Source organism: Cydia fagiglandana, chromosome 4, assembly GCF_963556715.1.
Source record: "Cydia fagiglandana chromosome 4, ilCydFagi1.1, whole genome shotgun sequence".
Taxonomy (NCBI): domain Eukaryota; kingdom Metazoa; phylum Arthropoda; class Insecta; order Lepidoptera; family Tortricidae; genus Cydia; species Cydia fagiglandana.
Genome location: NC_085935.1, coordinates 10,259,779 through 10,545,460, shown reverse-complemented (window position 1 = coordinate 10,545,460; position 285,682 = coordinate 10,259,779). Strand labels below are relative to the sequence as shown.

General features: G+C 36.5%; 13 protein-coding genes and 1 pseudogene across 25 annotated transcripts; 8 read left to right on the top strand and 6 right to left on the bottom strand.

The window, feature by feature from the left end:
* The first annotated feature begins 18,497 nt into the window (after positions 1 to 18,497).
* On the top strand, positions 18,498 to 25,234 carry LOC134663694 (integrator complex subunit 2). 3 transcript variants are annotated; one of them, XM_063520140.1, is made up of 8 exons: positions 18,498 to 18,697; positions 20,353 to 20,651; positions 21,131 to 21,504; positions 21,827 to 22,011; positions 22,110 to 22,458; positions 22,543 to 22,615; positions 22,856 to 23,039; positions 23,282 to 25,234. In XM_063520140.1, the coding sequence occupies exons 2-8, from the start codon at positions 20,362 to 20,364 to the stop codon at positions 25,196 to 25,198; spliced, it is 3,372 nt and encodes a 1,123-aa protein (XP_063376210.1). In that variant the 5' UTR covers positions 18,498 to 18,697; positions 20,353 to 20,361; the 3' UTR covers positions 25,199 to 25,234. The 3 variants fall into 3 exon arrangements, with proteins under 3 accessions (XP_063376210.1, XP_063376211.1, XP_063376213.1); XM_063520141.1 differs by lacking the exon at positions 18,498 to 18,697 and adding an exon at positions 19,705 to 19,727; XM_063520143.1 differs by lacking the exon at positions 18,498 to 18,697 and adding an exon at positions 20,244 to 20,264.
* On the bottom strand, positions 25,231 to 36,061 carry LOC134663697 (anaphase-promoting complex subunit 5). 2 transcript variants are annotated; one of them, XM_063520149.1, is made up of 13 exons: positions 35,706 to 36,061; positions 35,295 to 35,371; positions 34,486 to 34,702; positions 34,080 to 34,213; positions 32,941 to 33,047; positions 32,511 to 32,667; positions 31,486 to 31,673; positions 30,149 to 30,377; positions 29,489 to 29,639; positions 27,150 to 27,338; positions 25,917 to 26,351; positions 25,587 to 25,747; positions 25,231 to 25,377 (listed from the first exon to the last, which is right to left on the bottom strand). In XM_063520149.1, the coding sequence occupies exons 1-13, from the start codon at positions 35,833 to 35,835 to the stop codon at positions 25,258 to 25,260; spliced, it is 2,295 nt and encodes a 764-aa protein (XP_063376219.1). In that variant the 5' UTR covers positions 35,836 to 36,061; the 3' UTR covers positions 25,231 to 25,257. The 2 variants fall into 2 exon arrangements, with proteins under 2 accessions (XP_063376219.1, XP_063376218.1); XM_063520148.1 differs by having other exon boundaries at positions 32,511 to 32,670; positions 35,706 to 36,058.
* A 289-nt stretch (positions 36,062 to 36,350) lies between these two features.
* On the top strand, positions 36,351 to 38,861 carry LOC134663702 (frizzled-7-B). The gene is made up of 2 exons (XM_063520157.1): positions 36,351 to 37,896; positions 38,118 to 38,861. Exons 1-2 carry the CDS (start codon positions 36,714 to 36,716, stop codon positions 38,633 to 38,635), a joined length of 1,701 nt encoding a protein of 566 aa, XP_063376227.1. The 5' UTR covers positions 36,351 to 36,713; the 3' UTR covers positions 38,636 to 38,861.
* A 1,871-nt stretch (positions 38,862 to 40,732) lies between these two features.
* On the bottom strand, positions 40,733 to 41,971 carry LOC134664135 (protein transport protein Sec61 subunit beta). The gene is made up of 3 exons (XM_063520725.1): positions 41,792 to 41,971; positions 41,505 to 41,704; positions 40,733 to 40,963 (listed from the first exon to the last, which is right to left on the bottom strand). Exons 1-3 carry the CDS (start codon positions 41,792 to 41,794, stop codon positions 40,876 to 40,878), a joined length of 291 nt encoding a protein of 96 aa, XP_063376795.1. The 5' UTR covers positions 41,795 to 41,971; the 3' UTR covers positions 40,733 to 40,875.
* A 2,416-nt stretch (positions 41,972 to 44,387) lies between these two features.
* On the top strand, positions 44,388 to 48,384 carry LOC134663701 (2',5'-phosphodiesterase 12). The gene is made up of 8 exons (XM_063520156.1): positions 44,388 to 45,109; positions 45,190 to 45,313; positions 45,392 to 45,531; positions 45,784 to 45,946; positions 46,306 to 46,594; positions 46,670 to 46,790; positions 47,507 to 47,658; positions 48,187 to 48,384. Exons 1-8 carry the CDS (start codon positions 44,425 to 44,427, stop codon positions 48,295 to 48,297), a joined length of 1,785 nt encoding a protein of 594 aa, XP_063376226.1. The 5' UTR covers positions 44,388 to 44,424; the 3' UTR covers positions 48,298 to 48,384.
* A 2,471-nt stretch (positions 48,385 to 50,855) lies between these two features.
* LOC134663663 (uncharacterized protein C18orf19 homolog A-like) lies at positions 50,856 to 53,131 on the top strand. The gene is made up of 4 exons (XM_063520106.1): positions 50,856 to 51,053; positions 51,148 to 51,576; positions 51,960 to 52,122; positions 52,610 to 53,131. The coding sequence occupies exons 1-4, from the start codon at positions 50,981 to 50,983 to the stop codon at positions 52,824 to 52,826; spliced, it is 882 nt and encodes a 293-aa protein (XP_063376176.1). The 5' UTR covers positions 50,856 to 50,980; the 3' UTR covers positions 52,827 to 53,131.
* Positions 53,132 to 54,419: 1,288 nt separating this feature from the next.
* LOC134663661 (uncharacterized) lies at positions 54,420 to 91,011 on the top strand. Of its 3 annotated transcripts, none has more exons than XM_063520103.1 (3): positions 54,420 to 54,787; positions 78,774 to 79,131; positions 90,758 to 91,011. In XM_063520103.1, the coding sequence occupies exons 1-3, from the start codon at positions 54,729 to 54,731 to the stop codon at positions 90,956 to 90,958; spliced, it is 618 nt and encodes a 205-aa protein (XP_063376173.1). In that variant the 5' UTR covers positions 54,420 to 54,728; the 3' UTR covers positions 90,959 to 91,011. The 3 variants fall into 3 exon arrangements, with proteins under 3 accessions (XP_063376173.1, XP_063376174.1, XP_063376175.1); XM_063520104.1 differs by lacking the exons at positions 78,774 to 79,131; positions 90,758 to 91,011 and adding exons at positions 55,572 to 55,926; positions 56,543 to 56,799 and having other exon boundaries at positions 54,626 to 54,787; XM_063520105.1 differs by lacking the exon at positions 54,420 to 54,787 and adding an exon at positions 69,433 to 69,546.
* Positions 91,012 to 91,520: 509 nt separating this feature from the next.
* Positions 91,521 to 96,793, bottom strand: LOC134663660 (RNA-binding protein 39). Its single transcript, XM_063520102.1, has 8 exons — positions 96,653 to 96,793; positions 96,347 to 96,401; positions 94,883 to 94,959; positions 93,952 to 94,522; positions 93,433 to 93,699; positions 92,960 to 93,175; positions 92,339 to 92,463; positions 91,521 to 91,900 (listed from the first exon to the last, which is right to left on the bottom strand). The coding sequence occupies exons 2-8, from the start codon at positions 96,398 to 96,400 to the stop codon at positions 91,612 to 91,614; spliced, it is 1,599 nt and encodes a 532-aa protein (XP_063376172.1). The 5' UTR covers position 96,401; positions 96,653 to 96,793; the 3' UTR covers positions 91,521 to 91,611.
* Positions 96,794 to 100,299: 3,506 nt separating this feature from the next.
* On the top strand, positions 100,300 to 104,608 carry LOC134663714 (protein CWC15 homolog). The gene is made up of 4 exons (XM_063520171.1): positions 100,300 to 100,569; positions 102,277 to 102,556; positions 102,855 to 102,959; positions 104,395 to 104,608. The coding sequence occupies exons 1-4, from the start codon at positions 100,439 to 100,441 to the stop codon at positions 104,530 to 104,532; spliced, it is 654 nt and encodes a 217-aa protein (XP_063376241.1). The 5' UTR covers positions 100,300 to 100,438; the 3' UTR covers positions 104,533 to 104,608.
* A 1,135-nt stretch (positions 104,609 to 105,743) lies between these two features.
* Positions 105,744 to 125,017, top strand: LOC134663709 (protein 60A). Of its 2 annotated transcripts, XM_063520165.1 has the most exons (8): positions 105,744 to 106,230; positions 113,567 to 113,753; positions 114,305 to 114,459; positions 115,174 to 115,374; positions 115,897 to 115,970; positions 117,343 to 117,477; positions 117,997 to 118,049; positions 124,984 to 125,017. In XM_063520165.1, the coding sequence occupies exons 1-8, from the start codon at positions 105,864 to 105,866 to the stop codon at positions 125,000 to 125,002; spliced, it is 1,191 nt and encodes a 396-aa protein (XP_063376235.1). In that variant the 5' UTR covers positions 105,744 to 105,863; the 3' UTR covers positions 125,003 to 125,017. The 2 variants fall into 2 exon arrangements, with proteins under 2 accessions (XP_063376235.1, XP_063376234.1); XM_063520164.1 differs by lacking the exon at positions 124,984 to 125,017 and having other exon boundaries at positions 105,745 to 106,230; positions 117,997 to 119,269.
* Positions 120,753 to 149,232, top strand: LOC134663698 (G-protein coupled receptor Mth-like). Of its 2 annotated transcripts, XM_063520150.1 has the most exons (9): positions 120,753 to 122,051; positions 123,078 to 123,331; positions 124,912 to 125,092; positions 130,357 to 130,435; positions 143,617 to 143,801; positions 143,988 to 144,180; positions 146,277 to 146,467; positions 148,058 to 148,084; positions 148,917 to 149,232. In XM_063520150.1, the coding sequence occupies exons 1-9, from the start codon at positions 121,109 to 121,111 to the stop codon at positions 149,054 to 149,056; spliced, it is 2,193 nt and encodes a 730-aa protein (XP_063376220.1). In that variant the 5' UTR covers positions 120,753 to 121,108; the 3' UTR covers positions 149,057 to 149,232. The 2 variants fall into 2 exon arrangements, with proteins under 2 accessions (XP_063376220.1, XP_063376222.1); XM_063520152.1 differs by lacking the exon at positions 148,058 to 148,084.
* A 2,628-nt stretch (positions 149,233 to 151,860) lies between these two features.
* Positions 151,861 to 207,748, bottom strand: LOC134663695 (sodium/hydrogen exchanger 9B2-like). Of its 3 annotated transcripts, none has more exons than XM_063520144.1 (13): positions 207,236 to 207,748; positions 180,214 to 180,458; positions 161,576 to 161,667; positions 159,160 to 159,259; positions 158,911 to 159,059; positions 158,569 to 158,800; positions 158,009 to 158,178; positions 157,282 to 157,496; positions 156,791 to 156,962; positions 155,228 to 155,382; positions 154,673 to 154,837; positions 154,194 to 154,404; positions 151,861 to 153,112 (listed from the first exon to the last, which is right to left on the bottom strand). In XM_063520144.1, the coding sequence occupies exons 1-13, from the start codon at positions 207,503 to 207,505 to the stop codon at positions 152,904 to 152,906; spliced, it is 2,385 nt and encodes a 794-aa protein (XP_063376214.1). In that variant the 5' UTR covers positions 207,506 to 207,748; the 3' UTR covers positions 151,861 to 152,903. The 3 variants fall into 3 exon arrangements, with proteins under 3 accessions (XP_063376214.1, XP_063376215.1, XP_063376216.1); XM_063520145.1 differs by lacking the exon at positions 207,236 to 207,748 and adding an exon at positions 193,514 to 193,669; XM_063520146.1 differs by lacking the exons at positions 180,214 to 180,458; positions 207,236 to 207,748 and adding an exon at positions 169,110 to 169,654.
* Positions 207,749 to 213,447: 5,699 nt separating this feature from the next.
* On the bottom strand, positions 213,448 to 240,104 carry LOC134663646 (sodium/hydrogen exchanger 9B2-like). Of its 4 annotated transcripts, none has more exons than XM_063520074.1 (10): positions 240,091 to 240,104; positions 231,611 to 231,681; positions 231,180 to 231,319; positions 230,568 to 230,796; positions 228,708 to 228,877; positions 226,539 to 226,750; positions 223,606 to 223,777; positions 223,006 to 223,160; positions 219,302 to 219,460; positions 213,448 to 217,039 (listed from the first exon to the last, which is right to left on the bottom strand). In XM_063520074.1, exons 2-10 carry the CDS (start codon positions 231,628 to 231,630, stop codon positions 216,827 to 216,829), a joined length of 1,470 nt encoding a protein of 489 aa, XP_063376144.1. In that variant the 5' UTR covers positions 231,631 to 231,681; positions 240,091 to 240,104; the 3' UTR covers positions 213,448 to 216,826. The 4 variants fall into 4 exon arrangements, with proteins under 4 accessions (XP_063376144.1, XP_063376143.1, XP_063376141.1 ...); XM_063520073.1 differs by lacking the exon at positions 240,091 to 240,104 and adding an exon at positions 239,994 to 240,073; XM_063520071.1 differs by lacking the exon at positions 240,091 to 240,104 and adding an exon at positions 239,994 to 240,018 and having other exon boundaries at positions 231,615 to 231,681.
* Positions 240,105 to 240,894: 790 nt separating this feature from the next.
* Positions 240,895 to 266,471, bottom strand: LOC134663647 (sodium/hydrogen exchanger 9B2-like; annotated as a pseudogene).
* Positions 266,472 to 285,682: the final 19,211 nt, after the last annotated feature.

The following is a 285,682-nucleotide window of genomic DNA, read 5'->3' as shown; positions in this document are numbered from 1 at the left end:
CAAAAATTGATTTTTTTGCCGTAACTTATTCCCCATTTCAACATTTTATACTGATAGAGCAATGTCCATTAATAGGGGGCCCATTACTGGATCCACGTCCATTACCGGGGGCACATTACTGGAGCTTTGGTGTCCATGACTGGAGAAAAAAAGCATAGTTTTAATTTGTTAAATAGTGGAAACTAATTGCAGTATCTTTGATACAACACGCCTAAAACATGAAAGACGGATAGGACTTTCATCTTTTAACACGCTAAGCGGTAGACCATTTACATGTATAAGGGAAATATCATAAATACTCCTTCTTCTTGGTCGCATCCATCATGACTGATGATCGTGGTTGGTGGGTTTTGTTCGGGCACGAACACACTCTCGCCATCGATTCCGGTCCATCGCTTTCCTCACCACGTCATAGAATTTCTGAGATGGTTCCTCGCCTTTGAGTTGGTCAGTCCATCGTGCTGGTGAACGGCCCCGTGACCTTTTGCCATCAGTATTACCAACAACGATTAACCTTTCCAAACTTTCGTCTCCCCTTCTCATTATATGGCCAAAGTAACTTAGGAAGCGTTGTACACAGATTGTGGACAATCGCACTTTCACGTCGAGTTCCAACAGTATGGAGTGATTCGTGCGCTTAGCTGTCCATGGTATTCTCAGCATACGCCTCCAACACCACATCTCAAAGGCATCGATCCGTTGTTTCTCTCTGCTTTTGATTGTCCACGTTTCGGCTCCATACATAAATATTGGAAATACCAGGGCTCGTACAAGTCTTATTTTAGTGTTTCTGGATATTCCCCGATTACGCCATATTTTCTGAAGCCGCGTCATGGCATCTTTAGCCATTCCTATGCGCCTTTTGATCTCCGGAACACAGCTGCCATCATTACATATCTTTGACCCCAGATATACGAACTCATCAACAGTGTCTATACCCTGGATTGTAGGAGCTGCAGACAGGCGGCCGGCGCGATCCACAATCATCAGCTTGGTTTTGCTTCGGTTGATTGCAAGACCTAACTTCCCGCTCTCGACCTCCAGTCTGTTGACAAGTTCTTGCATGTCAGATATTGAAGATGCCAAAAGGACAGTGTCATCAGCATATCTCAGGTTATTAATTCTCTTCCCACCAACAGCAAACCCTTTGTGCCATCCTTCAAGAGATTTACGGACAATATACTCGCCATAAATGTTAAACAACATTGGTGATAGTATGCATCCCTGTCGGACTCCTTTTTTGGTCTGGAACATTTTGGAACATTCTGATCCAATTCTAATGTAGCTTCTGTTGTCAGTATACAAGTTACGAATTAATCCTATGAGATGCTCCGGTGCTCCCATCTCTGTCAGTACAGACCATAGTTCCCCCCACTGCACGCAGTCAAATGCCTTTGTGTAGTCAATGAAACAGAGAACAACTGGATTGTTGAACTCTCGACTTTTTTCAATAATCTGTCTTATGTTAAGCATTTGCTCGCGAGTGCCCTTCCCCTTCACGAATCCCGCTTGCTCTTCAGGAACCTGTCTATCAAGAAAGTGTTTCAGGCGCTGGTTAATTATGTGAAGGAGAATTTTGCTTGCATGTGGGATCAGTGCAATGGTCCGGTAGTTGCCACACTCCTTTGTCGATCCTTTCTTATGAAGCGGGATGAAAACCGACTCCCTCCACTCCCTCCACATAAATACTCCAAATTTCCTCTTAAATGTCCCATGACTGGTGCTGTTACTATACATATACCGATGAATTTTGTAGTTACCGATGCCGATGTTACTGATTGCAATTTATGGACAATTTGAATATTGAACATAATAGGTAGAATAGATAAGTAATATAGCTACTTAAAGCTAGAAGCTAGATAGTTTATTGAACTATGTTATTTTTCTAGTCGTTTAGGTATTTGCACGAATGTAACTATACACCGATGCCATTATTATCTTCCTTTTCAGAGTTTCAATTTAATCTAATACTGAGGCAAGTATCTCATTCCTATATACCAGTAATCATATGTATAATAAGCTAGCTACACACCAAGGAGCGCCTGTAAACATCTTAATTAGGTATTATAATCTCCTTATAGTGTATAAGTAGGTATGTATTATTCAATACACCCACAGTTATTAGATAAAGAGGGATAGTACCTAGCAGACTAATGACTCTAATTATGCAAGCTAATGACTTTGATTAATTAGTTTGTATTATTAAGTAGGTACCTAATGACACTAATGACTCAAATTAATTTGTTTCATGTGTTTTACCTCAGACACATAAGTCCCGTCTAACAAGATTTGTTTTCACCACACCAGCTGGTAAGGGCTTTCTTGATTGTTCAAAAATTAAGAAAGTTGCATTTTATCCACATGTGGGGCAAAGTAATCAGATGCTAATTTATGTTAGCTGGTAGAATTTACTTTTAAATGATGATTTTGAATGTTAGGTAAATATTTAATGACGTTTATTTGGATTTGATTTGGTTTAATTCTGTTTGATATCTTAAAGTTAATATTATTTTCTTCGGGTTGATGTGGTGAAATTTTTTATATTTCACTCGGGGGAAAATTTGTTTAACCCTCGTGCTTTGAAACCCTTTTTGAACTAGGTACTCGCTACGCTCGTGGTTCACTTTTGGAATCTTTTGCTTGCTTGGGTATCAAGAGCGGTTAAACAACAACATTGCCGGCTTGTAAAACAAATTTTAACTATTTCAGCACTCTAGCGGCTCTGGCACTATGGTTCACATCACACATAAAAAAAGTGAAATGCTAAGTATTCATTATTAGCTTCTGCCCTGATTTCCGTGATAAAAACTATCTTATGTCCTTCCTCGCGTCTCAAACTATACTAAACTATTTAAACTATTTCTATTTTTGAAGTGAAAAGAAAACTTCTTTAGCGGCGCTGAGCACTTTTTGAGGTGGGGAAAAAATGATAAACTCGAGACAGTGTAACGCGTAACGCGCTGACGTCATGTCATGTGTGACGGACAATGTTATTCACCACAGAACTTTAGTCATAACGTATCATAATCACGTCAATTATTTAAAACTGGACTTTTATATTAAGCAATAAAGCTCAATTTTCTAATCTTGTACGGGCTGAAATACGAGGATCTCACAGTTACATTCTAACTTTATATCATTCCAATATAATTCAATAAAGCTACATCTTGATACTAGTACTGGTGAATAAAACTCAAAATATCATGACCAAATAGGTATATTTAGATGCGAGGTCTGCAAGGTAACTTTACAATTTCTATTCGAATTTTAAACAATTAACGCTACAAATTTAAGCTCACTGGCCAGCAATTTCGGAACTAAAGTTTTTCAATAGAAAGGAGGATGGGTCAATTATACATAGTGCTGCAGACATTTTGGACTAGTCATTGAGTTTTCACTTCTGTCGGCACTCCCGGAGTGCAACCCGTTACGTTGTTTTTAGGGTTCCGTACCTCAAAAGGAAAAAACGGAACCCTTATAGGATCACTCGTGCGTCTGTCTGTCTGTCTGTCTGTCCGTCTGTCACAGCCGATTTTCGCCGGAACTACTGGACCAATCAAGTTGAAATTTGGTACACATATGTAAGTTTGTGACCCAAATACGGACATGTAACGTAAATAAATGAATTTTAAACATGGGGGCCACTTTTGGGGGGTAAACGAAAAAATTAAAAATTTAAATTTTTCAAACTATATCATGTTACATATCAAATGAAAGAGCTTATTGTAAGGTATCTCAAATATTTTTTTTTATAATTTTCGAATAAACAGTTTAGAAGTTATTCAAGAAAATAGGCAAACAATGACCATTCCCCCCCCCCCCTTATCTCCGAAACTACTAGGTCTAAAATTTTAAAAAATACATAAAATAGGTCTATACCTATAGATGACAGGAAAACCTATTAGAAATGTACAGTCAAGCGTGAGTCGGACTTAATTACAGGTTTTGATCCGACCCCTACGGATTTTTTAAAGAGATTTCACTCACGTTTCACATAAAAAATACATTGTTAACAGTGCCGGATTACTTAGAGTATATCCTCGTAAGTCCCCGCGTACTTGTACAAGTACAAATTAAGGATAGCACTTCAGACCTGACATTTTAACTACATAGATGGCGTAACTGCCTAATGTACTTACTCAAGTACAAATTTTTCATTCCCCATTTATCGGGTAGTTTTTTTACAACGGCAACATTGACTCAGTCATTCTCATTCTATATTCTATGGTCAATTTTGCCATGTTAGACAGGTACAGTCAACTGTCAGTGTCAGTGTCACTTTTTCGCAAGATGGCCACACAGTCAGGTCGCTGGCCAGCACGAAGTAAGATAATCGGTTTATATTCAAGTAATCACTTGTTTTTTCTGTTGTCATACGAATGTATTAGTATATTTAAATTATAAATATTGTAAAATAAACAATATTTCAAAGAAACCTGTATATTTAAGGAGGTTTGTGATTGGTCAAAATAATTTGTACTTACGGTAGTACGTTCGGTCTAACTTACAAGTATTTTTTTTCTTATTCTAGCGTTTGATGAAAAGCACAAATATCACAACTTCTCAATAACTATGACTTCAAGGACTCCGATAATGAAGATATGTTTATATCTGAACCCGACCAAGAATCAAATAGGGACTTTTCCTCGTTTTCGGAATATGAAGATAGATAAATAGAAGTTGCAGTACGCGGACGTGTATCTAGTCATCGATTTCAAAGTGCTCGTGGTCAATGAGGTGGGCGTAGCCGTGGTAGAAGCACAATTGCACAAGGGCGCGACGTGGGCAAAGTGCAAGGGTTAGGTCTGGAGATCTAGTCCAGGTTTTGAGCACCCAAATCCAACCTCCGTGGATGTAGTATGGTATTAAAATAATGAAAAGAGTTTTTTTTATTCACCTTTTTATAAGTAGAAGATTAGTTATGTTGTAATAAAGTTTTTTTTTTACTTTAGTGATGTTTAGAGAAAATATATGATTTAATTTTAATATTAAATAAATCCTTTTTCTTTTTTTATTATACTGTGTAAAAACCCAATGTACTCACACAAGTACAAAATATTTTCAATAATTTCCTTCTTAAAGAGGTGCTATACATAATAAACATACCATAAAAAATACTGAAAATAAGACCTCACTTCAAAAATTCTCTAAAATCGACATCTTTTTGTTTCGGTCTGAAGCACTATTCTTGGTTTGTACTTGGTATAGTACAGCCGGCAGTTATGACTACTGCTGTCGGAAAAACACAGGACTTACGAGGATATAGTAGTTTTCTTAGAGTAATTGGTGATAATTTTCTGATAAGATAATCATTTTAAATATTTAACGGTCTTACCTACTTACGAGTAATTGTAAGGTCAAATTAAAAATAATGTTTAAAAAAAATGTTAAATTGAGAGCTATTTAAAGTTTTTTGTACTCGTCGACTTTAACACATTCATTACCACTAAGTGCTACGGGTTACGCTCGTAGCGCGTAGCCACGGTTTCGCCGTATGTAGCGCGTACTCGCTACGAACAGTGTACCCGACAGTCGGGTTCTTGGTGTTGAATGTGTTAATGGTTGAATTAATAAAGACTTTGTAACCAATAAGCAAAACAAGCACGTGCTTAGGGCACCACGTTCAGGGGGGGGCACCAAAATGCCAGATTGAAAAAGGTGGACAAATTTTAAAATTAGGGACAGACACATCGTTTTTACCACACGATTTTTTTTAGCTGTCCAAAAGCTAATTTGCAAAAATAATGGCGCCTAATTCTTTGGGAAACAATCGGTAGCAGTAGAAGAGTCGTGATTACATGCATAGATTCGATTTCAACCCACTTTTTTGCTGTTCGGCGTTAGGTCTTATGCGAGGCCTTCTGCTTTACGGCAAAGTTGATCTTCTGCCTTAATTACACTTGGGCGTGGATCCAAATCCAAGCTTTCCTCTTTCGCGGCTGGGCCTTACTGCCTTTCTCACACTTCGCCAATTCAATTGCAAGATCTGCTTTCTTGCATATTTTATGCATGAAAACAACCTCGCTGAGACCCTTAAATATCGAGCCCTATGCGAAGCTAGGCTGATAGAAAACTGTCCCATCCCTTCTCTGTATGAAATCCTGGATTCGCGCCTGGTTGGGACTAAAAGTAAAATTGCGTTTTTATATCGAAAAATTTTCGCGCTCGCTTCGCTCGCGTTTTCAATAACTTTATAAGATATGATAAAGGTGACATTCGGGTGGCGACTGCAGCAACATTACTCTGTTGCAACGTTACTGCTGCAGTACTGTCAACTTCCGTGATAAAATGATGTGACTGATTCCCATACTAAAAGTAAAAATGTACAACTGTCTATCATATTGCGTTTTTATATCGAAAAATTTCCGCGCTCGCTTCGCTCGCGTTTCTATTACTTTCTAAGCTATAATAAAGGTGACATTTGGGTGGCGACTGCAACAGCATTAGGTACTCTGTTGCAACATTACTGCTGCGGCACTGTCAATTTTCGGAATAAAATGATGTGACTGATTTCCATTCTCAGCTGTAATGCGGCAATTAACTTCTCTCAATTTACCAAAAAATCAATGTAATCTTGATGACCCTAGGGAGAGGGGGCACCTAGATATGCTTAGGGCATCAAAATATCTTAATCCGGCACTGATTGTTAAAAATTGTGTAATATACGGAACCCTTGGAACGCGAGTCCGACTCGCACTTGGCCGGTTTTAAACAGTTAGAGCTTCTACTTAACAGACAGCTCTATATTATGTTTTTAATAATAACTTGCAAATAATGAGAGGAGTTTTATTAATTAATTGTGAAATGTTATCATCATCATCATCATCTCTGCCATAAGACGTCCACTGCTGAACATAGGCCTCCCCCTTGGACCTCCATACGTGCCGTGAAATGTTATAAATTGTGTAATTTATACATACATGACAATTCGTTAGGTATCTATATCATAACAAGTTATTATACGACGAGGAAGGACATAATAACTAATCCCAATTTGAGGTACCTACCTACCTCTCAACTGACAAACTATTTCCTTAACATTGAATGTTACACTTAAAGCAATTTCAGAAATCAAGTTAGTACACAGTCTATACCAACCAACTTTAATGGTTTCCTAATGCTTACTAGTTACTTTGTTAAAATGACTAGAGTTGTAGCTGTATTGTATAAAAAATTACAGTAATTACACCGTAAGTATACCTTTATAGCCTGGTTCAGCAAAAATAAAATGATTTACGAGGTACGTTAATTGTTAAACTGAGTAACAGACTGTGATATAAAGCCTAATACAGATAAGTATTTTTTGGCTTCATTCATATTTTTGGAGGTAATCCTAAAAGTCACGCAAGGATTTATTATTCATAATACACCAGATTTGTAAAGTGTTTTTACTGTAACGAAAGCAATAATCAATCGGAATAGATGATTCCCAGGAAGATTTGGCTTACTGTCTATCGAACGCATACATGGATTTCCCGCCGATTTTTCCAGGTGATGTAAGCAATTTTGTAAAATCCTATTGACCCACAAATCTTCTTAACGTATTTTCGTAGATTGACTTGAGATAACGAAAAGGGGGTTTCTCCTACTTTGTTTATTTAGGATGTTAAATAGGATTTTGTGAAGGAATGATAATTGTACGAGATATTGAGCGCGTCGGTCGGTAAGGCGCGCAGGACGAGGCGCGAAGGCGGTGCGCGCACGTGCCCGCGTGCGACTGCCGGGCCGCCGCCCACCGCGCCGCCGCGGCCGCGGCCCGCGCCCGCCCGCGCAGCGCGCCGCCGCCCAGACCCCTACCACTCCACTACACCACACACCACCAGCGCTCATTTCAAATATCATTTGTCAAATATTAAGTATTAATGACAATTTCGCAGAGCATCGATTCAACTGGAGTTGGAGTGGCCTAACTGGCCTAAAAAACTCGCATAGGTATATAAGTATTAGATAGGTAGAGCTTAGACCTTTAGATAGGTATAGGCCGATAACAGAACGAGCGTATCTGCGGTCAAGGGTCCAGGTCCCGGCCTACCAACAATGAATATAAATTCGTCATAGACTTTCAGCACAGAATAAGTAATAGTATAGTATTATCTTCAGTCAGAGCCCCTATGAGATACTAGCGACCCGCTCCGGCTCCGCACGGGTTACACAATAGCTTAACAAATTATATATACACTCAAACATTCCTCAAGAATCACTCTATTGATAAGGTGAAAACCGCATGAAAATCCATTCAGTAGTTTTTGAGTTTATCTCGAACATACATAAATACAGTAAACAGACAGACGCGGCGGGGCACTTAGTTTTGTAAGATATGGTAAGATGTAGTGAGAATCGAGACCGCCTTAGATTAAAGCGCTCTTGAAGTAGGCCACATTCCTGCGCGTGGTAACAATAAAGCACTTTTCTTATTAATGCATGCACCACTCAATAAAACATCCCCGTCAGCATTAAAACAGGTAACTACTGCTTATTAGCGACGGAATCTTCGTTAATATTTTATATGTGTATACCAAAATAGTGTTCATTACTTATTACACCAATAAGTAAACCACTCGCTTCGGTTGCTTTACCACGGTTGCTTTATTAATATAGTGTTTTAAATATACTTATATCAAAAGAATTCTGATTTCTCTGCATCTGAAAGTGAGTCCCTATTTGTGTATTTATAAATTACAATACTCAACTATTGATTACAATGATTACACGTGTTGGACAAATTTAAGCTATACAGAAAGTTAGGTACAATGGGAAACATTACCGGTGAAGGGAAAATATCGTTTAAAAGTTTAAATGTCTGGCAGATGGTCAGGCGATAATCATAATAGTGGTGACCAATAGCATGGCACTTAAAAATGTGGGTGTTGAAAAAAAAGTTAGCTCAAGTAAAGTTTATTGTCGTCCATTGTTATTGTGACGGTCGGCATTTGCAAATTAAGATGAGAAATCCAAAATGCATCCAAAATTAGTTATCTTTGCGCCAACAAGTTACAAGAAGTTACCGCCAACATTTTATTAATTTCCGCATTTTAACACTCCCCTCCCTGTTTATTCTCGAGGTGGTAAAGTACGTCCGAGCGAACTTGTGTTCGTTCCCCAAGAAACAGTGGAACAGCAAAAGATTCCGGGACATTCGCCAGCATGACTTGGACCAGCCCACTCATCGCCTTAGGAAGACTGGCAATAGTATACACGTAGTTGGCACTAAGAATTACAATAACATATCCCATGTGACATTAAAAACATGAACACCATTTCCGGTTTTAACTGGCGCTTAAAATGTTAATTGGTTTGGAAGGCCTATTACACTGTAAACATGTCAAAGTTTGCAATACATTGCGTCTTAGAATAAACTTTAAAGTGTAATAAAAATCAAACCATGAGTTAATTTCAAAAGTTGCTGAACAATTGTTGGTCAGTTTGAGGCGTACAGCCTACAGTGTAATTTATTGCTCCTGTTACAGAAAACACACTGTATAGTTTGGTAAATGACAATGTATGACCATTACTGAATAAATGATATGATATCTTTATGGGGAGGCGAAGCTTAGTCTATAACACAACAACAGCAACTAATAATTAACTGTCCTTACTACTATTGTTTATCATTACCTGTTTTTACCCTTTTCATTATTAAGGCTAATTGCATCGTAATTGGTTAAAATCTCTATGGGAGGCACTAAGCTCGCGCGCTCGTTAGGACCACCGAGATCCATTTTTCTGAAATGGCTCACCGGAAATGTCCCCGATTGTGCATAATTTACAATGGGATAGTTATGTCCAAATAGCGGAAGGTGCTGGCCCTAAAATACGGCGTTGCCCTTAAGTATAATGTACCATTGTACCTACGCAATATTGTAACTCATTTACTGCTAAGCTACGGTCGTAGCGCCACGTCGTAGCACTACATCGTAGCCGATAACGTGGCGGGTTTTCCCGGAATGTAAAGAAGATGCTTCTACCTGATTTACCTGAATGTGGTTTACCTAAAGAAGAAGAAAAACGGCGTGATTCGGGAAATGAATTAGAAATTCACTAGATATGAAATAGTCAAGGTATGTGACGTTCTACGGCAAAAGGCACCTTATGGCGGCCGCAATAATATTGGAGCGGCGCGGCGTTAATAATAGCGTAAGCGCCAAACGCCATAAGGTACCTTTTTTGGTTGAACGTCACATATCTTTACTATTTCATATCTAGTGAATGTCTAATTCATTTCCCGAATCGCGCCGAAAGTGGAAAAGGATGACGTTTTGAAGGGTGTGGTACTTTCTCACTGTCACTTTAAAATCTGTGCAGGGTTTGCATGACATGCAACTCTACCTTTGAAACCAAAACCAGGCGGTTTTTTTGTAGGTACTGATAACCGATTATGTGGTTTGCTCGAACGCTGCTCTAAGGTCGGTGTCAATTGTGACATTACGATTGGCGCGACCCGGACTGTCAGAGGAGGATCGACCGCCGTTACTGCGTCGGAGTGTGATTTACTTGAAGCTACGCCTGTTTTCCGTGTTTTATGTATTAAATCCTGTATTTAATGATGTATGGTGTTTTCTCTCTTAACAGTTCAGAAGCGCGATACGTAATTTACGTCCACAATATATTCTGAAAGGCAAAAAGCCAGTAGTTCATCCGCTTATTGTTGCTAACCAAATGAACGCCGGTTCAAGTGATTTTACTATTATATTCGCACCATTCATCATTGAATATTATAAATAAATCTTTGGTGAAGCCTTGTTAAGGCATATTTGATGAAGAAAATTATTGATGGCGGTGTACGTACATCACCGTAGTTCATGGCGTCATAACCACACTTGCCCAATATGAGAAGAAACAAGAATAGTTTGAATACGACATTTGGTAAGCTATATCGTGTCGTTTCAATTGTTGGAACGATGTCCAAGCCACGTAAGTTATAAAAATGATCTATGGGTAAGTAATCCAAAAACTATGTGCCATAGTATCAAATCTTGAATATCATTATACAATCAAGGAAAATCTGTGAAAGGTTGTCGTATCCACTTACTTTTGCACATATGCAAACAATTTACAGCTTAAAATATCAGCTATAATGGCATATAACAACATTCATCATAATTATTTAGTCTTAAAATATGCAAATAAAGGCAATATTCAAAATTACCATTATGATTATGAATGCCAGCTAGACTACTGCAATGACATTATAGTCACACTGTAATATTTATTCTGGACCCCAATTTTATGAAAATCATATAACGGAGACAATGTTTGTGAACATGTCGAACAGTGTTGGTGAACGTTCAGCGCAGAAAGTTCTATCAAGGTATTATTAAATTGTTTATGAAATTTATCAGTCATAGTGGTTTCGCTTATGATGTACTGTTGAGTTTATGTTTGAACACCTAGTCTATGATTGATGTTGGTAAATATTAGCATTAGCAATAAAAATAAATGGATTAAGTATTTTACATATGACCAACATGAAAGATTGGTTATTTAACATTGAGTAATGCTTTATGTTACTAATATTTTAAAACATTCTAAGATGAAAAGTACTATAGTTTGAGAGTACTTATGTGGTGTGCTATTATTATTATGCCTATTTATGCAAGATCGACCAAGTTGCTTCCTTGGGTCATTGTATGACATAGTATTATAAGGCTATGTTAAAATGATCCCTTTGAGAATGTTGTGTGAAGCGTAGCATGACCACATTATGGAATGGTGATAATTGTCATTTCAGATAAAGTTGTTGCTTCATTTATATTTTCACAGAATAAATGTGTTTTATGCTGGAGGTATAGTTTACCAGAACAAGCTTTATGGCTGCATACTCACAGAGGCCTTGTACTTGCAGAATGATTGCATACAAATGAGTAAGTAATACTGTCCTGTGTGAAAGGTTTTGGCGGTATAAGAAATATTATCAGCGATACAAAATTGAACAAGGTAAGGCCAAATTAAATTGTTGTTATGTGAGCGATATTCACATATAATTTGTAGTTATAGCATGGTTAAAATAATAAAAATCATAACAAGTGAGTGGTCAGATATATAATTGACTTACACCAAATTATACTCAAAGCGGCGATTGAGGCATGTTCCTAACATATTCAAATTGTCATGCACCTACACTAATTAATTAATATGTGTTAATATGTTTCAAATAAAATAGAACAGGTCAGCATAGCCACTAAAGGCCTGTGATGTCCAAATGGAAAGGATGAAGTGACATGTGCCTGTGCCGTTAATAAGGAGCAGTGCCTACTTTTAATGTTGACCGTACTATAACAGGCAGTCAGTTCAGTGAATTAATAAATAAAATAAAATAGGGACAATTGATATGGTGATGACTGATGATAACTACTTGTAAAATAGTTCATTTAAATTATTTACTATTCATATTATGTTGATGATTGAAAATTGTGTCATTTTAAGAGACCTACCAGTTAAGTCTTGTTTAGTCATGAAAACTTAGTAAAAACTACTTGAGTTGAATTGAAGCAATAATCTTATAACTAATTGACAAATTATAATATGGAATATGATGTGATAGAAACAGCTCACATGGTTATGTTGTTTGTTAAATGTTGCATGTTGTGTGTTGTTAGAATGTGCAAATGTCTTCACAAATGGCTACTGCAGCTGCTTGAGGGGAGTCCTCACCAGGCTGAATGGTGCAAGGAATTCTTTGAAGTAAAAGAAATCTGTGGTGAGAGATGACTGCAGGTAGTATGTCAAAAGTTGCCAAGTTGGATGCTGCATGTACCACTATGAGAGAATAAGTTAAGTATTCACAACAAAAGTTATTTGTTTCACCAAGTTGAAGTATTTGGCTGTTTCATGCAAGCAAATCATAATAATACTATATCCCATTTTACTGAAAATCTGACAAGGTCATAGAATAATGGTAATAATATAATAGCATTACATGTGTGTTATAAAATATTAAAAAAATTATTGCTATTGTCATAAAAGTGGTAAACCTTAGGTATATCGTTATGGGAAGAAATAACATTGAAAGATGGATTTCTAAAGCTAATACAGTATTGGAATACCTACACCTTAAGCTAATAAATTGTCCACATGTTTTATTCACATTACTTACTAACAAAACTAAATATATAAATATAAATATAATAAATACGAGGGATAGTGTCAATACTTTATCAAGGATCTCAATAGAGTATGCAACATGTCTTGTGTGTGTGTGTATCTTGATGCATGTTGATGTAATTGAAGCCAAAATCAATATTTTATTACCCGCCTGTGCAATGTACCACTGCTGGGCATAGGTCTTCACTGGGAGACATTAAATCTATTCTGATCAAATAATATGTTGATAAATTATAAGAAAATATTGAGTGAGCCAAGGATAGTTGAACTATAATTTCAAAAGTTGAATCCAAATATGCTTTGTTATGACACAGTTATTGCCCCGAGTTATGGTTGCAGAATGTACTGGCAAAGGCCTGCCTTCCTGAGCGTCAGTGCGAGTCTGTGCGCCTGCATGACGGTGCGGGTCTGCCTGCCTGAGCGGCGGTGCGAGTCTGCGCGCCGACCGATGGTGCGAGTCTGCGCACCTGAGCGGCGGTGCGAGACTGCGTACCTGAGCGGCGTTGCGAGACTGAGGCAGCCTGTGTGATAGCGGGACTAAGACCCATCTATATGCTCAAAGAGCCACCGATACAAATGTTTGAACCTATACAACAACAAAAACCAACCTATACAAAAAATAAAATATTTATTAAAAAAATAAAATACAAATATATAAATACACAAAAAAAAGGAGGCTTAGCAAGCCTATGAGACGTATCAGCTTGGCGAGCCATGATACGAATGCTTAGCGAGCCTATGAGACGTATCAGCTTAGCGAGCCCATGATACGAATGCTTAGCGAGCCTGTGAAACGTATCAGCTTAACGAGCCATGATACGAATGCTTAGCGAGCCTGTGAGACGTATCAGCTTAACGAGCCATGATACGAATGCTTAGCGAGCCTGTGAGACGTATCAGCTTAACGAGCCATGATACGAATGCTTAGCGAGCCTGTGAGACGTATCAGCTTAACGAGCCATGATACGAATGCTTAGCGAGCCTGTGAGACGTATCAGCTTAACGAGCCATGATACGAATGCTTAGCGAGCCTGTGAGACGTATCAGCTTAACGAGCCGATGATACGAATGCTTAGCGAGCCTGTGAGACGTATCAGCTTAACGAGCCGATGATACGAATGCTTAGCGAGCCTGTGAGACGTATCAGCTTAACGAGCCGATGATACGAATGCTTAGCGAGCCTGTAGACGTATCAGCTTAACGAGCCGATGATACGAATGCTTAGCGAGCCTGTGAGATGTATCAGCCTAGCCAGCCCATGATACGAATGCTTAAAGAGCCTATGTTACAAAAATTCTTAAATAGCCCAATATACAAGTAAGCTTAAAGAGCCTATGATACTATTGCTTAGAGAGCCCATTATACAAGTAAGCTTAAAGAGCCCGTGTAACGTATCAGCTTAAAGAGCCTATGATACTAATGCTTAGAGAGCCCATTATACAAGTAAGCTTAAAGAGCCTATGATACTATTGCTTAGAGAGCCCATTATACAAGTAAGCTTAAAGAGCCCGTGTAACGTATCAGCTTAAAGAGCCTATGATACAAATGCTTAGAGAGCCCATTATACAAGTAAGCTTAAAGAGCCTATTATGCAAATGCTTAGAGAGCCCATGTGTTACAAATCTGCTTAAAGAGCCCATGTTACGAATATGCTTAAAAAAAGCCCATAAAACGTATCAGCTTAAAGAGCTTATGGTACAAATGCTTAAAGAGCCCCATATTACGAATCTGCTTAAAGAGCCCATGTTACAAATCTGCTTAGAGAGCCCATGTTACGAATATGCTTAAAGAGCCCATAAAACGTATCAGCTTAAAGAGCTTATGGTACAAATGCTTAAAGAGCCCATGTTGCAAATCTGCTTAAAGAGCCCATGTTACGAATATGCTTAAAGAGTCCATAAAACGTATCAGCTTAAAGAGCTTATGGTACAAATGCTTAAAGAGCCCATGTTGCAAATCTGCTTAAAGAGCCCATGTTACGAATATGCTTAAAAAATTAGAGGTCATGTTACAAATCTGTTAAAGAGCTCTATAATACCAATTAGCTTACAGAGCCCATAAATTAAAGTTGCTTATAGAGAGCCCATGATTTAAAGTTACCCAAACAGCTGAACAAATAAATAAAAGTCTAGTTGAGATGTGTGTGCTAAGAGCTGATAGTTTATCTACGACATCTGCATGATGTTTTCCTTCAGTAACTGTTATCCCTTTGAGAGCTGACAATTAGAATCTCAATAGAGAAGATGTTTGCTTTAAGAACTGACAGTTATCTACAATGTAGACTCAACATGCTGATTGTTTTAAAGAGCTAATATTTGTTTTACATTATGTTTTAATTCAGGAGTTAATACTTGGTGTTAGCTTTAAGAGCTGACAATTATTATAGGATGGTTGCTTTAAGAGCTTATTAATTATCCATAAGATAAAAAAAAAGGCTGAAAGTAGTCTACAGTTTTCAGTTAGAAGTTGTTATTTGCTTTAAGAGCTGAGAGTTGCCTACAAAATATTTAAAGAGCGAATATTTTATTTGTCTACATGATGCTTTCCTTTTGAAGTTGAGATTTGATTCAAGAGCTGATTGTTGCCTACAAGATGTTTGCTTAATGAGCTGACAGTTAGTTGACTACAAGATGTTTGCCTTAAGAATTTAAATTTGTCTACCTGATGCTTTTCTTCAGGAGTTGATACTTGCTTAGAGAGCTGAATATTGTCTACATCATGTTTCATTTAAGAACTGATATGTGTCTATATGACATTTGCTGTAAAGGGTCACTCTTGACTACATGATAATTCTTTAATTCTCCTAAAATAAAATAAAAAGAGATAGTACACGGTTAGATATACTATGAGCGGACGACTGTTTATTGCTTGAGAGCTGATGATCAAATTAATGATACCGTGATAATTTCATAAAAAAAAAACTACAATAATTACTAAAGTGCATAAAGAGCCTTACTAAAAAAAAAAAGATACTGATGTGGCCTAAAGGGGTCTCATCCATCAGCATATGACTTGGCACTGTAACAGATGCCAATTAGCTTATGTTTTGATATTTGTAGCCCAGTCAACGGAGTCGCTGAGTACCAGTAGGCTACGTCACGATTCCCTTTAACCGATTGGGGAGGTGCGCGAAGATGGAAGTGCTGTGGTGCTACTTGCTGACCTTCGTGGGCGAAGGTTTTTCATCAGGAGGCCGAACTGATAACCGATTATGTGGTTTGCTCGAACGCTGCTCTAAGGTCGGTGTCAATTGTGACATTACGATTGGCGCGACCCGGACTGTCAGAGGAGGATCGACCGCCGTTACTGCGTCGGAGTGTGATTTACTTGAAGCTACGCCTGTTTTCCGTGTTTTATGTATTAAATCCTGTATTTAATGATGTATGGTGTTTTCTCTCTTAACAGTACCTAATACCTATATTACTAGTTGGTAAGCCCATGGTTTAACTTTTACTGTCTTCTAGATCTTTAAAAAAGGGGGCCGCTACGTACTGTATTTTGTATTTAAGTACCTTTTAAATACATCAAACTAGTTTTTACTTAGGGCCCCCCCACATCTGGCGTCTTTCGAGCGTCAGCGTCTACAATTCTATGGCCGACGTCGACGCAACGTCGACGCAGCGTCGACGCAACTGCGCAGCGACGTCATTTTCCATAGCGCTGGACCGACGCCGACAGACACCGACGCTCGAAAGACGCCAGATGTGGGGGGGCCCTTATGTTGCTGGATTCGACATTCTATGCGTCCAAAGTTGACGATCACCCCAAAGTAGCAAAATAATGCAATATTTACCTTTTATAGTTTGTCAAAGGACTGTATTTCAATCATAGACAGAGATAATCATACTATCTTTGTCTTACACTAGTACTAGCACCAAAAATGGTTATTACTGGCTGACAAATTGGTTTGACCAAGTATAGTTCCCCCTAAAGCCCCCTCCAGACTATGCGCGTGAATCGCGGGCGAAGCCGCGAACGCAAGTGTGGCGTCGATTTCGCAGATTGTTCACGCCTTCGCGCCTTGTTCTCCGTTTTTTGTCGGTATTTCGGCCCGCGTCAAAGGAGACGCGAAGCGCGAACTTGCAAGACTCCACATTACACAATATTTTGGCTCCTCTGTGGCAAGATAAATATGAATTATATTATGATTATTATAATATATTAAGCAGCTATATTTTACGGTTTTACAATAAAATAAATAGAAAAACAGCTAAATCACGTATGATGTCATAGATAACTAACAGTTAAACTCGATCATATTGACGCAAACCAAACTGCGAAATCGCCATGAAGTGTGCGAGTGTGGAGTCATACGTCAACTTCGCGATATGTTCGCTCCGCGACGTCGCGCCGCGATTCACGCACATAGTCTGGAGGGGGCTTTACACACAGTGGCGTAGCGTGAATTAATCTAGCCGTGGGCGAAGTCGCATCTGCGAGGCCCTTTTCTTTCAATGTGCCCGAAGGGGCCTCGCGTGAGGCCCCCCTTGGGGCGGGAGGCCGTGGGCGACGCCCCACTTCGCCCACGCCTAGCTACGCCACTGCCAACACAGATGGAACAACACAAAATATGTAGATAAAATACTTGCACACGACGCATGTAACACAATATCGTAAGGCCGGGGCGCCACTGCTGCGCACGCTACATCCACGGCCCACGTTTTAATACAAACCGTGGGCAATCCCACGAAATTTTGTATAGGAACGTGGTTCGTGCACATAGCGTGCGCAACAGTGGGGCTCCGGCCTAAATCTACTACACAATACTACTAGTAGTAGTAGTAGTTGGTAAGGCCATGGCAGGGGTGCGAAACTCCTGACTTCGGTCAAGCTTGGCTCCGCTCGGCTCAGCATTGCTCCGAGCAATTATTAGGGTTGGCACCACTTGAATTCCTTTTGCGTGCACGACCACAGATAAGATAATCACTTGATTTTTGACAACCCTAAATTGCCGAAAGGGATAGTGCCATATATTAGAAAGGGACAGGGACCCTGAACCGCTGTCAAACTTCGTTTTTGTAGGAAGTTTCCTTTCTGTACGATAGTACTATTAATTATTCTGTGCCCATGGTTTAACTTTTGCTGTCTTCTAGATCTTTAAAAAACGGAGCCGCTACGTACTGTATTTTGTATTTAAGTGCCTTTTGAATACATCAAACTAGTTTTTATGTTGCTGGATTCGACATTCGACATAAAATCGTGCCTCAACTAAGTATAAATGAGCTCGATCTCATATTATGGTTCCCTGTTAAAATGTCGTGAACATAAAATCGTGTCGTTACTGTGGTACACCACGACAAGTTTTATGGCTGTATGGTAGCACTCTAGGCGTGTATAAAAAAAATACTGCTGTCACTGTCAAACTTTAACCCGATTATCTGTCAGTGTCACCTTTTGTCAAGCTCCGACGCCGTCTGCTGATTTAGCATTGTTTTATGATTAAGATTTTTTATATTTTCTCTTTAATATGCCTGGCTATCAATAAAAAATATATACATAATGCAGTTACTCGTTACTCGGATTATGTGAACAGATAGTAAAATAAGTAAATGTGACTGGTTAGTTGGTGTGGTGGACGGCGCGGAGTTCTACATCGGTAAATAATATTGCACGTAAAATGTCTAACTAATAGAGTCTGTGCGGAAAGAGAAGAGTCGTAGAACATAAGAGAACCAATACATTATATGACTCTTCTCTTTCCGCACATACACTTACATTTACGCTCACATCTACAATAAATGTGTCCATTAGTGGAGGTCCATTCATTGAATGTTTCACCTATCTTCTTCTTGTTGCGTTATCCCGGCTTTATAGGAACCCGGGGTCCGCTTGGCAACTAATTCCGAGAATTGGCGTAGGCACTAGTTTTTACGAAAGCGACTGCCATCTGACTTTCCAACCCAGAGGGGAAACTATAGTCCTTTTTTTTAGTATTAGAAAGAACTTGCAAGAAGGTAAGGGGTCTTGACAAGTCTTTTGATTGAAAAACGCTTTTCAAAAATCAGTAACTATTATGAAAACAGAAGAATATAAATGATCGTATTTGATTCATAATTGTTACATTATTGCCGTAACTTATTTTTAAAATGTGTTTTTCAATTAAGACAGATCAAGATTGTTTACCTTATTTCTAATGCTAAATAAACGAACTTATAGGCCTTATTGGGATTGGTACGGTTTCCTCACAATGTTTTCCTTCACAGAAAAGCAACTGGTAAATATCATATTTTGGTAAATAAATATGATATTTTGTACATTTGTTCCAAGCTCGAAAGTCGAAACCGAGTTGAGTCTATTGAAAGTCACACACTTTTATCGCTAGGCGACCAGTGCTGCTAATGTTTCACTTATCTCCGATTTATAAATGGGTCATTCCACCGTTTCGGGTGTTACACTTGAACTCATAAAATAAGGTTTTATTCGATATTGTAACAGGAACTAGGAGGTTATAACTATTGATTCATCTACTACTTTGATAATATTTTCCTTTCCTGTACGCACATTATTAAAGTATACGAGAAATAACGAGAGAATCACTAAAAAGTAGCTGTTTCGGGCGTTACGCGAATTGGCCTATACCTTCTGACCATCAGTACCAAAATGTATAATTAAGCGAATTTTATCAAGTAAGCTCCAGTTTTATTTATGTCAAGTAATAATAGTTAGTATAGTCTACTGAAACACTGAAGTCACACTTAGTATCACTTCTTATTTAATTTTAATAAAATAAATTACCTGTTTCAGGTGTTACTCATGGTTCGTTTCGGGTGTTACGAGTACGAAATTAAGACAGATTTATACGAAATTATGGCTCATTTTATTGAAATTATTGTCTTTTTAATAAACTCGATTAAAAATATAAGTAATAGATGCTGAATTATTTTAAAATACATTATCTTAACAATAAAAACTGTTTCTCGAAGATATCATAATTATTTTTCTTTCGATGCGAATATTTCCGAAAATATTCACTTAATCAAAAACTTGTTGATGGTGACACCTATTCATTTTGAAAGATCTATCCAACGACACCCCACATCACAGGGTTAAATGCAAAAAAAAATTAAAAATATTTTTTTTGTACAGGAGCTACCATAAAAAAACATTTTTTTTCGGTTTTTTTTTTGTGACATGAAGGTTCGGTATGTTTTCTATGGAAATAGGTTAGTTTTGACTTCTTAAACCAGTTTTCATTTTTCAACCCTTTGGTAGCGTTTCTTATGGAATGACCAAATACATTGTTTGTTTCAGAAACTTACCATGGACATAGAATTTATGAAACCGGTGCAACCTCATGTGTTCAAAGCATTGAAAGATTTAGACATAGAGACTTTGACGAAATGTACAACTGATGAAATAAGACCCATAATACCATGCTTGGTTCGCATGGCCTTGATATCACCATTAGACATCACTAGATACTGTGCAGAAGCAAAGAAGGATATTCTAACATTACTCTCTGGTATAGACCTTGTCAACTTCATAGTATCACTTTTATCTATTGAGTTCCATACATTAGAAGTTGATGTAAAGAAGGAACAACAAATGAGGTGAGGATTTTTATGTCTATTACAGCATCATTGATACAGCCTGATTGCCACATAAATGTGTTAACCTGTAATATTTTTATTCAACACAGATCTAGATCAGTGGCCTATTTTATAAAGCTACAAGTTACAATTTACAAGCGGAAGTCTCGTTCTAACACATAGGGTTAGAAAGAGACTTCCGCTTGTAAATTGTAACTTGTAGCTTTATAAAATAGGCCACAGGGGTCACCAATTAGTTTCTTCAGACCATTGTGGTCCGTTTCTCCTTGAGTTTATTAAATAAGCAAAAAAATTAAATAAGGTCCGAATGTGGACCTTGGTCCGCCATTTGGTGACCCCTGACCTAGATGCTGAATGTAGTATTTATGTTTCCAAAGCCATAAAGCTGATCTAATGATGAAAATTTATTTATGTAGGTATTCATTAAAAACTTGATCATTATATAATGATTTTAGAGCTATTTATTGTTTATATTGCAGACAGAAAAATGGATCACAATACACAGAATCATTCCTTGTGCAAAATATTGTGAATGGCATTGCCAGCGACTTTGAGCAATCCGATTCACCAAGAAGAGTTCGACTGGTTCTTTCAGAGATACTTCAAATGCAAGCACAAATAATAGAGTACAACCAACACAAGAACACAAGTATTGAGTGTGCAGTCAAACCATCTGAACTATTTGACAATGATGTCTATTTGGAGGAGATCACAGATGTTATCTGTATAAGTCTTGCAGAACTACCAAATTTGCTTAACATTTGTGATGTGGTTGAAGTTTTGCTGCATGTTAATAAAGGCCCAATTATAATATCATGGGTGGTTGCCAACATGCCAGACACATTGCAAGAAGGTATAATGTTCATTAAGTTTATTTCTTGAAATGCCTTAAAAACACTGGCAATGTATTTCCCTCAGTTGTCACTGGTTAGAAACTGGATGGCCAAACAAGTTTTCGGCGATTCTTTTGAACACTAAGTAGGCATTAAGTGAATCCACAATAAAAGATATATTTACGAGAGGTTTCATATGAATAGGAGCAAGACAGATAATTAAATATCCATGTTTGATGTTTGCTGTAGGCCCTCAGATTGTAAATTATAGTTAGACTGGCCGTAATTTACAATGATGCAAAAAATTACATTACATACATTAAATTATGTTCATTTTTATAGTTGTTGAGTCCCTGGTGGCGAACACAGAGAGAAGTGACGAAGGTGGCATAAGAGCAAAAACCCTCAGCACACTTTGTGCAGTCTGCCCCTACATGGCGGCATCAGTGAGAGCTAAAGCTGCTGCAGCATCGCGTCTGCCAGCCCTTGTCATAACCCTCACCCTTACGCACCATGAAGATGACCTGGTAATTATAACTATAATATACAGTTCAATCATAAATGGAAAATATTTCTTTGCCATGTTGAGTGTTATTGTAATCCACTGCTGCTATTTTCTTTACAGGTGTCATTTATGTCTGGATTACTACTTGGATCCGATCAAACTACGAGGGCCTGGTTTGCAACATTTTTACGTAACTCTCATAAACGAGGCAAAGGGGATGGCCACGCTGCACTCACCAAATTACGTCAAGAGCTTTTAAATAGACTAAAAGAGGCTTCTGCTGGCGTTGATGCCTCTGCGCTACTAAGACTATACTGTGCCCTTAGAGGAATCGCAGGGATCAAGTTTCAAGATGACGAAGTGGCAGGTCTCTTAAGGCTCGTCACTCAAAAGCCACCTCCTACCCCAGCTGGAGTTAGATTTGTCTCTTTGAGTCTGTGTATGATCTTGGCTTGCCCTTCTTTAATGGGTATGTACTGCTTTGACATTGAATGTATTTATGCTTTGTTTTGAATTTGCAACAATTTCTAATAATGTTCATTCCACTTTTCAGCCGCAGTTGAACATGAAAAGAAAGCAATAGAGTGGGTCCAGTGGCTTGTCAAAGAAGAAGCGTATTTTGAAAGGTACTTTTTGCTCAATCGCAACAACTTACGCTGTTGCAAATAAGCCTTATTATTAATAAGCTACTAAGTGCCACTTGCACCATCCCACTAACCCGGGGTTAAACCTGGAGTTACCTTGGTTACCAGTACAATTTGACACTGGGTTGACGGTTTAACCGGTTAACCCAGGGTTAGAGGGATGATGCAAGTGGCGCTAAACTAAACACAAAAACAAATAACATTTATGTATTCATATTGCAGCAATTCGGGTGTGACAGCTTCATTTGGAGAGATGCTGCTTCTGATAGCCATTCACTTCCATTCGGGGCAACTGGCGGCAGTGGGAGAGCTGGTGTGCGCCACGCTGGGCATGCGCGTGCCGGTGCGCCCAAACGGCCTGGCACGCATCAAGCAGGCGTTCACTCAGGAAATATTCACAGAACAGGTCTGCTCTACGTTTAGGTTTATTTCATGGCGTCTTATCTTTGGTAGAGAATGCCTCGTGGCATTGAGTCCGCCTTTCCGAGTCCGCTTTTTTTGTGAAAGAGTCACCAGCTCCTAAAGTGCACCTACTTAATTTTCAAATAAACCATGAACATATTAGGTACCTATATTTAAATCCGTTAATTCAGCATTCAATTTCAAGTGTAGCCTTTGTGTACCTAATTTATATATTTGTGTTTCCAGGTTGTAACAGCGCACGCAGTGAAGGTGCCGGTTACCGTAAACCTTAATAGCAACATCGCCGGATACCTGCCCGTGCATTGCATTCATCAACTTTTGAAATCGCGGGCGTTTTCTAAGCATAAAGTACCGATTAAAAACTGGATTTATCGACAGATCTGCAATTGCACAGCTCCTTTACATCCTGTCATGCCCGCCCTAGTTGAAGTTTATGTTAATTCTATATTAGTAATTAACAATAAAGGCACCAATGAGTACGTAAACAAACCTATAACTGAGGAGGAAATCCGGAGAGTATTCAGAAACTCCATATTCGGTGCAAATTTCGACGCACAAAAGAAAGTTTTTCACGTAATGGAAGTGGACAACGGAGAATCATCAACAGAATTTAATTTGGAAAAGCCGACGTTAGCCTCCCAGTTGCTACTGATTTACTATCTGCTGCTTTATGAAGACGTGAGGCTGTCAAATGCTGCGACACTTCAGGCCAATGGCAGAAAAGTAAAGAGTTATTCCGCCGCTTTCCTGTCGGAGTTGCCTATAAAATATTTGTTGCACCAAGCACAGAAAGATCAAATGAGTTATGGTGGGCTCTTTAGCCCCCTGCTTAGGTTACTGGCGACGCACTTCCCTCAGTTGTCATTGGTCGACGACTGGATGGACGATCAAGTTTTCGGCGATTCTTGTAGACACCAAGTAGATGTAAATTTATCTGAATCCTCGATAAATGAGGCATTCCAATGTATTGAAGAAAATCCATACAAAACTGGAAAGGTTTTAAAAGCAATGTTAAATAAAAACCCAATTGACATATGGCCGTTTGCCGAAATGTTTGTCCGTTACTTCAAAAGCGTACTTGGAGATAATGTACCACGTCACATTCAGGAATTATATCGAGAGGTATGGTTACGTTTCAATACTGTGCTGCCAAGATGTCTCTGGATTATGACTATAAATGCTCTACTTGATATTAGTAGCATAAAAAGCGTTACGATCACACAAGAAAACGTATTGGTAGATCCATTACAAGTATTACGTTGTGACATAAGGGTTTTCAGATGTGGGCCTATTTTGAAAATCATACTCAGAATTCTAGAAGCGAGTTTGGCTGCTTCCAGGAGTCAACTTAGCAGACATTTGTTGGACAAACCTTTGGTGGAAAAGAGTGGTCAGCTCACGTCAGAAGCCGAAAGGGAGGAGTTGAAAAATGCATTAGTAGCTGCTCAAGAGAGTGCTGCACTTCAAATATTACTAGAAGCCTGCCTCGAAACAGAAGAAGACCAATCGACGCCAGAATTGATGTGGTCATTGCGTGAAGTTAGGAGTATTATTTGTTCTTTTCTGCACCAAGTCTTTATTTCGGAACCATCACTTGCTAAACTCGTTCATTTCCAAGGATATCCCAGAGAACTGTTGCCGGTTACAGTGCAGGGAATACCTTCTATGCATATTTGTTTGGATTTTATTCCTGAACTGCTTAGCCAAGCTTCACTTGAAAAGCAAATATTTGCTGTTGACTTGGTGTCCCATTTGTCCATTCAATATGCGCTACCCAAGGCTATGTCCATAGCACGACTGTGTATCAACACCTTATCGACACTGTTGTCCGTGCTGCCGAGCGACCTGCGGCTAGAACTCTTCCAACCAGTCTTGAAATCCCTAGTAAGGATATGTACTGCGTTCCCTTCGCTTTTGGAAGATATCACATCATTATTGCTGCAACTTGGACGGATATGCGAATCCCAGGCTTCCCTTGGTCACTGCTGGAATGACACCCAAATACTTGGCGAAGGCGCTTACGTCGCATCTGAAACGCAGCCTAAGAGCAAAGTTCTAGTAGCCGAAGTTCTCTGCAGAGATATTAAAGTAACCATGTCTGAAATAGTTCAAGGGGCCCTTTTAAATGATAAGATGTACTAAACAAGGTAACTCGTAAAATAAAATATAAGCACTGAATTATATTTTTGTTTTATTTTAACTTAGTACATAATAAATAAGTTATTTGTTGGTTCCACTGGATTTTGTGTTTCGAGTTGTCTATACACAAATGCGCATTGATTTCTAGCTGCGTGGTTTCCCATAGCATTATACAGCTGAGCCTGAAAAACAATCAGTGATTAATAATCACTCATATAAACTACATTACGCTAGGTACTTAGATCATAAAGTAGGTACCTACTTTACTATGGATGTCAAACTCAAAAGATAAGTTGCCGTGTCATTGTGAATTTCAATTCCATGTCCCATAAAAAGTCTGAGTCATAGAGTAAATAAATTCCGATTGAGAAAATCGATGAGGCTTACATACCTGTAAATACCATGTCTGCAACAGACGAGCTTGGGCACCCACTTTAGTGAAATTCTTTTTGACAGATTCTAGTGTTTCGCAGCATGATTGTATCACTTGGAGGCGCGCTTCGCCACTCGTAGGGGCAGTGGCTATGCGGCACTTCGTGTATAAAAGTAGTGCTGAAAAGCATAATAAACAATTAGCAAATAGCTCCTTTTACCTTGGGCACAACACATTGGCGATTTAAATCGCGTTACGTTTACTTCCCAAGTGGAAAGTGACGGACGCGATTAGTGAACATATTCGAAATAATCTCTAGTTGCATGCACCTTGCTAAGTGATACTAACCTCTAGCCATATCGTATGCACTGCCATGAGCCATTATAGAAGGTAGTACTTTTCGGACTAAAATTAGTGCGTTTTTGGCGCATCCCATATTCAGTTGTACGTTTGCTATGTGCATTTCAGCTGTAGCGGCTAAATAATGCAAATGATATTTCTTTGCCAATGACAATGCTTCATTCAACAACATAATATTAGTCGACTGCATGCTACTGAATGTGTGTTGTACTTGAGACATCAGTATCATAGCTTTTAGCCTCAAAGACATGTAATGAAGGCTATCATCCTCAGTCTTGCAGTAGTCTAATATGTCGTGAATGGATTCCAACGCTTCTGTTGCGTCTCCTTTTAGGTAAAACATCTCCGCTTTCAATAACTGGCTCTGCCATCTGTCATAGGATGCTAATTGCTTTATATTTTGTTCCGCTTCCTCCCATTTACCTGGAAAACCAGTGTGAATTTTTAGACCTTTGTAAAATTTTGCTGCTGGGTAGGTACGGGAACGGGATTGGGATCGTAGTGTGGATATTGAATTCATCTTCCGTTTATGGAGCATTTTCACGGATAACTTTATATTTTGACAAAGCAAACTTCATGGTTATATTCACAAACATGCAGTAAAATGAAATCAGGCAAATAAAATTTGCATATTTTTCATTCGCACTTTTTTGTCACATTTGAACATGGTGTTGTTGAAAGGATTTAGAGAAAATATTTTTATTCGTATATATGAAATCGAACTCCGTTGAACGCTAATATTATAAGAGTGTGATTAATGCGCGCGGTACTGCGGCTATTCCTGCGCCCAGGATAGCTTTTAGGGGGTGGGGAGGGGGGTTTGACCTCCTTAAAGCCTATTTAGACTGTCTAATAGTTGGTTGCTTATTATTATAACAAAACTATTAATGTTATAGGTTGAAGAGAAAAGTTTACCTGACTTGAGTTCTACTCTTCTGTCAACTTTTACCTTGAGGCAACTACTTAATCTGCCGGGCGACGCTTGCAGAGCCTAACCTGAGGGCTGCGGAAGATGTAGGTGTGTGTTGCAGGACTTGCAGGTCATGTGTATTAAAGTTAGATCGATTATCAATTCCCCTGCCCTAAGATACTCGGCAACAGCGCCTAGAGGGCGATGACGTTCGGTGACGGCGGGGCGGAGCGTCGCAGAGGCGGCCAGCTCCCGCGAACTCGTGCCCGAGGCAGCGTTGTCTTGATCGAGTACTCCCCTTGCCCTGTTACCTGCCAGCAGCGCGGCCCGGGCGCGCTCCCTGGCGGCGACGAGGCGGGCGGGCGGCGCGCGCGCGGCGGCGGCCAGCGCCCGCGCCAGCGCCGCGTCGCCGCGCCACGCCGCCGCGCACAGCGCGCCCGCGCCCGCCGTCGCCAGCGCCATCGTGTTGTGCCACACGCTGCCGACGCCGATATTGCATTCTATCAACAGGGTAACAGTTACAAATTGTTATGTACAGTCGCCATCAGATATATCGGAGCGGCCAAGGTGTTCACAATATCTCAACAAGCGCTCTAACGCCTTGACAATAGAGGAGTGTTCAGATATTTGTGAGCACCTTGGCCGCTCCGATATATCTGATGGCGACTATACTTAATGCCAATTTACACATTGATTAGTGTTAAGTCAAGTGCGAGTTGGGTAAGGGTGGAATTCCACTTGTACAAAATCTCTTTGTGTATTTGCGTCTAATAGTTTGCTTAAAAAAACCGGGCAAGTGCGAGTCGGACTCGCGCACGAAGGGTTCCGTACCATAATGCAAAAAAAAACAAAAACAGCAAAAAAAAAGAAACGGTCACCCATCCAAGTACTGACCACTCCCGACGTTGCTTAACTTTGGTCAAAAATCACGTTTGTTGTATGGGAGCCCCATTTAAATCTTTATTTTATTCTGTTTTTAGTATTTGTTGTTATAGCGGCAACAGAAATACATCATCTGTGAAAATTTCAACTGTCTAGCTATCACGGTTCGTGAGATACAGCCTGGTGACAGACGGACGGACGGACGGACGGACAGCGAAGTCTTAGTAATAGGGTCCCGTTTTACCCTTTGGGTACGGAACCCTAAAAATGTGAGATGGTCTGAAAGTCTGATTTTTGTGTGATGTAATTAATGGATGACCCCTTAGGTTAAGGCTTGTTCACGTAATAAAGTAGCCATATGCAAATGTAAATTAATCGTTTACTTCAAACGCTACAGATAACAAAAACAGGTAATTATATAAGAAAACATTTAAAAAATTAAATACAATGCATTTTTTTGCGGAATCCTTAAGAACTGGCGAATTTTTTTACTTTCTTTCGAACGCCTGCCATTAGTGTAGTTATTGACGTGTTAGTGAACTGACGAGCGGCTGCGCTCCATATTCTTTTGAAGTCAGCATCACTGTCCGCTACTGCACCTTTCTTGAGCAGGTATCGCTTGATGTTCGCCCAATACCTTTCTATCGGGCGAAGTTCTGGGCAATTTGGCGGGTTCATGTTTTTCGCCACATAAATAACATTCTGATTATCGAGCAAATTTAAGGTTGTTTGAGCGTAATGAGCTGAAGCTAAATCAGGCCAAAATATAGGGGGCCGTTCATGTTTCCTATATAAGGGCAAAATTCGCTTCATAATACACTCCTGTCGGTAGACATCTCCGTTGATTGTGCCAGTAGTAAAAAAGCTCGAACTCTTCAGCCCGCATGAGCAAATAGCTTGCCATACCAGGATTTTGGGGGCGAATTTTTCAAAAGCGATGGACTTATGCTCTTCCGATACATCCTGGCCAGCCACACACGTATAAAATTGAGGCCCCGGTAAAGTTCTCATGTCTTTTTTTACATATGTTTCGTCATCCATTAAAATGCATCGGTCGCGATTTTGATTGAGAAACTTGCTCAAAATTTTGGCACGACATTTTGCTCTTTCGATCTGAGCAGGGGTTTTTTTTGGGATTTTTTGTTTCTTTCTGGTCACAAGATTATTTCTCTTCTTAGCGTTTTGTACATTTCCAACCGATGTCTTTACCTTTTTGGCGATATCTCGAACAGAGGCCGATGGATTATGGCGGAACAAGGAAGCTATTGCGGCATCCAATTTAGGCTTCACGCAGCCTTTTTTTCGACCGCGACCTGGTAGATCATGTAGAATATGAAATTGCCCAAATTTATTGATCACTTTTCGCACACCATCCTTAGATATTTTATATCGTTTTGCTAATTGTCGTATCGAGACACCCTTTTCGCTGCAATAGGCGACAATAATTAATTTACGAATATTTTCATTTATTCTCGGCATTTTGATTCTATTTACTCAATGACATCTATTTTATACTTTTTTTAAACTTTATTATATATTTTTTGGAATGTCACGTACCAGCATTGCAAAAAGTTTCTATATTCCTGTGAAGACTTAGTTCTAGGTGGCTACTTTATTACGTGAACAAGCCTTAGTATCTTACTAGTGTTCAGGTTAAGCTGACACACTAACGCCATATCCATCTTCCCGTATAGAATGACCACAGGCTCTAACCCAGCCATCAGGCTCAGGCCATTAGAGCTGATGTAGTCTTTAGTCAGTATCTTACTTGTGTTCAGGTTGAGTAAGAGTTGGCACGCCACTGACGCCATTTCCGTCTTGCCGTAGAGAGACCATAGTGCCGCCGTGTTGGCTAGGCCCGCCATGGTCAGATCTGTCATGGCGTGGAGGTAGTTGATGGAGTCTCCTTTTGTTAGAATCTGTAAAATAAAATAGTCATCATCACATTTTCCTCTATCTAGTTATTAGTGTTATTACATTTTAGTGTACAGTGCCCAGCGATTCGTTTTTTAGTTTCTTGGCTATGGTCAAGAACAAGACTTATACAACGTCTAATAATCTACAGCAGTGGCTCCCAAAGTTAACTTTGCTCAGACCCACCTAACAAAAACTGTCAAATTCGGGACCCATCTCTTGGCAGTCTTTAAAAGGGCATTAAATATAATTGATAACACTCAGATTTCCTAGTAGCTTCAGGGCCCACTCAAAATACGCTCGCGACCCACCAATGGATGGCAACCCATAGTTTGGGGAAAGCTGATCTACATATATAACGTTGTGTCCGTCATCATTTATATTAAAAACAACTGTTCGGACTCGGTATTCCTTCTCATCTCTATCGGCCAGCAGGCCGATCTACTAATGCAGTAGGCCATGGACACAAGATACAATAGCACGGCTTCGAGTGGCGCGGCCTCTTGCACAATACCTGGAAGACCTCGGCGGGGCGCACGCAGTTGACGGCGGTGTGCTGCGCCATGAGCTGCGCGGCGGCGGCGGCGGGGCGCGGCGCGCGCGGCACTCGCGCCAGCAGCGCCGCCCGGCGCGCGCGCCCGCCCGCCAGCGCGCCCCACGCCGCCGCGTGCGCCGCGCACGACCCGTCCGCCGCCTCCTGCGCCGTCGCCAGAGCCTCGCGCACGCTCTCCATCGCCAGTGAGCTGTGCCGGAGTACGGGCGTTACGCGGGCCATAGTGAAACTTTCTGGATTCTGATATATGACAAGATTTATTTTTTCTAAGTGGCCAGTCCAGGAATTTTCAGTATGACCTAAGTATTCCCGTGTATTACCAGCCGTCACCGGCGGTAACGGGAGGGAATAACCTGTTTCATCTCAAAGACAACCTACTATTATGAAAAATTAGACACCTCACTCTCATAAAAACGAAACTAACTCTATTATTAATGATAATTTTCTTACAGTTGCTCCTTTTTATAATGATGAATCGAACACGAGGTGACAGACCTACGTAGACACCTAACTACCTGTATTAACACTTGAGTTGTAGGATTATTCTCTTTTACTCCAATGAAGGCGTAATTAGAATGACAGAAAAAACGTATATAGCCCAGAACGTGACGATGTACAGTCATCATCAAATATGTAGATGAGATACGAATCGCTGGTTCACCCACCCTACAGCCCGGATCTGGCCCCCAGTGATTATTATTTGTTCCCAATTTTTAAAATAGAACTACGAGGAAAAAAAATGTGACGATGAAGAAGTTAAGGAGGCTATTTTGGCTCATTCTGAGGGCAAAGATGAAATTAGTTATTTACGATACAAGTGCGAAAAATAGGAATTTCGAAACGAGTGGCGATAAATTAAAACACGACCGAAGGGAGTGTTTTAAATCGACACGAGTTGCGAATTACCTATTCGCACGTGTATCGTACAACGTTTTACAGTACATATGGCCCTTTAAACTTTTGACATCGCACGAAAAGTGCTATTTTACGCACTAGTGCGGGCAAAATAGGACCATATGTACTGTAATAGTTTTTTACGATACAAGTGCGGAAAAGAGGAAATTCGAAACGAGTGGCGGTAAATTAAAACACGACGGATTTCCTCTTTTTCGCACTTGTATCGGAAATAACTATTTTTGATGGTATACATAAGTTAATTAGTCGATCTGAAAAATGCATTAAACTCAAGGGTAAATATATATTAAAAAAGAAAAATACTTCTATTGTCCCTCACTATGCCTGACTATGTTGACTGTAAGCAGCGCATAGTTTCAACCGGACATTCATTCTTGACTTACTTGTGGCCAAACTTGGTATGCATCGCAGCCCTATTGAGAGCTGCGTAGCGGAAACTCTTGTTTCTGTCGTTACACGCGCTACTGTTGCCTGTCACGCAAAACACCGCGCGGTCGAAGCAGTTGTAGAGAGAGTCTTGCGCGCCGCAAAACTCTTTCATCCGTATGCAGTTTAAGAAACTGAGGAAATGCTGAAATATACACCCATGTTGCGTTTTATGCACGAAGATAATTCGTCGGGTGACAAGCAAAAGTCACTAACTAACACCATTGAAATTATTGGGCAATAAATCGTGTTACAAGTGTAGTAAAGTGCATCGATACTTAAATTTTTTGATAGTACTTAGTGACTTTTGCTTGTCACCCGACGATATATGCGCGAAGTATGCCACGACCAAAAGATAAACTACAGAATTGCGTCTCGTTTTGACACGGGAGTAATTTTCATTATGGAATTTCTGAACACCAACTTAGATAGGATAATACGCCAATTACTCGCCACTGTTTAATAATTGGTCAGCTTATACCTACTAGAAATAAATTCAATTCACCTATAAACAGAATTAATTTTAGTATAAGGTGGCTAGTTATTGAAGTGTGGCCAGTTATTGAAACCTTATACAAAAATGAAATTTGCTTATAGGTGAATAGAATTCATTTTTAGTATAAGGTGGCCAGTTATTAGACAGTGGTCAGTAATTGGTTGACGATTAACCCAATTTGTACTCAATAATTCTTTCATTTCTGATCACAAATACCACCCTATACAACGCGTTACATCAGCCACTGAAACTGGGGTGGATACTCTTGTATAAGTTATACTGAGCATCTTTTACTATGGGACTAACCCCGAAATTGCGATCAAAAAATTGATACTCTCATAGAAGATATCAACATCAGCCAGCCAAAATGTATGGGAGAGTCAATTTCTTTTTCCATAGCAAAAGTTGCTCAGTATGACCTATACAACGTGTGCCCATCCCACTTTCAGTGGCTGGTGTAACCTTGTATAAAAAGTCAGTACATACAATGTCAGAATATTCCGGGATGTCGTTCATGATTCTGTTGATTGTTTTCTGCAGCTGGCGCGGCGGGAGAGCTTTATCCTCATTCACCTGCAGTAGATTGGCTTGTTGGGCTGTAAACAGCTCCGCCTGCTTTCGAGACCATTGGCATTCCTCGAAGCTGCTGAAACAAACGAATAAATCTCAAGTTAGTCCAAATGCTATACTTGCCGTAAAACTAAGTGGCGAGTCAGGTCATATTGCCATCTCTTTCACTCTTGGTTGGTCTTAACAAGGGTAAAGGAGATAGCACTATGATCTCGTCGTCGTCGTCGCCAGTTGGTATTGCCGCAAGTATACACACATTTATCCGATAGATCGGTGTTTTCCTAGAAACTCTAGAAATGAAAAATAAACATTTTGAAACATGTTTCGGCGATCATATTTTACTCACTTGTCTCTGTCTATAATGTTCATCCTAAAAGATAGCTCAGACGATTTTGGATCTTCAGCAAATGCCTGCGACGTCGAAGCCACTTGGGGTTCCACATTATTTAGTTTCTGAAATCATATGATTTTTTTTTCTTTTTTTGGAATGCTGGCTATTTCATCTCAAGCATAAATTAAGTAGCAAAAATTTTAAGTAATCTGGGATACTGTAGGTTTATAGTATAGTAGGTATATACATGCTGATTTTGTCATTTTGTTTACCATGATGGTGCCTCAGCCTCAAGTAACAGTTGGAATATTTTCCTAACTAAAAGCAAGTATATATATACCATAGGGTACCATTTATACGTGGACTTAGTAGTACAAAAATTAAAAGTGAATGAGGCTACAAGGACAAAGGATAATAGTGCTAACTTGTCTATTCTTATCGAAAGTTCCATAAGACCATCCCTTTCAGATTTGGTATTATTACTTTGTATCTCTATAGAATACTTGCTTTTAGTTAGCTACGAAAAAAGGACCTTTTCCAGGCTGCGCCAATCTACAAGGTTTTCCCAAAAAATCGGAATGTATTCCAATGAATCCAGCATAAATGAATGATTCATTTGAAGACAAGTCACATATCTCGAAAGTGCAATCTAATTTGAAGCTTAAATCACTCTACTAATGTTGAAATTCTATTGGCGTGAATGTGGTCGATAAATCATACTATGGCTGGAAAAGGGTTACGATTTTTTTTTTTATTCTGAGGCATAGACTAGGAATCCTCTAGACCGAGCATAGTCGCGCTACCCCCTCTGCCACGCATACGGTAATTTTACTCCATGTTCGAGTCGAAAGTGTCTTTGTGTGACGTCCGTGTCTTTCTTCACCTCGCACTGCTCTCTGCACTTCGCTCACCTCGTCCCGCGCACCCCCGCATTTTTGGCATCATCGGTTGCATGAAATAATTGCTCTAAACTCGGTCTAAAGGATTCATAGTCTATGTTCTGAGGGCTTCATGGCTGGCCTCATATTTTTTTAGAACAGCTTCAACAGCAACAGTTCTTATAGTTGCTGATTTTAATCACTGGGGTAGTGATTTGATAGAAACTGCCTTTAAACAAAATTATGATTAATATCATGTAAAAATTTGTCCCATACCTCTTTACTTAACGACCTCATCATCAGTCCTGGCCTGCCTCTCTGGTAATAAAGGCAGAATGACTTGTATAAGGATACAACTTGCACAAAGGTAAGCTTGTCTAGGTGAAGCATTATTCTTCTTAGATAAAATCCTGAAAGTTCAATCACAATAAGCTGTTGGTAATTCATGTAGTAACAGTAACTGTTACAGCAAATTTTATTTGAATTAGATATTAGAGATTTTATTTGAATAACAGAACATCCTGATTGATCTAATTATATCTCAATATATTATTTTTATTTTTGTTAAATATTTTTATATTTATTAAAAAAAGGGACACTTACTTTTTATATTTATTAATAAAATGGATTGTAAATAGGAATGAAGGAGAAGAAGAAATGAATGAAGCCATATGTAACATACCTAATACACTGCACCTACTAACAACACATGTATTTATCTCTGTCTGTTCTATCATGAGCTTGTCAACAGCCGAGGTGACACAATCCATCAGGGCACTGATGCCATTCACGTAGATGTTCTGTAGGCGCACACAAAAGTTCTGCAAGTGTACACTTAACAGATTATAGCGCCCGTCAGTGAGTAGTGCTTCCAATTCTTTGAACTCCATATCTGGACACTAAGAATTACCATATATTAAGATTCGTTATTAGAAAATTTATTTTAAAAAAACTGTATACCGGGTGTGGCCTATAATATGACTCATGAGCAAATAATTAAAACATAGATTGTACTCCTCAAACTGTGACACTTTTGTTCAACAACTTTTAAAAATTATGAAGTATTTAGACTCCCTATTTTTCATACAAAATAAATATTATCTTCAATGGACGCCATCGACACACCATTATCATTGTGATTGACATTGCTTGTCACGCCTTAAACATAACAAAATTCGCAATACATTGTGTCTTAGAATAAACTTTAAAGTGTATTAAAAATCAAACCACAAGTAATCTTTAAAAGTTGCTGAACAAATGTTGGTCAATATGAAGAGTACAGCCTACGGTTAAATTTTTTGCTCATATTACAGGCACACCCGGTATACCTATGTATTAAAAAAAAGAACAAGCAGTACTATTCTTTGTTTTCAATACTGAAAATATGTATAAACTACATCTTTATACTAATAGCAACTCACTGGGAACATCTGGACCCTTTATCTGAGAATGACATTTACTAACCTAACTGAAAAGATATGTTAAACTAACCTGAATGAGTTTGAGTGCTAATAAACAGAAATCTTTCCTGTACTTTGGAGCCATAGTGCAGTCTATCATTTCCTTAGCTGAAATATATAATAAGCATTCAACTTTAATAGTTTAACTAAATTCTTAATTGCTAGTAAGTTTTTCAGGCATTTATAAATAGTAACAAAAGGATAAATGTCATATTTTTTGGGGTCTGTAATACATGATGGAAAAAATAGTTATAATGGCATCTCTTATACAAATACATTTTGAAAGAGGCCGTAAGAAAAATTACAGGAAAAGTATCAGCCACATAAATATTCCAAACTTGCAAAAGAAGTAGATCAAAATGTGCAATACTGCAAGTATAATATTTTATAGCAGAGGTCTAAATTTGGATCTTCCAAGTTGCAGGTTACAAAGACAACTCACCTTCTATCTTCAACAAACCATACTCTCTGATAAAAGCGACAACTGCAATTTTATGTGGTGTAATGTTTTCGACGTTGCCTTTAACATTAATAAATTTCATTACGTCTAAATTGTCGCTGCCGCTCTCCATGACTTAATCACACCGTATCACTTGTACTGTTCCTTTTTATCGTCTTCACGTATTACTAAACTAAATAAACTTAGCTATTGGTTATTAGGTTTTTAATGACTAAGAATCATGCGACATGCGTGTATGAAATAAAATAACAAAACAAATCGCTGCTGTTTCGGCTAATTCAGCCAAAATATAAACAAAGCCAACCAACCACTTGAATTAAAATTAAATTGTCGTTGTCAACATGTCAAGTGGAAATGACAATTTACTCAGTTCACGTTCAGTACGCAAGATAAGCTAGCTATCTCATGCATACTCTTCGTAACAGAATGGGACGAGTAGCTAAAAAAGGTGTCAATCGTTCAAATACCTCCTAATTGTTTAAATTGACAGACAGAATAATCTTGTTATACCCTCTTTTGTATAAAATATATATCAAAAAATTATAATTAATAATAGCATTGTTTACATTTAATCTGCTTAATTATATTAGTAATAAATATGCTTAAAAAAAGGATAAAATAAAAAATGGCCACACTGCGGTGCGTTGTTTCTGTCTGTGACCATGTTTTGTCTATTGTAGAGACAAGTTGTAATTTGTATATGTATTGTATTATGGCCACTGGCCTACGCACAGTATTTTTATTTATTAAGTTTATACAAATTAAAATGAATTTATTTATGTGAATCGTGAATCAAGTTTTACAAACAAATGCTGCATAGCTTCTTAACAAAAGTTCATTGGCATTAATTCAAGCTTTTCTTTAAAATTCCTGTAATAAATTCTCTACCATTCATGAATGAAATTTGATCGAATAAAACACACAGATCGTGTTACTATGGATTACGAGAAGTGATTTGATACATATGAATGAAAGTAACTACAATTCATAATGGGGAGATTGTGTATTCTTCTTATTTTAAAAGTACTATGTTCACTCGTTGTTACTGAAACTTCACGTGTTACTGTTTTGCAAGGTGATTCTTTGCCTCACCATGGACGTTGCGAGCCAATTACAATTCCACTCTGTCAACAGATTCAATACAATCAAACGATATTTCCGAATTTGTTAAACCACGCGAATCAGAAGGATGCTGGTGCAGAAATTCATCAGTTCACCCCCTTGATAAAAGTGAATTGTTCACCAGATCTTAAGTTTTTCCTGTGTTCAATGTTTGCTCCAGTGTGCACAATTTTAGATAAACCCATTCAGCCCTGCAGACACCTCTGTGAATCCGCGAGGCACAATTGTGATGAATTAATGGCTAATTTTGGATTCTCATGGCCCGATTACTTAGACTGCTCCAAGTTCCCAGTGGCAACAGATGAACACGTAATATGTGTAGGTGATAACAACGCTACACATGACTCTCGCAAGCCCACAGAGCACAAGCATCGCAAAGTTGACTACAAATCTAATATTGAAAGGGACCCAGCTAAGTTACCTGGCGCAAAAGATTATGGCTTTGTGTGCCCAGCCCAGTTTGAAGTACCTAAAAATTTTGATTTGGATTATTCCTTGATAGTTGGAGACAAGATTCAACCAGATTGCGGAGCACCTTGTGATGGAATGTTTTTCAAACAAGATGCAAAGAAGTTTTCAAGGCTGTGGATTGGAATCTGGGCAACTTTGTGTGCATTGAGCTGCTTATTCACTGTGTTGACATTTTTGATTGATACTGACAGATTTCGCTATCCTGAAAGGCCTATTATTTTTTTGTCCGTTTGCTACTTAATGGTAGCATGCAGCTACATTATGGGTTGGGGTGCGGGTGACAGTGTGAGCTGCCAGGGCCCATTCCCATCTTCACATGGTGGGTCGAGACTAACCAACCCCATGCTTATTACTCAAGGAACCAAGCATGAGCCATGCACCATCTTATTCATGGTTGTGTATTTCTTTAGTATGGCCTCAAGTATCTGGTGGGTGATATTGACCCTGACTTGGTTCTTAGCTGCTGGGTTGAAATGGGGTCATGAAGCTATTGAAGCCAACTCACAGTACTTCCATTTGGCTGCGTGGGCTGTACCTGCAATCAAAACCATATCAATATTAGCAATGGGAAAAGTTGATGGTTAGTTTAACATAATTATTTTTTGGACTAATTGTATTTTTTTTTCTTTAATGTTCATAAAAAGGGGTGCCATGGAACTGGATCCTTTTGTCTTAAAATTAATATTTCCTAAATATTTCACCAATATTTTCATAGAACATAATGAAAAGTAGTCCATAAACTATTATTTCCTTATGATAATTAATGGCTTCAAAATATACATGTTTTTTTCTTTGTTTTAGGTGATGTCTTGTCTGGAGTTTGCTACGTTGGAATTTGGAATGCAGAAGCGCTACGAGGATTTGTTCTAGCCCCATTATGTGTGTATTTAGTGCTTGGTACTGTATTCCTCCTGGCAGGGTTTGTCTCTCTATTTCGCATTCGAACAGTCATGAAACATGATGGCACCAAGACTGATAAACTTGAGAAGCTAATGATTCGGATTGGTGTATTTGGTGTTCTGTATACTGTGCCAGCTTTAATTGTGATCGCGTGTTTGTTTTATGAGCAAGCATATTTTGATAGCTGGATGGTGACCTGGCATAGGGATATGTGTTCATCATCTCTTTACTCTATACCATGCCCTTTTACCCGCCAGGAGACTGAGCGGCCGAAATTTGAAATGTTCATGATAAAATATCTCATGACTATGATTGTTGGCATAACGTCTAGTTTTTGGATCTGGTCTAGTAAAACTTTAGTGTCATGGCGCCAATTTTTCGATAAAATTAAAGGTCGAAGAGTTGAAGCTTATGTGTGATAGATTAAATTTAGGGTTAAAATTGGTGTTGTTGCATTTATAAATCAAGTTGGCAGCTAACTGGCAGTTATTTCGTAACATAGAAACAAGGCTGATATTTGTAAATACCTTTTTGTCTCGTTTATGGAGATTATTTTTCATAATTATTTTTACTTTTTTAAGTTACTTTTTTTACAATACTTAGAGTTAAGGATCAGTGTAATGTAATTAAAACGTATTTTACTATCATACCTGTTTTTATTATATTGTTCTCCAGCAAATTTAAGGGAAGCCGTCCAAGGAATTGTCCAGTTGTAAACTAATGACATCTTTAGATTTAGAGACAAAAGTGTTAGGTGCTGCATAAAAACACAAAGCATGCAATAAAATGTACATATTCAACAAGTCAGTAATGTTACTATTGTTAATGTAAACAATGAAGGACCGAGCACAGCTCCTCACGGTATTATCTATCTACCTGCAGGTTGCAAGTACACTAACGACTCCAATTCTTCGAACTGAAACTTGAGGATATAATTATAATTTATAACATTTATACATTAGCAAAAGGTAACTGGAACAAAACAAACATTACTAATTACTTTCTGTTAAAAAAAAACAATGAGAATAAGGTGCAGGTACTTATTAGAATTTTTCCATTCAATAAAATTAATCACGAACAACTACCCTCAATGAACTTATCAAAATAACCCCAATACACCTTACCTGCTTACAGTCTTTAGAATGGTACAGAGTACAGAAAACAAGAAACCCTTTTTGTTTTGCTATTCATATTTTACATTTGTCTGTTCGCAGCTTAGCTTAGTGCGGTGACTAATGACTATGACTTTATCAATGCTAAACATTCACAAAAAAATCTGGCGACTTCTATTCTCTGAGGCTGGATTAATTTCGCCTATAAAGTAGTTACTAATTATTTGAGCAACAAGAGAGCAAATTTAGCTTTTGTTGTGAGTGCTGATTTGGAATCCTGAGCAAGCGAAAGCATCTAAGAATCGTGAGTGTAGTAAGGGACTCTAAATAGGATACTACTTTTCACTTCAAAAATGGTAAATATTAGAAGGAAAGAATACAGTTCTGACTGGTAAGTCTGCCTAAATCCATACATGAATTACGCAAAAAGGAAGTCCCAGTCTCCCTCCAACTACCTATTATATTCCTAATCAGAGCATCCCACATTTCACGTGGTCTTGTCTGTCTTACCACTAGAGTGAATATAAGAAGCTGGAGGTACGGTGGAAAGGCTGCTCATCCTATAGCACCGGAGTCCAAACGCTGAAGCCGATGGCACGCGCTCCCTTAATTATACAAGGGCGGATTCATCTTTAGGCAAATTAAATATTAAAACTTATAACCTTCAAGAGCGTATTCCCAACTTAAAAGCCGGCAACGCACAACCCCTCTAGTGTTGCGGGGTCTATGGGCGGCGGTAAACGCTTACCATCAGGCGATTCGTAATCTCGTTTGACTCTTATATCATGAAAAAAATGAAACCTGGAACTAGACACAGCCCAAGGCCCAGCAGGTAATGGCAATAGATATACTGTTTACCGCGATATTTGTGACGTGCTCTAGGAGTGCTGAGGGCCTACCGCGAACTAGGTTCAACGTGTTGCCTCTCTGTCGCACTTGTAAACTCGTAAGTAAGTGTGACAGGGAGGTAACACGTCGAACGTGGTTTGCGGTAGACCCTCTGGGGCAGGACAATGCCACAATATTAGTATGGTTATTTAGTCAAGGTTGATCAGGGGAATAAGAACCAATTCCATACAAGTGTTTCTCAATTAACTAGATGGTAGATGATGAATTTGATTGAATTTTTAAACTAATGTTACTTTGCTATGTTGCTCTAAGGTATAAATCCATGGTTCAGCTTTACCAGTGTACTAAAAGACCAATTGCTGTGTTATTTATACAGGTTCCCACAAAATAATTTCAGACAAACATAAAATTGTGAGGACATGGGTTTGTGTGATTAATTCACCAGGTGAGTTTAAACCCCAAAAAAGTTTGCAGAAGGATCTCAAACAGAACAGAGTTGTCTCTAGACTAGAAGGTAACAGTATCACAACAACAACAGTTAAATAATACAACAAGTTTGCTTCTTACATTTACTTCTGAATTAATATAAAACATTAGATAAATAATTGATAATTAAACCTAACCTCCCAGTACAAGAGCACTTAACAGTTCATCCATTCTCGCACAATTAAAGTAGAACTTAACATTAAGTTTACATATTATGCTCTGGTATATTTTCCCCAAATGTGAAGCATAAACACTGATGCGATGAAGAGAAGGGACATCACTAACACTGGAACGGGGCCACTGTAACAAAGACAAAAACACATTAATATAATTAGTAGTTAAGTACTTAGGTTAAGATTACATTGTAATTCTACTAACACTATTTTATAAGTTAATTTTTAAATATTTGTAACTAACAACTATGGATTTATATCCGAAATAAAATGATTTTTATTTTTTATAATACATATTTTAGTTCTGCTTCCAGTGGGTATAATAGCAGAAAGTAGAACCGAGTTAGTACTAACAGTATGCTAATATGGACCCTATGGTAGCTCTATATGCCTGAATGCCACACAACACACATCTTTAGTAAATCTGTTAAATCCCAATGGCGACTGCAACTTCATCAAGATTATTTTTGGCATTTGAAAAGTTTAATATTTTAATATCTCTCTTTAACTAATATAAAATGTACAGTCAGCAAATCTACTTGCTCAGTAGCCCTGACCCCTGCAAACATGACATATTAATGCAGGGATCTTAATCTAATAGTTTGACTATATATCAAAATAAATATTCAATTGGAAGCATGTCAATGAAGTCAAGTAATATCACTTACACTTTAACGCCAGGGGAATCATCAGTGTAGAATCGCCACATGCCACCGGAGCCAGCGCCTGTGGTGCGGCTCCTGGCTGCGGTGGTGGTCGTGGTCTTGCGTTGCCTCACAGTACCGCCAGTTGACGAACGAGGGGCAGCGGTCGCCTTGCTGGGGGATCGGCCTCCTGATCCAACATTCGTCGAGCTCGGGGATGGTGGCTACAACATGACACGAATAAATAATAACTATACCGTTATAATTATAAATTGAATTATATTATATGTAAAGACACCATTCATATTTACCATTTTATTCTAGCTTCTGTGTATATCTCAATTCACAAAACCAACTGGTTATCGTTCGACACAGATTGAGGATTCACGAACTCTGGATATAACTTATTGGCCTTTCCAATCCGATTCCAATACTGTAGTAAACTGTTGGCACTTCTATTGCAACGCGTACAGTGAAAATGACACGTCGTCATCAATGTTGCCGCTTTATGGCAATTTGTTACAGACGAAAGTAAATTGCGCAACTGTGAAAAATATGCTCAACCTACCAAATGCAATTTGTGTGATTTTATATTATCTAAGTAGCGCGAGCTACTAGCGCAAGTAACATGCGCATGCTCCTTGGGTTAGTCCTCTTTTACTCGCTCCAGTTAACACGCTGTTGCGCATTAACCGCGCAAGTCGCAAGTTTCCCATAATTGGTATGCAAGAGCTACAAAAGCACGAAGTCTTTTTACTATGAATATTTACCCCCTATTTCATTGATTTATTAAGGCGCTTAGCAAAGGATACGAATCTCAAGTCGTTCAGATGTGCGAGCGGGATGTCTTTATAATATCATTATAATACGTGCATAGCGTTGTCTCACTCAAACATCATCGGAACGACGTGCTAATTGTATCCTAAGCAAGGCCTATTGACTTCCTTGGAATGACGTGACCCTTCATAATTGTACATGTGTGCTCCGTTTCTAGAGCTGTATTGCCAGTAATTACCATAAAAATATTTTACTACAGCAACATTGCTAGAACTGGCTTTGTCTATACGATTTCTAGGAACAAATCCAATTATTTTATCAAATATATTTTGATTTGTATTTTATGAAGTAGTCAAAGTCATATGTACATTATTATTTATTTTTTGAAATATGTAAATTATTATCTATTTCAGTTTGTCTTTGTCTATGTTCATAAAATCTATGAAGGGTAGACGTGCCTCTACCCTCCTTGATAAAATTAAAAAAAAATCTTTGTTAATAGGCCTCTTTGATAGGCCTTGATTTGAGTCTGGCCGATAAGAACATAGACAAGACAAAAGTCTGTAATGTCAATGCTGTCATTTAAGTCATTTAACGCCAAAAATATAAATTTTCATATAAAACGATTTATTCACTTGAAATATATTTATTTATCTATTAATTTAAAAATAAAAACTATTCATATGTACGAGCAATATATCTAAATGCGTCTTCGCACAGACTTAGTTAAATTTAAACCGTTGTCGCTCTTCCTTCCTAGCTGTATTATGTATCCGGCAATGGCGACTTCATCAACAATTCTTATCCGGATTATGAAAAGCCCTAATGTGTGTGTGGAAACCGTTGTAGTAAACCAGAAACAGCGATAATTTCAAGGTAAGAAATATATCAATCTTTAAATAAAAATGAGCGTACTAATTACCAAATTCAAATATAATAATTTAATCTTACTATCCCCGTAAGTCCCGCGGACGCTATATCGCGTCCGAAATTATAATCTAAATTCATCATAGATGTAAAACCTCTCATTGTTTACGAGTAAGCTGGTAAATTTTATTGTTTAATTTATGACTATTTTGTTTTAGAAAGTGAATCATGGCTTGAGCGCGAGATAATAATATAATCCTGGCCCGTCATATGATTTCTTGGAAAAAGCTCAAAGAGCACGTATCTGCTGCATATACAGACTAGTTTTCCGGTGACCAAGAACGCTGCGTGGAGCTGTGAAGCAGAAATGTCCGATAACCGGATAGATGTAATAACAACTTGTAACCATTTGCCATATCAATGTATGTATTCATATGTATTGCTCCTAACATATATACACTTTATGTAACCTTTTGTAACCTTTTATATTTGACGAATTTTTAAATATAGTACCTAATCATTATCTTATAACGTATTTCTTTATTTATTTGTGATATGCTAATTTAAGAGCCCAACAACGTGCACACTAGCACCACTGCTAAAATAAATAATCGTGATTATTTAAGTTAAATTTAAATTTTACAGGTATTTAAAAAAGTGGCCGCTACTGACTGTATTGTGTATTTAAGTACCTTTTGAATACATCAAACTAGTTTTTATGTTGCTGGATTCGTCAATCTATGAGCTCAAAACAAAAACGGCCGTTTTAGTTTTGAACGGGTAGGTTGACGAATCCAGTAACATAAAAATTAGTTTAATGTATTCAGCAGTGGCGCTAGTGTGCACGTTGATGGGCTCTTAAAAACCTGACCCCAACAAAAAATAAAATAATACAAAAAGAAATTCCCTCTCCGGGATTCGAACCCAGGACCATTAGCTTCCTGAACTGGATTACTGCCAATACCCGCTAGAGACGCTAGGCTAAACGGGTTGTCAATTCTAATTACAATGGTATCCTACCGAGCGCTAGTAGTATAAACGAACTTTTGAAGGGGACATTTTTTTGTATGGAGTTATCGTTCTTCTCCTAGTGAGTATTATATTCTTTGATCCTAAGCAACTAAATTTTTTATTCATGAAAAGAGAATTTTTGTTCACGATATTTTCAACATCTACAGCAAAATATTTACCTATGGCAATTATAGTGAGTTCGCCCCGTTCTATTGGTTAAAAAACTGTCATTGGTGTTGACAGAAGTCTGGCTGGTGTAAAGAGGAGGAGCTAAATGCTAAGCTAACCTATGCTGATGAAAGCAAATCATGCAATGTTTTGTAGAATATTTAACATAGGCCGAAAATTTTACTCAGGAATTGCTTTGTCTAAATCAAGTATCATGAATACAGAACAGTGTTACTTTAGATACAATAAAAGCGAAGACAAAATTGATTTAACTTTTCTACTAAAAGTTAAGGAATCTGTAAGACAGTTCAATTTAAGTCGAAAACCATCAGAAAGCGTGGAAAATTTACTAACTCGCATAGGAGCAAACGTTCAGAAAGTTGTAAAAAAAGGCAACAAAAAGAAAAGTGCAAGTGAAAGTGAAGAAATAAAAGTAAAAGTGTTTGATGGTGACAAGTGTTTACCTGAAAGTTTAACTTGCCTAGATTTATTTTCCTTGCCAGGACCAGTGAAGTTTCAGATACAAGATCATATTTATGAGGCTGTGTTCAATGTGCCATGGATAGAAAGCTTGAGTTTGCCTCAAAGCATACTATCAGGGTTTGGAGTTTACCCGGAACACTTTTCTTTTCAAAACACTGACGCAAAGCAGTGTGTTTATAACTGGTACACTTGTAAAGCTGTTAACGACAAAGGAAATACTATAAGCGAGATGCACTTGCAATGGGAGTTAGTAGGAACTGGTTATTGTTACATACCTACAGTTCAAGACATTGGAAAAAAATTAAAACTAGAATGTATTCCGAGTAAGTCCTTTAGATGTGTTAAAGAAAAAAATATCTGGTAGTTTGTTATTTGTATGTACAAATTAGTTTTATTTTTACAGAAAACGGCACAATCATAGGACCAGCTGTAGACGCTATTTCCAAAAACAATATAGAAGCTGGACCTGGTAGATGCCCGTTTGAAACAAGGCATATGTTTACTACAAATCTTCTATCAGGCAAGAGGTTAATCTTAATTCTAGTTATGCTTATTGTTTGTTGTATAAACATGATCAATTGTGTGTAATTATTAAAGTTTTGCAGCTTCCGTTGTGTCAGTTACAACATATTGGCAGACTTGTATTGTGATTCGGAATTTACTAGAACTGTGCTCCACCCTTATTGCCCACCATATGCTCTGCATATAGATTACAGAAAACAACTCATAATAAAGGAGTTATTAGGTAAGGATTAATTACAATGATGTTATTCTATTTTACAGATTTCAATTGATAAGCTTGATGAAGCTCAAAGATTTGGGAGAAAAAGAGAATAATGTTAAATTTTATTAATAACCAATATAAATTTTATATTATACAAAGGAAAAAGTGACCAAGGCCTCCCGTGCCCAGGGCTGAAACAAACCAGCATCCTCTACAATTGTGGCATCATGCCTAAACCATTCCTAATTATATTTATGTTTACCTACTTTCCAGGTTACAATGCAGACATTATATGCCTTCAAGAGGTGGACCAGAAAATATTTAAAACCTGTTTAGATCCACTGTTAGGAAATAATGGACTTAAAGGTTTATTTTATAAAAAAGGAAAAGAAGTTGCTGAAGGATTGGCTTGCTTTTACAGAGATGGAAGATATGAGTATGTTCTCTTTGAAAAGATCAGAGACAAAACATAGTGTAGTCTGTTAATCTGCACACGAAAGTCTGGGATACTATCTATTTTAAAACTGTCAGAGAGCTCAAATGATGTGGCCTGCCTTTGCATGCAGATTACATGTTTTTGTTATGTACATGTCTCTGATTTAATCTAACACCTTTAAACATGCAATTCTTGTATATATTTCGGGGATCTCGGAAACGGCTCTAACGATTTCGATGAAATTTTCTATATGGTGGTGTGGTCTTATCTGTGGGAAAAAGCGTATTTTCGAGTTTTTATATGTTTTCCGAGCAAAGTTGGGTGTCCCAGATATTATAAACACTTATTCTTATTTTTAGGTTTTTGGGCGAGGAGCATATAGTACTTTCAGAAGCGCTCAAGTCAAATGCAGATTTGAAACCTATCTGGGATGCTGTAAAACAAAACAGCAGCCTTGCAGAAAGAGTCTTAGACAGATCTACAGTGGCTAGTGTCACAATCTTAAGATCACTTGAGAACCCTGAAGAAATACTGCTAGTCGGCAACACTCATTTATACTTTCATCCTGATGCAGACCATATAAGACTTTTACAAGGCGGGATGGTTATTTATTGGTTAAAACAAATAAAGCAGAGGATGCACGATAAGGTAATACTGCTAGGTTGACTGAAACCATTAATCACTTCATTTAATGTATTATATTTATTTCGTGTTTTTTTTCAGTGGTCAGGTCATAGGATATCATTAATATTGTGTGGGGACTTTAACAGTGTGCCATCATGTGGTATTTACCAGTTGTATACTACCGGAAGTGCGCCTAGTTCCCTTCCTGATTGGAACTCAAGTATGTACTTACTGAAATGGTTCACTCTTCCCTCTAGTTTTAGCAATTAATTAAGTATTAATCAATAATCAAAACACATTTATAACTGTTGAAAATTAACCTACCAACTATTGTATCGTACCACGGGCACGTCTCCGCAACTCGCACCTGATGATGATGATGATGATGATGATGCTCTCCTGACCGATTTCGGCCACAGCGACTGTGTGCTCTGGAGTAGGCAATTTTTAACTCGTGTTATTAGAGTGTAGCTGATCCACTCTCTGGTGCGCCCTTAAGTGGCTCACGTACCCTATCTTCATACTTACCTAATATAGATGGTCAAGCAAATCTTGTCAGTAGAAAAAAGCGCGAAATTCAAATTTTCTATGAGACGATATCCATTCGCGCCTACATTTTTCATTTCAACTTGCCGCCTTTTTCTACTGATAAGATCAGCTTGACCAAGTATACCTACTATCTACTATCTTAGGGTGGTGTGGTGTTCCATCTGTCCAATATTTTGGTCCAATGTCATTGCATCTCACTCTCTCATTAAGTAAAATGTGAGACCACAGAAATACACATTGCACAAAAAATTGGACAGGACAGGACCCTGAGGACTGTCAATTTTAGGGCTACCCCAGATACATCTGTTCGGCTCTGAATCAATATGGGATGGTCCTGTCTTAGAGAAATTATGATTTTGGCATTAAGTACGTAATTTGTACTTGCAGAGCCAGATGAAGCTGTCCGTGATCTAAATCTCCAACAAGACATTCTTCTGGGAAGTGCCTGTGGCACACCTCAATATACGAATTTCACAGCAGGTTTTGCAGATTGCTTAGACTACATTTATTATGAGAAAGCAAATATAGAAGTTGAACAGGTCTGTATTCCATCACGCTTTGTACTCGTAACCTTCTCATTAGTTTTAAAGTACTAAGGCCGCGTACTGGACTGGCACGCAAGCAGTTTGGACAGCGGTGCGACCGATCTATCTAATCGTATGGGTTGCCATGACAACACACTAATAGTATTAGACTAATGTCGTTCGAGAAATGTGCCCCTGGGCCGTGTTGCATACAGTGGCGGATTTGCAGTCTTTGCCGCCCTAGGCCCCAGGTCCTGCAGCCGCCCCTTTCAAGGCACCCGTAATATTGACTACATTTTGAGTTATGTCTTGTTACCATCAGCGAATTTTTTGTCACTTGCCGCCCCTAATATCTTGCCGCCCTAGGCCCGGGCCTACTGTGCCTTAGGCAAATCCGTCACTGGTTGCGTAATAAACTACAACTAATATTATAAGCGGAACTCCTTTTCCAATAAGTTAAGTTAGAAAAGGAGTTCCGTTTATTACTTAGTTGTAGTTTATCATGCAACACGGCCCTTATAAAGAATCCTATTTTTTTTTCAGGTTGTTCCATTTCCCAGCGTGGAGGAACTACAAGCCCATACTGCTTTACCAAGCATAGTATTTCCATCTGATCACATTGCTTTGATTTCTGATCTACGATTTATTTCGTAATAATGTAAGATAATTTAGTAAATAATTTTGTGTCTAGGTGCTATTGTGGATAAAATTACTTTTATAATATAATTATGTAAATAAAAATAGCTGGAATATTATTTCTTTGTTCGTTTCTGAGATGTAGGTCAGTGCGTTGCGCGGTAGATTGTCTGTTCTGCAACTACAGAGAAATATAAGTAAAGAAAGAGTAGTAACTCCATACATCATGGCTATAACCACGAAAATTAAAGTTAGTCAATTGCGGGCATTTGTCCCTGTCAGTCTGATTATGTCTGAATGAGAGTAAAAGAGAAAGATCCCCGCGATTTAAGACTGCGTCGTGCAAAATCAGCGAAAAAGGCAGTCACCGTTTAGTCGCTAGCGTCCACATCGCTTGATAAAAAAAATTATAATAAATATCATTATTATCCCAAAGAGTGTGTTTACAACGAATCACCCTTGAAAATTTGAAATCTTTTACAATATAATAAATACACTCATGCAAAGTTGTACCTAAAACGTGATGAACGAGTGTCAGCGTTTAGTAAAATTTGTATAAAAAAATCGATGCTCATGCTACAAAATCGAGTGATTTCGAAAGCCAGATAACTAGACTACAACGAATCAGGCTTTTCCTATTTTTCCTCTTAAAGGCTACAGAGAAATTCAATCGTAAACGTAAACTTTCGTAAAATTTCCATACATCCGCCATATCTGTCAAATTCTCCTTCTCCTCAGATGCCCGCTGTGGGCCGTTGGAAGCGGACGCGTACATGCTTTTTCCAAATTGACATTTCAATTTGTCATATATATATTGACAGAAATTCATGTCCGTATACGAATGATGATACCAGTGAAAAACTGTGTTCAAAATAAATAGGGTAAATGAATAATGTCACACGGAGATCCAGAGTCATTAAAATTTTGATTTGTTTTTATTCATAAGTCATAATACTTTAAAAATATAACAAATTATTTAAAATATATACGAACAACCAAATCAGTGTAATTAGTTTCTTCCTAATTCACTAAAAATTAAAAAAGTTTGAAGATTTGTTTTATCTTATTGGAATAAATTTTCATTGTGCTGGCATTCATATTACGTCATTTTAAAAACATATATGACATAATGTCAATATACTAGATAGACAATTTATCAACAAATTTCTTCACATTTTAACGTAAACAATATAAATTATTAAAATTTTATTTATGAAGACGAAGCAATGTTGTTCACATAATATCAGCAATAAAATGTTTAGTTTCAACCAGTTTTGTTGCTATTCTGAGAGCTATCACGTGCTTTGAAAGTTAATTCAATGATATATCATCAAGAAATTGAAACCAAGACTCGACCTGCAGTCTAGGGAGTTTTTGTGGATGTATCTATCAAATAACAACGTGCTTTTATTTCATTGATATTCGGTGCAAAACGATAACTCAGTAACGAAAAATAATTACTTATCAGAAATGCCTTAAAGTTTTTTCAGTGAACGTTTATTTATAGGTATTTATGAGGTCTTATGTCTTATCAGCGTGGCTTTGGCCTTTGGACATTTTTGTAATGCTTTGTAATAAGGTAGGTGAGGTATCTATATCCCTCATTTAATAACCTTTTTTTGAATGAATTACAATTTAATTTACTTACAAAAGTATAAATGTAGTACATATGTAGTACCTGAATTTTATTAGAGGTTTTTAAAGCCTTATTATCAATTAAGTTATAAGTGAAATATAATAAGCGTCTTTAGTTGTAAAAAAATATTACAAGCCCTATAACTATTAATGAGGGGATCATTTTAGATATAGTCCACTTTTTTCGAGTAGGTAAATTCGGACTATGTTTACAAACCGCATACCATCGCCCATGACCACACTGTTAACTGATAGTTCGTAAACCTTATTACAAAAGGCATAAGGTCCACCGATGGACAGTTAAGAGCATCGCCGTTTGTACCTATCTTAATACAAATGAAAGTCAACAACGAAAATAATTAATTACCTAATACGTCACATACCTATGACATGACATGAACAAACAAGGAAAGCTATATATAAAAAGTGATTTTTCTCTGTCTTCTCACAAAGGAAAGCTTTGACAGTTTAAATTCCTCAAAGAAGGTCCGTAGTTAACACTAAACTCGAAACAGCACCTTTAAAAAAACATTAGGGGTCACTGACCTGTCCCAGTAAATTGAGGTAGTGTGTGTGAGCTGCGTTTGTGTGTGAAATGGGGTAATTTGACAGAATCTGAAAATTTACCCTCCTCGACGCCCTCTTAAGAATTTCGGTTTTCGCGTAAAGCCCCTAGTTTTCTTAATAAAACGCGAGTTATTTCGTAGTCGACATCTAGCGTCAAGTAGCGGAATTTATCAGTACTGCTAGTTGACAATAGATGTCGCGGCGAACGAAAACTGCAATGTACTGAAAAACGCATGCGATTTGTTGCAAGGTCTATAGAGCCTTTATGTTTCTTGGGTCTGTGGAATTATGTGACGTCATATCATGTTTTTTTGACATTTATGGTTGGAACGGAATGGAATCATGGAATGATCCAAAGAGCATATAATCACTACTATGATCTTTTGCGCATCTTGGTGACAGCGACTTCTTTGTCTATTAAACTTCGAATAACAAGTTTTATATAAAGTTTTTTCCGTAGGAGTTTTCTAAATCAATAAGTATAATATTTGGTGTCAATATGTCTCATAAAATATATTCTAAAACGAATTGTTACGTCCTGGGCAAAAGTTACCTGGGAAATACTTTCTTTGGTAAGTAATAACAATAAGCAATAATATGATATGAATGTTGCGGTATATATATGATGACCTAAATCAATTATTTACCGTTGGCGTTTCTTAACAGGTGGCACTAATCAAGTGGGAAAGGCCATACATATATCGACAAATTTGCGATTCCCGTTAGCGGCTGCCCTCAAGCTGCCGACTAATGTGGTCGACATCAATGCGGCTGAAATGGGCCGCTTTTCTCCACTGAGGGAACGAGACCTGTCCGGTCCTGTCATTAATGCTTATGACAAGAAACAGGATTTCTCGCAAATTGATATAACAAGCCAACCCGACCCCCACATGAACAAGTATGATTGTCGTGGAGCTGTTAATCTTTGCTCTTCAATGCAGAGCAATGTGCCGAGCCCCTTCAGTGGGAACCACACGCACTTGAACATGCCCGGCTCTCAGTGGGGACAGGGTTACAAATACTTATCAGATCATCTCCATAGCGCTCATTATCTCACATTAAGGAATGAGTACAGGGACAAAGCCTTGAACTCAGGTATGGGTCATAAGATTACTTACTAATGCTTGATACTAACATCATCATGCTCTAATTGACTTGATATAGTTGACACATTCAGCGCCAGGAACCCGACTGTCGGGTACACTGTTTGTAGCGACTTTGCACTCCATACAGCATAACCGTAATTAAATACGCACTTCGAGTGTAACCTGTAGCACTTAGTGGCAATGAATGTGTTAAATAAATGTAAGTAAACACATTATGCCTTGAAATTCTTTCTGCCATAATCTTGTATTACTATCTATAACTAATGTTGGTGGGGCATTGTTCATTTGTTCATACTAACATATTTTGAAACAGATCATTGATGGAAATTAAGTTAGTTGTTTTAACACTGTTTTAACTTTTTCAAAGCATAGCTGTAATACTGGGAAGAAGAAACATGAGTACCGTTGCAAATCCCCCAATGAGTGCTAAAGAAAAGTTGAAAAAAGCTGTCAAAGAATATGGTTCCACTGTGATAGTGTTTCATATCACAATCTCACTGATGTCATTGGGGGGATGTTATCTCCTAGTGAATAGGTATGGTACCCTAATCTATGTTTTGACTCCATTTTAACATTTTTTTTCTTTTGTGTTGATTGTGAATTAATTTCATTCAAGTCTTTTGTCACTATCATAAAAAAAGTCCTCTTACACTATCACATACGCTGAAATAAATAGGCGTATTGTTGACGTCAAATATATCTTTACACCTTAACCTTAAATACTTCCTTTGTAATAAGGCAAAAAATGTAAACATATCTACTGTATATTGACTGTACAGGTGTTACACCTATTTCCAAACTCTTTATAGACTTTATGGTATGGTACTTTGCTTTGCTTTCGTTTCTTATACTAATATATTTGCATCTCATTATTTGAAAGAGCACCCATATTCATGATTTGATAAAGATTCCATTTTCCCTAGTTATTTTCTGGTAATATGTCTGTATATTCATATACAGTTGGTTAAATATAATAAACTGAGATTTACTTAGCATTTTTTATCAATGTTTTGTTTTTGCAGCGGAGTAGACCTAGTTGCAGTCCTGCAGAAGCTGAATATTGGAGAGGGAACTGTTTCAAAATTGGCATCATCAAATGCTGGAACTTTCGTTATAGCCTACGCTGTTCACAAAGTGTTCGCTCCAGTGAGAATGGCAATCACGTTAACAGCCACACCATTTATTGTGAAATATTTAAGGAGAATAGGAATAATAAAAAAAACTGGTGGTGGGAAGTAATAAGGTATCTAGTAAGTATAAGAAAATGTAGCATTTTAATGTTGGTATTAAATGGTATTATATAATAAGACACTGTTAAACTCGAGATAATTCTAGAATATGACTCAGAATCAATGTTATTGTGATTAACACATTTAGAATGTCATGGCGCATAGCGTCGATCAATATGTAAATGAATTCAAATAACTTGTGGCATTGCAAGTGTCACGAAGCAGGTTGATAAATATCTACAATTTATATTTTTACCTTTTACAAATACATATTATATAATAACTGGAAGTAAATAAATACATATCATAAAAAGATGTGTTATTTGGATTTGATCCCTTTTCTCATTGATTTTAAGTTATTAGTTTATTATATACCTACCCAAGGCATTTTTCCTATTTTCAGTCTGGTGATAAACAGAGATGTGACTTATTTGAAATACTTGTATTTAAAATGCAAATACAAAATGCAAAATACCTATTTTGTATTTAGTATTTAAATACCTTTTGAAGAAATCTATTTTGTATTTTATTTGAAATAGTTTTTGGGACCTATTTTCTATTTACAAAATACTTTATAGTAGGTAGGTACCTAATGTAGGTAGGAGTTACAATCTCTTCTGATGTTACAATCCTGGCAACTCTCTCATTCTTTTAACATGGAACTGTTGAATCTTAGTTTAGTAACGTCGCACATGACCACAAGCGTAGCGAGTGGTTAAAAAAGTGGAATCTTGAGTGTTGGGAGGATTTCAAGGCACGAGAGGAGAACAAACTTTTCTGCCCTGGTGAAACACAAACGAGACGTTTTCATCACACTAACGAGAGGCATTATACTAACTGTGAAACATTACAAATTAATCTTTAAAAGTTGGCCGATAAAAACCATCATCCATATCTACATCCTACCGGTTAATATGAGCAAACAACTATAAATTTGCACTTTAGATAGAGGATTGATTTCAAAGAATAAAGAGAGTCTTTTCAACTCTGAAATTCAGAGTAATACTTTTTGATTCAGACAGACAGGTATTCACTCAGAGTACCTTTTATCGAAAAGTATTTGTATTTTAAAAAAGTATTTTGAAAATACCTATTTTGTAATTAAATACAAATTCAAAAACTATTTTGCATTTGAAATAGTATTATCAAGGAAGTATTTGTATTTAAATACTTTTTATAAAGTATTTTTCGCATCTCTGGTGATAAACTGAATACTCAGAATACCTATCTATCCTAATTGCAGCCCATTGAGTTGTCCTCCCACCATCTCGGTGGAGTCGGTAGTAACTGTGGACTATGGTATCTTATTTTTCTCATTTGTCCCCCTGGCTGTCCCAAGTTTCTTCTCAAACTTGTACGGAATTGTTACGGGTAAATTGTAATTTTAACATTTTATATTATAATAAATAAAATAAATAGTAAAAAACTATGGCAACACTTATGGTTGCGTTTACCAAGGCATCATGCTTATTTTTGCTACTGTAGAAAGTGTTTCTAGTTAAGTAGATTTTAGCGATTTTCAAAATTATCCCAAAGCTCCTTTCTAGTACTTATACCTATCAATAAAATTGATTATGTATCTACCCACCCAATATATCACGCGAAGGCCATGCGCATTAAAATGGGCATTCTATTAGCTATCAGTAGCAACATTGTCTGCATATATATATTAACAATTTCAGTTATTGTGTGGTCTCTCTGTCATCCGCACAGGGTCCTACGCTACGATATTTTGACGTCAATAACCCAATTAAGATAATAGAGTCAAACGTGCATTCTTGTTTACATAGATATGTCTACGTTAGATAATACACATAGGTATGTAACCGCAGTTATTGACTTGCAATTGTCATACTGAGTAAACGCGTTAAGAGAAATTAAATTAATAGAAATCAAAAGCGTTATTGCGATAATGTTGTTTACGGTGTTTTTGTTCTTGTTAATATCTGCGAGCGTTCTTAGTAGCAACAGGTAAATAAAGTGTATTATGTATGTACAGTCCTCGTCAAAGACATGTTTACATTTTTCGCCTTATTACGAAGGAATAAGGTGCAAAAGTGTAAAAATATCTTTGACGTCGACGACTGTACCTACACACTTTTTGTTGTGTTTATTCTATGACATAAATTTATTAACATACGTTAATTCCAATAAAATTTATTTTAGATCATTTTATTGCTTAACCAGTTCCAATGGAACCACATGCCGTGCCTAAGGATGTTAGATATATAGAACCTTGTCACTTTCCAAAATTAAACATTCAGTCGTGCTCTGTTGTAAAATAATGAAATCAAATAACAGCGTTTTACTTTATCAGAGTAGGTTATGTACATAATGTTCAGCTTTATCTTCGCACCTGTGCCTAAACGTTTGCTTTTTTGTTAGTCGGTCGTCATAAAATGCATACTTAAATTTTATTGTATATTGAGCCAGGGGCCTATTCGTCTAGTGAGAATGACATATCATGACAAGGCTACCACTTCTGTATTGTTTATTGGACTTGGCTGGATGTACTTACAAGTTAAATCAAAATTACGTATACCGATATAACTTCGGTGATAATGTTATTGCACCATCAATCAAGCTTTCATGATGATGGGCTCCGAAGGTGGTCATTGCAACTCTATAGTAAAACAAAACAATATAACCTCATTGTTTTCGGGCGCCTTAAATCGTGCTCTATGAGTAGCAGGTAGCCACTTAGACGACGGCAATAAAACCTTATTTTGAAAATATTTATTTTTACTTTTAATAGCAATACGAACACTGTGAACGGTGAACAATATATCTTCGACTTCACTGGACCGGACGGAGTGGAGGGATGGCAGGAACAATCGGATACCGTGCGCTCTGTGGGAATGTCTAAAGCAGTTCTAGTCATGCACCAGAACACTGAATACAAACGAGCGATATTCTTCGCCCTGCTAAATCCTCAGACAAACGGCGCAGGGTTCGCTGGAGTCAGGGCCTTAAGGAAATATGATTTGACTGGACACTCGAAGTTGCAGTTGCGGTGCCGAGCCCAGGGACAGTTCAACGGCTTCAAAGTCGTCTTACGGCATAAGGACTTAAACAACGAGCCTAATTGTTCCTTTGAGCATTTTTTCCAAGTAAGTTACACGAATTGTTAAGTCGCGCGTAAGAAGTTAAGTTTTCGATTAAACATTTAAATTAACAAGTAGGTTACTTACCTTGTTATTTAAATCAGCGGTCAGCAACCTTTTAGCAGCCAAGGACCACATAGTAGTTAACGAAGTTGACGCAGGCACCATAGTTATTACGATACAAGTGCGGAAAGTAGGAAATTCGTAACAAGAGTTATTCGTGGCGATAAATTAAAACACAACTGAAGGGAGTGTGTTTTAAATCGACACGAGTTACGAATTATCTATGAGCACCTGTATTATTGTACGTTTTAATGTGCATATTGCCCTTTAAACTTTCGACTTAGGCACGGAAAGTGCTCATCACACTCACTAGTGTACTATTATTTTAACCTTAAGTTCGTTTAACAAACTTCAAAATATTCAAACGGGAGGTTCTCAATTCCGGTGAATGATTTTTTTTATAAAAAAATGTCAATTTTATAATACCTTTTAAGCTGTTATCAGTTTAATCTACCTATGTAATTCTGAACACAAGGATTCAAACCAAGCCATGCGTGCGCATTTGCCTTTCGCTAAACAGATATAATAAGTATAATAACTGCTGAACCTTTTTTTACAGGGTCCAAAGAATGAATTTGCGGTGCGTGATCTGCCCTTTTCAGAATTTAAAGCATACTATCGTGGCAAACGAGTCAGTAACGAGACCCTAGATGTGTCCCAAATAACTAGTATTGGTATTCAAATGTATGGAGGAGTGTACCAGCCTATTAAACAGAAAGGTCCTGCAACTTTAGAGATAGATTGGATAAAGGCAGTATAGCCACTTTTAACTACGAGTATAAATGATGAACGATTGTAATGTAAATACATATTTTTTTATATGAAGGTATGATTTAGTTTTTTCCTACACTCCCCTTTATGTACTAACTTAAACTATGTTTTTATTATAACCCAGATAATACATTTACGGTTCGATTGCTCAATCAAAACACAAAACCTCGATTGGCCAATCAAATTTTAATTTTAGATTTCTTTGGCACACAGCAATAAAAAGGCTAGCAGGTTTTTAAAATAACCGATTTGTTTGTATAGGCAAAAAGAATAGATAGATATTATAGAGGGGTCCTGTCATTGTCAATTTTGTAGTCACGGTACATTTACTGCCATCTATCGACACACGATTAAAACTTAAAATAAAATTGAAAATGTATAAAATAATCAAAATATGTTTACGGATAAATGATTCTTAGTTTTTATTGTTCCCTACTGACCCATGTTCGTTCACTGATATGTGTTAAAATTGTTAAATACCAAACGGTGTCGTTAACGCCATCTAGCCGAGAATAGGCCAAAGGTAATGGCGCCATCTATTCGAGAATGACTTTTCCTTGGCCGTCCGAGGCACGTTTTTTTCTTAGACTTTATTTATATATCTCTGGTATAGGTAACGTTATTATAAAATCGAGTCGCCGAGATGTTCGTATTAAGGTTGTTTTAATGTTGACGCTAAACTTCCAGTCACTCGCATATGTTTAACATAAACGCTCTGCTGGTTTCCGCCGCTCGAGCGTCCACTCAAGTTAGCACCCTAATGTCCCTAATACTCATTAGTCATTAGCGCCAGGACCCCATCGATTAACACACAAAACGTCCGTACTTGTACACTTTATTAACTATAATTACGATATCACAATAATAACAAAGTAGCAAATACTCTAGGTCGTATTCGTTCGCTTCGCTTATCGCGCTCGGCTCGGCAGCAACAGCGTGAGCGCCGTCATAGCGTCGGGGGTGAGCGTCAGGATGGCGGGTGGACCTCAGGGAATTTGAACGAAATATGTATAAACATATTGTACTTTCAGTGTACTTCAGTGTACCTTTAATAGAATCCACTGTACCTCTCCCAGAAACGAGACATATAACAAAAAAGGTCCACCCGCCATTCTGACGTCAGGTCGGCGGGTGGACCTGTGTAATCTTGGATTATACCGCACTCCAAGTATGTAGTTATAGTGTTCTCTCAGTGTACTTCTGTAAACCTTTAATAGAAATCAGTTTACTCGACCCTAAAACGAGCTATGCTCAAACTAAGGTCCACCCGCCCACCTGACGTCAGGTTGGCGGGTGGACCCATGAAATCTTGCATTATTTCACGCAAATTGTATGTATTTATACTGTACCTTCAGTGTACTTGCGTAAACTATGAATAGAAATCACTGTACTTCTCCCGGAAACGAGATATTTAACAAAAAAGGTCCACCCGCTATTCTGACGTCAGGTCGGCGGGTGGACCTGTGTAATCTTGGATTATACCGCACTCCAAGTATGTAGTTATAGTGTACTCTCAGTGTACTTCTGTAAACCTTTAATAGAAATCAGTTTACTCGACCCTAAAGTGGCTCCGGCGCGCCTCACTTTAAGTTATATATCTGCATATATACATCTAGCAACTATATCAAGTTTGGTGTCTTTTTCGAGTTATTCGAGGATGAAGAATTCATTTCTGTGACTACATTTTCACTCTTCCATACAAAAACTTCGAGAAATCAAAATTCAAAAAAATCTTTAACTTTTTTTTTAATCCTCTACAAAATTAAAACTATGAATAGCCCAGTTATCCTACTATATAGAATAGTAAACTTGTTAAACATTTTTTTTCATAACTCTGTTAAAAAAAAATGTTTTGTGTCGCGCGGCGTACCTGCATTGTAAGAGCGGTATGCAGCGTTTAGGATTTTTAAGTATGTTTAGATGATTTTTGATAAATTTATATTCTTCTGGTTGTAAAATATTACTTCTAGACTTGATATATATCAAGGCCTGTTCACTTCCTAAGAAAGTTATGTCCCCAAATAATTGCGCATGTGTGCGCCTGAAGCTTCTATGTGTGCGTTGGCCTCTGAGAAAAAGTTGCGAGTAATAAAAATAAAACCATTTTTCTACAGCAACATTGCTCCCAACTCTGATTTAAATTATCACGAATTTTATACATAATTAATCATAAAACGGGACTTAAAACGCTTAAAACTTAATTACACGCGATTAAGTTCCATAATGAATATTTGCTTCCAAAACTGTCTTTATCAATGTTCATAAAATATATGGAGGGTAGGTACGTCTACCCACCATAATAAAAAAATATATTTGTCAATGACTCTGTCCAACTGCTGTGGTTAAAGTTCATAACGAACATTTTATTTATTAAATCTTTAAATAATAAATACAACGTAGCGGTACAACCACTTAAGACTGTAAGTCTGTACCTACATAGATTACAGCAATGCACAATTGCACATAGAAAATGTGCTAAATGCGGAGCAACGGCTGTTGAAGCCGCCAGAGTGAAATTTATACAGCTTTAGTGGGTTCAGAAGGAACCGAGTCATAACGCATCTGGAAAGCGTATTAATTAACCGTGAAGAAATGTATGAATACAAGTTAGAAATCTGTGTAAAATACCGTGTGTAAAGCACTACACTTTACACACGGTATTTTACACAGATTTCTAACTTGTATCTGTGTGTAAAGTGTAATAGGTAGGCATGCCTAATGTTATTTGTATAATACTGAAAACTTTGTGAATGCGCTTTATTAATGTCTATTTTTATTAAGTTGTCAGGGTTTAATTTTCAGTGTATATTTCTATATGTAAAACATAATACAATGTTATAAACATAAATATGCATTTTATTTAAATCAATAGATAATACCACAAACAAGGGGTAATATTTGCATCTTTCATATATTTCGTGATATGAAGATAACAAATATGTTTATCAACATAATTACTATATACCTATAATACCAATACCCGCCAGGCTAAACCGGTTGTTAACTTTAGTTCCATTGGTACACATCGAGGGCGCCAGTAGTATAAACGTATAAACGGTTGGGGACATTTTTTTGTATGGAGTTACCGTTCTTCTCCTAGTGAGTATTATATTCTTTGATATATATTCAAATATAAATGAAATATATAAATATAGATGTTGGGAAAACTTTCGCCAAGAGTATATATACACCGTGAAATTTTAGTGGTTGTTTTCCCGCGGCAGGGCGATTTGCTATCGGTAGTACTTTCGAATTATGATAGACAAACTTATAAATAAACTGTTTTCAAAAAAAAAAAATTCCAAAAAAATAACCTAAACTCGAACAAGCGAAAAACAATAGTAACACACTAAAACTGCAAGTCGACGACAGTTCCCGATATTGTAAACAGATAAACAAATAAACAAGCACATGTTACTTTTTTAAACTGTGTAACAGGCTAGAGTGCTTTACTGTTTGACAACTGAAATTAAAATTTACTTAGACTGTTCCTTCCTCGGAGTAATTAACAATGGAGCCGCCATTAACAGGCATTCCCCTCTGTCGAAAATAGGCGGCCAATGGTCAACCATATGTATGGACTGACGTTTATCTGACATGACGTACCTATACATTTGATGTGCCCCTCCCCCGCAAAAAACGGCAGACTATTTTGTACCGAAAATTTTAGACATGGCGTCTCCGTTGTTAATTACTCCGAGGTTCCTTCACGATTAACAGTTGAAATAAAACCTTTTTATTAGTTTGATGATTGCCATTACGTTGTGTCAACTTTGGTAAATCGAATAATTACATCCTCTTCGCTTATTAAACTAATGTGATAACAGATCCTGTCAATGTCATCACTGCTATTTCTAGTAAAATGGATCGACATTACGAATATTCTAATTTAGAGTACGTCGCGATGGTGCAGCTGTACGCTAGGGCCAAGGGCCCAACCTTTTTTGTTCTCTTTCACGACGCAGCAACTAGTATCATTTCTCTCACCTCGCTCTTTTAAAATGCCGTTTGTCAAAAAAGGACAACCATACTGTTGACAAGGCGGACTTCAAATCAAGTGTTGCCTTTCTTGATGCGCCCACCCTGTGTATGTGTGCGTAAAAGCGTATATGTGTGCTCTTTTAGGGATGTGAAAAGTCGATTTTAATCATGTTATATATCGATAAACGCTACACAGCGGAACGAAATTGCGATTAATTGAAGCTTCAATATCTTCGTTAAACATAAACATTATTGAAATGCTAATGGATAATGAATATATTATAATATAATAATATAATTCAATTATTGCGGAACACCTATTTTAGGAGGTATTTATGTATTTTAATTAAATATCTGAACTTTCCCTTGGTTCCCTGCTGGGGCGTGACTATAAAATTGTGATCTGATAACCACAATAAAGAATAAAAGCGTTTTTGGTCATTTTAGGTATCGTTAAGCCTTTGAAGTAAAATTAAAATTGCAAGAAATGTCGATAGTTTATCGATATGACTTTATCGACATGGCTACAGCAACGTGGGCCACATTGTTAATCGTACACTAAAGAAAAGTGGCAACAGTGACAGCTCGCTGAGACTACGTCTATATATATATTATGTCTATGGCTAGGGCTAACTACGACTCCCACGCCGCCCGGCGACTGTACGCGGAACCGGACCATTTACAGTCGCTGCGTCTTCGGGGGATTTTAAACCCCCAAGTTCCACACGGACGAACAAATTGTCGCCGCAACACAGCGGCTGCTTAACCACGGGCAGTTTCAAACGCCAGCACATGCACAGGACAGAGGTGATTGTGTATTGAACGTGGCGGATTGCAGTTCGAACAATTATTGCGGTATCGGGAAGTTTAAGTGTTTGTTTAAGTTTTTGATCATTAAAAGCTTGATCTTAACTTGTTATGTTTACTTTTAAGGATCTGCAAACTAACTGCACGTAAAATGTGTGAAGGAAAAATAAATGGAACTACTTTTTAGGTTATTTTGTTTCATTCACTCAAAAGAATTAGGTAGGTACTACTGCAGTGCTACTACTGGTGTTAGGTCACTTTCGAGTTTCGTTCGACACATTTATAAATCTGGCATTTCTTAAAATTATTTAAAAAAAAGATTACACATCGACTGTATATCGATAGCAGAATCATTTCGTTGCGGGAAAACAACCACTAAAATTTCACGGTGTATAATAAAAAACATTTTTTTCCGGTCTACCCGCACTTTAGCTGCACTTGTGTTTTTCGTTACTGGTGTTTTAAAAAGCGTAAAATAATCGGGAATTACATAGTTTATTTCAACCTAAAAGCCGTGACTTTCGTTAAATTAAATATTAAATTTCGTGTGTAAGTGTTATCTACAATAGAGTTTGTGTTTTGTGGACTTATTTGATCAGATAAAATTTTACTTCATAACCTCACAAAATCAACTCAAAAATGGCGGCTTTCATGAAGTGTACTAATCAATTACCTAAACCGGACAGTCAAAACCCAAAAATAGTATGTGGCGGGTGCGATAGGTTGATATGTGTAAAGTGTAGCGGATTGCTTGTGACGGAATTAAGGGTAATCGCTCTTCAATCACTGACATTGAAATATTTATGCCCCGACTGTTTCCTTGGAGTACGTCAACTACCGACTTTACGGAAGCAGGTGGATCAGCTGAAACAAGAAGTTGAGGTTCTGAAAAAGAACCAAGGGCAACAGATTGGCTTAGAAAACTTCATTAGTGAGTTGGAGGACCGTAATAGACACTTTTGACACTTGTATATATGGATGGGATATGTCGGTGTCAAACAAGAGACAAAAGTGACGTTTTTTTAGAAACGTCTCTCTTGACACATGTATGGATGGGCTATGGCAGTGTCAAACAAGTGACAAAAGTGACGTTTTTGAAGGAACGTTACTCTTGACACTTGTATGGATGGGTTATGTCAGGGTCAAACAAGTGAGAAAGGTGACGTTTTTTTTTATAAATATTGACTTGCAAAGTATTGTCATTACTCATTAGTCTTTTTGAACGTAGCTATTTTGAGCACTAGACATATTGATTTTCGAAGTATTGTCATTAGGCATCTTGTACAAAGGAATTATGATTTTCGAAAATGAGATCATTTGATTAACCTTTTGGACGCCAATGACCGATATATACGCACCGCAGGTTCAACGCCAAAGACGTATTAATCGGTCATAGACCACAGAGCAACATAGACCTAGGTGCATATGCATAAAGTTCAATTTCAGTTTTGACACTTCGGTGACGTGGCGTCTGAGTGACAGCTTTTGTGTTTGACACGGCGTCGAAAAGGTTAATTGTGTATATATTAGGACAAGCATCTTTAGGAATTTCGTACATTAGACAATTTGATTTTCGATGTTCTGTCTTTAGGAATTGCGTACTTATGATTTTTGATTTTCGAAATTATGCTACATAACCAAAAAATCATATCCATTTTATTCCGTCAAATCGATGATAGAATATAATGTGAGACAGACATATCCCATCAAAAACATTACATGTAAAAAGGTGCAAGTCTCGCAACGCTTTTACTACAAAAAAGTTTTGAGATGTAATGTGAAACCAAGTCGGTTATTTTAATCAGTGCCAGGGGGGGGTGTTAAAACCGTACGTATCAATAAGATATCTTTAATTTGTAATACATATAAGGACTTGGCCATCGCACGGCTGCATAATGGCATAGGGATCATCGTCACTTATTAAAAATAATTTTGAACATAACGAGCGCTAATTGCAGTTTGAGCATTATAGTAACAGCACCAGTCATGGGACATTTAAGAGGGAATTTGGAGTATTTGTGATATTTCCCTAATACATGTGAATGGTCTACCGCTTAGCGTATTGAAACATGAAAGTCCTACCCGTCTTTCATGTTTCAGGCGTGTTGTATCAAAGATACTGCAATGAGTTTCCACATACTTAACAAATTAAAACTATGCTATTTTTCTCCAGTCATGGACACCAAAGCTCCAGTAATGGGCCCCCCAGTAATGGACACTGCTCTATCAGTATAAAATATTGAAATAGGTCATCAGATCTGGTCCATGTTATCATAATATTGCATTATCATCCGATTTGCATATTTAATTACGAATACAAAATTTCAACTCAATCGGAAAACGGGAAAGTGGCTCAAACTCGGCTACCAAGATTTGACCCACACTAATAAAAAACGATATTAATTTATCCGAAGTCCGAGCATGCCTCCTGGTTGACATATTTCGTAACTACATTTTACTTCTGTATTGTTTAAACATGAAATGATGGCATGGCAAGCATCATTATGTAAATTGTCCCATTATAGGAGGTATGCAGTTTTACAGCTCCTATAATGGGATTGGGCCAAATACCATCATTTTTTTACATCTGTGGAGTCACAACATAGTATGTTGTATACCTTATCTCATGGTAAATGCAATTAACAAAACACATTCTAGTTTTCATCAAGTATTAATTAATTAAAATTCAATAAATTAACTCACCTCTCTTAGCGAAGTTGTTAAGAATTCGTAGTGGTATTTTTTTTTCAGTGACACGACAACTTTTGGGTTGACGCCAATTTCTTAAAAAACAACCAAATTTAATAAAAATTCAAACTGAAACAGCTCTAGGACTCTTATTTATGATAATATACAGGCAGTGTTTATAAACTACTTTTAGACACTTATTTTACAGGATTTGTGGTTTTTTGTCCCATTACTGGTTCCACGCCCATCATAGGGTACACTACTATACACATATTTACGAATACGGTGCGAGTAAAGCATTATGTGCGATTGCCAAGTCATTATATGTATTACAAATTAAAGATATCTTATTGATACGGTTTTAACACCCCCTGGCACTGATTAAAATAACCGACTTGGTTTCACATTACATCTCAAAACATTTTTGTAGTAAAAGCGTTGCGAGACTTGCACCTTTTTTACATGTAATGTTTTTGATGGGATCTCATCTTTTTTTGTAGGCAGTCCTTCTTTTCGGGTACTCATACCCATACTATGTATACACATATCATAACTAAACACATCTTCATTCAGAATCGCCTCGTACATCGTAGTGTACCTTTACTTTACCTACTGCAGTGAAACCTGGATAAGTGGGATCTCAAGGGACGAGCAGATTTCTCTCACTTAAAGAGGTTTACCACTTACCCAGGCTCCCAGTTAGCCAGGTACAAATAAATTTCTGTCTCATTTACAGAGGGTCCCATTAATAGAGGTGGGAATAGAGGATATAGTCTCAGTTATAGAGGTGGTTAATAAGGTATTTAATAATTATCTTTAAAAATAAGGTAAAATAATCCTTGTCCTTAAATATTTTTAAAGTCTGTTTAAATATTTCTTTGAATTTATTTTGAATGATTCTCCAAGGGATAGATATTTCAAAATTAAATTAAACTTGATACGAACTTCATTGCGTATTAGAAATTTAATTTAAAAAAAAATTTTTTTCGTGTTAGGTATCAAAATTTCAGCTTTCGTTTCGATAGTTTTAACTACTTACATAAATTAACTAAATCAAACTTGAAGTTGTTTAGACACAATTAGGCAAATGCGGAATTTGTGGATAGACTAAGAGTTAGTAAGAATACGGAAATTGTTCAATGAAGTACAAGTTAGAGAGGTCATAGATTGACGTTATCTCAGATACAGAAGTCAATTCCCTATACAATTCAAAAAAACAAATAGGAAAATGTAATCTTATAAATATAGTCTCAGTAAAAGAGGTAAAATACACTCTCGGTCTCAATTATAGAGGTAAATGTGACTATAAAATCACAACAACGAATCCCAGTTATAGAGGTTCGTTTTTTCTCAGTAACAGAGGTAATTCAGTGCTAAAGTGTCGGGACCGCACCATGAGTCCCAGCTATAGAGGTTTCTCACTTATCCAGGTCCCACTTAACCAGGTTTCACTGTATATGTCGGAACTGCAACAGTAACTTTGTAATAGCATATATTTATATGGGATTACAAACTTACTTATGCAGTTCTTAGATCTGTAATCGTGACTGATATTGCAATATTTTTAGGTTTTCTGTGGCTTGATAAGCTGAAAACTACTTATGTTTAAAATTTGAAACTTAAATAAATAAATAAATAAATAAATATTACAGGACATTTTTACACAAATTGACTGAGCCCCACTTGACTGAAACTTGTGGGTATGCTAGAAGTATGGCTTCAAGAGGGCTCTCTTTTCCCAATATACTTTACTCTTTGATCTATAGCTCGTTTTAGGGACGAGTAAATTGATTTCTATTAAAGGTTTACAGAAGTACACTGAGAGTACACTATAACTACATACTTGGAGTGCGGTAAAATCCAAGATTACACAGGCACAGTATAATAAAGAGTACTAACGTACAGTATGGACACTCCCTGCCTCCCGTTGAAAGTGCCGCCCACCCGCTCTCGGTTACCTCACAGTTACCGGCTGGCAAGGACGCGACGACGCGGTGCGCAGAGCGGAGGCCACGTAAAATATTCAAATATTAAACAAATATTTACAAAACCTATCAGATCACACTGAAACCAGTACAATACCTATATGAACAAAAAATCATGTTTACAACTTACGTAATATGTTGGTGGCCTGAATTTCCTTACAAAATTTTCGTTACTTTGTTTATACTGATTCAAAATAGGAAACTATTGTATAAATTGAGCTTAGATACCCACCTTACAACATAATACGATTCTTATTTCTTCCTAATTCGCGCAATGAGTTTTGAGTAATTGAGGTCATCGAACTTGACAACAAACTGGCGAGAACCCTCACACGTCTTATCTCACTCACACAAGCATGGTACGCGTTTACCTACACGAGCTTACCTACGCACACAGTCTGTGCGTAGGAACGCGTTTGTTTCATACATTTTATCGCCAGTGTCCGGGGTGTGACACAGGTCCACCCGCCGACCTGACGTCAGAATGGCGGATGGACCTTTTTTGTTAAATATCTCGTTTCCGGGAGAAGTACAGTGATTTCTATTCATAGTTTACGCAAGTACACTGAAGGTACAATATAAATACATACAATTTGCGTGAAATAATGCAAGATTTCATGGGTCCACCCGCCAACCTGACGTCAGGTGGGCGGGTGGACCTTAGTTTGAGCATAGCTCGTTTTGGGGTCGAGTAAACTGATTTTTATTAAAAGTTTACAGAAGTACATTGAAAGTACACTATAACTACATACTTGGAGTGCGGTATAATCCAAGATTACACAGGTCCACCCGCCGACCTGACGTAAGAATGGCGGGTGGACCTTTTTTGTTAAATGTCTCGTTTCTGGGAGAGGTACAGTAGATTCTATTAAAGGTACACTGAAGTACACTGAAAGTACAATATGTTTATAAATATTTCGTTCAAATTCGCTGAGGTCCAGCGAGTAAAAGCAAAAAAAAAAACGGTCACCCATCCAAGTAGGTACTGACCACTCCCGACGTTGCTTAACTTTGGTCAATAATCACGTTTGTTGTATGGGAGCCCCATTCAAATCTTTATTTTATTCTGTTTTTAGTATTTGCTAGGTAGTTATTACTAGCTATCACGGTTCGTGAGATACAGCCTGGGCCCAGTTTTATAAAGTTACAAGTTACAGGTTACAAGAGTACAGGCTACAGGCACCTGTAATGCACTGTGAACGGCTACAGGTGTTTTATAAATACACATAAATAATTACAGTTGTAAAGAACCACGGTCAATCTCGATTACATGTGAAATCTACAGGTGTGAAGGACATCACTATTTAAAAAAAAAAGTGTGTCATAGATACTCGGTTCTCTACTAAATTATGTTTTTGTTTGCTGTAAAATATTAATTACTGGAAAAATGGCCAGAAATGAAGGAAAAATCGAGTGGTTGAGAGCGGCGTTCCATGCCAAGGATCTACTTTTTGGGCCGTTTTCAGATTCAGATTAAGTTAGATTTAATGAAATATTTACGTAATAAGTAAATAACATGTAAATAAGTACTCTTTCACACATTCTTATGATTCTTACATTAAAATGTATCGTTTCGGTAGCGGCTCAAAGATAAATAGATAAATACGGTGTGTATCGAAAATTATGAATAGTACACTTTACCATAATGTGAATGCACTATACTTAAATAAAGAGACGAATGCTAATAAATCAACGACAAATATCGGCAATAATCCCTTTCCATTTCCTAGTAGATAAAATAAAACGAATCGTCAATAAAATCAATATCAAACATATTGTCACTTTATTTCCTATTTACTATATATTTCAGATACATTAACAAAAACTGATAAGGTCAGTGCATGGAAAAGTATGCATGCCCTGGCACAATCGTTGGCGTTGGTGCTTAACAATAAAGAGTAAAGTTTAAAATCTCTCAGAAAACGAGTCTACAAGTAACTGCTGTTGTGCTGTTACAGGACTCAAGACGTATGTAAGTTTTTGTTACAAGTGTACTAATCTACACTTGTAATTTACAATATTTTTATAAAACGCTTGTTCGATTATGAGTTTAAAACTATAAAACTCCCGTATTTTCGTCTATGGTTGAGCTACAGGCACTTGTACCTGTAAAATTGTAACACAGTACTTTTATAAAACGCAAATTGTAAAAAACGGAGCAAGTGTTGCCAGTAAACGCCTGTAAACTTGTAACTTGTAACTTTATAAAACTGGGCCCTGGTGACAGACGGACGGACGGACAGCGAAGTCTTAGTAATAGGGTCCCGTTTTACCCTTTGGGTACGGAATCCTAAAAAAGAACAATAAATTTTGGGGGTTTCCCATACTTAGAACTTGAAACTCAAATTTTTTTTTATACGTGTGGGGTGCCTATGGATAGCTCTTCAAAAATGATATTGAGATCATTTTTTTCTAAACTGAATAGTTTGCGCGAGAGACACTTCCAAAGTGGTAAAATGTGTGTCCTGTAACTTCTAAAATAAGAGAATGATAAATCTAAAAAAAATATATGATGTACCTAATCTAAAAAATTGGTTTGAGCGAGATCTGGTAAGTAGTTTTTTTTTAATACGTCATAAATCGTAAACCGCTATTTATTAGGTTACTCGTTGGTACGGAACCCTTCATGTGCGAGTCCGACTCGCACTTGGCCGCTTTTTTTGCATTATGGTACTTAACCCTTCGTTCGCGAGTCCAACTCGCACTTGCCCGGTTTTTTGCATGTATATGAAATAGTAACAAAATTGAGTAGGGCACTTGACATATTATAAGCAAAGATCCGTGCCTGTAGGCAGCCTAAATTAAAATGATGTATGTCAGAGGTCGGCAACCTTTTAGCAGCCAGGGCCACATAGTAGTTTAGGAAGTTGACGCGGGCCGCACTTTTGTTAATATGTGTGACTTTATCAGACATTGTTGTTTGTCAATATTACATACAAAATAGCCAGGGGGGCTAGCGGGCCGCAAGTGAGAGGTTCGCGGGCCGCATTCGGCCCGCCGGCCGCTTGTTGCCGACCCATGATGTATGTCATTATTTTTTGTTGGTAGGATCTTCTGTTGCTGTGCGGACTTTCTTTTGACGTCAATAACCCAATAAAGATAATTAGAGTCACGTGCATTCTTGTTTACCTAGATATGTCTACGTTATTAGATAATACACACACACATATATATATATATATATATAGGTATGTAACCGCAGTTACTTGCAATTGTCATACTGAGTAAACGCGTTAAGAGATATTAAATTAATAGAAATCAAAAGCGTTATTGCGATAATGTTGTTTACGGTGTTCTTGTTAATACCTGCGATCGTTCTTAGTAGCAACAGGTAAATAAAATCTATTAGGTACCTACACACTTTTACTGTATCTACTTACTTTTGTTGTTTTTTCTGTCATAAATTTATTAACATAAGTTAATTCCAAAATTGACTTTAGATCATTTTATTGCTTAACCAAGTGCCCTAATGGAACTACGACATACCGTGCCTAAGGAAGGATGTTCGATGTTCGTCACTTATCAAAATAAAAACGCTCAGTCATGCTCTGTAAAATAATAAAATCAAAACAGCGTTTTACTTTGTCAAAGTAGGTTATTACTTATTACAAAATGTTCAGCTTTATCTTCGCAGCTGACGTAACGTTTGCTTTTTTGTTGGCCAGCCACAAAGTGCATACTTAAATTGTAACGCTACGTCTTACGTAGGCGAACAACGCGCGAACGCGGCGCGGCGCGGCGCGGCGAAAGCGGCCGCCGCCGCGCCGCGCCGCGCCGCACCGCCTGACATTCGCGTGCAAATCGCGCCGCACCGCGTTCGCAACGAGATCGCTTACGTAGGACACTTCTATGGGCATCAAAGGATTGATTTCGCCGCGCCGCGCCGCGCCTGACATTCGCGTGCAAATCGCGCCGCACCGCGTTCGCAACGAGATCGCTTACGTAGGACACTTCTATGGGCATCAAAGGATTGATTTCGCCGCGCCGCGCCGCGCCGCGTTCGCGCGTTGTTCGCCTACGTAAGACGTAGCGTAAGATATTGAGCCAGGCGCCTATTCGACTAGTGAGAATGACATATCATGACAAGGCTACCACGTCTGTATTTGATTCGGTTAAGTTGTGTTCTACTCGTAATGTATGGGAAGACAAACAAATTATAGCCAGCCTTTTATGAATGTAGTATGATACCTTTGGGTATGGTGCTTTACCCACGCTAGCGTCCCCTTCCCTCCCCCTGCCGCAACCCCCCCTTTTTGCATGAAATTTGTCTCGGTTGACGGTTTTTAATAATTTTTGAGAAAAGTATTAGAATTAAGAATAAAGTGTCAGCTACGCTAGCGTGCGTAAAGCATCATATAGTCCTGCAGCGCTGGCTATATTTTGAGCCCTAACTTAAAGTAATATTAAAGTCAAATTTTTTTTCGCTTACGAATGCTGTTTTAAGTTGTTAATCTTACATTTTGTTTTGTGTCACAGATATTATTTGCTTTTTAAGTTATTTAATAATTTGTGGTAATTATTTTTATTTTGAATTATTTTGGAGAAAATAATATTCGAGAGAAAACATGTAACTGTGTCGCATTTAGGATAGTTTTTTTAATGTGAAAACATAGTTTGTGTCAATTACGTCCATTGCAATCGGATACTATGTCATACTATTCAAAATGACTCAAAAAATAATTAAAGTTAAAATAAATTGCTGACGTCGCATTTAATCGTATCAATATGTACATTACATGTTTTTGTGTCTTATTGAGGCACAGCTTCATAAGATTTTTGATAATTTTGTTCTAACAGGCTATTACCATAACAAAAGAATATTAAGGTTACTAGAGTTCACACCTTATTAATATAAAAGGCGGGATAGATAAGAAATATGAATTTGTGTCAGTTTCATCCATTGCATAAACAAATATGTAATACAAAAATAATGTTCGCGTTCATACGACGTTAGCGGGTAGCTCTTCACGGGCAACGCGGGCCGTGCACGGGGAGCGGGCGCGGCGGGCGCGGCGTGACCTTGGCGTGACGGCGGGTAAGGGCCTCTCTCTAAAAACCACACGTTGCGTACGCAACGCATGTTTACTTCGCCTGCGCACCAAATTAACGCAACCTATGCAAAGTTATACTACTACAAAGAGAACTTATAGATATTGTACATTATGTCACCATTTACCAAAATAAATGTAAGTGTGTAAGTAAGAAAGAGAATTAAGGTCTGTTTATATCTATACACATTGACAATGTGAAATTCCTCTTTGACATTCGTTACGTAATGTTGATTAACAAATATGCGACATATCCATCCTGAGAGCCTACCGCGAACATCGCAATTCGCAAATTGCGGACATCTTTCTCTGTCACTTTTATTACGTCTAATTGGAGTAAAAGAGAAAGAGTTCGCAATTTACAAACTTTAGTGTTCACGGTTACGCATCATATACTTGTGACAATGACAGGGAAAAGGTACCACTTGAGTAAAATTTGCTTATTAATGCCGTGACTTGAGGTAACTTTCATTCTTTGATAAAAATATTACTTCTTGAATTTAATTTATATTAATGTTATTAATATTTTGATTTCTATATCTAATTATCTAATCAAGTCTAACTTCAATATATCTTAATTATATGGACAAATAAATTTTAATATAAACATTTTTTTTTTTCATTATAAATAGCACAAACCAGTCTTTCCATACTTAACGTAAATTATGCACATTATTTTTTTAACGTATTTTTTTGTTCTTAGCATTTTTTTACAATAGATATTATTAATTACACGTATTGAGGTTATTTAAAGCCTGTTTATTCTTATGTTTTGAATACATTTACCTTAAATAATAATTACCAACACTTTTGATAGTTCAAGCTTCTTGGATAATACCTTTGGGTTCAATTGGCGTAAAGGACATTTTGGCGAAAATAAGTTATATCCACTACCGTAGCCTCAAAGGGCTTAACTGACAAAACGCGATTTTCCAGGAGAGCCAAAAATCAGTTTTGTTTTGAGAAAAAAATGAGACACTTTTGTTTGTTTGAATTAACTGATGCCTGTATGTGGCTTATTCCTAATTTTTTGAGGTCTTTTAAACTGATTTCTTGAATACAATGCTTATTTACGAAAATAGCATGTCCGTTACGCCAAAAAACACGACTATTTTTAAAAAGGCGTCCCTTACGCCTCTTCTTTGCAATATTGGCAACTTGCATTTAGGGAACACTATACTTCTAGTACTATACTTTACATTTTTTTTCCGAAAAATTATAGAGATGTATTCACTGTCAATTTTCCCCATTTTTGTTATTTTGGATACTTAAACGTGGAAAAGGTCGTTTTCTTAGCCACAAAAACAATGTTTTTTTTTATTTGTTTATATTACTTCAAGTATTTTAAATTTATTTAATTTGGTAGGTGAGAAGAGATCTCTGCTAAAAACAATTGAAAACCGAAGGGGAAACATGTTGGGGCACATGATACGTCACGATACTTACATAAACTCTATAATTGAAGGCAGAATAGAAGAACAGAGAGGCAGAGGAAGACCGAGACGTGCATATATTGACCAGGCCAAAGAGAAAATTAATGTAGTGACGTGACGCATCAGGAGCTCAAAACAGTGGCAGAGAAAAGAACGGAATGGCGAATATTCCACCGACAAGAGCTAGGCTACTATGAAGTATTTGAACAAATTAAATTGAAGTATAATTATTATACATTTACCCTCAATAATAATTACCAACACTTTTGATAGTTCAAGCTTCTTGGATAATAATTACCTTTGGGTTCAATTGGCGTAAAGGACATTTTGGTGAAAATGAGTTATATCGACTACCGTAGGCTCAAAGGGCTTAACTGACAAAACGCGATTTTTCAGGAGAGCCAAAAAACAGTTTTGTTTGAGGAAAAAAATGAGACCTTCTTTGTTTGTTTGAATAAACTAATGCCTGTATGTGGCTTATTCCTAACTTTTTGAGGTCTTTTAAACTGATTTCTTGAACTTACAATACAATGCTTATTAACGAAAATAGCATGTCCGTTACGCCAAAAAACACGACTGTTTTTAAGAAGGGCGTCCCTTACGTCTCTTCTTTATTGTTTATCTTATTAGAAAAAAGGGCGTAATGTACTAAACTTTAAACTGTTTTAGTACCATTTGGCGTAAATCCAATAATTTCGTTGCAATATTGCCAATATTGCTACTACTTGCATTTAGGGAACACTATACTTCTAAGTACTTACTATAATTTACATTTTTGTTCCGAAAAAATATAGAGATGTAGTATTCACTGTTAAGTTTTTCCACATTTTTGTTATTTTGAATACTTAAACGTGGAAAAGGTCGTTTTCTTAGCCACTAAAACAATGTTCTATTTATTTGTTTAGGTATATTACTTCAACAGAATCACTGCTGTCCTACCATTGATGTATATATTGATATACAACAATTTCTAACAAATTAATTTAACTATAGAAAGTATTATGCGTTATTTCTGTTTGTAATGTTAATTAGATTATAAATTTTACTTTTACATACTAAAATACTATTAGGTACAATAGTAGTTTAGAAATTTCATATGCCTATTCAGTAAAACTTAATGAATATGATCGCATATTTATGACATTACATTAGAGTAGAAAAAGGCCAGGCTTACGTACTTCTATGGATTTAAATGCAAACGTTAATTTAACTAAACAGTAACTTTCATAAGGGTAATCCTGTAAATTAGGGTTTAAACAAAAAAGTATTAATGATACGTTTTAATCAATAGGTATTATCAATGACCCTGTCACAAACAAAACTAAAAGTTATCAGTCTTACCCTAATTAAACGCCATAATTATCATTTGAATATAGTCATGTTTTATTATTTTCATAAAACTGATGAAAAAGTACCCACTAGTTCAGTTTAAATTGTCAAAATTTAGTAACCCTATAAATAAAGCAATGAGCACATGAGCAGGTAATGCAAGTACCTACATTACCTGCTCATGTGCTCATTGCTTTATTTATAGCTCATTGCTAAAAAATTCACAAGGAAAGTATAACTAGCTCATCCCACTTAAACACAAAAAAACAACAATAACACTCGTGTAAACATCCATTAGTTGTGGGCGTAACGTACATTTAGCACTCAAAAAGCGCAAAGAGGCGTAACGGACAAAAAATTACCACATATTTATTTAATAAAATTTCTGATGCAAAAGACATCCACGCAAATCGTACACAAAGTTGGGAGTTACGCCAAAATGTCTCACAAATTTTTTTTGAATTGGCAGATACGGCCAAATGCGTTGGAAAATTGTGTTCAAGCATTGATTTTTCATAGTGCTTAACGGACATTTTTTTCAAGTTATCGAGACGTTAAATAATACTATTCGATAGAAAAAAAAATACTGAGTATAACTGCATTTTCGCAATTTTGTCCCTTACGCCCTTTGAGCCTACGGTAGTAGTTATATACAGTTTTGTTCAGAATTCCAAGCGCTTTCGTTCGATATCTCTTAAAAAGTTGCCTTTTCGACCCAATTTTTGCACTATGAGTTTGCAAAAACAGCTTATCTCAATGGTAAATTACCAGTTATAAATTAGAAATATGGATATTATCGTAAAGGTTACCGCTATAAATATTGTTGTAAATGACTTACATGTGTTTTGTCGTCCTTTAAGCCCTTCATTTGTCTTGATGATTTTTCATATCGTATCTCGTATGGTCAATATGGTCGTAAAGGACATATTATACTACATATTGATATTATTTTACTTGCCCTTTATTTTCGTCCCTTTTGCGGAGGAAACTGCTGGCTGCTGGGGTGCTGACGCGAAACAATTTGTGCGTGACATAGGCAAAAGGGAGAGGATCCCCACTCTGAATCTTTTCTGGTGCAGAGGCTGTCCATAGCCATCCAGCGGGGTAATGCCGTGAGTATTATGGGCACTTTTGCACCGGAAGCGATAAAGAACGGGTTTGACTAATAGTTACTGTGTAATTATTTTTAAGATGTAAAATTCCTATGTATGAAAATTTTAATAAACAAAGTTCTTAGGATTTTAGATACTATACTATTATAACTCTTATCGGGATATACCTGGCATAATGAACTACCGTTTGATACATTTTTAAGCTTCGTAACAGTAAATTATGCTGAGAAAAGTTAACATGTGTAACGTGACTGGTAACTAATACACCCCGAATTTGGAATGAAATAGTCTGATAACGTCTCTTACGTCCCCCTAATAAACAAGATTCACTAAATTATCAAAAATTTCATGGGTGTAAAGGACATTCATAGTGTTTTAGACCAATTTTAAAAGAAATTAACTTCTTTCGTATTTAATTTATAGATATGATTGCTAATTAAGGGTAAAGAGACTAACATTTTGAGTACTTTTCCAATACACATCAAAAACATAGCTCGATAAACCACAAAAATATATTATAAACATTTTAAAAAAATGCAGTTTTTCGCGTCTCCTGAAAAGTAGCATTTTGTCCTTTACGCCAATTGAACCAAAAGGTATCGTAATAATATATATTACTAAAATTAATAAAATCAGTCTTTATATTATGTATCAACTAGGTACATATTATAGTTGCACATGCAAGTGCAAATATTTTCATTGCATTCAATTCATGCTATGTTGTGGGGGGCGTGGCTAACGATAATCGCAAGCCAACATTTTTTCTCATAATTATACCAACCCGGTGGAGCCCGTAATATCACCAAAATAATTACAACAATTATATTCTGCTCCTCAAACGAACATACTTTTTTTTTCAATAACTTTTATAATTTATGAAGTCTTGTATTCAATGTACATCATCATCATTATAATTGACGTTGCTTGCCAGGCTTTATACATCACAAAATTAGCAATACATTGCGTCTTAAAATAATCTTAAAAAGTGTTCTAAATATCGTATAAAAGTTATTTTTAAAAGTCGCTGATGTGACATTCTCATTCAAAAGGTAGGGACCACTTTGTCGTTTACCATAAAGACGAAACTTTATTGTATCTTTATACAAATAACCTGTCAGAGAGTCCTTATGGCAAGGATAAAGTGGTACCTTTTGATTGCGAACTTCACGAATGTTGGTCAGTATGAGGAGCCTATGAAAAGATGCCTCCGAATGAAATAAATACACTGTAATGGCTCCTCTACACGATGGGCCAATGCCGGCCACTCCGAGGGACGCATTTATGCGTTAGAGGGAGCAAGTGATATTGCTATCTCATTCTACCGCATGGCTGCGTTCCTTGGAGTGGCCGGCGTTGGCCCATCGGATAGAGAAGCCATAATGTTCATCTAACAAGCACCCTACCCGCGTAGGTAGCCTTCCCCGCGTACGCCGTTCATGCAAAGTTTTATTTTGCCAAATAGTAAAAAACCGTGGTTGAAAATGACCCAAATTATGAATGTTGTCTCGATGTGGCATTATAATAATGTAGACGTAAACTTAATAACATGAATTTTATTTTGTGGCAGATACTTGATTTTTATAAGAAAAAAAAATATTAAAAATAAAAGCGGTGGATGAATTTGACACACATTTGTTTGAATAACATATTATAATATCCTGTGAAGTACAACACTTCACTTACCGACTATAATTTTATTTTAGGCATTTTAGGTTCACTATTAGGTATTTATTAAATGTCATTATACCCGTGGATGAAAATGACACAAAATGCGTGTGTATGTCGGAAGCCACTTCGCTTTTACAGGGAAACAAAGAATTTCATCTCGAATATTGTTTTTACCGAATGCTGTTTAAAAAAAGAAATTCCTAAATTTCTACCTAAGCAAATACCTAGGATGACACAAATTATTATTATTAGGTTTAGTATGTGGTCTGGAAACTATATGTAAAAAATAAGCAACATTAATAATCTTATAACTTCAAAAGTTATTGCTACCGGACTAATACGCAAAAGTATCATACTACATCCATAAGCTTTCTTGATGAGGGGCTCCGAAGGTGGTCATTTGCCAGAGATGTGACTTATTTGAAATACTTGTATTTAAAATGCAAATTTATACAAAATGCAAAATACCTATTTTGTATTTAAATACCTTTTGAAGAAAACTATTTTGTATTTTATTTGAAATAGTTTTTGGGACCTATTTTCTATTTTCAAAATACTTTATAGTAGGTAGGTAATGTAGGTAGGAGTTACCAATTTCTTCTGATGTTACAATCCTGGCAACTCCCTCATTCTGTTAACATGGAACTGATGAATCTGTTTAGTAACGTCGCACATGACCACAAGAGTATCGAGTGGTTAAAAAAGTGGAATCTTGAGTGTTGCGAGGGTTTCAAGGCACGAGAGGAGAATAAACTTTTCTGCCCTGGTGCCTTAAATCGTCCTCTATGAGTAGCAGGTAGCCAGTTAGACGACGGTAATAAAACCTTATTTTAAAAATAATATACAGGTTGTCCCTAGCCATTGGACAAAGCTCTCCTCTCGTGCCTTGAAACCCTCGCAACACTCAAGATTCCACTTTTTTAACCACTCGATACTCTTGTGGTCATGTGCGACGTTACTAAACAGATTCATCAGTTCCATGTTAACAGAATGAGGGAGTTGCCAGGATTGTAACATCAGAAGAAATTGGTAACTCCTACCTACTATAAAGTATTTTGAAAATAGAAAATAGGTCCCAAAAACTATTTCAAATAAAATACAAAATAGTTTTCTTCAAAAGGTATTTAAATACAAAATAGGTATTTTGCATTTTGTATTTGCATTTTAAATACAAGTATTTCAAATAACTCACATCTCTGGCAAATGACCACCTTCGGAGCCCCTCATCAAGAAAGCTTATGGATGTAGTATGATACCTTTGCGTATGGTGCTTTACGCACGCTAGCGTATCTGACACTTAATTCTTAAGTCTAATACTTTTCTCAAAAATTATTAAAAACCGTCAACCGAGACAAATTTCATGCAAAAAGGGGGGGTTGCGGCAGGGGGAGGGAAGGGGACGCTAGGGTGGGTAAAGCACCATACCCAAAGGTATCATACTACATTCATAAAAGGCTGGCTATAATTTGTTTGTCTTCCCATACATTACGAGTAGAACACAACTTAACCGAATCAAATACAGACGTGGTAGCCTTGTCATGATATGTCATTCTCACTAGTCGAATAGGCCCCTGGCTCAATATCTTACAATTTAAGTATGCACTTTGTGACTGGCCAACAAAAAAGCAAACGTTTAGGCACAGCTGCGAAGATAAAGCTGAACATTTTGTAATAACCTACTTTGACAAAGTAAAACGCTGTTTTTGCAGAGCAATTAAGTAGAGCAATTTAATTCAATGTCATTTTCAAACAAATTGTCAAAAGCACTGCCAATGACTAATACAGATGTTTCTTTTTGTTGTCGATTATTGGAAATAACTTTTGTTTGATAATTTATTCTTTTATCTTTTGTTCTAATTAAAAAAATGTATCCGTTAGAGCATTTCTGAGAAAGAACCCTACGTGGGATTTCAGGGTTTGTCCAATGGCTAAGGTCACCCAGTATAAATATTTTTTTACTTTTAATAGCGTTACAAACGCCGTGAACGGTGAACAATATATCTTCGATTTCACTGGACCGGACGGAGTGGAGGGATGGCAGGAACAATCGGATACCGTGCGCTCTGTGGGAATGTCTAAAGCAGTTCTAGTCATGCACCAGAACACTGAATACAAACGAGCGATATTCTTCGCCCTGCTAAATCCTCAGACAGACGGGTCAGGGTTCGCTGGAGTCAGGGCTTTAAGGAAATATGATGATTTGACTGGGTACACGAAGTTGCAGTTGCGGTGCCGAGCCCAGGGACAGTTCAACGGCTTCAAAGTCGTCTTACGGCATAAGGACTTAAACGACGAGCCTAATTATTCCTTTGAGCAATTTTTCCAAGTAAGTTACACGAAGAGCCGATAGGAATGTTAAGTCGAGCGTAAAAAGTGTTTTTGTTTTGAGACTGTCTGTCTGACCGAGGCTTTGTACCGTGATCCTTAGTGCTAGAAAGCTGCAATTTGGCATGGATACATAAATCATGTATTGCGATAGAACGGTAAAATAAAAACTATAAATAAAATATTTTTTAGGGTACCTCCCATACAAAATGTTTTTCATCACACTCGCTCAGTAAATGTGGAATTGCACGCAGGTTTAGCGGGAGTTATAGAAAAAGCGTTCTCCCTAGGGATGATGAAGTTTCTAGTGCCATAATTAACAGTTTTTTGTCTTTATGCTTAATTTTTGACGCTCCGGCAAGCCGTCGCGATTTAACTTACTCTCGTTTGCAATATTCAACTTACGTATGTTGCACAATGTACCTACCTACTATTTTTTGAAACAAATATCCGCTTTGTCCCAGTAGTGTGGGGTATCGTTGGATAGGTCTTTAAACAAATAGGGGTCTTCAAAAACCATTTTTTGATACAGTTAATATTTTGGGAAATAATCGCTCCGAAAAAAAAATTGCCCCTCCAACTTTTGAACCATGGGTCCAAAACATATGAAGAAAATCGCGAAACGATAGCTTAATAAATACGTTCAATGAAAACTATAGCGAACATGATCTGTCTAGTCGTTTTTGAGTTATTGCAAAAAAACTTCTTTTTTATCAATAAGACGTAAGTAGCAAGTACTACAAAAGTACTCCCTTAAGATACTTACTAACAGCCCCCGTTTGGCCTATTTTGACAGAATGGTAACTACGAAAGCCTACACTGAGTATGGCCCGACATGCTCTTGGCCGATTATTTATTAAAATATATTTCATTAAATTTAAATAATCACGATTATTTAGTAATGGCGCTAGTGTGCACGTTGATGGGCTCCTAAACATTTAAATTAACAAGTAGGTTACAAAAAAATGTTTTTTATGCATGTCTTAATTACTCTATTAATGTATAGTTATAGTTAGTAAAGTAGTTTAAAAGTCTCTGTTTGAATGTTGTTGCACACCTGTTATGTAGTTACTTGCTTTGTTTATGTACATACTGTTGGTGTCTTATAAAATAAAGATAAGTAAGTTCGACAGGAATTCAACTAATAGTCCGGTAGCAATAACTTTTGAAGTTATAAGATTATTAATGTTGCTTATTTTTTACATATAGTTTCCAGACCACATACTAAACCTAATAATAATAATTTGTGTCATCCTAGGTATTTGCTTAGGTAGAAATTTAGGAATTTCTTTTTTTAAACAGCATTCGGTAAAAACAATATTCGAGATGAAATTCTTTGTTTCCCTGTAAAAGCGAAGTGGCTTCCGACATACACACGCATTTTGTGTCATTTTCATCCACGGGTATAATGACATTTAATAAATACCTAATAGTGAACCTAAAATGCCTAAAATAAAATTATAGTCGGTAAGTGAAGTGTTGTACTTCACAGGATATTATAATATGTTATTCAAACAAATGTGTGTCAAATTCATCCACCGCTTTTATTTTTAATATTTTTTTTTCTTATAAAAATCAAGTATCTGCCACAAAATAAAATTCATGTTATTAAGTTTACGTCTACATTATTATAATGCCACATCGAGACAACATTCATAATTTGGGTCATTTTCAACCACGGTTTTTTACTATTTGGCAAAATAAAACTTTGCATGAACGGCGTACGCGGGGAAGGCTACCTACGCGGGTAGGGTGCTTGTTAGATGAACATTATGGCTTCTCTATCCGATGGGCCAACGCCGGCCACTCCAAGGAACGCAGCCATGCGGTAGAATGAGATAGCAATATCACTTGCTCCCTCTAACGCATAAATGCGTCCCTCGGAGTGGCCGGCATTGGCCCATCGTGTAGAGGAGCCATTACAGTGTATTTATTTCATTCGGAGGCATCTTTTCATAGGCTCCTCATACTGACCAACATTCGTGAAGTTCGCAATCAAAAGGTACCACTTTATCCTTGCCATAAGGACTCTCTGACAGGTTATTTGTATAAAGATACAATAAAGTTTCGTCTTTATGGTAAACGACAAAGTGGTCCCTACCTTTTGAATGAGAATGTCACATCAGCGACTTTTAAAAATAACTTTTATACGATATTTAGAACACTTTTTAAGATTATTTTAAGACGCAATGTATTGCTAATTTTGTGATGTATAAAGCCTGGCAAGCAACGTCAATTATAATGATGATGATGTACATTGAATACAAGACTTCATAAATTATAAAAGTTATTGAAAAAAAAAGTATGTTCGTTTGAGGAGCAGAATATAATTGTTGTAATTATTTTGGTGATATTACGGGCTCCACCGGGTTGGTATAATTATGAGAAAAAATGTTGGCTTGCGATTATCGTTAGCCACGCCCCCCACAACATAGCATGAATTGAATGCAATGAAAATATTTGCACTTGCATGTGCAACTATAATATGTACCTAGTTGATACATAATATAAAGACTGATTTTATTAATTTTAGTAATATATATTATTACGATACCTTTTGGTTCAATTGGCGTAAAGGACAAAATGCTACTTTTCAGGAGACGCGAAAAACTGCATTTTTTTAAAATGTTTATAATATATTTTTGTGGTTTATCGAGCTATGTTTTTGATGTGTATTGGAAAAGTACTCAAAATGTTAGTCTCTTTACCCTTAATTAGCAATCATATCTATAAATTAAATACGAAAGAAGTTAATTTCTTTTAAAATTGGTCTAAAACACTATGAATGTCCTTTACACCCATGAAATTTTTGATAATTTAGTGAATCTTGTTTATTAGGGGGACGTAAGAGACGTTATCAGACTATTTCATTCCAAATTCGGGGTGTATTAGTTACCAGTCACGTTACACATGTTAACTTTTCTCAGCATAATTTACTGTTACGAAGCTTAAAAATGTATCAAACGGTAGTTCATTATGCCAGGTATATCCCGATAAGAGTTATAATAGTATAGTATCTAAAATCCTAAGAACTTTGTTTATTAAAATTTTCATACATAGGAATTTTACATCTTAAAAATAATTACACAGTAACTATTAGTCAAACCCGTTCTTTATCGCTTCCGGTGCAAAAGTGCCCATAATACTCACGGCATTACCCCGCTGGATGGCTATGGACAGCCTCTGCACCAGAAAAGATTCAGAGTGGGGATCCTCTCCCTTTTGCCTATGTCACGCACAAATTGTTTCGCGTCAGCACCCCAGCAGCCAGCAGTTTCCTCCGCAAAAGGGACGAAAATAAAGGGCAAGTAAAATAATATCAATATGTAGTATAATATGTCCTTTACGACCATATTGACCATACGAGATACGATATGAAAAATCATCAAGACAAATGAAGGGCTTAAAGGACGACAAAACACATGTAAGTCATTTACAACAATATTTATAGCGGTAACCTTTACGATAATATCCATATTTCTAATTTATAACTGGTAATTTACCATTGAGATAAGCTGTTTTTGCAAACTCATAGTGCAAAAATTGGGTCGAAAAGGCAACTTTTTAAGAGATATCGAACGAAAGCGCTTGGAATTCTGAACAAAACTGTATATAACTACTACCGTAGGCTCAAAGGGCGTAAGGGACAAAATTGCGAAAATGCAGTTATACTCAGTATTTTTTTTTCTATCGAATAGTATTATTTAACGTCTCGATAACTTGAAAAAAATGTCCGTTAAGCACTATGAAAAATCAATGCTTGAACACAATTTTCCAACGCATTTGGCCGTATCTGCCAATTCAAAAAAAATTTGTGAGACATTTTGGCGTAACTCCCAACTTTGTGTACGATTTGCGTGGATGTCTTTTGCATCAGAAATTTTATTAAATAAATATGTGGTAATTTTTTGTCCGTTACGCCTCTTTGCGCTTTTTGAGTGCTAAATGTACGTTACGCCCACAACTAATGGATGTTTACACGAGTGTTATTGTTGTTTTTTTGTGTTTAAGTGGGATGAGCTAGTTATACTTTCCTTGTGAATTTTTTAGCAATGAGCTATAAATAAAGCAATGAGCACATGAGCAGGTAATGTAGGTACTTGCATTACCTGCTCATGTGCTCATTGCTTTATTTATAGGGTTACTAAATTTTGACAATTTAAACTGAACTAGTGGGTACTTTTTCATCAGTTTTATGAAAATAATAAAACATGACTATATTCAAATGATAATTATGGCGTTTAATTAGGGTAAGACTGATAACTTTTAGTTTTGTTTGTGACAGGGTCATTGATAATACCTATTGATTAAAACGTATCATTAATACTTTTTTGTTTAAACCCTAATTTACAGGATTACCCTTATGAAAGTTACTGTTTAGTTAAATTAACGTTTGCATTTAAATCCATAGAAGTACGTAAGCCTGGCCTTTTTCTACTCTAATGTAATGTCATAAATATGCGATCATATTCATTAAGTTTTACTGAATAGGCATATGAAATTTCTAAACTACTATTGTACCTAATAGTATTTTAGTATGTAAAAGTAAAATTTATAATCTAATTAACATTACAAACAGAAATAACGCATAATACTTTCTATAGTTAAATTAATTTGTTAGAAATTGTTGTATATCAATATATACATCAATGGTAGGACAGCAGTGATTCTGTTGAAGTAATATACCTAAACAAATAAATAGAACATTGTTTTAGTGGCTAAGAAAACGACCTTTTCCACGTTTAAGTATTCAAAATAACAAAAATGTGGAAAAACTTAACAGTGAATACTACATCTCTATATTTTTTCGGAACAAAAATGTAAATTATAGTAAGTACTTAGAAGTATAGTGTTCCCTAAATGCAAGTAGTAGCAATATTGGCAATATTGCAACGAAATTATTGGATTTACGCCAAATGGTACTAAAACAGTTTAAAGTTTAGTACATTACGCCCTTTTTTCTAATAAGATAAACAATAAAGAAGAGACGTAAGGGACGCCCTTCTTAAAAACAGTCGTGTTTTTTGGCGTAACGGACATGCTATTTTCGTTAATAAGCATTGTATTGTAAGTTCAAGAAATCAGTTTAAAAGACCTCAAAAAGTTAGGAATAAGCCACATACAGGCATTAGTTTATTCAAACAAACAAAGAAGGTCTCATTTTTTTCCTCAAACAAAACTGTTTTTTGGCTCTCCTGAAAAATCGCGTTTTGTCAGTTAAGCCCTTTGAGCCTACGGTAGTCGATATAACTCATTTTCACCAAAATGTCCTTTACGCCAATTGAACCCAAAGGTAATTATTATCCAAGAAGCTTGAACTATCAAAAGTGTTGGTAATTATTATTGAGGGTAAATGTATAATAATTATACTTCAATTTAATTTGTTCAAATACTTCATAGTAGCCTAGCTCTTGTCGGTGGAATATTCGCCATTCCGTTCTTTTCTCTGCCACTGTTTTGAGCTCCTGATGCGTCACGTCACTACATTAATTTTCTCTTTGGCCTGGTCAATATATGCACGTCTCGGTCTTCCTCTGCCTCTCTGTTCTTCTATTCTGCCTTCAATTATAGAGTTTATGTAAGTATCGTGACGTATCATGTGCCCCAACATGTTTCCCCTTCGGTTTTCAATTGTTTTTAGCAGAGATCTCTTCTCACCTACCAAATTAAATAAATTTAAAATACTTGAAGTAATATAAACAAATAAAAAAAAACATTGTTTTTGTGGCTAAGAAAACGACCTTTTCCACGTTTAAGTATCCAAAATAACAAAAATGGGGAAAATTGACAGTGAATACATCTCTATAATTTTTCGGAAAAAAAATGTAAAGTATAGTACTAGAAGTATAGTGTTCCCTAAATGCAAGTTGCCAATATTGCAAAGAAGAGGCGTAAGGGACGCCTTTTTAAAAATAGTCGTGTTTTTTGGCGTAACGGACATGCTATTTTCGTAAATAAGCATTGTATTCAAGAAATCAGTTTAAAAGACCTCAAAAAATTAGGAATAAGCCACATACAGGCATCAGTTAATTCAAACAAACAAAAGTGTCTCATTTTTTTCTCAAAACAAAACTGATTTTTGGCTCTCCTGGAAAATCGCGTTTTGTCAGTTAAGCCCTTTGAGGCTACGGTAGTGGATATAACTTATTTTCGCCAAAATGTCCTTTACGCCAATTGAACCCAAAGGTATTATCCAAGAAGCTTGAACTATCAAAAGTGTTGGTAATTATTATTTAAGGTAAATGTATTCAAAACATAAGAATAAACAGGCTTTAAATAACCTCAATACGTGTAATTAATAATATCTATTGTAAAAAAATGCTAAGAACAAAAAAATACGTTAAAAAAATAATGTGCATAATTTACGTTAAGTATGGAAAGACTGGTTTGTGCTATTTATAATGAAAAAAAAAAATGTTTATATTAAAATTTATTTGTCCATATAATTAAGATATATTGAAGTTAGACTTGATTAGATAATTAGATATAGAAATCAAAATATTAATAACATTAATATAAATTAAATTCAAGAAGTAATATTTTTATCAAAGAATGAAAGTTACCTCAAGTCACGGCATTAATAAGCAAATTTTACTCAAGTGGTACCTTTTCCCTGTCATTGTCACAAGTATATGATGCGTAACCGTGAACACTAAAGTTTGTAAATTGCGAACTCTTTCTCTTTTACTCCAATTAGACGTAATAAAAGTGACAGAGAAAGATGTCCGCAATTTGCGAATTGCGATGTTCGCGGTAGGCTCTCAGGATGGATATGTCGCATATTTGTTAATCAACATTACGTAACGAATGTCAAAGAGGAATTTCACATTGTCAATGTGTATAGATATAAACAGACCTTAATTCTCTTTCTTACTTACACACTTACATTTATTTTGGTAAATGGTGACATAATGTACAATATCTATAAGTTCTCTTTGTAGTAGTATAACTTTGCATAGGTTGCGTTAATTTGGTGCGCAGGCGAAGTAAACATGCGTTGCGTACGCAACGTGTGGTTTTTAGAGAGAGGCCCTTACCCGCCGTCACGCCAAGGTCACGCCGCGCCCGCCGCGCCCGCTCCCCGTGCACGGCCCGCGTTGCCCGTGAAGAGCTACCCGCTAACGTCGTATGAACGCGAACATTATTTTTGTATTACATATTTGTTTATGCAATGGATGAAACTGACACAAATTCATATTTCTTATCTATCCCGCCTTTTATATTAATAAGGTGTGAACTCTAGTAACCTTAATATTCTTTTGTTATGGTAATAGCCTGTTAGAACAAAATTATCAAAAATCTTATGAAGCTGTGCCTCAATAAGACACAAAAACATGTAATGTACATATTGATACGATTAAATGCGACGTCAGCAATTTATTTTAACTTTAATTATTTTTTGAGTCATTTTGAATAGTATGACATAGTATCCGATTGCAATGGACGTAATTGACACAAACTATGTTTTCACATTAAAAAAACTATCCTAAATGCGACACAGTTACATGTTTTCTCTCGAATATTATTTTCTCCAAAATAATTCAAAATAAAAATAATTACCACAAATTATTAAATAACTTAAAAAGCAAATAATATCTGTGACACAAAACAAAATGTAAGATTAACAACTTAAAACAGCATTCGTAAGCGAAAAAAAATTTGACTTTAATATTACTTTAAGTTAGGGCTCAAAATATAGCCAGCGCTGCAGGACTATAATTCAAGGGTAGATGGTAACAGTATCACGATATTATAAATAATAAAAATGAATGATGTAGGAACTTGTGTGACAGTCCATGGGAGTCGTCCAGAAAACATGTGATCGTTTAGGGGAGGGGTGGGGGTAAGAAAAATATCACGAATGACCACGACGGGGGGGGGGGGGATAAAGAAGATATCACGTGTAATTTTTTTTCAAAGCGGGAAAGACAAAAACAACAATAGTAATCAAAAATTTGATCAGATCAAATAATCCGCCCTATTTTATATGCGTATTTACTATTTACCCAATAAAAAACATTCATCGCACCAAGCTCGCATCGGCGCCATGGCCTTGATTGCTTAGCGTCTAAGGGTACCCGCATCATAATTATCATGTGATCTTGTGGCAGGGGGGGTTGCGTTAATATCACCAAGGGGGAGGGGGGTCAAAATAGGCCAAATATGATCACATGATTTCTGGACGACCCCTTGTTCGGAATCACACGTATATGGGTAATGTTTTTTTAATCGTCGACAGGTGATTCAGTAAACTTGAGGTCCTTTCCTTTGGGTTTAGGGACAGGATTTTTTAACCGACGCTTGTTGGATACGCGTTAGGTATATTTTATTTATTTATTTACTTATCCTAAACGACCGTGGTATATATTACAAAATAAGTACATATTTACGATAAGGTAAAAGTACGCTCCACCGAACGCTCAATATCCGTCCGTATCACCGAATTTCTTCTATTTTAGGTTATAAGTCGATTATTTACAGCTGATATTTACTTGCGTATTTTTTTTTCCACGAGTTAAATACCTATCCCTTCAACTATGCCTCAGAGTCGGCCAATTTGTCCCGCAGTTGGGACGTGGCATTTGATCGAAACGGATCGTTGCTCCCGATTGCCACTTTGTATGGGCAACCTTAAAGAAATCGGTAAGAAGTTGCATATATTTCTTAAGGTCATAAAACCTTTTAAATTTATTTCTGTGTTTCAAAGTATGGTTTTTCAGTGTGACTACTTAATTAGTTTGTGTATTTTAGTAAATTTAATTAATTTAGTGCAGTCATATTATCAGAAATTAAGCTTAATGTGAGTTCGGTGATGAGTACACCGACAATTTGATTGGAAGGTATTATCGAACAGCGTCCGAAATCAGGGAAAGCGTATGTTTTTGAAATTATTTTTTTAATGGTTGATTACGAACTATTTAGATTATCTACCTAATTTCACAAATAACTTAATGTATTTGTAATTTTATGAGCAATTGCCGAACAACAATAACCTATATAGATTATTATAAAACTGCGTTTGAAATGTTCATGTTTTACGACTTTTTGGCATCAAAATAAGGTTTTTGGCAAGACTATTATCAAACAATAATTTTAGATATTTTACGTCAGTATTAACAAGAACTTTATACATGTACGGTTTTGTAATGGATTCAAGTATTAAATTTAATGATAGATTTGTAGTTATACCACATTGATTACGATTAAAATACTATTTTCAAAATTCGTTCGCGAAATAGGTTCCACATATTTTCCATGTTTCGTTCACCGAACGGCCGTTCGGTGAATGGTACCCATGGTCTCTGCTACCGAACTCATGTTTGCGTTGGCCATGTTTCTATTCGACGTTCATGAGAATATCATCCTTATTACGATAACGGCTAGGTCGATATTTATATGTTTATTTTTTGTGACCATTATTTCAATGCCAGCGCTTTTCAAACTTTAGACATACTTATTGGACGCCTGATAATAGTCTTGGAATGTGGACAAAAAAACTGAATAGGATAATAAAAATAATGAAGCATGATGTTCAAAAATTTTTTTTAGATTCCTCTCGTCGTGGGCGATTGTGATTTTTTTAACTTTTATCTTTTGTTATGAAATTCCGTGGTTCACATACAGGGTGGCTAAAAATTAACTACATTCCCATTCCCAGGGAGGTTTTGGGATTATACTGAGCAACTTTTACTATGGGACCAACTCCGAAATCGTGAAAAAAAATTTACCCTTCCATAGAAAATGGACCAGCCAAAATTTATGAAACAGCCAAATTATTTTATACATATGCGTACATGTTTTATAATTGTTGCGTACCTTACTTACTGACTTATTTTTCAAAAGAATTATTTCAATAAAAAAGACACGTCAAGATCGCTTACCATCTTTATAATGCTAAAAAACGAAGCATAGTAGGGATTTAATAGTGAACTACTGAAGTTTGAGCACCACTCAACACCATATTTTCATACAATTATTTCCTAGTTCGGTAATGCGGGCTCCCTATTCGGTATAATGTGCAAATCACGTTTCTTAGTTCGGTAAACGGTACAAACAAGGAAATTGGAAGAAATGACTTTAAAAATGTTTTTAATACACGTCCAATCATTTCAGTAATTTATAGGTATGTTTAAATGAGGACAAATTTATCTATGTTTCTATTTTAGTATTGAACATATTCGTAAGAAAATATCAGAACGAATAAAAAAATTAAACGTAAGTCTAGGGCTTAAGCATTCGGTGAAGCGTACATTTACCTTACAAGTCCGGAAAGTAGGAAATTCGCAACGAGTGGCGATAAATTAAAACACAACCGAAGGGAGTGTTTTAAATCGATACGAGTTACGAATTACCTATGCGCACGTGTATTGTACAACGCGGCTGTCCCATAGCAAAACCTAGTAAGTGCTTCAGACCAAATTTTACAGGAGAGCGTAAAAACATAAAATGTGTCAGCCTCAAAAAAATAATTAAATCTGAATAAAAAATGTACATGAATGGGTTGATTAGTAACTATTGCATGTATCAACATCAATATTATACAATAATATTGTATCTATACACGTTTCATGCCCCTTACTAACTTTGAAAATGGGACCACCGATGTTTTGTGTTACATATTCCCACTCCAATACCTAGTAAGTGCTCTTTTTAGGTGTGAACCTGGTGTATCACTTATCAACATTGAAGACATTTCGGGGTTTTTCCCACTAGTTACCACCAAGTTAATACCAGTGGTAACAACTGAGATTTTTTTTCTTACTTTTTACCACTGTAACAACTAAAAAAAAATCCTCTAGGTATTTACCACTAAACTTTGATGATAATACCTAGTGGGTGAGATGGTGGTAACTACTGGGAATTATTTTTATCTGAATCAGTAGGATACTGTAAATTATAGCATATTACGCTCTTGTAATTGGGTGTTAAAATTCTGTCTGAACACTTACTAGGTTTTAATATGGGGTCGGCTCAGTGCCGCGCGCGTCTGTCATGCATGGATACCCAGTTCAAAAACCTAGTAAGCCTGACGGATAACCAGGCTAAAACCTAGTATGTCTCAGTCCCTTACTAGGTTTTGATATGGGATTTGTGACTTGCTGAGTTTTACAATGGTAAACCGTCACTATACATGCTACTTACTAGGTTTGGAGGTGTCAAAATCTCTGCTATTTATGCCGATTTTTGAGCAGGTGTCTTTGTAATCGGGTGAGGACTTACTAGGTGGGTCCAAATAACACAAAAAACAAATTTTGAGAAATTTGTCACTTACTAGGTTTTGAAATGGGACAGCCGAACGTTTTACAGAGCAAATGGGCCTTTAAACTTTCGACATAGGCACGGGAAGTGCTCGTTCCCGCGCTAGTGTACTATTATTTCATGGTTGTATTTTTTTTTCTTAAGTTTGTTTAATAGACTTCAAAATATTCAAACAGGAGAGGTTCTCAATTCCGGTGAATGATTTTATTTAATAAAAAAATGTTAATTTTATAATACCTTTTAAGCTGTTATCAGTGTAATCTGTCTATGTAATATTGAACACTAGGACTCAAACCATGCCATGCGTGCGCATTTGCCTTTCGCTAAATAGATATATATATTATAACTGATAAAAATTTTTTTTACAGGGTCCAGAGAATGAATTTGCGGTCCGTGATCTACCCTTATCAGAATTTAATGCATACTATCGTGGCCAACAAGTCAGTAACGAGACCGTAGATGTATCCCAAATAACTAGTATTGGTATTCAAATGTATGGAGGAGTGTACGAGCCTGTTAAACAGAAAGGTCCTGCTACTTTAGAGATAGATTGGATAAAGGCAGTATAGCAACTTTTAACTATGGGTATAAATAAATGATGAGCTATTGTAATGTAAATACATATTAATTTATATGAAATGTTTTTATTATAACCCAGATAATAAATTGACGGTTCGATTGCTCAATCTATCTGGTTTTGTACCTACTCAAACCTCGCTTGCCCAATCAAATTATAATTTTAGATTTTTTTGGCACAGAGCAATAAAAAGACTAGCAGGTTTTTAAAATATCCGATTTCTTTGTATACGTAAATAAAATATAGTCGCCGAGATGTTATCACGTAATAAGGTATTAATGACACCAAACAATCTCCAGCCACTCGCATATGTTTAACCCTTAACCAGGCTAAGGGATATATTATATTTCCCACATACGGCACTTCAATTCAAACATGTCGTGTTCTATTTTCGATGAGTAAGACTGACATTAGATTGTCATTTTTGAAATGTCAGCCTGGTAAAGGGTTAACATAATCGCTCTGCTGGTTTCTGCCGCTCGAGCGTCCGCTCAAGTTAGCACCCTAATACTCATTAGCGCCAGTGAGGACCCCATCGATTAACACACAAAACGTCCGTACTTGTACACTTTATTAACTATAATTACGTTATCACCATAATAATAACAAAGTAGCAAATACTCTAGGTCGTCCATTAGTAAACGCTTATCGCGCTCGGCTCGGCAGCAACAGCGTGAGCGCCGTCATAGCGTCGGGGAAGAGAGAATGATAGTTGACGAGCGGCACGTAGGCGGCCGTGATGACGCGGCCCGCGAACCAGCGGCCGTGCAGAGTGTTCACCGAGGCCACCGCCGTGGCGATGGTGGGGCACTTGCAGTACACGTTGCCCTGGGGAGAGGCTTTGTCCACGTACACGTGGAGCACGCCGCCATGCTTGTTGCACTCGCTGATTACGTCGTCTCTTATTTCGATGTCCCAGTTAGGGTTACTTTCGCTGAAATGGAAAAAAGAAACTTTAAAATCTCATGCTCGTCGTCGTTCCTATATATGTTACACGAATTATTGATTAATCAATGCGCAACACTATGTATAGGTACATACAGTGTACGCTGTGTACGTATCTATCATACAGACATAAGTAGCACGTAATAAAATGTATAACAAAATTGCGTAGGACACTTGACATAATGAAAAGCCTGGAGGCCTTTCATTATTTTTTGTTGGTGGGATCGTGCCGATTCATTAAAAGGGCTTTATGGAGTAATAAGTTTCGATATATGTTTTGGTGATTTAATAAAAAAAATTGTATTGAATCCAAATATGTATAAATACTTATGTTGATATCAATTTAAAGCGTAATTTTTCCTGTTCCTTTTTCCCGCAGCTGATTTAAAAGTTACACTGATACATGTATATTTAATTAAATATTTACCTGGATGGGTCAAACATGTTGTTGAGCATGAAACATTGGGTGGCAATGGGAGGCGCCACCTGGGGTTGTGGGGCCACTAGCGCTGAGCCACTGCCCATGAGGACTGACGCTGCGGCTGGTGGGATCTGAAAATATAACCAGTTGTTTGGTTAAGTTGCAGTAGTCTCAGCCAGTTTTTGAAAAATTAAAGCGGTTTTTTAAGATCACTAATATGCCAAAAAATATGAATAGCAATCTTGAGTCCTTTCTCTAGTAACTTCATCTACTTGAAACCCGATTTCTTGACTTTCCCTCGATAAAACGCACTATCAATATTTTTAAGTATTTTTGCATATTATGAGCTAGAAATATGAAAATTGTTGCGCAATTTTACTTTTGATCGATCTCATCGATCACTTTTTTTTTTAACTTACTAAAAAAATAACCATTTAAAAACATGATATCCGCGATCCTGGGCATGCGCAGCCGTCTCGTTCACGCTCAATGAAAGAAGAATCTGCACCCACGGTAAAGGGTTTAGATAAATTACTGGGCGCATAATTATCATACGTGCATTATTATTACGTGCATATTAAGTTACGATTTTAATAATGCCCTACATAACTCTAAGGATGAACATACCTGCAATCCAGTCCCTTCTGCTAATTTAAACATGAGTTGCAAACGGCCTGTAGCGCCCAAATCAACTCCAGCTCTGTCCAGCTCATCAGCATCAAACCGCGTACTTGAGCCTCCGTCAGTGCGTTCGGTGACGTTTCCTACTTTCATAGGCCTTCCCGCTAATTCAAACCCATTTAACTGCTCCATAGCCTTTTTCGCATCTGCAGCATGATGGAACTGGAAAAAGATATTTTTTTTAATTATAACTAGAGTAATAGTAGCGCCAGTAATACATTTCCGAACACCAACTTTTAACCGCCTCGACATGTCATAATATGGACTTCAATTTAATTATCATAGACAGGAATCTAGAAGTACCAGCTTGACGATTTAATGTTTTGTTAACCTGTACGGAACCCTTGGAATTGGAACGCGAGTCCGACTCGCACTTGGCCGGTTTTTATTTATCTGTTGTCGTCATTAATATTGCTTACCGTTAAAAAGCCGTATCCTTTGCTTTTGCCACTTTCAGGGTCAGTCATGAGTTGGATATGATCTATTTTCCCAAAAGGTTCAAATATGCCTTTCAACATGTCTTCTGTGATGTTAAAGTGCAATGATCCAACATAAAGCCTGGTTGGTCCATTACTTGTCTTTGGTGCTAAGTTAGGCAGAGTGTTTCCTACTCTATTTTTTTCGGCTTGAGTATGTTGAACTATAATGGGAACACCAAGCAGCTTTTGTCCTGTTAACCCAAGAGCCTGTAAGATATATCAACAAATTAGAATATTATTGATGTTTTCTTTAGATTTTTGAAATCAATTCTAAGTTACTATTTTGTATGTAGAAATAATAATAATTTGATTGCATTACTTTGCTCAGATAATACTGATATTATGTCTGTCTAGTCTTCTAGTAGATGTATCCCAAAGAGAACTAGTTAACTTAAAATAAAATAGAAAATCGCAAAAATAAATGTTTTGAATATTGTTTCAGTACATTTAAATACTTACCAATGGCACAGATTCAGCATCTCTAAATTCGATATAAGCAATCCCTTTAAATCTTCTAGTTTTGTTACATGTTATGAGTCTCACATCTCTTACTTTACCAACAGAGGAGAAGAATTCCTCTAAGTCTTTAGCTCTGATTCTTTGAGATAGTTGCATACAAAATACAGTGCGTAAATCTCTTTCTTCCGGTGGCAATTCATCAAGTTTTGGTTCTGTACCTCTAGATTTAGATCTGTATTCTCGTACTTCTTTTTCTTTCTCTATAGATTTTTCTTTTTTGTGTGATTTCTCACGGCTGCGTCCCCGGTCCCGGTCTCGGCTACGCTCTCTGTCTTTGCTGCTGCGGCGCTTCTCACGATCGCGTTCGCGTTCACGGTCGCGATCCCTATCTCTGTCTCGCTCCTTGTCTTTGTGACTGCGATCTTTATCACGATCTCTATCGCGCTCTTTATCACGATCTTTACGCCCACTGCGGTCCCTTTCACGATCTTTATCTCTCTTGTCTTCCCTGTCTCTTGAACGTCGAGAGTCCTTGTCGCGGGATCTTCTTCTATCTCTTGATCTGCTACGTCTGTAAATGCCAAAGTTTGCATTAAGCAGTGTATTATTTATATTATTATAAGAATAAATTGCATGATATTAATTTACAAGCTTATTGGAAACTTCCAGCTTGCAATTGAGGAGTCCAGGGAAAATACGGCAGCAGCCAATTTTGCAACTACGAAAATAAAAACCGTCGGGTAAAACAGGTTTGAAAGTTTTTAACTACTCCTTCGCGGAAGAATTCGCGCGGGGGCTGTGTAATACAATCGTTACTTTTTTCATTAATAGATAACTTAAAATAGTGAACTAAAACAATTTTAATAAGCATGCATCCTTATCATTTATCTTCTGGACTCTTTATAACAAAGTAGGAATTGACTAGTCTTACCTTCGACTGCTCTCCCGGTCTTTATCTTTGTGCTTATCAGAGTACTTGTCCCGATGCTTTGATGAGGAATTGTTATCCTGTCACACAAAGCACAAGGTAGAAGCAGCGCCACAGCAACACACGCCGAGTGAATAAATAAAATTGCATTAGTTTAATTTGTAAAAACTTTGTTTTACCATTTCACCAGCGAAAACAGGGCTGTCTTCACTAGCAAAATAGCTTAAGAGTTACTGGTATAAGTCTGCCTAAGTCGCTGGCGATAGAAGAGTTGCTTATAAAACAATCTGCTGTTGTCCGAGTCAAGGTTGTTGCGATGCCCTCATCTAAACTTACCGTTTGATAAACCACTGACAAAGGATGCGCACAGCGCTAACATCACACAGGGATACTTCTGCAAAAGATTTATGTCCCATCAGCTTTCGTCTTGTTTAATACATCCATTTGGTAAACATCATTTTCAGTACTGATTTATTTTATATCCAACTGATTCTATTTTTAAGGTATTGTACAATTTTAATCAAATAAAAAATAGTTAAGTGTATTGGATACCTCTCTGTCTGTTCAGGTCGGTGAAGTATGCTGGACTATTACCACAAAGTTCTATAAATACAAGAAATGATTCTCAAATGTAGTTTTGTCATAAGATTTAACCATTAACTGTTCAAAGATGTTGGAAAGTAAGCATTAAAATTCAAGGAAAATAGTAAAAACTTTCATAAGTAGTAAACAAAAACATCTTTGAACAGCAGACCTAAGGAGGTACTTGAAAAATGAATATAATAATGAGTTGTAATATCTATGGCTTCATCATTCATGAAACATACATATCAAAGATATAGAAGTCTTCCATTAAAACAAGTATATTTATTTTGAACAGTATGAAGTCTTCATGTGAACTGCTAATAAGAAATAGTTTAAGTTCATATAATAAATAACACAATAAGAGCTGTATGCTAGATTGTATACATAAGTACAATATGTACACTAATACTAGAGGACACGCATCATTTTCAGTACTGTACTCTCAATTATTGAAATATAAGTACTTTATCTAAAAATTTCACACAGCTTCAGCCCAAAAAGCAAGTGAAATTAGCTGTTGTCAACCGCTGAACGGGGTGGAGTACATGATGGTATGTGTATCATATGCTGCTTTTATAGATTACAAATTTATGTATCATTTAAATTTAATAACTGTGTTTAAAACAATTTATTTTGATTTGAATTTCTAGAAAAAAAAATTCTTTAACATACAGGATTTTTAAACCTTAAGGATTCAGAATCTTCTTGAAGATAATAAGTAGATACACATGTTTAAATCTAAGCGTGTCCTATAGCATTGGTGATTAAAACTCAAGCACCCTGTCAATGTTATCACCGAAAAGTAATACATCGTTACTAATGATAAATTCGGTATCTAAGAATACGTTTAAAATAATATACCAAGGCACAAATGAAACTTACCGATTTATTATAAGGAGCTTCTAGCATAGCCTCCACGTCAAGATCTTCAGCCATTCTACAATTGAAAAGATGTATGCCAAATCAATACAGAATAATAGGATGTTAGTTGCCGAACCGGGCAGAGATTCTTTGTTAATTATATCAATAAAAAACAAGATCGTGTTCGTTGTATGTAGTCTTTTAGTATGTAGTAATAGTAACGTAACGATCAATCATTATGACAAAATGGCGGAGTGAATAAAACTTTTTTCATAGGGTTGTTAGAAAATTTCAAGCAAAATCACAAGGCTAGGGAAAAAGACATACCTGAAGAGTTTGAACTAATACGTGATATCCAATAACACCAAAATCCTATTACAAATAGCAAGAATACACATTAAATTAACGTTTTGATTGATTTGTACGCATCCGCAAAGCTATGGCGTTACGACTTGCGATGCGATGCGAGTGAATGAATGAATTTGAAACAGTGTTGCCAGGGCTCTGGAGTCATAAGTTACGTTTCGTTTCCCTAAAAGTCACGTTTTTGCTGCTCAAGTCACATTTTTATATTATTGTATTGTATGGGTAGGTAAATCGATTTTGTTAGAAGAAATTCAGAAAATAATATATTTCACAAAAAATCTACTAACCTTTTATGATTTTTCCTCAAAAAGAAAAAACGGAACCCTTATTTATAGGATCACTCGTGCGTCTGTCTGTCTGTCTGTCCGTCTGTCATAGCCTATTTTCACGGAAACTACTGGACCAATTAAGTTGAAATTTGGTATAAATTGGTGGAATTAGTGACCCAAAGACGGACATGTAAGTCATGTAACGTAAACAAATGAATTTTAAGCATGGGGGCTACTTTTGGGGGGTCAATGAGAAAGTTAAAAAATTAAGAAATAACCCAAGCAAATTAGAAAAATCTGCAGAAATAATTCGAGTAGTTTTGAAAATTGGTACAGGTATACCTTGTGGTGTCTAAATAAACATACTAAAAGTCCTCGAGGGTAGGGGGTGTGCTGAGGGTGCAGGGAGGGTTAAAGGTACCTTTTTTCTTATTTTTGCTCATATCTCGAATATATGTACAAATAGCATTATAATTACTTCGGTACTACTAAACTAAATTAATAACTAGCTTAAATCTAAAATAGGCCCTTGAGGCATTGTACCAAGGATGCTGGCGGCATTTCCTCGCTGTATCGCAATGCTGATACGTTGTGCGAGGTAGCCTATTACTTCGGACAAAAGTTTTATCATACAATTTCCTACAAATTTGGTTATGTTTAATTTTACTCTACGATCAATACTTTAGGAGCTTCAGGTTTTTAAAGTTAAATTAGAGTTAAAAAATAGACGGTTTAAGAAAACGTCGTTTTTTAGGGTTCCGTACCCAAAGGGTAAAACGGGACCCTATTACTAAGACTTCGCTGTCCGTCCGTCCGTCTGTCACCAGGCTGTATCTCACGAACCGTGATAGCTAGACAGTTGAAATTTTCACAGATGATGTATTTCTGTTGCCGCTATAACAACAAATACTAAAAACAGAATAAAATAAAGATTTAAATGGGGCTCCCATACAACAAACGTGATTTTTGACCAAAGTTAAGCAACGTCGGGAGTGGTCAGTACTTGGATGGGTGACCGTTTTTTTTTGCTTTTTTTTCGTTTTTTTTTTGCATTATGGTACGGAACCCTTCGTGCGCGAGTCCGACTCGCACTTGCCCGGTTTTTTTCGTAATTGTTCATCATAAATAAAAAATTTAGTTTGGAGTAAGCAAGTTAAGTGACCTGCTGATAAAATATAAAAAAAACCGGTTTAGAGCATGTCGGGCCATGTTCAGTGTAGGGTTCCGTAGTTACCCGTCTGTCAAAATAGACTATTCGCAAAAACTCAAAAACAGCTATACCGATTAGGTTCGCTATATTTTTCCTTGAAAGTCTTTACTAAGCTATGTTTTTATGATTTTTTTCATATTTTTTGGACCCATGGTTCCAAAGTTAGGGGAACTAAAGGGGAAAACACAACTTTTTTTCTTTCAGATCGATTATTTCCGAAAATATTAAGTTGATCAAAAAATGGTTCTTGAAGTGTATTCGTTTTAAAAGACCTATCTAACGACATCCCACACTATAGGGTGGAAGCAAAAAAAAATTCATCCCCACTTTAATGTAGGGCAGCCACCATAAAAAAATATTTTTTTCTACTTTCTATTATTAAATTTGGCATGAATATATAAATTTGCTACACTGACAAAGTCATAAAATATAAACTAGAAAAAATATTTTTTTAGGGTGACTCCCCTACATTAAGTGGGGATGATTTTTTTTTTCGCTTTTACCCTATAGTGTGGGTGTCTTGGATATGTCTTTTAAAATGAATAAGGGTCTTTAAGGACTATTTTTGATCAACTTAATATTTTCGGAAATAATCGATCTGAAAGAAAAAAGTTGTGTTTTCCACTTTAGTTCCCCTAGCATTTTAACCATGGGTCAAAAAATATTTAAAAAATCGTGAAAGTAAAACTTAGTAAAGACTTTCAAGGAAAAATATAGCGAACCTAATCGGTTTTGCAGTTTTTGAGTTTTTGCAAATAGTCTATTTTGACGGACGGGTAACTACGGAACCCTACACTGAGCATTGCCCGACATGCTCTTGGCCGGTTTTTTTTATATTATATCAGCAGGTCGCTTAGCTTGCTTATCCTAAACTATTTTTTTTATATTTATGATGAACAATTACGAAAAAACGACGTTTTCTTAAACCGTCTATTTTTTATCTTTTATTTAACTTTAACAGCCTGTAACTCCTAAAGTATTGATCGCAGAGTAAAAATGAATATAACCAAATTTGTAGAAAATGTTGTGATAAATCTTTTGTCCGAAGTAATTATAATGTTATTCGTACAGATATTCGAGATATGAGGCTAAAAGAAATTAATTATACACTAAAAAAAAATAACTACTACTATCAAACTAAATGACACCGTCATGTCAAGGTAACAAGTCTCATCTTGCCACGACTATTATAATAAACATGATGGTGGATGTAACGTCAAGGTGTCAGTGCAAGTGTCAACTTGGGTGTGTTCTCCGCGTTCCTAAATAATACAAATTGCAGAACTAAACTTGTCCAAAATTCATCTAGCTTAAAAAGTCACAAAAATTGCCTCAAGATCGTAAGTCACGCACAGGTCACACGAGAAGGCGAAAAGTCACGAAAAATGTGACTTTTGTGACCATCTGGCAACACTGATTTGAAATGAATGAAATGAAGCTGTCACATAGACCTGTATAAAGCGGTTTACATTCTCGTGCCGTCGTGCGAGCCACGAGCCGAGCCGCGAGCCGCGCCACGAAACGCGAATTTAAGCGGGGGGCTCGTGGATCGGCTCGCACTCGCCAGGCTCGCGTGGAGGTGCGGTTCTTTAGGCACGAGGGGCTCTTCCGCGGGCGGGGCGCTTTCGTTTACACTCGCGTTCGGCTTGTCATTCGGTTATAAACCTTATGACGTGCCGTTAGTGTTTAAAATATATTAGCTTGACGAGCTTACGAGCCCCGAGACGAGCCACGAGCTGAGCCACGAGGCGAGAGTGTAATCATTAGTTTGATGGGCTTACGCGCTCGAGGCGAGCCACGAGACCCGCCGCGAGACGAGCCACGAGCCGCGAATCTAAACCAGCCATTAGATTATTTCGAATCACCGGATTAATCGAATCGATTTTACTTTTTGTTATTGGACAGCCCTATATCTAGTGTCTACTTGTCCACTCCAAGGGACGCAGCCATGCGGTAGAATGAGATAGCAATATCACTTGCTCCCTCTAACGCATAAATGCGTCCCTTGGCCGGCGTATATTGGCCCATCGTGTAGAGGAGCCATAAGAGTGTATGGTCTCCTACGCTCTGTATCGTTCGATTGTCGTTTACTTTACATTCTGTGGTGAGGTGAGGTGACTGTGGTCCGACTGTGTGTGTCTTTGACATTGATTTGTATAAAAATATTACGATTATCTTTTTCCTCGTGCAAGTCGTGTATTTTGTCCATTTGTTTTGTCATCGTAGTATCACCAATTGAATTTGTTGCTTTGACATTATTTCGTCAATATGACTACAGCAGCCAGACCTACTTTTGATCCTGCCAGAGGGGGTACAGGTCGTGGGGAAAAAGATCTAAGTGCTATATCACGTCAATACTCCAGCAGAGATTTGCCAGGCCACACAAAGCTTAAATACAGGTAACTATGCTATGCGTCAAGTATTTGTCTAGACTCTAGAGCAATCCATGTCGGTACTCGGTATTACACATGTAGATCAGTAAATCGAAACATCATTCGTATCTTTCGTAAGTCTTAAGCGGTTTGATTACTTCGCCTAATTATATTGCACTCCAAAACCATAATTAAATACTATGGCGAAATTTTATAATTCATGTAATAGATAAACACGACATGAATTAATTCCAGGGTTACTGTATTATCTATGCTACAGATTTATTCCATCTGTCCAATATCTTGGTTCATTGTCATTGCGTCTCACTCTATCATTAAGCAAAATATGAGACAAAATACACTTTAGACATATAAATCCAATATACAATCCAATATACGATATATCGAGAACTCAATCCCACAAGGTAGTGTCATAGGGTGCATTCTATTCCTCATTTACATAAATGACCTTCCAAAATCCACTGAACACAAAGTTGTTATGTTTGCCGATGACATATCCATCTTATTCCAATGCCCAGATAACAATAGCAGCAGCTCCTACATAGAACAAACGTTTAATTCAATAACTCATTGGCTCAACGATCACAACCTCATAATAAATAATGATAAATCAAAATTAATCCAATTCAGACCAAGACAAAAGCAACCCCTAAATCTCAACACTGTAATAAACAACCTAAATATCAAAGAAGTACCCGACTGCACCTTATTGGGTCTTACACTGGACAGCCATTTGACATGGAAAAAACATGTAGAAAAAATTAAAAATAAACTTGCCCGATTTGTGTATGCACTCAGCGTATTAAAGTGTAGCACTACCTTAGAGTGTGCGCTGGCGGCGTATCACTCACAAGCAGTCGCATGGCTACGCTACGGGCTTCTCTTGTGGGGCCACAGCACCGACATTCAAAACGTTTTCATCATGCAGAAAAAATGTATCAGGATCCTAGTAAATATACATCCACCCCACAGCTGTAGACCACACTTCAAAGATCTTAACCTACTGACCCTCCCCTCTCTGTACATTTTGGAAGTAGCAACATTTGTCCGCAAAAACCTACATTTATTCCAATTCTGTCAAAACCCTCGACGTCAACACTACATAGAACTCCCGGAGCCTAAATTAGAAATATACAAGAACGGTCCATACTACAGAGCCATAAATGTTTATAATAAAATCCCCACTTATTTAAAAACAGACCCCAACTTCATAAACCGCCTTAAAACTATGCTGATGGATAAATGTTACTACTCAATAGCCGAATTTATGGAGGATGATACTATGTAATGTAATAAATAAATAGTAACTTAGCATATAATATAAATATAATTGTATTATATTATAACATATTTTATATTAATACAAAAAGTAATAAGTAGGTACTTATAAGTTAATGTAGTAATCCTTGTCTATAGGTAATAAGATTCAAGTATTCATTAGAAGAGGCTGTTAAACTTAAAAGTGCAATTTAGAAAATGTATAAGTATCGAACGTAAGTATAAGTCAGTAGTAATAATAACTAATACTATGAAATTGTTAACCACCAATTTTTGCTACACCCTTTCCAGGGTCCATGTATATAACATCTGTACTATGGTATGCAAATAAAGATCTCTTATCTCTTATCTTATCTCTTAAATTGGACAGGTGGAATACCAAAAGAAATTGGACAGAATAGGAGAAATAACATTTATTTTCAACTTTTATTACAGAGAGCAAGGTCAAGGCACAACTGATGAGCTGCGTTCCCGCGATTTTCGCAAGGAGTTGGACGACCGAGAGAAAGACGGCAAAGCCCCTAGTGCTCGCAGACTAAATGAACCACCAGTTAAGCGCCCCAAAATTGATCAGGTTCCCGCAGCCAGCTTGGATGCTGATGATCCCTTAGAGGGTGATTCATCAGACTCTGATGACTCTGATGATGATACTGCAGCATTATTGGCAGAGCTGAACAAAATAAAAAAAGAGAGAGCATTAGAACAGGCTAAAAAGGTAAGTTAATCACTGTCCAAAACATATGTTGTTGTTGCTTGTCCTAGGGCACCCCAGAGGTGCATAGGGCCTCCACAAGATCCTTCCACGCCTTTCTATCTTGAGCATATGTATATGTATATAATATCAATCAGACTTTATTTAAATATTTTATTTAAATAAAAAAGCTCCATGCAATAAGTGATTTGGATGAAATTAAACTGAGGATCAATATCACGTAAATAGATTTTGTCTTTATATTATTTCCTTTTTAATTGTGCCTTTTCATTTCATGTTTTTCATAATGAAACTATTTCAGGAAGCTGAGCGGAAACAGGAGGAAGAAAGAATCCGCATGGAGAATATTTTGTCTGGAAATCCATTATTAAACTACTCTGCAGCGGGCCAAAAGAATGACTTGAAGGTAAGAATTACTTTATAATCAAACCTCAATCATAGTTACACAGATTTGTTTCCAGATTATGAAATCCATTTCATGTTAAATCTATTATGAAATGTTTGAGAAAGGGGCGGCTAGTACATACTACAGGGCCCGGGGCCAAGGGCGGCCAAGACTGCAAGTCTGCCACTAGATACAGTTCCCAATATTTCTTCCTGATTGGCACTAAGGCGCGATAGAGGGGCGCAATCGCACATCCACGCCATTCATACTGATTCCTTCCTTCTAAGTTAGGAAGCTGAAAGTGTAAACTCATTTCTTAGACTAATAATTGTTGTTATTACATTTATTACGTAAATGGCTTGATTTCAATATTAGTATTTGAATATCAGCGAATAAAGGCTATATTATTATTATTATTTGAATATTAGTTCCTCATCCCTTTTAGTTTTGAATATTAATTATATTTTGGACGACCATTTACTCACGTGAAATATACGTGTTTTAAGGGCCCGTGAAGCTAGAGACGCTACTCGCTGAAAGGGCTAATTATTATTACTTAAGTAAATGACGACGAATTTTCGTCATTACCAAACTAAAATGGAACTGGGCAGGACATGTTGGACAGGCAGAGTGAGGGCAGGTGGACTAAAATGTTAACAGAATGGTGGCCGCTTTCAAATGAAAGAAGCGCCTGGCGTCCGTTGGCTCGTTGGGTGGACGACATCCGGAAAATTGCGGGTTACTTCTGGATGAGATTAGCTCAGGACCAGGACAAGTGGCGTACTAGAAGAGAGGCCTATGCTCAGCAGTGGGCGATAAAGGGCTGATATGATGATGATGATGATGACTTAAGTAAATTTTAAGTTCACGCATGAACGTCAATAGCTTAAATTTGGTGAATCTCAGTAGCTCCAAGAAACAGTGAACGAAATGCTGTTGAGATTCATAGATACGTGCAACATGAGGACAAAATTATTGTACCTCGTGCCTTACCCCTTCGTTACGCTTTCGTACGCTCAAGATTTTAAAAAAGAATCACGAGCGTAGCGTAGTGAGTTCGCTTGTTCGGCACTCGCAGCAAATACCAACTTTGCTGACTCTACTGTCTTGTTGCATAAGTAACTACCGTCCGTCGTAGGAGTAACGACCGAAATCGGTTTTTAGTGTTCCGTACAAAACTTTGTTTACGGAACACTTATGGGATCACTTCGGTCTTGTTTTTTACCGATACAATACAGAAGGTTCAGTTCTGTTCTAGTTTCGGTCGAAACCGTACCTTCGGCCGAAACTTGATCTTTATATGCCGAAACCGAAACCTCGGTCTGATACCATTCCGACATGATTACATAAAAAAAGGTTAGGTTTGAGTGTGATGTATCTGCGTCTTAGATGTATGTATCTTGTTATAAATGATACATTTTTAATTTAACGTTCTAATAATGTCTGTTCATTTCAGGTAAAGAGACGATGGGATGATGATGTCGTGTTTAAAAACTGTGCGCGTTCGGAACCTGAGAAGAAACCCAATACTTTTATTAATGACTCATTGAGATCAGAGTTCCACAAAAAGTTCATGGAGAAGTATGTTAAGTAAAAAAATAACTCTGTAGTTGTAAATGTAATTAATTAATGATATGATAAGCAATAAAGAATGATTGAACTACCTAAAATTAGGCTCGATTTTATTCTTGCAAGTCTTCCCACAGTTTACAAAAATGTCGGCAAAATTTACAAAATTTATTACTAGTTCGGCTCAATCAGTGTGCCTGACCCGAGCTCCAATTATGCATGTTACAAATAGCTGGATCTAATTATAACAGGATTTTTTTCGGTAGTGAGTTGTGTAGTAAGATATACCTACGAGATACCTGTGTGTACCTTCATATTCGCCATCTATTGTGGAGTGCGATTCCACGCTGTTATTTCACAAGTCGTGACATCGCCGATGCTGAAATTCCTTTCACTTTTTGTGTCTTACCTATTGTATTTTGGTGTCTTATTTTTTATCTACAAAGCAATTGTAATTATAAACATTATATTTAACAGTATAAAAAATATTTCTTCTAATCAAGTTTTTAAACAGTAGATAAATAGGTATTTGGCATGCTCAAAACCATGCGTATGTTTACAACTTCACAATAAATGTTACAGTGAGTGAGGTTGGTTGGGCTGAGCGCAGTCGAGTGCCGCTCTTGGATTGTTTACGTTATTCATCATATTGAAAGTATGCGCCTAAAGCTCTGTTCACACTTCCTCTATTGGGTAGGTTCTTGTTTGCTACACACGTAACTTGATTTTAACTTGTTTGGCTCGGTTGACTGACTGTTGATGCAAAGACAGGAATATAACCGTACATTATTATACCTACGTAGGTATAATAATGTACATAGTTGCACATTGCAAAGTACAAAGGCACGAATGCACAGAGGCCTTATCGTTGCGATAAACGTTGACATGCTATGGGTCAGAAATAGTACCTACCAGTGCCATTTAGCATTAGCATATACTTAATTATACCTACTAATGACGATTGACGCATTGGAATTGGAATTCAATTTTAAAATTGTATTGATATTGTTTAAACGCGCTCGCTCGCGCTAATCCGTAATCAAATGTATGTAATGTAGGTAGGTATATTGAAGGTAGGGCTGGCGCCCTTAAAAAAAGATCTTATTTTAAATGTTTTGTTTTTAAGTCGTGGAAACAATAAAAGTTGCAGACCGGTTTGTTATACCCGCTGTTGCTACAGAGGCTGTGCCGAGCTCACGCCAGTATACACGTAGCTTTAGTAGTGGGGAGAGTGGCGAGTGCGGCGGCCCACCTTGAGAGTGGGCAGGTTCAGCGGTTGATCCCGTCCGCGCCTCCGCGCTCCGCGCGCCGCACTCGGTCCTCTCGCGCCAGTCGAGCGTGCGCTTACGCATCATCATGGCCGGTACAGCGTGGCGATGTGTGTGTTTGACGTTGTTTATTGTGACGGCGGAGGCCGTTCTCTCGGGGTTGTATATCGACAATGGGATCGATCAGACCGTGATCCAGCATGCGATGACGCGGGACGAGCGGATGGTGGTGGAGCATGAGATCCTGGATCTGCTAGGGCTGGGCGAGCGTCCGCGGCGAACGCGCGCCGCGGCGCTGGACCGCTCGGCGCCCAGCTTCCTACTGGACGTGTACAAGCAGCTAGCTGAAGAACACGAGCAAGCGCGCCCCACGCGGAGCTCCGAGATGGCTCTCAGCGCCGACGAACATCATGCCATAGACGAAAGCGATCTCATAATGACGTTCCAGAGTAAAAGTAAGTATATCCTTCCATCTCGTTTAAGGAATTAACGCTAATTTACCAACGGCGACTTGCGTAGGTAGACGGGAAGATAAGATGCATGGGTAATAACACTTCGTTATATTTACAGCGTTTTGTATCCTTATATTTGCATAATGGTATGTTTAGCACTTTGTTATTGTACCTATTTTATAATTGATTAAGCGTATTCATTTAATTCTATGTACGAGTATATACGTTAGTACCAGTTTATTAAGTTTCTTGCATTGTTTGTGTCTTTAAGTGTTTCCAGTTTTTCAAAACTTTTATTTTACGTACTTACCTATAGTAGGTAAACATTGGTTTGAACAAACATTGGTTTGTTTTTGCAGGTAGCTGCTAATTCTCAATGTCGCATTGGTATGTTTTGGTTGTATACCTATAGAATATCTGTAATAATTACTTAAATGTTATGATACCATCAAGTCAAGCTAAGGTGAAGGTGAGGTTTTTTTTCCCATTTTTTCCTATATAAAATTTGGAATAACGCTCGCAAACGTATCTGCTTGTTTAAAAATTGGTCAAGCTGAGATGGTTATAAGAATAGTTACTTTTAAACAGAGCGAACAACTTACTCCAAACATAATTACGAGTGCCATCAACTTAACCTACAGTTAAGTCGGCGTTATCATTTGAAACATAATGAACCCAGGTAGTTAAAGTCCAGGTAAGGCATGACTCAGTAAATCGCATGCCACCGTGATTGGATTGAACCTATAACTGGAAACTGGGCGGTCCGGCGACAGCCAGGCTCCACGAAAAAACCGGCCAAGTGTGAGTCGGATTCGCGTTTCAAGGGTTTCGTACTTAATTTATAATAATGTATTTTTAGAGCACCGCACATAACTGTTCGCGTTGCTCTTATGGGATCACTTCGGCCTTGCAAATCGGTTAAGTGCGTTTTTTTATGTGAAATGGGAGACAAATGTCTTTAAAAAAACCCGTAGGGGTACTAAAAACTAAGTAATTAAGTCCGGCTTACGCTTGACTGCACATTTCTACTAGGTTTTCCTGTCATCTATAGGTAAAGACCTAAACCTAACCCCTTATTCATAAACGTTTACTAAAGTTGACAAGCCGATAATAATCGTTTATCCCTTTCCGACGTATTGGTATGATGGAAAGGGACAAACGATTATTATATCGGCTTGCTAACTTTAGTAAACGTTTATGAATAAGGGGGCTATTGTGTATTTTTTTTTCACAATTTTATATCCAGTAGTTTCTGAGATAAAGGGAGGGGAGGGGGGATGATGGTATTTTTTTGGATATTTTCTTAAATAACTTCTAAACTATTTATTTAAAAAATGCAAAAAGAAAATGTTTTTTTTTCAAAATAAGCTCTTTTATATAAGCTCTCTCTCTCTCTCTCTCTCACATATACATATTGAATCTTTGATACGTACGCGATATAGTTTGAAAAATTATTTTCTCATTTACCCCCCAAAAGTGACCCCCATGTTTAAAATTCATTTGTTTACGTTACATGTCGGACATGTATGTATACATATATATATGTATACCAAATTTCTACTTGATTGGTCTATTAGTTTTGGAGAAAATGGGCTATGACAGACGGACCGACAAATGCACGAGTGATCCTATAAGGGTTCCGCATTTTTCCTTTTTGAGGTACGGAACTCTAAAAACTATTTTGTTTTATGATTAAGACGTCTACTTTTTATTAACAACATTTTCTGGGCACTTCTGCAGAGAAGACTACTATATGTCTGACCTCTGAGTACCTACGCATATTTGCTACGGAACTTAGGTATCGTTAGGCCCCATTCGCACGACAGCTTAAAAAGCGTTGCGGTAAAGGGCGTTTTTAGAATTAGAGTCCGTCACGTAATGGAATTCCACACACCAAAAAAAATTTTTTTTTTACTAAAAATGGGTTGAATTAAATCTACTATTTATATATTTTATGAAAATGTTACTTTCTTTCTATATAAATTATTTATATTCCTAATAAATCACTTTAAACTGAATGACAGCGAATGTGACGATCCATTACGTTACAAGTTTTAGGCAGGTTTTAAGTGAAGATCGGAGTGTTTTAAGTGAACCAGTTTTTATTTATTGAAATACAAAACAATATTAATTTTCTAAAAACGAATAATAACTGCAATACTAAGTATTACAATAAAGTTATTTAAACAAGTCTTTCCAATACGTCACATTTTTCGTTTTAATTGTTGCTTTGCAATCATTTTGTTATAAAAAACGCAAGGTAAAGGTATTATAAAAAGTTGTTTTTAATAATTATCATATATTATTCTTGCAAATGAGATCGAAATCAGTATCAATTATCCTAAAAATTAATATAAATTATAATAAAATCAATCACAGCCACAGTAGGACAAAGTGACGTTATGGACCATAATATCGCGTTTAGGAACTACATGAAGGGTTTACATGTGCGGAAAATAGCTACTTAATTTAATACCTACTTAATGTTGTACTAAATTAAATAATTTAGTAATTAATACCTATTATTATAGTTTAACTTAACAGATTTTGAAATTTCCTGCAGTTATTATGCTTTCGACTGCAGCAGTATTGCAGCACGATAATACTGCCGACTGAATTACTGCTACAAAATCAAAAAAGATGTTGCTGCCCAGTTTTTTGACATTTGCAGTTAGCAGTATTGTCGTACTGCAATACTGCTGCAGTCGAAAGCATAACCTGCGCCTGCCAGCGTTTCTTAGGTCGAGCCGCCACTGGTGCTAAGTAATTACTAGTAGGTCGAGTAGTTAGAAGAATATAGCTAGAATAAAATTATTTGTTTGTTTTTAATATCACTCTACCTACTATATTTTGGCAACTTAAACTGACGGCATGTAAACCGTGCATTTTCATTCCATACGTCACGTTTTTTTGTTCCACTAATACATCACGTAACGTTTTGGATGTGACGTAGGCATGCCGGTTGGTTAATAAAGCGAAATAGCGGTCTGATCGTTTGAATTTTCTTAATTATAATTATTTGATATCATACAACACATAATAATCTAACGTAATTCATAAATATTTAGTCAATAATTGACTCCTTATCTTCAGTTTAATTCAGTTCGTTGTGGAAAACAAATTTCTGCACATCGTGACGCACAACCTACACTAGCTTTTTTCGAGCCCAATTGCCTTGTAAAACCTAAACACCGGGTAATTATAGGAACATAATGTTACGATCATGTAAAAATCCGTATGATATTAGTAGATTTTTGCTACTAAGTTGGTAAAAACTCCGTGACGTTGGTGGAAATTTCCACTACGTCGATATTAAAGGGCAACAATAAATTAAACTTTAATGCATATTTTTACTTTAGGTGCTAAAAAATAAGGTTTTTAATAGATTTTGGCTGGTACGATCTTATCACACAACAACCAGGTTCGGGCCTAGAAGGAGGCAGATATATAATATTTGGATCCAAAGTATGCAAAGTGTGCATGGGACACTCAAAAATCATCTCCCTTTCTTCAGTTTTTGTACATTTTCTTTACTTTAAAGTACCACTTAATCAGTTTTTTTACCATAAATACTCAGATAATAAATCACTTTACAATTTTTGTATACATGTAGTCCACTTTAAAACAGTATTTGACGGTAAAAAAGTATACCGAAGTCGTAGGACAGTGATATTTTACCCAAATATTTTTTTCCGAAAACGCCCAAAACCCGACGTTGGCGCTTTTTTACCGTTTCCAATATTAGTGTTCATATGAACGCTTAAAAATCACTTGTGAGTCGTACTGCCACGTACGCATCTCAGCAAAGCCATACTTTATTTGCTATTACGACGTATTATTTGAATATAGTTCGAATATTTCAGGAATTTGTAAGCATAAGTTGACATTTTAAGGTGAAACTAATAATAATCTTGACGATTGACACCAAAAATTGACACTTGACAGCCAACTGACAGCAGCGCCGGCGCTTTTTTAACGCTTGTGAGAACAGATACACGGAGTTCCGTATGCTCTATTCAATTTGACGCCAACGCTCAACGCCGAAAATCGAACAGTGCTCGATAAAAAAGCGCCGCGCTTAAAAACCGCCTTCGTGTGAATACATACATGGTTATCCATTTGTGTCATTCAAACGCTTTTTTAACGCGCGTTGAAAAAGCTGCCGTGCGAACGGGGCCTTAATTGGCAGGGCAGGGTGCCTAGCCAAGACGCCAATCGTTATCGGCTTTACGCTGCGTAGCGAAGGCAACGTTAATGTCTCTGTCGCAAGTGTCGCACTAATTTGGAAGTGTGATAGAGAGAGATTACCGTGTATTTCGCTACGGCGCAAACGATTGTTATCTTTTCTAGGCACCCTGTAAGTGCCTACATAAATACGACAAACATACCCTTCCCGTAGATAGTCGGTTAAAATAAATATACTAAGTAGAAGGCAGGTATATGCACATGTAAGTATTTATAGGGTAGAGGTATATATAACATACTTTGATGGATGTTTAAATGTTTATTTATCGGGTTTGTAATGTTTAGAACACAATCAGTTCAAAGAAAGCTTATCAGGTCGCTTCCCAGAATCTCTCCTTCTATTGGCATCTTTATTTACAATACACATTTTACAGCAAGTATAATCGCAAAACTGTTATACAAAACACGTGCAGCGATTACCTCAGTAGGTAAATACCAGTGTTGGGCAAAAAGTAATTGAATTACTAATTAACAATTGCAATTACAAAATGTAATTCCAACAAATAATTTCCATTACATGTGGAAAGTAATTAAAATTTTAATTACTAATTACAATTGCAAAATGTAATTAGTAATTAAATTACTTATTACATTTTGTAATTAAAATTTGTAATTTAATTACTTTTTTGAATTACAGTTACTTTTATAGAATGCAAGTTTTTGATCATCTTTATTTCCAAAATCAGATGAACATTTTGAATGGTTTTAAATTTGACTAAGCAACATTGTCAATGTTAACTTTGGTTGGACTGTAGCAAAGGGAGGGCTGGGACTTAGAATTTTTTTCTGATTAAGTGGTGTCATTAATAATTAAGATACTATTTTTAAATGATTGTAATGTGTAGATCACGTCAAAATAAGCATCTTTTACTGAAAAAACTTTTCTCTAAAATAAAAAATGGCTGAGTTAGACGCCTCCAAAGATTGATGTTTTTAAAGGGAGCTGGGACTTAGAAAATTTTCATCGCGAGTGGTGTCATTATGACATATATTTTAAATGATTGTAACGTATAGAACACGTTAAAATAGGCTACTTTTACTTGAAAAACTTTTTTCTAAAATTGAAAATAGCGGACTGTAACAAAGGGGGGCCGTTTCTGGGACTTGGAATTTTTTTTGAGAAAATGAAAAAAACAGGGGTTTTAAAACAGTTCTTAATAAAGTTTTAGAAAAAAGTTTTTCAAGTAAAAGTAGCTTATTTTGACGTGTTCCATAAGTTACAATCATTTAAAATATATGTCATAATGACACTACTCGCGATGAAAATTTTCTAAGTCCCAGCTCCCTTTAAAAACATCAATCTTTGGAGGCGTCTAACTCAGCCATTTTTTATTTTAGAGAAAAGTTTTTTCAGTAAAAGATGCTTATTTTGACGTGATCTACACATTACAATCATTTAAAAATAGTGTCATAATGACACCACTTTGTCAAAAAAAATTCTAAGTCCCAGCCCCCCTTTGCTACAGTCCAACCCGAAAGGCACCTTAGGTTGGCGCTTACGTCATTATTAGCGGCGCCCCAATACTAATGCGGTGCTACGCGACGTAAGAGCCGACCGCCATATTCAACGTGGTTTGTCACATAGTACCCTGTAAAGGTATGATTCCAGGGACAAAAAATATGTTATAACGTTATCCAGCGTATAATGGAATTCATAAAAGTTTTTCTTTATAGTTACTCCAAGTAAATTTGTTCATATTTGCATATTATTAAAAAGGTAAATGAAAAGTAATTGAGTAATTTAATTACTAATTAATGTAATTACAATTGCAAATTACACAGAAAATTTAATTACATGTAATTAAATTTTATGTAATTCAATTACATTGTAATTCAATTACATGTAATTCAATTAGTAATTAAATTACACGAGTAATTAATTACGCCCAACACTGGTAAATACTTAGATATTGATTTGACGCAATTATTGGAATAAATAATGTCTAAATTTGGAATTCAAGGCGTGGTTAATTAATAAAGCAACAATACACGTGCATAGGGCTCGTGTTACACCCGCCGAACGACTCTAACACCTGTTTCTGCCTCTCCTTACATTAGCATGCAAATAGCTTTTCCTATGATTCCACTAATCTAAATTGAGTAGATAAGAACAAACTGCGCCGGTTGTTTACATTACACCTCAATATCGATACGTACTTACCTAACATAGTTTCTAAAAGTGTTTGAATGCAGAGTGTCGGTTCAAAGTAGGGAATTGAGACAGGTTAGGCATTGCAATAGCATTTATGCAAATGTGCATGGGTAGTGGGTACCTATCGACCGATTGTGAATCTGAATGGAATATGTAATCATTGTTGTCCAGACGTGTATGTATAGTCTATAGAATCAGACTATAATATATAGGTAGGTACCTACTTACTGCACTCACTATCAAATAATATAAAGAGTTAAACTGCTACATGAAATACATTTACTTTCGCATTTATTAACTCAAAGAAATCAAGCAAATAATATAAAGAGTTAAACTGCTACATGATATACATTTATTTTATTTTCTAAGTACTTAAATAACATTCGAAAAAAAATACAAGTACTTATTTTGATTGTCTTGAAGTCTCTGATTAAACAACTTTCGCTCGATAGAAAATAAAAAACCGGGCAAGTGCGAGTCGGACTCGCGCACGAAGGGTTCCGTACCATAATGCAAAAAAAAAAACAAAAAAAAGCAAAAAGAAAACGGTCACCCATCCAAGTACTGACCCCTCCCGACGTTGCTTAACTTTGGTCAATAATCACGTTTGTTGTATGGGAGCCCCATTTAAATCTTTATTTTATTCTGTTTTTAGTATTTGTTGTTATAGCGGCAACAGAAATACATCATCTGTGAAAATTTCAACTGTCTAGCTATCACGGTTCGTGAGATACAGCCTGGTGACAGACGGACGGACGGACGGACGGACGGACGGGCGGACGGACGGACAGCGAAGTCTTAGTAATAGGGTCCCGTTTTACCCTTTGGGTACGGAACCCTAAAAATCACGAACATAGGTCTAATAGTCTCCATTAATTGTAACTACTTTTGCACAAAAGCTAAAAGTATGAGAATTTTTGAGACGTTTTTTGTTATCTTTAGAGCATCACTTGGGCGCGCTTCGACATGAGCACGGCCGGCACGTGTGGTTCGAGGTGGCGGGCGCGCCGCCGTCTGCCGCGCTGCTCTCCGCCGAGCTGCGCTTGCACCAAGCTCCGGCGCACACCGACGACCCCACAGCTCTGTACACGGTCGTCGCGCATCGGGTCATCAGCGTCAACAGCTTGGGGTACGCAACTTTCCTACTCCAATCGCAACGACCAGGGGGCCGATTTTTGAAATTCAACCACTCGATTTCGTGTATTTCGTTAAATGATATCTCCACTACTAGGCGTTTAAATTCTACTAATATAAATGAAATCGAGTGGCCAATAGACTAGATTCCCGATCGCTCGTATTTCAAAAATTAGCATTTTGCCGTTTTCCACCGATTTTCGAGTGACGAAATCGAGCGATCTAAATTCAAAAATTGGCCCCCATAACATCTTTTACGAACGGATTTTGATATTACGACTACCACTGAGACTAATGCGACAGTGACAATGATGCATTATAAGTAGTATACACCTAATTGCCAATTCTTTTGGCTTGGATATCCACTGGGGTGTATTGTGTACTAAGAGTCCTTTCATCACCTATCGATTTCAGACATGACGAAAACACGAGTTCCTTAGATTCGATCGGTTTAAATTTTACCAGAATTACCGCTCATCTAAAATACATCCACTACCTACGTATTAATAAAAATTGCACGAACAAATGTTTTTTTTCACGTTGCAGAAATCTACAATTAGAGAAAGTAGCAGCAGTAAACACAAGCGCGTCGTCAGAGGGCTGGTTAGAACTGAACGTAACGGACGCGCTCAGTGCGTGGTTAACCGTCCCCGCAGACAATAGAGGGTTTTTCATTACCATCCACCCGCACTCGCAGCCAGGTACACTAACATACGAGTATATTATTAATGTTACTTGACTGACGCGGAAGGCGAGGGGCGTATTCGGCTCGTGGCACCTACCATCCACCCGCACACGCAGCTAGGTACTCTATTGTCGCACGACTTGCTTCAAAGATGAAGAGTGCACTCGTTGCGTAGTTCGTCGCTCTCGCCGACACCCAGAGTGTTCTTCATTACCATCCACCCGCACTAGTAGCCAGGTATGCTAAGTATGTAAGACAAGCACTAGCTAACAAAGTCACGGATACATTCGGCATGTGGCTCAATACGTCCTTCGACAATCGCGGATTAATTTCATTACCAACCTCATAACTCGTACTCCTAAAGGCTCCGTCAAACAGGCGCGTTTGCGGGCAGCGCGTGACCGGGGCGCCCCGCTTTTACGTATAAAACGCTCACGCCCCGAAAACGCGCCTATGTGACGGAACATTAACTGCACAAGAAGCTGCTGAAGTCTGATTCAATCATTTAGTAAAACTTATGTATGTATGTAGTAGGTAGCGCTTCAACCGGTTAAAATAATTTGTGAAAACTTGGAGAGCTGCTAATTTAATAAAACATTTATAAAGACAAATTTCACCTAGGTATCACTATCCCATTCCCGGTGAGGCTAAAGAACGGTCACTCTGTTTTAGGTATTATATTTTCTAAAATAAAACTAGGCAGCAGTTAATTAAAGCTTGTAAATTTCAGAACGTCACATGAAACCAGAGGAAATCGGGCTAGAGGAGCCTCGAGGGGCCATAGTGGAGGGCAAGCAGCCCTTCCTCGTGGCTTTCTTTAAGAGCGGGCCCAGGTTGAGCGCTGCAGACGCCAGCGGGCGACGGAAGCGCGAGGCGCGGCGGTGGCGGAATACGGGCTCTTCGGAGAATTACCTGAGAAACCCCCTCACAGGTTAGTTGCCGATTTCTTGCCGGGGGTATATGTAGATACATATCTGTACTGATATTTAATGAAATTTTTTTAGGGTTTCGAAACTTCAGAAGGGCCAATCGGAACTTTATTACTAAGTAGTAGCACGCTGTTCATTCGTTTGTTCATCAGTCCGCTCCAATTGCAATTAATAAAAAAACAACTTTTAAACTATGGGGGATACATACATCACTGGCTCGGTGACCCAAAAAAGATCTTGACCTCTGACATTAGAGAACGCCACTCTGCCCTCCTCTGCGCCACTTCACGCCAGTTGGGTAATTGGGTATTCCCAGGGCGGACTGGTCTATATGCATATAGGTACGGGGGATAGAGTTAATTTATTTAGGTTACTACTTATTATAGTAATAAATTAATCTATTCCCGTAAGCACCCTGTATCGTTAAAATTTAATAGAGTACAGTCGATTTCATTTACCGATATGAAAAATTGCAACGATGAAAATGGCATCTTTCCCGCTAACAACGTTAAAATTGGTTCCAGACACATCACACTGGACAACTCGAAGTTGTGAAATTCAAACCCTGTACGTCAGTTTCAAGGATTTAGAATGGCAGGTAAGGATATATTTTCTTAATTATTAATTGATCACGATGAGTGTTGTTACTGTTGTCACTCAATCTGATTGGGGAAGTCGATGATTTTCTTAGTATGTAAGTATGATCGCTACAAATCTCTTGACTCTTTCCTGGTAAATTATGGCGTATAAAAAATTTTCAAGACCATCCTGGTCACATTTCATCAAGGCGCCCATAAACTGACATTCAGGAGGCAACTTAATTCATATCATAGTTATCGCCCGGAAACCAATGACTGACGCTCGGGGTTTAAACAGTGGCGGATTTGCAGTCTTTGCCGCCCGAGGCCCCAGGCCCTGCAGCCGCCCCTTTCTCAGGACCCATCATATTGACTACTTACATAATTTATTGTATAATTTGCCGCCCCTAATATCTTGCCGCCCTAGGCCCGGGCCTACTTGGCATTAGGGCAAATCCACCACTGGGCTTAAATGATGATTGGCTATTGCTGATTGAACAAACCAACAAGTTAATCAGTACTTCGCTAGCTGATTTAACTTTTATTATAATAGGTACTTATGCTATGTAAGCACAGTAAAGTATCCCAAAACCCATATATTATAATACAAATTATTACTAGACATCAGCAGCGCATTTAACACACCCTGAACTTGACAAAACGATTAATTAAACACTTATACAACATGGTGACGAATCGGCGAGGAAATATGGGTCACTTGGATTGAGATCGATACTAGCCCAATTATTAAGCTTATTGACTCGTCAATCGGAGTACCTACCTACTTAGTAAATTATATGTACCTGTCTACCTATACTTATACTATAAGTACGTCAACAAAAGAAACCTTATCATTATGGCACTTGGCTTGTTTATATACCACGCACGAAATAGGGTAGTGTACTGCTAATTAAATCAGTAGCCTTACCACGACTGTTCTAGCAATGGCAAGCTGACAATGCTGACATCTTCGATAACGTCAAAGAGTACCTATTTACACTAGCTAGATTCCTCTAGCTGTGAAAGTAAATTATGTAGTAAGTACATTTACTGCCATCTTTCGACACAAATTATTAACACTTTTAGAACGTCATTTGACTATTTCACTTTGATCCTTATTTTTGGTGGTAGCAGCCTACGTAGCCTAGCAATGATTGATAAAAATCGATCCAGCAGTTTCAAGAGCATCAGCTCTTCCAAAATTATGTAGGCATTATTGGCATAAATGCGTAGGTTTTTTTTTCAAATATTTTGATTTAAGTAATAAGTATTTATAATTTCATCTACGCAATTGGATGACTTCTTATCGATAAATTTTTCTTTTTATAATAAAGTTGGTAAGCGCCTATAAATGACATACTAAGAAGAATAATAAATGTTTTTTGGTTCTAGGATTGGATTATCGCACCCGATGGTTACGGTGCTTTCTATTGCAGTGGAGAGTGCAACTTCCCCCTAAACGCGCATAAAAACGCCACCAACCATGCCATAGTGCAGACATTGGTTCACCTGTTGAATCCCACACAGGTTTGTATAAAGCTATTGTATTACCAGGCAGCCAGTTGATTTAGACTTGTAAGTTTTACTCACCTGGTTTAGGGACGCAGCGCAGCTTTAAAAGCGTTAATTATTTGACTATATTTAAAATAAATTATTTTACACCGTTCACGAAATAAAGCACCCGAAGATTAATAGAGGAACGTAGACAGCCGTTATTTTTAGTCAATTTTTATTTTAAAACCCGTACAATACCATAAAGAGTAGGTGATTTGATTGTGACGTCACATGCTAGTGTGTCATACAGATTGCGTAGTAGCAAAATAGTTTTGATTGTTCGATTATAGTACTCAAATACCTAATACCCTATTCAGATTAAGAAATACATACATATAACTATCTCTATAACAAATAGCTTAATCTCCATTTGTGTTTTCGTAAGTAAAACTTACAACTGCAACTTCGGAATGGTATACCCACCCGGTATAATTTTTTCCTACCTTTTATGAAACAAATGATTTAATGGTTGGTATTTTCCTATCATTTCAGGTGCCAAAACCGTCGTGTGCACCGATCAAGCTTTCGCCTATATCTGTTCTGTATTACACCGATGATGCCAACGTGATCCTGCGCAAGTACAAGAATATGGTCGTAAAGAGCTGTGGCTGCCATTAAAACTCTTTAAAAGCGTATTCTGCCCTGCTAAGCCGAGTGGCGCTATCTCAAAAGAAAATGCATTGCTAATTTATACTTTAGTTTCTATAACTGAGAGTTCCATTATCAAAATCATTTGTTTTTGAGATAGCGCTTTTCGACTTAGGAGGGCAATATTGCGCATACAACATTTTCTTAATGATAACTTTCTATTCGGAACGCTATTGTATGGTGACGTTGAAAGGGTCCGATCCGATGTACCTTAGTCAATCAAAAACGCTTTTTGTCTTCATTAGATCTTTATGTTGGAATAGAGGCAAATTCGACTTACTGTAAAGATATGGATCAATGCATGATCATTTGATCAATGTTGCTATTGATTCATAAAACAAGCCTGATTATTTTAAATGTAATAGATCTATTAAGTTTGTCAGACGGCTTTGTTCTTTTCACATGAGTGTTGTTTTTCGAGTTAAATGCAAATATGTGTATTGGAGTATAGACATTACGACATTACTTGACATTAGATATATCGTGTCGACGGATATCAAAATTACCTAAGTCGTCTTTTGTACCTACGTTTAATAGGCGAGTCAAATTATACCCAAAAACCGTTTTGAGGAATTAATTCCCAGCAAGCTGTAAATAATTTTAGACCGGTTAAGCAAACCGGTTAAGCCTGAGTCGGCCAGGTCTTATGGACAAAAATACGCCAGTACGCCGACTAGCGGGGCTACCATAAATGAAAATGCCAGTAAGTACTTATAGGTATATTTGATTAATTTTGATACCTACTGCGCGACACACATGCGAAAACAAAGATGTCCTAACTGCGTAAGGCCCTAAATGACGAATATGCCGCCGAAGTATGCCCAAGTTAGGCTTAGAGACACTTAAAATATGCATGTATGATAGTATCCTACAGGGTATGATAATAGAGTAATTATTTTATACTTAGTGCCAAATGTTCTTCGAGCGTTAAATTTAAATTCAACTTTTAACTTTAATGTAATAGTAATTAATTAGGTAGTATGGTAAGTTCATAAACTTATTTACGTGCCAACCAATTGAAGTCATTTATTTAAGTAATAATGTTTTAGGTAGCTCCTATGTAGCAGTAAGTTAATTGTATTTTTCATAGATTTGCAATAAAATGTCTTCCTGGAAATATTGTTTTCTTTTTTAATGAACCCACGGTTAAACTGTTGGGGAGTGTTTGTCTCATTTTCTCTAGACTTCTAGTTCGGCTCCTTAGCTCGATTTAGTTTGGAGGTATGGTTTCATCCGGCAAAAAGCACGAAACATGGCATGCATATAGCTTTTACTTTAAGTTTATAATAATAAATAGGTAAATTGAAGTAGAAACACGCAGAGAAGTTACTTCCCCTCCCCTCCTCCCACTTGTATATTCTCATTTTTACAAGCTTTTATTTACCTTGCCATGTTAGTATGTTAGTTAGTGTGGGTCAACTCTTAGAAGCTAAATTTGATCCACTTTCCGATCTCTGATAGAGCCGCAATTTTAAATTTTATGTAAATCGGATGACAAATGACAATGCAATATTATGATTACATGGAGCTGATCTGATGATGGAGACAGGAGGTGGCCATGGGAACTCTGTGATAAAAAAAAAACTAATTGTGTTTGGGGGGTCTTAGAAAAGTCTCGATGAGTATTAGTTGCCTGTGTGGACAGAAAATTACAGTCAGCGATAAGAGCTTGTACCAAAAATGAATTTTTTGCCAAAATCTTATTAGGTTTTCTAAATTTTCATGAAAACTGTGAAAGCTACAATAAAAATGTCTAGGAGAAAGTATAATATCATAAACTTTTCTCTTCAATATTAACTTTGCAAGAATCTGGGTACCTACCTAATATATTGTTAAGACGTAGGTACCAATAGTTTACAAATTATGCTTGATTTCTCTTATTATTATGCTTAGTTTCGATTATAGACGTATAAAAGCTTGCTTTTCTAATGTCTTTTTAGCCGACTGCGGTGAAGATTGTAGGGTCGGAGTTTCAGGTTAAACAAATTATAAACTAAACCTCTTTTTTGGCTACACTTCTTTATGGTAAATTTTATTTCACCGTTCGTTTCAACTATTAATACATATATATAATGCCTTTAAACGAGCAATTCTTGTTTATTTATATATTTCGGGGATCTCGGAAACGGCTCTAACGATTTCGAAGAAATTTGCTATAGGTACGGGGGTTTTTGGGGGCGATAACTCGATCTAACTAGGTCTTATCTCTGGGGCAACGCGCATTTTTGAGTTTTTATAATATATTCCGTGCAAAGCTCAGTCTTCCAGATATTTAAGTACTATAAAATGGTTAACAACAAATTTAAGAGCAACGAAAATGAATAAACTGTAAATATGAAAAAAGAAACTGTTTTTGTTTATAGGTAGTACGCGCGAGTACCTACTGTTATGATCAGCGCAGCACTTATAAATAGTGATTCGATAAAAAAAAGTACATTTTAAATATAACTTCTGCGTAATCATTTTCCACTGTCGTGTTTGTTATCAGCTGATGATAAAACTCCTGAATCGCTGTCTTTATAGCAATCGGACAATCTTAAGTTGACTCAATGTTGTGAACGTAAATGGTACCTATCGATCTGTCGATGAATAAATTGATTCAGTGCAGTCAAAAATTGCTCAGTCCATTGTTATTCGCTTCCCGAACCGCGTGGTTTTTGTTAAGTTTGAAAGCACAAAAGCCGTGGGTGTTTTGCGAGGCAGATACGAAAAGGCCGGTCGCGCGGTTACTTCAAGGGCGTAACAGCCTCCAGTGTTGGTCAGAGGCATCTCGCCGACACTGCTCCGGGCCACTCCAGTTTACGCCGCCGCCGCCGCCGTGCCGCGCTCGCAACTCGTCGCTCCGCCCGGCAAACTCGATTTATAATATAAACAATGCCCACGAATACGATCGACACCAACCACCTGTTGTGAACTTTATTCTTTAATATATTTTTAAAGGATTGCAGACACGAAAATGTGGCTCTCCATTATGTGTTTATTCGCATTAATAAGTGCAAATAGTGTTTCAAGTGAATTAACGGTATTTCATAAGTGTTGTCCGGAGAATCAAAGCCTCGTGAAAATTACTAATGTAAATGAATCTTCAATTTACCAGTGTGAAAGTCGTGAATCCACTAATTTAAAATATGAAATATCTACCTCACCATTAATTATCTCTGATGACATAGAAGTAAGTTACGGCATGCCTGCTGAATGTGGAGAAGAAGATATAGAGGAACTTAAAACGGAGGGCATGGTAGTGTCAACATCCCAGCACAATTCATGTTATGATAGAATAGTTTTAGAAATACGAGATGGCGAATTAATAAGTAACATTCCAAAAACAGTAGTTTTAAAATGTAATTTTAATGAAACTGAAAACGCGACAGAATCTGTGTTACATATCGATCGTATTAGAAAATGTTGTCCAGAAAATCATGCTTATGACACCATCAATAATGCTTGTATACGTATTAATAAAGATATTGATGAAAAATGGTTAGTAAGACAAATTAAAAGCGCAGAGCCTCGTATATTTGAAGTTGACACTGGAATTCACTGTAAAGGAACACAGTTTTCGATAGACTTGATGTCCGAAGAATTTTCATTGCATATTTATGGCAGCAGTTTGTTTGCTTTAAGAAAAACGATGACAAGAGAACAACGATTGGGAGAAGGAGAATGGTGTATGGATCGTAGAAAAGATAACACTGGTTTAGTTGCTAGAGTTTGTGCTAACGATGCAACACTCTTCGGGGCATATCCTATCAGAAAGTGTTGTCCAGTAGGCGAGCACTATAGAGTCCGAGACTGCAAATCTACAAGGAGCGAATGTGTGCCTAATACCGATTATGAAATAACATTCAACATGTCAATATATCTGGATCCTTTGAGAGAAAAGTATAAAGATTTTCCTGGTAAGTAAATTTGTACCGCTCTATCATAAAGGAGCCCGGAGCCCGCTAGAGCCACTTAATCATTGGAAGTGGCGCAGGCACTAGTTTCTAAGAAACCCAGAAAGGAAACTAGGTCTTTTGGAATTCCTCCATTTTTCACACGATGTTTTCCTTCACCGAAAAGCAATGATATTTCGTAGACCCTATATATATATGGATTCTAAAAAATCTGGAATATTCCAGCTAAAACTTAAAGGAGCGGGCCGTTTTTAAGGTTGTCTTATTATTTAACTAGCGACCCGCCCTGGCTTAACACGGGTTAACATTTTATACACCTAAACCTTCCTCAAGAATCACTCTATTGACGGGTTAAAATCCTCATTAAAATCCGTTCAGTAGTTTTTGAGTTTATCGCGAACATATAAACACACAAACAGACAGCGGGGGAGTTTGTTTTATAAGTGATTGATGCTTTTAGAAAATATATTATAAATACTACCAAATGTATTATCTGATATATTTGGTCAATAATTTAGAAATAAAGTTTATGTTAATTAATAGGTGCATAACATAGTAGGTAAAGTACATTGTGCAATAAGGGAGGTTTGGCGGGTTTGGCCTTTATTAACGAGACAATAGAAGCCCGATGCCGATAGGCGGAGGGATTAATATTAATAATTATCAAAAGCAAACTTTTCATATCCAGAGAAGATATGGACTACGTTTGTACGGAGAAGCGATCGTCACCTTTTCTCTTAAACAGTCATTAAATTAGAGTCAGTCTAAGGAATCTTTACATCGACAAACAGAACAAAGTGAGATAAACGTCAACAAAGTACGGTAGCAACCCCTAAAATGTATTTAACAATTCTGATAAACGAATGATTTTTTAGCAGTAGATTTTACATTAAGCGAAATAAGGACCACCCTAGAGTATACCTAAGTACTTACAGTAGGTATATTATAAAATCTTACTCACGTTTTTAAATCATTATCTAGATAACCCAGTACGCCATAAATCACCATATTGTTTTTCTCTTTCATTAGATTTGCTGGGAATTCGTACATCAATCATATGTCAGATAGGGAAATATGTGACCAGAAAAGAAAATTGGCAGGACCAGCACAGCTTGAACCTGGACGGTACTATGCAACAAGTAGGAAACAGGGCGCAAGACAATTATTGCGTGGAGGAGTTCGACAGACGACACTGCCACGATGACAACCCTATCGAGGTCGCAGCCGTTTTTTGCTTCTTAGGCGCGCCTGAACTTAAGAAAAACTTCTACTTGTCATTTGTGGTAAGATACCTTTATATACAGGGCGTCCCACGGCGATGCCACATGGAGGGAAAGTACCTTAAATATCATAGATAGCATATTTTGCTGAAAGAAGACTTCATTTTATTTTTAAAACTTAGTAAAGTTGCATTCATACTTTTTTAATTTTTTTTGAAAAAAAATGTATGGAAAAAAATTATCGTGTCATTGGAGGAAAAGTACCTTAATTATTGTAAATGAACATCTTACTGAAAGAAGACATTATTTCGATTTAAAAAAACAAGTTGAATTGCATTTTAAATAATTTCATGGTTAAACCGGGAATCGAACCCGCTACACGAGAAAAAAAAATACCTTGTAGCTTTGTCATACCGATCGAAAGGCTTCAATGACGCGATAATTTTTTTCCATACATTTTTTTTCAAAAAAAATTAAAAAGTATGAATGCAACTTTACTAAGTTTTAAAAATAAAATGAAGTCTTCTTTCAGCAAAATATGCTATCTATGATATTTAAGGTACTTTCCCTCCATGTGGCATCGCCGTGGGACGCCCTGTATACGGTGGCCAAAAAATTAGTTTTGGGATTCGACTGAGCAACTTTTACTATGGAACCAACCCCGAAATCGCGAAAAAAAAATTTACTCTCCCATAAAAAAAAGGAACAACCAAAATGTATGAAACAGCCAAATTTTTTTGCGCGATTTAGGGGTTGGTCATAGTAAAAGTTGCTCAGTATAATCTCAAAACCTCCCTGGCAACGGGAATTCACTTATTTTTTGCCCATCCTGTGTAATACCTACCGTAAAACGGGGTGAGTAGGTTTCGCGGGGAGAGGTGGGTTATGAATGGGGAGAGAAGGTTTGAGAGGGGGGTGAGAAGGGATTTTAAGGCTACTGCTACAAAAATAATGTATTCCAATTTAAAATGGAGCTATAGTAATACGCATAATAAAAAAAACGATCCAACAATCTTCCAAAATCACCTTTGTATGAAAACCCCTCTCACCCCAAATACGAGGTACTACGGGGTGAGGTGGGTTTTCCTCTTTATCGTCAAAGTTATGAAATGGAACTACCCAAAATAAAATAAAAACTAAAATACAAACGTCCGGAACACTTATTACATACACCATTCAGTTTTCATACGTAAAAATAAAATGTTATCGAGGTTTGAATTTCAGTTTTGACCCTACTCACCCCATTTTACGGTACCTATAATTCTGCTATCTCGTGGACATGTATTGTATTTTGTATGTGAGTGTACGTACTACTTAAGATCCAATGATTCCTAATGTGTTTGACTGGATCTTTTTTATCAACTATGTTTTTGGATACTTTTTCCTCATTCTGTTCAAGTTTTTATATAAGTACATAGACGTGAAGTATCTCATTTACGTATCTTAAGCAGCGTCGTAGATTTAAGTTTATGTTTTATGTTAGTTTTTCCTTCTTGCCTTCTTATCTATTCTTATATACTGTAAAGTCGGGTTACTTTAGCCCTGGAGGGTAACTTAGGCCATTGAGATTTAATTGGTATCTTTAGATTCTATTTATATGAGGTTATTTCACAAGTGTTTCACATAACTGAATTTCCCAACAGCTGATTACCATATCCGCGGTGTGCTTGGGTCTGACATTTCTGGTGTACGTGTCGCTGCCAGAGCTGCGCAACCTACACGGACGCACCCTGATCTGCCACTCCGGCACCATGCTGCTGGCATTCTCGTTCCTCGCCAGGGTCCAGTACGACAGGGTGGAGGATCATCTTTGTGTATTCTTTGGTAAGTTTATAATATAATTAATTGCTATCATATCATAGAACTTTGTACTTTTCTTTTCCTGACAGTTAAAATACTTAAAATGCATAATGATGTCATTGGTGAAATTTGCCAGCGGTTTTTACAGCAGGGTTTTTTAAGTGACGTGACGAGTATTACCGACGCGACGTACGTAGGTTAAGAGATTATTAATGAATCAAATTAACTACCTATTTGAATATATTGTATAGACACATTACGGATGTCAGTGGCAGAGTAGATTAGATAGCATACTTCCTTTTAAATTTATATAGTTGTATTGTATAAATAACACCTTAAATACATTTTACATCCAATTAATACAAATAGAGAAAATAAAAATATAACCATTCTTAAAAAGCCTTCCTAGTCTGATAATGTGTGTGTTTAAAAGCTAGGTCATTAATCATTTTGGTATGTATCTACCTATTATGTAACAGACACTTTAAGTATATCACAACTTTCATTCACCTTCTTTCATCACGTCACAACTTTTTTTAGAGATAAAGCTTCTTTTGTATGTTATGGTAAAATGTTGAGATAGTTTTTTCGTATTCGTAGTTTGGTGATATAAAGTGTGTCTGTTACATAATAGGTAGATAATTACCAAAATGATTAAAATGACCTAGCTTGTTAAACACACACATTACCAGACTAGGAAGGCTTTTTAAGAACGGTTATATTTTTATTTTCTCTATTTTTATTAATTGGATGGAAAATGTATTTGGCAGACTCATTATTTACTTTACTAAGAAGTTTGATTGATTCTGTCTACTTATTTCATAAATATTCCATAGGAATACTTTTCAATATTAATGTACTATATTTGACGCGTGTTTGTAAACAATAAGTACACAGCTATAGCTAATTTTTTTACCTAATATGTTAAGCTATTTCTAGCCTACTTTCAGCTAGTAAAGACAGTGTATAATATACAAAGTAAGGAGGTACTAAAGCAGGAATCAGGATCGATCGATCGTAAATATAAGTCGTCGACCGTGTTAAGTATAACTAATTTATTGATCATTGTTCTAACAAATGCATTTAGAATAGTTCTACTAACTTCTAATGAAGCATTTCATTTACAGTGACGTATATAAGCTAATTTGTTCAGAATATCTTATTTGCCATGAAATTACATAACTTATAGGTACCTATAGCTAAGTAGGAGCATGCAAAAAATAGCTCACACCTACCTCATCCGGAATGTTCACAATCATTCATAACGTTCTAGTTCGAAGCTTCATGGAAAAAACAAACAGGATCTGTTAATAGTTCAAGGGCTCGTATAATATAATTTTAAGGATGACTCACGCTAGACCGGGCCGGGGCCGGGCCGGAGAATTCGGCGCGGCGCTTCGTTTTCTATGAATAGCGCCACGTGATCATCGATCAGCCGTCATAGACCGTCGGACGCCACGGCCCGGGCACGGCCCGGTCTAGCGTGAGTCATCCTTTAGTTTATGGATATATAGGAAGTTGCCTATATGTGTAAGTGGAATCCCCAGCTGTTTTTGTTTACAATATTCCTCTTATAGAGTTTTGTTTTTCGATCATATCGAATAAACACAATGTCTACATAATTGTACATGTGCCCATTTGTAATCTCGTATATAGGTAATGATGAATTCGCGGAAATAATCTGTAACTTTCAATTCAAACAATATTTACTCGAAAAATACAATGTCTAGACATAATTGTACATATACCCATTTGTATACCCGTACATAGGTAAATATAGGTAATGAATTCGCGGGAATAATCTCTAACTTTCAAACCTTCAAGAAAAGAGCGTACTCCCATCTTTAAGGCCGGCAACGCATCTTACAACCCCTCTGGTGTTACGGGTGTCCATGATCACACTATCAGGTGATCCGTCTGCTCGTTTGCCTCTTATATTATAAAAAAAACCTATATAGGTTCCTATTCAATTTATTTAACTTGTTTCTTGAACCTACTCGGGTAGGTGTAACTAGTGCAACATGTCTGGATAATATATTTTGTAATTGTGAATGTATAGATAAGCAAATATTTAACTGTTTTTATTCTGATCATAGCGGTCAAAGGGCTGTTTTCTTAAGCGATATCCATGATACTCCACAAACAATAACATATAGACCCATTACTAGTAGTCGCTTGGAATTATTCAAAAATGAAATTCAAAAAAGTCTCTGTATGTTACCATTTTCACATTACAACTGTAATAATTTGTATGAAGATGTTTTTAACGTAATTCTTTATCATTTTAATCAAAATTTCAGTATGAAAACTATTAGTGGGTCAAAAACTAGAACAAAGTTTAGTGAATGGGCTACTGCAGGCATTTATAAAAGTAGAAAAAGGCTTTATGAACTTTATGGTGAGAGAGAGCTGAACAAAAATACAGATTTCCTGGACTATGTGAGGAACTACTCTAAAATCTTCAAGAGAGTGTGTTTAACAGCCAAAGCAAAGTATACAAGTTCTAAACTGAAAGTGTCGGACAACAAAGTGAAGACAACATGGAATATTATAAATAGGGAAGCTGGTAAATGTAAATCACGCGATTGTCAAGTCAACATTGTCTCGGATAAACAACTGACCATGTCAAACAACGATGTTGCCTCGGCATTCGAAGATTATTTTTCTAAAATAGCTATTAATACCACGAAATGTCTACATTCATCTTCGTCTCAAGCTCATTCCTTACTTTGTGCTAAATGTTAAGAAATGTAATATTAACTTTGAGTTTAGTCTAGTAGATTCAGCAATTATTGTTAAAACATTCAAGTCACTCAATTTAAAGAAAACGGAAGACTTATGGGGAACATCTGTTAGAGTCATTAGTCATGTCTTGGACGTAATAGCGCCTTACTTAACCGTAATTTATAATATTTCAATTTCACAAGGCGTCTTTCCAGATCTTATGAAATATAGCAAAGTCATACCTCTTTTTAAATCGGGTGATTCGAGTGATATGGCTAGTTACCGTCCAATATCAATACTTCCTGTACTAAGTAAAGTTTTTGAAAAGTTAATGTTAAATGATCTACTGGGTCACTTCAACAGACATACTTTACTTACAAGCAATCAGTTTGGTTTCACAAAGGGCCGTTCCACGACCGATGCTGCTTCGGTACTTATTAAACATATTTATGATATTTGGGAAAATTCTTGTGATGCAATTGGCATATTTTGTGATCTTTCTAAAGCATTTGATTGTGTGGATCATGGAACGCTCATTTTGAAATTAGAACACTATGGTCTGTCAGTAAATGCCCTAAACTTTATGTCTTCTTACCTTAGCAACAGAACACAAACAGTTGTTGTAAACAAAACCCGGTCTAGCGGTACTGTAGTCCAATTAGGAGTGCCACAAGGTTCTATTTTGGGTCCATTCCTGTTTTTACCCGACTACGGCAACGCAAAAGGAGGGTTATTGGTTTATATAAATGATTTGCCATGTGTAGTAGAAAATCTTTGTGAAATTGTTCTTTTTGCTGATGACACATCATTACTTTTTAAGGTTGATCGTAAATCTACCGATTACAGTGTAATTAACAGCACACTCGTTAATGTACTAAACTGGTTTACTATGAACAATTTGCTTCTTAATGCTAAGAAAACTAAATGCATTCGATTTTCTTTGCCGAATGTTAAACCAGTCGATACTAAGATACTTTTGAATAATGAATGCTTAGAGATGGTAGATAAATCACTGTTTCTTGGTTTAACATTGGACAAAAATCTACAATGGAGTCCTCATATAAGAACACTAGCAAACAAATTAAGTTCGGCCGCTTACGCTGTGAGGAGAATTAGACAATTGACTAATGTTGAGACAGCTCGCCTTGTTTATTATAGTTATTTTCATAGTGTAATGTCATATGGTATTCTGGTTTGGGGCAAAGCAGCTGACATACAGACTATATTTGTCTTACAAAAGAGAGCCATTCGTTCTATATATAATTTAAGGGTGCGTGAATCATTAAGAGAACTTTTTAAAGAAATTAATATTTTAACTGTAGCTTCCCAATACATATATGATAGTATTATTTATGTTGTTAAGAATCTAGACTCCTTCACTAAGAATTCTGATGTCCATAACTATAATACTAGAAATAAAAATAAGCTTGCTATCAGAAAGTTTCGTGTTCGTAAAGTACAGAAGTCATTCGTTGGGCAATGCATTCATTTTTATAACAAGTTACCTGAGGATGCTTTAAGATTACCCTTTCCAGCTCTTAAGAATTACTTAAAAAAGTCATTGATGTTGAAGGCTTATTACAGAGTCGAGGACTACTTGACAGACAAACATGCATGGTCCAAACCAGAAACTGTAATAACGACAAGTAGTAATTAAAAATATTGTATTATGTGTAGAGTTAAAGGTGACTCAGCTCAGGTAAGAAAGCACATCAAATTGTATGAAAGCATCTCATAACAATCAGTCAGATTCATATAATATGTATTCTCATTTCTTTTATTGATTTTAATTTCTTTTCCTTTTGTAAGATTTGATATGTTTTCTGAAAGAGCTACGTATTTGTGATTTCATGTACATATATGTTTATTTTTTATATCAAATTCTATAAAGTTATGTACTCACTGAGTATAATTGCATGAATTCTATAGTAATTTAAATTGTATTTTTCTTAATTACTCGTAATGCATGTTAATTATAAGATGTAATAATGTTTTGAAAAGATGTGTCCCGCCGAGTTTGTTGCCGGTCCCATATTGGGATACCCTCCTCCAATTGAGGGGGGATTTAAATCTTCTCGGGGCAGAGGTGTACGGTTGGAGCCGGTAAAGGTTTATTTGACGTTCATAAGCGCATTGTAATATGCCTACTTGAATAAACTATTTTTATCTTTATCTTTTATCTTTTTATTGGACTACGGATCCCTGAAAAACCGACTTCATAAAACTTCATGAAGTGCCATTTAAATTGTTTACAACCAAAATGCATCTCATTACAATTAGCCCCAAGGCGTAAACATACTTGTAGTGGAGGAGTTCCATTCTGGTCTTCATGAGATGTTCCATTTCACAAAATAGCACTGTTTAAATGCTTGGTGGTTAGGTTTAAAAAAAACCGCTATAAGTATTTTTTTAAGATTAGAGTAGTTCCCTCAATTTCTCATGATTTCGGGGTCCCATAGTAAAAGTTACTCAGTATAATCCCAAAACCTCCCTGGCAACTATTAAGACAGGCTTAATAGCCTAGCTGCTAAAGCAAACTAGTATATGATTTGATTTTTGCTCAGGTTACATGATCTACTTCGGGTTCGTGGCTGCGTTCGCTTGGCTAAACGTCATGTGTTTGGACATCTGGTGGACATTTGGGTAAGTCAATGTTTATATTTTACATCATATGCGAAAACTTTGTACAGACTCTAAAAAAGATTTTTGTTAGGCAAGATTTTATAAAAATCCTTTACTTAGACCTTATTTTTACCCGACTACGGCAACGCAAAAGGAGGGTTATGATTTTGACCGGTATGTATGTGGGTATGTATGTATGTATGTATGTATGTATGTATGTTCATCTGTTCCCTCATAACTTCTAAAGTACTTATTATAATTTAACAAACGATGAGTCATTCGAATCGTCTTAATCGTCCGCTGGTTATAGGCTATATGGCGTCACAAAAAAATGAACACTGCGCCCTCTACACTCTAAAAAAAATTTGGTTGGCCCTATCAATATCTTGATGGCCGTAATCAAGCATCTTGATTCCATACGAGCCTAACAAGAACTTAAACACATCAAACAAGGTAATTCTGATTGCTATTACTATTGTTAGGTAACTGAACCAATTACTATCTTGTTCAATATTTACACGAAAAATAATTATGCTAAGTAATTGATCCTAGTAAGATCAACTAAGGGCTTGATAATGAAAACAAACAAGTTAGTTTAACTAAGATGTAAATCAATGTTAACATGAAGAATTACTGTATTAACTATTTGACCCAAATAAGTTCAACTAAGAACATGATTACACCGACTTATGGCGTATTAGCCTGAACTAAGATATTGGTCAATTTGAATCTTAATTGTTTAATCATTTCAACTATGAAGCTTGTTTAGTACAATACCATTCTTGTTCAATTGTACTATGACTTACTTTGTCGCATTTACTAAAACATTTCTTTCAGATCTCTAGTTTTTATACGCGCCGTGCTGAATAATGCTGGTGGTCCTCGTTATTATTCTCAAGGAATTAGTCTTAAATACTAAAATATACATTATACATTTATTTTAGATCTCATTGGCGATCGGCTTAGACCGGTTTAACTTTACAAACACGGGAGGAGGCGTGCTTGTGAAATGTGAAGCCATAACGGCCTAGGCCGATCCTCAAAAAGATCTGAAATAAATCTGTAATCTGTATTACCTACTTAGTATTTAAGACTAATGCCTTGAGTATAATGCGAGTACGAGGACCAGCATTTATTCAGCACGGCGCGTATAAAAACTAGCACAAAGGAAATTTATAAAATTTAAACGAATAAGTAGTGAATAAAATATAACAACAAAGAAAGGGATAAAACATAATTAAACTAAATCAAGCCCGTAGAGTTTTATAAAAAGGGGGTAAATGAATAAAACAAAAAAATATTATAATAAGATGTTATTTATTCATTTAATCATTTTGAAAGTAAACGTTTTGCATTTAAATTCACACGCACGGATCCGTGTCTAAGCATACGAGAGGTTAACACTCGTTGGTCCAATCACGTTCACACTTGTTGGTCTATCCAAGCACACTACACTCACAGTGTCACTACGCGAGTTTGATTCGGATGTCACTGGTTGTTTTTTAGTCAAACAAATCACAAGATTCCACACATTTGACAGTTTAAAAACCCATCTTCACGATTAAAATTGTTCTATTTGTGAATTAAGGCTTCTCTTACCAATCTTGGTATATAGTGGCGTGCTGTCAAAATGACCTTGGGACTATGCAGCTCGATCCAGTGACTTATACCGGACTCAAGGTGACACTGAGCAATAGCTGACTTGCGAGCGTCGTTGTTCTTGACCGCAGCGATGTGGTCTTTAATTCTGCAGGCAATGGTGCGTTTGGTATGCCCACTGTACGAACTACCACAACTGCAATCAACTTTGTACACACCAGGTTTTTCCAGAGGAATAAGTAATTGAATGAGCTTAACGTAACTGCGTGCTACAGAGACTGACTGCTCGGTCGCACGCGCCACGAGAGGGGCGCGGGCGGGGCGGAGAGCGGGTGTACAGGCGATCCCCCTACTTATCTCTTGATTGATCGGATTAACCGATTATTTAATTTAATTATTAAGAAAATCGATTTAACAAATAATTCTTAGTAGAATGGAATATTAGTTTCGTAATCAATACAATAACTTGATCATAATGGGATTGAGTGTTTTATCTTCGTTGTTCTAAATATTATATGTTTAGTTGATTCAACTACCAAATCTTATGTAAATCAACAAAGACAAAAAAATCAAATAAACTATTAAAATGTTCATAACTATTAACATATTTATCTGTTTTAATTAAATTGTTAAGGATTGAATTAACCTACGTTACATAATTATGCCAACAAGTTAATAATAGATGCAAAGTATACAATTGTTAGGATTAATAACATACCTACTTTATTAGTTCAATCACAGATACACTTATTGTTTTAAGTAATCAGCTTTCTTTGATTTATATAAGATCGTTATTGTTGTAATTAACTTAACGCCAACTAAGAGAAAACTGCTCTTAGTTGGTCTTAATTTTTTAGAGTGTACAGGTCATAAAGTCACGAACCAAAAAAATAAAATTAGGTAATGATGACGTGTTATACATCATTGTAAAGAGCTCAATTAGCACATTTCAAATATATAAATATTGTTAGCTTTTGCACCCGGCTTTGCTTGCATGCGCCAGATAAAACATAAAATTTTCGGTTAGGTGATTCGAACTATGAATCTACAAGCGCTCTGGATTCTATCCGCGTGTTACGCGACTACGGCGATACAAGAAGGTTTTTGCAAAAGAAATTTGTTTGGCCGCTATACATGGTGTTTTGTTAATGTCCTGCAACATTTTATAACGTGAATAGGTATAGAAGTCCTGATCAGCCAAAATGTATGAAACAGTCAATTTTTTACAAGATACGCGTACGTTCCGAAGCCGGGCGCCTTCGGCGCCCTCTTACTAAAATTGTCGGGCGTAGCCCGACGTACGCGTTCCAGAGCCGGGCGTCTTCGGCGCCCTCATACTAAAAGAGTCGGGCGGAGCCCGACGTACGAGTTCCAAAGCCGGGCGCTTTCGGCGCCCTCATACTAAACGTGTCGGGCGTAGCCCGACGTACGCGTTTCAGTACTAAAAGAGTCGGTCGTAGCCCGACGTTCGCGTTCCAAAGCCGGGCGCCTTTAGCGCCCTCATACTAAAAGAGTCGGGCGTAGCCCGACATACGCGTTGCAATGCCGGGCGCCTTCGGCGCCCTCATACTAAAAGAGTCGGGCGGAGCCCGACGGATGCGTTGCAAAGTCGGGCGCCTTCGGCGCACTCATACTAAAAGTGTGGGGCGTAGCCCGACGTACGCGTTCCAAAGCCGGGCGCCATTGGCGCCCTCATACTAAAAGAGTCGGGCGTAGCCCGACATACGCGTTCCAAAGCCGGGCGCCTTCGGCGCCCTCATACTAAAAGAGTCGGGCGGAGCCCGACGTACGCGTCGCAAAGTCGGGCGCCTTCGGCGCCCTCATACTAAAAGTGTCGGGCGTAGCCCGACATACGCGTTCCGAAGCCGGGCGCCTTCGGCGCCCTCATACTAAAAGAGTCGGGCGTAGCCCGACATACGCGTTCCAAAGCCGGGCACCTTCGGCGCCCTCATACTAAAAGAGTCGGGCGGAGCCCGACGTACGCGTTCCAAAGCCGGGCGCCTTCGGCGCCCTCATACTAAAAGAGTCGGGCGTAGCCCGACATACGCGTTCCAAAGCCGGGCGCCTTCGGCGCCCTCATACTAAAAGAGTCGGGCGGAGCCCGACGTACGCGTTCCGAAGCCGGGCGCCTTCGGCGCCCTCATACTAAAAGTGTCGGGCGTAGCCCGACGTACGCATTCCGAAGCCGGGCGCCTTCGGCGCCCTTATACTAAAAGTGTCGGGAGTAGCCCGACGTACGCGTTCCAAAGCCGGGCGCCTTCGGCGCCCTCATACTAAAAGAGTCGGGCGTAGCCCGACGTACGCGTTCCAAACCCGGGCGCCTTCGGCGCCCTCATACTAAAAGAGTCGGGCGGAGCCCGACGTACGCGTTCCGAAGCCGGGCGCCTTCGGCGCCCTCATACTAAAAGAGTCGGGCGTAGCCCAACATACGCGTTCCAAAGCCGGGTGCCTTCGGCTCCCTCATACTAAAAGAGTCATAGGCACTAAAGGAGTCGGGCGTAGCCTGATATAGGCGGCGCTCTGCGTGCATTTCTGTACTGAGGACGCCCTCGCAAAAGTAATACTTATAAAGTGACTTCAAAAAGTTAGAAACGAAATCATGACCCCAAAATTAATTAAATAAAAAATAAGTTCAAAAACTAAAACCCGACTACTGCAAATCGCGCTCTAAAAAGTATGAAACAAGATAGAATTCTTATCTAAAATTATCAAGCAGGAAATATTATAAATGTTACCATTTTTTTATATAAAAATACAACGTAATATAATTTACTCACTTTATAAGTATTACTTTTGCGAGGGCGTCCTCAGTACAGAAATGCACGCAGAGCGCCGCCTATATCAGGCTACGCCCGACTCCTTTAGTGCCTATGACTCTTTTATATATTTACATAGATTCAGAGGATCGCCGTGGTCGTATGCCACATTACTTAAGTTTATAATCGTGGCATACGACCACGGCGATCCTTTGAATCTCTGTAAATATATATTAAAAAAAATTCAGTAAATTATATATATTACGTTGTATTTTTATATAAAAAAATGGTAACATTTATAATATTTCCTGCTTGATAATTTTAGATAAGAATTCTATCTTGTTTCATACTTTTTAGAGCGCGATTTGCAGTAGTCGGGTTTTAGTTTTTGAACTTATTTTTTATGTTAAGTACAGTCACGTATAGGTAACCATGTAGGTACTGCACCTTATTCGAACTATTTAATAACTTCAAGTATATATATATATATATATATATATATATATATATATATATATATATATATACGTAGACCCAGCTACAGAAATGCATAGCCGCTTTATGACTGAATTCCATTTATAATGTGGGTATGCACTTTTGCAGGTCGCTGTACAACAAACGAATTGAAAATGACTATTGACGTTAAATATGGCGTATATTTGAGATTTGAGGTGACATAGTCATTTTCAATTTGTTTATTATGTTATACACACCGACTGTGGTTCCTTTCAATCGATGATAACAATGCAATCTAGTTTCAGACAGCAAATTCGTAAGAATTGATAACAATTCATGATGAAATTGATAATGAAGTCCTTATATTGATACCTGTACCTTATATCCATGACTCATGCTTCTCGTATCTCAATCTTTACGAATTTAGAGCGAAATGTTTCTGGTCATTAAATAAATAAACTGCATGCGTAGGTGGTTTCCTAAGCAACTGTGAAAATAAGATAAATACTTTAATACGAGTAGGTAGGTTACGTTATTTTCCAAGTATATTTGCTTCAGTTCTTAAAAATGTAATGTAATCACGGAATCGGGCTTTAAATCGGTTTTATCCGTGATAATACTGATAATTTCATTATATAATAACGGTTTGAAACTGGCAATGTCGGTCATGTAGTAACTATAACTAAAAAAGTGTGTGTGCGTGTAGTAGGTAGCTATGTGTAGTAAGTAAATAAACTGTAATAAAAAAAAAACCGACTTCACAAAATAGTTTGAGATGCCACTTCCACTAAAATTACTTAGGACCACAATTACAATTAGCTAAAATAAGTTGTCTACTTGTCGTTAAGGAGTTCCGTTCTGGGGGCCGATTTATGAATTCCGTGAGGAGAGCATTCGGAGATACGAAATCAGTTTGCGAGTCAAAACGGAGACCTTCGCTAGAGCTTCCGTCAATAATGACCAATTTATGCATGATCCATACTGTCTGAGTAAAAATATTCAATCTTTAAGAGGCGTAATAGCAGACTTTGAAGTATCCATTTTTCAAATATGTAATAATAACTACATTCGGTGCGGTGTGATGTGACTAATGTTAGAATAAACAGCAACGCTAGTGGGAGGCATGTTTTCCTACGTTCGCAACTTATAATATTTTATATTTATTTATGAATTGCCTCGATGAAACCCGCATGCCTTGTTATAAATCTGTGTTAGTCAAATCTTTGTCGCAATGGTGATAAATATTAGTTCTGCAAGTATTACTGGTATCAATCTGTTTACTTTACAAAACTATTTGCCCTGTACGTCCGGAGTGTTTGCGACGGCTCATCCTTTACTTAGTTTAAAACAATATGCACATAATCCACTTTGAATGATTGTATGTATTTGCAATTTTGCTTTACGTGCCGTTAATTTTGAGCTGTATCCTCATGTTGGATACTGTAATTGACTTTTAAGTTATAATTTTATTTTGAATGATAAATGTATAATTTGGATAACTCGGATTTAATTTGTACCTAATGTTGTACAGTTAGTATTTTCCTCGCGTTTGTGTGGTGAAAAATGTTGTGTTTCACTAGGTAGTTGTGATATATTGATCAATCGATTTACTTGCCGTTTGGTTCCTCAATAGATGGAGCTATGTGTTTCTTTAGAAGACTGCACATCATCATAAGACTTTGTCAGTGATACTGCTTTACAAATGTTAAGAATGTTGTCGAAAAGAGTACTGGATAATTTTGTAATTAGTAGTGGCACTTTCTTATCTTCTGGAATGTCGTTTCCTAATAGTAAGAATTGCAATTGTTTTTTGAATGCTTCCCAATTTGTGCCTTCGAACGGTTTGATATTGTATCGTTGTGTGACATTGTTTTTTTTGTTCTTTTATCTTGAGGTTTGAGTTTTTCACTTATGAGTTTTCGAAGTTGATCCACGGTTTTATCTATCTGTACTGTCAAGTTTTAAGTGGCTCGCTACTTGTAGTAGTTGTCTTTTGCTACAGTAGTAAATACAACCTCTTTTTCCTTTGTTTAATTCTTCGATTATATCTTCAAGACTCTATCTTCTGTGATTTTACTCATTAGTCTATTTTGAAGGTGTTCGAGAGTCCCTCCCGTGAAAGTGAAATATATAATCCCACCAAAAACATTTTCATGTAAAGTGTTGCCAAGACGAAACCATAAGGCTCGCATTATCAAAAAGTTATCAGATATCATAGAGCCAAGCTTCTAACTCTAGAAGCCCTAACTTCACAAACTCTACTCCTTAGTTTAGTACTACTTCCTTTTTCTATGTACTTTTTTGCTTCAAATAGAAAAATAGTGAGCAAAATCGCATTTGCTCGCTGTTTTTAAGCAGCAAAGTATCCTTGTTCGAGCTGCTGAGGTGAAAGTAAATAAATATAATAGTATAGCGTATATAGGGGTCATCCATTAATTACGTCACACGTTTAGGGGGAGGGAGGGGTCAAGAAAATGTGACATATTGTGACATGGGGGAGGGGGGAGACACAAACTTTGTGACGTCACTTTAACTTCATCAGTAACCGAAAATTTATTTAAATTATTTAGTTCGCTGTACATTTAAATAACAAGTTATTAAAACGAAAATAGTTTTTAATCGTTTAATTTTCTTTCCTAAGCAGTTTTGGGTTATAAAATTACTAATATTTATTTCATTTAGAATAAAAAAGAATTATTAAACAATAAAAAGCCTTAAAATAGAAAATACAAACTAAAATTAAAAACTAAGCTTAAAAATAAACTATAAATAGAAAATTTGCCCCAAATCGCCGTCTATTGGCAGCGTGCCCAGAAGGCTGGCAGCATTGCCACGTTGTATGGCAATGCTGATCCGCTGCGCTAGATATGACCCAGCCCTCTGGTCACGCGTCAACTCGACTAACCTGCGGCTACATTCGTTGAAAACTCTGTGGGCGCTTTCCCCCCAAGGCCCCATAGTCTCAACCCCAAACGGCTCAAATATGCAACCACTATTTATGGTTGCATACTTGCGCCGCTTGAGAAGCTCGGCCGAATTGGCAGCCGAGCCAGCCTTCACTGCAGTGCCGTGGAGATGGGACAGCGCTAGGGTATCGGCACAGGTTGCGTCCCAAACCAGCGGCCGTCCCATCTATATCGTCAAAAATATTTTGATAAAATATTAATAATACTTAGGTACTTACTTAATTCGATTTGGCGATTTCGTAGAAAAAATGTGACGTCACACTAGGGGGGGAGGGGTTTGCCAAATGTGACCAAGTGTGACAAGGGGGGGAGGGGTCAAAAAACCTAGAAATTGGTGTGACGTAATTAATGGATGACCCCTTGAGGTAATGTTCAAAATACTCTTAGTTTCATGAAAAAAAGAAAAAATCATTTATTTACACACAAGATAGGTATATAAGCACAGTAGTACTATTAAACGAAATAATTTTCTACATAGTCAATAACATCACATCGTCTGTGCGTACCTATGTTTCGGCCGTATTCCTTCAAATAGCTATGCATGCGTGTCATCATCATACATCGGGGTTTTCGCTGCGGGAATGTTTTACACTAGCCAAATAACAGGCAAAAACTGTAAAAAACGATACTAATTTAACATTTCTAAGCACATTTGGACCTTACTACCTACGTTTAATTCATAGTTGGTAATTATTTTACAATAAACAAAGTTATAAATACCTACACGAAATCATTCCCGCACCGAACCCCGATGTATGATCATCATCGCATGAATCTTGGAAAACTTCGATAAACATTAACAGCAGTACATTTATTGAGACAGACTTTAAAACTACAGCCAAGTGTAAAAATCAAGAGTGTAGACAACTTACTCAAAAAATGTCCTATAGTTCTTAATACGCTGGCAAAAGAGCTATGGGACATATTTTTGAGATGTTTTAGAAACCCAATAAAATGCGGCGAGTTGAAAACTTCCATAAATGCAAATTAGATAAATTGGACAGAAATAACAGTTCACTTGTTTGATGGCCCTATTTGCTCTCTTCGAGGATTAAAACATATCCAGGCAAGGGGCTGAGATTTTGGAGACTTTAATCACATGCATATTGAGCAATGAAAACGTTACGAAGATGGAAGAGTTAAGGGAATTATGAATAAGAAATGTAACAAAAAGCAGTGCCGCAACATATAAGCTCGTCCTTCGTGCCTTAGGCACACTTGCCTCATGGTTGCAATTATCCCGACTGATCTTCACACAATAAATCCTAATTTTAATAATATTGAATCCTTACTTACTGCAGACATTTATTTAAGAAAAATTGTCCACGCACGTCAACATTCTCGTCTATATGAGCCAGGGTGCGTTGCGTACCTTGCCGACATGCCAATCGTTTCCGCTCATAGACTTCATTGTAGTCATTGTCGCACTAATATGGAAGAGTGATAGAGACACAAAGCGTTTACTTATCGTAGCGCAAACGATTGTCACCTTGGCTAGGCCGGCAGGTATATAGATGAGTTCACCATCTCCGTTGTCTCCCCGCGCCTATTTGATCTAATTGGGCTGAACAGTTGTATGTGTTGAGTTAACAGCGCCGATCGCATTATTAGCAAGCACTATCTAGACAAATAACGTGTTTTATGATAGCCGCATCACACCGCACCAATGTCGCAGAGTGCAGTGCGGTGCGGTAGTATGTTACGACTTTAATACCTAATTCTGTTTTTTATTGGTTTTGTTTCGAATATATGTATTGCCTATTTTGTCAAAAATCTACCCATGGATGTTTAGTACCTCAATTCTTTATTTAAATAGGTATAATTCTTTCATTATCAGTTTGTATTAGATAATCTAGTAAAGTAGAAAACTATTTCCCTAGAGCAGTGTAAGTCTGGCGTATACTTTCAATTACTTACACAGAATTACCTACATGGTGTAAAATAACAGTATAAATACCAGCTACTTTTAATTTGCTATGTAATTTGTTATGTTTAACAATTTATACGCCTCAATTGTTATTGTAACCGTACTAAATTGGTGTCAAAACCGTTCTTGTAAATAAATAAACAAATAAATAATAATAGAACGACACAAATTTGACAGCCAATATCTCATTAAATTCACGCCCGCACACGTCAGTTTTATTTTATTTATTTCTGAATATAACTGTAGGTGGATTACCTAAATAAATATCAGTAATTTGCACAGGTACCTAAACTCCTAAGTGATGGTTTCGCTAATTTAAACGGACAAGGCCATGAAATAACATCGTCTAAATTGACTTTAATGAAAATCAAATTACCAGTATAAGTTGCGCTTTGTTGTTAATAGAGTCATATCGTAGGCCAGTAAGGCGAGGCCCTAATTAGGCCTCCCATATACCAGTCTCAGTGGGGCACGAATGTGTGAGTTGTGTCAGTCTGGCCAGACGCGTCACTTTTGTATTGCGTTAGTTAATGTTATGTAGGTACGTGTTTTCACAATATCCATTAAAGGTTGGGCACTGCTGACTCAGTTAATATCTTATTTAATTAATTTGTAACATGTCACTTGTCCGTTTTGTGTACTTCATATTGAAATACTTAGTCTTTAATTGTTTACAATAAAAAGTCGGTCAAGTGAAAGTCGCAGTTGCTTATCGAGATACCGTAATTTTGCTTACTATTTATTTAAATCTTCAACTGTTATAATTTATAATTATGACAGTTAAGTATGAGGGTATTTGAAGTACTGCCAAAAACAGTGAAATATGAACTAGGCATCACTCTAAATAGCTATCTAGCAAATAAGGAGGCTAACACACTGATTTTGATCACACAATGATGTTTCTGGATGCGGCGCTAGTGTGTTAACCGCATTCAAAGTTACCTTCAGGGGTAGCTAATGTATAATTGTTAACTCTAAACTAATAGTAAAGCGGAGAAAATCCTTACATTAGGTAGGTACTTATTTTCGATTAGTGTTAGTGATTGTTTGTCATTCTTGCTATGCCCCTGTTGTAGTATTTTTTTCTTTTCTTTTTGTTGTATTATGTTTTATTTTCCATAAGTAATAAACGGTTTAATGATAGCATACTTACACAACATTAATAATACGCTGATTTGTAATTTTAAGAACTTACCAAATATTTTCTTTATAATTTTTAACACGGTTTTCTAAGTAAATCCAATGTTTGACTTTTATTAAAGATTAAACTAGACTAACTAGAGTATATAATGTAATGTTCGGTTGCTTTGTTTGTCAACATACTTGTCCTTTGATTTATCAAGAGTTTTTATTTATTTATTTATTTATTTTATTTATTAGGAAAACTTACAGCTTGAGTAACAAGTTAGGTAATAACATAGAAACAGTAAGCCAATTACAAGTTTCCACAGGTAGAAAGAGGTTTTATTGTTATCGCTTAATTACTGCCATTATCTGATAAAGTAGGTATAATATGTACGTCACCGAAGTTTATCCGCCATTAGCGGCCCAATCCCCCGTGACCTGAACAGTAATGGGAAGCAGTAAAATTGTATTAATGGTGTCGTATTCTTCATACATACCTAAATGTTTTTGCCGCGTTAATGGTTAGTGAAAGAAATTAATTTCTATGTTAGGTATACAGATTTATATAAATGGGTCGTTCTCAAAAACATATTATGTCTGCGGTCTAATTGCTGGGTCTTTCTCAAAAAACCGGACAAGTGCGAGTCAGACTCGCCCACCGAGGGTTTGGTACTTTTTAGTATTTGTTGTTATAGCGCCAACAGAAATACATCATTTGTGAAAATTTCAACTGTCTAGCTATCACGGTTCGTGAGATACAGCCTGGTGACAGACGGACGGATGGACGGACGGACGGACAGCGGAGTCTTAGTAATAGGGCCCCGTTTTACCCTTTGGGTACGGAACCCTAAAAACATATGTCTGCGGTCTAATTGCCACGATCCATACAAAATGTATGAAGAATGTTGTGGTAATTACACGCTACCGCAGACATATTCTCAGAGAATGAACCAATTATACTGATACATTCATCTGCCCGCGACTGGCGTAGCAGTCGTAAAACTGGCAAACTTTATCCTGCATAGTGGCAAACTAAACGGGGCAAACTGCCGAATCCGACACAAGACCAGAGACGATTCAACTGAGCCACGCCGTTATGTCGCCTAAATAGTGTTTATATAAAATGCATATACATATATGTTAGTCCGTAAGGTATTAGTAATATGGGACTTGTTGCCTGATTTAAAATGTTAAATAAATAAATAGTAGTTGGAGATATAACAACCTATATTCCATTCTAGAATGCAAAGTAGGTAACTAATGGATGACTCACGCTAGACCAAGCCAGGGCCGGGCCGGAGCTTTCTATTCCTATGGAAAGCACAACGTGATCACCGATTAACCGTCATAGAAAATAACACGTCGTCGTCTCGGCCCGGGCCCGGCCCGGTCTAGCGTGAGTCATCCTTTACCCTGTGCCACTTTTCAGATTGTAATCTACTTGTAATGCCAAATGTCATCTAAATCCGGTCTGCCGTTTATGCGCGATTGAGGAACTAACATACGTTCTTAAATACCTATTCGCATTTATTAAATTAGTAGTAAGAAACTCGTAAACGACAGTTCGTTTTTTTTTAGCATTAGAAAGAACTTGCAAGAAGGAAAGCGATCTTGACATGTCTTTTAATTGAAAAACGCTTTTTAAAATTCAATAACTATTACTTATGAAAGCAGAAGAATATAAATGATCGCATTAGATTCATAATTGTTACATATTTGCCGTAACTTATTTTTAAAATGTGTTTTTCAATTAAAAGACACATCAAGATTGTTTACCTTTTTTCTAATGCTAAAAAAAACGAACTATAGTAGTATATATAGTAAAAACAACTTTGTTTTTTTACTTATATACACTAGATATATTGAACGTAAATAAACAGCGTGATTATTTGTTTTCTCAACCCTTGTTCACTCGGCTATTTCATTAAGGACAGTCAACCAGAAAATTACTTACAGTTTGAGTGAACCAGCATATTTGGTTAGCAACCCGTTGGTTGCCACCGATTGGGATGATTGGGATCTCCAATTAATATAAAGTATATAATGCCAATTGTAGTAAGCTTTGTAAAGTTAAAAAAAACCCTACCTAATATATGCGAATAAATTATTTGACGCTCGCTTATCAAGCGAAATATTAAATGTTATGGTCCTTCGAACCGGATCTACATCTTTAAATGAAATATTTAGGTTAAATATTATTTATTTACACAACATATTCCACATTATCATAGAGAACTGGTTCTTACACAGGCTTTGCCAAATCAAAAGAAAATATTACATACATATGATGTATAATGCGCGAAATTACAAAATACTTAGCTTTACTATTAGTAAACACTTTCTGTAGGTATTTGTATTTTACTTTGTCTGCAGGAATGTCCGCACCGTGCATCCACTGCGTAAGTCCGGAGCGGACCGTCGCCGGTTCCTATGGTATTCCTTGTACGCGTGGAGCTTCGCCATCCTTCTGACGCTGACCATGTTCCTGCTGGACAAGTATCCCGTGGCTGCAGTCTTGGATGCGGACATCGGAGTGGACTTTTGCTGGTTTGGGACAAGTAAGTCTTTAAGCAAAACTTCTGTCATAATTTAGCCTTTAGGCGCCAAGAGATGAGGCGAGCCCTAAAAAAAGAGCTAACAGGGCTCGAGTCTTTTGGATCACTATCGGAGACGTAGCTTAGTAGAATATTTCGGTAACAGAGTGCTTGGACAATCATTTTTATAAATTATTGTTACTTTTTCAGTACAAAATTCTAACTCGGACTGGCCACACTACATTTTCTTCGTGATCCCTATGGGTCTGGTGACGTGCATAAACTTCGTGCTGTGGGTGTTGACAGCGCGACACTGCGCGCGCGTCAAGTCTGAAGTGCACCGGCTCCAGGCGGGCTCCGTCGGCGACCGCGCCAAGCGCCGTTTTCGCGATGATAGAGCCAAGTCAGTATACAGAACTTCTGAACGTAACACCTCTATTTCTGATTAGGGTTGCCAGATTGAAAGGCGCTAATATCGGGAAACAATTAGGGATTGCAATCCGGACTGGTTTTGAATCCGGCCGGATCCGGCCGGATTTTGACCTCAATCCGGCGGATGCGGCCGGATCCGGCCGGATTGGTATTGCGGATAAAAAATTCATCAAGTCACGTATTTTATCATGTTTTTAGCGTTATATGCGAAGTTAAGGATATTTTTTAATGGATTAATAAAACGGGTGTCTTAACACGAGACCTAGGCTCTCCGAAACATGTCGCGCGAGTGACTAAAAACAAGTGAGACTAAACCGTAAATTATTCAATGTTAGTATGTCTCACAACAGTTTAATTCGAAGACGGCTGTTTTAAGTTTCAAAAATCAACGTTTTCATTACTTAACCAGAAACAAAATCTTCTTTTTCTCTTAAAATATCTATAGCCCAACCCACATTTCCAACAAAAAGGTGCTCTCAATTCAACCATTTTAGTTTTGGCAAACAAAATCAATAAACGTGTATACCTATACAAGTACATTTAGTAGCATAATAATAACAAAATAACATATAAATAATAATAATAAATAAATATTATAGGACATTTTTACATAATTTGACTAAGCCCCACGGTAAGCTCAAGAAAGCTTGTGTTGTTGGTACTCAGACAACGATATATAATATACAAATACTTAAAATTAAATACATAGAAAGCAACCATGACGCAGGAACAAATATCTGTGCTCATCACACAAATAATTGTCCTTACCGGGATTCGAAAACCCAGGATCGCGGCTTCACAGGCAGGATCACTACCCACTGGCTAGGTCAGACCGGTCGTCAAAAGTCAACATATATTTCTCTATTTAATTTTATAAATATTTATTCATTATATTTTAAATGCAGGTAACACTTATTATAAGTGGGCTAAAATGGTTTGTACAAAATAAAACGAAAGAACATGTACATTAAATTATAATGTAACAACACAATAAATTGAATATAAACCAATCCAGTACTTACGGTGCACGGAAATCTCACGACACATATTTCGTCGGCTAGAAGACTGGCGTCAACTAACAAACAAGTTGTTGTGTTGCTGTTTGCGAGCGAGAAAATTCGAATACTGGCGAGAACTTTTAAATTTTAGCAGTGTTTTAAGCTGTTATTTTATATTTTAGCGCTTTATTTCACTTTACCGGATCCGGGACCGGATCCGGTGAAAATTGCCGGATCCGGTATCATGAAAAATGTGCCGGATCCGGCCGGATTACCGGATCCGCCGGACCGGATTGCAATCCCTAGAAACAATATCAATTTTTCGGGATTTTGGGACTTAATTCGGGAAAAAAAAATACATTCATATTAAAGTGATTATATTAAAAACAACGATATTTTACATTATTGGCACTATGTCAGCTCGCTTGCTCGGCGACAGTTTGGAACTTGAAATTATTGTTTTATAACGTGAAGCTGTTTTTCGGGACAAGTTTCACTTTGTCGGGAATCGGGAACACATGCTAAAAATCGGGAGAATCCCGCCAAATCCCGACCATCTGGGAACCCTATTTCTGATGGATTATTATGCCATTTATGGCACGGATTTACACCACAAAAATATTTTTATTTTATACGTTTGCAAGGCTTAGGTTGACTGAATCAGCATGACAAATATGATCGGTTCCGAGAAATACGATCACAAAAGATAATTCACTACATCTGTAATTATATGGGTAACGTCATGACGTTCGATCAGTGGGGAGCTGGGGAGACACTCTTCACTTTGGTCGAACTCGGCTCCGTTCGGCTTAGCATTGCTCCGAGCAATTATTAGGGCTGGCATCACTTGACTTGACTTTTGCGTGTACGACCACAGATAGATAATCACTTGAATTTTAACAACCCTAAATGGCCGAAAGGGATAGTGGCATATATTAGAAAGGGACAGCATGATTCGACCCTGAACCGCTGTCAAACTTCGGGTTTGTAGGAAGTGTCCTTTCTGTACGGTAGTACTATTATTTATTCTGTGGTTCCATGTTAAGATATAGGTGATACGATGTTACAGATACATTCTGACTGGAAAACTGTGGGTTGTGATGGGCGCCGGCTGGTTGGTCGAGATGCTGTCAACCCTAACCACGAACCCGAGGTGGTTTTGGGAAATCATCGATCGTATTAACGAGCTGCAGGGAGTCTTCATATTCATCATCCTCATCATGAAGCCGAAGCTTTATTACTTGATCAGGAAGAGATTAGGTAAGGGTCGCCGAATTAAAAGGGCAGATAGCAATGGTCATTTACATCTAAGACAATCCATGGTATGCCTCAATATTAGTGCACAAAAAAAGTTGGCAGTCTTTCTAAGATCTCAGTCTGCACCAGTAGGTAGGTAATTGTTCATACGCCTCTTAAGAGACCCGTTTCTCAGCAGCTTCTAACCACCCATAACCAGACCCTTTTTTGACATCTTTTATTAGAAAGCTGGCTTGTATTAAGAGTTGATATAAATTTTCTATTATAAATGGACCTAAGTCTTAGGCTGCGTCTCCACCAAAACTGTGCGAGGATGCGTGGCGAGGGATGTATTTGTCATGAACCAATAGAAACACTTCGTTTGCCTACGCGCTCAGTGCAGCTCTAGTGGAAATATGTAGCTCAGCGAAATGAGGTTTTTTTACATACAAAACAATTGAAGGATGTGTGCGAGGAATGTGTTGCGACTGTTACGAGGTACGGACCCAAAGCAAAAAACATTAAAAAGCTCTGCTCCCACCTGACCGCACACCGCTCGCTTATTTGAAAATAGCCTGCTATAAGTAGGTACACCGTCGTTACACATTCTCGTACCGCTCACCCGCTCAGCTTTGGTGGAAACGCAGCCTTTAGAGCCAACAGGAGTGGTTATTTCGCCATACAAACGTACTCGACTCTTTCCTCCGTGGGTTTTGATGCTAGAGCAATGATTTTTTCAACACAGATTAATATTGTCAATATCTGTGTCGGACCGTTTTGCTTTTTATGATATTTTTGTTTTTTTAAGGCGCTAGAGCCCTTCAAAAATGGCCTAATTGACTATGCCTCAATGAGAGGCATAGTATTCAAAACTGATATCAATTAGCCAAAAAAGCAAAACGGTCCGACACAGATAATTTCATAATCATTTAGATTTCCAAGTTTGGTTAGGGTTGGTAAATTTGGAGGAAGAAACAGTCGAGTACGAAACCTCGATTTTTGAGATTTTTACGCGGGATTTTTCGCCTTGTTCTTATCGCACTAGTTTTAGGAGCCGTTTCCGAGACGGGTATATTTACCTAAAATATTTAAAACTCAGCTCCTGTTTCATCTTAACGGCGGGTGGAACGTAGACTAGTTAGTATATCCTAGCCGCAATATTTATGGCAACTATGCTCAGTTATTGTGTAGTTCCTGTGGAATTTGGTGCTAAACTTAAATGGGTCTCACGTCTCAAGCAGCTGTAGCAAGGTTTTCAGCAGCTGGCTCATGGTTCCTACCTGGTTGGTTCTGGTGATTATAGTATTGTGATAAATAAAAAAGATATAATAACATGTTTGTGTAGTTAAGTAAATTATGTTTATATTTAAAAAAGATCCCAGTTTAAGAATATTTACAGATGAATGAATATCGTTGTGGATGTATTAGTTTAGCGATATTCTATCTATCTGGTTATCAAAATATTGACGATGATATGATTAATGCTACGTACCTATTCGGCGCTGATTTGAAGTGCCTTTTAATCGACAAATGAGTCGGATACGTAGGTGTACATACGTAATGATCATATAATTATAATGATATCATATAAAACAGGATATATTGTTCTTTCAGGTTGCTCACGGATACCGATTGATACAAGTATATATTGAATTTATTGTAGATTTTCTTGTTTCATTTTAGTTACGTTAATAACGCTACCATTATCGTAGCTTGTAACTAAGGATTCAAGTAATATGTTGCTATTAACAAACTAACACGGTTTCTTTGACTCCCATAAAATTATTGCTTAGAATTTAGTAAATCAATGCGGCCAAGAGCATGTTAGTCCAAGCTCAGTGTTGGGTTCCGTAGTTGCTTGTCCGTAACAATAGGCGGACTTAGAAAGTTAAACTTTTTTTTTGTTAAAAGAGATTTATCTTCTCAGAACTCTGTTTTTTTATATTATATATTATCTACATTCAAGAAAATCTCTCAGTGATGAACACTTTGTTTATGTGTAATTAACACTACTTGAAATAGAATGTTATTATTGTGTGATTAAATTGCCGTGGGATGGTCAAGTAATTCTACGTCTACATTACTAGCATACAGCACTTAGTTATACATTCATTAATACATACCTATATTTTTATGGGAGTCAATATCCTTATCCAAAAATATAAATACTCGTAGCAGCTTACGCTTTTTTGTACTTGGAATACTAATTGAATAGGCTAATCTATTAATACTTCAGCACCACCAAAGATACATTGATTGAGTAGTACAGCGCCATCTGTTTTGGATATCAAACTAAGAGCACTTATTTTTTCACAGAATTTACCTCTCTATTACAATTAATTCTCTTTGGCACCACTAAAAACTTTAATTATGAGCTATTCACACGTCTAATTTGCATAATTGTTGTTGTATATTTAATTGTTTACCACCTGAGATTACATCATCATTTTCTAACCGGCACGAATATTAACAGGACTGGAGAAACCCGACGCGTTGAAAAACGGCACCTCGTCGTCCGGTCGTACGTCTTCCACCTTCCTCTCACGGACCATCAGCACTGACGAGCGCACTAACTTGAGGACTTCACTGCCCGAATGTGCTAAAAAAGCCTAGTTTGCGACACTCACCGATGTGTAAATTACGAACATAAGTATTTTTACGCATATTAACTTGACTGATGTTTATAACAGAAATGATGTCTGCCAGACAGTAGAAATCTGAATTGTATTTTGTATACGTAACACTTCTGCCTCCTTTGAAGCTAAAATGAAATTAATGTACAAAGTATCTCTGCCTGATACACAATGTTAAGTGGCTCTAAAGTTTACGTAACTATATGACTTAAATCTATATGTAATTAAGCATTTCAGTACCTAATGCCACTTAAAATATGATTATTTGTGATATTTAATAAATATCTACTAGCTTTTGTTTACGGCTTTGCGCGCATAACGTAAGGTGGGTCATACACATATTTTCGTTCGAATATTTTCTTTTCTTAGTAGGTATGAGTTAAGAACATTGATTGGTAAAACAATGATCCGCTATATGGATATTGATTGACAATTTATACCAGCTTCTTTTCCAACTGAATAAAATTTTCTCTTTGTGTTTTTTCCCAAGATATTGAGTAGAAATTGTGTCCAATTTAGATTTTTCTGTAATTTTTTAGGCGATATTCAGTTGCAATCAGAATTTGAGCTCCATAATTATCGGAAATCGAGTAGTTTAAAATTTTGTTATTAATTTGCGAGTGTATGATCTAAAGACATATTAATATGTAAACTTCTGCATTTAACTTTTATTTTACTGATTGAAATAACCAGACAAATTATAATCAAACCTATATATAAGCATGTTCGTTCAATTACTAATTAGAACACTAGATATACTTAGCATTTCACGTCTGACGACTTTGTAATACGTAAGTACTTTGGACATATCACATGGATAATTACGTTAACATGAATGTAATGCTACTTAAACAAAATATATAACAAATGTACCTGGGTACAAATAATTATAAATACCTATAAAATCTGAATTGAAGGAGTTACATTTTAGACCCTAAATCTGCCATTTTTATTATTTATTTTAACTAAGATGAAACTAATTGCATGTCAGTTGACATAGTTGAAATCCGTTAATCCTCGTAGGCTGTGGGCCGTGCTAAAGAATTAGACAAACATACTCGTACTTACATACGAGTATGTGCGATAAACATAAACTCATTCGGCGGTCTGGTAGGTAGGTAATCAAATGAAGCTTTTGCATAATTATATTACCTACATAGTTAGTAAGTTAGTTCCTACCTAAGTATACAAGTCCGTACAAGTACGTTAAGTTGGCCGTTTAATAATTATAGGTTTGACTATATTTTGCCACAACTGCTTAGGCAGATTATAAAATCTAGGTATAACTTTATTTACTCTAGTCATAATTTAAGTAGTTCACATGTAAGTGATTATTGTCTAGCAATTAACAATTAGCTTAGTTTAGACATTAATTGTAATTGTGTTGTCAGTTATACTATAATTTTAATATAAAACATTGGTTATGAGATACACAGTTGCCATCCAAGATAACTAAACGAATATACACAGTTACACAGTGCTCTAAAACATTGCCACATCACGCATGAAAACAGTATGCTAAACTCGAAAAGTCATCAAATTTTTTATTGTATTCCTGCGTGACAAGTTCAAAATTGGTATTTAATTAGGTACATAATTTTATTTAGCTTCAAGTCTTGTAACTGAAATATGAATCACTTCATGATGTTTTTGAGTAAGATAGTAAGTGATTTTGAACAAAAAAAGTATATTAAAATTTGTTGGATTTCATATCAATTCAACAGTCGGAAGGTAGTAAACGGACCTTCTCGATGGAAAAACACAAACAAATCTTCTTTAGTATGGCCTCAAGGAGTAGGTACTTACCTTAATAGTTACACAAAGTCAGCAATAAATTTGTGTGTTAAAATACTTATAAAATAAAAGTAAATTGTTCAATGTCACTTATCGTTGTTGAGAGTAGTGGGGTAGAAAAGTTTTAGATTCATCCTTTCCTAGGCCGTACCAATCTACAAGGTTTTCCCCAAAGATCCTTAGGTACTTCCCGCGTCGAATGATGATCCCTATGAAAGTTCCTCCAAGTCGCTTTATATTTAAAAAAAAATTGAAGGAATATGTTTTTACCGTATTTTTATTACCTAAATGTTATATTTCAAAATAAATTAATGTATTATGCCAAAAAATGTCTAGGTAGGTACGTAAAAACATTATTTATTTTTACCTACGTGACAGCAGCTCCAAATGAACAGCCATAGGGATCATTGGACACGCGAGGTATACCTAGTCATAATTTATAGTTGTCATTATTCCATCATCTAGCACAGTTTGTTAGAAAAAATGTAGTAATACATTATAGTCATTATACTAACATGCTAAGTAGATGGTTTCTTCTATGAATGGTTTAAAATAAATATTAGCATTAAAACTTGACATGTAAGTAAAATTATTTGCGTGTATATCTTATCGTATCGTTTAAGAAAGCAGCTAAATAAATGTATGTTTAGTAATATGAATTCTTTAAAAACTATGTTTTACAATAGGGATCCAGGAAAATATAACTAAGTACCTATATGGCAATGAGTGATGAGAAAAAGCTTATCCATCTAGGAGCATAGTGGTTAAGTTCAATAATTATACCGCACTATTTTATGTAATACCACAATAAAGCTTTAGCTAAAAAAAAATGTTTTTATTTTAATACACTTTTAAGCTGAGTCTAAAGGTGAGAGTATGATGCTATGGACAGAGCTAGCTCCGACGAAAGGTGGCTTTAGGAGCAACAATGTCCAGTTTCATGCTCGGTTAATTTACCACCTTATCTACAAAAAAATAAAACTCAAAAACTGTTTTCCATAAATATAATTCTAATTAGTTATTATCACTGTAATGTTTCCGTAGGTAATAGTTCAAATAATACTTACCTACAGAAACGAATAATACGAATTATATAAATAAGTACAATATGGTCCCATAACAATTTATAATTGGTACATATTACCATAAATCTTCTATTCTATATCACTATAATTTAAGGAGTACCTACGACACGTATTAGTACCAAATGCATCAAAATATTTATGACTTTAATGGTAGATTATTTACAAGTCGGTTTTTGAAGCCATTTCTCAAATCACAGTTCAATACTCACTAAATTATACATTATATAGCGTGATGAAATATTTCTACACTTAAAAGGTACTTTGTACATATTCATATTGTATTTCTATATTCCCTTTTTATCTACTATACAGTTATGAATACTGTGAAAATACTTCTTCATTAGGCCCCTACACAGGTGGTTACATTTTTAATAGTGCACCTATATTTGAATCTAAGTAATAATAAATAGGTAATATTGTAACTACTTAATTCTTAAACAAAATAAACAGAGACTTAAAGTACTTGATGTCTTTAAACATTGTTTAAAGCGAGGCCTACATTTATTAAATATGTAATTAATATCTTTATCTTGTTACAAAAATAAAGATTAGACACACTTCTCAATATATGTATAGATACCCTCACTCATCCCTATACATATACGTATGATAACATCAAAAATAGTTGCAATTAAAATCTCTTTATGTTTTATCTAATAAAATATACAACATGAATTATTGTTTTTGTTTACAAGTAACGAATTATAGGAATAAGTACTTGATGATATAACAAGAGTAAATTCCAAAAATATAATTAGTAGATAATTAGATATATCACGATGCTGTGGATATTTCCAGTCCTTACCAATCTCTGCCGGCGGTGAAACTGAACACGTCGGGGTGGTAAAGACTGCAAATAATCCATCGTTATACATTTCATCACTAATGAGGCCTAAGTACGATATCGATCGTTCGAAAAAGTTGCTATTTAGAGAGTGAGTCGATCGGTCATGTGCGGTTGTTGGGTTGGACGGTGATGGGTGCGGGCGCGGGCGTGCTGGCGGCCGCGGGGGTGGAGGCGGGGGCGGGCGAGGCAGGCGCGGGCGCCGGCGGCTCCGGAGACTCCGGCGCGTCGGCCTCCGCATCGCGCTCCGCCACTTCTTCTTCGTCGATGATCGAAATGTCACGGATCGACGGACGGTGCGATCGACGCCAGCCTGTTGAACGATTAAAATCGTACTTTAGCTGGTGTTCAAAGTAAAATATCGGATTTGTAAAAACACTCAAAGGAGATATCGCATCCTTTTAATACAATATAGACCAGCGGTCGGCAACCTTTTAGCAGCCAAGGACCACATAGTAGTTAACGAAGTTGACGCGGGTCGTACTTTGTTAATATTTATGACTTTATTATCAGACATTGAAGTTTGTCAATATTGCATACAAAATAGCCAGGGAGGGTTGCGGTCCGCCTGTTGCCGACCGCTGATATAGACGAATAGACAGAGGTAAGCGGTAGGCATGTATTTGTAATTGCTTAGTACGAGCTAAGGACTTATATTGAAATAGGTACCCCAAAGGAGATATCGCATCCTTTTATAAAATATCTACGAATAGAAGTAATATGTTTTAAACTTCTTAGCTAAGGTCAAACTTTGATTTTGATTACGACCACCACCATAGACCACCACTATCATGTTAAGGTACACAAAACTCATGGCAGAGTTTTGTTTTAAGAAACACAAATGTGTTAGGTCACGTTTTATTATTAATTCCCGCAGAAATGCGGTATTTATATACTTCCACATCAGCTAATGTACAGAGATATTCGTTAAGGTGACAGCGCGCCAGGACCCCCGTTCTGTGACAAACATTTAAATTCATATTCGTTCCATTCTTAGGGCCACTGCAGACATGTGAATTCAAAGCATGATTGTCTGATTTGTATATTAGTTCTGATAAATTAGATCCTAACTATTCAGTTTGATCTGGCAGATTTCCGTGACCAAAAAATATTTAATTGTTTCATTGTTTATCAGACAAAAGATTAACAAGCTCTGAATTCGAATCTGGCTGCGGTAAGCCTTGCACGAGAATAGGCGAAGAAGTCAGTATCCACATGTAGAGCATAATATTTAAGACGATAGTAGAATATCGAAACTGGAGGAAAGTAGGTTTTTGAACAGCTGTATTTGCTACCTTCCAGATAGTTCGTAAATTCGATAAAGTATGCGAAAAAATCGAATAATGCTATCAAGAGAGGCACAACAGAATTTATCCAACAGCAGCGCAGCTTACCTTCTAATACAGGCGGTTTCGTGGTCTTGGTGAGTAGTCGAGGGCCAGTGATTGTGATGACGATCGCGCCGAGAGGAGCGGTGATCACGATCGACAGAATGCAGATGTTCAGGACAATGTCCGCGTATCTCTCTAACTGGGGATCGATGGGTGTACCCGCGAGTTCCGCCATCTTTTTTACAGAATCCATAGCAACTGGTCCGAGCGCAGCCTGTTAAGGAAAAACACATATTTTAGATCTTACTTTAGTTTATTTTCCAAAATTTTAGGTTAACTAATATTATTTATATAAGGATAAGGATCCACTAAAAAAATATTTAAAAAAAGTCTATTTAGTTAGCGTCATTGAGGACGCGATTTTAGGGTACTACAGCTATACATATACAGGATCCAATTGTAAACCTGAGACCTCATGAAATATATGCATCGAAGTAATCAAGAACTTCATAAAATAGTAGGTAGTTGAGTTGAGGTTGTACCTGTACGGTGGCTTTGGCCATCCAAGAAAGACCGACGAATATTTTTTCTTTCATGTTGAGGTTACTTCTCACAGCGCATGTGCTAGTAAGCATGGCGCGAAGAACCATGCATCCAACTAAAATACCTCCTCCGACGAACACTAAGTCCAGTTCCAGGTCTGCGATCTGTGAATTTACGAATATAATCGTAAAGTCTGAGTAATTTATAATTCGGTACTGTTTTTATTTAATCAGTGGGTTATGTTGGAAATTAATTTGATGATTTCCTATTCGCTGTAAATGTTAATTGAAGTTGAGTTATAGATTTTAAAGTAATTAACGAATATGGGAGTGAATCTGCTCCACTCTCTAGAACACTTTTAAGTAAGTACTTGCATACCCAATGTTGTTTACAAAAGGCATTTTTGATAAAGGCGCCTTAAAAGTTATCCCAGTAGTGGGATTAAAATGTTTATGGTAGCAATGATTAAGATAGACAAATTATTGTTTAGAATAGGGTTATCATGCGGCAGCTGAGGATGTCACAGAAGGGTTGTTAAAAACTGAATAACATACCACAACTTGAGCGCCAGTAACGGAGAATAGCATGGGCTCGAAGAACATCCAGAATATTTCGAAGGCGGTCGCCACGGGGTTGTCTTCCATCTCCCACCCCTGCTCCGACCAGTTTTTACCAGCGAAGAAGGCAAAAGCGATCACCGCTAGGGGTCCTGCAATTTGACGAAGATATTACGTAATGCGTAACACAACAAATCGATTAAGAAATATCGATCGATCCAAATATTATTTTGTGCATTCAACTTAGCATAGGTATCATAGCCAAATCGATTTGTTAAGTAACCTTAGATTCTGTGTTTTGCGAGTAGGTATATTTCGTATTTGCTCAATGAAAAGCGCTTTTCCTACTTAGCGAGGTGAAAAAAGATACTTATTTGTTTCGTATCACCACTAGCAATGTACAAATTGCAGAACATTCCCAAAAAGCGGAAACGTTCTCGAGAATGTTCTCAGAACATTCCTGCAACATGGAAATTATTGTTTAAACAAGAGAATATACTTGAAATAAAGTTTAAATAGGCATAACTTAAAACTAAATGTTATTATGCATATACATATTATTGTCTATTACAGTTAGCTATCTTGTTGATGTGATAAATTTACCAATAAGTTGCTTAAATTCTCACTGAATATCAGAGAACATTTCGACTTTTTTTAGTTTCATTAGAATCTAGAGGCCTCTATTTCCCGCCATGCTAAATCTCAGCGCGCTCGGACCAACTTGAAAAAATAAAAAAAAAAAGTCGGCCATTTTGATTTTTTTTAATGCAGTTTGTTTTGTCTCGGGGCCCTCTATGGCATTTGGTCGAGCACCCCCCACCTATCACGCACCGTTTAAAAGTTGCCATACAAAATAAAAGTGGCTTGTTTTCCCGCAATTGTAGCATTTTTCAAAAAAAAAAAATTTTCATAGGTATCTAGGGGACCCCGAGATTCTGTGACCAAAATTTCAGCGCGCTAGGACGAAATTAAATAAGTTTAAAAAAAAATCGGCCATATTGATAAAAATGGCGGCGTCAAAAACTGCCAGGGTCCCTCTATGACATTTGGTCGAGCACCCCCCACAAGTCTGATCGTTTGGCCGGGCCGTCATACATTTTTCTGACCGGAAGCGGACGACCAAAAGTCGGAATTTTCTGGGGGTAAGGACTACACCTAAACTATCGTGAATATTCATGGTATAAACTACGATAAATAAATAAATTCTCGTTCTCGAGAACATTCTCAGAAGTTACCGAGAATTTCTCATGTGGAAAGTTTCGCAACTTTGGAAAGTTCTCGTGCGTGCATTGCTAATCACCACTAACTACTTCAAAGTTTCAAACAAATAAAAAAGTTATAGACGAGCAATTTTTAATATATTTTGAGAAAAATTGTTTCTAGATACTCGTCAGGTACTTATATACTCTCATCGCACTTCAAAACACATATGTATTTCTTCAAGTTTTCTCTATTTTTCTAAAAAAGTACGGTTCTGCGCCTGGCCAAACAATTTCGATCTAATAATTTTTTTAAGTAAAATGTTTGTGCTTTTGACTCACAAAAATGCACACTACTGACCTGCGCCACCCCATCCGATTTCTTCCGAACCAATCACCGAGACTATCCCACCCGTCAACAACATCAGTACTCGAAGAGGCACGACAAAGGCATCGTTCTTTTCCGGCACTACCTTCACCAAGTAGCCGCAAGCTCCACCGAACACTATCCCAACAATTATACTCAAAGGACCCTGGAAAGTAAAGCATTTTACATGTTAATCGCATAAAATTTTATCAAAGTTATGTAACTGGAGTAAAGCGTAACGAGCATTTAATTGATAATTTTGAGTTTGATCTTTCAAGCTTAAGAATCAGCTTATCTAGAATGTACATTTAAAATTAGAAGTATTTTTGGTAAATACCGATTCGAAACAATGTAAAATTGCGAGAGAATAATTCGTAAAACAAGAACTCTTGTTTGAATAAAAAAAACGAAATGCATACTGTTTTGTTTCTGCCCAAAATTGAATTTCACAATAGTTAATAAATTATTCTTGAATTGATACGTACTTGAATAATATTCATAGTCATGGAGGAACTAGAGAACATGATGGAGGAGACAATTCCGAACACGGCTACACTGGCAGCATCATCGACTCCGGACACGGCGAGGACCAAAGTCGGGATGCCCTTAGATACTCCGTAGCCTTTGTTTCTGAGTCGGAATAGGCAAGGCACAATCACGGCGGGTGAAACGGCGGCTACTATCGATCCTAAAAGGAATGCTGCAAGAGAAACATTAGTCTATGAAAATAAGCCAGTCTAGAAGAGCGTGAGTTGCTTATAATATTAAGAAATGGGACCATACTCCACGTATACTATGTATACCTACGTTAAGCATGTAAATTAATGAAATTTTATTGTTAATAATTATTAACCAGCCAAGTAAACGATGCTTGTTTATGACTATTACATCTACATAATACATAATCCTTCAATTAGAAATCAAGGCTTTATATGGAATCTGACTGAAAGTAATACACAAGGACAATTACTGAGACAATTCACTCAATCCAATTCAACATTGGCATCGTTTAAATGTAATATAGATAATTAATCCTATTAAAAAGCCAGTCCATTTACTTAAATATAATAATTCATGATGTCAAATCCGGCCTAATGTCTTGGTTCAGTGGATTGTCATGGTTATAGCGCACGTGTAAAAGATCTACGAAGTTTTTTTTTCAACCGTGCAAATATCACGTAAGATTATTAGGAGTAATCATGACCAACGTACCCCAATCCCAAGGTAGCCCCAGCAAGAAGTGCCCCAACACTGCACACAGAACACACTCGAAGGTCCATGGTACCAAAGCTAGTTTAATTACAGTAAAGAAGAACTTTTTCATGGCAACGGGGTCCAGATCCAGGCCGGCTCGTGTTAAAATTATCGTTAAAGCTATTTTCCTGCAATAGATAAACATGGGATAAGTTATGATAATTTGTCTTTATATAGGTATATATGTTTTAGATATATTAGATTGCTACCTAATTCTGCCAGCGTAAATAATGGCTATGCAATATGGACAAAGATAAAGAAAACCAAAGTTACTTTCTAACACTGCGTGATAATAATACAAGGGACGAATGCTCTATCTAAATAAATCATGGTTACCCACGCGGTAAGCAGCACGACCATAAAATACGCCTGCTTTTCAATATCTTTTTGCACAGGAATTATGACCAATTTAATTACCTACATAATGTTACCTGCAGAATGCAGCACAAAGATTGTTTCTTGCTATCTACAGAAGATCTAAGGCTATCAACACTTATAGTAAGTAACATTTAACGAACCTTATATACGAGCAGACTTTTTGGTAATCTTCATCAAAGTGGACAAAACCAACATTCTTCATAATAATTCCTACGATAAGCATTCCTATGAGTGCCGGGAGCGTGGTTATCTTGACCATCAGCCAGCCGCCGAAGTAGGCCGCGATGGTGAGCACAGTCAGCGTGAACAGCTGCCCGCCGGGCGCCACGGTGTCGCCCATGATGATCCATACACCCGCCCACACCAGTATGCCTGCACCAAAACACTTATATTACCACCTACAATACCTCACTTTCATAAAACTTTCTAAGTAAGTACTTAAGTATTAATCGATTCATATAAATCGTAAAGGTTTAATTTACCAATGATGAATACTGATAAGGTCTGCGCGAACTGCCGGTATGATGGACATAGCGGGTATGGACATATCTTCTGCCAATGAGGAGGTTCCCACGAGGGAATGCCGGAGTCTTCTTGATGACACTTTGCACAACAAGCGTACCACCACGACCTAAAAGCAATCATAACGTTGTAGCCTAAAATCTAGTGATTCACTGAGTGAGTGAGTATCAGTCACTGTTAATATTCACCGTGAAAATACGCATGCTCACCTTTCTATGTGTTCACTTTGCTGGGATAATGCTTTTTTGGAATAAATAGAGGACGTCGTTGAATATTTCTTGTATCTTCCTTCGATGTGCGTTGGTCGATCTGAGGAGCAAACACGAGCGTTACTCGAGACTAAAGCGAATACAGTGATAGCAATCGATACAGTTAATATAGTATTGTCGTATTGTTCATGTCATGTGAACCGTCAAGTGTCGTCAAAGACATCTGCTCGTTCCTACACCCGCAGCCGTTATTAACTCCAGTGAGCTCCGTTACTCGGAACCCGTTGTTTATTTTAAGAACGATTAAAACTTTGCATGTAAGTTGACTCTTCACTCAACTTTCGATTAAATAATCGGATCAATTCAGTAAGATTTACGAGGAAGTTTACCTGACCTTTGGTTATTTTGGACAGGTTTTGACTATATGGATTTTATGAATAGGCTCACGATAGATAACGTCTATAATGGTTTTTTAGGGTCGTCATTATTGAAAGCGATAATGAGGACCAAAATATTACTGATGAAAGCCACAAGCAAGAGCGACGACGTAATGCGATGCAAAGTTTGAGTTGTTTCCTCATGTTGGCTGGTGGAATTGATTTTTAAGTTATGATTGATTGATTGAATAATATCTATTTAATAGCGTTCATTTAGATTTGATTTGTATTGTTTCAAAGTTTGAATTTTGTGGTGAAAAATTTTGTGTCCCACTACGTAGCAAAGTTAGTTTGACCAATGAAACCCTGGAACAATCCTTGAAACCTTTGCAACGCTATGGATACCCATTTTAAATTAAAAGCAAATATCTATTTATTGTTCTACAAGGGGGATAAGTTGTGGATTAAACTAATATTGATAGGTAACCGAGTAAGTTTAAGAATCCAAAATTCAAACACGAGCGTTGCAAGGCACGAGTTAAACAAAATTTGTTACCAAGTGAATCACAATATGTTTCACCACACTAAGGCGATGGAAATTCTAGCCGTATTACATATTTATCATTCAAAGTCACTTGATGTTCCATCTTTTTGCCCGTATTTTGTAAGTTATTTTACTCAAACGTTATTAGCGACGATACGATTACTTTCATATACCTAACGATTTATTGATTTTCATCAACAAATCAAGCAATTTTCATTTTTGAAGTGAAAACTTCTTTAGCAGCTCTGTGCACTTTTTGTGATGGGAAAAATAAAACTTTTTCACTGGTCGTGGTCGCGACTAACTAACTGATGACCCAGCAAAATGTTAAAACAGAGATTTGTGTCTATATTATTTTATCCTTTTTAAAGTCGTTTTGGAACTAGTATGGTAAAAATATATTAAAGCATTCAACAAAAGTAATTCCAGTGACATGTTATTGAAGTCTTTGTTCAATGGCTGCGGTCAGCCAGTACACGTATTGTTTCCGCTGTTTGTTATGTTCAGCTTCATTGGATATGGGTTTGTAGAAATGGATTTTATTTTTATGTGGTTATATGTCGGACTTGTAACACATCCAAACGGTTTTTAATATCTGCCCATTTCTAAAAAAATGTACATCAATTAAGATTCCGATGCCGTAAGATTTTATCAAATTTTCGTTATTTTTTACAAAATAAAAATCAGTGTTTATTATTTTTGATATGTTAAGGTTCTGTTAAACTTACGAGTAGGTACGTTTATAATTTAATTACGTTTGAAACTTCGAAAAGGAATTTATTGTAAATTAAACTCAACAATGTCTTAATAGGTACCTACTACAAACGGATTTAGAAATTCTTATTACTTTGACGGATATGAATGTTAATAGCATAAATAAATAAATAAAAAATATATTTTCTTCATTAAACCAAACAGATTTACAATATGCTAATTGGTGTCTCTTTTTAAGTATCGATATAGGTACTAAATATTGTTCACATTGTGTGGAATTAAAGGTTTTTTATTTTATTTTATTTATAATTTTTTACAAGCCAACTTTTCTAAACATTTTACACGTCTTTATAACATTGACAAATAATGACAATAAGGTGGTGTAAATATATTTTTGGAACGTTGGCCTCTAAAGATGTTTGTAAACTCGATCGTAGGTACATTTCTTGTCATATAATATAACGTTTAGAAGTCAGGTAAGTCCTAACTCGTCATCTATCTCTCACTTCCTTTCATGTTAGCTTGTATAAAACTTGCACCCAAAGATGCAATTATTTAGCTTAATTATTTGGCTTCAGTTATTTGGTTGATATAACATATAGTAGAAATTAAGAAAATGAATCTAAAAAAAATCCAAACTAAATTGTTGCCATGCATTTTACGTCAAAATGTGACAGTTACGTAGGAAGTGGCGCCCTCATTTTTTTTTAAATTTTTTGTCTGACTATACAAGGCAGCAAGTGCATGCTACAATTTTATAGTTAAAAAACAAATTACTTACCCCAAGATGTATCCAAGTCTCCTGCCATAGCATTGTGGAGGTTGCTTTTTCGCCGCGATGGCCCCTCCGCTTGACTTGACACGCGGCCATTCCTTTGGATAAAAAAAAGATAATTTTAATTAATTATTTTGTTTGAAAATTGCAAGAATTAATTTGACGTATTGATTCTTCTAACAGTTAGATTAATCTACTTTTCAACAAAATAAATTAAAATTTAAGTCATTTTATCTACTGAGGCGGAAATTTAACTCCTATTGTGTACATAGGTAAAAAAAAGCTTCGTGGCCCGTTTTTTAAAATTTAGGTTTCATAAATAAGGTTCTGGCTTGTCACTACAATTAAATTTGCTAAATCTCCCGAAAGAAGCCCATTAATGTAAGTTTTTTCACATTGGCAGGTTAATCGGATTATCGACGACGGATAGTAATAATTAAATTAGTTCAATACGCTGCCAGTATTAATGTCATGGCAGTAGTTTTAACATACTCATCACATATAGGTACTTAACATAGTCATCAGGCACACGCCTGTTAATCATAAATTAATTTATTTGTTTATAATTTATTTATGTTTATAACACATATAAAAAGTAATATTATAGAAATTTACAGACTAGGGTCGATGGGTACCCGGGTAAATGTGCCTAGCACGCTGTTGGCGTTGCCTCTTTGAACAGCCAGCAAAATATGCTGGACTAAATATGCGCCGCATCTGGGGGTCGCCGCTAATTAATTTATTTTGTATCTGTCGGAAAGTTTTGATTATTCACGATCTAAAATTTCTGACGTGAAATGGTTGCACTGTTAGGATCTAGATATGTAATACTTTGGTTGAATTTGTATATAATATGCTAGGCAAATTTGGTGCATAAAACCCGTTTGTGTTTCCTAAATTTGATATTTGCTTTATCGTGGTGTAATATACCTAATATCGTGTGTAAAATTGGTAGCATTCAATGAACGGGAAATCGGCCGAGGACGAGCATTCCACACTAAAACTCTCTCTTTTGCAGGACACTTTTTGCCATTTGTCTACTGAGAGGGAGAGGGAAATATTAAATACCTTTACAGTACATTAATCAATTAATTTAGATGTTATCAATCTAATTTACATGCATGTTTAAATCCGTAATAATTCTATATAACAATTTAGAATTTTTATTATTTAGACCTCTTGACGAGTAAATTCCTCCTCCATTTTACTCCACATTTCCCTGTCTTTGACTATTGTTACCCAGTCGTCGCCGACGCATGTTGATACAAAATAAGAAATAAACTAATAATTTTTAAGAAAAAAAAACCGACTTCTATGGGGCCCGGTGAAAGATTATGGTAGATGGTGCACTATGTAGAAAAGGAGGTAAAAACAGTACTTTCTAGTAGCATTTCGTTTCCGTGAGGGTCGTAGTTATCTAGCCTAACCTAACCCACTTCTCTGATAGCAGTTCCGTTCTGTGAGGATCGCAATTCGAACCTAATCAAACCCACTTTTCTAGTAGCATTTCGTTTCTGTAAGACTCGCAGTTCTAACCAAACCTAACCCACTTTTGTTCGGTTCTGTGAGGATCGCAGTTCAAACCTAACCTAATCCACTTAACGGCGCATGCGGTGCGGTGTACGGGAGTTTGAGCGGGAGGGGTTTGGCATCATCATACCCACATTTTATGGTAGGTAATCATAGTGGTTTATTTAGTTTAGGTATCATAGTGGTTTTCCGGGTCAAGGTCCGGGTCTCTGAGTCAGAGTCCGGGTCCGAGTCCCGGTCCAAGTCCGGGTCCGGGTCCGGGTCCGAGTCCGGGTCCGAGTCCGGGTGCGAGTCCAGGTCCGAGTCCGGGTCCGAGTCCGAGTCCGAGTCCGGGTCCGAACCGGATCCGGGTATGAGTCCGGGTCCCAGTCCAAGTCAAAATCGAAATTCGAAATCACCAAACATGTACTATCGTCGTCGTTGAAGAGTTCTGTTCTGATCATCATCAGCAGTTCCACTTCATCAAATGCGACAGTTTTTAATGTAAATGCTTGATTTTATGCTGAAAATACAAAAAATTCTATACGTATGCCTTTAAGATTTGAGGAGTTCCCTCGATTCCTTATGGATCCCATCATCAGAACTCGAGCTTGACAGAAATGTGGCTTAAAAACTAAACTTGCTTAACAAACATAACGAAGAGGACAAATCGCCAAACGTGAACTATGCGTCGTTGAAGAGTTCCGTTCTGATCATCATCAGCAGTTCCACTTCATCAAATGCGACAGTTTTTAATGAAAATGCTTGATTTTCTGATGAAAATACAAAAATCTCTATACGCATGCCTTTAAAATTTGAGGAGTTCCCTCGATTTCTCATGGATCCCATCATCAGAACTCAAGCTTGACAAAATTGTGGCTTAAAAACTTAACTTGCTTAACAAACATAACGAAGAGGACCAATCGCCAAAGGTGAACTATGCGTCGTTGAAGAGTTCCGTTCTGATCATCATCAGCAGTTCCACTTCATCAAATGTCACGTTTTTGAATGTATATGCTTGATTTGTTGATAAAAACATAAAAATCACCATATGTATGCCTTTAAGATTTGAGGAGTTCCGTCGATTCCTCATGGATCCCATCATCAGAACTGGATTTTGACAAAAACGGGACCAATCTGTATGCATATACATACAATCAAAAAAATCATTTTCAAAATCGGTCCAGTAATGACGGAGATATGGAGTAACAAACATAAAAAATAAAAATAAAAATAAAAAAAATAAAAAACATACAACCGAATTGATAACATCCTCCTTTGGGATTTGGAAGTCGGTTAAAAAGAATGAGATGAGCGATGCTGACACCTCTGAAGTTACCGAGCAATAGCGCCTATTGACAACCGACAGTAAGTGATTGTAAATTTAACGTTTAAGTACTTATTAAGTCTAATATTTCCTATTCCGCTTGGCTTGCCTGTACCTGTCGACATTTTGAGAGTTTTGTAACAATCTGTGCATGAGGTACTCCTATCCTATTCTTGTTAACATAATTTGCTTTTCAATATATTGTCATAATAACTAATTCCTTCAGCAAATGCGCATGTAGGTACATAAGCAATTATAAAGTAGTCGGATTTATTCGCTATCAAGTTGTTATATCGACCTTAGGACAGGTCTGTAGAGAGGAATGAGCTGGCCGCAGTGATGGCGGAATGCTTGTTTAGGCTTCCCGTAGATGAATTAATTTTTTTTGCGTAATATATTGCAAAGACACATTTAAACTCAAATCAATAGGTTTATCGAACTAACAGGCTAATTAGAACGGGAATAAACGAGTTATTAAGTAGAATAATATTGGAATCAGCTGTCATACGCGCGGGCGTCTCGCGCGAATTAAAATGAACGCGCGAATGACAGCTAACTGATATGATTCCAATATCATTCTAATATCGGATTGTTATCAGTGTATGTTTGAATTGGCCTGTACCTAAGTCAGCAGAATTGTCTTCCTTATTCCTGGTAACACTCGATTGTCTACAATCGAGGATAGGAGTAGGAATTATACTAAATTGTTCTTCGGGGTAAAAGTATGTAGGTACGTCGAGACAGATATTTAGCGTCTCTAATCTCTATAAGTTGCAGATGAGTGATGAAAATTGATGGAAAAGTACAGTCAGCGATAAAATCTTGTGTATGAAATGAAAATTTCAACAAATAACTTACATTCCTATTACCGTCTATGTTATTATAGGTATGTATCATACCTACGATATAAAATCGAGTTCCATTATATTAAATGCAATAAATATATTTTAAAACTGTACCTACACGGGATGGAAAATTGATATCTACAGCACAAAAAGTATGATCGACTGATCGTGTACGGGGATCTTAATACGCTTTGCGATCGTCGCGGGTCGCGGCAGCCGGCAAGCCTCCGCGAGACGTCATGTGCTAGCTTGTGAATTGTTGATCCTATGTGGGTCACATTGGGCACTACGTACTTGCTATACCTATGAACACGACCATACCATATACACCTTTAAGAAGCTTCAGTTATGGCTTAGATTATCGTTTGTCGCGCCATTATAAGTCGTAAATGTCATGGTTGTGCGAACGATTAATAGAACGTATTATTCGCATAATCGTTACAGGAAAATACTTTTAAAAGTGTTAAGACATTGAGATATTGGCATAGGAAAGTTTGATTACCGCGATGACGCAATAGTCAAACGCGTCTATGTTTTATTTAACAATCGAACGTGCGTGCGAAATGATAAGGTACCTACCTAGGCGATACACATTAAGCCAAGCGCGCACCACGATTTTTTGTCGCGCGATAATTTAGTCGCAGAAATGTAACGTATGGGTTTATATGGCGGTGCGCGCATATGCGACAAAAAAATCGCAGCGATTTTAAAATTGTGATTTGTTACATTTTTCCGCGACAGCGCGCGACGCGATTGTCGCAAAGTGAATTGCAGCATACGAAGCTGTATGGCCCCGCGCGCACTGCGATAATAAAATCGCAGCCGGGACCTCAGTCGGCATTTCGCTCTCCAAGCGTCAACATATCGGAACCTGCTTCTCCAATGGAGTTACAAAATGAGACGCTAGATGTTGACCGTTTAATTATAGAAATAGAAGGAGATCACCTTTGTGGTATAAATACTCAGTCATACAGCGATTGCATATTGTTTCACGACAAGCGACTGGTACGACATCCATGTCGAGAATGAACAAATCGTCGACTTTTTCATCGCAGTGCGCGCACTGAATTTTCTGCGATAAATTACAGCGCGATTCTAAAATCGTGTCGCAAAAATTAAAATCGTGGTGCGCGCTTGGCGTCAGTCGTGATTTATGTATGAAATGTGGGTTGTGAGTCATTCCTTAAAACTTTTCACAAGTCGTCAGCGACGGGGACTACATGAATGAAATCTAGGTAAGCTTTATCCTAAAAGATTAGCCGTGCTTAATTTATTTTAAATTCTCATAAGGCCATAACATAAAGCGTTTGTAGTGTTACGCGTGGCATACAATGGCATACTCTACAAAGTGAAATGCGCATTTACTTGACGTTGGTCTTTCCTTTTCTAACCGAGTCACATTTTTTTGTTGGCCCAGTTAAAATTTACTAGTCAATTCGAGTTTTAGTTATTAGACACTGACAGATCTGTATCATATCGGAATGAGATCTAATAACTAAAACTCGAATTGACCTGTTTTTTTATTGTATGTGTCGTTCTACACGTGTTCAGTGCATGCTCATTCAAGTCTTGGAATTTGGTTGCTACCCGAACCTGACAGAGCGCCTATATTATGAAAGCTTCGTTGACAAGACCTCCGAGGTCACAATCTAGAAATCAAATTATACTTGTGTTTCAGATGTAAACGTTTTGAAAATAATATACCTATAGCAGGCGTGGTTCACTCCGCGATTTCGTCGCTTTGCTACAGGTAGCTAAAAGTACATCCGTTCCACCTCAATTTTGGGGAAAGCCATAAGTCGCGCGTGGCGCTGTCGCCACCTAGACCATAGGTATCTGTGCTGATCGTATCAGACGCGTTTTGTTGGAGAGTGAGTCTTCTGTACCTAGTACTATTATTTATTCTGTGCCTATAGTAGTCTGTATTTAAAAAAATAGTAAACAAACAATGTGTACATTTTCGGGTAGTTATAACATTTATTGGTTAACCGACCAAATACAAAATCGCCTGGCTCAGTCACTGTACGACCTGACTTTAATCTACATTATTTGATCACGTAATGTTTTCATCTACCCTTAACTGGCTTAAGGAGCCATTTAAGGGTCGATTTTGTTTACTTTTATTTAAATACCTAAAGATACAAAGTATAGTTTTTGGCAGTTACCTAATTACAAAATCGAAATCTAGATATTTACATACCCGGTCAGTTTCAACAGAATTTGCCAACAACCAGAAATACGGTATTTAATTTATAAGCTCTGGTCAATGTTGAGTTATCATCATCATCATCATCTCAGCCATAAGACGTCCACTGCTGAACATAGGCCTCCCCCTTATGTTGAGTTAAGCTCTGTGCAATTAAGGTAATAGGTACGCCACGCAATATTAGATGGTGCTCGTAGCTTAAGATTAACAATAGGGTATTATACTGTATTTAAAATAAATTATTATACACTTGAAAAAAAGCACCAGATAATTATTAGAAAAACTGAGAAAGGAGTTTTTTTAAACACAAGTTCTATTTAATAAATCGGATAGAAATATAAAAAGTAGGCGAGTTGACCGTGACATCACGATGTAATGTTTCATATAAATCCCATATAAGCAAACCGTTTTTACAGCTTTAAAAAAGTAACAGATTTAACTTGTAGGAAAATAGCCTATTGACTGCGTGTTTCGTCTTTAAAGGAAGTTAGTGTAGGTCAGTAAACAAACAATTACCACCTATATTGTTATTCGATTAAATTAAAGTAATGTAATTCCGGCCCGGACACGGCCCGGTCTACCATAAGTCACCCTTTATAGGCTCGCCCGTGCGTCTATCTGTCCGTCTCTCACAGGCTTCACAGCCTATTTTTCCCAAAACTTCTGGACCAATTAAATTGAAATTTGGTACACATGTATTAAGTTTGTAACCCAAAGATGGACATGTAAGGTAAACGAAAGAATTTTAACATGGGTGCCACTTTTGGGAGGTAATTGAGAAAATAAAAAAAAAAGATTTACAGTTAAATACATATCAAATAATAGAGTTCATTGTGAGAACCTCAAATATATTATTTTTATAATTTTAGAATAAACAGTTTAGAAGTTTTAGAAGAAACGTGCAGTCAAGCGTGATTCGGACTAAATTACTTTAAAGACATTTACTCACGCTTCACTTATAGTTCGTATTTTTTAGCATTAAAAAGAACTTCAAAGAAGGTGAGCGATCTTGTCAAGTCTTTTTATTGAAAAACGCTTTTTAGAAATCAATAACTATTACGAAGCAGAAGAAAAGATAAATGATCGTATTAGATTCATAATTGTTACATATTTGCCGTTACTTATTTTTAAAATGTGTTTTTCAATTAAAAGACACGTCAACATTGTTTACTTTATTTCTAATGCTAAAAAAACGAATTATAAAAAATACATTGTTAAAAACTGTGTAATGCACGGAACTCTTGGAACGCGAGTCTGACTCGCACTTGGCCGGTTTTTTAACAGCTGGTGTTATGCATGTAACTTACCAATTACTATAAGTACAATATGCAACCTGTACCTGATTATTTAGATAGATAAAAACAGAACAGATAAGATGGAAAAGAAAACGGATAGTTAGTTATATTATTAGGTAGACGTGATCAGGTTCAATGGTAATTGAATAATATACAATATGTACTTTTTCGTAAGAAATAAATACTACCTGCTTTTATGCTTTCTTGAATATCAAGCGTATTAAATGATGTTCTATTACGTTAACAACGGTACGAGTTATTATTTTTATAATATGTAAGATCTACTATTACTACTAGTAATTTTGTTTGTGGTTATAAAATTGAAAAGCTTCAAAACGCTTATTTTGATAAAACTTACCAATGCCGGTTAGTGAGAGCTTCTGTCTCGAGGGATGAATCGGATGGTAAGTAGCTGTCGTAGTGACAATTACTAAGGCTGCTGTGAGACATCCTACATGGCACTCGGGGATTGTTCAATAGACGTGAGGTTAGCGGTAGTGTCGCGTGCGCGGAGGCATACTGTTGAGCCCAGCGCGCTTCATACCTATGTCGCGGCGAATGTGCATCTTATAATAAGCGAAGGTTCGGCTGCGGCTGAGCCGCCCACCGCGCCTCACCCCGGGCACGTGACTGCCGAGCGCAGCTGAATTTCACCGGCCGGCGGACCGGTCATTGGCCGACATGTAAAAAACTCACTTGTGAACAACAGTGAGCCCTGTGCCATAGAAATTCGCGTACGCAGCCCGCGGCTACAGCAGCGTTTATGCCGATACGAGGACGACGACTAAATACTTCGATTGTTGGGCGATACGCGGCGGAAGTCTGCTATATGTTGATACGAGAGTTCCAAACAACGCTCGTAAGTAGGTACCTACAGCAGAGGCTCCCGCGCCGCTTCGGCGAGGTACTCGCTACCCACACCCGAGCGCGTTCGCAACCTCGCGCCCTCTGACAGGACACGCGGTATTTTAATGCTATGAATCATGCGTTACGGTTACAATTCATTACTTTATGTTTCTAATAGATTTTTACCGTAATGTGTACTCAATCGTTACAAACATCTTGATAAACGTCTTTAACTGTCACAGCATAGGTATTTCATGCCGAGTTGTTGAGGCGAGTAGTTACTATAGGATATTTAATCCGAAAAGTCACTTTTATTCCAGGAAGTTAACATTAACCAATGGAATATTTTAGGACCATTCGACACTTAAGCTATTAACTAAACAAATTCAAACCGCCAAATACTAAAGATTTAAGTTATACACGGTGTAACATGAGTAAATAAAATTAACAGCGTATTCCTGATCATATTTAGAGACAAAAATGTCCTATAAACTTTTTGATATTCGCCTAGTTTCAGAGATATTATTAATTAAAAAAAAAAAGTTTTTATTGTTACATGGTGTAAAAGGCATTTTTGATGGTGATGTTGCTGCTTAAGGGACGTAGTCTAAATATCCTTATTGATAGATGTCAAAAAGTGACAAGTAACACTTTGCAAAAAGTAGGTTCTACGAAAAAAAAATTTAAAAATCAATTTTAAGTGACAAGTTTACCAATAACATTTATTATTTATGTACAAATACATTCAAAAAATTGAAAAAAACGAAACAAAAAATATTTTTTTTTGGCGAAATTGACCTAAACTCATATTACATTTTTTACTTCTTTTGACCTCAGAAATGCGTGGTTAAAATTATTCGGTTTCCTCATGTTACACCGTGTATAGTCAACTAACTACGAACCCAAATAGGATAGATAACTACGAACCTAGTTGGAGTTAAATCAATTGGTGTTTTGAGAAAGGGTACAGTTGGAACGCAAAATAAAATAGAACATTGCTTAAAAAATGTCGGACGAACATAAGAAAAATTATGTTCGGGCCTAGATTAAATTTAAAATTATAGTTCGTTTTTTTAGCATTAGAAATAATGTAAACAATCTTGATGTGTCTTTTAATTGAAAAATACATTTTAAAAATAAGTTACGGCAAATATGTAACAATTATGAATCTAATACCATCATTTATAACTCTTCTGCTTTCATAAGTAATAGTTACTGATTTTTTAAAGCGTTTTTCAATTAAAAGACATGTCAAGATAGCTTACCTTCTTTCAAGTTCTTTCTAATGCTAAAAGAAAACGAACTATAGGTATGTATATTTTTTACCAGACGGTTCTGCTTAGTGCTAAAAATGAATACCTAATACCTTGACGTTGGCGGAATCATCGACAATATCGATGGAGCCATAATACCCAAAGATTGATTGATTGAATACCTAATACCTCCATACATTTGCCGAATGCATGCAAAACAATACTGAACGATATTCTACCAAGTGGTTAACATATCATGGACACATAATTCAATTTTAAACATATGATATTTTTTCGCTATCATTGTATGAGTTCGAGTGAGAATCCCAGTCTTATCAAACCAATATCATATTTTTAAAATTAGAATATACCTCCAATAAGTCTAGTAATATATTTATTACATACGTTAAACAAATACATATAAGTGTAATAATGCTTGAATACCGATATTAGTAATAAATCAATTGTCTCCATGACGAAATAACTAAAGTGTCCGTGACGAAATAGTCTGAATAGAGCGTGTGGAGTTTTTTTTTGTTATTCGAATTTTGCTTTGTACGAATATTCACTTGACAATTATCACGCTTGAAATCATGTGACTCTGATACACAAAAAACTGGTCATGATAAATGCAGAATCCGAGTGCTCAATCATACTAATACATTTACCTCGGTAAAAACCAGTGTAATTATGACCGCGAGATCCACAGCTTAGTACGTGATATATACTTTCAGTTTCACTGGTTACCGGTGAGCTCAATTACACTACTCTGCCGCTCGCTCGTGATGGGAATATATTTAGAACAAGATCATGTATGTGAAGTTAGTACTTACCTACGAAACCAGATATAAATAGATGATGCGAGGAAAGGGGACGGCCGATTCTCCTTACAAAAATATGAATGAAAATATTAAATAGACCCCATTTTCCTCTCTGGATAATGGCATTGTGGAAAACATTTTTACATAATTTCATGTAAGTAGGTACATTAATCATAGCTGTACCTCTAAGTTTGACTTTTTTCAATGGCTTTTAATTCTTGTAAAAATTAGGAGCAATAAACAGATATCATAAAATTTAAATGCGTTTCTCTTTTAATAATTAAAATGTCGAAAAAAAATCAAACGTCGGGGCATAGCTGTGGTTGATATATTTACCAAAAATGGTGTCAAGATATTTTCAATAAATGTTAATATCCGGAGAGCAAAATGAGAGCTACATTTGTATGAAAAGGCGATTTCGTATGGGTCATCGTAAATGTACTTAAATACATTTTGGGGTTGTGTCATAACGTTGTTCGTCTATTAGTGCTTTGTTGAAACTCATAATGCCTCAATTACTGCCGAGTTAGTTTACCAATTTATTTAAGTCGTGAAATGCGAACCTTAAATAGTACATTATTGCAGAGGCCGGGAAAGGGCAATTCGTGGATGAGTTTCGATTTTGTCGGACGACGCGAAGCGGAGTCCGACAAAGAAGACGAATCCACGAATTGCTATTCCTGCCGAGGCATATATAGTGCTTTTCTCCAAACATGCGAGGAAATAAGCTAAAATAATTATTATTTAAGCATCAAGCATCACTCAAATCAAACCTTCACATCCAAAATGTCAAAAACAAGTTCCCTCTTTAATTAATTTTTAAAAGTTAAAGGCACAAACTTATTCTGCCATTCAGTACCATTCAATATTCGTTCATTCAATATAATTGCGCAATATAGTTTGTCAAACCAACTTTTCAGTCAGTAAGAACCAGGAAAACTACACCCATCCTTTTCTTTTGGGTGCTAGTACTAGTGTAAGACAAAGATAGTATGATTCTCTTTGTCTATGTTTGAACTGAGAAAGTCCTTTGACAAACTATGTAAGCTTTATGAACACGGATGAGATTAAAAAAAAATATAAAGATTATTATCTTTGATTTTATTAAGCAGTATTCGCACGATCATACACGTGAAATGATAGCTGATCGGGTCGTGTAGAAGCGGCTCGCGGCAATAATAATTGGCTGTTTGCGTTTTTTATTATTAAAAAGTAAAAAACACTACAGTAATAAGTTATTACTGTAGTGTTTTTTTACTTCCCGTCCGCTAGAACAGGACAGCGATAGTTTGATGTTTTTTAGTTAGAGTTTGACATTAACGAAGAACTTCCCGTACTATTTTTGCTACAGTAAGGTGAACATTTCCGAGCATATTGGAGAAAAAAATATTAATTTGCATTGTCGGGGCATAAAATCATACTCGTTGGGCAACCCCAAGTTAATTTGGGTTATATTTTTTTGGAGATCTGTCGAATGTGGTCCTTAAATTATATTTTAATAGCTAAGCATGGATATCGAGTTCTATGGACAAAAAGCCTACCCCGCAAGAAGTAAGAAATAAATGAATATTCTGTATATAAGAAAAAAGCAAGTACATATGTATTGGATGTTTGATGGCGATGTGACTAATAAGGTAATAAGGGTAGCTGGAAGAGATCCCTTAACGGGATAAGTTCGCCTTTGTACACATTTACTGTATTCTCTCTGTGTTATGTACTTGTTTTGTGCAATAAAGTGTTTACTACTACTACTAAGGACTGTTCAGTTTACTAAGCGGACACTCTTACACCTCTTTTAATCGGCGAATTTAAAATCAATTGACGTACAGCTCATAACAATATAATTAACAATCCCTTATTTATCAATTGCTACATATTTGTTCCCATAATAGTCAAATATTTTTCCCGAAGGACCGAACAAATTTGGAACATAGCAAGTTAGTTCTGCAATAAGGATGCACAGGCTAGTATTCACTGCGAAAAATCGTAAATATGTACAAATTTTCCAAGTTAAACGTGAATAAAATTATTAAAACATTTGAAGGGCATCATATGCTTGAAGATTTTACAAAATCCCGGCACAGAAGCGGCCCGGCCAATCCAGAAACAAAAGTATTGTCATGCGGCTGTTAAAATCAATAAATTACTTATCGGTTCGCGAAATTCCTAAGACAGCAGGCGTTAGAGTAGGCACAGATTAAAATATAAGAAGTATGTACAATAAATGGACCCATAGAAAGAAAAAAATGGACAAAAGAATTACAGAGCAGCGAAAGCAATCGAAAAAAAGAAGCGTCAAACTGTACTACATTTTACATTAAGATAAATTTCGTAGCATTTTAATGGACAACGGAAAATGCGTAAAATGTTGCTGTAGTACGTTACCAATGGCCCTGATGCTACCATGCCGTTGTAGAAGATCATATATTCGACGAGGAGAGTAACATCAAAATTGACCAATTCATGAAGAAAGTCCTTGTCTGGCAGGCAATTGGTTCCTGTGGCCTTAAAAAGTTTGTTCTATTTTGCGACATGAACTTTGGTTGCGACATTTACAGAAAATAATGCATCTAATAACGAGTACTTTCCGTCTATCAGACGCATAATGTCACCTCTTCATTTCGGCCTGATTTGGCAAGTGCCCACTATGCTGGTCAGAAAGTAAAGCTACTGAATTTGAAAAACATTGATTTCGTTCAAAAACAAGTCAACTCATCTAATTGCCCGGAGCTCCACTCCATCGAGTGGCACTAGACCAATGTGAAGATGCACTTAAAAAAGGGTAGATGAGAAGCTAAAACATTGAAAGAATTCAAACGAATGTTGTTTACAACTTGTCAAAAAGTGTCAAAAATTTATGTGCAGGCACTTGAACGGCGCAACCGTGTAAAAGTACGAAAATCTTACCGATGTTATTATATTATACTATATTTACATTAAAATGTTTTGCGTTGGTTTCCGTTTTTATTATATTTATCTAAATAAAGCGATTCCAGAATTAGAAAAATGTAATTTATACTTTTTTGTGTGTCCGCTTAATAAAATGAACAGTCCTTACTACTAATGAGTCTCAGTGTATACCAAAATTCGTGTCTTTAATATTGTTATGCGCCTGCAAATTTACTACCATCCATATTTTCATTGGATAAACACGGGTAAAGCAATGAATGGCTCGCGGCATGGAAAGTAGGCGTTTAAACCATGCAGGCATCTATAACATTTTCAATATTTTGAACGTTAAGGAAATAATACGAAAATAAATGCTTTTGTCACTATGGATTTTTACAGAAGAATCTCCTTCAAAATAATCGTGACGTGTAATGTTGTAATGTGATCATGCTACAATAAACAAAATCATTTACTCTCTGAACAATCAATGAGTCATTGTAGTAACCTTACTACATAATTAAGTGTCCGTATTTATAAATAAATATAAACACGTGTCACTATCATGTGACTAAATTAAATTACTTAGAGATAAACCTTATGTGAACGGCACAGTCTTTTCTTATGTTTGATACAAATAGCACGCCCAGATCATTAGACCCTCGATTCTAGGCATAGAATTTAGTTTAATAAAGGTTATTTACTATTGGGAGAGGTCTAATATAAGTGGTAGGTACTTAGGTTACCCAAGGCAGTCACGTGATGTGTGCAAGAGACGGATGACTAATTCACTGTTGTGTACGACTTGCTAGGTTGCTAGTGAAAGGTACCTACGCTAAATATTATAAAGATGGCACTGGGTTGCGTATTTGTCTTATTAAGACATCGGTGGACTAGAACGTATCCTTACGCCTCCTGCGAGACTTTACCTAGAATCTAGATATAGGTACCAAAATGATCTAATATTAGTGAAGTTCTTGGTTGCTATTCTCTATAAAACTATGATCAATGTTAATGTGAAGCTTTGAAATGTAATAAATAAACTAATAAATTGTCAGTAGTAGGTAAATTCTTTAAAAGTGATCCATACACATTTCGTCAATTTTCTATTTAAGTAATTTGTACAATAGTAAAAAATACCACACTTTGTCACTAAATAAGTAATAGTACTACCGTAAAGAGAGGAAACTTCATACACAACCGAACTTTGACAGCGGTTCAGGGTCGAATCATGCTGTCCCTTTCTAATATATGGCACTATCCCATTCAGCTGTTTAGGGTTGTCAAATGCAAGCCGTTATCTTATCTGTGGTCGTGCACGCAAACGGACATTAAGTTGTGTCAACCCTAATAATTGCTCGGAGCAATGCTGAGCCCAGCGAAGCCGAGATTGGCCGAAGTCAGGAGTTTCGCACCCCTGGTTTCGTATAAAGTATGAGTAATAGGGTAATACAATATAATGAAAATTACAAATTCTTTAAATGGAATCTTGAGCTTTGCAGGGGTTTCAAAGCACGAGGGTTAGGTAAACAAAATTTGCCCCCAAGTGAAACACAAAATGTTTCACCACACCAAACCGAAGAAAATATTAACATTAGATTATTAATATTAGATATCAAACAAAAAAAACAAATCAAATCCAAATGAATGTTATTAAATATTTACCATTGAATATCATTATTTAAAAGTCAATTCAACCAGTAAATATAAGAAAACAACTCAAAATTTCCATTTAATTACTTTGCCTCACATGTGAAATAAATGCAACTTTGCTATCGGTTTTTAAACAATCAAGAAACCTTTACCAGTTGATGTGGTGAAAAGATATGTTTACACTTTTGCACGTTACTCCTTTGTTATAAGGCGAAAAATGTAAACATAATTGTATTTGACTTCGACTGTACATAATTATCTTATTTATTATAAGCCAGGGGTCGATAAAGGCTCCAACCATTTTTATGATATTTACGGAGAATAACATACGGCCATACGTACCTATACTTGGTCAAGCAGATCTTGTCAGTAGAAAAAGGTGGCAAATTTGAAAATTGTAGGCGAGAAGGGATAGCGTCTCATAGAACATTTAAAATTTCGCGCCTTTTGCTACTGACAAGGTTTGCTTGATAGAAAATACCGATTTAGCTATTGTTAGTTTAAGAATGTCTACTGGCTGAAACAATCTAAAACTCGCCATACTAACTTTTTTTTTCAGAGGTTTCACATCGATATAGTTCGTGTCATTCACAAAGACGTTAGATTTGACAAATCCGCGCGTCATTGTGGATGACACGAATAGTCCACGAACATACCGTACGCGCAGTAATAAGCAAACGCCTGTAGTTTTGATGAAAGCAATTCAGACAAAAGTAAACTTTCAGACAAAAATAATAGTTGGATATAACGATCAAAAATTTTTGCAACTATCCCGAAAATGTATGTCAACACGAAATGAAAAAATCCATCTTATTTATCCAAAGGAAAGCGAAAGTGATGTTCATTTAAAATCAAAGAAAAAAACTAGTGATGTACCGACTATTGATTTGGCCGACTAGCCGACTAGCCGACTAATCGGCGCTCGAAAGGCCGATTAGTCGGCCGACTAGTCGGCTAGTCGGCCAGATCATTAGTTTCGTATAAGTTCTGGTGAAAAACAATAGTTTTGCTTCTTTGATTGCGCCATTCATCATATTAGCTTGACTAAAAGGAGTTCTCTACAGGTTCAAAGACCTATCACAAGAATCCTCGTTAAATTTCTGTCTTTCTTTTATTTTGCGAACCTGAGCAGACCGTCAGGACAGCTTGTAGGAGTATTTCCAAGGCTATATTTCCCGTACGTAGTCGCCAGGTATCCCCTGATGGTCAGCGTTTTTACGAGCAACGTGCCCTGTCTAAGTCTCTAAATTTTGCAATAACATTTTAATGGCTCCAACATTAAAAAAAAAACAAAAACTGGATAATAATAAAATTATTTTACTATCGAACTTGCCCATGAAATTACACGAGAATCAGTTGAGAACGACCTGTAGAGGAAAAAACCAGCCCACCAACATACGATAAGTGAAACTGTCGGACTGTATTGAGCTGGTGGGGCAGCTGGTACGTCTGTACGTTCCTTCACGGACCAGAATCGAGTTCAGACCTCGTGACCGTTGTCTCCTGGCAGTCCCGGCTTCCCGAACTGTATCACGTAGGAACTCCCCTCTGGTTCGTTCTTTGCTCCTTTTGAATGCGCTCCTCGCATCGGCCTCTCAGTGTGATTTGTTTGCAAGCAGACTGGTGGTTGTGCGTGTTGAATGTTTGAGGTTCTGTGAGAAGATGGATGCACGTCCTTCTACTGTTTAAAATGTGTTAATTTATGTTTTTGTAACTTGTGATGAATTGTATACATATTGTATTCTTCTTCTTTAATCTTTAAGTTAGCAGTGCTTTGGTATTTTTTACTGTTATGCTGTTTAACTTGTTTTGAAATAAATAAAAAAAAAATAAAAAATAACGATCAAACGGTCAATTATTTATGCACAAAAGTTTTCGTTTACAGCCTGAATAGGTATTTTAGTAAAATATACATAAAACATGTGGTAAATATTGACTGTTGATTTCTTTTTTTTCTGTTTTTCTGTAACTAATAAAGTGCCGACTAATCGGCCATTTTTGCCGACTAGTCGCCGACTAATCGCCGACTACAAATGTGGCCGGATAGTCGGCTTTCCCGACTAGTCGGCGACTAGTCGGTACATCCCTAAAAAAAACCAAAGTTAAATCATTACCTAACGGTAAAAAGCTAAAATGGGAGTGGGAAGGACATATCGTCAGGTGACAAGCAAAAGTCACTAATTACAAAAAAAAATTAAACTAAAATCGACTTTCTTTAGTACTAATATGATTCACTATGGCTATGGCCTCCTGCCCACATTGTGGTAAGGAGGAGACTAGCTTACACTTACTAGCAGAATGTCCTATGTACGCGGCAGCGCGATTTAATACATTCGGTAGAGACACACTAAAAGAAAACGAGCTAAAGGACGTCGAACTCAAAGATGTCCTTCTGTTCTGCAGGAAAACAAGAAGACTTGAGGAGAATAGTGTGGAATGCCGCCGGGACAGTAACCTGCAGCTCCAACTCTAGGGAATTGGGCTGAATGAACGTGACAAGCGATCGACAGCCCGCCTGCTTCCGGCCGGGCGTCCCTACACTACATCTACATCTACATGGCTATGGACTTGTGGTGGTACTTAGTGACTTTTGCTTGTCACCCGACGATATTTTAAGACACTGGTAGAAACAAGAGGGATAGAAATATAGCAACAGAAACAGAATGGTATCCAAAGAGGCGGTTACCAATACCATAGATAAATAATGGTTTTATTTATGGTTGATATCAATACGCATAAATATGTCAATATAGATTATTCATGTCAATTACATATAAAATATTTCAAATTTAAATATAATATTGCAAAGAAATAACTACCTAAGCGCTGTGCGTGAAATCTAAAATAATAATAATAACTTTTACGTCTTATTATTTCTTGAAGTGGTACAATTTTATAAAACTGCCGACATTATAAGAATTGTGAGCCAGTTTTAAACTATACAAAAATAATGAATTTACCGAAAGAAAAGCAATGTGAATCATGTGTGAATTTTTAAATTACATTTTTGTGTGTGTATGTGGAACCGAAAATATGGCGGAATTATGATGCCGGGCCTGTTTTGCGTACCTATTTAAGTGTAAGTACCTAAGATATGCAATATCAATCTATTATATCTACCTACATAATTCAGGCCACGTGTCTATAAAATACACACCAGACAGCATATTGGCTGTTATTCTCACTGTTGCTCGAAGAGCTACGGCTTTTAAGTATGTATTATTAAAAATGACGGGAGCTCTTGTAATTTACGTTGTTTAATAAAATAATTCCTCAACATTGGTTCTGGATAAAGTGTTATGATTTTGAAAATATGTACCTATGTATTATATTTTGTTTAAAAACAGCAATGGCTCATTCGTCGCAGACATGTTTGTGTTTTAGAGTGGGCAAACACATCCACCCGTGGTATTGACTGTGAAAAACAGTATTCCCAATAATCCTAAAGCGTACTTAACTTAGGTATGAAGGAAACCGGACTTATTTTTACTTATACAACGTCTCCCAAATTTCAACGATAAGAGCTAGCACCAGAAGATAAACATGTTCATGACAACTCGAGGAAAAAAAACTTAAAAAAAATTGAAAAATTGTAGACATGCGGCGCGATTCGGGAAATGAATTAGATATTCACTAGATATGAAATAGTAAAGATATGTGACTTTCCATCGCAAAAGGTACCTTATGGCGGCTGACGCTTACGCTATTTATTAACGCCGCTCCATTATTCAGCCTGGGCAATAGTAGCTTTTGCCGTGGAACGTCACATATCTTTACTATTTCATGTCTTGTGCATCTCTAATTCATTTCCCGAATCGCGCCGATGGTCGTTAAAATACCACTAGGGGTGTCGATTTTCTTTTTTTTTGTAATTCCATAATAAATTGAGATACATATATATATTTTCTTTTTTTTCCTCGAGTAGTCATGAGCAGGTCCATCTTCTGGTGCCAGCTTCTCGTAGAATTTTGGGACACGTGGTATGTAGGTATAAAAAATTTACCTTTCGGAGGGTGCATTTTCTCTGTCTTTGCTGTTTTCGTCGGCCATAATTGATACTTTTCTCTTGTTGTCCGGATTTGAAGTGTGTGGGTTAGTCACGAGAGACGGCCGTAGCGGCAGCGGGGCTGCCTGCTGTTTGGGGCGCTCGGACACCGGCGGGGGAGGGTTAGCCTCTTGATTCTGTAGGTCGCTCAGGTCGAATGGGTACTCTTTGATAGCAGTCATTCGGATGCTTGTTTTTCGAACCTGAAAGTGACAGTGAAAAATGTATTGTCACACTTTCGACTACATTTTACTATTGCCTTATTTTCACAGTAGACCTAGGGATCACTCTCAAAAGAGTATAGTGCACTTATTATGAAGCAAAGAGTATTTAATTATTACTAAAACCTTTTGGAGTTGTCAAAAATGACCTATAAGTAGTTAGTAGAGTTTAGTTTTAACTAGAAAATCTAAGGAATGCTTAATAGCGGCTATAGGTCTACCATTTAACTAAGGCGGTCGGTAAAAAGTAGTAATGCAACGAATACTATACCGAATATTAAACAGATTTTTTTTTGGGCTCAGTTCAAATTTGCAACGTAGATGTAGTATGTAGTATCTTTCTCCAATTGGTGCAGTAAGAAAAAGACGGGTCGTCTATCTTGCAGGCGAGATACTGTCCCGGCGGCACTTCTGTGCTTGCTAAGCCTACATCTACGTTAAAAATTTGAACCGAGACTAACATACATGGAAAATCACAGATTCTTTCTAATTTAAATATAAAAAGCTCTTTGACCATCGCGATGAATATTTAAGGGCTCCCTGGTCTCATTGACCTTCGATATATAACTCTCCGTTTTCTTGTGTTTTCTATTAGGTATATGGCTTTGGCCCACTTTTCAAAAAATTTAATACAATATATAAAAATAAAAACCCGGTACTATTTGTGTTTGAGCGGATGTGGTTAAGAGCCCATCAACGTGCAAAATAGCACCACTGCTAAATAATCGTGATAATTTAAATTTAACGAAAAATATTTTAAAAAAGGAGGCCGCTACGTATTTTGTATTTAAGTACCTTTTGAATACATAACTTTTTATGTCACTGGATTCGTCGATTTATGAACTCAAAAAACGCCATTTTAACTTTGGACGCACAGATTGACGAATCCAGCAACATAAAAACTAGTTTGATGTATTCAAAAGGCACTTAAATACAAAATGCAGTACGTAGCGGCCCCTTTTTTAAATACCTTAAGGACAGGTATATTTAAATAATCACGATTATTTAGCAGTGGCGCTAGAGTGCACGTTGATGGGCTCTAAGGTGCAGGAGCCCAGAGGGGCTACCGCAAAAACCGAAATTCGAAAATTGCGGGGATCTTTCTCTTTTATTCCAATGAAGGCGTAATTAGAGTGACAGAGAAAAATGCCCTCAATTTGCGAACTTCGATTTTCGAGGTTATAGCCCATCTCAGAACGCAGCTGGCTGGGCACTAACCGGACGGCCGGGCCGTGCGTGCGCGGCTTATTTAAATAATCACGATTATTTAGCAGTGGCGCTAGAGTGCACGTTGATGAGCTCTAAGGTGCAGGAGCCCAGAGGGGCTACCGCGAAAACCGAAATTCGAAAATTGCGGGGATCTTTCTCTTTTATTCCAATGAAGGCGTAATTAGAGTGACAGAGAAAAATGCCCTCAATTTGCGAACTTCGATTTTCGAGGTTATAGCCCATCTCAGAACGCAGCTGGCTGGGCACTAACCGGACGGCCGGGCCGTGCGTGCGCGGCTTCGCGGACCTCATAGTTATTGAATTGTAAATTTTAGTCAAAAAAGTAAACGATGAGTTCGATTAAAAATAACATTATTTTTCGCATTGTTTTGAGAGCTGATATTGCCATTTCATACAATACCTCGATATATTCGGACATGGCGATACTATAAGGGTTCGTAGTTGACTACAGAACTCTAAAAATGCAGTAGTTATTCGCTAATTCCCGGCCTCAATAGAGATGATGTCTAATCGATTGTTCTGAGAACTGACAATGACATTTCATGCAGTCTTTCTATAGGTTGGCGTCTCGACTGAACCAAGGATTGTAAAATAAGGATGCGCCTTAGATTGATGAACTGATGATACCTATTCATATAAACTGTTTGGTTTATCGCTTGCCAAATTAAAATGGCAGATAGGTTAGGTCCTTACAAGATACGTAAGGCCTCCAAATAATTTTTGTGAATTTGTGCCCATCCTACCCATCTGCTATTTTAATTTGGCCCTAGATGGCTCGAACACTATGTAGGTAGGTACCTACTTATGAAGAATTCTAAACTCACTCTGAGTTATAAATTGTACACTGTGTTTTTTTTCATTCCTTTAAGTTCGGGGTATGGTTAAGTACATTTAAGAAAACTAAACGGCATAGTTATTTAAACAATTTTTGTTATAAAAAGTAATTAAATGTCGCATAGCGTTGTTGTATTGTATTGTATATGCATGCACTGGCATATAAATGTATGAACTCATACTAATAAACACTAATCAATATGTAAAAAGGCACCAAGGGAAGTATACACGCTCGTAGGAGCCTTATCAGAAAAAAAACAGTTATTGATTATCTCCGAATCGAAGTTAATTAGAATACTGGTGTCTTTGAGAAAAGTTACTTGATTTAAGCTTATGAATGCACCCTTGAAATTGACGGAAATAAAAAAAGCACTGTGTAATGAATATAAGAAATTAAAAAATAATAATAACATCTTAGTCGAGTAGATAGGTAAAAATAGGTTATACTTATTTCTTGCGTGTTTTTTAATATTAAATCATTTTGAATAGGTAATTACATTCACTACAACTTTACGCTATTTTATTAACGCTGACTACAATGTAAACACGTGAAGTACCTTAGTATAAATTGTTGTCGCTAATTGTTGAATAGTAAAGCAACATAATTTTACTTATTGTACTGTAGATTGTGTTATAAACACGTGAATAGCGTTTATTTATCACTTTGGAGAGTTAATATTTTATGTGCCCGGTAATTTTGCTACTTATATACACGACCGAAAACCAAAACGATTATGCACGTATACAACATCCACAAGAGCAACTATGATATGCTAAATGTGACCCGTTTTAGAAAGCTATGAGTGTACATATATTCCGGATTCCTTATTATTGTTTCAATCGGGTGTGATAAGAGCCTTCTTGATTTGTAACACACATTCAGTTTCAGAGGTCTGTGTTACACTTACACTGGACTATCTCTTAACTCAAAGTGTAATAATTCATTGGGATCTTTGTTTTTTAACGACTACGACGAAGAATTTTCAAAAAAAAAAATTATACCGCGTAAGAGACAAAAATGTATGTGTAATTATTATTAATTTGTAAATTTAATAGATACTTTTATTGATATTTTTGGTTGCTATGTAATTCATTACTACTAATATTTTTACAAGGGACATACGGCGCGATTTGGGAAATGAATTAGAGATTAACTAGGACGATACTTGGATTTTACAAACTCATGACATTTTTATTCTTATACTTAGGTACAGTCAGATAATTACAGTGTAACAGCAGCTGTAAATTTTAAGAGTATATAAATACTAAGTAAGTTTCTACGATTTCTTAGTAACTATGTAAAAACTTACTTAATAATTTTATTACTCATCATTTTTGCTGGGCAATTAACTCATCACGAATTTATTTGAATTCAGTATATTTATTAGGCACACAGGCGAATGTTATTCGGATTCTTGATTTGATTATTTTATTAATCGAATAGGAGAAATATATCATACCGTCATAAAGATCTACGATGGTTGTAGAGAACGAACGAAAACAGATACGAGTACCTAGCCAATATATTTTTCCCACAAAAAATATTTAAACACGATTCATAAACCACCGTGTATAATTATTATTTGTTGTTGTTTATTACGCACCTCATTCCATTTGTACCCATTCTACAAGCTTTTTTCAAATCGATTAGGTGTAAACTCCTGAATCACTATCCGCCGGTGTTGCGCGAACGCAATAGGTCTCAGAAAGCTGCGCGCGCCGCGGCCACGCGGGGTGTCCAGTTACAGACACAACTGTCTTGCGACTGAATTCGCATCACGCTTTCAGCCATGAAGCCTGAAGGCTTTGACTAAGTCATGACATGCCTTGACCGTCTCAGAAACAAATAATGTTTTATGTGTCTGCATGCAGTGACGTTGTATATGTATACAAGCTTGCTGATTACTTTTTTTTCGGTTCCGATTGATTGATATAAATATTTCAAATATATTATTATGACACTACTGATAAGTCAATTTTATAAAACTCCAAAAATACTTCTCAACTTTTTTCTGATAAATTTACTTAAAATAAAGAAATGAAAGATGTAAATTGGATAAATCGCTTTTAACATAACTTCTTATCCTAATTTTCATTCCTGTCCAAATCGTTGTGTCTAATGTTTAATTTGTCTCAATATCTTTTTTAAATTAGTTGTGTTTGCTCAGAGCAAAAAAAGGTCAACCACGGCGTTGCATGAACAAGAGATTTCCCTTAGCAGGATTGGTCCTTAGGACCCAAGGATGGATTTAAGAAGTGGAGCCACCCAGATTTTCAGAAAAACAAAGGTAATTAAAATAAATGTAAAATATTTACTTACTATTTAACAATAAAATATAAATTATCAATTTATCACGCACTACTTTTAATTAATTAAAATAAGAAATTAAAAACACATTACACAAAAAGTGTTTCAAAGATAACTTATTTTGCCAAACTATTTCTAAATGTCACATCCACTATCACTTAATTACTGAATCGGTATTATAATTGACGGCCTATATTTTAATAACAATGTATTTACCGAAGTTCGACAACGAAAACAGTTAAACGTTCAGATCACCATAAGCTCGGTTTAGTTCAAAATCCCCAGGTACTGTGAAACTACATCTTATCAGTTGTTTCTTTTAACGATCGGCATTAAATTGAAAAAGTAAATGTATGAAGCTATTGACAGAAGTGGTTGTTGGGTAGCACTCCAGTAATTTATTTGCTTAAGTGGTCTCATCACAGTCATGTGATCGCTCACGAGGACCCGACCACGAGTCCCACCGGCCGCGTTGTGTACATGCGCCCGCGCCGTCAATCGGCCGCGCCACGCTTATCGCTCCACAACGACATTAATTGGATTGCTCACCCGAAGCTAGTTGTGACGGTTTACTTGTTGTGACACTCCAATTTAAACGTAAAAGGATAATGGCCTCTACAAAATAACGAGTATCGAAACTCGAATAGGTACCTTGTTGTCTCTTAGAATTTATAAATAAATAAATAAATATTATGGGACATTTTTACACAAATTGACTAAGCCCCACAGTAAGCTCAAGAAGGCTTGTGTTGTGGATACTTAGACAACGATATATATAATATATAAATACTTAAATACATAGAAAACAACCATGACTCAGGAACAAATATCTGTATCATAATACAAATAAATGCCCTTACCGGGATTCGAATCCGGGACCATCGGCTTCCTAGGCAGGGTCACTACCCACTAGGCCAGACCGGTCGTCAAATTAATATTTATGAAAACATCTTTGTTATTAGTTAGGTACAATAGATACTAATACCAATGTTTTACCAAATTTTCAGGAATCAAAATCACGAAATAAAAAAAAATTGTCAGACGGTGTACACACATCTGTCTCATTGACTCTTAACCAAAAATTTATAAGACGCAGGCCATGGCTTTTTTTTGAATAACCGTAGCCGTAGGTAGCTGTTTATGTACCTACCTATCTTTAGGTATTGTTTAAAAGGGCAAACAAATGTTACAATATTCTCAAGTTAAAGAACTACAAAAGAACATTATTGTAACCTGATGGCGGCACATTGTTTTTAATTACAATATTTAGCCGCCAATGGAAGAATAATATATATCACTTTACATAACATCACCTCAACCGTACATTTAGTTAATGGTTCAACGAGAATGGTAACTATTACTTACTTATGAGTACTATTTGTGTCTTCTTTGTTGTTAAATATGTACCTACATTTTACTGACAATGCAACAGTAGCTTTATTATTTACTAAAAAAAACACATTATAGTATTTTATGCAACAGTTTTATAAGAGGGGTCAAAAAATGTGAGTGGCGTGGGTAACAATGTGAGCCGAAGGCGAACATTGTTAATAAATACGCCATGAGCATTTTTTGACTACTTATACAACGTTGCATACAATGCTTTTTCTATGAGTAGGCAATATTAAATAAAATACAAAAAAATATAAACAAAATTTTATTTATGACAATGTCAATGTAAATTTTGGATAGTAGGTATTATACTATATGTATGTAGCTCTTGTATGCGACAAGCACCCATAATACCAAATATTACTGCAACCTGTAACAAGAAAAAGGAGAATTAAATAATATTCAGTTTCAATGCAAAAATATAAAATTGTACATAAATATAGCTCGTTGTACTGTGTACCCTAAAAATGTGTATCAAAAAATTTTATAACATATACCAACCTTGCTTAAAAGATAGATCTGATCCGGTGCTTCCAATTAGTCTTTGAAAATACACCAAAGACGTTTTCAGAGAATGACGAAGTTTTGTGCTCCAATCTCCACGCCATGCACTTCTCATAAGATTTGTCGTATAGGTGCTGAGATTTAGTACTTAGGCAACAAATTTTCGGTCGCTGCTTGTGCTGCAGCGGATATTTCTTCAGGTGTAGACACAATGTAATCCTCTTTGTCCATTTTCAACACTTTTTATGAACGCAAAACAAATAGTAACGCAAAGTACTCAAAGAACAAGAAATTACCGGGAAAGGCGGGAAACGAGAAACAAACGAGTAATGTCTATGGTTATGTTTTTTTTTAAAGCCGTTACACACTACCGCACCGCACCAGGGTCGTGATGCTGTAGGGTATAAAAGTATTTTTTATTATGTTGGTAGCAATGAACTCAGTACAAATTTGTTTCTTTTTTAATAAAAACCGTATGCATTCAATCGTTTGTCACGTTGGGAGCAATGTACCGGTATGTGGCACCTGCTACCCTGCACTAGCTTACCGTATCGTAATGTCTCTAAAACGACACAAGTGCTTTTTTGGGCAATAGACTATAGACTTTTAAGGAGTATGAATAATTTATGCCCTTATATGTTCGTTCGTGACTATGTAAATGACAGATAAAAGTACTCGAGTAGAAAAAATACTTTAATGTATTACTTACTTAATTGACTTCCCAATATACCCATCCAGTACTTAGCTACACCTACTCTATAATGTGTGGAATCGTAGATTTTACTAGTCGGGAAAAGTCTTAATAAAATTTTGTTACGATTGAACACAGTTACTAACTTGTGTCTTTTTTGATATTACAATCATTTATTTATTTTATTAACTAGCAAATTTCATAAAATACTGACTCACTTTGCTTAAGTAGATAAATATGTAAAGTTTCAAGAAATGCTTTAAAAAATTAAACTTAGTCAAGTTAAAAAAAACACATTGTATTTCCTTTCCTCGTATTCGAAATGAAAAGTAGAGTGTTTAACTCCGGGGTGAAAGGCATCATTACAACCTCGGGCTATTGGCGCTCTCATTGTGTTCGAGCACCAAACTACCTCGGCAGAAATGAGTGCCTTTCATCCCTTGGTTTACAATCTCCTATAAGTAACCACTCTGAGGGTACAAGGGAGATAAGCTGAGCTTGCATTACTTAAAATGTTATTTCTATACAAATTAAATGTATCATCGGTAACGCGCACGCCGCTCGGCGGCACTGCGCGCGGGCGGCACCACAAAATTTTGCGGTGCGGCGTGCGTTGCCGCAGAGCAGTTTGCGGCACCGCAGATTTCTGCGATGCACCACTGACATGTGGCCGGGCCCTTATATTATGTGTTGTTATTGTGGCAATAGAAAAACCCGACTAGTGAAAAAAAAATTACATCATTAAGTATTCTAGCAATGAGGATGCCAGTCTGGGGAAGGTAATGATTATTAAGAAATAATTACGAAACATTAACTTCCTTGACGGCTGCTTCCTCCCTGTAATTAAAACAATAGTGTGATCCTATAAGGGTTCCGTTTATTCTTTTTGAGGTATGGAACCCTAAAATTGACAATTGTTCATTTTTATTCAATATATTAAGAAAGAGCCACTCACGTATTTTAAGTCGAAAAACGCTCGACATATTTCACTCCTACAAAACTGACGACATCGCAGCTTGCTGATGACATCCTCGGTACAGAGCTATATTTAATATGACAGTCTCACGGAATTTTTGTTATTAAAATTGTCTATTTTTGATCCTTATTAAAACTATAAATTATCGGATTACGTTTCCGGCCAAGTTGACCCGGACTCGCTCATGTAGGGTTCCGAAACTAGATACTTATATTATACCTAAAACTACTGCCTATGCTACGAGTACAGCTATTATCTCAGCTCCGCTACTGTTCCCGATTACCAATCATAATACATTCATAGGTATCATAATACATTCTATTGTAATAAAAAGTGATAACAATTAAAATAATTCTCCTTATTCCCAGATTGAAGTTTGGAGCGATGAAATTCTCTCGGGGTCTGATCGTAATGAAGACCAAGGTTAGTGTTGACTGGGTAGTTTAGTTTTAATAATAGAAATAAAAGCCTTACTTTGATAATTAAATAGAAATTAAGTAGGTACCTCTAATCATCAATTTGTTTTATCGTGTCAGTCATTTTTAACAAGGAAACTGGAAAACTGCCACTCTTCTGGAATTTGATTACGTCTGTTCCAAATGAACCTACATTAAAATCATTTAATTATTACATTGAAATAGCCTATTCAATTCTTTAAATTTAACATATATTACTCGTGTATAAAATTGCACCCAAACAAAAAAAACAAATCAAACTGAAAGCTAATTATAATTAATTATACCTAATCCAGCTATTGAGCGCTGGTGGCCTAGCGGTAAGAGCGTGTGACTTGCAATCTGGAGGTCGCGGGTTCAAACCCCGGCTCGTACCAATGAGTTTTTCGGAACTTATGTACGAAATATCATTTGATATTTACCATTCGCTTTTCGGTGAAGGAAAACATCGTGAGGAAACCGGACTAATCCCAATAAGGCCTAGTTTACCCTCTGGGTTGGAAGGTCAGATGGCAGTCGCTTTCGTAAAACTGGTGCCAACGTCAAATCATGGGATTAGTTATCAAGCGGACCCCAGGCTCCCATGAGCCGTGGCAGAATGCCGGGATAACGCGAGGAAGAAGAAGATACCTAATCCAGCTATAACTAGACAAAACTGAAACAATAATAACTTACATGTAAAAAATCTCCCTAAATCCACTCTCTTCCGGGGAACTCCCCAAAATGCTGGCGACATCGACATTCCCCCACCGAATCGCCAGACCTAGCCGCTGAGCAAAGAACACTGTTGTGTTGACTTTATTATATTAAACGTTTGTTAGTTAGTGTTAGTTTGTTTGTTAGTGTATCTGTATTTTTCAGATTCGTATTTAACATAACACAACACACAATTATATACGTATCTAAGTATGAAGCCCAAACATTGCGGTATTACTTTATTTATTATTCAAAAAGAGTCGCCAAACAATGGACAAGGCTGCTAACTCCCACCGGAAAACTTCTTGAATTCATTAACGATGAACTTGCTTCTAAACCCAAGTTCCAGTTAAATTGAAGTGGATACTGACTGTAGGGTGCTGTTTGTGGAGACTGGTCTGTTTAAGATAACACGAGCTATTATACTTAGTAACTTTATTTTTATTAATTAATTACAGTGACACGCCTCATTCTGCTCTCGTATGTTTCTTTTCTCTTAATGGATGTATTATTAATTATATAAGATATTGACTCTTGGAGACCCTATACATCTCTAAGGATAACTTGATAAACTACAATCTTATAGTTCTGACACCTAGAGACTTTTACACCTCTAAATATTATAGATTTTATTTTTTGTGTGTTTTGTATCTCTATTTTGTATGTAATTCGACATTAAGAGACCATATACATCTCTTAGTAATTGTAATACGTTAGATTGAATTGTTAGTTTTATTTTATAAAATTGTTGATGTTAATTATTTTTGCTTTTATGTAAATTCAATGTTGACGTGTAAAAGTGCCCTTGTGGCCTATTTGCTGAATAAATGTTGATGTTTGATGTTAGGGTTTAAGAAGTTTGGACACACTAAAAAGTGACATAAATAAGGTTTAGTAACTTGCGAAAATTACTATACACGAGCGAAATATTTGAAAAACTATAATCCGACATACGGCGTCTTTCCTTACCTATTAAAAGTCAGTTACCTACATGACATAATATTATGTAGTTTATTTATGAACGAAAATGATCTTAATAAATGACGATTGACCTGTAACGATTTTGGAAAAAGTAAAGTCAGCGACAAAATTGACAGGTTTGTCAAAAAAAATCCCCTGTTCGGAAATGAGGCAATAGATGATCTAAATATTGATTAGAAAGTTTGGCTTAGTTGTACTCCTAACTAAAAGTAATAGTATTTGTGTACCTACGATGTAGGTACGCTTTACTTTCCACTCACTGATTGGGAAACATTCAACCAATCTTAGCGCACATGGTAGGACCGTTAGTCCTTTAAAAATGAGAAAGGTTGTGTATCGCGTAAGGCGCTTTTAACCTCTAGCCGCCCATATGGCAAACCTTGCCAAGCAAAATGAAATTTTATTTTGTCAACACAAAGTTCAAGTTAGAATGGAACAAGAGACCTTTTTATAGGTCTCTGGGCGGCTAGAGGTTAAGCGTTATTCAAATCAAATCAAATCAAATCAAATATCATTTATTATCAGGCAACTAAGGCCCATAGATATGTCGTAGTCAGATCGTATAATCCGCCGTATTACATTACGACTAGCCGTTTTCAAAAACAGGGGCGTTTTGAAATGCGGCGGTTCGACGATTAGCCGGATTGTCACTGCGATACGTTCTTCAATAAGGCGGCCCACGTTTAGCCGCATCGTACATTGTAGAGTGACCAGTTCTTTCGGTCGCCTACGTAACCGGAGTTTGACAATGTTTGCAATTTAATTTATTTCTACCATGGTCCCACCGCACTACATGTGTTTCTTTACCAAAACATTTCCTTCACAACTTAAATAGACGGAGCCCCGCAAGCGGGGCTCCTATTTCTGGGCGGTTTGCCCTTCGTGCATCTGAAGTTACCTAACGAACCTAACCTAATTACCTACCTACGCTTTTTTCCCCAAAGTGTAATGTTTTCACGGACGTCTCACTTAATCAATAGGTAGGTAGGTTAGGTTCGTTAGGTAGCTTCAGATGCCCGAAGGGCAAACCGCTCAGAAATAGGAGCCCCGCGAAGCGGGGCTCCGTCTAGTTAAGTTGCGAAGGAAATTTTTTTTGAAAAGAAACAGTCCGACAAACTCCAGATTTGATGGACACCCCAGCGTTTGTCAGGCAGCGCCACGAGTGTTAAAAATGGGAACTAAAAACTGTCAAAGCGGCGGCTAATGACTCGCTGTATTACATTACGGCTAGCCGTGTTGAAGAACGTATGGCGCCGAATACATTCCGGCGGATTCTCATTCAGCCGCATTCAATACGGCTAATCGTTAAACCGCCGCATTTCAAAACGCCCCTGTTTTTGAAAACGGCTAGCCGTAATGTAATACGGCGGATTATACGATCCGACTGCGACAGATACATACCTTACAAACTAACATACATACAATAGTAAAATCTTACAAGCTAAAAAATTATTTAGGCGACACAGCGGTTTTTAGTTGTGTCGCATGTTCTGGTTATTGTCAGTCAACTTCAGTTTTGTACGGAGACTGACTGAAATAGCAAGACACGTTTGTACGTTTCCGTAAAAATACGATGGAAATAATTATATGCACTACATCTGTTGTACCGTAGGTACTTTACATTTTTCTTTGAGGGTTTGCTAAGCGTATAGTTTTGATGACGGTACATATTAATTATTGTACCTACCTTATAATTTGGCTATGTACGTTGTTTTGAATACGCATTCTTTTGGCAAAAGGGAGAACGGACGTATATAAAGAAAAATATCTAACATAACTAAAATATGAATATTTGTCTCCTACTCATTTGCCATTAGATCTCATTAGTATTACATTTAGGTACTAATTGTTGCATCAATATTTTCAAACGTGATATTAACACCTAAGCATTAATTGCTGTCGTTATTAGTCGTGTGTTATGAACAACGTACTAATGTAGTGACATTTAATCGTTCAGCACGGCGTTAATATCTTTCAGCCGTGGCCGTCAATAAACAATAGCGCATATTTGTGGGAGTTAATAAGCTTGAAAATCGATAGGGTGTATGTCTTATGCAAGTAGTTTTGACATTCGACCAAGTGATCCAAGGTATTGATGCGCTGGATCCATCATAAAGTCATTCGTGCGCCCAGCATCTAACTGCGTCGTCACGACATTTTTATGTCAACATTGTCTGTGGATACAAGGTGTCAGTGGATCTTACTTAAAAATTTGCTATAGTATATACTCCGGTACGTATTTCAAGTCAGAAGAATTATACATTAAAATCATAATATGTACATATTAGCTAAGGTGAAGGCGAATAAACTTTAAGTACATTTATCTTTTTATTCAGTATTTTATATTAACTTCAAAGTCACAAACTAATATTTATAAGTATCTAAAAAATGAAAAGATCTATAAGATCCTGATTTAGATAATAGCTGCAATTTTATACTTACATATACTTTATTGTGTAAGTAGTTATTATCAGGTTAGTTAACCAAAAAACTGGTCGCAGAATAGGGCTACCATGTCACAGTAGGTATTCGTAAAAAATACGCCGAATATAACAATGTCTGCAGAAAGGTACAAACTTTATCTATATCTTAATATGTATGTGAAATAACACGTTTTAATTCAGTTACAGAAATCATAAAAATATGCGAAAAATATAGTCTAAAAAAAGCTAAGGTCTTTTACAAGTAAAACAGATCTGCATTGTTTATCAGATTAATAAACGAGCACGGTGGAAACCTAACTAAGTATGTACGTGTCGCACATACGATTACACACATGTGTTATAAACCATAGGGTATTAATACTGTGAGTTGAACTATACAAAATAATCTTTACAATTGAACTACATCACAATCAATGTGTTATGGATAGCATTTAAAAATGTAACTGAAATATTATACGTTTTACATAAATATTCCGAACTGACAGAAAATGTATACAAGCGTCAAAGTAAACAAAACAAACCTGACCATTATGCAATCACGCTGTTTTCTTCTTTAGTCACTGTCACTAGTAGAACTGTGGCCACTCTAAGTGGCTTTCTTTATCGTGCGTGTGCTACTGTTGTTATATTGATAGTAACTATGATATTAAAAGGATAGTGCGCCGCACTGGCCGGCGCGACGTCCCTGCCTAAGTGGCACCTACTCAACGTCACGCGTAGCCCGGCTATGACAATGTCAATTAGAATACAACATCTCAGTATTGTAAATTATCGTGAGTACTTCCAATCAATACCGCAAACATGTGATTAACACATTGCCGAACATGGGTTAAAAACATATTGCGAAATTGATCAGAAGGGTTGTGAATTTCACGCAGACTATATATATTTGTTTTTTATATATTTTACTTAACAAACGTTATTGACTTTCTGCCAAAGTCCGCAGAGCAAGAGATTGCCTGAAAGGCTGAGGTATGCCCAAGCCTGCAAAAAAAAACTAAAGCAGTAAAGTAAACTCATGTTTTCGCCAAGGAATATGTGTAGGTATGATTTGGATAATTTATTTACAAACAAGATATGTACCTACAAACAATATACAGTGGTATTACTAAACGAAATTAAAAACTAGCTTGGACCTAAAATAGGCCCTTGAGGCATTATACCAAGGATGCCGGCGGTATTTCCTCGCGTGTGTAGGTATTCAATTTAACAATTAATTCAAATTAAATAACATGACACAGAATCACATGATAGCAATAAACGCGAGCAATGCCACTAATGTCTAAGATTCCGTTAATACGAGTAATACCTATTTGTTTTATAGAACTGTGACGTCCAACGCAAAAATTAAGGATCGTGACGCAATAGAACGTAATGCTATTATTGATACGACGTAATATGCATGTGTACGTGTAAACTGTCTGGTATCGAGTATTCCAAATTTTCAATGTACGGTAATGACCATTAAAATATATTACGATCAAATGAAATAGGAGTAGATAAAATTACCAACTCCTAATAAAAAGATAATAGATTATTTTTATTAGCTTACGTAGCAGAGTGATTGACAAGTCATTTTATTTCTTTAAAAAAATGCCTAATAGTATTAACGTAATAATTTATGACAGTTGAGTTCTATGGGTGCGTTGAGAGACTTGCATTTCGGCACTACTTGGAAATCTCGTATCTCTCACTGCTACTCAAAGTTGAAAGGCAGTCTGTGTTTGCATAAATACCATACATGGATAGGTACCACATTTTTATTTTGATTGACAAATTAAGATTTGTTTTTTTAAGTAGTGCCGAATTTCTACATGTAGGTAATATTTTTGATGGGATAGATTTTTTTAGTAAATCGGCCGTATTGATATCCTTGCCTGCACGCCTCTGTGGGCACGCATTCTTTCGGGTTGGATAGTACGTACACAAATAAACCAGTGGTACACAGAAAACTCCATACATCAACAACAAACATCAAAACTCTATAAATAAAACTTTTAAAGGTTATTTCATTCAAAAACGAACATTAAAAGCCTATAAGCCTATAGCTTAACATGGGGCGTGAAATATGGCAAATAAAAACAATGTCAACAAAATAATGTAGCAAAATGAAAGCTTTAGAACCCGTGTAAAATATTACATCGCAGTAAGTGCGATTTTTTCATGTCAACGTTAAACAAAAACTTATAGGGTAAGTAGGTATTTCCTATTGGCTTTTAAGCAGAGAAGCCAGAGAATTTGACATAAACACATTTTGCAGAGGGAATTTGGTCGTCCGTGACATCGTGGCATGTAAGAAAAATGCATCATGTTACGAACTATCATTTAAACAAGTTGAATTGGCCTTCAGTATGCAAGTCCTGTTTATCTACTTATGATGCGTGAGGCGCTATAATTTTCCTCTCTAATTAATATTCCTGTACCGTGCTGATGTCACAGTCGCAGTGACGTTTTCAAGGCGAAGAAATGTTAATAAAACTGATAATATTTTACAGTATAATATCAATAATCATAAAATTTAATATTCGAATTAGTATTTTTATAGTAAGAGTAAATCATTGATAAGCATTTTCAATTAAGTTGTTTAGATTTCGATATCGTATGTGTTATCGTTTGAATTTTTTTTTATTTAAATATATAATATATGATGTAAGCGAGGGTTTTGTAATAAACCAATACAATGTTAGCAGTGAACGCCGGTGTTTATCGGTTGTAAGTTGTAATTAAAATACATAAGTATTTATGTATTTGGGTGGATCACTTTTTCATGTCACTTGTTGCGGTTACAGTATCCTAGGTCACTATTAAAACCTTGGTTTTAAGGTATTTAAGGCACCGTAGGTTCAGAGAGCGGAGTTTTTGAAATATTGTTCTCCTTTTGATCACAATACTGTGGCCAAAAATTTAAGTAGCAATCTTGAGGATTGTCTCTAGGGTCTTAACAGATTTTTTGATTATCGCTCGATTGAAAAAAATCACGAACATAGGTCTAAAACGCACTTTAAAAAGCTAAAAGTATGAAAATTGCTTCTAAAAATCCGCGGTTCGAACCCAATTTCACGCTCAGTGAAAGTGAGAGAAGAACACGAACCTGCGGGCCCTTAATTATCTAAATATACATGTTAAGTAGTTTAAGCCCTTTAAAAAATGGGTCGCCTACTTAGCATATTCTTGGAACGTAGTATACAGGGTGGAAAGATAAGTCGGGCTCTGGAGGGAAACTACCTTAAATCCTTAAGCTGGCTCATTTTACTTAATGGAGACATTCCTTTATTTTTAAAAAGAAACAAAACTGCATTCAAAGATTTTTTAAAACTCGCTTGCCTCGCCCGGGACTCGAACCGACTAAAAAATCCAAAAAATAAAAACTCGCAATTTTATTCTACTAGTCGATACACTTAATGTTAATGATAACATTTCTCCAAGGAACATTAGGTCTTACACTCGTCTGTCGTACAACATATCTATAAAATCTAATATTTAGTACTTTTTTTAGACAAGCCAAATTGAAGAAATAAAGAAAAATACTTTGAATGCAGTTTTGTTTCTTTCTAAAAATAAAGGAATGTATCCTTTAAGTAAAATGACCCAGATTAAGGATTTAAGGTAGTTTCCCTCCAGGGCCCGACTTATCTTTCCACCCTGTATATCTCTAGCAACAAATTATCTACACTATTGTCGCCTAGCTGACGGGACAGAATAAAGACGATAAATAAATATCTTCCTATTTGTAAAATATATCGTGGTGAAATAATTAATTTAATTTTAAAATGCACTGCCTACAAAGCACTTTACCTCTATCTGCTAATTAAATTATTTTTTGCATGGTTTATTACAATGTTATACATATATGCACCGAGTAAATTGTGCCAATATTCGGTTCAGTAAGATCTTAACCATTCGGCGGAATATTCGTGTTCGGCAAAGTCCATTTGGTCCATGTCTAATAGTTTATGAGTCAACAATATTGAAGTTACCTGAATAAGTGAATATGTACATAGGTACCATGAGGAGTTTCGAGAAGAATTATCGAGTATTTTAGCACAATTGGATTAGGTCTAGCCTCGAAATCTCTAGGAAAATTCTGAAATTTGATATGTAAGGTCAGTGCGGGTAAGTCCGTATGTTAATTAAAGGTCTCTTTTTCATGTCCACACTATTTGACATTTGGGGAGCTCGAGGAATGGCAGCCATCTTGGAAAATGTGGACCATACTGGACGAATTTACGTTCTCTAAATCTACGTTCTCTATGAATATATGGTGTAAGGCACCATTAAAGCCTATTAAGAATTTAATACATATAACAAAAATATTCGTATAAATGAAGATCGAAAAGTTGATTGACCCAAGAGCGTACATTTCCATTCATCTACTTATTTGTTTTCCTCTAATATATCTAGTGATAAATGCGGAGGTCATCAAAACCCTTGAAGGGGGAAGTGCCCTTGATTAAACTTAAGAGGATACTGTCACATGATCTCGATAGTTATCTCGTGTCCAGTCCATATCGGTATATCGGTAAGAACAATGCTTAAGAGTCTCAAGATCTCAAGAATCATCTCTTATCAGGTGTTTCTTATCTGAATGTAGTGTCTTAAATAGCAAAAGCTACATACCCTCTGCAAGAGCTATCGCTCTGTTGAATGATATTGTCTCTGCGGTTACCTGACATTGACATTTTCTTATCATGCGTCTTACCAAATTATTAAAAGCATGTATGAGTTTTTGAATTATTGAACTAAATTGATATTTGCTTTATTGACATACTATTAGATAATTGAATTTGTTTCTGTTTTTGTAACGTTGACATGTACTTTTTATAGTGTACGTTTAATATAACATGTATAATATTAAACATTACTTATAAACGCCTTGGTTTATTATACTGTAAGCTTATTTGTGAATAAAATTGAATTAAATAAAAGAAATTAAGTCGCTGTTTATAATTATAATGCCTGTATATAGATTCGCTTCAAAAAGTAGCCGAAAATACTTCGCGTGTTTTGTGCACAACCCCTTAGTAGCACCGCCCAGAATCTCTTTGATTTGCCTTAACGTTGACTGGTAGAGAATGCTTTTTTGTATTAAGTCCGCCTTTTGTACGATAAATTTTCTTTTGTGAAATAAAGTTTAAATAAATAAATAAAAACACCTAGAGATCACAAAAAAGTCAAAACCTATGTGTACGGTACGGGTAAAACAGTAAATTTTTAAATAAATAATTGGATAATTCGTTATCCGTGCAGAGTCCATTTTCGAAATTATTCCACAAGATAAAGTACTTACCTACCTATATTGGAATTACCAAAATAATAAATATACTTAAAAAATTGCGCTCATAAACTTATTTGAAGATGCAAGATGGAAAACTCACCGCGACACATGTGTATGCGTTCATTCAAATAACTTTAGGTTGTTGCCGGATCAATTGATACAAGAAAAGCAGAACAGAGTAGTGTAGAGATAAATACATAGTACTTACACTATTTAGTAGAGTTGTAAAATTAGAAAAAGTCAACAAAATTATTGCGTTCTATTTTGACATAAAACTAACATTTAGCTAAAGATTATTGTAAAATAATATAATTTATGAAAAGCTAATAATTTTTCTTGCCTGCTGCGTCCATTGTGTTCAAACTGATCAAACGCATACATGTAAAAAGAATCATCAATCAATCCAATTTTTAAGACAATCACAAATCTTTTAATTACCTAACAATACCATTGTAATTATTTTTCAAACTTTGAATATAATTAAAAAAATGATAATTAAAAAATAATGACGAAAAAAACTCTTAAGATCATTTTGGTTTATCAGCAAAAGACCAGGTAGCTCAAATCAAAATCAGCAATCTTACTTAGAAGTTTCTTCATCATATCATAATAAATACAATAATTAAGTACGAGTACCTAATTATGAACGTTGGCTTAATCGAAGTAAGTATTTAATCAATATTAATGAGTAAAATCAAGGGTAATACTTTTATTGGATTTTTCCTGTTCTACAATACTAATAGGGATTGAGAGTAAAACTTAATAAAAGTCGCTATTTAATTATCTAGTTTTGAATAAAAAAAATCATAATTTTGCCATCCAGACAAACATGAAGTTATGCCACTTTAGAGCAGTATGTGCCGCCAATGTATCAGTTTAGCAATTAGGTAGTATCAACTAGAAACCCTCGTAGTTTTGCTATGTCCGTCTGTCTATCTGCCAGTCCGTCTGTTTACCAGATGCATATTATGCTCACAATAAACTACAACTACATATAATGAAAAAGGCTACGGTTGAAAACAGAGTAATAAAATGTTACATAAAGAGATTGCTAAAAAACGTTAATATTGAATTAAAGAAAATGTGCTATTATTTATACAGTACACTTAAAGCTGACCACTAACTAACAGGCCGCCGGACGGTATCGGCCTGTCAGTTAGAACAAAAATTTGACAGTTCCGAACAACTGACCGACCGATATCGTCCGGCGGACTGTTAGTCAGTGGTCGACTTTAACAGTGTGTATACAAAAAAAAATATGCGACTCCTCAGTAATGATACTGAAAAAATTAAAAATAAATCTATAAACCTTCAGATTACATTTAGATTACTGCAATGTAAAGAAAGCATAAGATAACCTAAACAACCGAAAAATTACTTCGTTTAAACAGATAAAAACCAAGCTGTAATGTTGTAGCAGCTCACTTACCGATTAGTGGACGTTTTCCAATGTTTTATTTATCGATCACATCAATATAAACCTGCGTGCCGCGTAAGCCACAGTGCGGATATTATTTGCGTTTTCGACTATATAACAGCAGTTGAAGTCGTAAATGACATTTTTAATGCGAAAAACAATAAAACCGTCACAACACAATAAAGGCAGTATCTCAACTATCGCTGATTGTGATAGCGCGGTCACCGACAGTGGTAGGTATCGAGGATGGTCTAGTCACGCGGATCAAGTGGCCACCGTTTCTCTTGATAGGTGATAAGGGCAAGATGAGAGCGCTACGCGTCTGCGGACGGCCGCGACTCCGACTGGCGATATTGCGGCGGGTGGCGGCTGCGGAATCTGACTTGTCTGTAATCTACGTGACCAACCGACTAAGGGCATTTAACAATAATTCACGTAACTATTCATTCGTCGACCTCCAATTTTTTTCATAAAACACGTGTTTTAACACCCTTCTACTAAAATATGGAACGGCTACCGATCATAGAAATGACGTCAAGCATGTAGCGAATAAGGGAATCTCTTTGTTTAGTTGATTATACCGGTAGCGTTAATGAACCACCGCCACGGGACGGTATTCGCGAATTTATCTATGTTTAAAACAAATCCGATGCTCTGACTGCAGATGTTTCATGGAATTAACTAGTCCATTAGCAATTTTTCCGCCTTATTTCATTTATCGAGTCACGTGAAATTCATAATACTGACAAAAGACATGAACAGGAAACAGGTAATGGTAAATAGAACAATTTACATAGAATACATACTTATTTCAAGAAGTCCTTGGCCCTAAATTGTTTGTAATGTATAAATGGAACTGGTCGAGTCTCTAATGGGCTAGGTCAAATTGGAAAGATTACTTGATAGTCAACTTATTTACCTACTGTTATTCAAAAGTGGACAATGAGTAGGTATATATATAGATATATAAACATGTATAAATATATAATATTATTGACATCACGAGTGTTTACAAATACACCAGTGTGATATGAATCCGAGGAACAAATAATGAGGAGACATTTCAGGGATATGAAATTCCGTAACTCGGAAATGAGGCGACGTCTACGAGAAAATAATGACGTGCGGTACGCTAAAGTTCTTATGGGTATTTAAAACCACTTAGGCAAATAACTTAGTCAAAATGTATTTTCTCGAAGGGACTGTCTTCGGTACGATTGAGTCTTTTTTTAAAACACCGAAATCATCAATAAAATATAATAGTCGTTTAAATCGTACCTATACAAGGAACACATAGTACGATTTAAACGACTAACAGGCGTATTCGAATTTTAAGTTTTTCGATCTGTTTCCGAAATGATACTGATATACCTAATTCATAAGTTATGTTCTTACAAACCTACATCAAAACTTAGATAAAATATAATAAGACGAAAAATCATTCTATCTCTCTTTCATTTATATTTGCCCCTATGCCATTTCTGGTCAGATTATTGAGGGTAATGTTAGGTGCTGACACTGCTGACATTGGAGCATTATATGTTGCCTCATTTATAAATTCGAATTGGAATAAGTGATTTCATTGACAGCAATGTTATTCACAACAAAAGTTTGTAATATTTCAAAAAAAATTAATATTTTTTTTTTCTTTTACCAAAGGTTAAAGTCCCATGTGGTTTTAATTGAACGAAAAGTAAAAGCAATTGTTAAATACATTGTACACATACATTTGAAATAAATTAAATAATGAAAAGTTACGCACATTCAATCGGATATATGACTTCGTGCTACATTGTTAGTATGTAACTCGTAAAAAATGTTTGTCGAACTGGTAGGTACATACATTATGATTGCTGCCACTCAGCTGCTTGTTTGGTGTCAAGTAGGGAAATGACGAAAACTACGTGCCAAGGAAAATGAGTTTGAGTCGTCATGCATCTTACGTCACGACACGAGCGAGTTGTACTTACCTGTTGTGGATTATACCGGCTGTCATATGTTTACCTTATCCGCTGACAATATGTATGATACTTGTAAATTCTGATATACAATTGGATAATCTAATAGAAACTACGAGTATATTATACTTAAACCTTCGGTAGGTATGTACCTATGAGTATATTAAATTTCAAGTGGTTGTAAGCACTTAACCATTGCTGATAGTTTTTACATATCAAGACTTAAGTATGTAATTGTAAATGTGTTTGAATGTTTATTACTTAATCATGTAAATAAAACCGTTTGGAAGATTTGACAGACTGATGGTTATTAGGGGTCATCCATTAATTACGTCACACGTTTAGGGGGAGGGAGGGGTCAAGAAAATGTGACATATTGTGACATGGGGGAGGGGGGAGACACAAACTTTGTGACGTCACTTTAACTTCATCAGTAACCGAAAATTTATTTCAATTATTTAGTTCGCTGTACATTTAAATAACAAGTTTTTAAAACGAAAATAGTTTTTAATCGTTTAATTTTCTTTCCTAAGGAGTTTTGGGTTATAAAATTACTAATATTTATATCGTCAAAAATATTTTGATAAAATATTAATAATACTTAGGTACTTACTTAATTCGATTTGGCGATTTCGTAGAAAAAAATGTGACGTCACACTAGGGGGGAGGGGTTTGCCAACTGGACCAAGTGTGACAAGGGGGGGGGGGGGAGGGGTAAAAAAACCTAGAAATTGGTGTGACGTAATTAATGGATGACCCCTTACCATGGAAGAAAAAATGAACGCGCCGCGCTCTGTTATTACTTTGGATTACGAGTAAGTTAGATAATACATGTATAGGGTCACTAAGAGTGGCCAATAACTATGGAGGGGCCAATAACTGTAGCAGTCACCCTAAAATTTATTCGGAAATCATTATGTAAGGAGGTGAATATCGTCATAACAAAGAATTTCAGATGGTATTCGATTTTGGGCGGGAATGAGATTTATACGAACATGTATAAATCGGGTTTGTAAACCACTAACCAGATGCGGTGCCTAGGTACTTGCAAAGTTTTTCCACCACACAAACTCGCCAGTAGCACACAATAATACTTGGTAATAGGAAGCCGGTATGTAAAAGTACCCTCTATTTCTATTTTCCAGAACCGAGAGTCATACAGTCAACTGTAAAAATGTGGGTGCACAAATCATGTCAATTAAGAATATGAGACTCTATGTTCATAATATGTCAGTTTGTCAGAAAAAGAGTATTGACACACTTGTTTTGGAGAATGCGTGAAATTCAAATTAACGCTTTTAGTCCGTAGCGGCAAAATACTTTTCATATCTCATGCTCTGAAAGTGGGTCGTTGTTGTTCTAAAAGGTGCGCAGAAAGTGATACGTTTATGCTCTAGTGCAGAAAAGTGGTGTACTCCTCTGCGTCCCCGTCCCACGAACCACTAGGTGGAAACAAAATGGAAAAATAGTGTCTTTATTTCCTCGCCTGGAACAATAATTGGTAATTGTTTAATTTTACTAATCCCACGTTGATCCTTTTTTTATAAAAAATGATGTAAGTGAATTGTTAAAAACAAATTATTCTTGATTTCTTTCGTTTAATTCTATTTACTCGATTTCATAAGCCGGGAACCAAAAGGAATACACCAAAAATATTTTTTTAAACCTTACACTTGCGCAAATGAGCAAAGGCAGAATCTTACACAGCCACAGTTAAAAGTTTGTACGATATTAAATTGATTTTTAAAGTTATTAATAGCACTATATTCATGAAAATAAAATAAAATACAAGATAAAAATTGCTTATATTATTAATTAAATTGTTATTTAATATTTAAAATACTTTTATTATGTATTTACGTGGTGCGGCGCACCAAGATCGCGGTGCGGTCCGGTAGTCTATTGCGACTTTTAGAACGAAAAAGTATAAAATTAAAAAGTAAAAGGCAATCCCGCTGATTTACATACTATACTGCGTCAAGCAGATCTTGTCAGTAGAAAAAGGCGGCAAATTTGAAAAATGTAGGCGCGAAGGGTTATCGTCCCATATAAAATTTGAATTTCGCGCCTTTTTCTACTGACAAGATTTGCTTGACCGTCTATATAATGAACAAATCATTTTAAAATTACTGCAGTTTGTTAAAAAATGTGTGTTTTCGTAAATATTGCAATCTAAATGATTTTCGCTAGGGGTAATTAATCTTTACACTTGTAAAGTCTCCGATTGCAAGTAAGTCCTAAGGAAAATAAATCATAGCTGTAGATCTATTAGGTACTTCCATTACTGATATTGCGAAATTGCCTTGTCTTATTTGGTTTCCTCGCATTCGATATGAAAAGTAGAGTGTTTAACTCGGGTGAAAGGCACCATTTCTGTCTCGGACTATTGGCGCTCTCACTGCGTTCAGCGCTAAACTACTTCGACAGGAATGGGTGCCTTTCAACCCTTGGTTAACAATCTACTATGACATTATAAATAGGGAATGCAAATCAGTTATTTTTTGTATGGAAATAATCGGTTATCAACCGAAACCGCGGTTATTTCCATACAAAAAATAACCGATTTGCATTCCCTAATTATAAATAAAACAAAAACGTATCTCTACTACAAGAATGACGGTTTGAAATTGAATGACTGCAAACGCATGTCAAATGGTTAAAAGGTTAAAGTCAAATGTTCAAGTCTGGAGGCCAGTTTGAAATTACATTTTTATTATAATTAGGGCCCCCAGTATGTCCAACTGCACGTTTTTACTGGAGTACCACATATATTTGTTAACTTCGACCGTTCACATAACATTCATAAAGTACTGCCTCAGTAATGCGTGATTAAAAACTTTCGGATTCATCGTGGTCACGGTGTGTAGTAAGCAGTAGAGCTAACCTTAAACTACCCGCCATTTGTACATTTTTGTTTATACTTTGTGCAATAAAGTTTAAATAAATAAATAAATAAATAAACTCGAGCATCAGTGGAAAAACTTCAATTGCAATTAACTTAACTATAGGGAGTTACCATTGATACCACCGGGTGTCATTCTGAATCCCTAACAACGTTTGTCCTAAAGTCACTTGCTCTAACTGGTTTGTCCTAATGGGCACATGCCCTAACGATCAATTGTCATAACGATTATTTTCCATAATGGAATGGTTAGCCTAAGAATCATTTGACCTAAGCATTTATACCATAACTATCAAGATCCCTAAAGTTTTTTACCATATTTTCGAAATCCCTAACAATGTTTGGCATAAAATAACATGTTCTAACTGTTTTGACCTATAGGCTATTGCCCTAATGATCTTTTATCATAACAGTTACTTTTCCTATTGATTAATTATCATAACAATTACTTTCCATAATGAATGGTAACGAACAGTTGCCACAAAAGTGGGTTAGGTTAGGTTAGAACTGTGACCCTCGAAAAAACGAACTGCTGCCACAAAAGTGGGTTAGGTTAGGTTAGAACTGTGACCCTCAAAAAAACGAACTGCTGCCACAAAAGTGGGTTAGGTTAGGTTAGGTTAGAACTGTGACCCTCGAAAAAACGAACTGCTGTCACAAAAGTGGGTTAGGTTAGGTTAGAACTGCGATCCTCGCAAAAATGAAGTGCTGCCATTGGTTAGGTTAGGAGGGAAATTTAAATTAGGACATACGAGTATTAGGTCAAGAAACGATAGGCTAAGTAAAATTAGGTAACATGATGGTTAGGATATATAATATTTAGGCCTAACAATAATTAGGCAAAAAAAGAATTATGCTACATAACATTAGGATAAATACCCAATATGGAAAGTGCCATTAGGGAAATACATATTAGGACAAAAAAAAATCGGCCAGTCGATAATAGGGAAACCAAAATTAGGGTATACGAGTGTTAGGACAACTGATCATTATGACAAACAATATTAGGGAATGCAAAGATAGTAGAAAAGACTTTAGGGATTCAGATATAGATCCGATACCACCATTTATGTGACGATTAACAATTTATAATAACGATGATACCCGTACTACCGAGTAGCCATTTTCGTGGTTAGGGGGCCCACTGATTAACAGTCCGCCGGACGGTATCGGCCTGTCAGTTAGAACAAAATTTTGACAGATCCGAGCAACTGACAGGCCAATACCGTCCGGCGGATTGTTAATCAGTGGGCCCCTTTACAGCCTATAATTGTACACATTTTTTGTGTTCCAATGAAAGAATGGCAGCTATATAACTGATAATGATTCCAATATAATGCAAATACCGGTTTGATGTCAGTGCACGTTCGAATTGACCTGTAGTTAAAAAATCGGCCAAGTGCGAGTCGGACTCGCGTTTCTAGGGTTCCGTACATAAGTCCGACTCACGCTTGACTGGATATTTCTAATAGGTTTTCCTGTCATCTATAGGTAATGAACTATTTTGTGTATTTTTTTCAAAATTTTTGACCCAGTAGGTTTGGAGATGAGGGGGGAATGGTAATTTTTTGGCTATTTTCTTAAATAACTTCGAACCTATGTATTTTAAAATTATAAAAAAAATATAAATAATATCTGACAAGACGTGTTGGTGGCTGTAGGTATCGTACTTAAAGTACCTAATAATAGATATTTTTAGGGTTCCATACCCAAAGGGCACCGTATTACTAAGACTCCACTGTCCGAGTGTCCGTCTGTCTGTCCGTCTGTCTGTCACCAGGCTGTATCTTATGAACCGTGAAAACTATAGCTAGGCAGTTGAAAATTTCACAGATGATCTGTTGCCGCTATAGCAACAAATACTAAAAACAGAATAAAATAAATATTTAAGTGGGACTCCCATTCCCATCCCATACAACAAACCTTACGTGCGCGAGTCCGACTCGCACTTGCCCGGTTTTTCATTTGTCTCGATTAGTCTTGGTACGTTTTGTCAGTTACGTATTGACAATAGTCGGACATGCGCTTCTTTGCCGATGATGGTATGTAAACACTCTTTCGAATTAAATGAACAAACAGATAAATCTACTGACAAAATTGTATCAGTAAATATAGATACCGAGCTATAATTTATAAGATGCAATGTACCTATAAGACGGTGGCTTATTGTTCAGACTATATGTTTATATTACTCACTTGTACGGGTAGATTCCAATATTAAAAGTTTTTGTCAAATCTCACTATAAAAAATATTACTTCTCAGAACGTTACGTAAAAGTTATTATACCTAAAGCTTTATCGCTCTCGAGTTAAGATTCGGTCATAGGAAAGGTTTACAAAATACTATCCGATTACAATGGGCTATTCACTTAGAAACGATGATCATCTATTATTTGGCACTATCTCGATAAATAAGATAAGTGAATCATGTGATGTGATCTGAGAGGATATCATTCTATAGCATCATGAGACACCTGTTGGTATATAGGTATCACGAATACAGCCCCTGCTTCAACATACAGTACTTATACAAATAGATTACGCCGCCTCGCAAAATGTGACTATATACTTAAATTATTTGTTGACGTCTGTGAAAACATCTGTTGTAATGACTTTGCTCTCGAACTTTGCAACAACATTTTAAGTGCTTAATCTCTCTATGGAAATAATAATTTTATAAAAATTAACAAATTTACCGAGGTAGCCGAGCGGGATGATCGGCCCGTGCCCCCAGTAGCCTGCAGGTGCAGTTTGACAGCTTCCACCCCAGACCGCTTGGCACGCGTCCGACCAGCTGAGTTTTCGGTATTCGCTGAACGTTTGTCCACTCGAACATCCGGCTTCTTTCCACGGTTTTCTGCACTCACTCCATATTGTTTCGATCCTTGCACTTCTTGCTTAGTCCCTTTGACCTCCTGTTTTGCACCCCGAGAGTCGTACTTTAATCGACGATCTCTCGTCTTCATTGTTAGATTATTTGAAAATATATAACAGATCCATTCAAATATCTCGTGATAGATTTACTTACTGTAAATATAGAAAAACGACATGAGAATAAAAGTACTTCTTGGCTTTTACAGATAAGATTTGCGTCGAAGGTGAATGGGAAGTGATAAAAAATAACACAGAAGTCAGCTGCTTGGAGTACGAGTACGTGACTCTGTAGGGTCTTTATGTTAGCACCTCGTCGCGGTCACGTTAAGGCCTTCGGCTGACGTTGGGCCGAGTAGGTACCTCGGCGCACTGCAGGCGGCTGCGAGGTGGTCGCGAGTGCTCGCACGCACGGTACGGCGTCTCGAGGGCGGACGGCTCCGTGCCACTGTCACGCGGGATCCGCGTTTCAGTAGATCCAGTGTTTACACGAGCACTATTTACGGCTGCAGGTCGGTTTAGACTCTGTGTGATACACGCGAGTGTGCAATCGAGCGTCGGGGTCCGATCGGACTGCCGCGCGCGCGCTCCGTTAGCGGCACGCGGCAGTCATCGCTTCGTACTCGCATTAATTGAAGGAATCTTGTGATAGAAGAAGTACCTACATATGATTCACTGTGTCAAGATCATTAACACTAATGTTTATTAGAACATTGCGCACATACCTAGGTCAGTCCTGGTTACACAGGTGTAACCGTATTTTATTTATCGCAATTAATATAGAGTTGGGGTTCAAAAACGTAATATTTAGTACCTATACATTATGTCCATAGTAAATAAATATATGTATGTAAGGAAAAAACCAGCCAGAAGCAGGGTTCCTTAGTCAACTAGGAACCCTTATACTTTCGCCATGTCCGTCGGTCTGTCCGCGGCTTTGCTCCGTGTCCGTGATCCGATCATCGGAACCTTGTATGGAAGAGCGAATTCCTCCTAATACAAGTTATTAACTTAAATGGAGGATTCGACACACCTGTATACCCTGTGCATGTTAAATGAATAAATGATTTTGAAAAATAAATAATTTTGAATTAGTGCTAAAAAGCTACAATATGGCATGGATGTATAAATTATGCATGACAACAGAACAGCAAATATATATTTTTTTAAATAAATTTTGCTTCAACTCAATGGTATGGGGTATACAATCATTTTTTGATAAAGTAAATATTTTTGGATTTTTATTTTATAATCGCTCCGAAAGAAAACTAAATGTGTCTCGCTCCCCCTCTAACTTTTGAACCATGGGTCCAAAATTATGAGAAAAATCGTAAAATAAAAGCTTAGTAAATACTTTAAATGAAAACTATAGGTAATGAACATGATTGGACTAGCCGTTTTTGAGCTATTGCAAAAAGTGAAAACTTTTTGCAATTACTAAGAAGAGAAGTCTTCTTAGTGAAGAAACGTACAAAGCGCTACTTATGCTTGTAATGTACATGATACTTACTAATAGCCCCTGTTTAGCCTATTCTGACCGAATGGTAATTACGGAACCACAGACCACTCATCCTATGTCTGTGTAACGGGACCCTACACTGAGCATAGCCCGACATGCTCTTGGCCGATTTTTGTTCATTTATGATATCGCGATGCTGCTGTTATTATTGTTAGTCTACAAATATTTTAAAGTAGTGGAACAACACCCTCTTTCATTAATGAATGACAACGCGTTATTTGATTGCTAGCTTTACCTATTTCATTCGAGTAAGGAAGCTATTCATTCGTTCTCTCTACTTTTTACTCGAATGAATAGATGGCGTTGATTTTTACTGCCATCCTCGGCGCTATGTAGTTATACAAGGCTGATGTAGATGGCGTTGTTTTCAAAATGTAGGTTACTGGCAATATAAGGAGTAAGTATGTGCATTAAATGCATGCCTGCCTTTGGCTCGCATGTTAGTAAATAATCTTAGAGAATGATGAATTGATGATAGAAATGTCGCATTAAAGTAAACATTACATCCCAAGATAAAGGCAGGTACGCCCTCTGTCAACTTAGTACTGATTTATAATTATATCAGAATGAATTGAGATGACGACGTAAGTTATACCTATACTGTAAGCAATATTATTTGCGTTATTTGACACATTGTGACTGACGTATATAGGGATGTAACTAACCCAAATCGATTGTCACAGCAAGCGATTACGATTGGTAGGCCACCAAATGAAGACCAAAAACAGCCACACAGGGGAAATAATTCGTGTATGAGCGAATTTTGGCATAGTTGTAGGTCAAGGTGCCTTACACAACATACTGAAAGTACTGGTGGATGGGGGGTGTGCTAACGGGTGGAGGGGGGTTTAAAGGTCCCTTTTTTTAGTTTTTCGTAAATAACTCGTAAACGGTGGCTCATACCAAAAAATGTTCTTATACATAAGTAATCTACATAAAATTGCCTACAAGAAAGATTCCGTACACTTTTTCGCTAGGATCAATAGTAAAAAAGATATTAAGCTGGTAAGTTAGTTATAATCAATTTTATGCTCCCACTCGTAAACGGTGGCCCATAACAAAAAAGTATTCATGAACATAAATAATCTACATAAAATTTCATACAAAAAAGATTATATACACTCTGGAACCAACCCATTGTTCTGCCAAGTCAACTGAGCTACCGAGACTTACCCGAAGACAGCGAAAATTTCTACTACTACATCTTTCATATCAGCCTTAAGGTACCGTTTGGATTCAGACTACGCCAGCATTACTGCTACAGTATTCCACCGGGACATTACTGCCAACCGCATTACTGTCGCAAATGACGAAAATCGCGCAGCAACATTGATTTTGACATTTGCGCTGTAATAGTGTTACAGTCGACTAGAACTAGCACTAGTTCATGAAAAGTCGAAAAGGTAATTTTTCGGGCAGTAATGCAGTAGTATTGCAGTGCGACATTACTGTCGACTGCATTATTGAGTATCGTACTGGACATAAATACATAGACTATACCACCTCCATGAAAAGACAAAATACTACTTTATTAAGCTCTCGTCGCGAACGTATTGATGTCTTGATCCTGTACAAAATTCTTAATAACATCATCGATGCCCCTTCGTTAATAAACTCTCTTTCTTTTAGAGTACCCCGGCGTTGTGAGCGAGCTTGTAGAAAAAAACCTCTCTTTCATATCCCCCGTAGTCGTACTTCATATGCAAAACATGGTTTCATTAGGAGAGCGTGCAGGCTTTATGATGAAAAGTTTCAAAATGTAGATATTTTTCATGAAACACTATCTAATTTCAAACGGTTATCTTTACAATGTATTCAGCAGGCATTATAATTGTTATTACATCTACATAACTTTCAAATTTTCTGGCACTGTTAATTAATACACCGTTTAAGTATGTTTGATTCATATAGATAATTCATAATTCTTATGTACTTTCACATTTTAATGTTTAGGTTTACATAATTTAATTAAGGAAACTGTAAGTCTACAATATTACTAAAATGCAATTGTATCCAATGTAGCAATACGAGACTGTTTGTTTCTAAATAAATAAAAAAAATAAAAAAATTACTGTCGCAAATAGCAAATATCTACTAAGCAACATTGATTTTGACAATTGTGGCAGTAATGCAGTCGGCATTAATGTCGCGTTGCAATAATGCTACTGTCGACTTCACTACTGCAGGAAACGTCAAAAGGGTGACAGTCAACGACCCAGTGGCACCTGACTCCATTCTCAACACCATATTTTGCCGATGCACGACCGGGTGTGGGGCGCGATGCAGCTGCCGGAAAGCAGGAATTTCGTGCTCCAGTGTCTGCGGTGTATGCTCTGGCTCATGCACTAACGGAGCCCCCATCGAAATCACCGTCAGCAATGATGATGATGATGATTTTGTAGTTTTAGAAGATAATTAGAAATTTTATTTATACAACTATACGTCCCAATCTTAAAAATAAAGTTACTATTATGTGTAGAGTGATTATAATTAAATTTCTCTCTTTAGTATCTTTTTAAATATTGATCCTAGCGAAAAAGTGTACTAGCTCTTTCTTGTAGGCAATTTTATGTTAATTATTTATGTATAAGAACAATTTTTGCTATGCGCCGCCGTTTACAAGTTATTTACGAAAAACTAAAAAAAAAGCGGCAAATTGATTAAAATTAAATTTCCCCCTTTAATATCTCATGAAATATTGATCCTAGCGAAAAAGTATAAATAATATTTTTTGTAGAGAATTTTATCACGATTATTTAAGTATAACGTTTTTTTTGCAATGGGCAACCGTTTACTAGTTATATATGAAAAAGCAAAAAAAGAGACCTGCGAAGTGATTGTAATTAACATTCCCCCTTTTATATTTTTTAAAATATTAGTCCCAGAGAAAAATATTTTGTATATTTTTATAGGAAATTTTATGTAGATTATTTATGTAAAAGAACATTTTTTGATATGGGCTACCGTTTACCAGTTGTTTATGAAAAACTAAAAAGATACTTTAAAATTGATTATAATTAACTTTCTCGCTTAGTAACTTTTTGAATATTGAGCCTAGTGAAAAGTATTCAATAATTTTTTTGTAGCAAATTGTATGTAGATTATTTGTGTTGTAGAACATTTTCTGCTATGAGCTACCGTTTACGAGTTATTTACGAACAACTAAAAATAAATGAACCTTAGAACTGATTATAAATAACATTCCTTCTTTAGTAACTTTTTAAATATTGATCTTTGCGAAATGTGTACTATATTTTTTTTGTAGGAAATTTTGTGTAGATTATTTACGTTTCAGAACATTTTTTGCTATTGGCCACTCTTTACGAGTTATATACGAAAATATAAAAAAACAGACCACAAAATTGATTTTAATTAAGGTTCCCGTGTTGATATCTTCTTGAATATTGATCCTAGCAAAAAAGTGTACGGAATCTTTCTTGTAGGAAATTTTATATAGATTACTTATGTATAAGAACATTTTTTGCTATGAGCCACCGTTTACGAGTTATTTACGAAAACCTAAAAAAAGGGACCTTTAAACCCCCCTCCACCCGTTAGCACACCCCCCATCCACCAGTACTTTCAGTATGTTGTGTAAGGCACCTTGACCTACAACTATGCCAAAATTCGCTCATACACGAATTATTTCCCCTGTTTTTCCTTCGTTTGGTGGCCTATGGATGGCACGTAGACTGAGGTATCGAATTGTGACGTATAATGAATTTTTATTTGAGATTTAAATAAAGCTAGAATTATATGGTTTTCCCGCAAGGTAAATGCATTTAATACACCGACCGAGTAGGTCGCACCCATCGTCAAAATCTAAACTAACTGGGGATCTATTTTAAAGTTTATTTATGTTATTTCTGTGTCAAATTTGTTGTCTGTTAGGTGACGATAAATATATCCATATTTACAGTTAATTATCCACCTTTTCCTTACTTTTATTAAAAGAAAAATGAAAAATTCATATCGATTTACTTAGACTACTACCGATTCATAACGGTGGTGTCCGGCCAACCCTAAAATTAAAAAAAAAAGACGTTGAACGTAAACGTTCGCAGTGCATTTGTTTTCCTTTGTGATTTCGATGTGCAAGACATTTTACGTTGTATTGCTGTTGTGAGTGACAGATGTCAAATAACGCAAATAACGATGAACACAGTATATTATAATATGTACCTACTGTGTTTAAATCAAAATAATTTCTTGTTTCTTGAATCTTGCTATTCCCCAGCCTTGCCATATAATGCTGCTTAATTGTTATGAACTTTTCATACGATTAAGTAGGTCTGCCCACGTGCATGGAGAGTTTTGCCTTTATATAAGTACGATAAGCTACAATTTACAATGTAGCCTGCAAATTAAATTTGTATGGTTTCCTACAATACATAAAGTTCATGTTGTGCTACCTACAGTCTAAAATTAACATACCAAAACACACAGCTTATCAGCACAATAGAAATGGAAGTACTAAGTCAACGGTTTCATTAGTTGCCATAAATAAAACCAGATAAGTGCGAAGTGACTGATTTATTGCTATAAGTTTAAAATAAATAAAGACAACATACCAATATAGGTAATTAGTTAGTATCTCGTATTATATTACGAATATACGAGTACCTAATTATAGTAGCGAGATGAAGAGTCGTACCTACATATTAGAAAATCACACGTACAGTCAGCCAAGAAAGTGGTTTACCACTTTTCGACTCTATTATCTGATTGATAGAGTCGAAAAGTGGTAGACCACTTTCTTGCCTGTACGTACCATAGAGTAATATAAAAACTTTTTACAAAAAAAAGAAAACCGACTTCAAAAAGGATGAAATAACATATTATCCTTTTTAAGTCTATGCGTTACCAACTGATATGTTTGAAGTCGGTGCCAAGCCAACGTTTGAAGCATACCATGATTTTGGTGCGATTCTATAATGATTTACGTTGGATTGCCTTACGCGACGACAATGAACGTACTTTCTGTAGGTACAGTCGTCGTTAAAAATATGTTTACACTTTTCGTCTTATATTACATATTACAAAGGAGTACGGTGCAAAAGTGTAAACATATCTTTGACGTCGACTGTACCTAAGAACACACGATCAAACCTTCTTGGTACAGTCCGTACCATGTTTGTCGGCACGCAAGCGTGGGATTGAGACTGAGTTATTTCCCGTCCCTTATTCAGAGGACTACATTTCAAAATATAAAACAAATCAAGGAATTTACGTTCTTGCCAAATTTCACCTAAAGCGGTTCAATGGTTTAGCCATGAAAAGGCGACAAAGAGGCAGACAGAATTACTTACACATTTATAATACTCATTAGTACAGTTCTAATGGGGTTTAAAGCTGATTATTTTTGACGGGTATTGTTACTACTTGGCTTGGCACCGACTTCAAACATATCAGTTGGTAACGCATAGACTTAAAAAGGATAATATGTTATTTCATCCTTTTTGAAGTCGGTTTTCTTTTTTTTGTAAAAAGTTTTTATTTTTCCATTTTTAGTTTTTAACGCATTGTTAAGTGCGCGACGCATGAATGAAAAACAACATCATGATTAAAACTAAATTCGTGTATCTACTTTAATAAATATGTACTTAATCAGGAATTTTTTCGAGTCCGTCTGGTAAATTATAATTCCTGTCACTACACTAAATCCATCCTCCGCCCCGCCGCTGACCCAATCCCTCAACTCCCCGATCACTCTACCTCACAGCGCATCAACCCCTGATCCATGAACCCCTCGACCCTGAACCAGCAGCCCTTCAACCGCCATTCCCTTAACTTCGCTTCGCCTTAACTCCTAACCCTAACCCCCGATCAGTAGCCTTACCAGCTTACCAAGAGTTTGACATTGATTTATTCGCTAGCGTGTGTGTAACTTACTTTCTTTGCATCTCGCTCGTACTGGCATATTAGTGCGAGCGAGATGCATAAATAGTAAGTTACGAAGACGTTAGCGTCGCTAACTTAGCGAATATGTCAATGTCAAATTCGTGGTAAGGCTACACTTGGCTACACTTGCACTACATCAAATTGGCGGTTTTCGGAAGCAAATGCTCGAGTTACTTTAGAAAACACCGAAATCACTTTACACGTGCCTTTAAAAACTGAGGAGTTCCCTCAATTCCTCATGGATTCCATCATCAGACCAGAACCAAAAATAATACGGAAACACCTTGGAGGTAACTCCTTCCAAACAAAAAAAGAATTACTCAAATCGGATCACAGGTGCCGGAGTAATTGCTGAACATACTACATTTAAAAATCATCATCATTATCATCAAAACAATCATCATCATCAGGTCTACTTCATCAAAGTGGTGGTTTTCGGGAGAAAATGCTCGAGTTGCTTAAGAAAACACCCAAATCACCATGCATGTGCCTTTAAAAATTGAGGAGTTCCCTCAATTCCTCATGGATTCCATCATCAGACCAGAACCAAAAATAATACGGAAACACCGTGGAGGTAACTCCTTCCAAACAAAAAAAGAATTACTCAAATCGGATCACAGGTGCCGGAGTAATCGCTGAACATACTACATTTAAAAAATCATCATCATTATCATCAAAACAATCATCATCATCAGGTCTACTTCATCAAAGTGGTGGTTTTCGGGAGAAAATGCTCGAGTTGCTTAAGAAAACACCCAAATCACCATGCATGTGCCTTTAAAAATTGAGGAGTTCCCTCAATTCCTCATGGATCCCATCATCAGAACAGAACCAAATTAAAATGGGACCAACTCGGAGGTAGCTCCTTTCAAACAAAAAAAGAATTACTCAAATCGGACTACGGATGTCGGAGTAATCGGTGAACGTACATAGAAAAAAAAAAAAAGCCACAACCGAATACAGAACCTCCTCCTTCTATGAAATGGAAGTCGGTTAATAAGTAAAGAAAGAGTGGTCACTCCATACGTCAGTTTACTTAGCAAAACGCGCGATATTTCTTAGTCGACATCTAACGTCTACTTCCGTCAGTAGAAAAGAGCGGCAAATTTAAAAAGAGTAGGCACGTATGGTTACTGTCACATAGAATTTCGCGCCTTTTCATACTGACAAAGTTGTTTTACAGACTATATCTATGACCTTGACTGCGATGAGTCTAATAAAATAATACTTAAGTACTTACCTACATGAAAAAAGTGCTAATATCTTACCTACGAGCTTATAATAATGTTTATCTTAATGACTAAATAAATCCTTACGTCTAATTAAGTAGCAGTTACATTACTTAAGAATCAAGACTTTGGTATATTTATATTCTAAATTGTTTACTTATGCTACCTGTACCTACTTGTCGTCGCTTTTAAGATTTGGTTTGGCACCGACTTCAAACACCAATCAGATACTAGCGTATATAAAAGTTGAAGTTGTTTTTTTTTTTAAGTTTTATAACTATTAAACCTTTATTAACCATAAACTTATTTATGAAAGGTGAGAAATGTGAATGTTGAAATTAATTTAGAGATAGATAAAGTCTTATTTATATCGCTCCAGGATGTTTCAACTATAATTTTGCATGGACATTTTCCTAAGTCTTACAAAGTAAATAATTATAATAATTTATTTCTTCATATCTAATACTCTGTCTATTAAATTAAAATTTAACAACATTTTGTGTACCTAATACATAACGCAATATTTAACCCAACAAATCAACCAAGAGATTCAAATATTCTATCTGTTTATATAAATAAAAATGTCAATTCGATTACTTTGAATTCACGTATCTATATAAAACAAGCCAAAACTACTTACCTATATTATTATAAGAGTAAAGTCAATGTACAGTACATCTCGAGAACTATTCCAAAGTCATATAAAACTTATACAATTTAGCTTAGGTCTGGCTTAGATATAAAGAGTAAATAGCTAGTCTTTACGATTATGTTATATTTTTATCGTCACAGGATTTCTTTGGTACTTTAAGTAATATTGGTCCTAAATGATTAGTTAGTAGGTATCCTATGGGGGTGGTGATGATGATGGCTTGAACCAGGAGTCGCAGAATGTTGACCGCGCACGCCAAATCGTTTTCGTAATCCTGGTGGGGCCCCCGGGAGATGACCGCCGTTAGAGCCGTTGGTGCCAATACAGCCTGGAAGCAGTTAGATAAAAATAGAGTCCGTCTATGCTGCACACCAAATCCTAGGTTAAGAGGGGCCTAACGTAAAACTGCAGTTTTTATATTGAATTTAGGCAGGTATGGTATTTAAAAAATCACTCTGAAACTAGGGACTATATTTTCGAGGATAACAAAACCGTACTTTTACTTATTTCGCCCCCTCTTAAGTATAGCGCGACCATTTGGTGCCAAGTTGGTGCAAGATTTGAAATAATTCGTGGCACAGTAAAAATAAACTAGAAAGCTATAAGAAGAATAACGATTATACATCAATGATGTCGGAAGTAAAATTTAAAATTATACAAACTAATGAAATTCTGTTACACATTACCCTTAAGGGCCTTAAGAATCGTATATATCATCAACATCAAATCTTTACTTGTATTCTTTTAAATCATTTATTTACATGCAATATATATACAGTGGTATAACTAAACGAAATTAATAACTAGCTTAAATCTAAAATAGGCCCCTGAGGCATTGGACCAAGGATGCTGGCGGCATTTCCCCGCTGTATCGCAATACTGATACTTGTATTCTTAGTTATTTCCCTTAAAAATCTTGATTTACGAGATGATAACACTAATAGCATCACTTGTGTCATACGACAGTAGTCAGTAAGGACCATATAACTTAAGACATTATCAACACAAGATGCTAATAAAAATTACTTATTACCTAATAAATAACACTTAGGTACGGCGTTCTTTGTATTGAATAAAAACTATGAATGTGATGGCTCACTTTCTTCTCCAAGTATCTACATTTGGCTGTTAAAATCAGAATTCATGATTGATTATATTTATTACTTTCAGCATTATCCGAGTGAAATGCTGATTTTTTTAACAGAGAAAATTCCGTCAGTTAATTACTGTGCGGATATTTTGTGTAAAGTTTCAAAACAATCCGTAGGTAATATTTTAAAAATGTTATGTTATTTTATTGTTGCCATTTTAGTCCGTAAAATATTTACCTGCCATACTCGTAAACATTGATAACAGGCGTTTTAGTAGGATTTTGTTCGTAAGTACCTACATGCGAATCTATGTAATTATATAGCATACTAGTTGTACATCTAGTTCGTTTTTTTTAGAATTAGAAAGAACTTGCAAGAAGGTAAGCGATCATGACTAGTGATGTACCGACTATTGATTTGGCCGACTAGCCGACTAATCGGCGCTCGAATGGCCGATTAGTCGGCCGACTAGTCGGCTAGTCGGCCAGATCATTAGTTTCGTATAAGTTCAGGTAGTCCGGGTAGTAGGTAGGGGGGTTTTGCTCCTTTGCTTACGCTACAGTGTAGAGAACACCTTTTAGCCAAGCTAATTGAAATTGAAATTGAACCTGTAGAGTCTACAGGTTCAATTTCTGTCTTTCTTTTATTTTGCGATCCTGCCGGTCTAGCCAAGGTTACAATCGCTATCGCTTCGACAACGAAATGCTTTGTGTCTCTCTATCACTCTTCCATATTAGTGCGACAGTGACAGTTGCGTTTCGAAGAACCTATCCCCTGTGGTCAGCGTCTTTACGAGCAACGTGCCCTGTCTAAGTCTGAAAATTTTGCAATATCATTAATAGTTCCCCATGGCTCCACCATAAAAAAAGCCAAAAACGGAATTATAATAAAATTATTTAACTATCGAACTTGCATATCAAATTACACGAGAATCAGTTGAGATCGACCTGTAGAGGAAAACACCAGCCCACCAACATACGATAACGATCAAACGGTCAATTATATGAACTAAAGTTTTCGTATGCAACCTGAATAGGTATTTTAGTAAAATAGACATATAACATATGGTACATATTTACTGTTCATTTCTTTTTGTCTGTTTTTCATTCACTAATAAAGTGCCGACTAATCGGCCATTTTTGCCGACTAGTCGCCGACTAATCGCCGACTACAAATGTGGCCGGATCGTCGACTTTCCCGACTAGTCGGCGACTAGTCGGTACATCCCTAATCATGACATATCTTTTAATTGAAAAACGCTTTTTAAAAATCAAAAACTATTACTTATGAAAGCAGAAGAATATATATGATCGTATTAGACTCATAATTGTTACATATTTGCCGTAACTTATTTTTAAAATGTGTTTTTCAATTAAAAGACACATGCATCAAGATTGTTTACCTTATTTCTAATGCTAAAAAAACGAACTATAACAGTCGAATCCCCGTCCCATAGTATCATTTCGGGGTTAGCGGGTAGATTGGATTTGGGGACCTACCTCGACTATGGATTTGGGTACCCAGGTGCAGCAAACGAAGATTCTTTCCTTGAGGGTCATGTCCCAGCAGACGAGCGCTGCCGTCGTTAGTCTCACAGTCAAACAGATCAGTAGAATTGCTAACCCAATTAACATAACATCCCACAGATCATTGTCTATCTGAAAAATAAAAAAAACATGAAACTTAGTCAATGTAATTTAAATATTTTTCTCTGATTTTTTACTTAAGAACTAATATGTGTTATTGGTGTGGATTTCCAATAATACATCACCTTTGGGGATTAGCTGAGCTATAATTATTATAGAAATATGAAATCTATCATCTGTTTGTCTGCCTGTGTTTTGACTTTTCACGGCATAATCCTACTCGTACATATAATTATTGTAAGTACGTATGTACTACATATTTTTTTGGTACAAAGCGCCTTTTAATTTAAGTTTTTATTAATCCAAAAATCATCATCTTCCTTGCGTCATCCCGGCATTTAAGCCACGGCTCATGGGAGCCTGGGGTCCGCTTTACAGCCTGATCCCAAGAATTGACGTAGGCACTACATACCTAGTTTTTACGAAAGCGATTGCCATCCGACCTTCCAACCCAGAGAAACTAGGCCTTGTTGGGATTAGTCCGGTTTCCTCACGACGTTTTCCTTCCCCGAAAATTCAAAAAATATTTACGCGTAATTGAAAGAGCAAAAAATAAGCGTGCCCTTATTTTCTTCGTGTGCCGCGTTTAAGCCTAAGTAATCTCACAACGTTTGATTATTATCAAGTATTGAAGCTGTCTAAAAGAAAGTAGCCTATCTTATACCTTTAAACGAGCAATTCTTGTATAATTATTTATAAATATATTTCGGAGATATCAGAAACGGCTGTAACGATTTCGATGAAATTTGCTAGGAGTTTCCGGAGGCGAAAAATCGATCTAGCTAGGTCTTATCTCTGGGAAAACGGGCATTTTTGAGTTTTTATACTATGTTTTCCGAGCTAAGCTTGGTCACCCAGATAGGCAGATATTTATAATAATATGACCAGTTTTGATAATGCCAAAAACTGACGTTACAGTTATTTTCGTTTTCTCAAATATTAAAGGAAAAGTCGTCAATGTAACAAACAGCCTTGATTGATTTGTTCCCACATTATAAAAACACAACAAAACAAAACACACGCGTGGGTAACAAAACGCAAAACAATAACCGGTGCGGTTTTTCGTACATTCAATATTCTTCGATTGTTAATTCATTGCTTTGTGTGTCAATGTTGTGAACGGGTGGATTACTGCGTGATTGCCGTGATTGGTGCTTATTACCTACGCGCGGCGGCGGCGGCGCTCAATTAGCTGTGGCCGCTAAAAACGTTCAATAACGTTTTCTAGATATGACCTTTTGTTGTATGATATGACCGAGCTATCTTTAATACAGATTTGACATTAGTGTTTCCTATACTTATTCGAAGATGACTTTAATTATCAGAGCTCGGCGGGGGTGAGCTGTTTTCAGAGTTTGCACAACATGGACATGCCTTGTCATTCGATGGTATAAGTATGTGGTGTAATTTAATAACTAAAGAAATTATTTTATTTAGGCTGCCTTTCCGCTACGATCTTTACGTCGCCATTAAAACAAATAAATTTTATAGCAACCTTTTTTAGTAAACCTCTTCAAATAATATGTATATCCATCCATATGCTACTATTAAAGTTTATTTGTACATAAGGCATCGTCATTTTAGTTTAATTATAATTAATAAAGTTTTATTTTAATATTTCTTTCTAAGATGTATCTATATTAATATCTACACTTGACACAAGTGACGTCAAAATGGCTCACCCCTGCCGAGCTCTGTTAATTATACATACATACGTGTCTGTTAATTGTTATATTACTATATTTGTTAATGAGTACTGACTTTACTAAAGCGGCCTTTGTTTTGTAAATTAAACAACTTTTTAAGAGTCCAAAAAATGCTGATGAGTCAAACGGAGTCTTCAATAAACTTCATAACAGTTTTTTAACCGATTATAGAAAAAAGGGTTCTTATACTTTATGTGCATAAGGAACCAGGCCGCCTAGCCAAGGTTACAATCGCTATCGCTTCGACAACAAAAAGCATTATGTATCTCTATCACTCTTCCACATGAGTGTGACAGTGACAATTGCGTTTCGATCGCTACGGAGCGTTAGCGATTGGCATCTTGGCTACGCGGCCTGCTTTGGTTTCAATTTTCATTAATTTTTAAGGACCAACGGAGATTATTTTTGTTAGTACTTATAGTCGTAAGTACTAACAAAAATAGTCTCCGTTCGTAGTCGTCATGGTCATGACTTATAAAATATTTAGTATTCTATATATACTTACTATAAAACGTCATTCTATGTTATAATCAAGGATAAATAAATTAATGAAAGCCACAGGTCAGTTTGATGACCTACACAACAGTAAAGACGATTCCAAGCAAATAATTTTGAGTGGCTCTAACACATAGCATACCTATCAGGTATTTTAGAAATTCCTTGAAAAGTTCTCTATTATGCACCTAAGCATGTCAGACACACTACTTGGAGCCTGGAAGCTGCAGATGCCGCATGAATTTAAAAATACCGGTTAAACCATTTTATATTCATATCAGACAAACACCAAAGTTTACCGGAGACCACGGATGCTGCAAAGTATGGAAAGCTTCGGGAACTAATAACGAAGTTGAATTCATTTCGCAAAAAAAAAAGAACTCGAGCTATGTGCGTTGTAGGGTAACACTCACAAAAAGTACCTACTCAATCCGAAACGCCCTTGTCCAATTTAGGAACATTCCTTGAATTTTTTTGCCCATTTCGTTCATTTTTATTTGTGTAGGTACTTGAGTACTATGAGTGAGTTCGAATGAATGCTGCTATTGATTTATCGTATTTGTTAATCGAGCTATAAAAATGAATGTTGTACACAACGTATATTTGCTGACTTGAGGACCATATTATTGTGGCATTTAACTGTATTGTTTGTTCGTCTTTCTTTCCTGTTGAATTGTTCTGTAGTGTCTCTTGAGACGACTCCACGAACACGTGTATGAAACTCTATTTACAGAAACCTGTCTATGGTACATACATTTGATAATAAGTTGCCGCCAGGGTGTCTATTTATTTTATATCTACACACATATCACATACCTTCTATGATGCGTTCAAAAACCGCAGATTGCGGCCAGCATAACGATAAATTGTTTCGTTAAAATTCGGTTTTAAGACATTCAAATTTCAATTAAATTTTTATTTCACATCCATTCCATCAGTCTAAAAGACGTTTTATTTGAATAAAACAATTTTGACAAATCTCGCATGTTACCTACTTGATATCGAACGATGAGTCTGTTGGGGCGGTCTGAATAAAAAAATTGCATTTACCGCATTTTGACGATTAGTTTGAATTGTCGCAAAAATAGTTTGTTTTGTTGTTTAGAAATTAACTCTCGCACCACTTTCATGTAAAACGTGCGATCGTTTACAGTTCGATCAATCAGTGTATAAGCGAGCGATATTTTAGAGACGCTTATGATATCCGTGACAAAGCAACGGTGCCGCAATGCTGGTCGTAGCATGCGGTTCCTGAACACAGCATAAAGAGCTTATAATGTGTGTAGACAAAGCATGTACAGTTTATTGATGTAGTAGTCACATAAACTACCTATTTACTATTAAAGAGAAACTTACCACAAAGAAAGTGCCCGTGTAAGCAAACACAGTTGGCTCACAGGCAGCCCAGAACACCCGGTAGGCTGTAGACGCGGGGTTGTTGTTGATTTTCCACCCGTCTCGCGCCCAGAACATCGCGGCCGTTGCGTTGCAGGCCAACACAGCAACTCCAGCTAAACATTCAAAACAAACATTATTTCTAACTTGATTACAATTCAGTGAACCTAGTTATACTGGATTATTTAAGCTTAAATAAAGTTAGCATTGCTACTCTTATGGTAAATATTCTCTCTTTTGATATAAATAGATAAAATATTTATTGTTACGCTTCACGTAATTCTCTAACTGCATTTAGGCATAAGGCGATAATTTGCTTTCTATTGCTAATTCAGTTTTTGACTTTATAATAAATTGTAAAATTGATCCGAATTTCGTTGTATTGAAAACCAGTTTTCAATGATTACTTGCATCAATGTACAAGTATAAGTATGCACATACAAGCGAGATTTACTGATTTTAAAATCTATATTTCTTACGTCCTCATTGTCGAAATTTTACAATGGTTGCAAAGACATTAAATTTCGGATTAAAAAGTTGAGATGATTCAAGAAGTAATACCGGTTCCAGCCCATCCTAAGCGCACGAGGATAAAGTTGGCGAAGAGTCCTCCGACCAGCACAAAGAGGACCCGGAGCTCCGCGACGTAATAGTCGCGCGGGTGTGGTGCTAGCCCTGCCAGGATACCCCATGCTACTCCCAGTATCACGCCCACAAACAGGGTCGACCCAGCCTGATGACAACAGAATAACACACTGATTTACTTGGCTAATTAAGCATATTTTATTTTTACAATACTGATTCATTTTGTAACATTTTTCCAAATCACATTTTAAACCATGAATACGCCAAAATGTGGGCACATAAAATTACAAATAAATAGAAAATAAAGGTCTACTGGAGCGAAATATATATTGAATATAGCTGAAAAAATTATAGTTTACGAGTGTCAAACGAATATACTAGACTTTCATTTCAGCCTTTGGATTTCACAATGACATCTCCCAGACTTAGGGCCCCCCCACATCTGGCGTCTTTCGAGCGTCGGCGTCTACAATTCTATGGCCGACATCGACGCAACGTCGACGCAGCGTCGACGCAACTGCGCAGCGACGTCATTTTCCATAGCGCTGGACCGACGCCGACGACGCCGACGCTCGAAAGACGCCAGATGTGGGGGGGCCCTTAGTGATGACCAGCGGCGGTAGCACGGTTGCATTTTTATCGCATATCACCATACCTGTCACGTACTAACAAGTATGTAAGTGAGAAAGTGACAGACGATAAAATGGAAGAATGGAACCATGCTGCGCCCGCAGGACAAATACCATGTGTATTAAGTAGCTCAAGCCGGAGTTATTTGCCGATTAGTTGATAGTATAACACAGGTGTCTTTTCAAATATTCCTTGATATGGACCCAGTCTGTAGCCATCCGCCTTCATTTAGAACCATTCGCCAAAAGTACCCTTTTGCCATTGTTGGCAATTGGCATGTCTATCGTATAAATACTCTTTCGGCACTGTTATAGTGTAGTGACAACATGGTGAATGCTATCAAAATACTTAGACTGTGAGCTGTGACTTCTTTAAAATCGATTTAGGTAATTTTCACAAATATTTCTTCCATATATTTCTATAGTCTATGTCCCTTATGCGAATCAATTAACGGCGACGTTTGATGCAATCACAAGGGGCTTGCTGAAGAAATAAATAATGGGGATACTTAGCAATAATATTTTTATCTTGAAATCTTCTGGAATGTATTAACAACTTATACAAGGAAAACTTTTTAATCTGTGTTATTGTTTGAAGTTTGTATAATTTCTATATAATCCATCGTCTAACACTTAACACGCTGTATGTTCCTAGTTTCTTTTTTTCCTCATTTTAACTCGTGTTTTTCCGCTTCTGGTTGTCTTTCCATTCAATAACGTCTCCGCAACATTTCAAAAATACAAAAACTAATCGATTCTTGATATATCAACTTTTTCACAAGTTTCTTTAGCCTAATAGAATTTTTCAAGGCTTATTGGTGCAAAGTGATTCCGCTCCGTCATATCGTGATATCACATGTTCCTCATGTTATAGCGATTTAAATTTAAGTAAAAAAAAACCCCCCGAGGCAAAAATTATAAAAGTAGAAGTAAAAATTATTAAAGTTACAACTTAATCCTTAGGTACTTTAGAATAGTCCTAAAAGATAATTTTTAGATATAAAGTCTGAAAAGTAAATAAATAGGTACTAACAAAGGAAAAACGTTTTTAATCTAAGATATTTTTGTCTATGAACCAACCACAACCGACGGACTGATCAATGTAGCTCAGCAGATATGGTAGTTAAAAACTTATGAAATACCCCAATATTCAAGCAAACGTAATTAAAATGACAGAAAGTTTGGTACCCTTAATAATTATTAAAGTAATTTTGTAAGCAAATTTCTATGAAATGTGACCAGTTTCCATTGCTCTTGAGAGTCTTGAATGTCCATAAACTCAGTGCAGATTTTGAGATTGTAACAGGTAAAAACCAGAAACTGTATAAAATAATACTTTCAGTTTAATACTTAAATAATTTTCCTGGAATTCCATTCAACTGCAGAGTGGAGACGAGACGAGTGAGAATTATTATTCGTAGACCAACCGACACGGTTCGTTTAACGCTGCGGCTTACCGCCTGCAGTTATAGAACAGCTTAAAATAAATAGTCTATCGATTCCACTTGTCTACAGTAGAACCTATACTGGGTGTATATTTATATTTAAAAGCCCACTGGCGTGCAAGTTTGATGTTGTCTCTCAGGATTTTTACCAGTAGTGAGTGATGAAAACATCGTGAGGAAACCGGACTAATCCCAATAAGGCCATTTTACCCTCTGGGTTGGAAGGTCAGATGGTAGTCGCTTTCGTGAAAACTAGTGCCTACGTCAATTCTTGGGATTAGTTGCCAAGCGGACCGGCCCCAGGTTCCCATGAGCCGTCTCAAAATGCTGGGATAACGCAAGGAAGAAAAAAAAACATAGGCAGAAGCATATGGAAAATACGCGTGTTGCATGAGGAGCAGTCGTAGTCACATCATTGTAAACGAATGAGAAATGAGCTGTTTGCCGATGCGGGATATCCCAGGGGAATATAGAAGGCACGTCTTGCCTTGTCGCACGCGACTTTGTACGTCAAGTTGCGCTTTATAAAAGAAATTGCACAAGACAAAGAAAGATGAGCTGTGCAGTTACAAGAATCCATGTCATTATTTGTCATCAAAATACCTTGATCATCATTATCATCATCATCATCCTACTCTCGTCCACTGCTGGACATAGGCCTCTCCTATTGCACGCCATTGAGCACGATTTGCGGCAACTCTTGTCAGCTGCCTTGCGAAGGTCATCGCTCCATCTAGTCTGAGGGCGTCCTACGCTATGTTTGCCGATGCGCGGTCTCTACTCGAGAACTCGATACCTATATTTATATATATATATTATATATTTATACGAATACCTTGATATATTTATACAGTTGGTTTTCTTCCGTGAATATGAAGCTGAAGATGAGTCCGTAGACGCCGACACTGAGCGCGGTGTCGGTGCCGCCCGCGGTGCTCACCAGCTGCGCCCAGTTGCGAGCGGAGCCGCTGGCGGCGCTTAGTCTCGCGACGCCGGGCATCACCACCGCCCACGACAACGAACAGTATACTGAACCAAGTAGGAAACCTGGAAAATAGCTCTTAATTTAATATTACTAAAGTAAAGGAAAGTGAAAATAGGGCCCTTTGCATATATTGAATTTGCCTTTTCAGTTGCATTTACCTAATTTTTCATTGCATTTCGCTTGTGTTTCTGTACACTAAATAGTTTACTGCTACTCATTTTTGAACAAAGTTACTTGTTCTCCCTTTATTTGAGTGTATTGCTGAATACTGAAAATATTATATGTACTCTTAACAATTAAGTACGAGTACATATTTAGGATGCTTCTGACTTCAAAAGAGTTGTGACAACCATTATATAGTTAGCCATGTCTAAGTACCTACACTTCAATTTTGTATACTAAATAAATATCACGTGTAAAATATACAAATAGAGATTTTCTAAATAAAAGATTTAAAAAAATAACAAGCTACATGTCATTGTTTATAAACATATGAAAACAATAAAGTTACGATATTTTCATGCTATGTAGGTATTTCAAAAACCGAACTAATCAATTTAACAGTAACAATTTAACAAACACAGAAAAACAAACTGGAACCTGAAAATTCATTCATTACGCTACTACAATTTAATTGTCTGTGCAGAATTCAACGGGCTATTTGCTAGCGACAGTTTAAAATCCACAAAACAAATTGAAGGAACACTTAAATGTGAAAATAATAAACGAAACGAGCATTGAAAGCTGTTTCCACTTTGAGGTTTTGTTTGTAAATCGGGCCTGTAATTGAGGCAGCCACGACAGGTACCTATAAGTTAAACGTGTGCGCTTCAGGGATGTTATTCGCAACGCTTATAGAGCGCATCGCATCAAGCCACAATAAACTTACCTATCTCTGATTACAAATTGTTATCACAGCGAGATATCAAGTTAAACAGGGAGGAACTCACAGTTGAGACTAAGTTTCTTGTGAATTTGGTAGTAGAAGTCAGTCCTGAGTACAAAGAGCGATCGCAAAGCGAGCCTGAATGCCAGCGCTTCTGCCGCTTTCAATAATGCACGCCATGCGGTGAAAATGCATTCAAACCCCTTGCAATACGAGTCCCGCAGCAGATTTTATTGAATTGGCTTTGTACCGCACACTACGCTCCCCATTGTGTTCTGCGGCCGTGACAAATTTTATTTTATTACTCTGGGTATATGGAGTGTGACATTCACTAACGATCGCAAATCGGATGTTTATATTGGAAATTTTACACAGGAGAAATCTTGATTATAAATATTATAAAAATGTTCATACCTACGTGGTTGTCTGATTCTGTATGTAGGTATCTGTTTGTATTGATATTATTTATGTATTTTTATGAATACTTATGTCTGTGCATCAATTTATGATAAGTATACCTATAATATTTTATAGTTTAATTGTGTTAGTTAATACCAATATTTATTACAAGATGTTACATTTACATCTAACATTGCCGCGCCTACAACTTATCTGCTTTGCCCGAAGGTTGGCTGGTAGAGCATGCTTTGTAGCATTGCATTTACCCTTGGTACGATGTTTTTACTTTTGTGCAATAAAGATTAAATAAATAAGTATTATCTTGACGGAATCAAGTCGATAAAGAATTCTAAATATTATTGTTTTAAATCGTCGTGCGATACTGCTTAGTCGGTGGTAATACAAAGGACTCAGAATGTTTAAATAATTGTAGGCTCATCTATGTCATTAAAAACTATAGTTATTTAATTGGTGCAGATTACCTACCTTGAGAAAGGCAGACTAAACTGTCGGCAACGCGCATGTAACACCTCTGGAGTTGCAGGCGTCCATACGCTACGGTGACTGCTTACCATCGAGCGGGTCGTATGCTTGTTATATTATATTATATATATTATTGATTTATTCATTAACAATATTACAATTGTGTCTGAATATTGACTGTATCTAATACTTAACCACCGTTAAGTATACCACGTTGTTTGCTACCAACGTGGTATAAAAAAGACTCTTACCCCAAATCCACGGGAAGTTTAGAAGAAAGCGCGAACATGTAGCCACCGCCACCACCTCCACGAGCCACGGAACGCCGCCGAGCGTCGCCACCCGTTGCCAGTTGCTCCTCATGTAGTCCACATTCCATCCCAGTGAACCTTTTCCAAGGACCACTACTGGGTATATTTTCCTGAAGTATATTTTCCTTGTTAGTAATTTTATTTTAAATAGGGCGACAATAATTTACGCTTATACCGGGTGTGGCCTGTAATACGAGCGGGAAATTTAACTGCTGTACTCCTCATACTGACCAACATTTGTTCAGCAACTTTTAAAAATAACTTGTGGTTTGATTTTCAATACACTTTAAAGTCTATTCTAAGACGCAACGCAATGTATTGCGAATTTTGTTATGTTTAAGGCATGACAAGCAACGTCAATCACAAATGATATGGCATGGCGATGGCGTCTTTTGAAGATAATATTTATTTTGTGTGACAAATATGAACTCTAAATACTTCATAATTTTTAAAAGTTGGTGAACAAAAGTGTCACCGTTTGAGGAGTATAATCTATGTTTTAATTATTTGCTCATGTTACAGGCCACACCCGGTATATGTACGCCCACCTAGGTGATCGTTTCTTTTATTTTTACCATTTTTATATATTGTGACCTAATTTGTCACTTTTGTGTTATTTCTAGTCAGGATCGCCAGCCCTTTTCATCCTAATGGGAGGAAAAAAGTGGTCTAAAATTTCCATACATTTTTCAGACTATCCTTTTATCTTTTTTTTTCTATTGTGTTACCATTTCCCCATATACTTTACAAACATACATGGGGAAATGGTAACACAATAGAAAAAAAACTCTGGGACATTTTTATATCCCGATAGGATCGAAAGAGCTCGTGATTCTGAGTAGAAATAACACAAAAGCGGCAATATAAAAAAAAAACAAAAAATAAAAGAAACGCTCAGGGGCCGATTTTGGAATTTCGACCGCTCGATTTCACGTATTTCGTTCAAGAATATCTACACTACTAGGCATTTAAATTCTAAACGAAGAATCGAAAACGAGTGGTCGATACTACTACATTCCCAGTTTCTATTGCTCGTATTTCAAAAATGGCAATTCACCGTTTTACACATATTTTCGAGTGACGAAATCCAGCGCTCGAAATTCAAAAATTGGGCCCCAGGTATGCTCATCCTTGCCTTTCTATAATTGTAGAATAATTATTTACCGTAGGTAATTAGTACCGTCCGAAAACAAAAAATATTTACTTTTAGGTCTGACGAATTTACGTAGCACTTACGAATTTAACTCGAGGGTCTCGCGTTAATTGTTGGCAGTCGTTATTATTTTAATTTGGCGAGATACAAATTGTGCTGGTTGAGTAGATCAATAAAAGAGAACATTATGATCAGTGGGTCAATTGAAACCAATAATACCACGATGACATTGGACGAGTTATGGTAATGCTTATCCTAGAAAATATACTGCCTGTACTCACCCACATAATCAATTTTTCCCTCATATCTGGGGTTTTTCCTTCTTCTTGGCGCAAAGCCTATGTTCTCCCGCTTCCCAAAATCTCTAACCCAAGCTGTCGGCAAAGGTTAGATGCACTTCCATTGTAAGCACTTTTTCCCTATCTGAATAGCTACAGTGTGACAATTGCTTTTCTATCATTATCCGCTTGTATAGGTAAGTATATGTATTTCTAATGCACTTATTTATCTTACCGATTACACAAAATAGAAGCAATGAATAAATCTAAGTAACCACTATTCATTGTTCTGGCGTTCTCATTGTAACTCTGAATCCGATATTCGTAAAACATAACACAAGAATAAACTGAGGCATTGTGGCTACATACCTTAAAAATCCATCTATTTCAATGTAGTCGCGCATGTCAAGGAAACCGGTATTTTGAGCAAGAATGCCAGTAAATAGGGCAGCCAACATCCCAGGCATAGTTGTAAGGGCTTGAAGGGCTTGCCCACTGCCCCAGGCTACCGCTGCCACGAGGCCAATCTTGAACCACTTCCCGCCCCACTCCCAGCCGTCGCCCCACTGGCTCCAGGCCAGACCCCACGCCATCAACCCTGTAAACAGTGCTATGTCATTATTACCATAAAATAGTACCTATGCATAACAACAACACAGCAGCAACTGCGTCACGAAAATGTATTTTTTTAGTATTTAAGATTTTATTATTGTATATACATAAATATATGTTAGTTTGTAAGGTATGTATCTATGGGCTATAGTTGCCTGAAAATAAATGCTTTGATTGATTGATTAAATTGATTTGATTGATTAAAATGTACGAAATATAAGGAATAAATACTAAGCTTAAAATTAAATAATTAGTATCAGTTATTTATGATAAATTGATAAACTCATAGTTATACGTACACAGGTAAACTACGTTTTAATATTTAAAACACTATTATAATGAAATCAACAACATAAAATAATTACTTACCAAGTATTATTAAAGTTAATAATTGAATACATAATGTTGCTGTTGTTGGCTGGTCAGTATTTGATTTGGCTTCCACAGTTTCAACACTGTCAATTTTATTTATTTTCTCTGAATTTATAATTGGTGGAAATTGCGGCTCACTGGAAAAAAAACATTCACAGTAAATAAATAGGTACCTCTTGCCGCACTCTTAGTCAGCTACGAACCATCACTTTGAAAAACTAGTATCAATCATGAAACTTCTTACTGTGAGTGGCTGGAACTCGAAGCATCGCCTTCCCTTGGCCTATCTGCCATTATTACTAATAATCGCTCGTCTTCATTCATCAGTTTTAATTGCTCGGAGCTATCTCGCTATCAAACAATCACTCAACCAGCCATTTGGGATCTTATTGAAAACAGGTAGATAAGTACATAGTACATATACTTACTCACGTTTTAACTTCCTCATTCAGGTATACTGTGTAGACACCGTTATCGATGACTGCTGCTGTCTCCTTATCTGGAGTAATTAAGTTATTATCAAATCTGAGCGCGTCATTGTACCCACATCACAGCATCTTTGAATCAGTAGCCTATTAAGAACGTAAATTGTCCTCGCGTTCATAGAAGCTCTTTCATTTGTTTAATTTGCGCATTTTGATAACTATTTAAAGCAGATACATATTTAACATTATTTAAAGTACCTACACTTAATGAATTTATGAAGATTTTCCAACAACAAAAATTAAACTTTGGAAATTTCTTCATCTCTTACTTTTCCGCTTAATTTTATGTTTCCCAAACTTTACATGCAAATGGTACCCTCGAGAATTATTTTAACTGTTACGAAAACAAATTTTCAAGGTCTCTTAGTAATTTTAATTCATCTTTTTAAATAAATTAAAGACTTGGATGACGAAAGACAGGGAAATTAATACAAATCTTATGATAACTGCAGAGCTATATTGCTTTAACACTTTAAAATTAAGGAGGAGGGATTTTCTCAATTCGTCAGGATTTTTTTATGCATCTTTCTTTCATACTTTATCAACTTGGGAAACACTTTTATAGTTTGAAAGGGATGATAATAGTTGCCTCTATTATGTATAATCGGGTCCGGATCTGATGATAAGATAAATTTTTGACAAACTCTCTTTATACTTTTCAAACACTGGTGATTTATCATTGCATTGCATTTTATCCAAAAGAGTGCCAAAGTATACTCGTAAGTGCAAAATTTGAGTTAATTCCTCATCCTGGCTGGCAGAATTGATTTTTACATTATGTTAAATATCAACACTTATACAGGTATGTGATACGCATACGCTTTATATGTCATAACGATTATTATTGTAATTATTTGAATTTGATTTGTAACATAAGACTTTTTTTTTATTATTTATTTTATTGTAATGGTTTACGGTTGCGATTTTTCTAACGTTGTTGTGGTGAACATTTTTGTTTCATACGGGAGCAAAGTTTATTTAAACCTCGCAACGCTCTTTTCTAAACACGCGTACAGGCATGAATGCTCTTAAATAAGTTAAGCTTATAAGGACTTAGGTAGTAAAATACTTGAAATTGCACAGTAAAAATGTAAAAAGGTTGTACTGAACTGTTTAATGCAGACAATCGTTGTTACTACTGGGGGCCGATTTTTGAAATTCGACCACTCGATGTCGTGTATTTTGTTAAATGATATCTCCACTACTAGGCGTTTCAATTCTACTAATAGAATTGAAATCGAGTGGTCAATACCACTAGATTCCAAATTTAGATCGCACGTATTTCAAAAATTAGCATTTCGCCGTTTTCCACCGATTTTCGAGTGACGAAATCGAGCGATCGAAATTCAAAAATCGGCCCCCTGGTTCGGTTTAACGAGGATACCTATGCATTATAGTGTAGTAAACGAAGTAAGTTGTTGTATGGAGACCCATGCATTAATTTCTCAGTCGATGAAATTTTGCTTGGTTATTGTATAGTATGAGCTGAAACTAACATATAAATATCCAAAAAAAAACCACTCCTAAGTTAGGTATTTACACGTAAAAATACAAATCTGTTTATATATTGAACCGAGTAATTCCTCCGTCCAAAAGTATTTTACCAAATAAGTTATTTGTAATCAGTATGTGATACTAGAAAAAAATCTAAAACATGAGAATATTTTTTTACGATAATTCCTTTTTTGGCGCTCATTTTCATCGGAAAATTGCTCTGCCATTTTTTCCTTCTTATATGATCTTAGAATATAATTTGGCGTAGTGGGTAAGAAAATCCAAAAAAAATGCATACCCAAGTTTATGTATTTTAGAACTATAAAAAACTGAGAGTGGAAAATTTCTCAGCCTGATTTCTTTTTAAATATATACTAAGTAGTCACGTATATACTTAAATCCAAAATATCCAAAAGAAATGTCATCCCTTGAACACCCCGCTCCCTATACACTGCTCCCGACATGTTTAGTTTTGAATACGCTCGTTATTTTTTTGGACGTTTTTATAGTTGAATGGAAAGAAAACTGTGAACATAATTCAATAAATAAAATGGATAGATAAATTTTCCACAGCGAGTAAAAAAGCAATTTCTGAAAAAAAGTATAGTTACATGGTAAATTTTTTAGATTTTCAATTTGTATGTATAAATCGGCAATAAAATGGCATTACAGTGAAAAAATTAGACTGAGCAATTTTCCGGTCCAAGCCACGCCAAAAAATTATATTTTGTTAATATTGGTATTTCTGCGGGGATTTTTTTTTGATATTTCATATATTGTTGCAATACGTTACATGAACATGTCCGGAGAAGAAAGTTTAAACGGAGCAATTTTCCGTAAAAAGATATTAACGATTTAAGACTTTAGGTATTTACTTAAATACTATTATTATTATTCTTTGGAAATGTATACAATCATCATCATCATCATCTCAGCCATAAGACGTCCACTGCTGAACATAGGCCTCCCCCTTGGACCTCCATTCGTACCGGTTGGAAGCCACCCGCATCCAGCGTCTTCCGGCGGCTTTAACAAGGTCGTCCGTCCATCTTGTGGGTGGACGTCCTACGCTGCGTTTGCTAGTCCGTGGTCTCCACTCGAGCACTTTTCGACCCCATCGGCCATCTTCTCTGCGCGCAATGTGGCCTGCCCATTGCCACTTCAGCTTGCTAATCCGGTGAGCTATGTCGGTGACTTTAGTTCGTCTACGGATCTCCTCATTTCTGATTCGATCACGCAGAGAAACTCCGAGCATAGCCCTCTCCATAGCTCGTTGAGCGACTTTGAATTTTGAGATGAGGCCGATAGTGAAAGACCACGTTTCGGAGCCGTAAGTCATCGCTGGTAACACACATTGATTAAAGACTTTCGTCTTGAGGCACTGAGATATGTCGGACGAAAAGACATTACGTAGTTTCCCGAACGCTGCCCAACCGAGTTGGATTCGGCGGTTGACCTCCTTCTCGAAGTTGGAGTACCTAATTCGACTGCTTGTCCTAGGTAGATGTACGAGTCAACAACTTCGAGTACCGAGTTCCCAACAGAGACTGGGATGACATTGGCATTTGACATAAGTTTCGTCTTGTCCATGTTCATTTTCAAGCCCACCCGTTGTGAAACTCGGTTGAGGTCATCGAGCATCATGCTGAGTTCCTCCATCGACTTTGCCATGACTACGATATCGTCGGCAAACCGAAGGTGAGTGATGTATTCGCCGTTGATGTTGATGCCAAGTCCTTGCCATTCCAGGAGCTTGAAGGTGTCTTCCATTACGGCAGTAAACAGTTTCGGAGAGATAACGTCTCCCTGCCTTACGCCTCTTTGCAATGGAATCGCCTTCGTGCTCTGCTCCTGTACTCGGACCGACATGGTGGCGTTACTATACAAATACTTCAACACTTCGATGTACCGATAGTCAATATGGCATCGCTGAAGAGACTCAAGCACCGCCCATGTTTCCACCGAATCGAAGGCTTTCTCATAGTCCACAAACGCTAAGCATAATGGTAAGTTATACTCTTCGGTCTTCTGTATAACTTGCCGCAGCGTATGGATGTGGTCTATGGTACTATAGCCTTTTCGAAACCCGGCTTGTTCGGGAGGCTGGAAGTCATCAAGTCTGTGTTCGAGACGGTTCGTGATGACCCTTGAATACAGCTTATAGACATGGCTCAGAAGCGTGATGGGTCTGTAGTTCTTCAATAGGCTGTTATCACCTTTTTTGAAAAACAGCACCACCTCGCCTCTATTCCATGTTTCAGGCGTTTTGCCCTCGCACAAGACGGAATTAAAGAGCTTCTGGAGGACAGGACAGGCTGGACCTTTTCAAGTTTAATATTGATATTCAGTGAGCCTCTTACGATTCGGTGATCACTACCGGTCTTTACCCTGTTGATCACAGAGACATCGCTGAATATCCGTTTCTTGTCGGTCATGATGAAGTCTATCTCGTTTCTCGTGGAACCGTCAGGACTCATCCAGGTCCATTTCCTGTGAGGCGGCTTCTGGAAGAAAGAGTTCATCACGAAGAGTTCCTCTCTCTCCAGAAAGTCGGCCAGCCTCTGACCCCTAGGGTTCCGTTGCCCATACCCAAATTGCCCCACTCTCAACTCATCACCGCTTCTCTTGCCCAACTTTGCGTTGAAGTCCCCCATAACAACAGTAAAGTAGGTTTTAGAAGTATGTATGGCCCTACTTACGTCCTCATACATAGCCTCTACTTCATCATCGGAGTGTGACGAGGTCGGTGCGTATACCTGAATGACCTTCAGCGAATATCTTTTGGATATTCTGAGTATTAGGTATACGACCCTGCTCGACACACTGTCGATGGTTATTATGTTGTTTATGAGGGACTTGTGAACGAGAAACCCGACACCACCTTGGGACTGTTGGTCGCCCTCCCGGTGGTAGAGCAAGTTACCAGACTTCAGGGTTGTCGTGTCCTCCCCCTCTCTACGGACTTCGCATAACCCTACAATATCCCAGTGTAACCTGCTCAGTTCCTCTTCCAGCTCGCAGATCTTTTCGTCAGTCCTCATAGTGCGTATGTTGTGTGTTACCAGGGCCAGTCGTCGTCGGGGTGGGTAGCCGGATCTTTGCCGGAGATTCTTAGCACCCCTGACCCCGCTAATGCCCTGACCGCTACCATAGCCAGAGCACCGGGGGGCATTTATACAATACTTTTTATTTATTGATACTTTATCATACTGTAAAGCTTTTTCTGGCTGAGGAATTACTGCGGGGTCCACTACCTTTATTTACTACACTATTAAGCATGTGATGTGACCCTCTTCTAATTTACGAGTATGATTTACGTAAGTACGTGGCGCATTTGCTGCTGAGGTGATTTTTTCAAGATGATTATTAAAATATGTGACTTTATCAGGTGTAAGGAACCTTGTCGACGCTTTATACGTCGCCTCACGATCCTAAAAGCAGTATTTTTGCATAATCACGAGGGGTACGCGAGCGTGGATTATCTCGTGCGTAATGGTTTGTCGAAAAATACGACCCGCACGAGTTAATTGGCAGAGTCGGATATCCACAAGTCTGGAAAACATTTACTACCCAGTATCATATAACAGAGACTCGACACAAAGATTAAAACGAGCAAAATGGTTAGATATATTGTTGTAATAAAACTTGACTTAGTTTGTTTTGGTTTGTGATTAATGGTGTACTTACCTATTGTAGGTAAATGTAATAATTATATTATTGGTTTTTATTTCAAATTTAAAATAGAAGTGACTATAATTTTCATACTATAGTATTTTTCAAACAACTTGAGGATGGTGACAGCTGCAGGTATACAATAAATCTCCATACAATTTACAAATGCCTTAAAACGCTAAATCTCGGAATATTATATTGATGACGTCTGTCAACGTACCCAGGCTGTTTGAAAAATATCTACTTACTATATTTTTATGAGTTTGGTCCGAATTATCATTTTTTAACTAAGTATTTACCTACATACATTAGACACGAATTCTCTCTTATTTCACAAGAAATATACATATGTACTCACCTACTCGTAAGTATTTCGCTTCTTTACATTTAGGTAAGTGTTAATCCTGGTTTCCGGATTAACAGATTACATTACATTCATTCAGACTAATTCGTAACATAAAGTTATTATTTTATTTAATAGATTAGCTATTTTTAGGTTTCGACAATCGATATTTAAAGCCATATTTTGTTACCGGCATAATTTATTAACTGATTGGATATAATTGCTTCCTCAATAGTGCAATAAAGATATAAGTACAATTTACGTATACTACCTATTATTGCAGTTTAAAATTGCAGTCTTATGTCACAATAGCAATTCTTGTTTATATATTTATTTATTTATACATATCTTTCGGGGATCTCGGAACCGGCTCTAACGATTTCGATGAAATTTGCTACATAGGGGTTTTCGGGGGCAAAAAATCGATCTCGCTAGGTTTTATCTCTGGAAAAATGCGCATTTTTGAGTTTTGTACATATTTTCCGAGCAAAGCTCGGTCTCCCAGATTCTATATTTTTGATATATTGACCATGTAATAACATATTATTGTATTGATATATTTGTAAAATAATTTCATTTGCACAATGGCTACAAACTTTTACCTCCAATATACAAAACGTGAATGTTATTAATGGCAGCATTGTCGAATTCTGCATGTAAAAGTCCTACCAGAGAGTTTTAAATTTGCTGCTGCCAAGTTGTGGAATGACCACCTCTCCGTGAGCCACAACATACTCACATACACACACACGTACACACACGCAATATCTTGAGCATCCCTATTATGACTATTATTCCTATGTTGTATGTTATATAATTCACTTTTGCAATATAAAATTATCTTAGATATTGCTGATATTAATTAAGTCACGGCAATTATATTTTCAGTCGCCAAAATTTTGATTTGATAAGTACTAATTTGTATTCCTTAATTATAATCTCTATACCTATATATTTGCCATCACGGTCTCCAAATTTTAATAACCAAATTAATGCAAATCTGTATCCTCAATAATACTTTTATCGTGAAAATGTGTTGTTGTACCGCACTGTTCTTGGACCATTTAGTCTGGGACCGGCATTTTGGCCCAGCACCCGTTGCTAGACATTATTTTTTCTGGAATTAATAACTGTATTTTCTCCTACTGTGTAACTTGTACATACTTTCATGTTAATATTATGTGGCAAGAAACGATTTACAAATGTTACTATCTATTTTTCATCTCATAATATGATGTCACTGAGACCGTAACGGCCTACAACTAAATTACATTTTTTATTAGTTTTGTAGCGTTTCTAATATAAATCCATAAAACTTATATTGATATTATCTTTTCTTGAAATTTCGTTTCAATCAAATTACACTATATTGTGAACACATATTAATTTTTTCCTCGACGTTTTAGTTCTATTTGTTACGGCTATAGCCACAATATAATTTTAAGAATATTATATGAGGAAATTTTTTAAATCGTATCATCGTAAAACACTCATGGCCCTAAATAGATAACTTTTTTCCCACTAAGAATAACTTTTTCTAGATTGACCGTGGATTATTTAAGGTCACTAGAATAAGTCAGGTCATGGCACTAATGGCTGATAAATCTGTCTGAATAATTCTAACTCTAATATACTTACTCTGAGTTAAATGTAAACATTTTTCAATGTCGAAGTTACATCAAAAGTTTCTTATACTTAGTCAGTCCATAAGTTCTGTCGTAAAGGTTTTTACTGATAAAAAAGTTTTATTTACCTTTGCCTTATTATTCATATTCATATATGTATATGGTTTATATAAGCTTCTTTAATTGTTAATTTCTTACAATATTATTTCACGTAATTTGTTGTATCAGTTTTGCATAATTTTATATCATATTCGAAAAAAGTAATTAAAAACACCCCAAAAACATGCGCGTTGTTCAATGTGATTTTCCCCTATTTTTTCTTTTCTTTTATAACACGGTTGAATCTTACCGAAAATAAAAGCTGTCTGTCTTTTCACTTTATTTATATAATTTACGTGTATTTGACTGCCAACATTGCTACTCTACACGTTTTACCAAATCTACGTCAGTTAATAATAAGCTTTTTCCAGAAAAGTATTACCTACTCTATGTTAATAAGGTTTGAAGGGTACGCTGAAGTACAGGTTCACACAAATAAACTATTTTAAATATTTTATTAAATTTTACTCCCTTTTGCGTAGGATAATTAAATCAGTTTTATCACAATCCAGCCGCGCGTTTGCGTCTAGCGACAGTCACAATGTAACCAAGAATTAAAATAAAATCACGATCTAAATTTAAAATTAATTATTTTTATTTTCATAAGTATTAAAGAAGCTTTTAAATCATGGCTACATTATTATATTTAAACCTTTGTATTACATTTACAAAGGTTTGTATTTACATTTGTATTTATTTTTATTTATAAGTTCTGCCACAAAGGTTTTAGCTAAAACCTTTGTGGCAGAACTTGTGCACCGAATACGTACAGTAATAAATAGTTACTTTCCTCCGTTATATCTTTTAGATTTTAATTTAATTGCTAAGTAAATTAAACATGTATAAATGCCAATAATGGTTAATTTTGATCGATCCTATAAGCTTACTTAAATTTGTCTAGCTGTGCATCAATTAAATTATCGATTAAATAATAATCCTAATATTTATAATTAAATCTCATCTTTAGCAATAAACAAATGTAAAATGACTCTTTTAGGTTACATGTTTGTATTTTTTTTATATACCTATGTCATATTATTGTATAAACAAATATGAATAAAGGAAATCATATTAATAAAATAGCATTGCTTACCACTATGCATTTTCTTGTTTATAAACATTTAATCACTTTTTTTTTTAATTAATACACAATATTGAACTATAATAAATAAATCAAATAAATTATTAACTTTTTGAAAGAACATGATACATGGTGCTACGTTCGTGATCGGTCTACGAGAGGTCAGTTGACACTCGAGCGCAACACAACGACTGCGCATGGCGTTCGGGCGACAGGAGTAGGTATCATGGGCCGAATCATTCAGTAAGTAATTGTTATATCTCGCCATTTTGGCCTAAGTACAACACTTAGTTATGTACACTTAGTAAGTAGGTACTAGTAGAGTACTTTAACATCAGTTTGTTCCCCAAAACTGAAGAGTACTTATAGTTTTGGCTAATAAAGAAACATATAGGAGTTATTCATTTGATTTCGATGCGAAGATATGGCTTGTACGAGCTCTTTTACCATATACATCGAAATCGACCACCAACTGCAAGTACCTTGTTTAGGTTACCTTGTTCATTAATAGTTTGTCATCGAAGATATAGGTACAATTTTCGAACCCTTCCTTTAAGATAAGTAGCAGTGACTAAAGAACTGATCTCCATTTTATACTTAGAATACGTGTACGGGAGGTTTTATTCACCCAACAAATTACAGCATCCTAATAACACTAAGCTAAGACAAACAGACAGATAGGATTAAGAATGATGAAATTGTAAATTTTTGGGCTTCATGGTTGACTAGGAAATCCTAAAAACCGTGACCAAAGGGTCAATACTGTAGAAGCAGGTTTCATCTTTTATTTATGAAAAATTCTGCCATTGGACATAATTAAATAATTTGACGAGTAGTTACGACTATTTTTATTTTCTGTGCGACGAGAGAGATACGAAAAAGGAAGGAGAGAGATACGAATAAAATAAAAACAGTAGTCAAGGGGTAGTTTAATATAATTTAAGTTAAAAATCCAAATTACCTTTGTTACTCGTATGTATAACTAAATAAATTTGAAACTATAAATATTTTTGTACCTGCCTAAGGTACAAAAATATTATTCGAAAGTACTTAATGTTTATAAAATATACAAAATTTACAATTTAAACTAACTGTAATGTACACATTAAAAAAAGAAAATGAATTAATTTATAACTCACGATCTAAGTACTTAAACGGACTTTTATCAGGTCCTGTATATCACAAAAAATGAGATAAATACCAAACCTTACTGTTTTGTAATTCTAGCCTGTTAGTGTAAACTTTTCACTTTTTACATAAAAAATGTACATGGTTTAACAGAGGTGGTGAAAATGTAGGTACAAAAAATGCTTTTCATTTCTTATAGTTGTATAGTTTATGATCGTAAAGTTCGATAAAAGTATGCATTACTTTTAGTTACTATGTACAGTATGTACTTAGCCTCTTAGGCATAGGTAGGTACTGTTTATTCTTGTAAGATTATAAATTATGCCCTTCAATCCGGATAGAGCAATCTAAATATGTAGGTGGCAAATAAAATAGATACTTAATTACGAGTAATCACAATTACAAGTATCTTTGTTTGTTGGCATTTTAAGAAAAATTGTATGTAACTATGTATATTTAATTTTTCACATATTATTACAACCACATGGACGTATTCATAGGCGGATCCTGGGGCCTGGATATGGTCTATAATAAATAAGTTTCAATATTTTATTTGCGAAAAAATAACTAGAATATTACCATGTGGCCCCACTGACCATAAAGCTGGATCCACCCCATGACGTACAGTTGATTTTTATTAAGCTGGCCGTTTAGGACTATGAGAGTAATGAGAGCTCATAGTCTTAAACGTTCAGCTTAAAAAATTTCAACCATAACAGCAAATGTTACACGTAATATCAAAAGTAAATTTCAAATGTATATAAGTTACGATTAGGTGCCGTTAAAGTTGGTAAAACAACTACGGGGTAAAACAGTTCTTTAATAGTGACCTTGTTTTATAAAATATGTCACTGTACAGGAAAATAATGTCAATATCACCTTGTTATCATTTTTATGCAAATATGGTACAACAAGGTGATATTAGAAGAATTTTATTTATTTAAATGACACATCTATGGTTGTTTTTGATAACTAAAAGGAGACACATTTCTTGTAATAAGATCCGAGGATCGAAACGGCGTCAGGGATTGTCTGCTGGATGTAACTCTGAAACAACGGATTAGTCATTTTAATACCTTTACATATATAACCAATGGAATGTTTTATATTCCCTTACCCTTAATAACTTATTATAGTAGTGGACCCTATAATGGACGTGGAACCAGTAATGGGACAAAAAAACATAATTCCTCTAAAATAAGTATCTAAAAGTAGTTTATAAACACTGGCTGTATATTATCATAAATAAGACTCCTAGAGCTGTTTCAGTTTGAAGTTTTATTAAATTTGGTTGTTTTTTAAGAAATTGGCGTTAACCTAAAAGTTGTCGTGTCACTGAAAAAAAATACCACTACGAATTCTTAACAACTTGGCTAAGAGAGGTGAGTTAATTTATTAAATTTTAATTAATTAATACTTGATGAAAACTAGAATGTGTTTTGTTAATTGCATTTACCATGAGATAAGGTATACAACACACTATGTTGTGACTCCACAGATGTAAAAAAAATAGTGGTATTTGGCCCAATCCCATTATAGGAGCTGTAAAACTGCATACCTCCTATGATGGGACAATTTACATAATGATGCTTGCCATGCCATAATTTCATGTTTAAACAATACAGAAGTAAAATGTAGTTACAAAATATGTCAATCAGGAGGTATTCTCGGACTTCAGATAAATTAATATCGTTTTCCAAACTTTTATTTAACTTGCCCTGTTAGTTAGTGTGGGTCAAATCTTGGTAGCTGAATTTGAGCCACTTTTCGATTTCCGATTCAGTTGAAATTTTGTGTAAGTACGTAATTAAGTATGCAAATCGGATGATAATGCAATATTATGATAACATGGACCTGATCTGATGATGGAGACAGGAGGTGGCCATGTGAACTTTATCGCAATAAACCGTAACTAATTGTGTTTGGGTATATTAGAATTGTCCCGATGGATCTAATACAATAATAATTGTCTGTGGAAAGAAAAATACATTCAGCGATAAAAGTTTATACCAAAACTTGATTTTTTTGCCATAACTTATTCCCCATTTTAATATTTTATACTGATAGAGCAATGTCCATTATAGGGGGCCCATTACTGGATCCACGTCCATTACCGGGGGCCCATTACTGGAGCTTTGGTGTCCATGACTGGAGAAAAAAGACATAGTTTTAATTTGTTAAGTATGTGGAAACTCATTGCAGTATCTTTGATACAACACGCCTAAAACATGCAAGACGGATAGGACTTTCATCTTTTAACACGCTAAGCGGTAGACCATTTACATGTATAAGGGAAATATCATAAATACTCCAAATTTCCTCTTAAATGTCGCATGACTGGTGCTGTTACTATATATATTTTTTTTTAATTCAATCTTTACAAGAATTGCATTACTAGTTATACTGACTTATGATTTCTTAGTAAATAAACTGCCAAAAACTATTAGAGTCAATATCCATAGATTGAATGTTTTATTACAGAATACCATATTTATACGTGTAGAGTTAAATGATTGATAGGTACATCAGTCAGATAAAAATAATAGATACCCTCAGGAGCAACCCTCGAGTCCTGTGAAAGTAGAATCGGTCCTAAGAGAGTCGTTAGCCCCGACCCTAAAGTCGACGTTATTAGTATTGCAATAACGATGATATTTGAATGTTGCTCCGCAATCTTCTTGTCTTGGGCGCTGCTGGCCTCCCATAGAGAATCTGTAGCCACACGAACCAATACAGCCTGAAAAAATATTTACGTTAAGGGCATATCATTATTGACAATAAGAATTTGAATCTAAATCTTAACAACCTACGCACGGAAACGGGAGAATACAACGAGTTTTTTCGATAGATTGCTGTATACTTTGTATTATCGGTAAGCACGGAAGTCAATAAGTCATTCTGACATATTTACTATTAAATTTGAGAGTAAAAAATACTTTGAAATGGTTATGCTATATTGGTGTTTTGCACAATTTTAAGTGAAGTTGACAAAATATCTTCAGTTAACTAAAAAAGAACATAAGTATCCACCCTTAACATATCTGCAGAACAAGGTATTTAAAAAACCGGGCAAGTGCGAGTCGGCTCGCGCACGAAGGGTTCCGTACCATAATGCAAAAAAAAAAACAAAAAAAAGCAAAAAGAAAACGGTCACCCATCCAAGTACTGACCCCTCCCGACGTTGCTTAACTTTGGTCAAAAATCACGTTTGTTGTATGGGAGCCCTATTTAAATCTTTATTTTATTCTGTTTTTAGTATTTGTTGTTATAGCGGCAACAGAAATACATCATCTGTGAAAATTTCAACTGTCTAGCTATCACGGTTCGTGAGGTACAGCCTGGTGACAGACGGACGGACGGACGGACGGACGGACAGCGAAGTCTTAGTAATAGGGTCCCGTTTTACCCTTTGGGTACGGAACCCTAAAAATGTTGTTAGGATCATGTTTCTTCTTATAAGTACAGATAATCTTAATTGCTTTATTTCTCTAGAGAAATACTTACGCATTATCGGTGTCGATTCTAGATTAGGTAATTAAGGTTTGTTTGTAATGTCATGGCGGACTAGTAAAGGCCTTTGATAACTCTGATGTACCTAAGTGTGTAGTTAAAGAATTAGAATTTTATATGTTTTTTTCTTTGTACTATTTCTATTAGTTAATAATATATTATTATATTTTAAGACGATTAATTAAAAAAAGTATTACAAGCATATATTGTATTTACCAGCGAGTATTTAATATTAAATGCATCATAAAATTGTTAACTGCTTAATTGCCAATTAGTAGGTAAGTCTTCCCTAAAATAACGATGTTGGTACTGTAGAACTCCCTCATAGAATGATAAGAAATGGATTAGCACATTTACTATCATAGTGACGGTGGTGAAAAGTCTCTTATATGTGGCAATGTTTTGCAGATTTAAAAAATATCCATTTAAATTTATTTTAAGCTATCTAGTTAGTACGTCTTAATTTCAAATATTTTGTAACCAAAATAAAAAACCGTGTTTCGATTTGAATTTAAATTTTTTGGCAGTTAGAGAATTTATGAATGGATTTCTGAACAACATACAGATATAACTATTGCAGAGCTATTACTGGCAACGCTTCACCACAAGTAAATAAGAATAAGTCGTCTCTAATGCCGCATAGTTGTTACGAATTAAAATGTAAATATACTATAGACATACTTGCAAATGAGCATAAAACGTTTTGTAAACGGCTGAGCTGTGAGTAAGAAGCGAGTGCCGCATTTAGGGTAACGCGACGATAACGCCGAGGCGCTGCCTTAAGTCCGTACTCAACCCTGCGCAATGCGGTTGAAGTTACGCGTCCTCATCTTTACATACACAAGTTACGCTTGAGGCCATTTATTAAAAAAATGGTTTAAATAGTTTGGAGCCAGAAAACGTAAAATGCTGTTTGCTGCATGCAGCGTATTACTCCTTGGCCTCAAATCATACAAACTTTTTAATGCTCCTAAATACGAAATTTTAATGCTTTTAAACTCTTATAATAATTAAAAAATAGAAAAAAATCAAACGAAGGGGCATTGGGTCAACTTACATTAAAATGTGTACAAATATTTTCTATAATATCAATACGCACTGAGGAAAATAGGTAGGTACTACGTTTATATACACTTATGGAGAAGCGGTTGTCCATACTGTCCGTGTCTGGAGTAAAATTATCTTTCATTATACACGTCGAAAGCATAAAAAAACGTACAGGACATTCAACTATTTACGCGCAAAGCGGTAGAAATTTGACTGATGTATAGGTAGTGAAAGTTCAAAAATAGGAGGGTACTTAAAATTTTCACTTGAATGTCTCATGGTACCGTTACTATAGGTCTTTTTTTTACTATTTAATGATACTATAAATTCTATAAAAAAGACGTGTCCAAAGACACTAGATATCATATGTAAAAATTCGGAAACTTGGTTAAAAGTAGGTAAAACCCGGCAGACAGAAGTTCGAAGTCAATTAAACTGAAGTCAATTGGACGCTAGGCGGTTTATCCCGCACTAGTTAATGAAAAAGATCGCTTAAAAGTTATATTAGGACGGTGACAAGGCTGGCGCGGGGGCGGCGGCGGCGGGCGCGGGCGGGGCATCACTTGACTATGATTAATGAGTTGCACATGTAACTAACGGACCGTTTACCATGTAAATATTGGCCGATCGATTTCCTGAAAATACCCGATTATTGTTAAATATTTATAGGAACATTATGCCGTCATGTTTTAGCAGGAGAGTGAAAGCAACTATACTTTTTGTGTCTATTACATTATATCGTAGCCGCTTTAAGGATCAACAATATTTAAGAGATTTTTATCAGTCTTGCACTGATACTTAACTCCAAAGATATATAATTACATGCCTCTAAGTCGCTGGCAATGTGGCAATAACGTCGGGTAAATATAATTTTGGGACGTTGGCTTGTAAGTAAAGATTTTTGTTAACGCGACGACGACCGAACCGATTAATTTGTGTCTCCTTATAAATTTGTAAATAAATAGAGGGGTGTTAAACTAATAGGAATTGTAGTTTCATTTCATCATATCGGAATTATGTGTATAAATCCACCCATCCTATCTATGTATATATTATAGTAATCCTAAAATAAAGAAACTAATAGAGCAAAATGTCTCTGCTAAATAAATCAAACACGAGAAAGCAAGGATCCTGTATATCTCTTAATACGTTAAACACAACAAATAAATGTAATACATATATATTTCAACATTAATATATTATGCGGATTGAGCAATTAGTAATAAGCACGATTTGTTATAGTAATATTAACGATTACGTCACCTCAACGATAGCTTTGGGTATCCAAGTGACCGCTACGAATAGGCTCTCCTTCACTGATAGGTCTCCGGCAAGGGCTACCAGGAATGCCGTCAGCAACCGTAGAAACAGAGCCAGGAAGATGCAGGCAACTATACGCCCGAATTCTTCTAACGTTATTTGTGATATCTGCATCAAATATCATAATTAAGGTTAATGTGACTAATTCCGTCATAGGGGCTATTCCTTCCACGAGCGTATATTTCTTTGATTTTCCATCGTAGGAAAAAAAAATCATTTGCTTTTGATTGCTGAAACTAAAAGCAATCGCTGCTTAATCGACGAAATTATTAATGTTGTTCATGAGAAAAACGATAGTGGACGGAATATATGACCGAATTAGCCACTATTGACCTTAGATCACAAACTAGTTTAGTTTTTATTAAATATGTTAAGAACGGGTCACTCGCGTATTTTAAAGTGAGCGAGTGACCCGTTCTTCATTTATTTAATATCTCTGTGTCTCACAGAAGTTATGTTATATGAATATTTTAGTGTTTTGTTGAAATACCATCATATTTTATTATGACCACCGTTTAAATATATGAAAATGGTAAAAACAACGCACGAAATAAGTCAACCTAATGTATTAATTAATGATTTTCACACATGGAGCGGAAATGTGAACCATTAAAAGCAAAGAGAGGCAGCGCTCTATTGATGCTCTCGAGATGTTTGAAGTGTACTTATTGCTGGAAAAATCGTGTTGTATACATGGGTCAAACACATTTTAGAAGTAGGTCACTTATTTCTGTAGACAATCCAAAAAAAGTTAAAGGAGCATTCCACGGGCTGTCCCGTTCAAACGCATTTTATTTCCTGTGTTGCGACTTTTTTCTCGGCATTTAAAGCAGGCGATTATATTTCTGTGCATATTTTTGACCATTTGTCATAGAAAAGGAATCTCTTATACCTTTAAATTTTCAGAAACTTCGCGTTTGTACGGGACAACGGTAGACAATTTCATGGAATGCTCCTAAAACTGATACATATATACGTATATGTTGTTTTTCTTAGTTAAGACAAGTACTGAAAAAAAAAACCAACCTATAAGAGTAAAAATTTGCTTCGGATTTCCTTAACTATGCCATGTCTACAGGAAAGACGCGAGCATACTATAAAATGTGTATGACCCAAATACAGATACGGCTATCTATAATCTACGAGTCACGTTTCTTCAGCTACTTCAGCCGTTTACTGGGAAGATGCGATAAAAGCTGGAAAGTTTCATCGTTATTGTACTGAACGCAAAAAAAATTAAAAACAAATCTTTCACAAGATCTCCATAATGTTGTGAGTGTTGTGATAAAGGGTGGTGTTCCACCTGTCCTATGTGTAGTTTGTTTCATGAAAGTGTAATAGATATATAGTAAATTAGATATAGATAGATTTTTTTTTTCACGGGGTGAAATGCGGAAATCCGCAAGCATAACGTAGATGGTCCTATCACCGAATAGGATCCAATTGATGGACCACCATCACCAAATTACTATGTAATCACCAGATTACAAATTAAATAAACACCAAATTCTTCTTTATGGATTCATACACTCGAAGTTCATGGAAAATTATTGAGTATATCTACTAAATTGTTGTTCATAATATTTGCAGAACAAGGATGTTTGCAGAACGGGTGATTTAGGTTGGTAACCAATTTTTATTGACTGGAAAATAAAATGTATTATCCAATTTCTAATACTAATATCGTTTTTAGGGTTCCGTAACTCCAAAAGAAAAAACTGAACCCTCATAGGATCACTCGTGCGTCTGTCTGTCTGTGCGTCAGCCCATTTTCTTCAAAAGTACTGAGCTAATTAAGTTGAAATTTGTTACACATATGTAAATTCGTGATCCAAAGACGTACATCTTACGTAAACAAATGAATTTTAAACACTAAGCCAATTTGGGGGGGGGGGGGATAATTAATAAAATTACATATCAAATGAAAAAACTGTTACGTGTTACATATCAAATGAAAAAACTCATTTTGAAAATCTCAAATATATTTATTTTGTAATTTTGAAATATTTTATACTTAGTTTTAGTCCGGTAAAGGAAATTCACTCGCGTTTTACATATAAAAAAAACTAAACTGTTAATAATTGGGTAATATACGGAATCCTTGGAACGCGAGTTCGACTCGCACTTGGCCGATTTTTGTAAGTGGATATAGTCTCTGTTTGTGTAGGCATCTATTTGGATATTCAAATACCCCTATTTTGCTATCAAAATGGATACAAGGACAGATAATGTGTTAATATCCGCCCCCGGTGCTTTTCTTACATTGTCTCCTGATAGTCATAGATAGAAAAACACTCTGAAAAAATTTCACTATCTAAAACTGTTCTTGAGATAGAACTATCCAGCCAGATAGAGCAGCGACAGACGGACAGAGGGATGGACGGTCTGATGGTCATCGTAATCCCTATTGCCCACCTTCGGGTTCGGAACTAGGGTTAGGTTAGGGGGGTAGGGTTAAACGATAAACACCAAAAGTGACAATCCACCTAGGGGAGGGGATATTTAAAATTAGTAAAGTTATAATTAGTAAAAAGTACTATTACCTCTAAATAGTAGCCACTGAGAGTGAAGAGCATTGGCTCGAGGATTCGCCAGAGGAGCTTGTATACTTCTGATACAGGGTTGTTGTTGATAGGCCAGCCGCGCCGATTCCATCGTGTTGCTGCGGTGACGGCGCACACCATGATAGCAACTCCAGCTAGAGAATACAATACAATACAATACAAATACTCTTTATTCACATATCAAATACTCTTTCTTCAAATATTCTTTATTCTTTTTTTTTTAGAATATTCATAAGAGTAAAATCTATTTAAAAAAAACAACGGGTTGCAAACTCCGGAAGTGCCTGCAGAAGTGAAAACTCAATGACATTGTAACAGTTTTTCGATCAGGTCACGTGTCCGTCTTACGAATTTTCAATTTGTCGAATCTGTCGGTCACGTGACCTGTCGCGAGTTTAAATTTTTTTCCCCATCACAAAAAGAGCACAGCGCCGCTAAAGAAGTATTCACTTAAAAAAATCTAAAGCTGATATGAAATCATCCTTAACATAAGAAATAAAGCCTTTATAAATCGTGTTTAAGCGAATGTGTGATGAAGCTTGTACTAATACCTAAACTTTGCTCGAAGTTTAAGTATTCACTTGATCTCATGCATTTCAATTTCTATTTCTATTATAAAGTCTTGGTGACTAGATTTGCAAGAAAATGCAGCGCCACATACAATAGTAATAGCAAATACATTTCTCAATATGCATGTATCTTGGTAATTTTAATTAATGAAACGCAATGATTGTTGAAGGAAAATGTATTGAAATCGATCTAAAAAAACCAACGGACACGAAAGTCTCATTAATTTATCTATTAGAGTACACTTAGCACTAATGACAAAAAGTTTTTTTAAAATGGTTTTTGATCTTGAGTTTTGGATCTGTGAGTGTGAACTTTTTTTTAAAGTAAACCATACTCGTACCATACAGTCTCTTGACAAAAAAATGGCAGAGAGTTCGTTCCACATCGAGAGTACCTAAATGAATAACTTTGCGCGTGCGAAATATTAACATCGTGTTGATCTAGGTACAGGGTTGCCTGAGAGAGAAGAAAAGTATGACGTAAAGAGAAAGTCGAAGAGAGTTCTAATGTAACCAGCAACCGTACTGGTCGTTGGCTGAAAACTTTCAACCTTTCAATTTAATTACCCCCGTTAGAGCTTCAAATTTAAGGCCCTATCTTCAACGATGTCTGTACCTAAGTGGTATTTTTTTTGTCAATGAATTCATAAGCGCGAATTTTATGTGGTAATCTGTATAAGACAAAATAATACTACTTTTTTAGGGTTCCGTACCTCGACAGGAAAAAATGGAACCCTTATAGGATAGCTCGTGTTTCTGTCTGTCTGTCCATCTGTCACAGCTTATTTTTTATTATTCTCTTCTTCCAAAGCAAAATAAGCGAGCACACAGGATAACGTACTGATATCAGTACCTACATACTTAGAAGGCGGCTATCTAATACATTTAAGTAGATAGTAACTTGGAGCGGCCTTTTTCTTTTTATTTCTAGTAAGATGACTGCGACGACGGTATCCTTTTAGCCCTCGGGCGCAAGGAAAGTGGAGAGATGCAGTTATCTTGCGGATAACGTAGGTGTATATTGTATAAGTAACTTGTGGCCCGATTCGAACTTTAAGATACGTCAAATATTACGACTAGATACGATATGGATTAGGCACGAAACCAATATGTAGGCAGGCAGGTTTGTTAGGTTGCTTCAGATGCCCGAAGGCCAAACTGCCAAATATTGCAGCCCCGCGTAGCGGGTCTCTGTCGACTCACTAGACGCGACAATCGGGCCGATTCTAGATTTCATTCCAATATGATACTGATATCTAATAGCTAAAATTAGACTTGGCCTGAATCATTTTTCCGAGTCACGATATTCCTAGGAACCTAATGATCTGCCTGATTTTACGATCGGCCGCCTACATATATAGTCATGTATCAGCTCACTAGGCATTAAGCTTATCTTGCATTTTATTCTTGGGCGGTACGAGTTTATAACGCTTCATTCCTGGTGTAATACTCTTGATTGAATTCGATTGAAATGAAGGTTGACTAATTATTAAAGTGGCTCTTCGTGCGATGGCATGATTGTCTTTATTTAACATTAATTTTAACGTTATATAACACCAACTGTTAAATTCAGAGCACGAATTTGTCTTAAGGGGCCCATTGATTACCAGTCCGCCGGACGATATCAGCCTGTCAGTTGACCGCAAAAGGCCACACACTAACAGTTTTCTGTCAGTTTTCGGCCTGACGACTTACACAAACTGATCGTGTGTGGCCGCCTGACGATTCCAGTCAGCGCCGACAGATATCCGCCGGACAGTCCGTGGCCTCGAGTCCAGTCAAACACACATGATGAGGTAGCCGGCCGGCGATCGACACACGTTACAGCATTAGTAAATTCTATTTTATTCCTAATACTTAAGAGTTCATAGTCCCTAATAAGCAATATAAGCATACGACTTTTTGTCTTCGAACATCACGGATCCAATACTTAATTCTTTGAGGTTGATATTTGCTTGTAATTTCATACACAATTTACGGCCAGTAGACCTTATTAATCTTAAATACGGTAGGGCTTCTGTCAAATTGAAATAAAATTATTCCGATTGTGCAAACTACATCACCAGATGTCAGTATAAAATTTATACAATTTTAAGGCCTGAATACAACAATGCGAAGGTTGCATGTATCTAGTTTGTCAAGACTTTTCTTTATTTATCATGTTGTTACGTCGCAACTGTTGTTTACTGTCAGTCAAAAATAAATGTCGTAAAGAGAATTATAACATAAACCTTATTTTTACTCTATTAATTTTAAATGTGACATATTGTATTTGCGTGGCTTATATATTCGAAAATACAGACATGATTATTGATTGCTGGAAGTGTAACCGAGAAAAAAAGGAGCAAGCATTCAAAGATTCAAATAGGGAAATTAGCCTCCCAATATTACCTAAAACAGTGGTTAAAATTTTAATAGTTCTCAAGATAACGCCGGGAGGTATACCATCGTTGGCGTTCACGGCAGCTAGCAATGAAAAGACTAGCTATGAAAAATACCTTTATAAGAAAATCGAAAACATAATATCACAATTCTGATTTTTTTCATGACTGACATTCTGCAAAAATTGTGCGATATGATTCTACAGGGTGATTCAGGAGACGTGAGCAGGACTAACACTGCGCATTTCGTAAATTATAAGCAACTGTTTCGTATCAGTATTAGTGAGGTTAACGTTAATTTTGTAGTCATGTTGAAAAAAAAAGTTATTAATTTATTTACGACATGCATGGTCACCCTAAAATTAGAATACCAAACTACCGATATTCTGTGTCAAATTGAATGTCATCACTGTCATCACGGTCTGGTTACTTTTGAAAACTCGTATCTCACCAAGTTTGACAGTTTATTTTCTTCGTAATCAAAATGCTGTCATTACGGTAAAAGAGGTTTTATGTTTATTAATTAGGTTTTGTAGGGTGACCATGATTGTAGAGAATTAAATTTGCCCTCACCAAAAAGTTAAAAAATAGGAAAAAGTGTGGTTGTTTCACCTAAATACTATAGTGATCGATCAATTATCAGTTACTGAGTGTGTAGGATTAGTCCTGCTCACGTTTCATGAATCACCCTGTATAAAGTACGCTATAAAGACACGTGGTAGGAACACTAGCGCAAGTATGGAGATACCTCACCTAACCTAACCGAAGTACCTGCTTAGACAAGAGATAAGATCTATGCCTGAAATTTTTCAGCTACAAGTTGGATCCGAATTATGACAACATTAATTCATTCCGTTTTAAGTTAAAAGAATATCTGGAGCAAACTGTGTTCGGCGTTACAGAGCGTGGCGTGGCGATATTACCTACCTGCAATTCTCCTACTATGTGACTATTATTACAAAAAAAGGATATGGAGTTAGAAGCTGCAAGCGGTGGATTCAACCTACTTTTACTTACACCGGCTCTTATTTAGGTGCTATCTTTGTATACCAAATTGAAAGAAATGAAAATACTTTACTGTTATGTTTTTGTTTTATTCATTCTACTCTTTAAAACCTTTTCTACATAATATTAGGTCCATTTGGGCGGTTTACGAGTGATTTTTTTGTTTGATACCTTGTAATAGGTTTTTATAATTTACAAGAAATCAAACAAAAAAATTACGTACATCACCAGATATAGTAATCCACTTCGTCACCTTTTTCTGGTAGTATTTCGTTTCTGTAACGGTCTGGCGCCCCCTACGCAGAGTTTCGCGTAATATTCCCTATTGATAACCTTCGTCCTTCTCAGATTTGAAAGTCAGTTAGGTAATAAAAGCTTGTAAAATAGTTTCTGGTTGGGCCAGTAATTGACTGGTAAAGAATAACTTAAAACATTAAGTCCACCTTTTGTACCTTTAACTTGTTTTGTGCAATAAAGTATAAAATAATGAAATAAATAAATATTTAAAGTACATCCTATTTTACTAGTAGAAATAATAAATAGGACCAAACAATGGAACTGTTACAATTATAGAGTAGGTAACTACTTTATGCAATCTGTTTAATTACGGAGGCAAACATAAGAAAAACATCAAAATCAAATTTCATGTAACTAATAAAATAACTAAAAAAGTTTCATAATTTCAATTATAGAGGACCTTTGGTTCCAAAGGACCAGAACCAGAAATGAAAAACCTCAATAGTTGCAACCAAAGCTCTAGAGCTTTGGTTGCAACTATTGAGGTTTTTCATTTATCCAAATAACCAATTAACCAGGTTTCACTATAGTAGTAAAATATAGGTTTACATTTTTTGCCTTATTACAAAGGAATAAGGTCCAAAAGTGTAAACATTATCTTTGACGTCGACAGTCCATTTTGAGGAAAAAATTAAACTAGTTGAAAAACACGAAACTGAAGGCTCTCGGCTGACAACAGATGACGGCCAACAGGCCACCGGCCGGCTATCTGATAATGTGTGTGTAAATTGGCCTGCAGGCCACGGACTGTCCGGCAGATATCTGTCGACGCTGACCGGAATCGACGAGCCGTAGTCCGATTTGCCGTCAGTCCAAAATCTGAAATAGAACTGTTAATGTGTGGCCTGCTGCGGTTAACTGACAGGCTAACATCGTCCGGCGAACTGTCAATTTGTAGGGATCTGTCAAAATTATATCAGACTATTGCCGGCAGGCGGCCGTACGGTGGGAAAATGACGACTCGTCTGTAGTCGCAGAGGTGGCAGCAGACCATTGCCGGCCGGCAATAATCGCTTATGTTTGTGGACGTTATTGGTCTAGGACGGCAGGTCGCCCGATAAGGCCAGAGACTGCAGGCGGACTGGTAATCAGTGGGCCCCTTTAGTCTTTACAAACTATTACAATATTTACAATCAATGAACAAATCTATTACACCCTACGCTCCGGGTCGTTCCTAGCGCAGAGGTTGTTCATCGCGGTTCAACGCGGTAACGCGGCAAGCGTGATGGGCACCTTTGCGTCGGGGCGATGCGGGGTTATTTGTGATTAGTTTTTATGGGTTAGTTTAGGTATAGTTGTATTTATAGTTTTAGGTTACCTTACCTGTAATTTATTTATTAGTTCTTAAGTGAAATTATTGTATAATTTATTAAGATCACGAACTAAGTATATCTATGAATAAAACTCTATTTAAATTTAAAAATAAATAAATGAACATCAATCAAATATGTTTGATACTTACCTATCTATAATTTTTAGCAGTTCTGCGTAGACAAATGCTTTGTGAGTTGCTCACTCACTCCACTCAGTTTATATAGATAGACTCTCGTACAATATGTCACTTACACCCCCATGTTGCACAATGTTCTATGTATAATATCCGCATATACATACTTACACGTGCCGCCCCATCCAATATATCCTCCTATGTAGCTGAGTAGAAGACCTCCGGTGAAAATTAACAGACTCCGGATGGTTGGTGCGTAAACATCCTTCTGGTCCGGCAGCAAATCCACCAAAATACCCCACAATACGCCCAGTCCGATACCTACGAATATGGCTAGGAGCGTCTAAAATAAAAAGAAAAATTCTTAACAATGCAATACAAAACTTTTATTTTATTTATAATAAAATTAATAAATTACGTCCAACTGGATTATTTATAAAAAAACATGCAATTGCGGTAAAATTTTAAAATTAGTTTAGCAATGATTTATGTAAATACTTAAAAAAAATTAAGATAGAGAGAGCTTTATTGCATAAAAAATATTTATACACCAAATTTGAATTTTTATTCGGTCATGTTTTATATTCTTATTATTGCGTTTTTTATTTAAACCGTAAACATTTATTAGGGTTTTAATTTTGCCATTTAGACTATGAAACCCTAAAAACGGCTTTAAATTTTTTTAATGTTTATTTTTGCTATAACTTTACAACTGATTAATATTTTGTGATGTGTTTTATCCTTTTTATCTACTTACCGATTTACAGATCATCAAGTGTACTACGAAATACTTATTCCGTTATCAATGCATATCCTACCAAGAAGCAATTGAAACATTATAGTTTCTTATCTTAAAATATCACGTGTATGTACTGTGCATGTAAATATACTTAAGGCCCCGTGGTTCTACTCTCATTAGGTGTAAGCATTATTGGGACGGCTGTGCGTGCCCGGATTCGCGGATATCGTGTTTTAATTTTAACAAAATTAAAAAGTAATCGATGAGTTCAGTCAAAAATACAATTGCGCATTTTTAGAATCTATACGAGTATTAAGCTACATGCATGCCAAGTTTCATGTTTTCTTCCGGATGGGACTACACTTTAAAAAATTGTTAGAGAATAATTAATAACTTTCTGTCATTATATACATCACCTTTACAATTCTGTATGCCAGAGGGGATGCGACGAATATAGCACTATTTATGACGCCAAAAAGTCCTTCAGTGACAGCGGTGTCCAGTCCACCCGCATTGGCCACGAGACTCGCCACCTGGTTCTTAGTGCCTAAGCCTCGCCCATGAAATGCCATGGCGGTGGGTACTATTACAGCTGGAGATACAGACGATAATATGGCACCTAGGTGGAGACCTATGAGGTGGTATATTGGTATTAGATACCCAGTAGGTGTTAATAATTTAAGAGCGTCACCCCAGCATCATGAGGAAGCAATAAATTTAAAATAGTTAGACGGACAAAAACAGCGGGCTTAAATAAATAACAATAAGTTCAAGCGAAACCATAGAAACAAGTGCAAGGGTAATTTATAGCTTCGAAGAAACTACAGAAAGCTACGCAATTCAACGTTTATACTAGCTTTCACTGGGAGAGATAAAGGGCCGTCACTGTACACAACGGTAAACTAATCTAGAACCTCAACACATGACCCTAAGGTCTACAATACGATACGCAGCAGTATCTACCTTGGTTTATTCGAATGTTTCAGACGACATGTGCGAAACATCCCCTGGCCTGCGCTTGCGGCGCCTACGAGGCACTTTGACATTCTTATGCGGGCGCGAGATAGAGCAACGCTGGCTCCATGTGCGGGAGGAAGACAACAAATCCTGAGCGATCAACTTCGGACGGGACGTCGCGACAAACGGGGTGTGCAGACACTTGTAGCGAGAATGTATTTTATTCACTGTTAATAAAGTCGACCCTAGGTTAAGTAGAGATAAGCTAGTATGGTAAAGGTTTTTCGCTAAGAACAGGGGATGAAGGAGGGACACTGAGATTCGAGACACCAAAGAGGACGGCGCGACCATTAGATTTGCTCTTGCTATGAAATATCGCCAAGTGTTACCTAACTTTGTAAAGTAAATTATATTTAATCCTGTATAAAACCAGATCTAGAATCAGTGGTTCCGGTTGGGCAGTATAATCCAGTTAAGTACCTAACATTAGGCCAAGAGTTAATAATGCTACCTGCCAAACTATATTACGAGTATTTAAAGGTGACATTCTATAATTATATACAATGAGTTCGACTCTCATTATTGTTAATACATATGGTTAAACACATCTATAGAATCAGGGATTCAAGTTCCCGCAGATAATTTGATGTAAATGAATTGTCAATGGAAATATGTACTGATATTGTATTATGCAGTTGAGTGTTACAGACTAATTTTAACATGTGCATGTTAAGCCGTCATCCGCAATTATGCTGTGTATACTGTTTTGGAAATTACTAGTAGATTGTTAATTGTTATTGTTAGACAACTGAAACTTGTAAGCACCAATGTATCTAGACATTACAATTTTGATTATTAATGGTCGAGCCAAGGTTTTCCTGGGTTTTTCCTGGTTCGACGAGTTTACATACATATTGTTCCCAGGATGGTATGTGCGTTAGTTATTGTCATTGTTTAAAGACTTCATCAAATTCTGGTAATAGTTCGAGCAATAAAAGGCATAGGTTGCACTTCACATTTGGATTACCACAGTGTAAATATTACTTATTGAGTTTAGATCCAAACACAAATAATTAACTTCTAGGCACCTAATGCCTTATATAACTTTTCATAGGAACGCACTATACCATACAAATTTGCGATAATAAATTCAAGTATATAAATCGCCATGCGCATTTTCCTTACAAACACCCCAAAGTAGTTCAGACCGTTTATATGACAGTAAATGCATCTAGTTTCTCTCTTTATGATCCAACGATTTAGAATGGTACATTTAATCAACCCCATATACCATCTCACGTGGTGCCGTGGCGCAGGATCTAGATTTTGTGTCTAAATTAAACTACACAAAAAAGACACAACTAGAAAAAGAACCTTAAAAAAAAAAATCAAACACAACGTAGGAAACATTAAATTTATTAAATTAATATGACGATCACTAAAATATATTTACATACTTGAGAACGGTCTGAGAGGGGTATCAGGTTACCTAGAGTGCTAATAGACTCCAGTTGAAAACCATTATTAGTGTGAGTTTTTTAAGGTTTGACAATTAAAAATATCCAAGACAGTATACCTACTTATATGTCATTGAATTTTATTTTGTGTGTGTTTTGTGTACAGTGACGTAGATATTTTGTGCTAAATTGAGAGCTAAATAGTCTTTTGTAATACAAGTTTTATTTGATTAGGTTAGACTATGGTTTAAAATTCGCCTTGAAGGTTGCAAATAGGCGCGAAGCAGGTACCAAACAACGGAGAACAATAGGACCAGAAGGTTTCCTTGGGCAGTTCAAGATTAGATAGCGTAGTACGAATGCCGTTGTAGGAATATCGACCATAGGACGTAATATAATAGAGTTATTGATGGCGAGATGTGACAGGTGTGGTATTTTATTTAAAGCGGAGAGTGAGATAATATTTAGATCGAGTTTTAATGCCGTCGAATAAATAATAACTCATATAATAATTATCAAGTTAATAATGTGCGAGCTTCTGTAGCGAAGGACTTTACCGTTATAATAAGAAAGTAAATTCGGTTGTAATAAGATTTACGAGGTTACGTAAATTATGTAAAGATCTAGTAGAGTTACTGTTGATGCATTTGTTAGAGTTGAGAAACTTAGCGGAAACCGGATAATAGTGCAAAACTGAGTAGTTTTCGCTTGTGAATTTATGACGAACGCGATGTATAATCCATTTGAAAGATCATGTAGTATTGTATGTATGTATGTCACAGAAAGATTTACCGTTTAAAATTATAGGTTTATACGCACCTATTGTTTTATATATCTTTTTATAATCAGAAGTACACAAAGTAAATATTTATTTCAATTGATGTTGTTCCACGTAAAATGTGTTTATATATTTGCTATTGAACATGAATATTAATTGTTGAAAATGAACTTATCAATTATGATTGCCCGTTTAAATAGTCCATGGTAGTAATTCTACAGATGACACTAATTTAAATTGTTTTACGTCGGGAGGGTTTGGGAATCAAGTAAAGCTGTCATTAGCGAGGTTGAACAGACAATATTAGAAAATTTACATTTGACATTATGTGCCTGGCTTTAATAAACAACTAGATTTGATCTCAGGTAGAAAAGCTTTCATGTATACTGGCAGTTATGACGCGGAATTGGAGGGAGTCTAACCGGATGGGGATAACCTCTGAGGACGCAATTTGCTGGGCTTTCTTTTGTTCCTGGAACACAATTATATTTGGATATTTTATCTTTTATTGAGGCTTGTAATTTGTACACATTAGAAGGGATGCTTCGACGTTACTACGTCAAGAAGAATAGGGACTCGATTAATTGCCAGTATAGACCAAGGTTATACGGCTTGCGTAGGATACCCTGTGCCCACACAAATTGAAGCGCTGAGGGTCAGCACTGGCCATAAAAAAAAAAAACAAACTGGTACCATTTAACATCAAATACTATCACAAACCAACATAGTGCACTTGTGCACTTGCTGACCCTCCATATGAAAAGGCTACGTAGCAATCACACATATTACTGGAGCCAGGCCCTAACGTGGGTGGTGCAAACGGGATCAATTCTAGAAGTTTTGGCGTTATGGATGACGGACCCGGTCTAGTCAATCAAACCTATCGTCATTTACACTTAGGAGCGACTGTTCTTGCGCCCCTCCTCTGTTGGACGCAACAGACCCAGGGAATTAAACACTCTCGTACTAGACGAACGATATTTATAGCAGTGCATGTTCCGCTCCATGAGGAAATGACTCTGTAACGTGTGGCCAGGCCATTGTCTGTTCGAACTATTATTTTTTTTGGAGAAAAAAAAATCAGGTAACTTACTAAAATTTTAAAGCCATATTACATTTATAGAAAACTCTATTATAACAATATTTAAAGACTCCTAAGAATACATTTAACAAAGGGGTTTTGATATCATGACAGTAATCGAATAAATGAAGGAAAGTAAATTTTACTATACCACAAGATATAGTATATCTTATCAATTGCAATCTTACCATAATTTGGATAATATGGACACGGGAAAGTTTGTTTTAGATGCAGTTTTAAGTTTTATGGGGCGAGATCTCTTGACAAAAATACAGGCGTTAGTATCAGTAAATGTAAACATGATGGGTAAATAGTTAATAACAGAAATGAATGGGAATTATATTATAACCAGCAAACTAATTGTAATATGTGTGAACTTAGTATGAAAAATCTCTGGCCAGAGTATTGCGTGATTTTGAAAGGAGTGGACGAATGCAACTTAGAATCTTGAGAGGTAGTGAGTGAATATTACGATTGTTTGATGACGAATGAGTCAAGGGATCTCGTTATTATAAACTGTAACTTACGGGCTCGGCAATTTTTCTTAATTAATTTATAATTATATAAACGCATTAGTGTCGAACATACAGCTGTAATTAAATTTCATTATCACATAGGAACAACGTTCAAAGATACGTAATGACTTACATAGACAGGTAGCGACTTCAAGAGTACCTACGAAAATTATTAGTTATTTAAAATAAGTATTAAATGCTAGTAGCAGTAGCAGCAATTGACCTCTCCATAGTCAGGTAGCCACACAAAGATAGGCGCCGGTGCTAGAGCTTTATTTATTTGTTTACTGCCCACTAATACAATTCCCATAATAGACCGTTGTTAAAGAAAGACAATGCTCACTTATGTACGAGTGGACTGGGGTTAGTTTTTTTAAACCGAGACAGTTATTTGAGGGGAGAGATAAGTTACCAATATCCTCTGTTGTTCTACATAGTTTGTGTAGAAGACCAAAAGGGAACGATGTTGTTTTGGTCATCTACCCAGAGAGGGGTGTGAGGTGGTATATTGGTATTAGATACCCAGTAGGTGTTAATAATTTAAGAGCGTCACCCCAGCATCATGAGGAAGCAATAAATTTAAAATAGTTAGACGGACAAAAACAGCGGGCTTAAATAAATAACAATAAGTTCAAGCGAAACCATAGAAACAAGTGCAAGGGTAATTTATAGCTTCGAAGAAACTACAGAAAGCTACGCAATTCAACGTTTATACTAGCTTTCACTGGGAGAGATAAAGGGCCGTCACTGTACACAACGGTAAACTAATCTAGAACCTCAACACATGACCCTAAGGTCTACAATACGATACGCAGCAGTATCTACCTTGGTTTATTCGAATGTTTCAGACGACATGTGCGAAACATCCCCTGGCCTGCGCTTGCGGCGCCTACGAGGCACTTTGACATTCTTATGCGGGCGCGAGATAGAGCAACGCTGGCTCCATGTGCGGGAGGAAGACAACAAATCCTGAGCGATCAACTTCGGACGGGACGTCGCGACAAACGGGGTGTGCAGACACTTGTAGCGAGAATGTATTTTATTCACTGTTAATAAAGTCGACCCTAGGTTAAGTAGAGATAAGCTAGTATGGTAAAGGTTTTTCGCTAAGAACAGGGGATGAAGGAGGGACACTGAGATTCGAGACACCAAAGAGGACGGCGCGACCATTAGATTTGCTCTTGCTATGAAATATCGCCAAGTGTTACCTAACTTTGTAAAGTAAATTATATTTAATCCTGTATAAAACCAGATCTAGAATCAGTGGTTCCGGTTGGGCAGTATAATCCAGTTAAGTACCTAACATTAGGCCAAGAGTTAATAATGCTACCTGCCAAACTATATTACGAGTATTTAAAGGTGACATTCTATAATTATATACAATGAGTTCGACTCTCATTATTGTTAATACATATGGTTAAACACATCTATAGAATCAGGGATTCAAGTTCCCGCAGATAATTTGATGTAAATGAATTGTCAATGGAAATATGTACTGATATTGTATTATGCAGTTGAGTGTTACAGACTAATTTTAACATGTGCATGTTAAGCCGTCATCCGCAATTATGCTGTGTATACTGTTTTGGAAATTACTAGTAGATTGTTAATTGTTATTGTTAGACAACTGAAACTTGTAAGCACCAATGTATCTAGACATTACAATTTTGATTATTAATGGTCGAGCCAAGGTTTTCCTGGGTTTTTCCTGGTTCGACGAGTTTACATACATATTGTTCCCAGGATGGTATGTGCGTTAGTTATTGTCATTGTTTAAAGACTTCATCAAATTCTGGTAATAGTTCGAGCAATAAAAGGCATAGGTTGCACTTCACATTTGGATTACCACAGTGTAAATATTACTTATTGAGTTTAGATCCAAACACAAATAATTAACTTCTAGGCACCTAATGCCTTATATAACTTTTCATAGGAACGCACTATACCATACAAATTTGCGATAATAAATTCAAGTATATAAATCGCCATGCGCATTTTCCTTACAAACACCCCAAAGTAGTTCAGACCGTTTATATGACAGTAAATGCATCTAGTTTCTCTCTTTATGATCCAACGATTTAGAATGGTACATTTAATCAACCCCAAATACCATCTCACCTAGAAGAGAACATTTGATTTAATTTGATCTGTACAGATAGTTATGATGGTCGTTCTTGTCTACGTGATAGCGTGATAAAACGATATCCCTCACTTTCAATCGCGCTCTGTTAAAAAATGTACAGATATTTTGTCGCGTCGATAAAGCCATCCATACGAATAATAGGCCTGCTGGTTATAAATATTCCCGATATTCTATTCACGGATAGTTATCTGACGTCTGCGTAAGGCTTTCGCAGACGTCAGATAAAACGTTCACATCGAGGTTAAAATTATTGTGTACAACATAGCAATGCAGGTACCATATACATAATTATTTTTGTTTACTGATAGTCCCTATGCGACCATTCCGGATTGAGGTCGCAAACAATTAAGTCTCTATTATATTAATTATGACCTACCTACTAAAAGTAGAAACGACTACGTTTACTATCATCACCTTGAGTTTGAAGGTTGCCCTTATAAGAATTAGTTTTAACACAGGGCAATTTGTTATTTAGATACATACAAAATATACTAGACATATCAAGTAGCTAAATTGTTTGTATTATCTATACACACGAACTCACCCCAATACCAAGGATATTTGAGAAGCACATGGGCGAAGACGGCAGTAGACAAACACTCCACGATCCAGGGTTGCCAATGAGAAAACTTTTACCGAATTATATTTAATATATTCCCAGTTCCAGCTGAGAGGCCCCTTCGACAAGATAATCACGGGATAAATCCGTCTGAAACAAAAGAATCTCATGAAGCACTCCTACTCGCAGCATAAACCCCGAAAATTGATTCCTACAGGCGGTTACCGAGATCCGAATTAATTGTTTAAGCATTCGAGAAAATAAAACCTTTTCTATTCTTTTATGGGGAAATGAAAAGTACTTTTGTTGATTGGATTTTTAATTAGCACTCTTAAGTACCTATTCCCTAAAGTGGAATTGTTTTCCTGCCGTAAACAAATCCGAAGAAAACATAATTGGGTATGAATGAAAATGTTGGGATGAGCTGTTTATATAAAATATTAGTAGGTACTTTTTGATTCGATTATATTTGAAGTCCATTAATAAGTTTATCATTTTCATTCTTAAGTAGATACGTATTCCTTCAACCTTACCTTAAATGATAATCCAATGCATCCGCGGCAGGATTTTGTAAATAGTTCTCCGTTCCCAAGTTTCTATACAATGCGCCGATTAATGTCATTCCTACGACGGGGTTCAGGGTGGTGTATCTCTCCAGAGAGTGGCCAGTGATGTACCCCGCCGCCACCACGGCAGCCATCTTGAACAGATACCCGCCTGGGAGCACGGCATCTCGCAATAAAAACCACGAGCTCCCCCACAATGTCACTCCTGAAATATTTCATGTAATATACATTCTACTCACGCCGTCGCTGGAGTTATTTTTGCTATAAACAATTCTGGATGTTATAGTGACACACTAGATTTAAACATTTCTACAGAGGTCCACAAACTATCAGCAATTCTTACATTACTTTTAAGTAAAAATATAACTATAACCTACTGATTGTAAATATTTCGAAAGTAATTATTTTCGTTGTCTTGTTTCTGATCACTCTGTCTGGCTCCTTTTTTGTCTTTTATCAATTAAATAATAAAAGTTGAGTTCTATTGCATGTTTTTCTTGCTGTAGATTATAATTATCTGGAGAAAAAATAAAAAACTGAATTTCGCCCCATACAAAAAGATTCACACCGTCACATTTTCGGTGACAAAAAACAAGACAACGAAAATACTTTTGACCAATTTCCATATGTTCTATAGTTCATTACAACATGTTGATTATCTATATATATATCCTAATTTCGTCTGATCAGATCAATCACCGTTAAATAACATTTATAGAAATTTGCTAAATCAATTACAAATATGAATATAGACATGGCATATTTCTGACAACTGTTTAAAATTTCATGGCAAAAGTTTTTTCTGTTACAAAGAAACATTTAAGGACTTACCGCATATGAAAACACCCAGGTATTGTTTCAGCTCCGACGCAGAAGGGGCCGCATTGACTAGCATTCCAGAACTGCCTTTACTTGCATTGTTAGTTTGCCCGCTCCTAAAATGTACTTACTAGGTACATTATACAAATAAATATTCAATGCCTAGTTACCTCAAGATACTACAAAAGAAATAAGTATGTACCTAATGATTGTAAATTTAACTACTAATAATTGAAAAATAAGTTCAGCTTATAAGGAACTAAATATGTTAATATACTATTTATTAAATTTGTAAATACCTATAATGCAAGCTAATACTTACTCACGTTTTGGAGCATTCCATCTCAAAACATGTCGCGTTATTATTCTGCGTTACATTGGCGGTTCGTTTGCCTGCAAGTTATTACAGTTATTCGATCTAGATTCGTTATATATTGATAATTGATATTCGCTCAACATTAACGCAAAACAAAATTGTTATTTGCACGAAACAGTTGTTTATGTATGTTCTAGTAAGTACATATTGCTAATAAGGAGCCTGATTCAGATTTCAGATTTATCAACTAGTGACAGTTTTGATCTTGTTTCGAAACGACCTTGAAGAACGCTGACTATGTGGTCATGCGAAATGAATTGAGAGTCGTGCGTAAAATGCGCGCCAACCATCAAGGTCGTATCATAACCAGTTCAAAACCATAACAAGTTCTTAAAACTGAATCGGGCTCCAGGTCTCATAATTTTAGGTTTGTATGGTTTTATATAATTTATATTTTAGGCCAAAATACGTGTTTTGACTTCACAAATTGACTTGTCTAGGTTTATATAGGAACCGAAAATTACTTTATATTATTTTATATTGTATTGTGTAAGCCTTGGCTTATACGAAAATTGAACAAAATAAAAGTACCTACCTTGTATCAAAATAATGTGACTTGCCCGAAATTTGCCTTAACCATATCAATATCGATTGACAGTTGACTGGGGATATCGCAAATTCATATATTTAAAGTGGTCATATTTTTATAAGCCACCATTCATTAAAAAAAAAACTTTGAATATTTTTCATTTGGTTTGAGTTTAATCATTGATCACATTTTGCAAACGAATGCTATACACAATACAAATAAAACATACTTACTAAAAAGCTATCGCTTCAAACACACACGATATTCGTGGCTCTATGAAAATGCTTTTACTTAAAGCTCTTCAATAGAAAGTGCCGATTATTTTACAGCTCCTAGTCGCAATAAATAAGTACGTAAAGAGATACTTGCCAGTTTTACGACTATCGCCACTCATCTTCTCCGACTTCGAACCGTTTCGTACATACTCTATCACTGGCGTCACACACACTAATAAATACTTTGTATAATACTTATTAATCACTCAAGATCACAACAACTCAACTCAGTATTGTCCGTCTCTAACCCGTCAGTATAACCGTGTGATCTCGTTTAACGTCCTTCTAATAATAAATTTCGTCGCATGCGCACTGTGTTCAATTGCCATAATTGAAAATACATTAATCACTTGATGTCGAAGTCATCAAGTGAGGCGACACAATTGAAGTAGTTTTGAAAACAGGAAAGAAAGTTATTCAACATGACGTGTGACACGTAAGGCGCGAGGTTAGTATGTGTGTTGCCTTGTAGGACAGATTAATGCAACACTGCACACATTCATATTATACCCAACTGTACCTTTACTAGTTTTACTTAAGTTTTCGTTTTTAAAATGTGTAAATTTTGTTTTATAGATTTGTTACATAACAACCTTTACCGATATGTTTATAGTAGGTACGCGGGTCCACTCAAGACCGGGCAAAGTGGAGAAGATTGGGCACGAAATCGGACCCTAATGTTAGACCGGGAAAACGCTAGGTTGAAAAAAATACCGGTCCATTTATTAATACATATATGTAACCTTTAAGTAGGTATTAAATAGGTTAAAGATTAAATAAAATAATTCTCATTCTAATATAGATATATGTAAGTATTATAAATGTAAAAGTAACTCTATCCGTCTGTTACCTCTTCAAACTGCTGAACTGATCGATGAAATCTGATCTGGAGATAGTTTGAGGACATAGGAAAGTTTTTCTCAACCATTCATCATCATTTCACGCAGGCAAAGTCGCGGGCAGAATTTTGTAATTCAAAATTAAATTACTTTAATGGAAATATTCTGTTTTTTTTTTTATAGTATCTAGAAACACTAATATAAATTAAAAACTGGAATAAATGTCATATACGAAAGAAAAACTGACTAACGAGTCGCTTTTTGAATATTGAGCGCTCGATTTCGTCTCTCGAAAATCTGTAGAAAACGGCGAATTGATATTTTTGAAATACGAGCAATAGTGTGGAGATTTATTGAAAGGTGCCACACGTAATCGAGCGCTCGAAATTAAATAATCGGCCCCCAGTGGGTACCGGGGCTGGAATCGAATCAGCGTCCTCTGCAGTCGCAGCAGATGCGTAAGATATTGGGGCAAACTGCCGAATCCGACATCGACACAAGAGTAGACGATTCAATGGAGCTGGTTCTAATACAAACAATATACAAACAATACAAACAATATTTATTTGGTAGCATACAATGTTTAGGTAATGGGCTAGTATTTTTTTTCAAAGTATTGTAAATACTTGTATTAAGAGAATACCGCTCTTCCACTATAGGTAATTTACAGTTTCTTTTAATGCTATTACATTAGTTAGGTTAGGGTAGAAATTTACAATTACTATTACAATTTAACATTAAACTTAAAATTACAATATCATGCAATATAAATATTAGACTAAAAACTAATGTTAGAAGAAAATTTTATACAAGCAATACCAGTTTATTTTCTGAACAGTAGTCCAGCGACTAGTGTACGAAATAGGTAGGTAACAATAATGATAAAACAATTTGATATAATTAAATTATTAATTAATATGAGAATGAGTATGTGCACGCGCACTCGGGCGAGTGTGTGTGTGTGTGTGTGTGTGTGTATAAGTGTATGTATGAGTGATTGATTTGAAATGATTAGATTAACTTTTAGATATTATATTCTCTATGTCATTATAAGTTTTACATTTTAACCATTTTAATACTTTATTTTTACACTCGAAATGGGATGAAGAATAAATATCTATATATTTATTTATGAAGTTATATAGGTAGGCAGATTGTGTAGTTTGTTGCCTCCTAGCAAATGCAGTTTTTACTGTCGGAACGATTAAAACATTACTATTCTTCCTGCGTGAGGTTTGTGGTTGAGGCTTATACTCGGTATTTTTATGAGTTTTTAGTATGAGCTGAAGTACATAGAGTTTTCGTACTGACAATTGGTCACAGGTAATATAAAGGTCGCTAGTTGGGAATGTGTAGGGTTTAAACAACATAACTTTCAAGCTCTAGGAACTTAGTTTTGGTAGCACCGCCCCAAACAGTAATGCAATAGGTGAGTACTGATTGCACAAGTGATACCGTAACATCGGGGTACTTTGTCCCAAAATCAAGATACTTTTTACTTTTCGTTTGAGCACTTCAATTTTAATCGTATTATGACACTTTTATAGTCAAAGGTATTTAACTGTGGGTATAATCAACTCATGCACATAAAAACTTAATAAATCAACCTTTAAATATTTTATAATTTTTCGCAAAGTTTGAGCCAAAGTTGCACTTTGAAGCGGGTTTCTTTGGCCCTCGATTTTTCATTGAGTACAACGTAACGGTTTGCAATAAAAGCGCAAAGAAAGCTGTTTAGATTTATTACACAATACACATGTATATCAAATAAGGACATAGCAGTAAGATTCATTTGTTTTTATTACACTAAAAAAGCAAACTAATCAACACAAAGTAATAAATCTATTAAACATGGTTTTTTTTAATAAAAACTTTGCCACAACAATCAGAAAAACCTTCTAAACTTATCCATCATAATCATTAGAAATAGTTAACGTGCATAACTATAATTATCATATGAAAAATTAGTTTTCCTATAGAATTATTTTACTAGGTAGGCACCTAGTTAACAGTCGACTGTAACAAATCAGTCTTAAAAATTGATAATCATTATATAAGATATTAAACTTATGCGGCAGATGTTCTTTATCTTTGTTTTCATTAATTCCATTACAATCCAGAGAGTCTGTCTTTGAAACCTGAGCCTGTGGTTCATCCTGTGCTACAGCACAGGACGAACCACTGGCTGCTGTTCCTGGGATCGTGATTTATAACCAGCGTCAATAGTAAATTGTCTTCTTAGTTATCAGATTGATGTCGTGCCGTTATGAGAGCTTCAGTAAATGAAGCAAGACTATATCTGCGTCGCTGCGGTCTGTGAAGGAAATGTTTACCCATGGGTCAAAGAAACCCGAAAACGATAGCCAAAGAATACTTTGATTTTCAATAACATATACTTCTCACAATTATGTCTTAAATTCTATGATTTATATCACATTAGGATCCTAGATACATATCTGTTACGATTAATAACAATCAAACACTTAAACTTATTTGCTTTCTTTGTTTCGAGAGAAAGTTTGCACATTATAAAATCGCGTAGTATATAGGTAACAACTTGTGACCGAAATTATGGACTGATCAATCAGCGTTGTTAACGTGAAACTGTTTCTACCCACCGCCCCATACGGTCATCTATCGATGAATAGCGCGAAATACATCGATAGGTCCTGACGTGCAGCGTAACGGGAAGTTCAATCTTTTTTTCGTTTTGGGACAAAGTAACCCCCTTGGGCTAAAGTACCCCGATGTTACGGTACATAAATTTGACTCAGGAGTGTTTTAGTGGCTACATGTCTAAGGTTTTTAAAGGTCCAGATAAGTTTACGGGTTCTTGCCATAATACTTTCAGTGTGCGCATGCCAAGTCAAACGCTGATCAACCATAACACCTAGGTATTTTGTACTTTCTACTTTAGTTATGATTGGGCAGGAGCAAGTGGTTTGTGTAGGATTTTCGCAGGTGTGAATCCTGATCAAGAATTGAGTATCTGGCTGTGTACGATTATAATTTGAAAAGGTGATATAATTAGTCTTAGCTGTGTTTAAGGTGAGTAGGTTGTTGTGTAGCCATCTTGCAATTTTAGCTAGTCCCCTTTCTGCGTGTTGTCGAACCTCTTCCCATGTATTTCCCGAGAAAACGATGGCAGTGTCATCGGCATATGTAAATATATTTCCTGCTTCAACCTGCATGTCACACAGCTGATTTATATACACCAAGAAAAGGGTCGGCCCCAAAACACTTCCTTGTGGTACTCCGTATGTAACTAGGCGTTCATTACTGACGTGCTTCCCCAGTTTGACTGTATGCTTACGGTTTGTAAGATAGCTGCTAAGTAGAGACAATGAAGTACCTCTTATACCTACCTTCTCTAACATGTTAATAAGGATGGGAATAGAGACAGTGTCAAACGCTTTTTTGAGATCTAGAAATACTGAAATACATTTTTTATTCTTATCTATTTTATCGACAATTAGTGCTGAAAGCGCCGTGACGGCATCTTCTGTAGAAAGTTTTTGTCTGAATCCAAATTGAGATTTTGATAAAATACTGAATTTATTAAAGAAATTTACGAGCCTATTGTTTATGAGCTTTTCTAAGATTTTAGATATACATGATAGTACTGATATAGGTCTATAATTTGACACGTCGTCTCTGCTCCCACCCTTAAATCTGTCGCAGAAAGAGTGTTTAGTTTTTAAGTTTATGAAATGTATCATTTAATTTATGTATGTTGCCTGAATCATTTTCTTTTAATAAAATGAATACTAAAAATAACTTATTTCCAGTATATTTTCAGTTTGTAATATTGATGATGGCTTGAAATAAATAAGCACTTACTAGAAATAGTACTTATAGAATTAACATTAATTCATTTCTTATTTTGTGTAATTTTGGCTAAGTAACAAATTGTCCTATTCAACGTAGGTAAGTCGAGCAATAACATATTAAGGCTTCTTGAACAAATTTCATTACATTAATGGTATTGTGCAATTATAACGATGGCAGCTTTTAAAAATACAGACGATAATAGACGGCAATGCTTGTTACACTAGAAAATGTTTGTAGCCATGAGTGATGATCTTTTTTATCACAGATAACATGTCAAAAAAATATAACAAAATTGAACAAAATAAATTTTAAGAAATCGGTTTTTTTATGACCTATTTTCTGAAAAAAAATGAGGGTAATAGACCAAAAATATTTTACTTACCTTTGTTTAACTAAACGAAACCTTGGCCCATGGTGACTTGTCTACTTGGCACGTTTTCAAATTTGTATTATTAGTTTTCAGTGACAAGTGTCTGTTTAAAAATAGAATGATCTCTCGATTTAAATGTTTGTTCGTTTTAACTGAACTGCTTGTTAACAGTTTCAAATATAATGGCAACTTCGAGTGCAAGAGGCCAATTCTAAATTACATTCCGATTTTAAAATAATGCCATTTTGTTATTATTCGCGATATCATTATAATGTATTTTTTTATTTTTTTTTATCGGAATCGAGTACGAATTAACTTCTAATTCGCACTTTATTCTGCTACAATGCAACTGTTTTTACTCGTTATTTAGTTACCTTAATATGTTGATAGTAATAGTTACGTATTAAAATGCTCGTCGGATTTCTGAACATTCGTTTTACGAGTATACAGTTAACCAATTTAATTCCTATGCCACTATAGAACCTCGTCGCTTTAACTAGGTACTAGATATATCATACATCACTCAATAAGCACTGTCGTAGAAGATAAACAAATTTATTCATTATGATTTATGACAATGGTTCTATAGTGGCGTAGGAATCACATTGATTGACTGTACTTACTACAACATTGTTCGCAATGTCGTCAATTATAGCCGCTGTCATTAATCCGTACGATTCCACGACGAAGTAGATTTATTACTCTTGTTCAAGATCACCTGCCACCTGGCCGGTATCATCATAATCGTTAAATATATTTTCCATTTGGTAACGATTACATTGTCATGACGAATGTAGTAATGTAGACCATGAAGTTTGTGGTAGATAATTTTAAATAAACTACCTACTTATTTATCATCTGTGCTGCTGAGAGCACTAATATTTATAATATGACACGAGAAAAGTTTTTGGTTCTACGCATTATACGTTCTCGAATTTGAATTGAGTTTAGAAGTAGGTAAAATACTGTAAGTGGGATAGTTTATTCAGTATATTTTTAATAATAATAATAATATACGGGCCTGATTTAATTAAATTATGTTTTATCCCTTTCTTACAAATACATAAGTTAAAATGACAGATAAAGACAAACGATTCCTAGCTAATTCAGGCCAGTAAAACGTATATGAATAACGCTATTAGAGTACAAGTTTGACGATGATACTGTTGCATATTGTAACTATGTAGGTATAAACGAACGTAGGTACGTGGGTACGGTACATTCAATGCAAACAGTTGTAAGCTAGGCAGAGAACCTAGATATCTCATAAAGCGATATGCCATTTCGCTCTGTATTAATGGATATTTGTTCGCCAAGGGTAAAAGATAGCTTTCAGCAGTGCAACAACTTGGCGGTCTCTAGGTGCACCAGCAAAAGGAAGTCATTCCGGCAGTAAACAATAACGCACGGTCGGAAGCGTCTTTCACGCTAGACCGGCTTCAACCAAGTTGGCAAACGCGAGCCTCTAAAGAGCGGGCAATTTGCGCTGTAACACCGCCGGATACTGGCTGCTCATTAACTATGAACGCCGTCATCAAGATGCTTCTTCAGCAGAAAAAACGGCGTTTAACAGTAGCACTCTCCTCGAATAAACGCTCCGGCTGCGAGGTGCTTTTGAACGCCCACCGCTACAAAGTGCATATAAATTGCACTGCGAAATTGAAGCAGAGATATGAAAAGGGACGCCGGGGTAAACTTTTGAAAGACAAGCTATGGGCACTTTAGAATCCGCAAGCACTTTAAAAGGAATAAAAAGAAAGGCGGAGATGTAACTAGTTACTTTTTCTAAAGCATTTTAGAGTGAAAATATGAATCATTAATGACTAAAAGATGATAAATGCTTAGTTTTAGGATTAAAACGTGGTGTGGAAGTAAGAATGTACGTAGGTATATTTTTATGATAATATTTATTAGAATACTGTAAAAAATGTTTTCTGAAATTAATATTTTAGCATAATTGCTTTATTCTAAGCATCGTATAAATTGCTTGTGAACACATCGTAAACATTGTATACTTAGTTAAGTACACATAGGTAATATGTAGGTATATTAATTATAAGTAGACCTCTGAGATCATTTATGAGCTATCAGAGTCACTGTAGGGAATGTTTAATTATATCCTCATGAAATAAGAAGGTACAAAGTGAATTTAAAATCAAGTTCCCTTGCATAATATCGCAAGAATGTAAGTACGCCATACCGGTAAGTACAAATATTTAAATAACCTAAGTTGAATAACAGAATTTATGTTACATAGAGAACCCGGTGTCATCTTTAAACGTATTCTGATTGATCAAAAGTACCCAAAGAGCCCTTCGGCAGGTATTTACATAGGCGACCAAGCGGAGCATATGAAATGTTATTGATTTCGAAAGTAGTTTGCCCTGTACTCCGTGAATCTTTTGTAAGCCTCGTTGAGGTGCGTCCTCTATGTTCAACGAGCGGTGACATCTGTGATATCGATAAACTTTGAGTAACCTGACCTGTGAGCTGTGAGTTTATTTACATACAAGCTTTTGCCCGCGACTTCATCTGCGTGGAATTAGCGACAGCAGCTAGAGAGTATAGCGCCTGGATAATGTTAATAGCTATTCGCGCATTGCTTACTTCAATTATTAAGCAATTGATTAACTCTTTCAATTCCACCACCCTTTGCACTCTCTTCAGGGATGATTTTCGACATTAAAACTATCCTATGTCCTTCCCCGGGACTTAAACTATCTCTATACCAAATTGCAACTACCTAAATTGGTTCAGCGGCTTAAGCGTGAAGAGGTAACAGACAGATAGACACACTTTCACTCTTTATAATATTAGTATGGATATTGTTTAGGCCTGCAAGCCTATTATGGATGGAATTATCCACGTGACAAATCATCCGTCACTTTTTAACAGAGCGCGATTGAAAGTGACGGATACCGTTTTATCACGCTGTCACGTAGACAAAAACGACCATCATATCCGTACTGGTTAATCAATAAGTATGTATATACTTAAGGACTCTAAAAATATCTATGGTTGGTTTATAGATCAACATATGACGCGCGTAATATATATTTATATGGTTAGTTCTAAACGTTCTAATACAGAAGTCAATAAGTCAAGTTGTTAATGAAGTATTGAAAGTGTCCTATTGCGCGCGAGATATTATGGTGCCCGAAGGGCGAGACTACTTCTAATTTCGACTAGGTATTATTTAGGAAAGTAGAATACATAGGCATTCTATATGTATAGTATAAGAAATGAAATAAATTAGGTGACCAATTTCATATACGTATAGTGTTGTATGGATCTTTTATTGTAGGTATATCATAAGTACTTTTAAAATAGATCGTAATTTATGGAGTCTTAGAAAAGTCTTGTCTACTTGTTTATAATGACAGCCGCCTTTTAATTTAATAATTTTTTTCTATCTATCTATATATTTCAATTTCTACGTTTTTTCCTCCATTTCATCCGCTATGTTGCTTGCCTTAACAATCTGTCATCCGCTTTCCGCTCTTTTTCACTAATGTTGGTACTATTGTATGTTAATTGTGTCATGTCATGTATTTGTCTGTGATGTCCATAATAATTTGTTTGTTTTAGGTTCCCGTCTATCCTTCCACAAAAATCAAAATTTTACCGAACATTCTCGTCTCACAAGTCAAAAGTCTATACCTCGACATTGGCAGAATCCACCTTGCTAAATTTAGCAAGGAGTAAAAGCCATAATTAAAAAAAAAAAAAAATTTGCATAAGTATACATATATGCGCCGTTAGGACAACCATACTAAAATAAATGCGTAAGTATGTATTTTGAATTAAACTCTATGAAGAAATTTGTGCACGATATGTCCTTTTTCTCTTCTACTCCTATATTTATTCCAATACAGGCACTTACGACTTAGCTAGCAATCATGCATAATAAAAATGGCCTATTTGTTGTTTGCGCAACGGCCTATAAGTCTATTATAACTACCTGTTAATGACAGGCTGCGGATAATCTTTAAATGTTTAAAGAATGTGCCGTATGGGGGTGCGCGAGTCGCAGGGTCAGCGGGAAGGCGGGAACGGAACCGCCAATTAAAGGAGCGTCCGGTGGTCACACATTGTTTCCGCTCTTCTGTTACGACGAGTACCTACACTAAATAGCCTGGAAATGTTCATTTACCTTACCGTAGGAAAACCGTACGAAAATTACCGTTACAAAATTACTACTTGAATATGTAAGCACATCTTATTTCCACCGATGGTTGGCTAGTAATGGTTCATATCACAAAGGCATGATAATGAAAATCACAACATTCATTGTACCTACCTAATTACCTATAGAAAATAATCTACGCCAGATATTGGTGCACTGTGATCAATTACCTATTTCGTTAGCATTTATTGGAGTACGGTCCAATTAGGCGGGTCTAAAAATAGCTCTTGTGTAAATAAAAACCGGCCAAGTGCGAGTCGGACTCGCGTTCCAAGGGTTCCGTACATTACTAAATTTTTAACAATATATTTTTTTATATGTATATGTGAAACGCGAGTGAATTGCCTTTAAAAAACCCGTAGGGGTCGGATCAAAAACTAAGTAATTGGTCCGACTCACGCTTGACTACATATTTCTAATAGGTTTTCCTGTCATGTATAGGTAAAGACCTATATTATATATTTTTTTCAAAATTTTAGACCCAGTAGTTTCGGAGATAAAGGGGGGGGAATGGTAATTTTTTGCCTATTTTCTTAAATTACTTCTAAACTGTTCATTATAAAATTATGAAAAAAATATGTTTGAGATTCTCACATTGAGCTCTTTCATTTGATATGTAACACGATATAGTTTTAAAAACTTTATTTTTTGATTTTCTCATTTACCCCCCAAAAGTGCCCCCCATGTTTAAAATTCATTTGTTTACGTTACATGTCCGTTTTTGGGTCACAAACTTAACGCACGAGTGATCCTATAAGGGTTCCGTTTTTTCCTTTTGAGATACGGAACCCTAAAAAGTAATATTTACTTATTTATGAGACTCACACGTCGTGTTCGTTACGTTCATTTTTACGGGTGAGAATAGGTTGTATAGTATATATTAATGTATGTGTGCAAGGTATGTCATTAGGTACGAGTTCCGATATGTTATGAGATATAACTACTTATAGCCGTATTCGAAGGTTGATTATAGAATATTGAATTCGATCTGCATTATATATGGATCAAATTCATGTTGATCGAATTAGGATGATTACGTTCGATTGAGGTCTAAGCTGTTAAGGGCGTCAATGCTTAAAAAGGGGAAAAGCTGATATAGTCACATTTTAGAATAATTTATAAAGTAAACACCATACTTAATTATTACTTAATAAGAGCCTTTAAATCAAAACTATGCAAATTAGGCGCCACAACGTTTTGCTGAGTTAAAGAAATGCAAAGTGTTGAGGGGCAAATTTGAGGCTATGCTACGAGCATTAACATCGGTTGGTTTCACCTGACGCGGCGTCGCCCGATTTAACTTTGGTTCATACCTGAATAATAAGTTGCTAAATAATGTCAGTCGTGTTGATATTCATTCTACTTTTGATATCTCTACTCCTTAGTACAGTCACGCAACGCAATAATATTTTACTATTCGAAGGCCGCATAAATATGTGACACGTCCTTATGGCTCTACACATAAGATCGTGTCAGACATTCTTGAGGACTTCGTTGTGTAATATATTATTGCAGGTGACTGTAAATGCGTCCCATATCCTTTTCTATAAAAAAAAATACAAGAAAAAATCCTTAAAACATTTTTACCACGTACAGTAAATTGCCAAAAAATTATATAGTAATTCGATTAATCTGTCCGTTTTAATTTATTACTTCATGCAGTAATCCAGAATTAGCATAACTTTAAACCCGTAGTAAAAATGTTAACTTAAGTACGGTTAATGTATTTTTAATGTTCACAAACACACATATTAGAGACGAGTTTACCTACCGAGCTAAGTTGAGGGGTGGAAAGCTAATAAAATAGTGTTCATACTCACTGCGGCAAAGCATTACTTGACAGTAAATAAATAACAACCATCGGTATTGCGGCGAATTCGGTCGAATAAATAGTTACAGAAATTTTCAACCTAAATTAGATAACCAAATATATATTTAACCGAAAACATGTCAAATAGAATAAATAAAGAACCGACTTAAATATCTTTATTCTCTCCCATTTTTATCAAAGATATTAACTAAATATACATGCGTGTTAGCCAAATATACCCTGGCTGTATTCATTTGAAATTTTTCGTGATGTGAAGGTACCTTTCGGGGTCATAGATCGAATATGAATAGAGGCATTTATATTACAGCTTATAAATATTCGCAAAAATCCTTCGGGGTATCGGCGACTCGCAGGGCCGCCAGGGGTTGGGTAAAAGGCATTCATATTATTAGAGCCTCGTCATTTTTCACATTCTTGATTTCGTTGGGTAGATTAAAACTATTTGGAAAAGGTGTACCTACCTTTAATTAATATATTTAATACTAAAATACTTTTCAAATCAATAGGTTACTAACTTGTGTCGACATAATTCCTACTAATATTATAAATGCGATAGTAATTAACTCTGTCTGTATTTTACACTTAAACCTCTGAACCGATTTCGATAGATAAGTAATTGAGGCCGAAAAGAATATGGAATAATTTTTAACAATCATCATCATCATGTCACGCAGACGAAGTAGAAGAACATAATTGTGTGTGTCATTAAATTCATTATAATTAAAAATAAATACTTTACTACTTATAAACTGAAATAATCATAGTAGTAAATACTTTACTACTTTGTAATTTACTATGGTGCTTACATAATACGAATAGAGTCAGACCAAGAATAGTCTGCAGCGGATTTGATAGCCCACGCAGTGAGTGTTATTTTAAACGTCAAACTGCTATAAAATTATGACGTATGAATGACACTTGCACTGCGTGGGCTATCAAATCCGTTGCAGACTTTTTTTGGTCCGACTTTATCATATAAACGTAAAAATGGCCAAATAAAAAAGGAAAACTATTGATGGTGTACAATGCTCGTTAATCTAAGTGAAGTTTACGATATTTTGGATCAGGCCGGCTGTAAATCGTGGCGCTCGGAACGTGCCGTCTCCAGTCACAGCATCCGAACCGGCAAACATACTAAATTCGTAGATTATTCAGAGCTCGCTTTCACGTAACGTAAGCAAACGCTGGTCTTTTTAAGACATAATGTAAGTAATGTAAGGAACAGGTTGTATTTTTTTTAAATTGGCGCTTTTTAACTTAGAATAGGTATACCAAACAATAATATACTTATATTTTTTTATGTCATGACATACTCGTAATAACGTATCGAAACGTAATGTGCGGATTTGATTATATCAACATTATTTTCTTTCGTGAAGCGTGTCTTTAAGAATTATTTAGAATCTTTAGGCTGTACCACCAATTATTTCTAATTAAAACCAACTAGGTAAGTATCGTTTTAGCTAATCAAGTTTTTCTCCCAGCAAGCTCCGTGACCTAAACACGGCACGACTGTAAAACTCTCCATTATATCACAATTGTACGAGTATAAAATACCATTTTAAAATCTCGCTGTCATTACATGTCTTTCCGTTTTAGCATTTGCTGTTGAGCGAAACGAAATAAAAAAATATTTTGAAATTATGATGATTAAAAAAGTATACCTCAACAAAGCAGTGGTGGCCGAGTTGATATGACGTCTGACTTTCAATCCGGAGGTCGCGGGTTCAAATCCTGGCCGCGTAGCCAAAATGCCAATCGCTTACGCTCCGTAGCGATCGAAACGCAACTGTCACTGTCGCGCTAATATGGAAGAGTGATAGAGAGACATAATGCTTTTCGTTGTCGAAGCGATAGCGATTGTGACCTTGGCTAGGCCGGCTGGCTCGTACCAATGAGTTTTTCGGAACTTATGTACGAAATATCATTTGATATTTACCACTAGCTTTTCGGTGAAGGAAAAGATCGTGAGGAAACCTGCATACATCTGCGAAGAAATTCAAAGGTGTATGTGAAGTCCCTAATCCGCATTGGGCTAGCGTGGGGACTATAGCCCAAGCCCTCTCGCGCATGAGAGGAGGCCTGTGCTCAGCAGTGGGATGTATATAGGCTGAAATGATGAAAAAAGTATAACTAGGTATGTTTTACCTGAAAATGTAAAAATAACAGATAGGATAAAGTTTCGTTTCTACCTAATAGTAAAAACGCTGATATTATATTATAATATACGGTCTCCGTCACAGCCTAACGAAACTCTCCTAAAACTAAGTTGACCTTCAAAGTCAAGATAAGTAATTAAATTCAAACAAGTTTCTAACAGTGGTCTAAACCAAGTCCCTCCACGCCTTCACTCTAATTTTAGAATAAGTGCTATCTAACTTGCAAGCTGTTTGAAACCCGCAGTGCAGCTAAATACGTGAGCTAGAATTCAACTTTTTAAACCAGACTTAAAAGTTGAGCCGCAGCATTGTGACGGCATAAGTATGAAAGAGTTATTTTACATTTTTTTATTACGTAAGCTGGTGAGTATCTGGTATTACTTACCATTTCCTTTAATGTGCTCGATATAAAACACACTTATAATAAGATACGAGTATCGAGAGCCAGGGAATCACGTGTCATTTTGTTTTTCCAGAACTTGTTTTTTATAGGTGCTTTTTTGAAGAGGATTATGTACGTATCTACACCAACGTATATAATTGGAACAAATTCGTCCAGTTGTAAATGGATTCACAAACTATATGCTACCTAGTCATAAATAAACACAATAAAATATGTTTCGCCACACCAGCTCGTAAAGGCTCTGTTTATTTTTCATAAACTGATGAATTGGGCATGAAACTGGATCAGCTTCATTCGGTTGTGACTGATTGTCACAGTAGATACTTATTATACTTATTATAAAGTGGCATCTAAAAAAATCAATACTGACATCCAGCCAGCGTATTATGGATAGCTTTATCCATCTTTATCCACGTGATAAAATAAATGTCACTGTTTAACACCATGGGATAGAAAGTGACGGACACCGTTTTATCACGCTGTCACGTAGACAAGAACGACCATCATATCCATACAGGTCAGCAGAAACTCTAAAGTATAATAAAGGAATGTCGAGCCAAAAGCCACTAGTGTACTATTTAGTTTACATAGGAGTTTACGAAAACATAGCTCTTATTGGCTACAGTCCCAGGTCCGTATACTTACATAAATATCAATACCTACCAATGTATTTTTTCCACAATTAGATATTTCAAGTTTATTGTAATACACTACCAAAGTTTTTATTTAAATCTATTGTAATTATAGCAGCAATAGAAAAGCACACTCTTGTCTGTTGACAGATAGACATAACCACGGATAGCGTTGGCTTAGTACTAAGGCTCCTCTTCACGTTGGGCCAACATCAACGTCAACGAGGGACGCATTTATGCGTTAGAGGGAGCAAGTGATATTGCTATCTCATTCTACCGCATGGCTGCGTCCCTCGTTGGCGTTGGCGTTGGCCCAACGTGAAGAGGAGCCTTTAGGGTTCATATTGTCATTCTTCGGATAACCCTACCGACTAATACCGACTGGTTATCATAATGAATGCGATTAGCACGTCGCTTCTATGTTTGAGCGAGAAACTATTATAGCGACATCCCACTCGCACATCGGAGCGACGTGCGAATCGCATCCAGTGTGATAACTGCTTAAAATGTACCTTTATGTGTAGTATAAAATTATCAATACACAATCAATTTACAATATTCCGTAAATTAACTACATACTTGTAAAACACGAAGTTTTATAGAAGGTACTTATTGAAAGGTCTAATTTTTTCATCAAAAATAAAAACAGGTAAAGTACTCAGTACTTTGTAATCCTCCTACAGAGCACGAAAGAAGGTAAAGGAATGGGTCCGAATTAAATGGACCTTTCTTATCTAATTGGGCTTGAAATTTTGATGAGTCAAGCAGGACTCCGTTTAACGATAATAGGTATATGTTTATACCTATAATTGTATTATATAAGACCAAATAAGAATAAATAAGACCAATACGTGGGTCATGCCTGGCTGTCTATCCGTCTAGGGCTTGTTTCAGTAACAGTTTTTTTTTAATATTACGAGTACATATTAATCACACCGAGAAAGTGGTAAAATAAAATCTGGAATAAAAATGCAGGGTTCTCCTATGCGTCAAACGATTTTTTAAATAGTTATGTGCGAATTATGTCACTTCGTTCGGGGGTCCTTTTTTCCCTTTAACTTTTCAACCTACGAAAACATAATTCCTAACATTATTAAATTGCACAAGGGATTTAATCGCGTATTTAAGTTTTAAGCTTTACCTACTCCGACGTTTCGAGGACGGCGTTATCCCCGTGGTCTCGGAGAAGACTGGCTAAAGTTGACATCAACATGTTCTAGCCGCGCGAGTTTTTCGAACTACCCGCACTTGGTATTGTTTATCAGTTTGAACGTTTTGCGCACTAGCACAACGTAACACCTCGCACACATAATTCCTCGCAAGTTCTTAGGAGAATACAGTGCTCATGTTCCAATACTGGCTTCTTACCTTTGTGGATATATGGATACCTATATATCACTGGAGTCGACATCGAGATGCTGTTAAAAAGTTTCGTTCTATTGTAGTTCTCGTAATACAGACTGGATGCGGGCAGTGCATCACGTTTAGAGAGATTAAAGCAGGAGGCGTGCTCTGTGAGAAGGACTTGCCTGGAAAGCCATTAATTTTGTTCAACGCCTCACAACTTACAACGGGCGCTAGGCTGCTTGCCTTGCCGGGTTGGAAAAAGTATACTCAGTGGCCGAAGTTGGATTACAGTTCAGCACAATACTCGCTCACAATGTAGTGTCTGATGAAAGAATACCTCTTCCATATCCATAATTCGTTGTGTATAGGTATGTATCATTATACATTTATAGGGCAGATGCCCCGGTTTTGGCCACTGGCCCCGTTTTGGCCATTTATTGTCGTTATAGATCATTACAAACTCAATTCGTTACCATACAATGGTTTACCACAAAAAAAATGTTATTTTAACTATGGTTTTCTATCTACATCATTGTTAAAATTTCAACTGGCCAAAAAGGGTGCGATGCGAAGATGGCCAAAACCGGGGCATCTGCCCAACATTTGAAGAGGACACTTATTTTAGAAAAAAAAATGCTTACTTAATCATACCATATATATGTAATATATATAATATATAATTCATACTCACTGCGGCAAAGCATTACTTGACAGTAAATAAATAACGACCATCGGTATTGCGGCGAATTCGGTCGAATAAATAGTTACAGAAATTTTCAACCTAAATTTGATAACCAAATATATATTTAACCGAAAACATGTCAAACAGAATAAATAAAGAACCGACTTAAATATCTTTATTCTCTCCCATTTTTATCAAAGATATATTAACTAAATATACATGCGTGTTAGCCAAATATACCCTGGCTGTATTCATTTGAAATTTTTCGTAATGTGAAGGTACCTTTCGGGGTCATAGATCGAATATGAATAGAGGCATTTATATTACAGCTTATAAATATTCGCAAAAATCCTTCGGGGTATCGGCGACTCGCAGGACCGCCAGGGGTTGGGTAAAAGGCATTCATATTATTAGAGCCTCATCATTTTTCACATTCCTCGTTTCGTTGGGTAGATTAAAACTATTCTCCCAACCCACCCAAGCAATCCTCAAAACTATTAAAACGAAAGCCGTCGGTGACGATAACCTTAGTGTAGATATGCTCATGCTCGTGGCGGATTTTATTTCTCCTATCATCTCTAACATTATTAATTTCTCCCTTTCCAGTGGCACGTTTCCGGCATCCTGGAAGTATGCACATGTCATTCCTCTCCCAAAAACCTCCAATCCAGCATCTTTCTCCCAATATCGTCCTATCTCCATTCTTCCTATACTATCAAAAATTATTGAACATTTCGTTAACCGTCGCCTGCAATCCCATCTTAATAAAAATTCATTGTTTAACCCTCTCCAATCTGGGTTTCGCCCCGGGCATAGCACAGTCACCGCTTTGGTTAAAGTTACCGACGACATTCGTTTTAATATAGAGTGCAAAAAGCTAACTGTCCTTGTTCTTCTTGATTTTAGTAGTGCCTTCGACACTGTAGACTTTGACATCCTTCTAGGCACACTCAGCACTCTAAAAATCTCACAAACTTCCCTCTCGTGGTTTCATAGCTACCTTTCTGGCAGACGCCAGCGGGTCAGAGTAGATGACAAGCTGTCCGACTGGTGTGAGCTCACCGCTGGCGTCCCGCAAGGAGGAGTGCTTTCTCCCCTTCTTTTCTCTATTTTTATTAATGGCATCACCGAAGCACTTACATCATCATACCATCTTTACGCAGACGATCTTCAGATTTATGCAGCGGCCAGTATAGATGATCTTCCTTCATTGATTACTCAAATCAACCTTGATTTGAAATCCATACGGGACTGGGCGTGCAAATTTGGTTTGAAAATCAATGCTAGGAAGTCGCAGGCGATTATAATTGGTAGTCCTTATTATGTAAGCAAGCTTTCGGACATGGTGGTACCCGACATTTTGTTTGATGGGACTAATATCCCTCTCTCCTCTACTGTCCGAAATTTGGGTATCACCATGGATCAGACGCTTTCTTGGTCTCCCCATGTTGCTGAGGTGAGTAAAAAAGTTTTTGGATCCCTCCACTCTCTTCGACGGCTGCAGAATTTTCTCCCACTTCATACTAAACTGACTCTTGCCCGTTCGCTCTTGCTCCCTCTGCTAGACTATGGTGACGTTGCGTATCTGGACCTTAATGAGGAATTGCTGGATAAACTTGAGCGTTTACAAAATGTTTGCATCAAGTATATATTTGGCCTCCGTAAATATGATCACGTCTCCAACTTTCGCTCCCAGCTCGAATGGTTACCGATCCGCCGACGCAGAGATGTGCATGTCGTGTCGTTGCTGTTCAATATACTCTTCAACCCCCGTTCCCCATCTTACCTAACGGAAAGATTTAGCTATCTGGCTGAAGGAAGTGATCACCGTTTACGATCTAGCTGTAATCTCACGCTTACTATTCCGCCTAATAAGACGCGAACATATGCAAATTCTTTTACGGTGCGCGCTGTGAAGTTGTGGAACGAGTTGCCCCTGTCGCTCAGGCGGTCCCAGTCTGTGGCGTCACTCAAGGCTAATCTGAAGAAGCTTTGGCTTTCCAATCAGCGTGATCTGGTTAAGTACTAACCTTTATTTCTACTTTAAACTTGTATATATATATATATATATATATATATATATATATATATATATATATATATATATATATATATATATTGTATTGTATTGTATGTATGCTAGTATGTATTTTATGTATTTTATGAGTTGACAATACGTTAGTTTACTTTTTCTAAATATTACTGTACATCCCGTAAGTTTGTCTATCTGACCTGACTGGAGTTTTCCTCTCATCTAATCGAAGGTTAGCTGGAAGAGATCCCTTATAGGGATAAGTTCGCCTTTGTACTTCCATTACTGTAATTTATTTTTGTAAACCTGTGTTGTGTACAATAAAGTGATTACTACTACTACTACTACTACTATTTGGAAAAGGTGTACCTACCTTTAATTAATACATTAATATTTAATACTAAAATACTTTTCAAATGAACAGGTTAGTAACAAACTGTGTCGACACAATTCCTACTAATATTTTTTTTCTTCGTTCCGCTCTACAACAAATGCTAAAATGGAAAGTAATGTAATGACAGCGAGATTTTAAAATAGTATTTTATACAATTGTAATATAATGGAGAGTTTTACAGTCGTGCCGTGTTTAGGTCACGGAGCTTGCTGGGAGAAAAACTTGATTAGCTAAAACGATACTTACCTAGTTGATTTTAATTAGTAATAGGTGGTACGGCCTGAAGAAACAATTATCTTAGAACTACAAACGCTTGAATAATTATTATTGTTACAAAGAAAATAATGTTGATATAATCAGATCCGCACGCCGCACGATACGTTATTACGAGTATGTCATGACATAAAAAAATATAAGTACATTATTGTTTGATAGCCCAAGCCCTCTCGGCAATAAGAGGAGGCCTGTGCTCAGCAGTGGGACGTATATAGGCAGAAATGATGATGATGATGATTGTTTGGTATATTCTACGTTGGAAGCGCCAATAAAAAAAAAAACAACCTGTTCCTTACTTTACTTACATTATGTCTTAAAAAGACCAGCGTTTGCTTACGTTACGTGAAAGCGAGCTCTGAATAATCTACGAATTTAGTATGTTTGCCGGTTCGGATGCTGTGACTGTAGACGGCACGTTCCGAGCGCCACGATTTACAGCCGGCCTGATCCAAAATATCGTAAACTTCACTTAGATTAACGAGCATTGTACACCATCAATAGTTTTCCTTTTTTATTTGGCCATTTTTCCGTTTATATGATAAAGTCGGATCAAAAAAAGTCTGCAGCGGATTTGATAGCCCACGCAGTCCAAGTATCATTTATACGCCATCATTTTATAGAAGTTTGACGTTTAAAATAACACTTTCACTGCGTGGG

Excerpts from the sequence above, each read along its gene's own strand:
- LOC134663695 (XM_063520144.1), bottom strand. The coding sequence starts at position 207,505 with ATGAAGACGAGAGATCGTCGATTAAAGTACGACTCTCGGGGTGCAAAA. Across the intron at positions 180,459-207,235 it reads CATCCCGCTCGGCTACCTCG|GTTCGAAAAACAAGCATCCG; the intron begins GTAAATTTGTTA and ends TGTCACTTTCAG. Across the intron at positions 158,801-158,910 it reads CTTATCAGTATTCATCATTG|GCATACTGGTGTGGGCGGGT; the intron begins GTAAATTAAACC and ends GTTTTGGTGCAG.
- LOC134664135 (XM_063520725.1), bottom strand. Across the intron at positions 40,964-41,504 it reads GATTCCCCTGGCGTTAAAGT|TGGCCCCGTTCCAGTGTTAG; the intron begins GTAAGTGATATT and ends TCTTTGTTACAG.
- LOC134663709 (XM_063520164.1), top strand. The coding sequence starts at position 105,864 with ATGGCCGGTACAGCGTGGCGATGTGTGTGTTTGACGTTGTTTATTGTG. Across the intron at positions 114,460-115,173 it reads CCACCCGCACTCGCAGCCAG|AACGTCACATGAAACCAGAG; the intron begins GTACACTAACAT and ends TGTAAATTTCAG. Across the intron at positions 115,971-117,342 it reads TCAAGGATTTAGAATGGCAG|GATTGGATTATCGCACCCGA; the intron begins GTAAGGATATAT and ends TTTTGGTTCTAG.
- LOC134663697 (XM_063520148.1), bottom strand. The coding sequence starts at position 35,835 with ATGGAGAGCGGCAGCGACAATTTAGACGTAATGAAATTTATTAATGTT. Across the intron at positions 33,048-34,079 it reads TGAGGTCGTTAAGTAAAGAG|AAACTAAATAATGTGGAACC; the intron begins GTATGGGACAAA and ends ATATGATTTCAG. Across the intron at positions 31,674-32,510 it reads TCCCGGAATATTCTGACATT|CATTTCCTCAGTTTCTTAAA; the intron begins GTATGTACTGAC and ends TGTATATTTCAG.
- LOC134663714 (XM_063520171.1), top strand. The coding sequence starts at position 100,439 with ATGACTACAGCAGCCAGACCTACTTTTGATCCTGCCAGAGGGGGTACA. Across the intron at positions 102,557-102,854 it reads CATTAGAACAGGCTAAAAAG|GAAGCTGAGCGGAAACAGGA; the intron begins GTAAGTTAATCA and ends AAACTATTTCAG. Across the intron at positions 102,960-104,394 it reads GCCAAAAGAATGACTTGAAG|GTAAAGAGACGATGGGATGA; the intron begins GTAAGAATTACT and ends TGTTCATTTCAG.
- LOC134663661 (XM_063520103.1), top strand. The coding sequence starts at position 54,729 with ATGTTGTTTACGGTGTTTTTGTTCTTGTTAATATCTGCGAGCGTTCTT. Across the intron at positions 54,788-78,773 it reads AGCGTTCTTAGTAGCAACAG|CGTTACAAACGCCGTGAACG; the intron begins GTAAATAAAGTG and ends TACTTTTAATAG. Across the intron at positions 79,132-90,757 it reads CCTTTGAGCAATTTTTCCAA|GGTCCAGAGAATGAATTTGC; the intron begins GTAAGTTACACG and ends TTTTTTTTACAG.
- LOC134663646 (XM_063520072.1), bottom strand. The coding sequence starts at position 231,506 with ATGAATGAAGACGAGCGATTATTAGTAATAATGGCAGATAGGCCAAGG. Across the intron at positions 231,320-231,426 it reads TCGAGTTCCAGCCACTCACA|TGAGCCGCAATTTCCACCAA; the intron begins GTAAGAAGTTTC and ends TTTTTTTTCCAG. Across the intron at positions 223,161-223,605 it reads CTTAGGATGGGCTGGAACCG|CTGGAGTTGCTGTGTTGGCC; the intron begins GTATTACTTCTT and ends TTGAATGTTTAG.
- LOC134663694 (XM_063520140.1), top strand. The coding sequence starts at position 20,362 with ATGGACATAGAATTTATGAAACCGGTGCAACCTCATGTGTTCAAAGCA. Across the intron at positions 20,652-21,130 it reads AAGAAGGAACAACAAATGAG|ACAGAAAAATGGATCACAAT; the intron begins GTGAGGATTTTT and ends TTTATATTGCAG. Across the intron at positions 21,505-21,826 it reads GCCAGACACATTGCAAGAAG|TTGTTGAGTCCCTGGTGGCG; the intron begins GTATAATGTTCA and ends TCATTTTTATAG.
- LOC134663660 (XM_063520102.1), bottom strand. The coding sequence starts at position 96,400 with ATGGCTGAAGATCTTGACGTGGAGGCTATGCTAGAAGCTCCTTATAAT. Across the intron at positions 93,176-93,432 it reads AAGGATACGGCTTTTTAACG|TTCCATCATGCTGCAGATGC; the intron begins GTAAGCAATATT and ends ATCTTTTTCCAG. Across the intron at positions 91,901-92,338 it reads AACATGTTTGACCCATCCAG|CGAAAGTAACCCTAACTGGG; the intron begins GTAAATATTTAA and ends TTTCCATTTCAG.
- LOC134663663 (XM_063520106.1), top strand. The coding sequence starts at position 50,981 with ATGTCTCATAAAATATATTCTAAAACGAATTGTTACGTCCTGGGCAAA. Across the intron at positions 51,054-51,147 it reads CCTGGGAAATACTTTCTTTG|GTGGCACTAATCAAGTGGGA; the intron begins GTAAGTAATAAC and ends GTTTCTTAACAG. Across the intron at positions 52,123-52,609 it reads TGTTATCTCCTAGTGAATAG|CGGAGTAGACCTAGTTGCAG; the intron begins GTATGGTACCCT and ends TTGTTTTTGCAG.
- LOC134663702 (XM_063520157.1), top strand. The coding sequence starts at position 36,714 with ATGGGGAGATTGTGTATTCTTCTTATTTTAAAAGTACTATGTTCACTC. Across the intron at positions 37,897-38,117 it reads AGCAATGGGAAAAGTTGATG|GTGATGTCTTGTCTGGAGTT; the intron begins GTTAGTTTAACA and ends TCTTTGTTTTAG.
- LOC134663701 (XM_063520156.1), top strand. The coding sequence starts at position 44,425 with ATGCTGATGAAAGCAAATCATGCAATGTTTTGTAGAATATTTAACATA. Across the intron at positions 45,110-45,189 it reads AAAACTAGAATGTATTCCGA|AAAACGGCACAATCATAGGA; the intron begins GTAAGTCCTTTA and ends TTATTTTTACAG. Across the intron at positions 46,595-46,669 it reads AGCAGAGGATGCACGATAAG|TGGTCAGGTCATAGGATATC; the intron begins GTAATACTGCTA and ends GTTTTTTTTCAG.
- LOC134663698 (XM_063520150.1), top strand. The coding sequence starts at position 121,109 with ATGTGGCTCTCCATTATGTGTTTATTCGCATTAATAAGTGCAAATAGT. Across the intron at positions 130,436-143,616 it reads GACATCTGGTGGACATTTGG|GAATGTCCGCACCGTGCATC; the intron begins GTAAGTCAATGT and ends CTTTGTCTGCAG. Across the intron at positions 143,802-143,987 it reads CTTTTGCTGGTTTGGGACAA|TACAAAATTCTAACTCGGAC; the intron begins GTAAGTCTTTAA and ends TTACTTTTTCAG.